The sequence below is a fragment of the Papio anubis genome, chromosome 5 (genome assembly GCF_008728515.1).
Source record: "Papio anubis isolate 15944 chromosome 5, Panubis1.0, whole genome shotgun sequence".
NCBI classification, from domain to species: Eukaryota; Metazoa; Chordata; class Mammalia; order Primates; family Cercopithecidae; genus Papio; species Papio anubis.
The window spans coordinates 29,936,668-30,225,025 of record NC_044980.1 but is presented as its reverse complement, the minus strand read 5'-3'; the positions used below and the strand labels follow the sequence as shown (position 1 = coordinate 30,225,025).

Genomic DNA, 288,358 nt, shown 5'->3' with positions numbered 1-288,358 from the left:
TGTGAGTCTGCTTGCTTTCTCAATGGGGAGGCTCGTGGTCTGGGGTGAGTTCTCAGCCCTGGTTACCAGCTGCCTGGAAATAGACTCAGTGCTATTGGTGGAGCACAGTGGGAGTAAGACCCACCTTTGGGACTATGGGCTGTGTGGGAGTGGGGTGAGGTCTAGGACTGCCAACTTTCCTCCACTTCCCTGGCGATCTGTATGAGTAAGCAGAGGCAGCCACAATCCCCTTGGAAATATAAGTCCATTGGACTGGGAACCACATCTGTTTTCCCCACAGCAGCTGTAACAAGCCCTGCCCAAGGAGAGGCTGAGCTCAGACATGCCCATAACTTCCTCTATCTGATGGTCTTTCTCTACCTGCCCTGGTAGCCCAAGACAAAGGTCATAATCTCTTGGGAGCTCTATAGCTCTGACCACCACCTGACAAACCTGAATACCTAACCAGGTGTCCCCAGGGCAAGTTGGCATCCTCCATGTAGGACTGCAGCTGATGTGCTCTGGAAAGCGCCACCCCCTGGCTGGAGGCCAACCAACATAAAACCAGTGCGCTAAACAAAAACACTACCAAGGACCCTCACATAATCCACTTTACTCCCCTGCTAACTCCACCGGAGCACATGCTGGTATCCACAGCTGCAAGACCTGAAGACGAATCACATGACAGGACTCTTTGTAGATACTTGTCAGTACCAGACCAGAGCTCAGTAGCTCCACTGGGTAGCTAGACCCAGAAGAGCAAAAACAATCACTACAGTTCAGCTCTCAGGAATCCCCATTTTTAGGGAAAGGGGAGAGCACCACATCAAGGGAGAATTCTTTGGAACAAAAGAATATGAACAATAGCCCTTGAGCCCTAGATCTTCCCTTTGACATAGTCTACCCAAATGACAAGGAACCAGAAAAATAATTCTGGTAACAAAGCAAAACAAGATATTTTTTACACCCCCAAAAGATCATTCTAACTCACTAACAATGGATCCAAACCAAGATGAAATCTCTGTATTGCCAGCAAAAGAATTCAGATGGTTGATTGTTAAGCTAATCAAGGAGGCATCAAGAAAGGTGAATTTCAACATAAAGAAATCAAAAACATGATACAGGATATGAAAGGAAAATTATTCAGTGAAATACAATAAAAAAAATCACAACTTCTGGAAATCCAGGACACACTTAGAGAAATGCAAAATGCACTGGAAAGTATCAGCTATAGAATTAAACAAGCAGAAGAAAGAATCTCAGAGCTTGAAGACAAGGCTTTTGAATTAACCCAATCCATCAAAGACAAAAAAGAATAAAAAAAAAATGAACAAAGTCTCCAAGAAGTTTGGGATTATGTTAAACATCCAAACCTAAGAATAACTGGTGTTCTTGAGGAAGAAGAAAAATCTAAGAGTTTGGAAACCATATTTAAGGGAATAATCAAGGAAAACTTCCCCAGCCTTGCTAGAGATATAGACACCCAAATACAAGAAGCTCAAAGAACACCTGGGAAATTAATCACAAAAGATCATCACCTAGGCACATAATCATTACATTATCTAAAGACAAGATAAAGGAAAGAATCTTTTTTTTTTTTTTAATTTATTTATTATTATTATACTTTAAGTTGTAGGGTACATGTGCATAACATGCAGGTTTGTTACATATGTATACTTGTGCCATGTTAGTCTGCTGCACCCATCAACTCGTCATTTACATCAGGTATAACTCCCAATGCAATCCCTCCCCCCTCCCCCCTCCCCATGATAGGCCCCAGTGTGTGATGTTCCCCTAAAGGAAAGAATCTTAAGAGCCATGAGGCAAAACCATCAGGTAACCTATAAAGGAAAACCTATCAGATTAACAGCAAATTTATCAGCAGAAGCTCTACAAGCTAGAAGGGATTGGGGCCCTATTTTTAGCCTCCTTAAACAAAAACAATTATCAGTCAAGAATTTTGTACCCAGCAAAACTAAGCTTCATAAATGAAGGAAAGATGTAGTCTTTTCCAGACTACCAAATGCTGAGAGAATTTGCTATTGACAAGCCAGCACTACAAGAACTGCTAAAAGGATCTCTATATCTTGAAACAAATCCTTAAAATACACAAAAATAGAACTTCCTTAAAGCATAAACCTTACAGGACCTATATAACCATAACACAATGAAAAATAATGCAACGTGTTCAGGCGTGAGGAGTAGAATAGTACCTCACATCTCAATACTCACGTTGAATGTAAATGGCCTAAATGCTTCACTTAAATGATACAGATGGGAAGAATGGCTAAGAATTCACTAACTAAGTTTCTGTTGTCTTCAGGACACTCACCTAACGCATAAGGACTCACATAAACTTAAGGTAAAGGGGTGGAAAAAGATATTCCATGCAAATGGACACCAAAAGTGAGCAGAGTGGCTATTGTTATATCAGACAAAATAAACTTTAAAGCAACAGCAGTTAAAATAGACAAAGAGGCACATTATATAATGATAAAAGGACTAGTCAAACAGGAAAATATAGTTCTAAATATATATGCACCTAACACTGGAGCTCTCAAATTTATAAAACAATTACTACTAGACCTAAGAAATAAGCAGCCAACAAACCTATGAAAAAAGCTCATCATCACTGGTCTTTAGAGAAATGCAAATCAAAACCACAATGAGATGCCATCTCATGCCAGTTAGAATGGTGATCATTAAAAAGTCAGGAAAAAACAGATGCTGGAGAGGATGTGGAGAAATAGGAAGGCTTTTACACTGTTGGTGGGAGTGTAAATTAGCTCAACCATTGTGGAAGATAGTGTAGTGATTCCATAAGGATCTAGAACCAGAAATACCATTTGACCCAGCAATCCCATTACTGGGATTATAAATCATTCTACTATAAAGACATATGTACACATATATTTATACAGCACTATTCACAATAGCAAAGACTTGGAACCAACCCAAATGCCCATCACTGATAGACTGGATAAATAAAATGTGGCACATATATACCATGGAATACTATGGAGTCATAAAAAAGAATGAGTTTATGTTCCTTGCAGGGACATGGATGAAGCTGGAAATCATCATTCTCACTAAACTAACACAGGAACAGAAAGCCACACACCACATGATCTCACTCATAAGGGATAGTTGAACAATGAGAACACATGGACACAGGGAAGGAAACATCACACACCAGGGCCTGTCGGGGGCTGGAGGCCTACGGGAGGGATAGCAATAGGAGAAATACCTAATGTAAATGATGGGTTGATGGGTGCAGCAAACCACCATGGCACATGTATACCTATGTAACAAGCCTGCATGTTCTTCCCATGTATCCCAGAACTTAAAGTATAATTTTTTAAAAAAGGAATAAGATAGATGGCAACACAATAATAGTGGGAGACTTTAATACTCTGCTGAAAGCACTAGATAGGTTATCAAGACAAAGTAAACAAATAAACAATGGACTTAAACTATTCCCTACAACAAATGGACTTAACAGATACTTACAGAACATTCTACCCAACAACTGCAGAATATACATTCTATTCATCAGCACATGGAACATTCTCCAAGATAGGCCATATGATAGGCCACAAAACAAGTGTTAGTAAATTGAAGATAAGCGAAATTATATAAATTATTCGCTCAGATCACGGTGGAATAAAATTGGAAATCAACCCCAAAAGAACTCTCAAAACCATGCAAATGCATGGAAATTAAATAATCTGCTCCTGAAAGCCTGTTGGGTTAACAATGAAATCAAGGTGGAAATTAATACATTCTTTCAACTGAATGATAATAGTGACACAACTTATCGAAACATCTGTGAGACTGCAAAAGTGGTGCTAAAAGGAAAGTTCATAGCATTAAATGCCTACATCAAAAAGTCTAAAAGAGCACAAACAGACAGTCTAAGGTCACACCTCATGAAACTATACAAACAAGAATAATCCAGACCCAAACCCAGGAGAAGAAAAGAAATAACAAAGATTAGAGCAGAACTAAATGAAATTGAAACAACAACAACAACAACAACAATAACAACAACAAAATAGAAAAGATAAATGAAACAAAAAGCTGCTTCTTTGAAAAGAGAAATAAAATTGGTAGACCATTAGTGAGATTAACCAAGACAAGAAGGGAGAAAATCCAAATAAGCTCAATTAGAAACAAAATGGGAAATAGTACAACTGATACTACAGAAACACAAATATTATTCAAGGCTACTATGAACACCTTTATGTGCACAAACTGGAAAACCCAGAGGAGATGGTAAAACCCTGGAAATATACAGCCCTCCTAGATTAAACCAGGAAGATATAGAATTTGAACAGATCAATAACTAGCAGCGAGATTGAAATGGTAATAAAAAAATTGCCAACAAAAAAAGTCCAGGACCAGATAGATTCATGGGTGAATTCTATCAGACATTCAAAGAATAATTGGTACCATCCTATTGACACTATTCCAAAAGATAGAGGAAGAGGGAATCCTCCTTAAATCATTCTATGAAGTCATTATCACCAAAATACAAAAACCAGGGAAAGACATAACAACAATAGAAAACTACAGACCAATACCTGATGAATATACCTGAAAAATCCTTAACAAAATATTAGTGAACCAAATCCATTGGCATTTTAAAAATATAATACTCCATGATCAAGTGAGTTTCATACCAGAAATGCAGGGTTGGTTTAACATACGTAGGTCAATAAATGTGATACACCACATATAGAGAATTACAAACAAAAATCACATGATTATCTCAACAGATGCAGAAAAAGCATTTGACAAAATCCAGCATCGCTTTATGATTAAAACCCTCAACAAGATCAGCATAAAAGGGACATACCTTAAGGTAATAAAAGCCGTCTACGATGAACCCACAGCCATCATTATACTGAATGGGGAAAAGTTGAAACCATTTTCCCTGATATCTGGAACAAGACAAGAATGCCCACTTTCACCACTTCTATTCAACCTAGTACTGCAAGTCCTGGCCAGAGCAATCAGACAAGAGAAAGAAATACAATACATCAAAATCAGTAAAGAGGAAATCAAACTGTCACTGTTTGCTGATGATATTATCATATACCTAGAAACCCTAAAGACTTACCCAAAAAGCTCCTAGAACTAGTAAGTAAATTCAGCAGAGTTTCAGGGTACAAAATTAATGTACATGAATCAGTAGCTCTGCTATACATCAACAGCGACCAAGCTGAGAATCAAGTCAAGAACTCAACTCCTTTCCCAATAGCTGAAAAAAAAATTAAAATACTTAAGAATATACCTAACCAAGGACGTGAAAGACCTCTACAAGGAAAACTACAAAACACTGCTGAAAGAAATCATAGATGACACAAACAAATGGAAACACATCCCATGCTTATGGATGGGTAGAATCAATATTGTGAAAATGACCATACTGTCAAAAGCAATCTACAAATTCAATGCAATTCCCATCAAAATTCCACCATCATTCTTCACAGAACTAGGCAAAACAATTCTAAAATTCATATGGAACCAAAAAAGAGCCCACATAGCCATTTCAAGACTAATCAAAAACATTCAAATGAACAAATCTAGTGGCATCACATTACCTGACTTTATAGTATAAGGCCATAGTCACCAAACCAGCATGGTACTAGTATAAAAATAGGCACATAGACCAATGAAACAGAATGGAGAAACCAGAAAAAAAGCCACATAACTTATAACCAACTGATCTTTGACAAAGCAAAATAATAATAATGATAATAGTAATAAAGTGAGGAAATGATACCCTATTCAACAAATGGCGCTGGAATAATTGGCAAGCCACATGTAGAAGAATTAAACTGGATCCTAATCACTCACCTTATACAAAAATCAACTCAAGATGGATCAAAGATTTAAATCTAAGACCTGTCCTAATGATTGTAGAAGATAACATCAGAAAATCCCTTCTAGACACTGGCTTAGGCAAAGACTTCATGATCAAGAACCCTAAAGCAAATGTAACAAAAACAAAGATAAATAGATGAGACTTAATGAAACTAAAACCTTCTGCACAGCAAAAGAAATAATTAGCAGAGTTAACAAACAACCCAGAGAGTGGAAGAAAGTCTTCATAATCTATACATCCAACAAAGGACTAATATCTAGAATCTACAAAGAAGCATTACCACCTCACTCCTGCAAGAATGGCCATAACCAAAAAATCAAAAAAAAAAAAAAAATAGATGTTGGAGAGGATGTGTTTAAAAGGGAATGCTTTTACACTGTTAGTGGGAATGTGAACTACTACAACCATTATGGAAAACAGTGTGGAGATTCCTTAAAAAACTAAAAGTAGATTTACCGCTTGATACAGCAATCCCACTATTGGGTAGCTACCCAGAGGAAAAGAAGCCATTATATGAAAAAGATACTTGCACATGCCTGTTTATAGCAATATAATTTGTACTGCAAATATATGAAACCAGCACAAATGCCCATCAATCAATGAGTAGATAAAGAAATTGTGAGATGTATATATACCATGAAATACTATTCAGCCTTAAAAAGGTCTGAAATAATGGCATTTATGGCAACCTGAATGGAAATGTTGACTATTATTATAAGTGAAGTAACTCAGGAATGGAAAACCAAACATTATATGTTCTCTTAAATGTGGGAGCTAAGCTATGAGAATACCAAGGCAAAAGAATGCTACACTGAACTTTGGGGACTCAGGGGAAATGGTGGGGGATGGCAAGGGATAAAAGACTACACATTGGGTACAGTGTACACTGCTTGGGTAATGGGTGCACCAAAGTCTGAGAAATCACCACTAAAGAACTTATTCATGTAACCAAAAAAAATTGGGTGTATAGTGTAACTGTTAATCTCAGTATACAGAGAAGATAAATAGGTTTTATTTGGAAATGTAATCACTGTTGTTTCTGAAGGTTCCAGTTGCTAGATAGATGTGCCTGGCAGGCAGTTATTACAAGGGTCTGGAACTCAAGAGCGATCAAGGCTGGAGACACAGGTTCAAAAGTCATTCTGTGGCTATTCATGGGGACCATTGTTGTGGAAGATGTCACAAAGGCAAAGTAAATGCAGTGAGAGAACAAATCAAAAATGGACTCTAACATGCCACAAGGGCAAACTGGTTTATTTTTTTAGGAGCTGAGGAAATGGGTACAAGAGATTCTTGAAAATGTCAAGAAACATTTTAAAGCCCATGCTTAAGGTCATAGAATAAGCCTGTGTTCTTTCTCAAGGATCGTGAAAACCAGAGTTTCTGATTTATCTTTATAGGGATGATTCAAGAAAAGAGTATATGTATAAAATATAAAACACAAAACAAAGCAAACAAACCATCAAAAAACATCTCTGAGGCACATTCTTAGTTCTAAGTGACTTCTATGCATCTTTTTAATCAGAGAAGGATATAAGGAAGTCCTGTACCCCAAATTTATGTTTTTTAAAAAATGTGAGAAACACATTTTACATAGATATCTAGTGCACACATACATCTACAAACACAATTGACACAAAGCTTTTGTGAACTAACACCTTTACTTCTTGTGATGCATTGTATGTACTTTTCATTGTATTCCTTCCATTCCAGTGTAAAAAGAAAATCCAAAAGATTCTGATTCTGCCACCAACTAAGTTGATTTTTACAAACTACTAAGTGGTTACCATCTACAGTTTTAAAAATCTTACTGAATTCTGTGTAGATGAAATGTTAATTCAGTCGGTAATTCAGTTGTCTCCCCTATCTGTGGTTTCGGTTACCTGTGGTACATTACAATATATTTAATATATATTAATATTTAGAGAGAGAGATAGACCAAAATCACATAGCTTTTATTACAGTATATAGTTATAACTGTTCTATTTTACTGTTATCACTAATCTTTTACTGCGTCTAATTTATAAATTTATCATAGGTATGTATGTATAGCACAAAACATAGTATATACAGGGTTCAGTAGTGTCTTAGTCCCTTTGTTGTTACTATAAGGAAATACATGAGGCTGGGTAATTTATAAAGAAAAGAGGCTTATTTGGCTTTTGGTTCTGCAGGCTTTGTAAGAACCCTGGCACCAGCATCTGCTCTGGTCAGGACCTAAGGCTGCTTCCACTCATGGTGGCCGGGGAAGCGGAGCCACACCTATAGAGATCACATGGCAAGAGAGGAAGAAAGAGAGAGAGAGAGGAGGGAAATGCCAGGTTCCTTTTAACAACCAGCTCTTGTGGGAACTAGTAGAGTGAGAACCCACTCATTATAGCCAGATGGCAATAAGCCACTGATAACAGAACTGCCCCCATGACCCAAATGCCTCCTAATGAGGCCCTACCTCCAATACTGGAGATCGAATTTAAACATCAGGTTTAGGGGGACAAACACCCAAACTATAGCAGGTACCATCCATGATGCCAAGCATTCACTGGGGTTCTTGGATTGCATTCCTTGTGGATAAGGTGGGCTTACTATACCTTTATCGAAAGTAGGCTAGTGTAAAGGGTTTCTAGGAGATGAATGAAGGACTCTTGTGGTACCTTCTCACAGGAATCATGTGGAGAAGTTTTAAACCAGTTAGCTGATAATTTGATCGTTTCTCATTCAGAGGATATTCACAGACTGATAACTCCAGACAAGGCACCATGTTATTTATTAGAGATAAAATGTTTGACACGGGTCCAGTGTTTGTGGGGCTCAAAACTTACTTAATTTGGAGATTGACTTTTGAAAACATGTCAAATATAAAATTAGGTGCCAAAATAATTATTTATTTATAATGAAAAAGATACCACATCATGTTCTTCAAACCTTGGGTCTCCTTCTAAGATCCCTTTAAGGGATTTGCCAAAAATATTTCTACAGCTATGCTTTCTGATTGTAACCTGTTCCCCTCGTCACCTAGAACCCTCTAACTCTCTGCAACTTTCACAAAGAGGTGGAAGGTGCCTCTGCCAGCAAATGAGACCTGAACTTGATCTTTCATTAGCTTCAAAGTAAACCCACATCTGTTTACTCCTGCATGAAAAACATCCAGCTTGTGTCCTCTGAGCAAGGCAGACACAAATTAAAGGACTGGTTATACATTCATTATTCAATTATTTGATGGTATGGAGAAATGCAGAGGACTAGGAAAGCATGTAATAGGGAAGTCAGACCTAGGCTGCAGGAGAGGGAGACTTTCTGGAGGAAAGGCCAGCTGGAGAGAAAGAGGCAAGCTGATATGCTATAATCACAGACCAGATTCAGGGACTGGTGCTGGTTGCAAGCTGTCGACACCAGACCGTGACAAGAGATGTATAGAATGAGAGTCAATATCCAGAAATTTTAAAACAATCTGAATGAGTAATATATCATGTTGACTGTAACCATAAGGTTTAGGCTTTTATTTTGCATGCCTTGTTTTCATTTTATTTTCCAGAAATTTATTTTTCTTATGTTGTACTAAAGTATGGATCTGCCCATATTGAGGGAAAAACCTGGTCCTCCACTGTATTAGTCTGTTCTCATGCTTCTAATAAAGATATACTCAAGATTAGGTAATTTATGAAGAGATTTAATGAACTCACAGTTCCACATGGCTGGGGAGGCCTCACAATCATGGCGGAAGGCAAAGGAGAAACAAAGTCATGTCTTACATGGTGGCAGGCAAGAGAGCTTGTGCAGGGGAACTCCGATTTATAAAACCATTAGGTCTTGTGTGACTTATTCACTACCACGAGAACAGTATGGGGGAAACTACCCCATAATTCAATTACCTCCCACTAGGTCCATCCCACAACACATGGGAATAATGGGAGCTACAATTTAAGATGAGATTTGGTTGGGGACATAGCCAAACCATATCATCTACCACCGATAGGTTGAGAAATGCTTTCAAAGACTCCCTTTCCAGCTGGATCCCATATTCTTCTGTTTTCTGCTTGTTATTCTTACAGTAAATAAGATAAAAATAAATTTAAGAAAAACATTAAATATTTGGAATAAGGACTAGATATCACGAGATACCATCTTTACCATAAAATAGAAAACTTAAGTTTATAAAAAACAGTAATGAGATTAAAATATAAAAGTTAAAACAATTCAAAGCAAGTTATAAAAAATTAGGATATAGTAACTTTTTAAAAATGTAGAAGCAAAATTTTACCCCTTCCCTCTTAGGATTTTTTGACTGAGCCTAAGAATTAAACTGACATAAGACAGATTAATAGGAGACGAGCATTCAAATTTATTTCTTGTACGTTTTATATGACATGGAAGCCCCCATAGGGAAATGAAGCTCCAAAGAAGTGGCAAAATCTAAATGCTTTTAGACCAGGTTGAACAGAGAGAGGCAACGTGGAAAAGCAAACTATGTGGGGAGACTAAAGGAATATAGAATAATTTTAACAAAGTCTGTTTGAATAGAGTTCTCTGGGTCCCGGTTTCTCATCCTTAATGATAAGAATGTTACTTTCCTCCTGGAATAGGGAGGACATCTTCCATAGGAAAGTTTTACCTCCTGCTTTCCGGAAATAAAGGGGATGGTCAAAATGCCTTTCTTGCACCTGCTGTTTTTTTTTTTTTTTTTTTTTAAGTGACTTTAGCTCAATTTAATCCATATGGCATATTTTGAGCTGAAATATTCTGCCACCCTTCAGTATTGAACCAATAAAAGGATAAATCCTAAAGTCACATGAACTAATATAAAAGAAGTGCAAATGACAATGAAACTTTTATTTAGGAGCTAAAATTCCAATGGACTCATCTATACTCCCAACACCAGGCTGTTCTCTGGCTGACAGCCAATGGGTAGAGATGGGTCCCTCGGGAACTTGCCAGTCCCAGCGTCCATATTACTTTAAAATCCTGTGCATGGAAGAGACACTGCATTCTTTTCAGTGCCTTGTGGGTTCCTCTCCATGTCTCCATGTACAGTCCAGCAGAAGTGCCATTGGATTAGCAAACATCCCTGTGAAAAGTTGATGAAATGGCAGTGTAGTGACTACATTCCCATGTGAGTCAGCAGAACAACTGTTAGAAATACAAGGGCAATATGTTTTAATTTTTGAAATCCAGAGAAGAATTTAACTTTTTTATATTAATGAACTAAGAAAGAGTTTGCTTCTAAACATTTAATTTCATTTCACAGCAGTTAGTAAAGGAATGTTTAAGCATCAAAGGGAGAGATATGCATTTTACCTTATACACGAGCCTTTAACTCTTAAAAAATTCTAAATGTTCAGGAGAATTTAACCTTTCCATATCATTTTTTAAATTAGATTCATGAACAGAATAGGTAAGAAACTAGTATCACATTTATATTGAGAATTCCCCCCCACTTTCCTCATTATTCTGTTTTAAACTCATCATGTATCTTAGTTTAAAGTAATATTGTTTTTAGCATGAGCACTCTTTCTCAAGTAAAGTTTATATAATTCCTTTTTATAATACCAATAAATAGTGGAAAATTTGGTCATTTAGGGAGGCTTTATTAATGCAGTAATAATACACTAACTTGTTATAAGTTACTTATCGGAAAAAAATATTCATGGTATGATTTTTTTCAATTGAGCTAAACTAGCAAAATATCCACTCATGTATCCACCTCTGTAACTCCTAATTGTTGCAGCATATATAACATTCTTTTAAAATTAGTTCATAATTTTTTCAATTGTTTTTCTTGACAGATTTAGAACATTATATATTGGGCACATTTAAAAGTGTTCCTATATTTACAAAATAGCAGGAATGGATGACTTTTCCGTTGTAGCGTTCTTCAGCCATTGTGTCATAGCTGCTTAATTTAGACAAAATAATGCCACGTCACACTGGTAATTTAGCAAAGATAAATCACATTTTTGTTAGGTTGTTTTGCCTCCCTGTAGTTAAAATTATACACTCTTATGGAGTTGGTGAAATATACTAATAAAATCTGCTTTGAACTGAATTTGAAGGAAAGAAAAAACTTAACTGAGATTAATGCAGGAAAGATTGGTGTTTACCTGTGTTTTCTGTTTTTGTTCTTATTGCTTGTATAAGCTATTTAACTTTCAGAAAGTTGGAAAAATTTTAGAGAAGTGTTCTGTCCCCAGACTGGGGCCTACAAACTGCAAATAACCTACTAAATTATTGAAAATATACCTGTGAATAGGAAAGGAAACCCATGTTTTCTAGAAAAGGGGCTTGGTCTCTGTTGGATGGATTTTTTATGAATTTTCTCTGTGTTATGCTGTAATACAGACACACAACTTGTCTTGGGTAAACTGATGGTGACAGCATTTTCATAAATAGTGCTTTTGTAAGTACTCTCTGATCACAGTATTTAGATTGTGTATTAACTCCAAACAGTTTTGTATTGGTTTGAACACTGTGTAACCATTTCACTTAGGAATGAAAGAATGAATAACACTGGAGAATACTTGGATCATTGATTAGAAATCATCAACCCCCTTGAAATGTTTAAAGGTTTGTTAGAAATTCAGGCTTTTCCTGGACTTACTTGAATAGTGTAATGAATTATCAAGCCCATTTCCCAGACTCCTGAAGGAATTTTATCAAAGCAATGGCAACACACGCTTGTGTACTTTCTTTAATTTTCAATGTATTGTTTTTTCTTTTGAACACACATTTCAAAGGGGAAGGTACGTGTTGCAGATGCCATGGATCTCATTACAGAAACACACAGATGCCATCAAAAATTTACCTGCAGGGCCCAGGATATAAATTTAGGATTTGGAGTCCAGGAGTCTGTTGAGGTAAAACCCACTGTTCTGCAGCAAACACATGTTCTGAAAATAAGAGACACAACGGCAACTAATGGCGCATCCTTCCCATTTTTCCAGTGTAGGCCCGACTATGGAAAGTAGTTAAATTAATTCAGTCTTAGGTATTTTATTTAGCTTTGTTAGTGCCAGTTTTGATATACAACCATCAAACTAGATATGTATGAAAGGAATACAGTTACTTAAAAAAATGCAATTGGAATTCAATTAGTCATAAGCAAGAAAGTTATGAGAAGGTGAGTACTTTGGTGGAGTGAAAAATGTATATTGTGGATAATACATGTCAAGATTAAAATGGCATTACTAGATCATACTTATAAAATACCTGTTGTCAAATCTAGATGAGGAAGTTATTCATTTATTCCCTTAAAAGTAAGCTTTTGCTTCTTAGAGATGGGTGTGAGAATTTAGCTTTCTCTTAGCCCAAACATGTTATTACATAACAAAGAAGAAAAGAAGAAAGAGATTAGGGGGAAAAGCTACTCAGTGGAGGCCAGAAGACTCTTCAAACTGAATTTTAAGTGCTGCTTCTGATGTAGGTTTCTTCTTTTTCATCAAAAAGGGCATTAAGGAAGTAACACGAGCATAATAACTGTTCACACAGCCCCTTTCACAAGATATTCTTAGTGCCTGGCATTTTTCAAGGCCTCGTGTCCAATAGTGGAATAGAACTGATGCAGATGGTGAAGAAACAAATTCTGTGGAAGTTGCTGCAACGAGCAATATGGTATAATCTCGGACACAATGTTTTCATTGTGTTTGATGCATTCATTCATTTGCAGATGCATTCATTTGCAAATTACCCACAGCTCATATCCCTTTTCAAACTAAGAATATGTCATTCCAGGAAGGTCAGCACATCCATGACCCACTCAATTCTTTAAAAGCTTGCCCTCACTCTGGTTTTCCCCACCCCCATTTCATTTCCTTTGAGAGACTGGAAGAGCCTCAGTGAAGAGAGGCATGGGCTCATGTGGAATATGAAGGTAATTCCCCAACTAAACATGCCTGTACCTTTTCATTACAAATATTTTATTGTACATCCATTTGAAGACAAATTGAAATTAGTGAAGTTAACCATAAATTAATGGAGTAATCTTGGGAGATAGAAAGACTTACTTTGGCTACATTTACTTTGCCATAATGATGTGTAAGAAGCACAGATAAAAACATACTTAAGTGGATAACTTTTATTTAGTAGGGGGATATATATATTCTTGTAATGGGGCAAGAGTATCCATGATGCTTGGGAGAACAAAAGGAATAGAGAGCGAAGAGGTTATACTAAAGGAAAAATAAACCACAAAAGGAAATATTGGTGGAATAGAATACAGTTCTCCAATAATCCGGCATCAGTGCTTTGCTTTTTTTCAAAGCCTCACAAAGTTTCAGTTTAGATTGGCCAAGATGAATATGTTGCCTGCTATGTGCCAAAGCTAGGCCCTGAGATTCAGGGATGAATAAAACCTGCAGGGAGTTCTCAGTTGACAAAGGCATCTGAGCAGAGTGAAGGCTGGCTGTGCAAGAAATTCTTCCTTGATAATGAAATCCCTGAGCTGAAACTTGAAGAAATGGCTATCTGCTCTCCACTCTAGCATTCTAACCTATCACAAGCTCATCATTGAAAGCTCCTTTATACATTAATTTAAGTGTATAATTGACTTGCTTTTGACTTTCTCATGTTTTGAATGCTATTCAAGACCTGAGCTTTGCCATCATTTACACTAGTTGTGCAATGCTTCCTTTGCATATATATGTCATCAATAACATTTGCACATTTAGACTTGTTGTCTCAAGCTTTCTTCCCTTATAGAAGGGAACATTTGCAATCCAGCTAACCCTGAACACTGGAAACTACTGTTGTTTGTGCAAAATAAAAAAAAAAAAATCTGTGTTCCTCTTATTTTTGACAATAGAGAGTATACATATACTTCAAAATGTAATGTATAATTCTTGTATTCTTTTACGGACAGAACAGGGAAATATTATCAGGGAGGATGTTAGATAAGTAATTGTTGCAAAGGTCAATAATGGCTCAATTATTGTGACTTTCTGTAGGGAAGTGTCTAGTTACTTGCTTCTTGACTCTATCATCACTCCTGCATCATCAATGTTGAATTGAAAGGTTAAACGTATTGTAGCCAATGTTGCAGTCTCACAATACATTTTTTCTTCCTTTTTCTCTATGTAAATAATGACCCCAAATAGTTACCATCTACCATTTAGTTAGCATTAATATATATTTTCATTCTGTTCCTTTCTTATAGGCATATCATATTCCAGTCTTATAGATGAAAGAATTGAACCAAATAAACAACATTTGAAAAAGTCATGTGGCCTGTATCATGCAGTGAGGATCCTAGAGATTAGTTTTGTGGTTCCAATACCTGTGCTTGACCGACTGTTTACACTACCTGTGCAATACTACCTTCAAATGAATATATATATTATCAATAACATTTGCACATTATAGACTTGCTGCTATCTCAAGCTTGCCTCCTTATGAATGGGAAAATCTCTGCTGAATAAAGAGAGGAAGTAAATACTCCCTGTCTCTCTAATTAGAACAGATCATCTTTCTAAGTTGCTAATGTGATAGCTTCTCATATAAAGAAAACATAAAACATAAATATTTCCTTATTTTTTAAAATTTTAAAAAATTTTGGAATAATTTTAGATTTACATCAAAGCTACAGATAGTACAGATAATGCATATACTTTTCACCTATACTGTTACTGTCTTAGTACGTTTGTCAAAACTAAGAAGGTAACGTTAATGATATTGCTGTTAATTAAACTATAGGCTTTATTTGGATTTCACTAGTTTTTCTAATGTCCTTTTTCTGTTTCAGGATCCATTCCAAGAAACTATATTGCATTTAGTCTTCATGTCTCCTTAGCCTCCTTAAGGAGACTGTGCCAGGTATTTTGTAGACTGCTCCTCAGTTTAATTTGTAAGAGGTATTTCTCATGATTTGCCTGAAATTATGGGTTTTGGGGAGGGATTCCACAGATATGAAGTATGTTCTCATCACATATAGGGAGTGCAAGATAGCAACATGGCCTGCCGGTAGTGATATTAACATTGACCACTTGGTTAAAGTTGTGTTTGCCAGATTTCTTTATTCTGCGGAGCTGCCTTTTATGTGTCCAATCGTGTCTTCTAAAAACATATGTTGAAGTCCTAGCGCCCAGTACCTGTAAATGTAACCTTTTTGGAAGTAGGGTGGTTGCAGATTTAATCAAGTTAAGATGAAGTCTCTAGGGTGGGCCCTAATCCAATATGACTGGTATCCACAGAAGCAGAGGAAATCACCATGTGAAGTGTCTGTGAAGACACAACAACACACAGGGAGAATGCCATGTGATGATAGAGGAAGAATCTGGAGCAATGCAGCTGCAGACCAAGGACTGACAGCTACCCAAGGAGCAGGGCAGAGGCAGGAAGGATTCTCTCCTACATGCTTCAGAGAAAGCAGGGCCTTGCTAACACTTTGATTTTGAACTTCTAGATTCCAGAACTGGGAGGTGACAAATTGTAACTGCTCAATGGGTTCACCTTGCCTGCTGGCTAGACAGAGCCAATTTATCAAGACAGTAGAATTGCAATAGAGAAAGAGTAATTCATGCAAAGCTGGCTGTGTGGGAGACTGGAGTTCTATTATTATTCAAATCAGTCTCAAGAATTTGGGGATTCAAGTTTTTAAGGATAATTTGGTGGGTGGGGGGCCAGTGAATCAGGAGTTCTGATTGGTGTGGTCAGAGGTGAAAATCAGGGAGTTGGAGCTATCCTCTTGTGCTGTCAGTTCCTGGGTTGGGGTCACAAGACCAGATGAACCATTTTATCAATCTGGGTGGTACCAGTTGATCCATCTAGTGCAGGGTCTGCAATATATCTCAAACACTGATCTTAGGTTTTACAATAGTGATGTTGTCCTCAGGAGCAATTTGAGGAGGTTTAGAATCTTGCAGTTTCCAGCTGCATGGCTCCTGTCAGGCCTGTGAACCCAAGCCAAGCCATCACATCCCCTGTGACTTGCCCAGATGGCCTGAAGTAACTGAAGAACCACAAAAGAAGTGAAAATGCCCTGTCCCGCCTTAACCAATGACATTCCACCACAAAAGAAGTGAAAATGGCCGGGCCTTGCCTTAAGTGATGACATTACCTTGTGAAAGTTCTTTTCCTGGCTCATCCTGGCTCAAAAATCTCCCCCACTGAGCACCTTGCGACCCCCCACTCCTGCCCACCATAGAACAAATCCCCTTTGATTGTAATTTTCCTTTACCTACCCAAATCCTATAAAATAGCCCCACCCTTATCTCCCTTTGCTGACTCTCTTTTCGGACTCAGCCCACCTGCACCCAGGTGATTAAAAAGCTTTGTTGCTCACACAAAGCCTGTTTGGTGGTCTCTTCACACAGACAGGTATGAAAGCTCCCAACCCATAATTTCTAATCTCAGGGCTAATTTGTTAGTCCTGCAAAGGCAGGAAGGGGGTTTTTGTTTTGGGAAAGGGCTGTTATTGTCTTTGTTTCAAACTATAGACTATAAACTAAATTCCTCCCAAAGTTAGTTCAGCGTATGCCCAGGAATAACCAAGGACAACTTGGAGGTTAGAAGCAAGATGGAGTAGGTTAGGTCAGATGTCTTACACTATCTCAGTCATAATTTTGCAATCATGGTTTCAGATTTTCTGCTGTTTTAAACCACCCATTGTGTGATACTTTGTTATGACATCCCTAGGAAGCAAATACACTCTTCTTCACCTTTCCATTCTTCATGATTTGTAAGCAAGTTACTAAATCCAGGTCACTCTTAAAAATATTTAGTTTGCTCCTATGAATATATTTTGAAAACTTTGGACAGAGCTTGCTACTGTCTCTCTGTTTCAGTTCATTGTTGGCCAGTGCCATGTGGCCATGACACAAGCAGCACCACCACTGACAATGGTCTGCGCTGCAGCTTGTCAAGGACTTCTCTTCAAGGGCAGCAATAAAAAAATCTACTCACAGTTCCTCAAATAACAATCTTCTATTTTAGTGCACATAATCATAATTGTTTTTTATAACCTTTTGCTTAGCACAGAGTCGAATGAGTAGATGAGACAAAAATACAGTTCTTAACTCGGGTCTTTTATACAAAATTTCCCCAAAACATTTCATTTAATGTTAATTTGATTTGGCATTGCAGTTTGGTTAAACCACTTGAATTTCTAGCTGTTTATAATGGTTTAAACTATAGTTCCAATTCTTCTATAGAAAAAAAGAATAAATACCAGATTAAATCCATTTATGTATTAAACAACCATGAAGTAAGCTATGGTTTCAACCATGTTTCTCCAAAGTAATGTGGTTTCCACTATGTTTGAAGAAGCTTATATATTTTATTTTTCATTGAAATTTCTTTCTTGCTTGCTTTTTTCTTATTTAAAAGAGAGGTTATTTTCTGTGGAACTAATTATATATAACATATATATTTAGTGTATATATATATACACACACACGTATGCATTAAATCTGGCTATAAGAAAAAGATAGAAGAAATATGTGAGCATTCTTGTTTTGCTACCCTGTTTGCAGTAATAATACCTACTTTCTAAAATTCTTGAGCATTTCATTAAATTTACTTTAAAATTTAATTATGTAAAATCAGTGCATTAGAGCTGTGTAATCATCATGGTTTAGAAGATGATTCCTTAAGAGTTGCATACCCAGGGGAGTTGGGGGTTTGCATGGCCAATTACCAAAATATGTTTAATGCAAGCCCATTCTTCTTTTTACATGTTGCAGCATTTATTGGAATAGTTCCAAAGCTTTATGAATATGTATAACCTCAATTGTCCATTTAGCTTAGCAACAAACAAGTGTTTCCTGTTACATTATACAATATTGTCCATCAATTACTTTAAAAAAAGTATGCCGCTGAAGGTTTTGCATAAGCATGCAAATAGAAACTAAAATCCCATACTTTTATCATATATTAAAAATATTAGCTTCTGAAACACCAGAGATATACACAAACACACAGAGTATGTCTATGTTGAGCTTCTGACATAAAAATGTGTGTGATTAAAACAGTTTTTATTTTATACATGGTGTTCCATGACTTACATGGGTCTACAAATTTAATATTTTCATGAGTACATCTCTTTGACCATGACTCATCAACTTAATTCCAAAATCACATTAGTGAATTGTTTAGAGACAGTTTTAGAGAAAAGGGAAGTCTGGGATAGTGAGACAGAGAGACTATGATGATGATGCTCTAAGTCTAAGACAGAGAAAGAGAAATTTTGTTTTCTGTAAATCTTATTGTTCAGTATTACATTCTCAGGAGATTTACTAAAGCGAGCAAGTGTCGTATTCTCTGTGTTTGCTAAGAGATGGGATTCAGGATACACTATGTAAAATATGGCCCCTTGCCATGTAAGAAAATAGTAGATATAGGAAGGTGACTCTCTGACCTTTTCCTACCCTACTCCTCTGAAGCAGGTCCTAAGCCTCTGACTCAAGAGGTATTCTCCTTACAACCAGAGGAGAGGAATATCCTTATCTTTGAAAATACAGGGACATAGAGAAAAATGAGAACAAACAGACCTTGCTAAGCTCCCTCCAATTGATTACCATTAGATTACACCCCCTTCGTCCAATCATATTCTGCACAACTGTCCACTCTTCATCAAACTAAGCATACAAATACACGGGTTTTCCTTTTTCTTTGGGTCTTTATTTCTGAAACCTCCTATGTCACATAAAATTTATTAAATAAATTTGTATGCTGTTCTCTTTTTTCATCTGTCTTTTATTAGAAGTGCCTTAGCCTGAACCTGGTGATGGGTGAGAAAAAAAAATTTCCTCCCCTATATACGTATGTATCCATTTTGTTATGCAATAATTACTGGCAAGGACTGATTACTAAGTACAACTTTGATGATCAACTACGTTGGCCATACTTGGGGACTAATAGGAATCAGAGGAGAAGACTTGTAAGAATCAAATAGAGTCTAATGCAAACGATGCAGCATGGAGATGTAGAATAAACTGTCCTCCATGTTTCTTTTTCTATTTGGCGTCAATTAGTTTAGTTGTACAGGGAAAATTCTGAGTGCTTGCTCAGTAAGATGCTTGTCCTGTGTTCTCTAGCATATGGAGGTAGTTTGGTACTAAGGAGAAAATATTTCTTCAATTTGCTTCTTTTCTTTTCTTTTTTTTTCTTTTTGAAATGGAGTCTCGCATTGTCGCCTTGGCTGGAGTGCAGTGGCGCAATCCCAGCTCACTGCAACCTCTGCCTCCCGGGTTCAAGCAATTCTCCTTGCCTCAGCCTCCCAAGTAGCTGGGACTACAGGTGCTCACCACCATGCTTGGCTATTTTTTTTATTTTTTATTTTTAGTAGAGACGGGGTTTCACTGTGTTGGCCAGGCTGGTCTCGAACTTCTGACCTTGTGATCTGCCCGCCTCGGGCTCTCAAAGTGCTGGGATTAGATGTTACTTTTTGATGTGAGAAGAGAAGTCATCTGGTAGAATGGAACCACCATCTGACCATCACTCCCCAAAACCACAAACATATTGAGAGTGAATCAATATTTATAAAATCACTTCCTAAAAAAAAGTGTTTCTTTCTATAGTAGTTTTATCTCTGCTTGGTTCATTTGTTTAAGCTTTCTATCCTAAGGAATACGTTTTTTAAAACTACCAGGTATCCACCATATTGCTACTGAGTCATATCCTAAAAGTCTGGCTACAGTAATCTTGGGCAGATTATTTGGAAACATGACATATTTCTACATAACAAATAGGAGTCATGAAAAATGAAGAAAACAAAGCAAGAGATAATCTTCCTTAACTACCCCATATTAAATTCCAGGTATTTTCAAGTATTTGTAGTTTTCTAGGGACAAAATTGTGTTAACTGCCTGAAATGATAATTTCCAGAATATTGCTTTTGAACATGCAAGGTACTTGCTTACAGTAGAATGTAATTTATTAGTAAATACATGAATATTTTTGACTATGTTTTTTTGTTTTTTGTTTTTGTTTTGTTTTGGTTTTTTTTGTATTTTAAAGGGATATCAAGAACTCGAGTTTTCCTTCAGGCCATTATGTTAAGAATTTGTCTGAGAGTCTTCTACCAACCAACAGAGCCCTGAGCCAGTGGAGCTATAGTTCTTAGAAACCATCAGATCCTTTTGATTCTCCTGAAATTTATCAATTCCCTCCTGTTCCAGTAACAAACTATCTCAAAACTCAGTGACTTAAAGCAACAACAGCAGAGATAGCTAATCTCTCCTTCATGGTGTCCTGGTCTAAGCTAGGAAGACTTGAAGGCTACAGGTTGGAATCATCAGAAGGCACCTTGACTCACATGTCTGGCAGTGTACTGCCTGGGATTGCAGCTGGGCTGTTGGCTAACATTTACATGTGGTCTTTCCATGTGATTCTCCATGTGAAGATAGTTTGGGTCTCCTTATAATATGGCAGCTGGGCTCCAAGAACTAGTATCCAGCCAGGTGGCTGGGTGTTGTGGCTCATGCCTATAATCCTAGCACTATGAGAGGACAAGGTGGGAGAATCATTGAGACCAGGCATTTGAGGCCAGACTGGGCAATATAGTGAGACCCTCATATCTACAAAAAAATAAAAAATTAGCTGGAGATGGTGGTGCACACCTGTAGTCGCAGCTATTTAGGAGACTAAGATGGGAGGATCACTTGAGCCTGGGAGGTTGAGGCTGCAGTGAGGTGTGATCATGCCACTGCACCCCAGCCTGGGTGATAGAGAGACAGCCTGTTTCAAAACAACCCCCAACAATCCCTTCCCATCAAATCCCCAAACATCATAGAAATATAAGTCAGATAGTGTTACTTCTCTTTTAATTATAGGGGAGGAAACTTTGACCCTGCCTCTTGATCAGTCTCCAAGTTACATAGGGAATTGGAATTGTGGGATGGGAATTCTGGCACCCACTTTTGGATAATATAATGTGCCACATTTTCCATCCCTTTTTCTACATACCTTTTGCTGGAATATTAAGGCCAATGGCTTCTTATTTGGTCTCCCTGCTGACACTTTAATTCTCTTCAAGTTTATTCCCCACATAGGTGGAAGGGTGACCTATATAAAATGCCTGATCAGCGTGGGGTGCAAGATCTTCATGCTGTTTACCAAACTTTCCAGCCTATTTATATGGCACTTTCCAACAAAAACCAGCTTCTCACAGTCCTCTCTTGCCCCTGCCCTCAGCATGTGCACACATGCTCTGCTGCTTCTGACCTCCATGCCTTTTCCAGTTGGTGTCACCTCTCTTTTCCACCATCTTCATCTAGAAAACCAGAATGCATTCACTAGAGGAAGATGAAGGGTCAAACCATTACCTCCTCCATCCAGTTTACATCATGATTTCAACTGATCTTCGAAGCTGTCATTCTCTTTCCACCCACTGTGCTTCATTTTCCTCAACTATTTAATGGAAATATAGTTGTCAAGTCGCATACTGTTGCAAAAATTAAATGAAGAATTTAAGACATGTAAAGTGTTTATGACAATGCCAGTATGTGGGAACCACTTAAAAGATGTTAGGTGTTACTTTAATTAATAGTAGCCACCTGCAGTTGGTATTTCTGGCAAACTGGAATAATTCCGAAAAATGTCTTGCCTCAATATCTTTGCTCATGCTCTTCTCTCTGCATGAAATTCTTTATCCATTTTCTATCTATAGCCATTCTGCTCTTTCCCAAAGTCTATTTTAAATTCCACAAATTCTTTAAAGAAAGCACTTTTTTCCTCCAAATATTAAATTTTTATAACTTTGTTTGTACAACCTCTTGGCGTGTGCATATTCTATTTCCTACATAAGTTTGATTGTGTCTCGTTTGTGGAATCCTTGAGGATAAGGATATATTACATATTTTTATCACTTTAATTCCTAACATTCTGCTTTTCTCGGAGTAAACCAATATTCACTGCCTTAAATTAGACTTAAGACAACAATTACTTTATCAGAGATTTTGATAATATTGAATCAAGACAAATGTACATTAAATCTGAAATACTCAGTTTTATTATATTACATCTTATGTATTTCTATAAGATATACTAAGGGCTTTATAGTGTAAGACAAAAAGATGTAAATTGTCTTTATTTTCTACTGAAAAATTTTTAATGTTTTAGTTACTCTTATTTTTAAATCTTTTTCTCTTTAATTATCCATATTTACTCTTTTTCTTAATAAATGTGGAGGAGTATACAGCATCCCGAAGTATTCCAAATAAAGATTTTTAATACATATTTGAACTTGCTAATATATAAACCTATTTTTGAATCCAATATTTATTTTATGAATACTTAATAGGTGCCAGACATAGGATAAGTATTTGGGATATAGTAGGGTGATATGGTTTGGATCTGTGTCCCTAACCAGATCACATTCGAATTGTAATCCCCAGTATTGTGGGGTGGGACCTGCTGGAAGGTGACTGGATCATGGAGGCAGAGTTCTCGTGAATGGTTTAGCAGCATCCCCTCGATGCTATTCTTGTGATAATGCGTGAGTGAGTTCTCATGAGATCTGGTTAAGTGTGTAGTGCCTCTCCCCCTCTTGCTCCTGCTCTACCAGGTAAGATGCCTGGCTTCCCATTCACCTTCTGCCATGACTGCAAGTTTCCAGAGGCCTCCTCAGGAGCCCAACACATGCCTTCATACATCCTGTACAGCCTGCAAAACCATGAGCCAATGAAACCTCTTTTCTTTATAAAGTACCCAGTCTCAGGTATTTTTTTTATAGCAATGCAAGAACAAACTAATACACAGGACTACAAAGACTAACAAGACATGGTTTTCATCTTAAGGAGTTTAGCACCTACTAGGTAGAGAGGGAGAAACTCAGTGGGACATCCAGATAAACAGGTGTGGGAGTTCAAACAGGATGATGTTATTTTTAGTCAAGAGGAGCAATTAAAAATGTATTGGAAGAAGTGGTATTTGGGCTGAGTATTGCATGATATGTTTGGTTGGATTTGCTAAGCCTCTGTTATTTCAGAGAAGAGGAGAATGCACAAGGGTTGTCCAGTGAGTGTAACAACGTGAATATATTATTACCTATTTGGTGGGAAACCTGGGGCACGTGGGTATGGGAGTAAACTGTGGTTAGAATGTACAGTGGGTAGAAGGAGAGGAATAAGAGAAATGAGTGGACAGGTAGTTTGGGACCAGATGCTGAAGAGTCCTGAGATACCCTGCTTTGTTCTGTAGGCTATGTGAAGTCATTGAAAGATCTAGATGTGACCAAAGCTGACAAAAGGGAAAAGCATGGGGAAGAACCACTGAGGCAGACTGATTAGAAAAAAGGTCTGACTTCAAATACTTTCTCTGGAAATGTTAAAAAAAATCTAATTTGGACATGGATGTATTTGCTTACGCACTGGAAGTCCTATTTCATAGTTGGAGTTTCCTTTTTAGGTGAAGATTTTCAGTCAATCCCAGTCCAGGCAGGAATCATTCCAGTGAATGACAGCTCCACAAACCAATGACAATGCCAGAGAGATTGCTGCACAGGGTTCTATGTCATTCTAATTTCAATTAACATCTTTCTTAATTAGAAATACAGAGGTACAGAGGTGATGCTTTTAATTCGTTGCCCCTTATCTTTATTTAGCTTTCTATTCATTCGTTACATAAGATAGCATATGTGGAAATTTGGTAAGCCGAATTCATGGAGAATTAGACTATAAGAATAAAATAAATTAAGATAAATTATTCCTGCTAATTTTGGGTACTTCAAAGGTTATTCCAGCTTTCATATTTGCCTTGAAGAAACTGCCTTGTCGTTGTGCTTTGGAGGCTATTTCTGTGGATGCTATATGCCAGACCATTATGGACAGTGCTCTGATTAAGCCAATATTAGACATACAAATTAGGTCTGTAATTCAATTTCCAAGACAAAAGTCTACTGTATAGCTACTCAACTCAAAAACAGAGTGAAACAACAAAACAAGGGCCGCTTCATCGTACCAACTGCACTTTAAGACACTATGTCATTGGATATATATGTTAATCTACCTTTGGGGGCGCTTTCAATATATAAGCTGAGAATATTATTTCAGTCAAAGGGAAGACTCAGATTCATCTTTACCATCCCACCTTTCTGATATTTTCAGAAATTTGGATCACCTGACTTTAGGCAGCTGATGTAGGCAAATCATTGCTTCCTGAACTTAAAGCTAACTGTCCTCAAATAAGAAGGAACATATCTTGTATAAAAATGATAAGAGAAAAGCAACTCAAAAGGGCTTTTAAACCACAATGAAATCATTGCTGTGTAATAACATATTCAGTAGAAAACAGAGAAAATTCCTATCAGAAGTATTCACCGGTATTAAGCACAGATATGTGGAGGTAGGAGTCACTAATCTTTATATCATCTCCCTTTAATTAAAGAGGAGAAATGCTTTTATTTAATTTCAACAGAATCTGTGAAATGCTTTCATCATTTCACACACAGTGTGATAAGAGAATAATATGGCTAATGGAAGGTGGATTTTCTCCTTTTTGGGTCAGTAATAATAGCTTCCATTTGTTGAATATTTACCTTATAAATGCATCACATAAATTATCTAATTTATTCCCCAGTAAGTTATGTTGTTGATGCTACTATATTCATTTTATAGATGGGGAATCTGTGGCCAAATATGTTCAAAGAAGTTCCCAAAGTTGTAAGCAATTATATGAGAGTCAGTGCTTGAATCCAAATCAGTGTGAATTCAAAAACACAGTGTATTTTCCACAACGTTTTAATGACTTTCCAACATTTTAGTATATTCTGTGGGGATCGTATTTTAAACTGTCCCTTAAATCCATATTGGCAATGGGTTTCAGCTGCATCTTCAGGGGTGTCTTATTAATTGGGACCTCTGAATACGAAAGCTGTGAAGTTCACAGTCATAACATCACCTTGATGCAAACTGGTTTAGGAAAGGTTCAATTTGCTCAATTTGTAACTTTCAAATTGCTTTTTCAGATCTTTAATTTGATGAATGTAACTGTGAGTTAGAAATGAAATAAAACTATAAATGGAAATGAGTCTAAGTGCTTTTTAGTCTGGGTAACTTAGCTGTTATGGTCCTTTCCTTATACTACTCTTTATTCGGTTCACAAATTAGTGTAATTGTGAGGGTAACAGCCCTCCATATTTAGAACAATCTTTATGTAGCGTAGTTCAACCATTTGACACTCAAATGAAGCTTAGTATCATGGCTTAAATAAATAATTTACTTTGGACTGAGGTCTCAAAGTTTTCAAGTAGAATGATCTGCTTTTTACTCTTCCTCCTTTATCTGAACGCATTCAACAGGTCTAGTAAATTTTTAGCTTCGGGTCATGCCTCCTTAGCTCACCACACACCTAGAATATCAACTAGTGCCAAGGGCTACTTCTTGGGTTTGTCCTGTCAATTTCTAATTTAGGAAAATAGGATGCAGCAACCTCCTTGCACTATTTATACACATTCAATACTTCTACACCTTTAAACCCTCAGGGACATTCAAGAAAACTTCTTACTTTTGTGTCACTTTCTGCTCAAATTCAAGGCCATCAGAATTACAATTAATTTGCATTTTAGATCCTTGTGTACGACGATGTCACTTCATGGAAATGTTACTGGATGATAAAGTAAAGCAAGAAACATCCACTGCTCTGTATGTATTTAATTAGGAATTCCAGTTAATTACTCATTATGCCTCTTTGCATTTCTGGAAATTTAAAGAGAAAATGGTTTCTTTTTCCCTTGTGTTAAAAAAAAAAATCCTTTCAGAGGAAGAAAACTTTTTTTTTTTTTTTTACTTCTTTTGATCAGATCCTTAAGTGACTTTTGTAAATAGTACTTTTCTATTTCAATATTTTCCTTTACCTTTCTGTCTTTAAACAATAGCTCTAGTTTGAAAAAAATTTGTAGTTAGATACACTGACAGTCCAGCATGGATGAATGAACTGTATGTTTTCTTTTTGTAACAAATACTTTTATCTTAAATAAAAATATTAACTTATTTACTCACTTAATCCTCCTAATAAACATATGAGGCAGAATACTATTATTATCCCATTTTACAGCTGTGACTACGTAATGTCATTAGATGGGCAATGGCAAAATATTCTCTATAAGATTTAGAAAAAGAGCAGAAAAAATAAAATGGTAATTGTCAGCTTCTTTAAAGAGCTGCTGCTTCTCTCTGTGGCAGTTTTCCCAGGCTTAATCTCAATGGTGAGTCAAATTCATATTATGAACAGATCCTTTAAGAATTTTGGTAGATAAGTTAATTCTAAGGATGCATTTACTATATTAAATTCTGCACCACTGTGAGTCACATTATAGTGAAGCTCCAAAGTGGCTCCTTTTTTATAGAAAGACTAACAAATTAAAGGAGATTTCACTTGCTTTTGAGCCACTTTCCAATTTAATTGTTCACATGTCTGTAATAGGTGGTAGCATAACCTATTGGAAAGGATAGCCAAAAGTAATTGAATTCTATTTGTTCTTTAATGGACTATCTGTGTGATTTTAGGTAAATCCCCTTTTGTTTTCTGATTTTTGTTTTGGTTTTGGTAAAACAAGACTAATGCCACTTTCATTTTCCTACTTATCTCCTAGGAGTAGTCTGGGATAGAAACTCAAACTGGTTACTGCCCACAAGGATGAGAGACACAGCTTTGCAAGCCTTACCTTTTCTTCTCTTTTAAGCTTATGTTAGACTGCTTGTAATTTTATCCACTGTTCTTGCCCAAATGGCATTTTGTGAGTTTGATGGACAAGGGCCTCTTGTGCAGTTTGTCAAACATTCTATTACAAAGCTTTTGATAAAAGCAGTATTTTCATACTTTTCTGACAATAGGAGGCTGTCCCTTGAGATTGTATCTGCTTTCATGTAATAGGGAGGTTAATTTCTTCATTTTTTACACAAATATTTATTAAGTGTCTACCCAAAATGAATGGATAGGAGATAATATGGATGAATTTTAAAACCCTGGGTTTTAGTTCCTCCTTTACCACTTATAGGACGCTGTTCTCAGATACGTCATATAAATTAGCTGAGATTTGGTTTCCATATCAACTAAATGAAGCTACTAATATCTCTTCTGCCTTTGAAGACCATAAATGCCATTTGTCTTATTGATTTTTATAGATAAATGACAGTGATATTTAGAAATGAAAACAGTTAAAAGGGTGATGGCAACCTATTATTGTTTTACATGAATAATAATGCCTTCAGTCCTTTCAACTTAAATGATGTTGTAGTAAGGAAACTATGTACCTTCTTGTAGGAAATTCAGACTGTTAATGGAAACTTATTTGTACCACAACAGACCTAACCATATATTTTCTCGGGGCTTCCAAAAATTTTAGTTAAGCTGGAGATTCCTTTGCAGACTTTCTTCAAAGTCTCCTCCAATCATCACATAGAGAATGCTCTTATTCTTTACTGTGATCCAAGGTCCAGATAGCACCAGGCTTCTTCTCAACCTCTCTTTTCCATCTATATACATTTAAATTGGATTTAATAATCTTTCCTCTAACAATAGCTTCTTCTTTTGAATTTTCTGTTTCATGCACACTATAGGATGGAAACCTAGTCACTATAAAATTCTTCCCATTACCTCATTCTCTCACCCTCTGTTTTCCCCATCATAATCTATAACTCATAAAAATTATTGATCTTCTCTCTCATGGTATTTATATATCCACTTTTGAATATGTACTTTTTTAAAAGAAAAACTGAATAAGCATGAATAACAATGTGTCAGTGGGTGAAATGCTACAGAGCAGGAGAGCTAAGACCACTGAAATAACCATTGATACTATAGGCTACAGTTAATGCTAATTGTAAAAAAAAAAATACCTAAACATTTTCTCCTTATAAGGCATTGAAAATACCAGAACAGTATGCCACTTAATCATCTGCTGGTTAAGATGGAAATAAAAGCAAATCAAGAAAAGATAAGATCAAGCAATATGTAACGTGGCATTCTATTTAATGACAAACTTAATGACTACAAGAAAACATGCTTTTGGTTGTTTTGTGTGCATATGTTGTATTGTACGTGTATTTGTGTGCAGGATACTCTTGTAAGATACGCTATTACTTTAGATATAAAAAATAACTAACACTTATTAAACATTCTTCTAAATAGTTTCCCAGGTAGTCTCTTACTTAAACTTCATAACTGTTTCATGAGAAAAGTACTATTATTATGCCCATTTTATTGATGATCATAACGAAGGCAGAGAATAGTCATTTGCCCAAAGTTACAGACATCTGGAAAATTGTAGAGCTGGGATTTAAACCCAGAATGTCCAAATTCAGAACCTAAATTCTTAAGTGAAACACATGTGCTATTCTGCCTCATGAGAATTTCATCCTCCTTTATAAGCCAGTCATACTATGAACCCAGTCAGGTAGAATCATCAACAACAGGGCCTAGACTATAACTCTATTCTCAAAGAAGTAATATATACCTGACTAATGTATTTAGCTTGTTTATTGATACTTTCAAAATTAAATTCAAGCTATGTGAGAATGGGTTGGTTAGAAGCCACTGGGTGGGAGACGGACGGCTGGAAGAAGAAAGGGCAACTCAGGGCCGAAGGATCTGGGGAGGTGAAGAGGGTTAGAATGGGCTATATTGCAGAGGGTGCTGAGGCTGATCCCTCAGCAAGCCCAAAGAGATCGTGTTTGACTCTTGGGGAGAAATTTAGACTGATCTCCCTGGCTCTAAAAAAATCTGTGAGATATTATGGCTGTTGTACTGAGATAAGTGTTTATACAGGGTTTATAAGTGTTTATAAGTGTTTATACAGGTTTTCAACTGGAGGCAATTCTTTCTCACCCTTCAGATGACATTTGGCAATATCTGGGGACACTTTTGACTGTCAAGACTGGGTGAAGAGGTTCTCTAGCATCTAATGTGTTAAGGCCAGGCATGCTGCTAAATATCTGAAAAGGCCAGGACGGTCATCCCTCTTCATTTCCAACAAAAAATTACCTGTGCCCAAATGTCATTAGTGCCACTGCTGAGAAATCTTGATATAGTGGAATAGGGCCCCACCTTTTATCATGCAGACGTCAGCAAGTATTGTTGGACACTGTGTAAATTCTTCACTATTAATGGAAGCACCACGAGTCATACGGTCCTAGCAACAATGGTCATGCTAAAGTTTACTGATGCATCTCCATCTTTACATGGGAGAGTCAGCGAGAAATCTGGGAATTATTAATTCAGAAACATTTGTGGGGCATTTTCTGGTGACTTTCAGAAATAGTAAGAAAATAAGTTGGAAGGAAAGCCAGAGATTCTTCCTTCCTCCCTCCCTTCACCTTGTTTGAGTTCTTTCTTCCCACCTCTTTCGTCATATGGCTACAAACATGAACAAAATAAAATATCAAAATGGAACAAAAATGTTTGTTTTTAATGAAGGTCCTGATATTACATAGTATCTACTCATCTGTTTAGAACATTACAATAATAAAACCAAGGGCATAAATGATATATGTATGAGATATATAAATGATATATAAATTATATACACATATAATTTATATACATATATATATATATGGTCTGAACAGATTTGCTCAAGCGAAGACAGCCACACTTTTGTTCCGCATTCCCAAAACCAATATGCATGAGCTTTTAGAAGTGTGTGCAATTTAGTCACAAGGGGAACCAAATGAAAGAGTGTAGGTATTTCTGTTCAAACCTATCATCTTTAATAGAAAAATAAAAAAATGCCTAAAGCTGATGTCCTGACTAATGACTTAGATTATAGTTAGACCCAGAAAGAGAAGACTTTTCATTAGGAAACAAACAATTCACAACAGGAAATGCGGGTATTGACAACTGTTTCTCCAGTTTTGGAATGAGACTGGGAGACTGGGTTGGGGGAGGCACTATATTCAATAGGTGTATCTTTCAGAAAGTTTTTCCTATCAGTATAAAGTGACCTCATATATGTATTTCTTTTTAGAAAGAAAATCTATAAATTGTGTTTATAAAGAAGTTTCTAGTAATTATCTTCCTAGAAGATTCTGCTAAAACCAAAAAGAACTGTCAAAGCTCCAGAAGAAGCTATAAGAGAAAGAATAAAGGCAAATATTTCAGCAAGGCAAATCCAAAGCAAACACTGAAACAAATGAGGCTACAGACAATGGTATGAATGTTAATGAACATAAAGCTCGATAGTAGAAATCTGCTAAATGCATAGTTGAGGGAATTGAGAGGACATTTCCCTAACAGTTTGTTCATGTTGCTTAAAATTTTTTTAAAAAAGGTACCGCAGGATGGCCCAATTCAGTCCCAACATCATATTATGCAGATGCATTACAATTCCCTGCTGAAGTTCTGTGGAAGGGTTGAGTCTAATTTAGCACAGTTGTTTCACACAATATCATCAAGATCAGTGAATGAATACCCAAAGCATGTGTGAAAGGTTGAGAAGCGATTGCAGTTTTGCAACCAGAAACTGTTCTTTGGAGGTTCACAAATGTATGAGAAGGGGAAAAGAAGCCACATACAACGACAAGAAAAACTCACACAGAGTTGGTTAACTTTGGACATTTTACCGTGAACGTGAACCTGTATTTTATTATTTTTATTCAGAATGATGAAAACAGCATTATCATATTAACTAAGGGAATGGCCCACCTCAGAAGTCCTTTTCAGGCATTCCAAGAAGGAAGATGTGCTGGTACTCTTGATAGAGTTGATATCGTAAACCCTGGAGGAAGGTTTTTGTCAGACATTTGGGCTCACACTAGGCATGCACTTATATCTTAATTCTTCCAACTGTGGAAGTTCATGGGAAAAGACCTGTCTCAGCTATCTGCTCACTATTAACCTTTTCACAGGGAGGAAGAATAGACGGCATTTGTTTATTTACCTATTCTCTTATTCCTTCAGCAAAGATTTGTGGAATGCCTATCCGAACAAAATGCGTTTTCTGTTATTTGAGATTTACAGTCAGATTGAGAAGACAAACATGAAACTAATGAACAGTCATACGATTTGATAAGAACTAAAAGATCTTATGAGTCTAAAGAGAATGAAGTGCTTCTCTGCCTAGGAGAAGGAGGAGAATTTAGGGAAGCTTTTACACACAAAAAATACCAGACTGTAAGAAGAGGTACAAAAGATTAGCAATATTTCCCTGGACAGAAGCTAAGTGGGCCGGGCGTGGTGGCTCATGTCTGTAATCCCAGCACTTTGGGATGCTGAGGTGGGCGGATCACAAGGTCAGGAGTTCAAGACCAGTCTGGCCAAGATGGTGAAACCCAGTCTCTACTTAAAATACAAAAAAATTAGCCGGGTGTGGTGGCATGCGCCTGTAATCCCAGCTACTCAGGAGGCTGAGGCAGAGAATTGCTTGAACCTGGGAGGCGGTGGTTGCAGTAAGCCAAGATGGCACCACTACACTCCAGCCTGGGTGATAGAGAGTCCGTCTCAATTAAAAAAAAAAAAAAGTTAAGTGCATATCACTGAATGCTTTGCTACTATTTTTATAAGACCACTGCATCCATTCACAAGCCAGATAACTTGCTAATTTAAAAAAGGCTTTAAGAAACCATGTGTATTCTTGCCAGTTACCCCTCTTCCATCTCCACCACTTAACCTTATTATTTCTAGGACACGACATCCTCATCACTTTGATCCTGACTTTGGTTTTGCACTTGATGTTGCCTCTGTGGACTTTGTCATGGCTTGCCGTTCTCAGTTTTCCTGTGATTCCCTAAACACATAATGCCTCTCCATAATTATTTGGCTGGCATTAGGGCCAGACCACCTTGAGAGGAGAGAAATTCAGCAGGCAGGAGAAAAAGTGTATGCAAAGGCACTGAGGAAAGATCCATTGTTGGTGTTTCCAGCTATGCAATTCCTTTTGTCTAGAGTATAGAACATGTGTGGATCAGATGAAACTGGAAACGCAAAAGTCATCCTTCTCTACCTTCTACAGATTTAATTTTTTTCTGTAGATGGTAGGAATCCACTGACAGTCTTCACGTAAGGGACAAAGTGGATTAGGTTTGTAGGTTAGGAAGACGACAAATAGGGCAAATTGTATAGAAGAGGGATTACTGCTAGAAAACAGTGAAAGTGGCAATAGAGAGAAGTGAATGGATTTTAGGAATTATTTAAAAAGCAGTATCTCAGCCGGGCACAGTGGCTCATGCCTGTAATCCCAGCACTCTGGAAGCCGAGGTGGGTGGATCATGAGGTCAGGAGATCGAGACCATCCTGGCAAACATGGTGAAACTCTGTCTCTACTAAAAATACAAAAGTTAACTGAGCATGGTGGTGCGTGCCTGTAATCCCAGCTACTCCAGAGGGTGAGGCAGGAGAATTGCTTGAACCCGGGAGTCAGAGGTTTCAGTGAGCTGAGATTGTGCCAATGCACTCCAGCCTGGCAACAGAGTGAGAGCGAGACTCCATCTCAAAAAAAAAGGCAGTATCTCAGGACTTGACTTCTTTTCTGTCCCATTCACTGACCCTATTTTTATACCCAGATAGGGAACAGTAGAAGGTTGATTTCCAGGATTTTTGCTTAAGATAAAGAATGCTATACCTTGATTTTGCACTGACATTCTCTCAGATTTACTACTTTATTTACTAAGTTTGTTTACTTGTCCAGATTCCCCAACAGACTTTGAGTAACTTGATTTCAAAAACTTTCTTCTTCTTTTAAAAAATCTTGTCCAATTTTGTATAGTCTATTCTTAAAAGAGTGCTTCATATACAGAATATTTTAAATAAGTGTTCACTGAATAGATGAAGAGGGCACAGCTTCTAGCTCTGCAGTGAACAGAAGGGTTGCAGAATCTACTTGAGAGATTTGGGAGTTCCTGGAATATTGGTTCCTTGTAGATGGGATTACCTAGAGGGAAGTGTATATAAAGGAACTAGAAAAACAATCACCAACAATTACTGATGCTGTGCCATGCACCATGCCAAAACTTTACATGGACCATCTCATTAATCATCTGACAGCCTATGGTTAGATTGTAATTGCTAGTACTAATGACATTTTATAGATACAGAAACAAAGAGTTCCACAGGGGGAGTCTTGAGAAGCAACAGATTTTCTGAGTTGGGTAGAGGAAGGATGAGAGAATGTGACAGAAATGGAATGAGCCGAGTTAGGAAGGGAATCTCTGGAAATAAAAAGAGGACCAAGGACAGATACCCAACAGCCTTTGTGGAGGTGGGCATGGAGGGGGTCTGGCAGGAGACTTACAAAAAGTAGTCAGAAATATAGGGGAACTTAGAGGAAATGGAAAAGAGAGTTTTGAAAAGAAAGGGATAACTTGGTAGGCAATGCCTCGGGCTGTGAGAGGTCAAGTTATTTAAGGATGAAAGGAGCCTTGAATTTGGCTTTTAGAAGCTTGTTCTGTGCACTGTGAGCTGGGTGGTATTGGTGGAAGACAGAGCAGAGGATGAGGAGTGAGGACAATAGATGGGGAGGGAGTGGAGGGAATGAGTGTCCGCTTTAAGGGAGGAGACACTTGAAGGAAGTCAGTTGAGGAGGGAAGGAGTTGCAGAGGTCAGTAACCCGAGGAGAAAGAAATCAAAGAAGTTTCATTTTTTATTTTCTTAACATAGAAAAGGGATTTATCATTTTGTTTATAGATAAAGACTGAGGGGAAAGAGCCATTGAAGATGGTGCAGATATAGAAGAAAGGGCATAATTGAGAGAATAATATCTTGGAGGATGTTGGAGGAGATGGGTCAAGAGTACCAGGAGGGGCAAAAGAAAAGACACTGCATCCCCCGACCCTTGTCTGTAGGGTTGGTTCAGGGACAGGTTTGAAACACCGTGTAGTATAAGTCAAATAAAATGTCAAAGAGAGATCTAGAGAGGATTGGGGAAGTTAGGCATAGGAAAGCTTTTCATGCTATTCCTAATGCAGAACTGGGGCAGGCTATAAAGTTTTATATATTTTTTTCATAAAGAAAAATAAATGTAGTACATCTGCACGATATGACTTTGTACTGAAATGAGCCTCACTATGGTGCCTTCTTGAAAATTAACAGATAGAGGCATAAAATGTTACAGAAAGTAGTTTCATTTAATTTACTGTATTTCATTTGTTTAACATGGTATTTGCAATTGATGTTCCTCTTTGTGTGATAACCGTCATCTACACATTACCATGCATTCTTCCTCAGAAATTCACCCTCCTTGAAAAGGATTTGCAGATTATATTAGACTTTTCCTTATTTTTTTAAATGTTTTTTAGGCTTTTCTTTATTTTAAAAAAATGTATGTTTCCGAACATAAGAAATACAAAGCTATACATTTCTTAGCTACACTTACCCGATTGTATATTAATGACTACTGGGTAAAATTCAAGAGAAAGTGAAAGATTTTAGATTTTCGTATGGTATAATGGGTTCATTTCAGATTTCTTTTTTTTTTTCCGTAGGAGAGGAGGCGTTTCTTACAATAAGACCTCTTAATAGAATGTTTCAATGACATTTGGGAAGAAATTCAATTCCCAAACAAATAATTGCAATACAGAGTATGAACAAAAATCAACAGTTTTTTACCTAAAATATGTCGATTTTCTAGTATCTCATTCAATGCTAAAAGTATTTTTACATATGACTTGCAGGTAGGGATTGCCTACAAATACGCCAATTGAAATTTAGTTATGCATTACTACTCAATCTTTCCTGGTTGCAATACAAAACCGAGCAATCTTTAAATAAAAGAAAAAAGTAGCTTCTCTATTATCTGGAGCCACAAGTGTGTATTTTGATAAAGAACTGAAAATTTCCCTCTGGCAATCATTTATTTTGGGAAAAGAAGCGCTATTTAAATACAACTCTGATTTTCCTGAGTTTTGAGCTAACCATGTCGCTAGGGACTTTATTTGGTAAAATGTACAGTGTCATGTGTTCTGTTTTCTACCTGGATGTTTCTAGGACACCGTGTACATTGGGATTAGGTTCTCCTCAAAAGGATCTCAAGATCTGAAAACCAGATCAGGTCGTAAGGAGGGCAACTACATGTGTGTTTGGTCAATATTATCTCCCAGACGCCAATATTTCTCTGACCAAAGTATCTTATTTTGGGAGATGCAATGTTTGCATTATTTACCTAAGGAAGGTAACATATTAAGTCATGAGAAGGTAACATATTAAGTCACTATAGGGAACCCGGGAGGCGGAGCTTGCAGTGAGCTGAGATCTGGCCACTGCACTCCAGCCTGGGCGACAGAGCGAGACTCCGTCTCAAAAAAAAAAAAAAAAAAAAAAAAGAAATCGATTTATCAGAAGTGAATTCTCACTGGCTGGGTGGGAAACAAAGAAGATGGCTAAGAGTACTGTTGCTCGTCAGGGGTTAGAAAAGGTTTCCACAGAATCCCCAGGAAGTGGAGCTAGGGAATTATCAGAAAGAACTCTGCTTGTTCCTTCATTTTGCATGTGCCCCTTGTCTTGAGAAACACTTTTGACACTGCGCTTTTTCATGTGGAAGTGCTACGAGTGAACTTTTCAAGAGGCACATCAAAGGATTTTCATGCTGTAACAGTCTGTTTTCAGCTAAGTTCATTCGAACAGACTTTCTTGACCTGCTCACATGAGTAACATGTCTAAATTGCTTAAAGATCTGATAATTTCTCTTCCCTCAGATTTACGGAAAGTTAATAAAAGCTAAATTCTTGTCTTGCATTGTGGAAGAGCACAAGTTGGTCTTATGAATGAATGTGATTCTCAAATAGACCAAACCCAGTATGGATTTTTAGAAAGTATTTAGTTGCTCCCTTAAATCTCTTAGCTAAAGAAATTGGATTGGTAATTATGACATTTCTACTATAAGATTTGTTGGATATAAGAGTCTCAAAATAATGTTAGAAAAGCCTTTTTAAAACAACATTCTACAAACCAGTCTTCTAAATCTTTAGGAACATCCAAAGGTCTTTGTTTAAATTTCTTTAAAGAAAAATAAATGGTTATATATAATAAATATAGAGCTTATTTGTAAATAAATCATTGAGGTGCTTCCTATGTTAGGCAATTAGGTACTAAATTTCAGATACTTAGAGTTTTTGGCTATTAGTCACTTTTCTTCTAGTTACTATCAAAACTAATATTAGATTCCAACAATTAGCTTTAAATTACCCTGTCCCATGCAAAGTTTATTTAGCTAGCCAACAGTCCTGTGATGAACATACCAGTATCACTTTCTTCTTGTAGATGAGGATTCTGCAGGTCAGAGATGGTGAGTGATTGGCTCAAGACCTCATAGCCAGAATGTGGCAAAATTAAGGTTCAGTTCCATAATCTCTGACTCCAAATACTGTGCTCTTTCCACTGAAAGCAAACAGAGCTGCCTCTCCATGATCTGAGCTTTACTGCAGCTAGTATGTGTCATGGAGAACAGAAAAACACAACAAGATTATTTTTCATAGCAGAAACAGGGAACAGTTTTAGTTTCCCCAAGAATAGAAAATTTCCGGGCATGGTGGCTCGCTCCTGTAATCCCAGCACTTTGGGAGGCCGAGGTGGGTGGATCACGAAGTCAGGAGTTCGAGACCAGCCTGACCAACATGGAGAAAACCCATCTGTACTAAAAATACAAAAATTAGCTGGGTTTGGTGGTGTGCACCTGTAATCCCAGCTACTCTGGAGGCTGAGGCAGGAGAATTGCTTGAACGCGGGAGGCGGAGGTTGCAGTGAGCCAAGATGGTGCCACTGCACTCCAGCCTGGGTGACAGAGTGAGACTCCATCTCAAAAAAAAAAAAAAAAAAAAAGAAAAAAGAAAATTTCCAGTCCCATTAGTACGTAGGGAGTTCCAGGACTTTCCAAATTACAGTTCTTTCCATGCATGTTGCTGTCAATAAAGTAAGTCAGTGTGTTAATGTAAACCACATTCCCTCAGACGGAAGCACACCCTAAGTCCTTCTAAATCTTTGTATCAAATGCATTCTGCTGTGCAAATATATAAAATCTCATCTCATCTTGAGATACTTCACTCTGAGGCACATGTTGGAAATGTATGCAGACATCACAGAGTTATTGTCTAGCGAGAAAAATATTTTCTTGTGGATATTGGACTGTCATATTAAGGGTCAAGGATGTAGCATTTTTGGGGTAGAAATTCATCTTCCTCTTTTTTTCCGACAATCAATAAAGTTGCAGAAGAAAACATTGTATGATAAAAGGTAACATAAGAAAAACTATATTTATTACTCCTTTTCACTAATTTCTTTAGCTAACTGTGATCCTTAGTAAAATTCTGGTGAAAACCATGAAGGTAGGTTGAAGAGTGTAGGATCTGAGTGAACATGGGCTACTCTGTCAAAATTGAGGCATCCACATTTCCATGATGAAATGGTACAGTGTTTAGGGACACAGAATCTGGATTCAGACTGCCAAGGTATGAACACTGGCTATGCCACTTATTACTGTTTGTCCTAGGGCAAGGCCCTTAGCATTCTGTGTCTCAGTTTACTCACCTTTTAAATGGTATATTTCTAGTACCTATCACATTGTGTTACTATAAGGTTTAAAGAAGTTCATATCTGTAGAGTATTTCAAACATTCTCTGGCATATAGCCGTGTTTGCAAATAAAAATAAATTAATTACATTGTTCTCAAATAGTAACTGTTCCTACTTAGTGAAAATTATAGTCATAGAAATTTTGAGTAAGGAGGAACAGTGTTGGAATTTGAAGTGGGGCATTATGCAGTCAAGGATATAAAAATATTTTACCCCAAAATATATTTTCTTTGACATATATATTTATTTACATTTTTATTTATTTTTTATTTAGAGACAGAGTCTCACTCTGTTGCCCAGGCTGAAGTGCAGTGGTGTGATCATGACTCACTGCAGCCTTAACCTCCTGGGCTCAAGCAGTTCTCCCGCCTCAGCCGCCTGAGTAGCTGGGACTACAAGTGTGTACCACCATGCCCGGCCTTCATTGTCATATTTTTGAACTGGCTGCCACAGGGCCAGTCAGATTGAAGTGGGAGAAATTTCCGTCTGTAGAAAATCCTCATTAATGTATCCAGGCTTTTCCTTTCTAGGCATTTCCTGGACCTGGGAGAGATTAACTGAATCTGATACCTTTAAATGTCTGAAGAAACATTTACCATCTATTCTCTCTGAGGACTGCTTACTTAAAAGCTGATACCCAAGCTATATATATATTTAAAAGGCCCTTTTGCTTTTTCTCTTTCAATGCTGTTTTTGGAAAATTTTTTCAGTGGATTAAAATCTTTTTCCCCCCGAAACCCCCAAAACCTTTGTGCTTGGTACTTCATTTGCTTCCTTTCTTAAAAATCGTTCTCCCATTTACTTTTACTCCATCTACCTTTTCTTTCTCCTTGTCCCATTAGAGGGCTTCTGATGACTCAGGCCCCTTAAAGATCTCAGAAAAAAGGTGTCATTCACCCCTTAAGGAATGCAGAAAAAAGGTGCCACTCACCCCTTTTGAGTGATCTTCTGTCTTCCTTGTGGAGGTTCAAGATTCATAGGCAGACTCTTCTCAGGTCTAAAGCTCTGCTCTCTATTTTGTTACCAGATTTATTTGGCTTTTGGGGGTATGACAAATTACTTTGCTTTGTGAGAAAACTTGGTTTCTCTGTGTAATGGCTAAGAGATACAGTTTTAGAGGTCACTGATGGCATTGCTTATAATAAATAGTTATTACTATGGGAGGCCACTGTTTCTTTGCATATTTTGGATAAGCATGGTACTGGGCACCTAATGGGTACGGAAACACTCCCTACTGAGAGATAAGACTCCCTTGGGGGATGAGCTTATCACAGAGTGGGCTGATTGATATTGGGCTACCCACCAGCCCCGGAGGAATGTCCTTGTAGTGAGGTGCACTGTGAAAGTGTTTCGTGACTCAGTCCTCATGGCATTCCTCTCTGGTGACATGGGATTCAGTATGGTTCTGCCCTGAGTTCAGTGGTCCAGTTAAAAGATAAAAACTAAATTAAAAACAACCTATCTAAATAAAATTGGTCTCCTCATAAAATCCCATGGTAGAGTCCTATAATTTTGTGTTACCTTGACATTCATTTTTAATCTTCCTTTAACACAGTCAACCTTCTTGAAAAAGCTTAAATTCTGTGTCTTTTTGTGCTTTGAGATATAAATTTGCTACCCATTTTCTCTAAAATTCAGTAAAATCTTCTTCCAGATAACCTTTAAACTTTTCTATTTACAAAGGCATAGTTTAAATCTAACTATCCTTTTAAATTGGTGAGTTTTCCTTGTCATATGGCTAAAATTTTAAAATCAAAATTGTAAAGTCTGTGCATACATGTGTATGTTGTATGTTGTGTCTACATATAAGCATATGTCTATGCATATGCTTATATATTATCTATATGTGGTACCAAATTAACTTAAAAATAAATGAGTACTCATATATTAAATAAGTGCAAATACTTTTCAAGTTCACATGACTTTAATATCTTTATCGGTAGATAAAGATAATTTTAAAACTATTGGTTAAATAAAACAGAATTGTCTTCAGAATTTAATGTAGACATTTTTGTCTGGGTCTATTGATCAGATACTACCTGCTAGATGTTACGAAGCTTTTAACATGTGGGAAAAGCATACTCTTGTGAGCAAAATTTGAAGCATATTTCTTTCTCTCTACCTGATTTCTCCAGAATTTGGAAACTACTTATGGGTATTCATAATTTATGACAATATAGTTATTTACATCAGTTCAATAAGAATCTGCTTTCTTTTATAATAGGACACAATTGGAGACACTGGTTATTTTACCAAGGCTTTGATTGAAATGGCATATTTTGAGATATAACCAGATTGCTTTGAGGAATTGAGGTTGACTTTACAGAGGTGATAAAAGCCCCTTGGAAAGACTGGCCTGGTACTTTTTCTTTGCAGTTCCTTTACAAAGTTCCTGACCAGTGATGACTTTCGGACAGGGTCAGGAACCTCGTTATTTTAGGACCCTGAGAAAAGAGGAATTACAGGTATTTACAGATAGTTTGATGGCAAAAACTTTGCTTGAATAGGGTGGAGAAGGTTTTAAAAAGTCTATACTGAGATTCCTCATGAAAAAGTTCTAACAAAGCCAATTTAAAAGAGCCTATATCGCCAATAATTACTCTTGGGGCAGTTAATGCAAATAATCAGTCCAAGTGTAATAAGACTAAAATTAATTTTGCAGAAAATTTGTTTCTACTATGATTTGCCTTTGGTAAAAATGGAGGACTAGAGAGAGAAAAATTATGTTTCATAAGAAACTACAGTACACTTGTTATTGGATTCTAGACTTGCCCATTATTTTTGAGTTTCAAAATTATTAGTCTACAATTTGGATGAGATCCTGAATTCTCTCCTGCCTATGAGTCTTCAAACCAACATTTTCAAAAATTTTCTTCCAATTTTCTTACTTGGAATCCCTAGAAATTAAAATTGTGCTTTTCTTAAAGTCCTGAAAACTGAAGCTAGACAATTTAAACTTTGTGAGAAATAACATCAACTTTTATATAAACAATCTTCATGCCTGCCTGCTGATGTATGAACTTCTCAGAAAGTTCACTTGAACACCTGATACAAACTACACTCTAGAAAAATTTGTCAGGTTGTCACTGCAGTCTGAAGATGCTTCAGAGACTCTAGAGAAGCTATTGTGTAGACTCACTGCGCTAGACATTAACCTTTGGTTTTCGTTTGTTTCTGCAGAAATGGCTCTTATTAAAGATCTGTTTTTCTGTATCATATATAGAAGTCTCACCCATCTGCAGTGCTACATCCTGGAATGGGACACAGCTGTTTAACTGAATTGATCTATTCTCAGGGCTGAAAGAGTGACTAAAGAAGATTTGGGACAATATGTTTAAATATTCTCTTTTCTGTTTATCCCAATTCATCATTCTACTTTTTGTTTATCTCTGTCTAACAAGCTTGAACCCAAATTTCTCCAAAGCTATCATTTTGGAAAATTTGGGTTCAAGTTTGTTAGACATAGACAAAAAGCCCATTTGGCTTTTAATATATGAAACTTGTTTTAAGTTTCAAAATGAGGACTGGAGGAAATAAAAATATTTTAACCCAAAATAGATTTTCTTTGACATATTTTGAAATGGCTGCCCCAGGGTCAGCTGACTGAGAGGGTGGAAATCTGCCTCTGTAGAGAATCCTCATTAATGTAGCCAGGCACTTCCTGGATTTAAAAGAGGTTAACTGAGTCTGACACCTTTAAAGTTCTGAAAAGAGACATTTTCCATCTATTCTTTCTGAAAACTATTATTTATGTGGCTTCATCTACATAATAAGGCCACCTTTGCTAGCCAGGACTTTTCTTTCTCCGTGTCATAACTGTCTTGCCACTAACCCTGACTTACCAGAATCACCTGTTTTGGGCCATGCTCCAAGCCTGCATTCTTCCTATAACCTCAAGGGTGGTATATACGTTTCTGTGCCTTATTATTGGATTGGGTTTTCTTTCTGAGTGCTCCTGTGTATACACATTAGATAAATATGTATGCCTTTTATCCTATTAATCTGCCTTTTACAAGTTGAGTTTTCAGCAAACCTTTAGGGGGTCAACAGCCGTGGCCCCCACAGTAGCCTACTCTGCTTTTGTATGATACATTTTTTTCTTCAACTACCTATTGCTGAAAAGCTTCTAGTGCCTTCATTACATTGTTGGGAAGTTTCAGTTTTATTTTTATTTATACTTTTTAAAGTTTTTTGAGACACAGTCTTGCTCTGTCACCCAGGCTGCAGTGCAGTGGTACGATCTTGGCTCACTGCAACTCTGCCTACCGGGTTCAAGCGATTCTTATACCTCAGCCTCCTGAATAGCTGCGATTATAGGCATGCACCACCACATCCAGGTAATTTTCAGTTTTAAAGAGAAATAGAGTAATACACTGAAACCGTTTATATGGAATTTCTTGTGAAATTCCATTTAGAGTCTGGTTCTATTAGCACAGTAATAGAAAAATCCCAATCCCATTCTAAGAAGTCATTATGATGTGTTCTGAAATAGCTATATATCTGGTTATCCGTTGATAATGGGCTGTTTCTCTGGAACACTTTTTATCTCTAGACAGACAAGTCATAGGGATGTTTTTCATTACCATTTTGGGCCACTTCTTTGTGAATCTACCATTAGGTAATAAATAATGAAGAACATTATAGTCCTTCATTAACATATATGATATTATAAGATATATATCCTATAATATTTAATATATTTCATATATATGTAGGATTTCAATCTGTAATATTTTATGACTCTATCACTTTCCTTTCCTGATATCTTGCTTTCTTTTCTTGTTGATAGTATGTGGCAGCTTCAACATAGAAAAAGATATAAACTGCAGATATGGTACCATAGAAACAAACAGGTATGTTCTTTGCCTTTGAAAAAAATGTCCTGAACTTTTGCTGTACTAATCACTGTTTAAGGAAAGCAAGCTCTCAAATAACTTTTACTTTCCTTATGTGATACAGATTTTGTTTTAGTATTTATTGTAATAACTCACATGATAAATAAAACTAGTGTGTAGGGTAATTGTTTTGCAATTTATCATAATGTGTCTACTTGTATTTCAAATTACAGTGGAATCAAGATCATGTAGGTCTTATAAAATTAGTAAGGTATGTTCCTTTGAAATTCTATTTGACATATTCTTTTAATTTTTAAAACAATTGAGAGTTGGTTTGTTTAATTGTATTATTGCCTTTTTACTTTTGTGTTCTATTGGTGTATTAGTAGCTGTGTTTGCATAAATCATATACAGAAAAATAAAAGTACAATATGTCCAATTCTATGAGAATAAAATTTCACTAGTATATAATGAGTGTATAAACACATTACATCATTTTGTTACTAATAACCAGTCAATAGATGGACATATGAAATCTGTATCCACTGTGAATTTGGTTTCATTGTACAGAAAGCAGAATATTGTGTACACATTATCATATGATTTACACACTCATTGTCAGTTGTTGTCTGTGGGAGCTCCTTCAAGAGTGGTGGCAGGCATACAGGGAGGAGATTATGAAGCAACTAATGGGAGCAGTCAAAAAATCAGGCAGAAATAAGTAAAATATATGTAATATACTAAAGAGAATATCCATTAAAGAGTTGTTTATATGGTACCTAAACTAGCAAATGCAATGAGAAATTCAGTCAGACCAAAGACCTAGTATCAACAACTTGCCAAAATACTTTTCTTCTTTCATTTGACTGTTACTGTGCTATACATTGCACATAGTTATGTATTCATTATCTCATTATCTCAGTAACATGGTGAATCTCTGCCTTTGTTCAGGGGAAGTAAAGGAGATTATTGAGCTCATTAGCACATACATTTTTAAAAATTCCACAGATGAGCAATGCTTAGCTTAAGAAAGAAACAATGTAATTCATTTAAGTATTTTCATAATTAAAATTATATTAATTTAGAACTCTAAATCAAATACTCCATATTTGATTTTATATATGCATATAAATGCATGTATAGGCATATAAAATGAGTGCATATATAAAAATAAATTACATATTCATAATGGTTATTTTATGCAGTCACAATCTAGGTTGTTCAAAAACATAATGTGATTATTTCTTTAAAATCCTATTGAACTCATAAGCTTTCATTTCTACTTGACTGTAGATGCCTTGTTCTAGCTCTTGTAAGCCAACACAGTCACATCCAATTTTAAACTCAGTCACTTTGGGGTAATTACTCTCTCAGTTCAGAACTTAGCCCCACTACCACCCTTTCACTCATTGCTTTTTCCCTGTTAGCAACTGCATTTGGGCGACTTCCCTAAATTTCATGGCGTTGAGGTTGGGGTATGAGGTGCACCATTGGTCTATGGTGGCCTTTGATCTTTATTGCCTTCTGCTGAAGTGCAATTCCTTCTTCTTGCTTTTGGGTGTAACTTTTGTAATTCCAGATGCATCTGTAGTGAAGGTCAGTACTTCCACTTTGGCCTCCAGTTGTTAGCTGCATGACAGTTTCTCTCTTCTCTGAGACTGGAACATCTCTTGTAGTTTACTAGCCTATGCGCCATCTACCTCAAGAAATAGCTATTTCCCCATACCCAGGGTTAGAAAGAACTCTTTGTGGCTGCTGCTTTCAGAAGCATTTACCTGGACACAGGCATCAGCCACTGTGGATTCATATTGGATCACCAGCTTCCCTAAAATGTTTGCAGTCTCCTGAATCAAGCCTGGGAAAGCCACGTAACTGCCCCTTCAACTCAGGGATTACTGCCTCTGTTTTCTGTCACAATTTCAATTATTTTGTAGCATACACTCCTTCTAAGGACTCACCCAGGCTCAAGGATTTACTGGGAGCTGCTCAGCATCTAAGCAGTAGTGGAATTTCTCTGATACATCTCTTTTTGTATTCACCCGTAGTTGGTCTTTTCTTTCTGTCAGAGGAAATAGTCATTATTCTTTCATACTTTGTTTTATGGCATTACTTTTTATGCTCTAATTCCTCTGGGATTTGGCTGTTGATATTTAAAGCCAAGCCATTGGAATTCATAAGAATATTTTCTAAAAATTCACTAATGTAGCTCTAATAACCAAAAGTGAGAATGTTATTTCTGCTATTTGCCTTAATAGAGCTAATCTACTTAAGATCAAAATTTTAAAATTTGTCTTTTTGTTCTTTCTATATTATTTCTATTCACATAGTGATACAAATTTTCTGCTGGTAAGTGGCAAAGAATGGCAAAGTTAAGTGAATGAAAAAAATCATATGGTTTAAATCACAAACTGTATTTCGTTATATTTACTAATTGTTCATTACACTCTAATGGATACTGATTATTTTGTTACCTAGAAGACCCTCCCTCCTCTGTAGAACTATTTCTTTCCCAACTCAAAGAAAATGGGCTTCCATTTGGAAGACAGAGAGCATGCATTTCTCACGAGACCTCACCCACCGGCCACATTTGGTTGGTCCGGGGAGTGGTATCTTATTATTCAGGATGAATCAAAAGTTTTGCTGGATTTTTTTTAACAGAGAAAATACACTAGATGTTTGGAGATGTGAAGTTTATGTATAGGGAACCAGTCTGTGATTAGAGGGAGTGAAGTCAGTAGAGATAAGTGGAAAAGTTGGGAAGTCATAATTGGACAATAAGGTGAAAAGAATGTCTTCACTTTCTAAAGTACTTGGCTATCAGTACAGAGTGGGTGGTTGATGATTTGCAAAATTTGGTGTCTGTGTGATCTTGAACAAGTTACTTAAACTTCATGAGCCACACTTACCTCTTCTGTGAGTTGGGGCTAACTGCCAGTTCTAATGGTTTAAGCACACAAAACTGGCAGCTGTTATTTTATAACATCACCAGGTGGTTTTAATGATAAAGCTATTCTTAACCTTAATTGGCATTGCATTTTTCTCAGAGATGACTTCCAAGGACTATTTTCTATATTGTGATCTTAGCGAACAACACTTCGCAGTTGCAGGAACTAAAAAAACATGGTTGAAAATGATGTATTATTTAATCAGAGAAGTGTAGGCTTAGCCAACTCCAGTCCCAATATTTAAATATATCTTATCCCCACAGAAGCATTCAGCATAGACAGTGCTTGCACAAAATCAATGACTAATAATTGCAAATTGCCAACCTAAATTTCTTTGCAGTATTAAATTTTTCTCTTTTTTAATACTATAGGAAGAGTTGCAAATGGCCCAATTCATTTTTGTATCATCGATTCAAAAGAAATATAATTCTGTTGCAGGTCCTATTGTCTCCCTTTTATCCTTCATGCATAACATGAATTTGGTGAAGACTACAAAAATATGAGTTACATCTTAAATATTTCTGCAACAGTGCTGATGACTTTAACTTCATCCGTTTTTCATCACAAAATTGCCTTAACAGATTGAGTAGATGTGATGGTAAATGAAGAAAACCCAGTCAATAAGAAATGAAGGCTACCTCTCTGGTGTTTGCAGTTCCTGGGTGTTTTAGTGTCACTAGATGGGGACTTTAGAGATAGTGCTTTGTGTGTAACTGAAACAGAAAATCCAGAGAGAGACTTAAGTTCTTTGACTGTTGTTACCCTGTAAGACTATACTTTTTCTTTCCATCTGTAGGAGGCAGAATTTCTTGGCAGGAAGAATATCAGTTCCTGTATCATCCATATTTTTAGGGCCAATAGGTGTATAAGAAGTTTGAATTTTGGGGTTCTGTAGACATCATTGCATGTGTACTGAACAACATTTGAAATACACAGAAGGAAAAAATAAAATGGTGAAAACACACTTTTCACTTTACCACCTGGAAGAAATCACTGCTAATGTTTTTCCATATCCAGGTTGACATATGTGAGACTTTTCTGTGTAATCAGTTTTGTCTTCTATCCTTTTCACCTACTGTTGTAACATAGGTATTTCCTCTTATCATTGCAAACCTTTCGGAAGATGTTTAAAAGGCTGCATAATGTAAGCTGTAATATAATATATTTCTCTCCTTACTTTATTGTTTATACATCGTTTTTTCTAGGTTTTAAGAACTATAAATAATGCTAGGATGAACACCTTTTTTTTTTTCTATGGGAAAAGCATAATGAAACCAAGGAGGGCTTTGGGGGACAACTGTACCTTCCAATCTGCTGTGACATGTGTTGGGGGCTTTATTTCTTACAGAGATCATCATGTGTTAAAATAGGGAGAGCAATTTTGCTGGTTAGTGCTCTGATGCCCAGGATCAGAGAATGGGAGATGATGGTCATTCCTTGCAACCCCGTACCCTTTTCTTTTCTAGAAGTAGATTTTAATTTCCTATAATCCATTGCTTGGTTGGGATTTATCTAGTGAATACTCTAATTTTCCACTTGTCTACGCCATATCACACTGCCTTCCAATGTTGACCAGATTGTTTTTACTTTTCTGTGCTGTGTTAGGCACTCGGCATAAAACTACATGACACGAGAGCTGTTGTACTGATAATTATGCATGTCTTTTACATGTTCTCAGGAACTCTAAGTGAAGAAACCCTAGCAAACTTATTTACCACTGGAGATGGTAGTATTGACTAATAATACTACGAATAAATTGGAGACATATTATAACAGAATTTATATTTTAGTTATTTGCTCCCCACTGGTTCCTTTAGTATTTTGTTGGGATATTCTGAACGTAGTAAAAAACGATACCTCCTCCCTTCTGTTATAATTTTAAATATTTTTAGAGTTTTTCCCTGAGCACATCTGCCATGTGATTGACTTAGGAAAAATAGTTGAGAAAAGTAAGATGAATGAAGGGATTTTAAGACTACAATTTTTTTCACAGTTATGACATAAAACCACAGAAACTCATATTTATTCTTTCTCTCTCTTCCTCTCATTGCTGTGTGAATAAACCCAGAATTACATTCCACAGAAAACTTTGATTTTGCTTATGAGCTGATAACCTCTTGGTTTGCGTCTCGGCAAAACGAGGTTGGTTAGGCAACGCAAATTTCCCAAAAGAATATGTAGAGAGGTTTATTTTTCTCACACTGGCTCTGCATTTACCTGGCTGCCCAACATAGCTGCATTCTAGGTACCTGTGGTACTTAATAGGGAATGTAGTTCCAAACTCTCACCCTTCCAATATTTTTCTAAAGCTTAGTAGAGAAAAACCAATGTTTATGGAGGATTGCCTGAGAGAAAAGCAGCAGATTCATTTCTGTGAATCAGTGATTCTCAATGAATGGAATATGGGGATGTACAGGAAAAAGGGGGAAGGAGGAATGGAGGAACTCTTACATCCTTTTCATAGGAGGACCTTGTTCTCAAGGTGAGGGTGATTTTGTGTGTGTGTGATTCATGCCTCTCTCAGATGTTGATGTGGATACAATTTGAGAAACACTGCTCGAGTTACCCTAAAGTAGGATTGATAAGCTGGAGACTTCTTGATCAAATCTTATGGACATGTTCTCTCTGTCCAGTGCATATGTGTGCGTACACAATGGCACACACACACATGCGCGCACACACACACACATATTTTACCAGGGAAATGTACAATTTGCATAAAATTGAAATTTTCCCTGGAAAAAAAAATTAAAACTACAAAGACTAGGCACATATCCCTTCATGGCAACAAATACCCAGACTTGAGAAACAGTTCCTTCTTTGGTTATTGTCCTTATTCCTTAAGTCATTGATTTAGGTTGCCTGTGTGATTTAGATTACCTGTTTGTTCCCTACAAGTACTGGTGTTTACAACTCCTGGGTAACAGCCTAACTATGGATTAAGCCAAAAGAACAAAGCGTTGGGTACTTGAGTGCATTCATCTATTTTGCATGGCTACGACAGAATATCTGAGGCTTGGTAATTTATAAAGAAAAGAGGATTAACTGGCTCCCAGTTCTGCAAGCTGTGCAGGAAGTGTGGTGCCAGCATCTGCTTCTGCTGAAGGTCTTAGGAAGCTTACAATCGTGGTGGAAGGTGAGGGGGAACAGGCATATCACATGGTGAGAGTGGGAGCAAGAGAATGGGGAGAGGTGCCATGTTCTTCTACACAACCAGATCTTGTGTGAACTCAGAGCGAGAACTCAATTATCACCAAGGGTATGGTGATAAGCCATTCATGAGGGATCTCTTCCCATGATCCAATCACCTCCCACCAGGCCCCACTGCCAGTACTGGGAATAACATTTTAACATGAGATTGGGAAGGGACAAGCATCCAAACCATATCACTTGGCCACATCATTTTACTTTCTAGCATTGATTTTCTAGATCTGTGCTTTGGTCTGATGCCAAAGGCCTTGTGACACAAGAAAAGGACCCTCTGGAATCCATCTCTAAGTTTACTATAGGGATATTTTGATAACTATTTGGACAATTTATAAATATAGTGGTTAAAAAGATAGACCGTGATGCCAGACTGTCTGGACTGCCGTATTTCCTAGCTGAAAAGCTTAGGCCTGGCATTTGCTCTTACTTTGATTCAATTTCCTCATCTGTAAAATGGAGATTACAATAGTACTTCTTGTTTAAGAGTTTTGTTTGTGATCAAATATATGAATTTATGTAAAGTGTTTAGGGCAGTGTTTAGCAGAGACAAGTGCTCCATAAGTAATAATATTACTAATATTATTATTGCCTATCTTGGAAATAGGAATAGTTGCACCTGCTATTACATTTTTCTACTTTATGGGGAATCTAAAACTTGTAATGAATTACATCTGTATCTTCTTATTGGCTGCTAGAAAGTTTTATTACCATACGTATTTTGTTCTACATCCATCTTATTTTCCCAGCCTTTGTTTTGTGTTCTGTAATTCTTACTCTTGATTGTTCCTATTTTGCTATATTATATTCATCTTTGCAAGTCACTTTAATTTTCTTTTGAAACAATATTGGTCCTAAAAATAAACCCAAAGCAAACAAACATATGTGAGCTGTGAGCTCTCCTAAGTGGACAAGTATGACCAGTAAAACTAATTATTTTCCACATGAATTTCTTGTGAAGTTTGCTTTTCTGCTGACATTCTGAGCTTCCATTTATTTTCAGCTCTGTCTTTTAGCTTTAGGGATATACTGATTCAGTCATCTTCAATAGAAGCATTCCAGCAAGTTCCTGAGGTCACGTTATTTCCCAGATGTCTTCAAATATATTGCATTGCTGCAAATTGATTTTTAGCTTGTCTTTAAATTTAACATCTGAGTGTCCTAGGCCCATTTGGCTTTTTTTTTTTTTAAGGTACCAAAGGAAATTGTTCATGTATTTAAATTTGCAATGTGAGATGATACTGAGAGCAATTACATATATACATCTTGTGTAAAATAGGCTATTTTATATAAACAAACTATTTGTCTATGGACAGTCCCCTAAAGTTTACTCTTCAAGACACTTGGGGAATTTTACTGTTATTTTTGATACAATAGATATGGCAATCATTTGCCCCAAGGCTAGTAGAATGACAGGTCTTTATTTCTCACCTTCTTAACTGGGTGGTAAATATGAATGAAACAATTTTTGGGATCTTTTAATCAGGGAAACAGAAACTGCTCAATATGAGGAATTGGTTATCAGAGTAAAGGATGGGCTGGAGAAGCAAAAGGGATAAAGTGGTTTTATCCAGAGCTTATGAATCTGCCCTCATCGCTAATGCTGTCAGAACCCTTGCTTTGGGCAGGATCTAAGGAGCTCACACTCTCACCAATACCTCTGTTATCTTCCTTGTTCTCACCTTCTAATCTCATGCAAGTCCCCCTTGTTGACAGAATTTAACTGGAATGCATGCAGCTGGAATGAAATTCTAGAAAGAGCAGTTTTCAGACTGCTATACTGGCAGCCCTGGGGGTGGGGGGCATTTAGAATATACTTTATTGCATGCACTTCTATCTTTAACCCTTTTAAAATTTTTATTCTGAGTTACTTTGTTCCTCCGTGTCTTTCACATGATGTAAGCATTCTAATTTTAAAGCATTTTAAATTCTATGAAAATATTCCCAGCTCCAGGAACATGTCAGTTATATCAGAAACACTTAACAGAAGTCCCTTGTTGATGTCTAAATAGAAATATTTTAGTTTATCTTATTGCCACTTGTCTGACTTTTGTCAATCCTTAAGTTGTAAATTTTTCAATGAAAATACTTAATGCACCTCTCTATTATTGTAGCTACCTAAATTCCATGTTTCCTTGTCAGAATAGAAATAATTTCATTATTGTGCCTGAACATTTTCCCAGCTTTATTTACTTGAATTTGGTTTTTGTTTTTGTTTCCTGATTTTCACAATCATGCATTTTGTTTTAACTCTCCTCCGTCAAAATATCCTTAAGTGTTTGGATTCAACATCAAAAACTAGGGTTGATCAACTTTCATCTTGACTGTCAAAGCATTCAGAAGAATTTGGGATTCTTAAAATACATCATAAAATGCATCCAGAAAGACCAAGGCATTCAAGTAGCAGAGACAGAATTGCTCTGAACTGCACAAGTGTAACTGGGTTGGCGAGTCAACAGAACCTGAGTGGGAGGGCTCATATTTCTCCAGAAACCCTTTTTCCCCAGAAGGGTTTTTTTGTCATTTTGGCAGTGGTTGACAGGACTCAGTTGAATCTTGACATGTACTGTCTCTCTCATAAGTGTTTCTGACATAACTGACAAAGTCCTGGAGGCTTTTGACAAGTTTGTCAACCTAATGAATGGGCACCTAAGTCTTAAAACCACAGTAAAAGGTCGTGTTAGTTGTTCAAGGAAGGGTGCAAAATTCAGGTAACCAACTAATGGTTTCAGGGCTGTTCTGCTTGCCTGCTTGCTGATGTCGTCACTTCAACAGACCAAAAAAAAAAAAAAAAAAGTCATCTTTGAAATAAATATTCATCTTTGGCAGCATAACATAGCATATGTCTTATGAATGGAATACATTTTTTAAAATGTTATTTGTAACATTTATCTTCTCATTTGTTTAACAGTTTCTTTTGTGTATGCTATAGCTGGAATGCTTAATACTTCAGGCCTCTGAGGCTTTCTGGCACTGTCTGAAAGGTTTAGGTTACTGTGGTAAATGTTTTCCAGCAAATGGAACAATGACTACTAAATAACTTTGCTAACGTGAGGATTAACCAGAGTAGTTACAATTGCTTGGGACTTTGTGTTTCAGGGACAAAGTTCTATATGAAAATCACCAGGGTCTCTGACACTCAAGTATCACTCAATTTGAGCAGAACAATTAACAGTAATATTGGGTCTGAAGTTTGAGAGTTGGAAACAAAAAAGATAATTGCATAGGTCTGAAAACTATTAAACAAAATAAAATTATATTCTACCTTTGCTATTCTGCCTCAAAGGTATGATGTTTGCCTTTGCACACAAGGTCTTTGCAGTATCTAAATTGGACCAGAATCTTAATGTTTCAATCTATGTCTCTTGGGCGTCAGAAAATCTGTTATTCTAACTTTGTACATGGATTAGAACATTTCCAAACTCGGATAGATCTGAGTTGCTTATCTTACAGTCTATGAAGTGACTGATACTTTATCTCACCTAGAATGTAAAGGCAGAAAACAATAGTAGCCTAATAATCATATTGGTGTAATAATCACAAAGTTTCCATGTGCTATAAAGAAGTTGTTACTTTATCTTGCTTTTTGAAGAAACTTTAATCTTGTAATAAATTTAACTGAAAGTATTCACCCTCCTTGTTCCCATTTTTGTTCATTGTTAAAAACTGGAAGGTGCAATAAAGATGATCACATTCAGTAAATTTTATTTTTTCCCTAAGGATGAGGTATAAGGTTGATAAATGGGATGGAGGTAGCAGGAATGAAGTTCCTGTATGTATAAACACATACAGCTCTGGGCTCCCCACTCTTTTCTGATGAGAAGTTTTTTTTTGAGATGGGTCTCATTCTGTCACTCAAATTAGGGTGCAGTGTACAATCACAGCTCACAACAGCCTTGACCTCCCCAGTGCAAGTGATTCTCCCACTCCAGCCTCCAAAGTAGCTGGGACCACAAGCATGCACCACCATACCCAGCTAATTTTTAAATTGTGTATAGGTGGGTCTCACTGTATTGCCCAGGCTGATCTCAAACTCCTGGGCTCAAGCAATCCTCCCACCTTGGCCTTCCAAAGCGCTAGGATTACAGGTGTGAGCCACTGTGCCCAGCCTGATGAGGGGAATTTTCTTTATTTTGAATGGTAAGAGTTCTTGGGATGTGTAATTCTGCTGCTAATAAGACTTGTATTATCTGTTCTCATGCTGCTAATAAAGACATACCCGAGACTGGGTAAAAGGTTTAATTGATTCACAACTCTCCAGGGCTGGGGAGGCCTCAGGAAACTTACAATCGTGGTGGAAGGGGAAGAAAACACATCCTTCTTCACATGGTGGCAGTAAGGAGAAATGCCCAGCAAAAGGGGGAAAATCCCCTTACAAAACCATTAGATCTCGTGAGAACTCACTCACTATCACAAGCCCATCATGAGGGCAGCCACCCCATGATTGAATTACCTCCCACTGGGTTCCTCCCAGGACACGTGGGGATTATGGGAACTACAATTCAAGATGAGATTTGGGTGGGGACATGGCCAAACCATATCAAGCTCCTTACATTTCAGATGAGGAAACTTGGTTCCAGAGAAACTAAATGGTTTACTCAATATCACAGATCTATTTCATGACCAAGAAAATTTAACCAAATCTCCTGGATCCTAATGTGGTAATAATTTATTTTTAAAAAAATTCAAGCAATAGTTTCAGATAGGATTTCTAATAACATTGAAGACAAAAGCAAAGAACAAAACAAAGCAAAACTCTCATCTTTTTAAAGAATTTATGGCTTGCAAGAATAGATGAACAGTGGATGCACATACAAAATAACAGCCTTTTAACAAGAGAAGGCTGCTCATGTTCTCTTAAGGCAGGTTTCATAAAACTCATATTTCCTTAAGATTTTTTCCTTTAGAATATTAGCCAAAACATTCTAGGAAATTTCAAAACAGTTTTATATGGAATTCTTATCGTATATTCATATTTTCCTAAAAATAGGTGAATCAAATATGATGTTTTAACTGGGCACATCAGACATTCTTATGTAGAGTTTTGGATGTGTCATATACCATGAACTGCTTCCAGTGTGGGTTTCTTTTTTTTCATTTGAAAGATTTGAATTGCACATTTCTTGTACTTCAGACTCAGAAGTACACCTTATCTGGTGGAAGTTAACAGTGGCTGTAAACAAACAAACAAGATAGTTAATTATTTCACATAACAAATGACCTTCAGGTCTATGGCTTCCAGGATGGCTCAAGAATGACATCCATGAACCATGATTTCTTTCCTGCCTTAGTAGTTGGCATTGTCTCCCCAAGCTCATGGTCACATGGTTGAGAGATGCTATGGCCCAGGTCTCAGGCCCTCATGAAGCAGTGTCTGCAGCAAGTAAGGAGGAAAAGAAAATCAACCAGTTTTTCTTCGTCAAATTGATCTAGTGTTCATCTGCGCAGAATCTTTCATTTTTGATATTATATTTGGATTAAACTGACTAAATTCAATGTATTTTGGTCCATATTAAGCAGAGTTGATTCGATATGGGCTGTCTATCATGTGTCTGTGTGCACATCTGTATGACCTAAAACCTTCCGGCTCCTCACCAGGTGTCCTGGGTGTGATGTGAGAGGAAGGGTTCAGGCAGTCCATTTTGGGGATTTGGGGTTGAAAAACTAACAGGACTTTTTCATCTGAAAAAAATAACCTCTATCTCTAAAGCATAAGGAATAAGATAAAGCTAGAACTTACTTATAAATCTTAGCTCTCACTCCCTGTAAGTGGATTCAATCCATCATTGAGTACAATAGACATTTCCACCTAAATGTCTTTCTCCTCTTTCCATGCCACAGACACTATTCTTCAAGCCAACACAGTATTGTGCCGGACCACTCTAAATCCCTCCAAAAAGGGCTTTCCACAGTCACTCCCCCTTCATGCAAATTTGTACTCCACTCTGCAGTCACAGTGATAGGCTGAGAATGCAGATCTTGTCACTGCTCTGCTTAGAAAAATTCCATGGCTTCCCACTGTTCTTAGAATAAATACAAAAACCTTAATTGCCATCTGTAGAGGATTGGCTTAGCCCCATTCACTGGGATCTCACTGCCTCCATCTGCAGGACACTGTTTTATGCACTCCCATTCCAATAGCCTTTTCAGTCCCTCGAATGGCTTCAGCTCCTTTCTATCGCAGGTCATTTGTATATACTGCTCCCCCTGTCTGGAAGCTTCTTTGCACCCTTCCCTCTGCCCCAAGAGGCTACTTTTCTTCAGATTTAGGCTATGCTGTGAGTTTCTCAGAAAAACCTTCTCTGGCCCCGAGAGACTCAGCTCTCTTAGGACATCTTCTTTGTATCATTTGCACCATGCTGCAGTTTTACAATCATGTTTGCAAATGTGTAGTTAGTATCCATTTCTTTCCATTGGCTAGATAGTGAGCTTGGTGGGGGCTAGGCTATATCTTTTTCTATTTTTTAATTGCCTTTGTGTTTTCAATATTTAGCCTATTTCTGGGAACACAGGAAGTGCTCAAATGCATATGTCAATTGATTGTATGAATAAGTGAATGAATAACATTTATTGTCTTTGATGCCTGCAGCATTCAAGCATTTCAATTGCTGAGTTTTAGTAGTCAATAGAGGTCTAGGTAGCAATTCAAAATAGGTCATTTTGGGAACTCTACATTAGAAAATAGATTAGAAATAATTGCCTTCATTAAAGATTCCTGAAAAAATAATTGTCATGTGTCTTTCATATGGTATACACATGACGTTTTAAGTCAGAGAACTCCTATATGCAATGATGAGCTTTCTCATACTGAAGTTGGAATCTATAAATGTATGATTTTTGAACTGAGAAGTCAAATTACTATCTTTGGACTATTGAGGTGGTGAAAAATTTTATCCTTTCTGTCTATGAATTTGAGATTGGAGAGACTGAAATGTCATTGGAGTAAACTCTGTTGAATAGTATGGCATGGCTCAGGCCTGTAATCCCAGCACTTTGGGAAGCTGAGGTGGGAGGATTACTTGAGCATAGGGGATGGAGGCTGTGGTGAGTTATAATTGCACCTCTGAACATGAGCCTGGGTGGCAGAGTGAGACCTTGTCTCAAAAAAAGAAATGAAAGTGATATGGCTAAAATTTCAAGTGATTAGTTCCCCACATTCCTTTGAAGTTTTTCTGTTTTTTGAAATTGAAATACTTCTTCTCTGTGCCCTTGGCAATTCAACAAAATTTAGAAACATTTATTAAGCAGATACTAGGTGTTATTGATTAATTAAATGAATATTTATTAAACATTTCCTACTTGTCAGACCTAAAGATATAGTTTTCTCTTGTTAGAAATTTATCTACGAAAATGACATAATGCCTGATTTCTAAGAGAAAACAGTGTGAACAACAACAACAACAACAAACCCGCAGAGTGATAAGTACAAATACTTTGTTATTAAATAGAATGGGCAATAAGCACATATGTTAAAGGTCCTGACTTAATTTCTGTTAAGTCAAGGAAGAGGAGTATTGAATATTGATCTTCTGGAAGAAATAACATTTGAGCTGAACTCTGAAGGAGAAGTAGGTGCTTTTAAGTGAATATTTATTAATCATGATGGCAATTTTCTTATTGTGCTGAATTATTTAAGAAGCATTGTTTTCTCTCTAATTCTTATCATTTTTCTCCTTGCTGATTACACTGGAGCCTTTTTGAGAATGGGAAATATATTTTGTTTCTAGGTATCTAATAATTATTAAACATAGCGTTATGCATGATCTAGTTACATATTATGTGATTTCGCTCACTAATATTAAGTAAATTGAAGCTTTGCAGTGACGGTTCTGGGAGTCAGAAGAAGACACTTGGACAGTTTCCACCATGAGCTGTGATTTATTTACTGTACTTAGCTCAAGTGCTCTCCAATAACCATAATATTGGGAAAGGCTCTATGTGGCTTACCCTGTGTGGGCTTTTACAGGTAACATGCCTTTTGGGAAATACTAAGATTGAATTATAATTTTTTATATTCTTTTCTTTTAGAAGTCTTTACTGAAAGCATTGCAAACATTTCTTCTATTTTTCATATAACTTCTGTGTATAGATAACTGAACTTTCTGTGTTTCAAAAATTTTGGCCTTTATGTTGTTATAGACTCATAAGGGCCAGAATTTTTGAAATAATTTTAATTAATTCTATCTTCAGGAAGGATGCATGGTGAAAATTTAGCAAATACACTCAGCTGGTAATTAGGCTCACAGGTCTACCTTTTATTTTTCTTCTCTTTAATCTGTTGCTTCTTTCATTCTCAAAGCAGTCAAATGTACATGTGGATTATTTTAATTTAGAAGAGGAAAATTTTTAAATTATTGTGTTTTAAATACACACCAGATATCGGGGTTCCTAGGACCATCCTCTGAACCAACGAGTGGATATTTAATTGATCTTGATGGAGGGCAAGATAAACTTTCTTTTAGATTATTGCTGGAGGGGGAAGAAAGAGTGATTTTATTATAGTAAGTATACGGTTGCATTAGTTTCTTGTATTTCCGCCTAAGAATATTGCTTTATCTGATACTTACTGTTAAAGTGGTGAGGTTTGGTCTGTGCAGTGGCACTTTGGGAGGCTGAGGCAGGTGGATTGCTTGAGCCCAGGAGTTTGAGACCAGCCTGGGTAACATGGCAAAACCCTGTCTCAACAAAAAGTTTAAAAATTAGACAGCCGTGGTGGCACATGCCTGTAGACCCAGCCACCTGGGAGGGTGAGGCAGGAGGATTGCTTGAGCACTGGGGGTAGAGGTTGCAGAAGCTGTGATCCTGTCACCACACTCCAGCCTGGGCAGTACAGTGGACTCTGTCTCTAGAGAAAAAAAAAAAAGAAAGAAAGAAAAAAAAGAGATGTTAAGCTTATTATTTTTGACTTTGTTTCTGACCAGTAGCATCTCCAGTTGTTTTCCCTTCTGCGTTTCCCTTTCAGGTAGATTATTTATATTCTACTAAATTGTTCTTCTCCACCTACATAAGTGAATTTTGAGGAGCCAAACATTATCTATTCACTTAATCTCTCCTCAGAGTTCATATTGCCAAGACCCTATATTATTTTTAGAAGTACTTCTCTGTACTTTTTCAACAGAATGATGTCCGGACTATTTTAATATCTTAAATGCAGTTTCTAATGCTTTGTAAAGTACTGATATAACCTCTCATTACGGAGTATTTCTTTTTAATCATGTTGGGTTAGCGCTGACCTTTTTCTTTTTTCTTTAAGAATGCTGCTTAGCTTAAGAAGCGCTTATGCTAAGTGCCCATTTAAAATGAAGAAATACACCTGTTGAAAAAGAAATACACATATCACTGTTTACTCATTGCGGCATCCCTCATCTGGCAATTTTAACCATTTGAAATTTCAGTGACAGCTTGAAAGTAGAAAAGGTCTCTGAGTTGTAGTAGTTGCTTATGATATATATCCCAGAAAAATCTGTGGGTTGGTATTTGGTGAAAATTCTCCTAACTAGACCCTCAGGATTTTTTTATTTTTTTATTTTTTAATTTTTAATTTTTTTTTTTTGAGAAGGAGGAGTTTTACTCTTGTTGCCCAGGCTGGAGTGCAATGGTGAGATCTCAGCTCACTGCAACTTCTGCCTCCCGGGTTCAAGCAATTCTCCTGCCTCACCCTCCCAAGTAGCTGAGATTACAGGCACGAGCCACCATGCCCGACTAATTTTGTATTTTTAGTAGAGACAGGGTTTCATCATGTTGGAGGCTGGTCTCAAACTCCTGACCCTCAGGTGATCTGCCTGTCTTGGCCTCCCAAAGTGCTGGGATTAACAGGTGTGAGCCTGGCCAACCCTTCAGGATTTTAATTACGGCTTTTTCATCCCTATTTATGAATTAAGCTAGTTTTTCTGATTTCTCAACCTTCAACAGAGTGAAAATTGCAAAGCAGAAGCCAGAGAGAAAATGAAGAGCATATGTGTTTTGAAATGCAGATGATATAAATAATGAACACATTGAAAAATTTATCCCATTTTATGGCTGTTCTGATTTGAAAGATAAAAGCATTTTATTGACGATTTTGCATATATTTTGACAATTATCTAAATAGTTTTTGGTTAAGAAGAATGTTTTTGGTTTAGGTTCTGGGGTTCCTTTTTGTAAAATGGGGATAATATAAGACAGAAATGTGAGCTATGTAATTTTTTCAAGTAGAATACTTTATAATCAGAAAATATGCTATATTACCATATCTCAAAGACTGCAGATTCAGTTATTAATTATACATAAAGTATACTGAGTGTTTATCAGCTCATTATCTTTCTTAATTCAGTTCTAGAACTATGTTACATAAGCATTCTTAACCAATCCTCCCACAGAGTACTTGGGAGAGTGGTGGCAATTGAATTACTGACCTATGGGAATTGTATCTATTTGTTTTAAAATAGATATAAATAATAACACATTAAAACAGTCATTCATTTTTTCCCTGATATGATAATGAAAAATGAGAACGTTTTAGTTCAACTCTTTGAATAACTTTTGTCTACTTTTTAAGACGTTTGCACACAAAGGAGAATATTTTATGGCTGAATTTCCAGTTGTTCCATTGACACTTGGAAATCATGGATGCTGGAAATGTTACGGTCAGAAGCACCACCCTCAAGTGTACTGGTGATGATGAATGTCGTCTGAGGACCGCCAATCCATTCTCCATTCCCTAGTTTCAGGTGTTACAGACTCTGGCAATCAGCAATGTGCCAAGATTCTTCACGATGCCAAGCCCATGCCATGTGAGATAGCAAATACACTTTCTCATACCCAGGTTTTCAAATGCTTTCATTAATGCTAAATTGCAATAGCTAGTGACACCTGCTTGCACCTTTTGGATTTTGTCCTAGTGACAGCACATGGCAGTCTAGGGCTCTTCACGCTAGATCTGCCAAAGGTACAGCATCCTTTGTAGTGTCCCCATTCTTGCTTCTCCATGGCCCCAGGATGGCTTGTCAAGCATTGCACTGATGCTTTAACAGATGAATAAGCCCCTGAGACTTCTGATGGTTTAGCGAGGTTGGTTTTCATCGGAGGAAGTGAAAAGAATCTTGGCTAACACAGATGTGGAGCTTAAATGTAAAATAGAAATATTCTTGTTGCAGTTATTAGTTCTATTTTGAGCCTGGTGGTGTTGGTTGTTCATTTAGCAGTTTAGCAAAGAGAAAACCAAATAGAACAAGATGCTAGTGCCTTTTATTCCTTAATTTTTCTTTTTAAGTAAACATGAGAGTGAGATGCTATTTTTATTTTGCATGGATGTTCCCCTCCTGACCTTCTGCTCCCTTCCCCACAAAAAACACAGAAAAACATTTAGGTCAGGTATTTCTTCAGTGTCATGGCCAAAGTCAAAATGTAAAAACAAATCACCTCTCTACTAGTTTCTTTGAAAACTAGATTCCAAAAACAATGTAGTTGGTGAAACTGTTTTTGACCAGTACCAGCAGTGGATTAAAATGTATGTAATCTGCAGTATAGGGTGTTTTTGTTTTTGTTTTTTTTTGATTTGCCAAGTTTTGAAGCATCACAAATCGATAAACTAGCCAGTCATCCCATACACCTGGGCAGCATGCTGCTTTCCTGGATGCAGCCCTAGACTCCATTTGGCAGAGGACAAGCGAAGTGTGAGATTGCTGTCAGCAATGGGTAATGTGTGAACGCTGCCAGTGTGTGTTGAGAAATCTGAGTATATTTCCTGGAGACACCCCAAACTTAAAAGTTTTCATGTTCCCCCTTATACCATTGACTTGAGTTCAAAGAAGTTGTCAATATCTGTTTGATAACAGCAGTGTGGTCTTGTTGGCCATGGCTGCATTTTAATCACTTCATGGATATTAAGGGCTTTAGTTCCAGTTTATTTCTGCCTGTCTCTTTCTTCCAAAATTTCCCTTAATCTGGCTCTCGATAGGAAGAACTTGCCTCTAGGGGACAAGCAGAAGCAAAAGATAACAGGAAAGCCCGCACTATGCCAGGATGTCTTGAAACATGAAAGGTCAGACCCTACATTTGTCTAAAAATAAATCTCTTTCCACAGGGTTAGTAAAACTGCTATCATTAAAAAAACAAAATCTTTGCTTTCATTTTCTTCCTTTCTTTCTCTCTAGAAAAATATGCCGATATATTCTAAACTGTGGCTGATTAACTGCTAACAGAGTTTGGTTCAAACCTTCCAAGCCCATTTTAAACACCTTTAGGGGGATAACTGATAAGGTGTCTAGTGCTGCAGTAAACACAATGCCACTGCAGGCCTTTTGAAGTATAAGTTTATATTAGTCTCATTATCATTGTTATTTTTTTCTCCCTTTCTTCATTTTGCATAAATTGGAATTCCTTCAAAACTTCAGCAGCCTGTTATTAAAGTATCCGTATACAAAGAAAAAAAAATTGCAAATGATTTTCTTCTGGAGGAAAACGCTGCTGAGGAATCTTTGAAGCCAAGGCTTTTGTTGTGAATCTGAGAGGCATTGTTACCTAACAGATTCATACCCTAGGCAGAATTGCTGTGGAATGGCGTGCATAAAACACTGTGAGTGTCAGCCTAGCATGCCTCAGGAAGAAGGAGGACCATCGATGTCCATCAAAAAGGAAAATATATGGGTCTCAGCATTCACTGCTTTCCTACAGAACTAGAGTGGTAAAGCAAATTGCATGCTCTTTAACCCTTCTGTCTGCCCACTGTCAGGAGAAGACTCAAACAAATCCCAAGCCTGTATTGTCCTCCTGCTGAAATGTCTATCTTATCCAACTGACAAGACCATTTTCAAGTACCACGCAAAAATAATATCATGTGTTCTACTCTTCTGCATACTATATACACATATGTTTCAGTTTATATACACATATGTGTGTGCATATAATCTATTATCTATCTTTCAAAAAATATCTCTAGGGAGATACTGACTAAAAGCAATTGGAGAAATTACTCCCTTTCACTGTCGGAGACATCCTGTTGCTTTCATCTGGCAAGACTACCACATCCTTCTGTGACTGTGGGGTTTGGGGTACGTGGAGTGGGAAGGAGGCAGGGTGCTGGTGTGGCATTCTTGTGTGTGTTTGTGTTTAAAGTAATATAGAAAGGAGGCTTGAAATATTTTTATGTCTTCAGAGGGATTGCACATATTGACTTCAGATAACATCAAGGGTGAGAAAAGTTACAGTTACAATTGTCCAGGACTTCAGACTCCAATCTGGACATGTACGTCCTGGGTTTTGCAGTTTGTTTTGACATACTTAGCAGCACTGTATTAAAAAAAGAAAAGCTATTGCGGCACTATTCACAATAGCAAAGACTTAGAACCAACCCAAACTTCCATCAGTGATAGTAATGGATTAAGAAAATGTGGCACATATACATCATAGAATCCTATGCAGCCCTAAAGAAGGATGACTTCATGTCCTTTGTAGGGACATGGATGAGGCTGGAAACCATTATTCTCAGCAAACTATCGCAAGGACAGAAAACCAAATACCGCATGTTCTCACTCATAGGTGGGAATTGAACAGTGAGAACACTTGGACACAGGAAGGGGAACATCACACACCGGGGCCTGTCGTGGGGTGGGGGGAGGGAGGAGGGATAGCATTAGGAGATATACCTAATGTAAATGACGAGTTAATGGGTGCAGCACACCAACATGGCACAACCTGCACATTGTGCACATGTGCCCTAGAACTTAAAGTATATTAATAAAAAAAATTAAAAAACAAAGCTGTTGTATAATGACAGGAGTCTTAAGTCAATGACAATGCCTACTTTGGGGGAACTTTTTTTAGGCTTAGATCTTTTCGTTGTCTGTAAATCAGGAATGAGAATAGGGATATGATACTTCTTGTTCAATTCTGAGGGGTTACAATGAAGAAAAATTTCTATTAAACATTGCATTCTTTTTTAATGTTTAATTTTTGTGGGTAGATAGTAGATGTATGTATTTATGGGGTACATGAGATGTTTTGTTATAGGCATTCAATGCATAATAATCACATCATGTGAAATGCCATCTCCATCCCCTCAAGCATTTATCCTTTGTGTTACAAGCAATAAAAATCACATTCTTTGGAAGGCAATAAATCCAAAGGAGTTAATTACTAATTTTTCATTTTCCTGAAATTGGTTCACTGTAAATGCTATATATTAGGAAATTCAAATGCTAATAAAAAAGGATTCATTGTAGGAATTGTTTGGAAAAACACGGAGATGTTATAGAATAGTCTATGTGGAGATGACGTAGGAGCTTTCCTGCTCATCAAGTTTGTATCAGTCATTATGATATAATATAAAATGAGAAAATGGATAATTAACTAGGGATAAGTGAGATTCTTTTACTTTGCGTATGACCAACCAATAAAAGAATAAGTACATATATATGCAATTTGATATTAAATTAATGAATGTACTGATTTTCTTTAGTTCTAAAAAGGCAGACTCAATGACTTGTGCTTTATAACTGTTTTCATTATTTTTTATTCAAGGTGAATAAATATCCTTCATGAAATTTTAAATTTTTAACACTAATCTCCATCTATGTTCTCTTCCCATGAAGCATTTGATAATTCACTTGAAATGGAATCATTCAGCTGTATTTATACTTCTGCTTCATGATAACGAAGTTGACTAATTTTAAAGGATAACAACACTCAGAATCATTACTCAGTGAATTACTCCAGAGATTTTTGTTGCTGTTGTTGGTTGTTTCTTGAGACAAGATCTTACTCTGTCACCCAGGCTAGAGTGTAGTGGCATGATCTTGGCTCACTGTAGTCTTGACTACCTGGGCTCAAGTGACCCCCCCCACCTCAGCCTCCTGAGTAGCTGGAACCACAGGTGTGTGCCACCACACTTGGCTATTTTTTTGTGTGTTTTTGGTAGAGACACGGGTTTCACCATGTTGCCAAGGCTGGTCTGGAACTCCTGAGCTCAAGCTGTCTGCCAGCCTCAGCTTCCCAAAGTGCTGGGATTATAGGCATAAGCCACCATGCCTGGCCCCCCAGTTTTAACATCCCTGTCACCTGAGCTCTGATCTCTTAGCAGGTAGGTTCCTGGGTTACCAAGAACTTTTGGAGTTGTCCTGATCTTGTATGTAACTACTAGATCTAGAAACCCCTCCTACTGAAACTGTCACTTCTACAGTCCCCACGTCTTCCTAGTTGCTCTCTTCATATCTGAAGTGGTGTATTTGGGAGTCTGAGGTCAAATGCCTTTTGGCAATAGTGGTATTATCACTTTCCTTTCCATAAAAGAGATACACAAACATAGATGATAGTATTGACTTATAAACAATAACATTCAAATTGGTTCAGCATTATTTCTAAAGAATGATGATATTTTAATTTGACTCCCAAGTTAATTTTAACCACAATGAACAAAATGATCAGCACATCAGTTACTGAAAAGTAATTTTTTCTTAAATATGAAAAAAACTACTTTGGGATAATTAACTGATGTCAGTTTTGTCCCAGAGAGGTGAATTTTAATTCTATTTGATTCTATTAAATTCTATTTTAATATTTTATTTATCAACCATCTATTGGACATTTGTTCTTTTTCAGAAATAGGCTAATCTGCTGATTTAACAAGCAAAGTAAAAACACTTTTAATCTCTGTTAGACTAGGTCCATGAAGGACTTGAAAAGCCTGTCAAGAACCATAAAGTTGTTTTTTTCTTCCCATGTTCATCAGACTTAAAATCTGTTCATAGCCAGTTGTGTAATAGAGAACTCTTATGGTTACTACATTTTAGCCCTGCTATGAATTCTCCAGGTGCTATATATTTATTTTGATGATTTTAATGTGCTGCATTAATCTGTATAATGATAAGAAATAATGACCAAAAAGAAAAATCATAGATTTTAAAAATGGGAAGAAAGACTTCCCAAGTTTTTCCCAAGTAAAAGAAAGACTTCTCAAGTCTTTGTTCCCTGGAGACTGAATACAACCACTTGCTTCCTGTTATTTGCTTTTCAGGAATGTGTCTGACTCTGTTAACTGACAAAGATGGCATTGATGGAAAGCCTTTCCAAATATTAATTATTTTTCAAGGAAAGAAATCACAATGATATTGTTACCTTTTATTTTCATTTTAAAATTATTTTCCTTGATTATCTGACTGTGTAATTTCAGGGATGTTTTTGATTTCTGATTTACCTTATCAGTTAAAATATTTTTCAAATCTGCATCTTATCTGGTTAATCTTATTTATTCTGAAGAGAATAGATTAAATTCACTTAACTGTCCACTTTATTAAATTTTTGTTATAATTTATGTTACTCTAATAGAATCAGGACAAGAGGAAATTAAATTGCTAAAAAAAAGAAAGAACAGAAAAGTCTATGACTTCCAAAGTCTCCTTTGTGAAGTTTGAAATCATTTTATATTCTAAGAAAAATGAGTAGCATTATAAAAATTTCTTTATAGAAACAAATACCAAAATAACATTTATTTTTATTCATTTTAATAGCAGCATAGTGACAAATCACTGGATTCTCTGGCCAGGGATTTTGACTTCCCTCCAACCTCATAAAATCATTTCCATAATCATTCAAAAGTTTTTTTTTTTTTTTTTTTTTTTTTTGAGACGGAGTCTTGCTCTGTCGCCCAGGCTGGAGTGCAGTGGCCGGATCTCGGCTCACTGCAAGCTCTGCCTCCCGGGTTCACGCCATTCTCCTGCCTCAGCCTCCGGAGTAGCTGGGACTACAGGCGCCCGCCACCACGCCCGGCTAGTTTTTTGTATCTTTTAGTAGAGGCGGGGTTTCATCGTGTTAGCCAGGATGGTCTCGATCTCCTGACCTCGTGATCCGCCCGTCTTGGCCTCCCAAAGTGCTGGAATTACAGGCTTGAGCCACCGCGCCCGGCCCAAAAGTTTTAAGCAGAAGACTTATTCCAAAATTTTGATATCAATTGCAGTAGGGCAGGGATTAGACCGCTTTATTATCCAGTATTTATTCCCTGGGCAGAATTAAAATAGAGTTTATATTGATGATCAATACAATAAATCAATGTATGCAACTAATTTGGACCATTCAAGCATAAAGACAATGCTCTATTTTATTCTATAATTATTTGAAAGATTGACCTGTTCTTTCCATTTCATTTTTTATAGCAATTCTACTTAGAAGGATATACATAGAAGGTGTATAGATTCAGGGAGATATGAAAAATTGTCATGAGGAAGGAATTACTGGAGAAATTGCATACTGTAATCTGTTGTGTCTAGTGTGGAAAAGAGATCAATGGAAACCTGAACTAATTTGCACTGCTCAAGAGCTGTATGAATAGGACTATGTGGTGCCATTGTTTGGGCGTGGCACATTTGAACATTAAAAATAATAGAGTTAGCTGGGTTTGTCAGCATCTACATGTTTACTAAATAGTTTGAGCTATATATCATGTTTAGTTGCTGTTAATTAATAAGCATTTATTAGATGCCTACTGTGTATGAAGCAGCAATGTAGGTGCTATGTGTGATGGTCTGTGTGGGGAGAGTAGAGAACATGTAAAACACATTGGGAGGTACTGAAGAAAAACCACCATATTTAGAGCTGACCAAATGTTTCACAAAGACATGAGAACAATTATTTAGTAACAAAGCAGCAGAGTCTAATGCACATATTAAAATGCAAATACAATGACATGAGATAGAAGAGACTGGATTCTGACTTTAAAAATAAAGTTGTAAATTTTCAGATGCTCACATAGCCTAAGTGTGGAAGACTGAATTCTGTGTTCAACTATTTGGCTATTGTTAGCAGTGATGCATGAAGCAGAAAGAAAACAGCTTGATTTTCATAAGTTAGGCAAACTCTGGGGGGCTGGGTATGGCAGGGAGGCAATTGGGTCGCAAATAAACTGACCAAACTGGAAGCCAAAATTAAATAGAGTGTATAAGGACACCCCGGTGATCGCCTGAACAGTGTACTAGTTATGAACTAACTATTGTCTTTATTACCACTGCTAATGAAGAAACCATAGGAGAAGGCGAGCAATGCCTCCCTCTGATTACTCTGGGCTTCCGGTTTAACTAGCTAAGGCACTCAATGATCCTTTAAAAAATGAATTTACTCAAATGTCTTTCTGCTATTAGTGAGGATACCATTAGACATGGTTTAGCTTCTGAAAGTATGAAGACAGTTTGGCTAATGATGGCTGAAACTGCTGGATAAAATGACATTCTTAGACATTCATAGATTTTTTTTTTTTTACCATGTTTTGTGACTTGAAAATGATTTTAGTTTCTAATATTTCTTTTTAAAATGACTCAGGGAAGTTATTAAATGTCAATTCCCATATAGAAATATTTGTCCATTGACTTAGTAAATTCTTTCTAACTGTTTCTGGTGCTGGATGTGTGGAAAAAAATATTTCCCAATGGTGGCTTACAGCTTGCAACAGTGGAAGTTAATTAATATGCAAAATAGTGCCCCCATAAAAGAAAAATACACCATGATTAACTATATTAAAGATTTGGCTTTTGGGGCAAATAAAAACTAATGGTTTGAATATCTGTAAAAATGATTCTAATGATTCTTTATCCAGCCCTCCTCAGATTCAAAGAAGATGAAACTACTTTTTTATTTGATTCAGTTTTTACATATCATTAATTTATTAATTTATTTGTTCATCCAATTCTCAATAATTATTTACATCTCCACCACATACCAAACTAGTAGATTAAAATATATATGGCTAATAAATAAGAACAATAGGTAATATTTGTTAATCTGGGAAATGGGTTTCAGGATACTGATTAAGGACATGACAGTGGGTACTTGATGTCCTGACCTGGCATCCCCATTTTGCTACTTAATGTTTGTCTGACTTTAGGCAAGTCCTTTTTTTTTTTTTTTTTTTTTTTTCCTGAGACAGAGTCTTGCTCTGTCACTCAGGCTAGAATAGAGTGGTACGATCACAGCTCACTGCAGTCCCAGCCTCCTAGGCTCAAGTGATCCTCCCACCTTAGCCTCCTGAGTAGGTGGGACTGTAGGTGCATGTGACTGTGCCTGGTCAATTTTTTCTATTTTTTTTTTTTTTTTTGTAGAAATGGGGGTCTCATTTTGTTGCCCAGGCTGGCCTTGAACTCCTGGGCTCAAGTGATCATCCTGCCTTGGTCTCCCAAGGATTACAGGTGTGAGCCAATGTGGCCATGCTTAGGCAAGTTCTTTATGCTTCAGTTTTCTTATCTGTAAAATGGAAATATAATTAGAGCACCCAGTCCTTTGGTTTATTTTGGACATTATATAAGATAACATCTAAAAAAGCATTTTGAACAATGTCTCATGGTTCGTGATCAATAAGTATTAACAATTACTTATTTTAATTATTTCATTCAGTTTTTATATACATGAATATACTTATTAAGAAGTTAGAATGAAGCAGATAAGCAATATGAAACACAGAGGATAATAACTGCTTCTCTATGAACTATAATTTATGAAATGTACCTATAAGGCTTTATGCTGTCTTATAAATAATCATAGATACACGATACTCATAATAGCTATACAAGTAGTAATAGGCCTGATTGAGTTATTTATTAATGCAATAAGGTTGCCAACATTTTATAGATGACAAAATGGAGTCACAAAGAGGTTAAATCACTTCCCCAATATCAAACAGCTAATAAACAATGGAGCCAGAATGCAAACCCAGGCAGTGTGACTCTTATTCATGTTGCTATGCTGCCTGACAGCAGGGCCACATAGCTTTTTTCCAATTTAAAGATCACTCAAAAAATCACATGTGAAGTCAGGTTTTGAGAGCAATTTACTCAAGGTAACCTAGTCCTGAAAGTAGATAACAGCTCCAATCTTCTATGTAAAGCAGCTGTCTCTTTGTATCTGGAATAGTTAATTAAAATAGGTCATTCTGATCTATAAAGCTGTAGAAGATCTGAATTCTGATTGCTTTGGAGATTAATTCTGTAGACTTACTGTCATGATCATCAAAGTGCTTATGCTAATATTTCCTAGATTTGAACTTTGGGAAATCAAATGCTTGTTCCCCCCTCCCCCTCTTGTTTTCACATTGTAAACTTCAGGCAACCTTCTTGATAAAATGGAATTTAGGTCAAATCTCTCATATTTAAGCAGGTTCCTTGTACATGGAATAAGAAAGTAAATTAAGAAGGAAAGAGAAAGACCTCAATTTATCTTAATCTCATGTTGCATGGGCCTTTGTTATGTTAGATGAAAAATGCATACATATACATAACAAATGGAAATTGCCCCTTGACTAGAATCTCAATTCAGGGTGTTCCTGCAAGCCATGAAGCTGGTTAACAGCTGTTTTTTTTCCTCCCCCCAGAATAATGAAATCAGTACGTATTTTCCCCTCTTTTTTCCTTTTCTTCTTTTGTTTCTTTCATCTTTTCTCTCAGTAAAAAATACTCAATGAGATTTCATACTTGTTTTAGATAAAATGAATATTTTTACTTGTTTAGTGGTTGCCCCCATTAGAATCAAATACAGTGAGCAGGAAAAAAGCCCTGATTTTTTCTACTTAGATACTGTGCCTAGTTTTAACATTTTGATTTGACTGAATGAGGAACAATGTTATCTGCTGAAGAATAATATTAACACAAAACACAATAGAACTTGTCACAAGACGCATGACAAACATAACATGTAGTCTAGAGCTGTAATTAACATATTTGTTAAACGCCAATTCTGTGAGTAGACATCAACAAAGAAAAGACTTTCCCCAACACAGATAGTGCAGCTAAGTTTGGCTTCCTTTAAGAGAGTCTGACACTTATACAAGTAAGCTCTGTAATTCTTCTGGGAACCAACTCCCATTCTTCTGCCACCCAGGCTTTCAAAATCAGAATGGAGGAGAAAAGCAGTAGCTTTTACTGCTCTACAATTGATTCTAAGGCAGAAGCTCTACATGGATGTATATTCAGACTTGGGAATTTGCATACTGAATGCCTCCTCTCAGTTTTCATATGCCTACCTCTGTCCCTGTCATTTAATTTGCATTTATTCACCAATGAAGTTTGTTTCCTGGATGCCTCACTTGCATGAATGGGTAGCAGAATAATTAGAGCTAAGTTAAATGGTTTTATGAATGAAGGCACAATTTACAATGATGTGTGTGGGTATCATCTCCCCTTCACTTGTTTAATATTCAGACCTGTCACCTTGCATGCAATCTGTTGGAAAAGGCTCCAGAAGCCAGTTATACCTCTTACAAATCATACCAGATTGTACTGTTCTGGAGGGACTTCCTTGGAGTTGAGCTAAAAGGAGTCTTAATAAGAAGTCTAGGATACAAAAGCTTGATTCATTATTGCACATAAAGAACAAAGAGTTTGGGAACTGACAGGTAAAATGAAGGAAGATGGTTAAACGGGGAAAATTGCATTCTATATTTGGAGAACATTTAATTTTATTCCAAGTATTTGCTATAGGCTTCTCTCTTTAGAAAACCCATGGTTCAGCTCTTGAGCATAGAAGAGAAAGTTTAGCAAAAACATCTTTGTTGACTATGGAAACCGTACTAAAGCTGGAGATTTTTCAAGTGACATCAGGTATGCATTTTTGAAAATGTTGCAGAACATATTCTTAATCTAGTTTTGAAAATGTTGCAGCATATATTCTTAATCTATTTTAAGTTGATCAATGAGGAAATGATTGTGACTCCCCAGACATTTGCAAGTTTTTCTTAGGTTATCTCACTCTCCCATTCCATGAAGTCAGTGGTTCTCTACTGGGGTTGCGGAGAGGTGTTTAATGAGATAGGACAATTGGCAATGCCTGCAGATATATTTTGCTGTCACAACTGGGAGGACTGCTACTGGCATGAAGTATTTAGAGGCCAGGGATGCTGCTAAATATTCTACAATGTTTAGTACAGGCCCTCCCAACAAAGAATTATCTGGTCCAAATGTCAGTAGTGCCAAAGTTGAGAAATGTGGTGGTAAGCCCTCCAGGCCATTACTGTACTGTCTTGTAGAAGGTGATCTTGCCCCTTAGCTCCTTTTCCACAGAGAAGATAAAGGCTATCAACTGTGACCTCCCTCAACTTCCCCCACAAATCCACAAACTTGTTTGCGTGTAATGTCCTGCCACTTAAAGCCCTTATCCTCATTCCTCTATCGCTGCAAAAGGAGTCCCTTCTGCTTTCCACAGTTAATTGATTCACTTGTGTTCTAGATTTCATTCTTTCCATTTCCTCACAGGCATTTTCTTCATCATCATCTCTCTAGCCTTCGCCTTTATGCAGAGCATTTTATTCTCCATCAGTTCCTTTCTCACAGCCTGTGAATAAACACTGATTAAGGCTCATAAATTATATATGAATCCTTCCTTTGATTTAGCTTTCTTTTTTCCTTCACACAGTTTTCTAAGAGTATTTTGTTTTTGATTTAAAAAGTTGGTTTTTTTTTTTTTTTTTTTGAGACAAGGTCTCACTTTATCACCTTGGCTGAAATGCAGTGAATAGATCATAGCTCACTGTAGCCTCAAACTCCTGGGCTTCAAGGATCCTGCTGCCTCAGCCTCCCACAGGGTTGGGACTATAAGCATGAGCCACCGTGTCTGGCCACTAAGAGTATTTCATAGTTGCTATCTTTATTTCTTTAAACTGCATTCCATTAGCCCAGTGCATTTTTTTCAATGACTAGCCCTATTTTAACTGTTTATATCAGTTAGTTATTGCTGTGTAATAAACCACTTCATAGTTCAGTGACTTACTAAGCATTTATTATTATTCACACATCTATGGAACATCCGCATGACTCTTCTAGTCTCAGATATGCTTATTGATGTCTCAGCAGTCATTCATGGGCCTGGTGGCAGGATTCCAAGAGGAAGAATGAAAGCGGAGGCTTTTGAGTTTTCACCCTCATGTCTACCATAACACCACTGTCTTTCATTGTTCTTCTGCCTCTGAGCATTCTTGATAGTCCTTAATTCTCTCTACCTTAACTGAGAAAGACTGTTGGCTCCAGAGTTTCTATCCTTAGCTTTCTTTTCATTCTACAAACACTCAATGGACAATCTTAGCTCATCTACATGTTTATCTGTCACCTATATTTAACACCCAAATGCAAATTTTCAGCATAGCACATTTTCATTCAAATGAAAAATGGAAGACTTCATCTTCAACTTACATCTCCATCTATGTATTACATCTCCATCTATATTTGGGGCATCTTAACCCGAAGACTGGATTTATTATCATTAATTCAGTACCTCGGTCTCCTCAATATAACTAGTTATCTAGCCAGTTATTTTTGACTCTGCTTTTTCTCTTACCACCCCTACCCCTTTAACCACCATAGCTACTATCCACTGATTTAGTGGTTTAGGTTTATTGAATTCTATTGATCTAATTACTTTAATTGAACAAATATTTATCCAGTGCTTACTATGTGCCATCCCTCATGGAGCTTAGATTTTATACCACACACTATGCTCGCTGCTGATCAGTGATATGGAAAGATTTAAATTTGAAAAAGGGAAAGATAGGAAGTACCAATGGGTGTTGTAATTTTACTTAAAGTGGATAGAAAGACCACTGAGAAGATGATCTATAATGAAAGTGCTGAAGGAGGTGAAAGAGTTCAGGTATCTGGGGAGAGCATTTCAGGCCAACAGAAAAGAAAGTGCTACATATATCCTTCAGTAATTTTTTGAGAATTTTTGTAGGGTTAACTTTTCTGAATAATCATTTGGCTGGACATACATCCCATATTTAGAAGACTGTCAATATCAATTCAGTGTTATCTTGTGGATGATGAATGTAATTAAGATTGCCAGATTTAGCAAATATTTATATAGGACAGAAAGTTAAATTTGAGTTTCAGAGATACAACAAATACAATACTTTCAAAATTATAAATATTTCCCATGCAGCATGCAATTTGGGAATACTTACACTACAACATGATCTGGTGTTTATCTGGAACTTGTATATTGACTGAACATCCTATATTATATCTGGCATCCTTAAATCTAATGTAATGTGAGTATTCCTTTCTGTTCTCTAGAAGATTTTAAGAAACGTATCTAGATGATTTTAAGAAATGTGTGTTTATTCTCGGGATTCTGAAATGTCACCACAATGTGTCTGCATGTGAATCTGTTTATTTGCATTCTCTTCAGAACTCACAAGGCCCCTTTAAACTGAATTCTTCCATTTGTCTTCATTTCTGGGACTTAAAAAAATTCTTGCTCTGGCAGTGTCCTTGCTATAATTTTTTTCCCCAGTTCTTTTTCTTTCTTTCTTTCCTTCCTTCCTTCCTTCCTTTCTTCTTTCTTTCTCTCTCCCTTCCTTCCTTCCTTCCTTCCTTCCTTCCTTCCTTCCTTCCTTCCTTCCTTCCTTCCTTCCTTCCTTCCTTCCCTTTCTTTTCTTTTCTTTTCTTTTCTTTTCTTTCTTTTCTTTTCTTTTCTTTTCTTTTGACAGAGTTTTGCTCTGTCTTGCAGCCCAGTTTTGAAAATCCTATTAGATAGATGTTGAACTTTCTCGATATGCCTTCCATGACATGTAATCGTCCAGTCATACATTCCATCCCCGTGTCTGATTGCAAAGACTTCTGGAAGAGTTTATTGCCTTAATACTTTTGTGCATTAATGCAGTCTTTTGCTATGTGTATTCTGCTATTTGCCTGATTATTACAAGCTTGCTTTCTGAGACTGGGGTTTCCCTATTCTTTTTGGAGGTCATAGCCCTGTATTATCATGGCCTTAGCCATGATCTTAGCATATGTACTCCTTTGTTAGCTTATTTGCAGCTGCTTAATATGTCACTGTACATACTGTATACACTGATTGCAGAGAGGAAAGGAATGATATGCCTTCAGACAAACTTTAACCCTATAACTGTTATACCCATTGATTCTGGCCATAGAGGCCCTTGCTCTACCCTACTATTATGGACTAAATTGTGTTCTCCGAATTCATATATTAAAGTTGTACACCTGGTACCTAAGAATGTGGCTGTATTTAGATATAGGACTGTAAAGAAATGATTAAGTTTAAATGAGGTCATAAGGGTGTGGCTCAAATCCAAAATGACTAGTGTCCTTATAAGAAGCAGAAGGCATACCAGGGGTGTGCACACAGAGAAAAAGCAGTGCTATAGACTGAATGTGTGTTTTCCCCCAAAACCGATATGTTGGGCCCCTACCTACATTGTGATAGTATGAGAAGGTAGACCTCTGGGATATAATTAGATTAGGTAAGTTCATTTAAAAGGAGTCCTCATAAGTGGCATTAGTACCTTTATGAGTCATGAGAATGCTTGCTTTCCCTCTCTACTTTCTGCCATGTGAAGATTCAACAAGAAGCTGGCATTCTGCAACCCAGAAAAGGGTCCTCATCAGAACCTGATCATGCTGGCATCCTGATTTGGGGCTTCCAGTCTCCAGAACTGTAAAAAATATAAATATTTGTTGTTTTTAAGCCACCCAGTTTATGATATTTTGGCATACCAGCCTGAATTGACTAAGATCATGAAGTCACAGCAAGAAAACAGCGAGAGATATAAACCAGAGAGAGGCCTCAGGAGAAACCATACCTGCTGACACCTTGATCTTGGACTCACAGCCTCTAGAACTGTGAGAAAATAAACTTCAGTTTTTTAAGCCACCTAGCCTGTCGTACCTGGCTTTTATTATGTCAGCCCTAGCAAACTAATACGCCTACCTTGGAATAATAGTCTCTTGATGTTTTCCTTTCTATCTTTGTTCTTACATTTCTAGTCCACCATTGCCACTTATTTTCCCATTCTGCCATTCTTACTTAGTCTTAGGAATTTATTTTGTCAATGTAACTTTTGGATTTTTTTTTTTTTTGGTCATTTTAGGCCAGAAGGAGACATGCAAAACTATCAGCCAACTAACTATAGCAACTTCCAGAATTATCTTTTAATAATAAGAGTCACATTAGACAGACCCTGATAAAATCCCATAATGGCATCCAATTGACAACAAAGAGGTCCACTCTCTTCTGCATTCATTCCTTCATGACTTCATCTCTTTCCTCTGACCCTCTTGGTCCCTCTTGCTAATCTTCCTTTCCCAAAGACACTACTGACAACCTATGCTTCAAGCATGTCAAGGTTTTGGGAGTTCCATTTAGTATGCCGAGATGTTGATGAAGCTTCCTTCCTTACTTTGCTCACTTGTTGAAGCTCTATTCATCGTTCAAGATGCCAACCAACTGTGTCCTGTTTTGTGAGGTTCTTCTCTTTCTCTCTTTTTATTGAGGTTCTGGGATCCACCCATCAGGGCACATTTTCCAACCTTTATCACAAAATACTCAGTTATTTCTCAATATTTGTTTGCGCTATTTGAAACAGTGAATTATTTGAGGATGGAGGCTATCTTTGCATCCCTAATGAGTGAGATAAGACTAAACTCCCAAGAGTAGTTGCTTGATAAATTGATTAAAAATGAATAAATGAGAATATAGAAAAGACCATGATCCCTTGAATCATTTTCAATTTTTAAATAATTTTAAGGACCATGAACCAATCTTTTATCATTTCTTTTAAATTTCCTGGCCATTTCATTTCAATGGGATTGATTCTATTTCATTGCCATTGATTACTTTAGTGTCTTTTAAGTAAAATTTGGCAGGAAAAAACTTTAAATCACATAACCCCTTTTGTATTTATTAAAAACATAAGTGAAAAATTACTTAAGACTTAATTAAAATGTAGGTCACTGTTTCTTGTATCCTAATTTGTAATAGGGTGTAGGTAATTGCCTGGGGACAGCCAATAGAAAAGCAGAGAGAACCCATTTACCACTTGTTCAGCTCTGTATAGTCCAGATTACTTATCCTGAAAAGGGCACATATTCAAAGAGGAGAAACAATTATCTACCACTGAAACAGGTAATGAAGTTTTCTATGTGCTATAATTTTAATTTAAAGAGCATGTTTGAAAGGCTAAGATACTCAGACAGGCAGATATTTCCTTCTTCACAGTTATAAAATCTGTCACATCTTAGAAATACTCCCTTATTGAGTGGCAATCACAATTTTTATTCTAAAGGTTCCACATGCGTGGCATATTATGTAATGGACAGCACTTCAGAATAATCTAATGAAAAGAGAACTCTTTTCCATGCTAATAAACTTCAGATTCTGCTTGTTTCAAGAAAATGAATTCAGGCTTTGAACTGCTGAGGTCCACATAAATTCAGGTTATCCATACAGCCGTGCGGAAAATCTCCAAGATGAGTTCTTTATTAATAGCAAGAATGAGTGAGTCAGTCAGCTTGTTTAATGATCTGGCCCATAATTTGAATCCATTGAAAGTTGCCTGTTAGCACCTCTGGGAGCTGAGATCAAGCGTGACCTTGGCTTGTGATAGCTTGAATTAAAACCTTGTATGATAGCTCCCACACCAGCTTTGTTTTTATCATTTGGCATGCAAGCAGACACCTTGAATATCCTTATAATTGTTACAAACATGAAAATTGTGAGGAAGTGGGAAGAGGTTTATGCTAACATGTAAAATTTATTTTGAAAGAAAATAATGGATAATTCCCCTACTCTGTGAAATTACTGGTAGTGGTTTGTTAAATGTGATAAAATTCATACAGGCAGTTTTGTTAGCCTCTGCAGGACATTTTGTATAAATTCCTCTTAATTAGACTTTCCTACATTAAAAAAAAATATATCATATCATTTTAAAAAAACTTGTATTTTAAGTTCAGGGTACAAATGCAGGTTTGTTACATGGTAAACTTGTGTCATGGAGGTTTGTTGTACAGATAATTTCATCACTCAGGTATTAAACCCAGTACCCATTAGTTATTTTTCCTGATCCTCTCCCTTCTCCCAACCTCCACCCTCTGATGTAATTCTAAAAGAGGAAAAAAAATACATTATCTACTTATGGATCACCTAGGTTTTAATCTTCCTCAGTAATTTGAACTTGTGATACCTTTAGGGTTTAAAATATTTACCATATCTTGGCAATAATATTCTATAATTTGAATTTGTCTGAACTTTTATTTATGATAGCTTTGTTTCAATAATATATCTTAACTTTCCTACTATTATACTTGAATAAAAATGTATATTTTTCTAAGTGAATATTATATGATTTTCAGGTAATGTGACATTTCTGTTTCATTTTTTTCCCTGGCTCCATCTCACTATTTTGCTCTAGGAAAATGGCATGGTATAATATAAATCTCTGAAAAAATAAAACTGCTAAGAAATTAGTGACACTAAGGACACTAGCTTTATTTATGTATGTATGTATTTATTTATTTATTTAACTTACTCCTTTGATCTAAATAAAATTTTGTATACTTTCACCAACATCTCTTCCTCTACCCCCGCACACAGCCCCTGTTAACCACTATTCTACTCTCTGCTTCTATAAATTAAACTTCTTTTAGATTCCACATATAAATGAGATCATGTCGTAGTTGTCTTCCTGAGCCTGGCTCATTTCATGTAACTTCATGTCATCCACGTTCAGCAAATGGTAGGATTTCCTTCTTTTTAAATGCTAAATAATATTCCATATATATATGATGAAAAAATATATATCTCACATATTCTTTATCCATTCATTCATTGATGGGCATTTAGGTTGATTCTACATCTCGGCTATTGTGAAAAAGTCAATGACCATAGGTCTACAGACATCTCTTTGACATACTGACTCCCTTTCCTTTGAATATATACTCAACAGTGAGATTGCTATATCATATGGCAGTTCTATTTTTAATTTTTTGTGGACCCTTTATATTGCTTTCCATTGTAGCTGTACTAATGTATATTCTCATCGACAGCAGGCAAGGGTTCTCTTTTCTCCACATGCCCATTAGCACTTGTTATTATTTGTCATTTTGATAATGGCCATTTTAACATACTGATGAGATATCACTCATACCTGTTAATCAGGTTTGTTGCCCATTTCAAAATCAGGTTATTATTATTATTTTTTGCTTTTGAGTTGTTTGAGTTCCTTATATATTTTGGATATTTTTAACTTACTAAATTTATGGTGCTGTGGTTTGAATGCGTTCTACAAAATTCCTCTGCCCTCATGAATGGGTTAATGGATTAATGCCAATATCACAGGAGTGGGGTTGTTATTGAGGCAGTGGCTTTGTTGTAAAAATCAAGCTCTCTGGCTCTTTTGCTGTTGCCCACTTGCCATGTGATGCCCTCTGTCATGAGGCAATAAGAAGGTCCTCACCAGATGTCAGTGCCATGCTCTTGAACTTCTCATCCTCCAGAAGCATGAGCTAAAAACAAACTCCTTTTCTTTATAAATTACCCAGTCTGTGGTATTCTGTTATAGCAACAGAAAATGGACTAAGACATATGGTTTGCAAATATTTTCTTCCAGTCTGTGGGTTGAAATCTCTTCACTCTGTTGATTGTTTCCTGTGCTGTGCGGAAACTTTTTCATTTGATGTAATCTTCTTTGTCTATTTTTGTTTTTACTGCATGTGCTTTTGGTGCCATATCCAAATAATCATTGCCCAGACCAATGCCATGGAGCTTTCTCTCTACATTTTCTTCTAGTAGTGTTTCTTCTAGTAGTAGTTCAGGCCTTACCTTTAAGTCTAATCTATTTTGAGTTGATTTTTTAAAAATGTAGTAGGAGATAAGCATCTAATTCCAATCTTCTGCATGTGGATATCAAGTTTTCCCAGCACCATTTATGGAAAAGACTGTCCTTTTCCTATTGTGTGTTCTTTGTACTGTTGTCGAAAATCAGTAGATTAATCATAAATGCATGGATTTATTTTGGGGCTGTGACACTAGCTTTGTAATGGAAGCATATGAGCTTCCTGGCCTCGTGTATCAAAGAACCATAAACTGGGTAGCTTAGAACAACAGAAATTTATTGTGTGGTAGAAGGCTAGAAGTCTAAAATCAAGATGTCAGCAGGGCATGCTCTCTCTAAAACATGTAGGGGAATCCTTCCTTGCCTCTTTCAAGTTTCCAGTGGGTTGCTGGCAATCTCTGGAATCACTTGGTTTGTTGATGCATCACTGTAGTCCCCTGTCTTCACATGGTGTTCTCATTGTGTCCCTTCATATTATCTTTCTCTGCATGCCTGCCTCTGTATCCAAATTTCCCCTTCTTATAAGGCCACCAGTCATGTTGGATTGTGGTCCATCCAATGACCTCATTTTAACTTGATTACTTTTGTAAAAATCCCCCTTCAAAATAAGCTCATATTCTGAGATACTGGGGATTAGGATTTCAGCATATCTTTTTTGAGAAATACAATTCAGCCTATAGCAAAGGTAATTTAAAATGTCACACTGGCTTTTTAACTTTTGACTTTTGCATTTAACATTTTGATGTGTTACTTGAAATATTTTAGGTGATTTTTTTGAGCCCAGAGATCTGAATTTCTTTTTTAATAATGGCTTGGAGACAATGATAACAGATGGTTCAGTAGATGTGATGTGGTTTTACATAAAAGCACTTGAAACAATGAATCTAAAAGGTATATCAAAGAAAAAATATGTTAAGAATGACAGCTTTAGACAAACTTGAAAACTGGAAATGATAGATACTATAAAGATTGTCACAATTAGTTGTGGCATGTGTTAGTGCTTTTCTTCTTTATGTTTCATTGTTATTTTCTCATTGCTTTATACAGAAGAACATATTTGATTTTATTGACATGTTTTCAGTTTTTTTTATTAGTAAGTATATCATATTAGAAATGGCATAAATTTGGGGAACTTGCAGTGCCAATTAATTTATTGTTTTTGCACATGTCTTAATTTTAAGGATCTTCAACTTTCTATCTTGAAATTGCCAACCTGTTGGGGTGCTTTGAAACACTTTTATACTTTTAGTACCCTCCATAGGTTGTGAGTTCAGGACTTTAAAAATACATATATGTGTATGTGTGTATATATATATAAATACATATATAAATATATATATGTATATATACATATATATATGTATTTTCTTTTTTCCCCCCTGTTCTGAGTTAGTAAACAGCAAAGTTAATGACTTGGAACTAACATGAGTTGACTGAAAAATCTGGACATTCCATGACCTTTCCAATAATTCTTTCAGATGGAGTTCAATACTGCAATTATTTTAAGAGTTTGAAGGGAAAAAATAAGTATTTGAAGTCAAATAAAAATTAAATAAGACTATCTTAATTATGACTTGCTACCAGGTGAAAATCACAGAGAGAATTCCCTTCTAGAATAGCAAAGAGATGGAAGAGTGTGGTAAGGGATGAGGCTCACTGTGATCAGAAGAACAGAAATTTTAGATGAATATGGGTTATTATTTTTTAATGCACTGTCATGAAAGGATTGAAACTAATCCATTTTACAAGTTAATATAAAACTCTATGACATATTATTTTACTTGATTTTGGACTCTGACAAATCTATGAAATAGTTGGTCAATTTAAGTTACTGTATGCAGTTCATTAAGTCAGTTTTTCTAAGACAATTGTTAGGTCTCATAAATATTGATTCTTGCAGATACAAGATCTTTCAATCGCAGCTAGCATTCTAGCTGGTGGTTGTATGGACAAGACAGTTGTAAACTGAATTTTATATTCACACTTAAATGTTCAGTGTTCTTTACAAAACAAATATCCAATGTACCTATTCATTGCATTTTCAAAATGTAATAACTAAGAAGCTTCTAGATATGGGTGTCTAGTCAATTCTACCTTGGAATCACCATAGGATTGTACTGCACATAAATCTTCTACAAGAAATGTGTACCCAGATATTGCTGGCTCCCCCTTTTATTTTCAATATACATGCAACCTATTAAGTTTTTGATGTGGCTTTCAGTAGATGGTGGAATGGAAGATAGGAATAGTTTCTCAGTTATTACATTGCCTATTAAATAATTGGTTCATGACTCTGTGTGTGTGTGGTCAATCGCGGTATTTCTAATCTCTCTCCGGACCAGTCAATTTTAAATAATATTTCCAAATTGAAATACATGAATCTCTTTGGCCTGACTTCACTAAAAAGTATTTATGGGGCAGGTTAATTGGAGCCACCACATCCATGACTGTGAGCCAGTCACTTTGAGTAATATAGGCAGTGTTAGCTCATGCTAGAGCATAGCAAACTTATTTTCCAGATCCGTTGCCATCCTCTCATTCGGGACCTGCACTGTGATTGAAGGAGTCCTTTAGGAATAGAATGAATCACACTTCATAACTATTTACAGAGGAGAAGGAAGAATAAGCTGAATATAGAAGATGAGCACTGTGCAAACCAGTGGAAAGTGCTCCACTCTAGTGTGTGTTGAAAGAAGTCGATACATCCGGAGTGCTTTGATATGAGGTAGTTCATATGTCTTTGGATCAGCACGACTTAAAGCAGCTCTCTTTATAGAGCAGGTGTGTCCACATTTTTCAATAGTGGGCCTCAAGATTAGAAATTAACGCTGTACAGCCACATTGATTTTTAACTGAAAACTGTGGCGTTTGAGAGTCTCCATGTTTGGGGTGTAACTGCTGAACCTGACTTCAGGGTGAATCAAATGATTATGCAGCATTTATTCTTCTCTTTTGTTCTTTTGTCAGGAATCTTCATAATGCTTCATGTTTCATGGTGTAATATTAGTCAAATTAACTTTAAATTGCTCAAAATTTTATAATTAATTTTTTCCGTTTCAATTATGATTCACAGTCTACTAGCCTGGCACCTGCTGGCAGGCAATTATACAAAGTCAGCAAAGGCTATTTGAGCTTCTCCTTCATGTGTTTTTTCAAGTGAGATCCTTGAATGTACTTAGGTAGCACCAATAATGGCTGACACTTTTATTGCATTTGCTCTGTGTCAGGGAGTATTCCAACTGCTTTGTTTTAATCTTCATAACAGCCGTATGAAAGAGTAACTATTATTACTATTGCTTTTAAGATGGGTGGGAAAAAGAAGCAGCACAGAAAGTTTAAGAAACTTTCTAATCTTATCCAGCAGGTGGTGAAGCTGCAATTTAAACCCAACCAATCTGGTTCTAGGCATGTTTCTGCAAACACTAAACTTTACCTCATTCCGTGTGAGACTGAGGGAAGGCCTTTTCAGTTTCTATGCCAAAAAGGCTTTTCTGCACATTTTGAGTTTGAGGACACAGACTTAACAGGATTACATCTTGTTCAGTGCTCTGTGTCTACATCTAACACATAGAAATGGATTAATAAACTTAATGAATGAATGGGCAATTAAAACTGTAGTGATTGCATATTAAAATGTAATTTTGAATAATTGAATAATATAAAGCTCAGATCGTATTTGAGGAATTCTGCTCTATATTCTTTCTACTCTAAAACTCTGACTGGGAGATTTCTTTTCTTCCAATTTGTGCACTGTTGAGCTCAAGGTTCATGTTTTCTAGAGACCATGTCTGTATAATGTCACATACGTGCCTCAAAACCCAGCATGGTCCAGATTGAAATCCTAATCTTCCCTTGCCCCCTGCCCTCCTAAAAAGCTTCACTTCTGACCTGTATCTCAGAAAATGGCACCATTATTATTCATCTTGTTGCTTAGAGCTGAAAGTCAAGCTTTTCCTCTCATTTTTCCTTCTTGGTTCCCAACACCAGATTAAATAATTCCTCATAATATATCTTTTCTACATCTAACATTTCTCGGATCCTTTCACCTCTCCTCATTCCCATAAAATTCTTGTTTAGTTCCTTTTTTTCCCCTTGGCTCTTTGCAAGAGACTATTGCCTGTGTTTTCTGCCCTACTGTCTGCTGCCTTCGTCTGTTCTCTTTGGCATGGAGTGCAGCATGCTTCATCATCTGGCCCTGCCCTCCCTTGAAGACTCAATTCTTACTGCTGTGCTCCCTGGAATGAGGTATAGTTTTTGAGTGTCAATGTACTGTATCTTACTGCTGGTGGCGGGGAGGGGTGGTTCTGTATTTGCTTTTCATTCTGAATCACAACCGCATCTCATCCTAACCTCTTTCTTTTTGTAACTCCTGCTCACCCTTTCATTCTCAATGCTTTCTCACACAGAATCTGTCGTATCATCAGTGCTCCAGAAATACATAATAAATGAATCATAAAATGAATGTACCTGGGTTACTTAGAGAAGTTCTAGGAAAGGAGCTTAAAGCTACAGGTGCATCTGTGTTAGAGAGAGTAGGTGATGTTCCTGAATAGTCTAAAGCTAGATTTTTAAAAAATTAAATATTTACTTATTTATGTTTCCTTCTTCCTCTGTGATGACTAAAGCTAGATTTTAAAGAAACTTAATACCAGGTTCAAGAGTAGAGTTTCAATAAATGAAAGCATTTACTTGTCATGCAATTACCACTCACATGAACGTGTTTATATATAAGTACTAGGTAATGACTATTTCATTTTTATTTTTCCCAATTAAAAAGAATCTCTATTCGTATTTATAAGAAGGTACTGTGCTAAGTTTCTAAAGGTGCTTGCATGACATTTTTCTCTGAACTGGATAGATTAAGTTATGCCTTTTTTCCCCACTAGACTATGAGCTTCTTGAAAGTGTAGAACATTAATATTTATTTTTCAAGAATATAAGAATATATGTGGCATATCACTGGTGCTTTATATAGTTTTGCTCAATGTGTGATTCAAAGAATGAAGAAAATAATGGAAAATAAATAGCATAGTAAAAACAGGAGTCTTCTTATTTTAACTGACAGTGCAGGTGGTGGTCAGGACATTACCAACTTACGGAAGTCTGGTACACCACGCAGGTAAATGGCAGTTGGTAAATGTGATGGTTAATATTGAGTGTCAACTTGATTGGATTGAAAGATGCAAAGTATTGTTTCTGGGTGTGTCTGTGAAGGTGTTGCCAAAGGAGAGTAACATTCGAGTCAGTGACCTGGGAAAGGCAGACTCACCCTTAATCTGGGTAGGCACCATCTAGTCAGCTGCCAATGTGGCTAGAATAAAGCAGCAAGAGAAGACACAAGAGCAGACTTGCTAAGTCTTCCAGCCTTCATCTTTGTCTCATGCTGGATGCCTCCTGCCCTCAAACACCAGACTTCAAGTTCTTTAGCTTCTGGACTCTTGGATTTACACCAGTAGTTTGCCAGGGGCTCTTGGGCCTTTGGAAACAGGCTGAAAGTACACAGTTGGCTTCCTGACTTTTGAGGTTTTGGGACTCTGACCGATCTACAACTGGTTTCCTTTTTTTAAAAAAAATTTAATTAAAAAAAAAATCTAGCTTTAGACTATTCGGGAACATCACCTACTCTCTCTTCCTTAACTTGCAGACGCCCTGTCATGGGACTTAACCTTGTGAACGTGTGGGTCAATTCTCCTTTAATAAACTCCCTTTCATATATACATCTATCCTATTACTGTGTTCCTCTATTGAAACCTGGCTAATACAGTAAGCAAAGCCTCATGGAGACTCTTCAGGGTGCTTCCAATGCCACTCTCATGAGTCAGCTTGATGCAACCGGGAGGTGTGAGAAACCCCTTACTAGTCAAAGATTTGTATGGGAATTGAAACTCTGCTTGTTTTTGCATCTTAGCCTGTGTGTTTAGCAAGTATATGCTCCAAACTCTGGAAGCCTAGGTACACTTCTCTATTTCAATATTGCAAAGACTACAGCACTCAACAGGATATCAACCGAAGAGAAGTATTTGTTTCTAAGATCAGGGGCTTTAGAGACAAGAAGAATAAGTCAAGATGAGGACAAGGACAAGTGACTCGAAAAGGTAATTTTGGATTATTCCAGTGATTACCTGTTGTTCACAGTCATTCTGGACCAAAAAAAAAAAAAATGCAGACATGAAAATTCATTCTAAAGAAAGAAGAACAGAAAGCAGACAGGCTTGGACATAATCTCACAACCTGAAGTTATTTTTAAAAAGCAGTGGTTCTAATAATGATAATAATGTTGTCTGCTTTCAGGTTTTTAAATTATTCTTTAAAAAATCAGATGCAAAATAACAAGCAAGGCCAGGCTAAATTTGAAATTGATTTTCCCAAAATAAGACACCTTGCTTTTCCAGTACTTCATGTAAATGCAAAAGTTATGGAAGTAGTGAAAAGTCTTGAACCTACAATTACGCCTTTTGCCTTACAATTTGAGCCGTGATCTTGCTTTGAAAAAGCCTTTGCTCGATTTCTTTCCCATTCCTCACACTGCCATTTTGTTTTTGTGTGATCAGACAAAAATGTAGAACGTGGAATGACTTTGGATAAAATTAAAATTTAAATGGTCAGCAAGAAGTCTTTAGAGAGCATTTATTTCTGTCTGTACCTGGCACTTTCAAGTGGCTAGGCCTGTGGGTCAGAGTCATCAGATTTGTCTTTATTCCATAGATGTAGGAGTGCTCCTTGCATTGGCTTTCTCCGTCTCATTCTGAGATCAAAAGGTTGTATCATAAATGAACAATCTCAGAGCTTGAGAGACTGGATGTACTGTGTGCTGAGATGATAAAAGTAAAGATACTTTGGTAGAAATTCTCCCAAAGCATCATTTCCCTTTCTTTATGCACAACGTACAACAGAGAGTAGTCAAGGGAAGAAAGGCCAGCCTGCAAGAAGGCAAGGAATATGTGAGAAAGAGCATGAGAAAGCAAGAGAAAAAGTCCTGGGCATTGCAAAGAAGCATCTAGTCACACCTTATTAGTTTATACAGAACTGCATTTTTTTTTTTTCTTTTTGTAGTACCCACTCTTGTCAGTACTTCAAGTTTATCTCATTTTTTTTTTCTTTGCCCTTTTCACTCCACTGAGGCATCCAAAGATGATCACTGCCATAGTTTACCTCATTGCAGTTTTTAATGACTTTATCTCCTCTTTTACTTCTTTAATGTGTCCCATGGTGACAAGTTGCTTACCTGGGTAAGCGGCTAATGCAGAAAGACCAGGAACTCATCTATCTTCAAATCAGTCTTTTCCTATCCTCTTCCTTCCTGCCACCCTCTAGGGATATATGTTCTCTCTGTTACCCTCTATGTAGCAGTTAGGATGAGATTATATTAAATGTAAATAAAATCTTTATGTGACAGTAAAGATTTCCTTTTAGGAAAAAAAAAAAATAATATGATTGGCCCCTGGCATACTGCTGGGGCAATGGATAGGGTTTTAGTTCAGCATTAGCCTCACAATAAGGAGTCAACCTTGTGTTATGACTGCCAAAAAAACAAAAACAAATAAAAGCTAATGCAATGCATGAAATTTCCTTCTGCATTCTCATTAAAGAGTTTGCCTACAAACAAAGCTAATGACAATTATTATACAGATTAAATTATGTTTATCAAATTATTCAAATAAATTAATAAAAATTACATCGTGGCAAAAATTTCTAAGCAGTCAAAGAGAGAAAATACAAGCTTTACTGATTGCTAGGCCTGCTGAGTTTCTGTGTGGCACTGCTAGCAATTTAGGAGTTTCTCACAGACTGCAGCAGCCTCCGAATTAAAGAGGACCTTATATTAACCCCACTGTGTATAATGCTTTACCATTTTCAGGGCCCTTTCAGCATGTTTCCTCAACAATAACTGTGATGGGGAAAGTAAGATCTCATTTTATAGATGCAGAATCTAGGACTCCATGTGGTTTAATATTAAGGGAAGAAGCTCAAGCCAGAGAGCAAGCTTCAGACAACTGGTTTATTACCTTTTGTTATGAACTCTGTGTGTCTCCCTAAAATTCATATGTTGAAGTCCTCATCCCCAATGTGATCATATTTGGAGGGTCTTTGGGACGTCATGAGGGTTAGGTGAGGCCCTCATGATTGGGTTAGGTGAGGCCCTCATGATTGGATTAGTGCTTTTATAAGAGGAGACATCAGGCTGGGCGTGGTAGTTCATGCCTGTAATTCCAGCATTTTGGGAGGCTGAGGCAGGTGGATCATCTGAAGTTAGGAGTTCCAGACCAGCCTGGCCAACATGGCAAAATCCCCTCTCTACTAAAAATACAAAAATTATCTGGGCATGGTGGCACGTGCCTGTCATCCCAGCTTCTCAGCAGGCTGAGGCAGGAGAATTGCTTGAACCCAGGAGGCGGAGGTTGCAGTGTGCCGAGATTTCACCATTGCACTCTAGCCTGGGCCCCAAGAGTGAAACTTTGTCTCAAAATAATAATAATAATAATAATAATAATAATAATAATAAATTAAAAAGAGGGAGACATCAGAGAGCTTGTTTTTTCTCTCTCTCCCCAAGGTCACACAAAGAAGTCATATGAACACACAGCAAGGCTGTGTCAGCCTACAAGTCAAGAGAAGAGGTTCCAGAGTCTACCTTGCAGGCACCATGATCTTGGATCTTCCAGTCTTCAGAACTGTGAGAAGTGCATTTCTGTTGTTTAAGCATTCAGTCTTTGGTATGTTTTTATGGCAGCCTCAGCAGAATAAGACACTCATTCATCTAGGTAAACCATACGCAGTTGACCCTTAACACGAATTTGAGCTGTATGAGTTCACTTATATGCCGGTTCTTTTCAATAAAAGTGACTCTGAGTGTGTCTGCCTCTCCTGCCTCCTCTTCCATCTACTTTATCTCTTTTGCCTCTGCCACCCCTGAGATCACAAGACTCACCCCTCCTCCTGTTTATCATCCTTCTCAGCTTATTCAGTATGAAAAACAATGAGAATGAAGACCTTGATGATGATCCACTTCCAGTTAATGAATAAATAGTAATTATACTTTCTCTTCCTCATGATTTTCTTAATAGCATTTTATTTTTTTCTAGCTTACTTTCTTGTAAGAATACAGTACATAAGACATATAACATATACAATAGGTGTTAATCAACTGTTTGCTGGCTTCCAGGCAATTAGCTGTTAGTATTTCAGTTTGGAGGAGTCAAAATTTATACATGGATGTTTGGCTGCACCGGGAGTTGGCACCTCTAACCCCTGCATTGCTCAGGGGTCAAGCATTGTGATATGATATACTAACCAAGACTTGTCACACTTTAATTTCATTGTTCTTTTATATTTTCATTTTCCTATGAAAAACAAAAAAAGATTATTCAATGCCTGCTTTGTGCCAAGAAGTGTGCAGGATGCCAGAGGTGTGAAATGAACTCCCCATATTTAAGTTATCCATATTTTGATAGGGGAATGACTCACATAAGAAGATAATTATAATATAATTTCATAAGTGCTATAATAAAAGTATGAAACAGAGCTTTGGAAGCCCTAAGCCGCTCATTTAGCTTAGGGGAACTCAGGAAATGCTTCACAAGGAGGTAACATGGATGACTGTTTTAAATGATTCGTGATGCATGGAACCCATCAGCTTAGGGCAATGTGACTGGCGGAAGGAAGGAGGACATTCACCTAGACAGAGAGTGGCAGTGTTAGGCTGTGTGCCCCAAATTATGGTGGGTATCAAACTTGAACTGTTGTCTACATTGGAACCTGTTAAGCCCAGATTCTTGACTTCTGGCCCAGACCTGACCTACCAGAACAGAATCTCTGGGCATAGCACAGTGGATTAAACATACTTGATATGCACCTTCAGGTAATTCTGACACAAACTGAAGTTAGAATAGCAATGCACTCAGGATACATGAGGAAAAGGTGGGCCGTGCACTGTATTTCAGTGTGGATGAATTCTGATGTCTGATTTCCTACACACTCTTTTACATGTTCCTTTATCCTCTGGTTTTCTCACTGCAGCAACTAAATGTCTTCATAGCTCTACTTTCAAAGAATCCATGAAGTTAATAGTGCTCTGCCACTGAAATGAGTTTTCTTCTTCCTATTGATTAATAAACAGAGCATCGTTTGTTTTGTAAAGCTAGTACAGTTTTCTTCTCCTTTTACCTACAAGATCTTACAGTGGTTAATAAGAAACAAGGCTGCTTATCAGAAAGCCTGGTGTACAGTTAGCACAAAATAAGATGTCTCCCCCTATAGCATCCTTCTAGTCTACTCTCTCTAAATCCCTCCCTGAATTTAAACCACTTCGCAGGCATCAATTAATGATATTTAATTTCTGCTGAATATAATGAATATATAATTAAGATTAAGATACTCTGAGGGCTTCCCCTAGCTTTGAGGCTGATTCTTCTTTCTGCTTAGAAGTATGTCATTTAACCTCTTTACCTCTCTCCTTCTATAATTGGGGACCATGAAACTTACCTGCCCTGAAATTTCTGAAGATTCAGCGATAATGTTAGCCAAATGTTTAGCACATAAAAAGTGCCAAAGAACAGCTATGTGATGTGCTGGGCAAAAGATCTCTTTCGAACACCTGTGATACTTGACCCTTTCTGTGGTTCTTTTTTTCTTGACAAATTATGTACTATTGCTTCAATGCACAGGAGGCAAGCAAGAAGATATAATGTAAATAATTAAAGCCATTGTTTAACCATCTATTTATATAAAATAAAAACAAGGAACAACAATGATGTGCCACCATAGTATCTGAAGCAATTTGAAGCCAAATATTTTAATGAAAGGTATTGAAAAAGACCAAATAGCAATATAGGGTACTGCTGGGAACTTCTTCTTCTTCTTCTTTTTTTAAAAAGAGGTCCATGTCCCTAGGTAACAAAGCAAAAGAGCATGCTATACATGATCACAACTGCCTTCTGGATTATTTAGAATCTGGGAGTTATCTTTGATTCTTTTCTCTCCCTCACCAAACCTGTTGATTCTGCCAGTATCTTTGAACCTGTCGATCTTTTCCCAGTTCCATTCCCACTCTTTTATCTGTGCTTCTCTCTATTGTCTATTTTAGATATTCCTTAACTGGTCCACATGCTTTCTTTTTATATCCCTTCCAATGCATATTTTTTAATGCAGCAGCCATAGTGATTCTATAAAATGGTAGATCTTTTAAATTAAAAATTATTTTTGTTGAGGTAAAATATGCATAAATAATTTACCATCTTTGCCACTTTTAAATGTACAGCTCAGTAGCAATAAATACATTTGTATTCTTTGTTTTTTTCCATTCACCATCTCCATCCTTGAGAAAAAGGTAAATCAAATCTTGTTTTTCACTCAAGCCCTTCAATGGCTTCCCATTGCATGTTGAATCACGTGCAACCTCCTGACCTTGAGTTAAAGAATCCTGGCTGTGTTGACCTCTGCTTTCTTCTCCAGCTTCATTTCGAGCCAGTTTTTCTCACTATTGCTCCAGCCAATTATCCATGTGTTAGTTCTTAGAATACCCCACACTGTGTCCTCCCTCAAAGCCTTCATACACAGGCTTTCCCCTGTAGAGCCTCTATCCAAGGTGTCCCTCCCTCAATCCCCGTTATTCAAATCTCAAACTAAATATTATCTGAAAAGAAAGAGCTTTTCTGGAATTAATGAAAACAATCTCAGCAGGTCTGTCTCCTTTATCTTCAGCACAGTCCGTGTTTTTTATCTTCCAAGCACTTTCCTCACGTGTAATTATTCATTTATATATTCATTTGCTTGTTCAATGTTTGTCCTCACAAAGTTGACCATAAGCTAGATGAGGACATGGACCAGGTCTGTTGAATTTACCACTGTCAGCTTAGTGCTGAGAGTACTGCCTTGGATTTAATGGATCATTGCTGACTAAACAAATGAAAAATAAGGAAGGTGGATCCTATTTCTGCAATGCCCTGAATAACTTGTATATTAAGAAAAGATCCCAGGCTGGGCGAAGTGGCTCATGCCTGTAATCCCAGCACTTGGGGAGGCCAAGGCGGGTGGATCACGAGGTCAGGAGTTTGAGACCAGCCTGGCCAACATGGTTAAACCCCATCTATATTAAAAGCACAAAAATTAGCTGGGTGTGGTGGTGTGGACCTATAATTCCAGCTACTCGGGAGGCTGAGGCAGAAGAATTGCTTGAACTCGGGCGGTGGAGGTTGCAGTGAGCCGAGATTGCACCACTGCACTCCAGCCTGGGCGACAGAGTGAGACTTTGTCTCGCAGGGGGAAAAAAAAAGATCCTGGAGATAAACTGGGAGTAGGAGTTGGAAAAACTGAAATGAAACCTGAGAGGGAAGAACTGAAGAAAAATAGAGAGTGAGGGAATAGCTGTTCATGTTGGTTAGTTGAATAAAAGCAAAAAAAAAAAAAAAAAAAAAAAAAAGGAACAAAAACAAAACAAAAAACCAAAAACCCTACCCCCAAAATAAACACAAATCACATCAAAAAGAACCCCCATAGTAAGCTGTTGAAGGACTGAGTATAATTTCTGACATTCAATATGCAATTTTTTTACATATTCATGGTGTAAACTATTTAACCTTTCCAAGTCTCCAGTAAAGTATGCCAAACATAAAGGGCATGTGTATGCATTTCCATTTTTATATGCATAAGTTATCTATTGTTGCATAACAAGTCACCACCAAAATTAGCAGTTTAAAGTAACATATAGTGAGTATTTCACTGTTTTGGTGGTTTAGAAATCTGAGTATGGCTTAACTGGGTTCCCCACTTTAGGGTCTGTCACACAGCTGCCATCAGGTATTGGCCAGGACTAGGGACTTTTCTGAAGGCTTGACTGGGGAAGAATCTGCTTCCAAGCTGTTGGACTGAGGCCATCAGTTCCTTAATGGCTGTTAGAGGAAGCCCATCCTTGGTTCTTTTCCGCGTGGGTCTCTTCAGTATGGCAGCTTGCTTCATCAAAGTGTGTAGTCCAGAAAGCAATAGAGAGAGTCTGCCAAAGAGATGGAAGTTGCAATCACCTAACCATGGAAGTGACATCTCATCACCTTTTCAATGTCCTATCAGTCAGAAGCCAGTAACTAGTTTCAGCTCACACTCAATGGGAGGGATTATACAGGGGATGAATACTGAGAGGTGGGGAACATTGGGGCCTAACTTAGAAGTCACCTACTGCAGTATGTTTGTTGGTGTTTTGATTGTATGTGTTCATATGTGTGTAAATCAAGGATGGGACTAAGCTGTACATTTAGGATAACAGAATTCAGCAGGAACAAGCTGTTGGAATCAGAGAAAGTCATGAGAAGATATATTTTCTGGAAATATGAAGATAATTTGGGAAAGCCTTTCACAGGGTGATAGAATCTGTTTTATTTGGCTCTCTAGAGGCACTCAGAACTTAGGTATCCAACATACTCCAATAATTGGATTACCCAGATCACGGTTATAACTCGCCACTTTGCTTTTCCTGACAACTCTTTTGGAAGTATAATCCACTCAGAAATGGTAAGTGTTTCCAAAGAGTTAGGGGGATTTGTGTAGAAACGGTGGATAGATGGAGGTTTATCAGACTTTGCACAATAGATTCAATGCTGCTTAAGTGGCACAAAGATTATTTTATAGGTAATCTTGACATAAGGTCTAATTTATAAGTTCTAATTTATAAAATCAGGGAAGGTTCTGCAGTAATCTGGCACTAGCTGTGTAACTTGTAAGCCTTCTAAGTAATTGAATTATAAAAATGTTTTATTATAAATACTAGATTATTAATATACTTATCTGACAGCAACCTATATCTCTTTGATCTAGAATCAACTGAAATGTTTTATTTATCTATGTGCCAGGCATTGTGTTAGGTCTTTCACCAGGTGCTTATAGGTTCCTCAAAGGACTCTGGTGACTAAATAATCATAAAGCTTAATGGTAGGTGAGAAGTCCACTCAAAACTCTCTAGCTTGGGAAACAGGGTTATTTATAAAATAGTTCTTTTTTTTTTTAATCATACTTTAAGTTCTAGGGTACATGTGCAGAATGTGCAGGATTGTTACACAGGTATAAATGTGCCATGGTGGTTTGCTGCACCCATCAACCCATCATTTACATTAGGTATTTCTCCTTAATGCTTCCCTGCCCTAGCCCCCCACCCACTGACAGGCCCTGGTGTATGTTTTTCCCCTTCCTGTGTCCATGTGTTCTCACTGTTCAGCTCCCACTTATGAGTGAGAACGTGAGGTGCTTGTTTTCTGTTTCTGTGTTAGTTTGCTGAGAATGATGGTTTCCAGCCTCATTCATGTCCCTGCAAAGGACATGAACTCATCCTTTTTTATGGCTGCATAGTATTCCATAGTGTATAAGTGCCACATTTTCTTTATCCAATCTATCATTGATGGGCATTAGGGTTGGTTCCAAGTGTTTGCTGTTGTGAACAGTGCTGCAATAAACATACGTGTATATATGTCTTTATAGCAGAATGATTTGTATTCCTTTGGGTATATACCCAGTAATGGGATTGCTGGGTAAAATGGTATTTCTGGTTCTAGATCCTTGAGGAATTTCCATACTGTCTTCCACAGTGTTTGAAGTAATTTATACTCTCACCAACAGGGTAAAAGAGTTCCTGTTTTTCCACATGAGCATGGGCTATCTTTTCATTTTTTTTTTTTTTTTTTTTTTTTTTGAGACGGAGTCTCGCTCTGTCGCCCAGGCTGGAGTGCAGTGGCCGGATCTCAGCTCACTGCAAGCTCCGCCTCCCGGGTTCACGCCATTCTCCTGCCTCAGCCTCCGGAGTAGCTGGGACTACAGGCGCCCGCCACCTCGCCCGGCTGGTTTTTTTTTTTTGTATTTTTTAGTAGAGACGGGGTTTCACCGTGTTAGCCAGGATGGTCTCGATCTCCCGACCTCGTGATCCGCCCGTCTCGGCCTCCCAAAGTGCTGGGATTACAAGCTTGAGCCACCGCGCCCGGCCTATCTTTTCATTTATTTGTGTCGTCTTCATTTTTTTTCAGCGATGTCTTACAGATTTTTTACAGCGATGTGTACAGCTCTTTCAGCTATTTAAATTTATTCCTATGTATTTTATTCTTTCTGATACTATTGTAAATGGAATTGTTTTCCTAATTTTTGGGGGAGGGGGTAGTTTGTTTTTAGTGCATATGAATGCAACTGATTTTTGTATATTTTTATTCGGCAACCTTACAGAAGTCATTTACTAATTCTAACAGTTTTATATTGTGGAGTCTTTAGGGCTTTCTATACCTAAGATCCTGTCATCTGCAAACAGAGACAATGCATTACCTCCTTTTTGATTTGAATGCCTTTTATTTCTTTCTCTTGCCTAATTGCTCTGGCTAGGACTTTTAGTACTGTGTTGAACAGGTGAGAGTGGGGACATCTCTTGGCACTGAGTTGTGCTGCCTTTCAAGAGGGGTGGTGTGGATAATGTGAAACTGTTCTTTTTACTCTCATCAATGCATCTCGCTCACTTTTTTCATGCTAATAATGTAAGAATATAATTGGTGACAATAAATGCCTTTGTTCTGATTGATAAATGAGTGTATATGTGGTAGTTGAGATTCTGAGAGCAGTGACAATGTTCAATAAAAGCTAGCAGAAGTTAGTAGTGATATCACCCAATTGCCTGACAGGGTGACTTGCCTTGCCTTTGAAAACATGGGAGAACTGGCTACAGCGCCTCTGTCAATAGAGAGAGAATTACTGAAACCTCAACAAAATACCAGCCCCTCATACCTTCCAAAAGTGTGACTAGACTTTTCCAAGTGATAGATGCTTTTCCAAGTGATAGATGCTTTTCTCCTTCCATAGTTTATTCTTATTAATCTCTAGGAAAGAATAGCCAATTCTTATAACATTTTAGATGACATGGAGGCCATGGAGGAGCACTGCTGAGAAGGGGCTGCTGTGGGGAGCATTGCAGACTGAGAGCCTGGGAGCTGAGGCCATGCTTCCCCCAAGCTGCTACCAGCCAATGACTGAGCATAGCAGTGACTGGGCTGGTATGGGGCCATTTCTCTTGAGTGCCACACTCTTCTAACAGGCAGAAACTCCCCTCTGGCCTAGCTGAGACTTTCTCAGTACTGTGCTGTGGTATGCAGCTATCCCTACTCAATTCTCTCCGCTGCCTCTCCTTTCACAGGTGTCAGATCTATATCCCTACCTGAAAGCTCTTTCCACCTATTTCTGCTCTTTGCTCCTCTGGCCTTCATGGGTGATAGATTTACTGGTTCTCGTGAGCGTGTCTAATGCCATCTTTGTGTCAATGTCTCAGAGGACCTGAACTGGCCCATGTGGTAAATACACCATCCCAAGTGAAAATTGGGCCATATAATATTATAATGAGCATGCTCAGTGTCTGAAATCAGCCTGCAGAGGTTGGAAGGGTAAGAAGGGTGGGAATGTCATTGGGAGACTTAGATTTCTCAATTTGATCTCAGTGGGGTTATATTTTGGGCACTGCATTTTATTTAAGAAATCAGAGCAGAAATCTTAGAATATTAGACTCTTAGGACAATTCTTTCTTTTTAAAAGAGGATTTCCAAGTTTGGGATGTATTTCAGTTTCTAGGACAATTAAATCACTAAGGGCACCAAGTTTGCGTAACATATCAGATGGATGAGGTGTTTCATGATAATATTTGAAAGAAGTCAGTGGGTTGGGAAATGCATATTTGGATCAAGCTTATCTGTTTTCTATGTTTTTAGATATATGTAGATGTGTGCAGTGGGAAGGTTGTCATTGACTGGGAGCAAAACCTGGAATGTGAAAAGTTAGTTTATCCAATAGTTAGTAAAACAACCCAAAATTCATACTTCTCTGGTAAAATCATGAGAGCCTGGAGTCACCGCAGGATTAGCATATTTCTTGTGAAAAACCTAAGAGAGATTCTGGTCTTTAGAATGGGAGGGGTCATGTCCATCTTGTGCCTCACTCTGTCCCCAGCCTTCTACACCATGCCTCATGCATGGTAGATGGTAAAAAAAAATTTGCTGAAAAAAAAAGAAAAACGGTATGTTCGGGGTAATTTAAACTGTAAGTAAATGTGATTAAACAGGACTTTGACCATTTTGATATGTAGAATAATAGAACTAACCACAACTCGTTACAGTCATGTTTGTTCTTCTATGATTACTGTTTGTTTTTACACTGATTACTTCTTATGCGATTGATAAATGTGGGAATGCTTTGGTTTTAATGCATGTGTTCCTCCAAGATTCATATGTTGAAACTTAATCATCAAGGGAATGAAATCAGGGACTGAGGCCTTTGGGAAATGACTAAGTCTTCAAGGCTCTGCCTTTGTGAATGGGACCAATGCCCTTGTGAAAGAGGTTTCAGAGACCTGCCTTGTCCTTTCATCTCTTCTGCTATGTGAGGACACAGGATCTGTACTTCCCCTTTGCCCTTTTGCCATTTGAAGATACAGCAAGAAGGTGCCATCTTGGAAGCAGAGAAAGACCCTCACCAGACACTAAATGTGCCAGTCCCTTGATCTTGACGATAAATTATTTCTATCATTTATGAGTTATAAGTTACCCAGTGTTTGTTTTTTTTTTTTTTTTAATAGCAGCAAGAATGGATGAAGACAGATAGGGAAGTTGGTATAATGTGAAAGAGGTATTGATTCATACAAGATTTTTCCGAGTAGTAATATTTTTAAGTAATTGGAGTGAGCTCTGTCACAATTAAAGCCTTAGCAATATATAAACTCCATATAAAACTCTACAAAAGTATCTCTTTTAGTACAAGCTATGCCTTCACTTCACCATGTAAAGCTACAGTGACACACAAGTGTACAGGAAGGTGATGTGCTGACATTTCTTTCCTTATTAAAACAATGGATTAACAAAACAGGCTATAGTCTGGATAAGATTTTTGATTCTGATGAACATGTCTCTATTAGAAGCAAATGCCCTCCAGGAAGTACATTTCAGGAAACTGCATAAGCCCCAGGGTTTAAGTTGTGAAGAACTGACTGTGATACTAGACACCAATCCCAAGCGTAGTTTAATGTGTTTGTGAGGTTTTTTTAATGGATTGCTATTGTTTTTGTGTTCTCTGGGTATAATACATTTTGTAACTTCTGTTCCAACCCTATTTTTTCCCATAGCCAATGTTTTATTTGCTGTACGATTTTACAGTAAAGCATGTGCTTTCCGCCCCCTAGAAACTTATATAGTAAATAGTATGATAGCAGGAATGCGTCTATTTAAAAGAAAAACAATAGACTAACTTGGTTGAGAATTCAGCTCTAGAGTGAAATTGCTTAGATTTAAGTTTCAGCTTTGCCATTTTCAAGTGGCATATACTTGGGCATGGCACTGAACATTCTGTGCTTTGGTATCCACAATGGTAAAATGGGAATAATAACAGTATCTATTTCACTGGGGTTATTGTATCGCAAGAGCTTAGAAAAGTGTCAGCCACGTAGTAGGTGGTCAATCCACAAATGTAGGTAATTATTATGGAATAAAGCAGCTTATTTCCTGACTAGGCCACATAAGGCATATTTCATCTTGATATGTGGAGACATAGCACGATTTCATCACTGGAACCTTAATATAGGCATTTCCTTAGGGCTTGACATGTAGTTCTTTGTAGAAGTTCCAGGAGCCAGTTCTCTTTTGAATTTGTATTCACTATTGCCACAACCTGTTTTTTAAAATTTCCTCTGTCTACAGTCACTAGACTGTGACTTAAATTAAATTATAACTTTGAAACTGAATTTCCTCAAGTTACTTGTGCTCCATACAGTAGATTCCATAACACACTTACTCTTCTTTGACATTTTCTCTTCCTCTTTTTTTTTTTTTGATAAATGCTGACCTGCTATGCCACCTACCTTTTATGTGAAATTGATACAGTGTAATGGAAACAAGATGTAATATCAATAACATGATCTATCACAAACACAGCTGAAATTGCAAAGCATATGTCCAAAATTAAGTGATACAGAATTAAAGTACACTTTTTCTTTTTTTCCCCAGAGAAAGGCTGAAAAATACCCAAAGATTAGCACAAAGACTAAAACCTCTTAGTCCCTTAAGCAATGTTTGTATTCTTGGGAACATGTGGGAAAACTGGGTGAGTGGTGTCCTTGGAGTTTGCTTTAAAAGTCAGATCTTTTGAAAAATGTTTATTCATGTCCTTTGCTCACTTTTTGATGGGATTTTTTTTCTTACTGATTTGTTTGAGTTCCTTGTAGATTCTGGATATTAGTCCTTTGTCAGATGCATAGTTTGCAAATATACTCGGGTGACGGGTGCACTAAATCTCAATTCACCACTATAGAATTCATCCATGTAACCAAAAACCACTTGTACCTCAAAAGCTACTGGAATAAAATAAAATAAATTAAGATGTCTGGGTTGACATGTCTTTTCCTAAATGCTTAGCTTTCCAAAGTAGCCATTCATCCTCAAGGTTAAACAGTGCTCTCTCCCAGCTCAATATTTTACAATGACTTGCAAAATAGTGAGCCAATTATACTATCACTGGATTAAGCCTAATGATCAAGCTAAGTGACAGGTTGGACAAAAAAATTTCAAAGGTCCTTGAATTCTGTTAAATACTCATTAATAATAATAGGAGTTACCAACATCTGAGAACAAATTGTTGTATACATCCTGCTTCCTTCCATTCATGGTAGAAGAGCAATATCATAAGAAAAGCAGATACTTTGGCAGAAAAGATACCATATGGAGACTAGAGATGCCTGTTTTCAAATTCTTCATTGGATTGGGCAGGGTCTTCTAATAGGAATACACATGAATAAAATTATGATAGGGGAAAAATAAATTATGTATTAAGCACATATGTCATGTTCTGTGATCAACATCTATTATTTTATTTAATTCCCCCATAAAAGAAACCCCACAAAAACCCTGTGACTTAGGCATTCTTATTATTTAGCTAAAGGATCAGGCTCAGATAAATAGAGAATGAATAAGGTTGCCCAAAACCTGCTTTCTTTCCATCACATCAAGCCTTGCCTTAGGCACTTCCTACTTCCATACCTCTCACTTGACTCCTAGTCATGTTGATATTTCTCCTAATCTCAGACTACTTGGACTTTATTCTCTCTTCTAATAAATTGTCTCACTTTTATCCTGTTCATGTCGGAAGTTTAAGAAGGGTGTCAGGATCAGAATGTCACCAGAACAGGTCAGCTAGTTGTCTAGAGTAGACCTCAGGGTGCTTCCGGCTTTGTGAATTCACTGTACTCCTTAATCTAACTCTCAGCCTGTGGGTTTGGAACCATGTTTTTTGGGAATGATGAGAGTGACTGTTTCTTATGCTGGACTCATGTTAACTGCATTTGTAGACAGTGATATATAAAACCAGAAAATCAGTTGATTTCATTATAATAAGGAATAAATTGGCCAGGATCTTGGACACACATTCTGTGGCCAATACCTTCTTTCTTTGTAGACATGTGTTTTAAGAGACCACATTATAATCACAAAGTTCCTGGTGAATATTGAGCTAGAACAGAAAGAAATTAATAATTCTATGGGTATTGAGGACATCTGTTAAACTAGCATAGCACATTCATCCCCAAAACATACACATGATACACCAAAGAAGCAAGTCAAATCCTTGGGCATTTAAGAATCTCAGTGGGCACGGTCAATGCTGTTGTTTTTTAATATGTATTTTTTTTTTTTTTTAACCTTGTCTCATACGTGCTTGGGTTCCTGACAATTCACTTTCTGATTGTCTCATTACTGAAATATTGTTCATTCAAGGGCAAACTTCTACAACTTAATGTGACTTTATACACGTGTGTTTCAATTTGTTCTGTGTTGATTTTTTAGTTACAGTGTCAGGTGAAAATCTTATTTCTTTTATTTGGAAATGAATTTTGGGCTGCATGGGGGCCAAAAAATGCTTTTTTGAAATTCTTGTGTATATCTCAAAGCCACAGATGCCAGATTACTTTTCAAAAGATAATGGAAATTATGCCTTTGAACAGAGATGTGTGAAAGATTACATTCTTGTAAGTTATATCCAATTACAGTTTAGTGAGGTATTAATAATAGGACATGATATCATATTTTGCTTCAGGAATTTTGTCTATTATGATAAGAACTCTTACATATGTAGGTGCTTATTCTCCAAAAATATCTTAGGAGAAAACACAGCAAACGGCTGACTCCAGGATGGGATTGAGGGAGCCCTGGGAAAGCCTTATAGGCCTCAAATATTTTCCTCACCATCTGTCTGTTATTCAACCTTTAAAACTAATTGCTTGGCATCTTAAAGTTTTTGTCATTTTAGAAAGTCTCTTTTTAGAATGCAGATGCACCTGGGTTATTTAATGTGTTAGCCAACTTTTAACAAATTACATCATTAAACAAAATGCAGATGTAATTTCAGTGTCTGAGAATTCTCTAGAAAAATTTAATTTTGAAAATGTAATGTAATATAAGTATATTCTGGATCATCTGAATGACTACCTTGTAAATGAGTGCTGCCTTCTAACTTAAAGCCTGAATTCATGTTTTTGTTCTTGTCAGTAACAACTACTATTACTTAATTGTCACTTGTTCATTAATAATGAGATATTTGTTTGAAATAGGACAAATACTAGTAGATTACTCTACAAACAAGGTTACTTAACAATTTAAAGTCCAAAAAAAGATGGAAGAGATAAGTCCTTAGCAAAGTGTATTGGAAGCAGATTGCACCTGGTGAGTTGCTATCTGGGTGACTACTGATTTGAAGCAAGTGGATATTTAAATCTTGCTCAGAAAGTGCCCTGATTGAAATCCAGCTTTATCAATTATCCCCTGAATTTGAATTGAAGGAGGTTATTTTTGCCCATTAACTTGACCCTTATAGGAAAATTTCAAATGACAGATTCTCAGTTGTGAAAAATAGGATGCATTTCTCTATTGCAAGAGATTGAACTTATTTGGAGAGATTTTTCACCACAGAGCCACATAGTAGCTTACTTTTTCTTTTTAGGAATTTTTGGATTGATTGCTCATATACAGACTAGGTTTAGAAGATTCTTTGATATTGATTTACCAGTTTCAAGTGTTATAGATCCAAAAAATGTTTTCCTTTCTCTTTTAAGTGGACATACACCATTGAGCTTAATTTATCCCCTGAGTTCAGGATATTATTTAAATTTCTGAAAAAAAATGGCTAAAAACTCTGAGGATTGTAGTTGTTGTCATCTTCAATAAGGCCCTTTAGTTAATATAATACCAAATCTCTGTTAACAGAAACTAGAAACAACAGGTTCTGTGATGAAGACTCCATGCAAATGGAAACTCAGTTCTGATTGAAAAACTCTAGTCCTTGCCATGTTGTGGGTACATCTATGTCTAACTTCTCTCAATGTAACTGGGTTAGGAAATTCTTGGCATAGATTTTGGAGAAATGTTTAAAATGAAAATTGTGCTTGGATTCTACTGCTTACCACAACATTCAATTCTTTTGCTTCTCCTCCCTTTTAAATCCCTACCTCATCTTTTGGTTTTCTTTTCCTCCTTTCTGATTTGAAGACTACTTTATGTATTAGTACTTATGTTTTATTACATTCTCCATTTTTTATTCTTATTTCTTCATTCTCTGGGAAAGGAAAAAGAGAAAAGAAAGAATTTTCATTGATGCTGGCATTTATATGACAGTTTGTCAGTCCACATACCCTATAAGGTAGGTGAACTGAGGTCGTGAATATGTAAATAACAACCTTAAGATAAATAACTGATAAATGATAGAAACACTTTTTAAATTAATGCATCAGAAAGAAGTACTTCATCTCTAGTACATTGTTTATCTTGCTACATAATCTCTTTATATATAATATAGACATTATCTAACCACCTATCTGTATATGCTTATAGTGACCCTCAGATATTAATATATTAATTTTATTTTATTTTTATTTATTTTTCCAGGATCTTCCCCCTCCCCTGCACACTTACAGGAAAGCAGAATGATTTGGGGCAAATATTTAGGCACCAAATGTTTGTTGAATGGAAAACATATCTTAAAAGCTTACCTTTAGAATATTTCTATTCCAATTTGTTCTTATAGTATATGTAGTGTGAGGTATTCATAGCCACAGATACAAGATACAATCAAAGCACCTAAATATAGTTTACTTTCCTTTTTCCATTAAAGGCACCAAATCCAAAGTTCAAAGACAAGCATACAGAATCGTCTACATTGTTTACCATCAGAATTTATATTCACCAAGAACAGAATTAACATTATCATTTCAGAACTGAAAGGGTAAAGACAGATATAAAAATTAAGTTAACTTAGACATAAGGATTAGAAACTAAGTGTATTTATCTTTAGAGGTAATCAATCATTGCTTGTGCTAGAGATCTATAAAAGGTTGGCCTCAGAACTTACTATAGGGACCTTATCCTTTCCTCTACAAATTGCTCAGTTCCACCAAAGCAAAGACACTATTCCCTACTGAGGGCTAAATAAATGACAAGCTTGAAGTGGTGAAAAATAAATTCCTTCTCTGAGTTACTTGAGTAAAAAGCTGTGTGAACAAAAAATTCACACATTTCTCTTCATATAATGGAAACTTACCACTTTTTACAATGCTGTGCTGATTTCAGAAGCTTAGGAAATTCATTAGAAGGGGGAAGTATATTTGGGATATTAGTTCCACCATGCCCACAAATAATGGAGAAAAACATTGGGAATTGAAATTGCTTGGTCTCTTCAACCCCTAAAACTCTTATCTATGTTATTATAGTCTAAATACTTTTCATACATATAAACGTTTTCTGGTAACCAGGGGACAACTTATTTATGCACTTTATTTTCACTGCATGTCTATAGGAATGCAAAAATGTAAACATTGATCTACATAATCGTGTACATAGATTAAGGGAAACTTCCTGAAACAGTGTGAATTAGATCATTAAAAAATAGTGAAATTGCAGTTAACAGCTTATTTGCTGAAAGTAGATATTTTAATTATTCTACATAGTTTGAATTCATGAATAACTTATTAGTCACTCATATCCTGTTTTTTTTTCTTTTCCTGTTCATAATCCTGGTGAGCCTCTGATGTTTGGATCATAGTCTTTAATGCTTTTTTATTTGAATTCTTACTCAGGAGGCCTGAGAAATGATATGGCCAGCCAGAATTGATGAAATTGTTACAGATCACCATGAGATTGTATAATCCATTTTTTGAAATAGTACCAAGAAAATGTAATCAGTATACTAGAAGCAAGAAGACTTTTTTTTTCCCCCAATGTAGGTGACATGAGAAGATACTGAATTATAGGAAACTCCTATATGTCTGTTTCACTTATTTTTGTTTCTAGGCTCTAAAAGAAAGAGCACTAACTAGGAGTTATGAGACCTGGGTTTGACTTTGACCTCATACATACAGATTTTTCTTGGCTACATTACTTCGCTTTGCTACAATTCCCTGGTCACTGCCACCAAAACCCCCTGTGTCTCCCTTGCCATCCCCTTCCTTATTTACTCATCCCCAAACTTATCTGGCTTCTTTCATTTCTGGAATAAAAGAAGCTCTTTCCTGCCTCACTGCCTTAGCACATTATTTCCCTTCTTCCCTTTTTGTCTAATTGTCTCCTAATCATTCTTCAGGTCTTAATTAATAATCACTTTCTCAAATAGGCCTTTGCCAAGTCTACTCTCTAAATGAGGCTCCTGTAATGTTCTTATAAAATCATATGTTGTATATTACTACTATGCATATATCACTACTTATAAATGTAAGTTTAATTTCATAATTCTTATTGTCTGGATGGAGTAGGCTATATGTTTCATTGCAGCAGGGAGTATGTCTAGTACATTGTAGATGCTCAGTAAATATTTTAGAAACTAACGGATGAATAAATTAGTGATAAGAATGGGGGTAGAAAAAATAATCTTAATAATTCCATCCATTTTGAACAGACTGTGATACTAGGGTAAATTAATGGCTTCATTTCCATCCAAACCAAGTTCTGAAGGTTTTATCCTAAACCATGCCTTATGCACACAGTCAATAATTGCAAGAAAGTATTTTACAATATACTCAGGGTTTTGTACCTTCATCCAGCCACTCATAATTTCATTCATACCAAGAGGTTAATCTCTGAAAATCAAATCTGATCTCACCAATTTCTTACTAAAACCCTGACTTCATTCCTCACTGTATATAACATAGAGTCCAAACTCCTTGGAATAATATGCAAAGGCCTTACCTACCTATTCTTCCAGAGTCCTGCATTCTGCCATTTCAGACATACATGCATAGTTCCCAGAATTCATGGTGCTTTAATTTTTTTCTTTTTCCTCTTGATGTCATGCCTTTGCCCTTGCTGTGTCCACTTTCTCGAAAGGCTGTCTCCTCCTCCCTCTTTTTAAGCTTTTGTTCACTAGGAAAATTCCAACTCAACCTTGCATCTTTGGCTGAAATTTTGAATGCCTACCCATTTTTATATCCTACCAAAGACCAAATAACTTTATTCTGTGCATGCTTCTATTATGGCATTTGGATCTCTGTAATCATTTATCTACACATGACCATGTTCTCTTAACATTGTCAGTCCTGAAAGATAATGGTTGCATTCTTATCATATGTCTCCTTGATCCCTACCGCAGTGCCTGGTACATGTTAGGTAGTTCATGAATGTGCAGTGAAGGTAGGTGAGAATTAAATTGCTGTGTTAAAGGTTTAGCCCATGTTTTCAGGTGCTTCAGATATGTCAGAGAAATTGGTCTTTAGCCTCCCAATTTTATCCTAATATTCCAAAATTTATTAATAAAAATCATTTTATGGATTTGTCTTTATAAAGTTAAAGCTACAAACCAATTTTTTTTGGATAATTTTACTTACAAATTATTTTACTTGTTTTCTCTGAAAACTTACCCTTTTTTTTTTTTTTTTTTTTTTTGTATTTTTAGTAGAGACGGGGTTTCACCGTGTTAGCCAGGATGGTCTCGATCTCCTGACCTCGTGATCTGCCCGCCTCGGCCTCCCAAAGTGCTAGGATTACAGGCGTGAGCCACTGCGCCCGGCCCTACCCTTTTTTTTTGCATTTAAAAAATAGTTGATTCAAAGCAGACTGAATCATGTATGCAGAAATAGTGTTCCCTAGATTTTGGGGGTTATAATTCTGAATATATCTGCTTTTTTGTAACGTTTTAAAATAGGAAGTTATTGTTTGACCATTTAATCAGCTTTGTGTTTAATTTCACTTTCGATCTTTACCTTCCATATTTATTAATTAGTAGTCATTATCTGCTTTTTTTCTATGATAAAAATGCATTATCAAATCTGCACTTTTTTCAATGGAACATTCATTTTTTTCCTTGGAGTAATCATAATTTATTTTCTGTTTTCCAAGATGTTGGAAATAAAATCAACAGTTTTGTTTCTGATTTTAATGAAAAGAAATTTTGCATCACATCATGATACGGTACTCATTAATATATTTCCTCTTATTTTTCTGACCTGTTAATTAATCCTTAACTCAAATACCAAATCACTGATTATTCCCTTTGAAGGTAAAGCTTTATTGAGTTATAAAGCTCAAACCAGTTTGCTTCATGTGTGGGTGCCCATGGTTGGGATTTTTCAGTCACGTGAACTTTTATTGTCATTTTATTCCATGTTCAACCTGATACTTATGGATGACAGACTGGAAAAATCCAATCAACATTTCCTTTTAAGTAAGGACAATGAAGTATCAAAGACCTCAGAGATATGATGCAAAGAACAAAACTCTCATCTTTCAGGTTTGTGCCTGTAAAAAATTCAAACTCTAATACAAAGACAGGAAAAGGGCAGTGTTAAGAACACGTGGTTTAGAGTTCATCCAACACTAATAAAACACAAGTTTTACAGGAAGAAAAAATCTTTCCCAATACTTTAATAGTCTTTTAAAAATTATTTCCATTTACTGAAGAGCTAAGTGCTACTGTGCCCTTGCTCCTGTCTGGCCTCTAAATTATTTCAGAATAAGCAGGGAGTCGAGACTCCCTGAGGCTGTGAGACAGCAGGTGGTCCCTCTGCTGCAGCCTGGACATCTTATAAAGGGCTCAATTGCTCCCCATAGGCTGCCATTCCATCTTGCTGAGACTCAGACTACCTTGACTGAATGCTCCAGCAGCAGGACTTTTATGGACGAATACATTACAAACTGACAAGAGAAGGTATTTGATAACCAGGAGGGCTTCTTCCCTAATGTCAGTTTTAAGCAACAAGGCAGGTGCTATGAAGTGCATAGAGTCTTTTATAGGTTGAGGGATTAGAGAAAAGATGTGAGAGGCTGTCTCCTTCGCGTGCCATTTTACCTCAGAGATAACTCATAGCATTTTAAAACAAGGACCTAATAGCTCAGGAATATCTTTATCCCCTCCAAATGGAATCAAGCATGTGACTGTCAACTGGAGATTACACAAGCAGCCACACAAAATTTAAGTGTAAAGGAATATCTTTCTAGGAATATTTATTCTATTAATTATTCTGTTTATGGCAAAGTGTTTAGAGAGGGAAGGAGAAATTGACAAGAGGTCTTAAAGGGAAAATAAATGTATTTTTGCTTTATATATTTTATATTTTAAATTTTTTGTTACAATAAAAATGCTATCTATTTTTAAAAAATATTTTCTTAAATATAAACGTCTTAAAAATGTTTTGTGTATACTGACCTATGCGAGCTTTTCTAAACTTGGTAATAATTTACCTGTACCAGCTTTGCAATAACTAATACTTTGAGAAGGTATTACAATTTTTAGTATTCACTTTATGATTGCCCTTTACCATTAGTTAGAGCAAGGAAAATAATTGACCAACTGGAGGAAATAATATTTAGGGGACAGCAGAAGGTCCCCAACTAACCTACCAGTGGTCATTGTCATCATCATCATCATTATCATCATCATCAACATCATCAAGCAGCAGTTTTTAAACTGTCCATCTGAGCATGGCATGGCACAGCACTCGACAAGGTTAATGAAACGGAGTGTCAAGGACTGTCATTTCAATGTTCTAATTCCTACCACAGACTAAACATCAGCATGATCATATACACACAAATAGAGACAATTCCACCCCTGTAAAAACACTGGCTACAAAATGATTTTAGAGATGGCACTAGCCATTTCTAATCGAGGAAATCAAAATGCCACATAGGACATTCCGTTGCGATGTCCTTTTTTAAGCAGCACAACTTTATCAGGTAGTTGTTTGAGAAAATATTTTGTAATACTATGGTTCTGACCTATACAGCCTTTGGTAAATGATTTTTTCTCTGAAATACTGGCATTACCATAGAAAAGTTAATTGCAAACAATAAAATTGCAGTAGTTCTTAATCAATACATTTTTTGCTGCTGCCAGGACAGGACATGTTATTCTAGTGATATTTACTAGAATAATTCTTTTCTTAAAGCTAAGGATGAGTACTCTTTTTCATCACTAAATTTTCTGCTATTGACATAACATGAGCTTCAGGAGCATTAAAGAATATAATTTTTTATACCTGTTGTTGATTCTAACAATCACCTTTATCTCTCTTGATTGGTTTAGAAATTGATCTTGTCTTTAGACCTTAAAAGGAAAAATGAAAATGAATTTAAATTTGATATGGTAAAGTTCACCATATGAAAAGCATCTTTTTTGCTATTAGTGTTCATGAGTTCCAATAAAGCCTCCTTGTAAATGATATAAATTGGTTCTTCTGAAAATTGCTGCTATTGATTCTTTTTATGAAGCTCCTTTACTTCTTTTGGAAGGGTTAAGGAAGAATAACAGAAGTTGATGTGGTGTCCGTGAGAGCTTGTCTTCAACATACACAACAAAGAGAGTCATGACTAGTTTTGAAAAGGAAGGCAAGAACTCAAATTGTGGTGCTTTGTTTGAGCACCTATTTCTCTGTTATTGAAAGATTCTGGTAGATAATACTATTAGTTGTACAGTTGCCACATCAAGCTTTCTCTAATTGAGAAGATAGTTTGCTTTAGCAGAATGACTAGTGAGAAATAGAGTATCAAGGACTTTATTCTGCAAGTAGGCTTTGGGAATTACTATGGGAACAAGGATTATTATTTCCAAATTTTAAGTGTCACCTAATGTCATGGGTTCTCAATATATGTCCCTCAATAATGATGATGTAGTATTAATTAACTTCACAAAAACACTTTACCTGGAAATATTATTGAGAGGTAGAATTGACTGTCATAAGAATATCACTGAGTTTCTAAAGGGACTTTGTAAATGTGTGGCAGGCTGTGTTAGACTTGATTGTGTTCTGCTGGTATTTTTTTTTTATGAAAATCAAGTTAAATAAATTGTGCAGTGAGTGCAGATTTATTATATACATGCTTGTTTGCTTAGATGAGGGTGCGGCACGGAACAAGCACATCTTTTGTTCTGCTACACTTAATCCTTCAGCAAAGCTCTTATGACTCAATATGCTATTGGTGTCATTGAAAAGATCCTGAGTCAGTCATCTAGAAATGCTCCTACATAAAGACTCACAAGAGATTACAGATAATTTTTCAGAGTAGGGACAGTCAAATGGACTTAAGCCTGAAGAAAATGTAGTTATATAAGGAGTCTAAAAGCAGTAAAAATTTTCCATTAACTACACAGAAGAGAAAACCATTACCATTCTGCCATTTCAGCAATATGATATAAAACAATGCCTTGATAAAAGATAAAAACTAATCTATAAATCCAGTCTATGCTTGAGGAGGATGCATTCACAGTGGCACTAAACATGAGTTTAAATTGCATGTAGACAACCTAAAGACCTTCTCAGTGGTGGTCAACCTCAATATGATTGTGAAACTCAGAAACTTGGCCCCATGACAAAATTGGTTCTGATTTCCTTGAGAGGCTTTGTTAAGTTAACTTATAAATCTCATTTAATGCAAATGCAGCAGCAGTAGCATTTGGGATTTGGGCCAATTCACGAGCATTGGTGGAATATCACAAAGTCCAAATGGAATGTATCTATTTAGCATCTATTATGTGCTGCAGATTGTGCTGGGCATTTTGGGAAAAACCAATAAGCTATAAAAAATAGGAAGACCAAATTAAATTATTTTAGTGGTGATATTTACATGCATGGCAGAAAAGGTAATGAATCACTAAAGCAGTTTTTAGTTAAATTTAAACTTTTTTTTTCTTTTTGAGACAGAGTCTCACTCACTCTGTCACCCAGGCTGGAGTTCAATGGTGTGATCTTGGCTCATTGAAACCTCCACCTCCTGGGTTCAAGCGATTCTCCTGCCTCAGCCTCCCAAGTAGCTGGGATTACAGGTGCCTGCCACAATACCCAGCTACTTTTTTTTTTTTTTTTTTTTTGGTATTTTTAGTAGAGACGGAGTTTCACCATGTTGGCCAGGCTGTTCTGAAACTCCTGACCTCAAGTAATCCACCCTCCTCAGTCTCCCAAAATGCTGGGATTACAGGTATGAGCTACTACATTTGGCTCAAATCTAAAATTTTCTGAACAGAACATGAAGGGTTAAAGAAATTCACAAGAAGAGGTTCCATTGTGAGCTGTAGTACCCGGGCTGTGTGAGTAAAGTAGATCTTGGGCTATGCATTAAAAAAGTGTTTTTGGGAATGATATTGTGGGACAACGTTTAGATTTATCTTGGTTGGATTAGCAATTACATAGTATGACTGGAAATTGGCTATGTAAATATCAATAAAGAAAAAAAAATCTGCTAAAGGACACACTTAGAAAAGTAGTTAGATAATCTTGACACGTGGAAATCAGAGAAATAGCAGCTCATGCAGATGATAGATGACCACAGGCAGAGCTTAAGTTTGTAAATATTAGCAGAAGCAACTGAGCAGAATACTTACTACATATAAATAATGATTTTATCAACCTTTGCAAATGTGTTTGATGTGAACGAGTATCAAGAACTGTATATTCACACTTTTGCATTAGAATATATATATCCATAGATATTCATAGATTCATATATGTGTAAATATCATGTACGAGGTAAGAAGATGATGTGTTAACATAATTTGAAATCATATGAAGTAATTAACATAGGGGCTGGGCACAGTGGCTAATGTCTGTAATCCTAGAACTTTGGGAGGCCGAGGCAGGTGGATCACCTGAGGTCAGGAGTTCGAGACCAGCCTGGCAAACATGGCGAAACCCCATCTTTACTAAAAATACAAAGATTAGCTGGGCATGGTGGTGGGCACCTGTAATCCCAGCTACTCGGGAGGCTGAGGCAGGAGAATTGCTTGAACCTGGGAGGCAGTGGTTGCAGTGAGCCGAGATCTTCTCTTATCTAAGGTCAGATAAGACCTTGCACTTCTCTCCTAACTTCACAGGGAATTTGCACTATGCATGAACCCTCCTCTTTGCCATATCTTTAATCTCTTACTGTCTATCTGGTCCTTCCAAACAGATTTTAGATATACACAGGGCTCTCTGATGTTTAAAATAAAATGGAAGAATAAAATGATATTAAATACAAAATGCACCTTGTCAAGTCAATTTTAATTATTTTTCAGGCCTAATCTTAAATATTATCTGTTGGGAAAATGTTTTCTGACTACCCAAATGTAATGTCTATGGTTGTGTAAAACTTTTTACTTATTTTTGAAGCACTTAGTACAAATTTTATTGATTGGTAATTTGTGAATTGATCGGTTTGTTGAGCTCCTTCTCTGCTGGGCTGTAACTTCTTCATCAGCCGTGTATTTCCACAGCACTGAAATCTCAGTGCCTACCACAGTGCCCAGCACATAGTGGTCCTAAACTACTATTTGTGATCTTTCTCACATGTGAAATTCCTATGTGTACCTGGGCCCTTCAAAGATGTGCCAGATGGAAAGAAGACTTACACATCTCATACATGTTATCAGGCTTTATCTTCCTCATCTATTTTTTTTCTCATTTGTCTGCACTCTGAGTTTTGTATGCCCAGGTTGAAGGAAAGGAATGACTTAGCTTTATTCCAACACAAACTTTGAGGGGCATTTCCTAAATATCTAACCCTGTAGCTTGCACATGTGTCTGCAGCTTTGCCATCTCATATTAGTCCAGTCCCATGATAAAACATAAGCAATAGAAATGTAACCTGAATGATCATTATCCTAATAGAATTTTAGATTTTTATATGACTGCTTCTGAACTCTTGGTTTCTAATAACTCTAGAGCTACATGATAGGATAACATAATTGGGACATAATTAGTGTAGCCCTTTCAGCTTTCCCATCATAATGTCATATCATACCATGGTTAGTTGTAGGCAAAACTATTTACAAAGACTCTCCAGAATGTATGACTTAATTCTCCTGCAGACATTCTACTCACATTGATTAGACACCAAAAGACACCAGGCAAATATTTAAGTGGGCATGGGCTACGTCATGAATAAAGAAGAAAATCTGTTGGAATTTCCCAGCCTCCATTTCTAGGTAACGGTTGTATAATCACTTGGGCAGCCAGAGTGAATACTGTTGACTCTTTTTTTAAGGGGTGCTGTGAAGTACAATCAAAACAGAGAGTAAACGTTAGAGCAATTAAGTTACTTAGTTTCAATGATCTTATACAATTTAAAAATAATTTTAAATTACTGCTGATATTTCCAAAACTAAAATTTAGATTTTTATATCAGTGATGGAAAGAATGCTTGCATTACTGAGGATATAAGCACAAAATAATAGCTCAAACAATCATTCTTTTGTACTTTATATGCACACAAAAGATAAAGTGGAGCTTGGAATTCTACACAAAAGAAGATAGTAATTGGGTCATTTCATATGGTTACTTACATTTTTTTACAAAAACAAATTCGATGTAGTCAGGTACCAGTGCATCTCTGAATATCTTATTTCTTATGTCTTCTGATGTATAAGAGTCTGATTACAGAGGTTGAGTGGCTAGTTCCTTATGGTTGTGGTCTGTGGATTAGTAAGAAACATAAAAATTTTTAAACGAACTTGTATTCATATTTTCTTGGCCTTAAAATCACATTTTAAAAAACTTACCTTAAATCTCTGCAAGTCCATTGCTTTCAGTGGGTTATGGTGCAGAGGCAATGAAATGAGCCCATTTGATTTCCAAGAATTAAAAAAAAAAACTGCTATAAACTGCTATACACTAACTTCTTAATCACAAACTATTTTTTTCCTATTAAACTCGAATCACCCAGCTTACCAATAGACTTAAGATTTGTTACCTACCATGTCGAAGTTACCAAAAGTGCTTTTGAAAATTTATTTGTCCCTGTGAATGGAAGGTAAATGATAAAAATGTATAAGAATCTTTTCCCTTTATAAAAAGAAGTTAACATCAAAGATAAGCTTATTCAAGGCCACTGGGAGGTATCCTTCACCTGAAGGCTAAAAGTAATGTAAAACATGATGTTAATATCATTTTTATGGCCCAGTAATGGGGAATATTCAACTGGATAGTTGTGTAGTAACACTCCCTCCTGTACTTAGCAGTATGCAGGGTACCTAGGGGCATGCAAAGGATGACAATCTCACACCTAACGGATTTGACTCTCACAAACAGAAGGAAAAGCAAAATACATAAGAAGTGGTTAATAGGATGTAATATGTAACAAAACAGCAAAGAAAGTGATAGTGATCATAAAAACTATACTAGGTTTCAGGAAAAAAATCAGATTAGCTGAAGATATCAGAGAAGCTTATTGAGGCTGAAGGTCTTGAGCTGGACTCTAAAGTGTGAGTAATACTTAGATAAGCAAAGGAGGGATTGGTTGAATGTTCCAGGCTACAGCACAGCATAAGAAAAGCTCAGAGGCTGGAAAATGCATGGAAAACAGCGAAGAGAATCACAAGGTGAGAAAAGGCTAGGAAACACTTGATTTCAAAACCTAGTATCATTTATTATTTGTGTGAGCTTAGGAAATTTAGTTAATTTTTCTAGTCTCAGATTTCTTATATGCAAAAATTGGTAATAAACCTACAGAGTTTTACGTATAGTAAGAAAAACCATTTATTAACACATTTTTGAGAATGCCACGCACTGTATGTGTTACATAAATTTGGTTGCTCTATTTGATTTTTCTTAAAAGAAAGAGAGAGTTTATAATGGAAGATGAAGTGCACTTGAGTTAGAGTGAGGAAAACTTAAATGCACACAAGAGGCATATAAACTTTATCATACAGGCAATGGCTAGATTTTGAAAGTAATAAGGCAGGGTAGTGTACTGGTTAAAAATAATGTACTTTAAACAAATCCACCTGGTGGTAATAGGCAGGATTTATTGTAGTGAGTGAAAGTAAATCAGAAAGCCTAGATAAAGATGCATTTCATAAGATCCAAATTAGAATACTTATAATGGCCTGTGAGTTGCCTTTTTCATAATTAACGAAAGCAAGAAAAAAGAAGATTGTTTTATGAAGTTAATATTAGTAATTGATAGATTCTGATTAATCTCTTTTGTAACAATACTTCAATAAGGATAAGGATTATGTAAATCACTTTAAAATTCAAGGTATCAACTGGGATCCTTAGCTGCAAACAACAGAAACAGACTCTTAATTTAGGTCAAGATAAATCTAAGAAAGATGCAAAATAACTCATGGATTCTCTGAGAGGTTCAGAACACTAGTTGTGGAGACTTTCTTTCCAGAATAGTACACCAAACTCTACCACAGACCTTTTCCAGGAGAAATACCACTGATACCACAGTTGAGTACTCGATACAAAACTAGAATCTTGGTACTGCTGCCTTTGGAAACTAGATGTACCTACCTTGTCTTCTCCAGATTGTATTGCTCAGAGTCCTGCCTTCTTTACATCACTAGGTTGCCAGTGAGCTCAAGTCACATGCAAAGGAGTCTGGAAATTTGACTTCAATGATGGTAGGAAAAGATTTATAATGTAGGAGCTTCCTCAATTGTATAAGAAAGTTGTTATGGGCTAAAGTATGCCCCCTTAAAATTCGTATGTTGAAATCCTGACTCCTAGTACCTCAACATATGACTGTATTTGAAGATAGGGTCTTTAAAGAGGTAATTGGGGTTAAATAAAGTTATGGGGAATGGGCCCTATTCCAATACAACTAGTGCCCTTAGAAGAAGGGATTAGGGCACAGATGTGCCCAGAGGAAGATCAAGAGAAGAGGGCCATCTATAAGCTAAGGAAGAAGCCTCAGGTGAAACCAGTCTTGCTGACACCTTGATCCATTCCGTGGCCACCTAGTCTGTGGTAGTTGTTACGGCAGCCCTAGCAAACTAACACAAGGGTCCATAGATCCTGGATAGCTCAAAATAATGTCATGTGACAAATATAAACTGTTTTGATAAAAAGAGGAATTTCCCAGGTGAGAAAAGACAAAAAGTCCAAAACATATCAAAGACAGCTGAGGAAGAAGTCTTGGCTTGTTGCAAATAGAAGGTGGGGCGCTGGAATAGCATGGTGCAGAATGCTGGTTTGTTTTAGAAAAATTTGAGTTTATTTGGAACATTTTGAATTTAAGGTGGTGATGAAATCTCAGTGAACATATTTAAGTGGCAGATGAAGATCCAGATCTAGAACTTAGAAAAGAGTTCAGAGTTGAGACACAGAACCCAGTAAAAAGTTTAGTGTTGGGATCTTTCATGAAGATGTGGTAACTGAAGTCTCGAGAAAAGATCTATTGTTAAGCACATATGGACAAAATAGGAGGGCTTTTCTAAGGACTGACTGAAGTAAAACACCTAAACTAGAGATAGAAAGAAAATAATTGGTAATTTTCAAAAGAAAAGAACATATAGGGGAGAGTGAGTACCTGTATGCTTCTCTCACACCACAGTTCTATACATTGTGTCCCAATATTTGTGTCCAAAACCGTGAGTTCAAGCTGGTGGTGGCTCATGCCTGTAATCCGAACTACTTGGGAAGCAGAGGTGGGAGCATCACTTGAGGCCAGGAGCTCAAGACCAGCCTGGACAATATGGTGAGACCCCATCTCTATTTTAAAAAAACAACAACAACTCACAAATTGTTACAACATGGTGGCATGTGCCTGTAGTCCCAGATACTATGAAGTCTGAGGTGGGAGGATAGCTTGAGTCCAGGACTTTAAGACTTTAAGGCTACAGAGAGTTATAATTGTGCCACTGAACTCCAGCCTGGATTGGAGAGCAAGTCCCATCTCGAAAAGAAAAAAGAAAAAAGGAAAAATTGAATGAGTTTAGATTAGCAAGGGGCCCCAGACCTGGAGAAGGTAGTATAGTGTTGACAAGGCAAGCAGTGTGTCAGGGGAAAGTGTGGTTAAGGTGAAAAGCTTGGGCAGTTTCAACAAAGGAAAAGTTGATTCCTTGGGAGGAGGGGCAATATAGTAAACATTTTGGTGGAGAGAACTTCTGTGCTCGCTTCTGAGATGAATGCTGAAGATATGGCAAAAGCAAGATAGACCAGCTCCATCCTTCTGAATCTTGGTTTCTTAAAAGGATTATAAACAGGCAAACTGACAATTACAGTGTCATTACCATGCCACAGAACAAATGTGGAAGCTGGGATGCTGTGGGTGCATATGAGAAAGAACCTGATCCAGACCTCAGAAAGTGACATCTAAACTAAAATTGAAAGAATGCAAAAGAGATAGACTGAGAAGTGATGGAGAGATGGACTTGAGCCTATGAGCATTGCTGATTTTAAGTAGGGGAGTGATAGAGTTGGATTTATGTTTTAGAAGGAATGAGACTAATGTCCAAGTTCAGTTAGGAGACTGGTGAGTATGTCAAGGCAATAGGTGGTGGTGCACTGAGCTAGAAGAGTGATAGTGGGGATAGATATTAGTAAGTGAATTAAAAATGCATGACAGAAATATAATCAACGGAATTTGATTAGTTGGATGTAGAAAGTGAAGAAAAATGGTAAAGAGTGACCTTGAGTTTATGCTTTGTACTAAGAAGTGTACTGTGACACTGTTCACGGAGCCAAGGAGTGTAAGAGGAGGAGAACATTGCGTAGAAGTGTTGGAGGAAAGGAGGTAAGTTCTGACCTGGATTAGTTTACGGTAGATGTGAAAAGTAAGTTCCAGACTCAGGTTCATTGGAAAGATTTGGGTTAGAAAGGGGGGTTCAGAAGTCATCATATGCTATTGCTATTACTACTAATACTATTAGAAATGACAGCAGCAACAATCATAGGTTATGATGACCTAAAAGTGATAGAAAGGAGAAAATTTCAAAAACAGTAGAAATAGCCATTAGTGAAAAAATCCTGCTGTGAGGTCATATAAAGAGTAAAAGCCTCTAATAGATTTATCGAAAGCGGACACAGGCAAATGCCTTAGAAAGTGGTAGGGGGAGAAGTAAGAGTGATGTGAATTGAAGAGTACATATGAAGTGGGTAAAATAAAATAGAAAATATGAAAAGATATTTCAAGGTAGTTGGCTCTGAAGGAGAGGACGGAGATAAGACAGTAGCTGGATGGGAAAATGGAAAGGTTTTCTAAGATGGGAGACATCTGTGTGTCTAGAGGCGAACAGAAACGAGACAGTGGAGAGAAACACATTGATTATACTAGAATGAGAAGCTATAAATGACCAAGCCAGGGACCTAAGGGAACAAAGGTGATGACATGGAAATCATGGGTGGGAGGATTCATGTTATATCAGGATACAATATTGATTTCCTGGTAAGAAGGAAAAGTGGGTTTAAGTGTGTTTGTTGGTTTAGGAATTGTGAGTTAATGACATTCATTTTTAGTGGCTTCTGTGTTTATTTGTGGAATAGGACAGAGCTGTGGTACAGGGAAGCTCCAGTAATAAATCCAAATCCATAAAAAAATCTCTTTTCATAAGGGTTAGCCTTATAACACATCTCGTAAGTTTACTCTATCCCACGGACAGAGTGTTTGGCTCTATGCACAGACAGTATGCTTGGTTAAGGTTTCTCGGAAATGTGTTACAGAAATATACCCTTTGAATAATAGAAGTTATAGTATGAATCATGAATGTGGACAAGTTCATAAAGGTGTTAGGTTAAAACATTTGACCCTTAATAATGTCATTAAGCATTTGTAAAAAATTTTAAAGAAATGATAGTGCCAATGGATACTGAGTTGGTTAATTCGTTATTTGGTCCTATATGCCTTTGTTTCAAACTTCATGAAGAACACCAAACAGATGCAAGGAACATAAGTGCAAGTATGTGATGTAGCAATAGTAGTGGACAAAGTTTTGAATAAATCTATTATTTAGTACAAGATTTAGATTAGCAACTTTAACACTCTTGGTTTTCTACAATGAGGAAAGGATCTCAATTTGAGAAGGAAAAGAAAGGAAAAAGCAGACTAATAGGAAGGTAGAAAAACATTCCTTTTTTTTTCTAATAAGTTGACTCTATCATTAGCTGTGGGATCTTGGGAAAATAACTTAATGTTTTTGATTTGCAGTTTCCTAAGCAAAAGGCAGCTGGGAACCTCATCTGTGAATGCCTTTATATACAATGTCTATTTAAATTTCAAATGGGTATTATTCTCATTTTCTAGATATTACAATTGAGGCTGTTAAATTAAAACAGAATTTTAAGGTCATATAGGTTGGCCCCAAACCTAGATCTATCTTAATTCAGTCTATGCATTTTCCATAACATGAATCTTCCAAATACTCTTCAGCTTGGAAATCCTACATCTACAAAAAGGATTAAAGAGGAGTCTTTTAATGTTATTGACACTTCCTTTAGTTTCTAACTCTCTATCTATTCTCTGTACTCTTGCATTTCTGTGTTTATGTAATTCACTAGATGGTCTCCTTGGCCAATCTCTGTTCTCATCACATCTCTGCTACTCTCTCCTAATTCTCTCTCTCTCTTCCCCTACCTTAAAAATAGCAGAAGATTCTAACCATTTGAGAATATAGTGGTGTAGTGGGCAATGATCATCAAAATACATGCCCAGTATCAAGGACAGAATTGTATTATAAAAGAAAATTGTGTCATAGAATGAGCTCCTTTTTTCGCTGACCCCATTATCCTGCTAAACTACCCTACTTTGCCCACGTCCTTAGCTGTGAATGGACAGGCCATATTTCATAGGTTGCCTAACCTAAAAATCTTGCTGGGTCCATCTGTTATGTAGAACCAATTTCCATCAAGAAATTTAAAATTCCACAGCTGGAAGGGACTCAAAGATCACCTAATCGTGCAAGGTCATTTTCAAATTGGGAAATTAGGTCTCTGAGAGAACAAGTGATTTCCCCAAGGTTACAGCGAGGAACAAAATTTATAACTACCAATGGAGGGCTTTGAATGAGGATCTTTGGCTTAAAGTTTCAACACCTGATCAATTATTTAGCTAGAAAAGGGCATGGACAGCTTTGTATGTCCCTTAGTGGGATATGTGGTTAAGGTCATACATCTTAGTGGTTGAGAGGATGTAAAGTGTGTTAGTCTGTTCTCAGGCTGCTAATAAAGACATACTCGAGACTGGGAAATTTATAAAGGAAAGAGGTTTAATTGACTCACAGTTCCATAAGGCTGGGGAGGCCTCACAATCATGGCAGAAGGCCAGCGAGGACCAAAGTCATGTCTTACATGGTGGCAGGCAAAAAGGCATGTGCAGGGAAACTCCCGTTTATAAAACCATCAGATCTCATAAGATTTATTCACTTTCACAAGAACAGTATGGGAAATGCCTGCCTCCATGATTCAGTTACCTCCCACTGGGTCCCTCCCATGACACGTAGGAATCATGGGAGCTATAATTCAAGATGAGATTTGGGTGGGGACACATCCAGACCGTATCATAAGGTTAAAGTCACAATTCTGTTGCTTTATATGTGGAACTGTTTTCCTATGAGTTCTGTAAAGGCACTGTAATGGATGTTTTGTTTATCATAGCTTACCTTGCAGGTAGCATGATACTGGTAAGTCAGGAGTACTTGCCTTCATTCATTTGAATGAATAAAGGGATGGATGCATGAATAGTTTTTATCTCTTAAATTGTTTTGAGGTTTCAAAGAGAATCTTAGCTCACCAGACCCATAAGAAATTCTAAGAGAATATTAGTTGTTACTGTTACTTAAGAAGGCTGAGTGTCCTCTTATGTTATAGCCAACATTTTTGAGTATCAAGGATCCTTCTAATCATGTTCAGTAAGTTCTTCCATTTTCAAGGCTATCCTAAGAGCCAAGGAGTGTCCAACAATTCCTTAGAAACAGTCTCCAGGAAAGAAGGACAAAAGAATAGAATATGCATTTGCTATAGCATGAAAGTGTAAGAACAATACAAAGAGTGGTGAAAATAAGGATATGTAGGTTGGATAATGATGGCGGGAAGATCAACACTACATTTTTGAATGTTATGGAGCACAGTGTTTGCCCTGCTTTCCCTTCATGCCCTTTTCACTTCATGCTGAGCAGGACCAACCATTGTGAAAATACCACTTGGTTTCCTGTAGCCCATTGGATGTTTCCAAGTGCAATCACAAAACTTAACTGAAATCAGAAGTCTTCTTTACTTGGAAGAAGAATTTGAACCTCCTTGGTTTGGAAGAAAGTGAAATCTATGCCATTAACATCCAAATTCTCTGTAAACACAGGTTCACACATGAAGTGAAAGGATATGTACATACTTATGGCTCTTAATTTCTGTAATTTTTCAAGGAATGTGTGTGTGTGTGTATTTAACAAATAATATTAGCTTTGTACAGGGCTTGTGAAACTGTAAGCATAAATTATGAATGTTATGTCTGTATTTGGTATTTATATTAACAAAGGACTAAAATACATTTGAATTGATTCTTAACAAGTTAGTCATAATTTCCCAAACCTTGTTGATTCCAGCAGGACACGACTTTTTTGGGGGGTAGTAATTAAAATAAATTTGTATTGGCTTTTATGAAGGTATAGGTCATATGTAATTTCAGAAAAATGCTGAGATTATATCAGTGGTTTGTGAATCATTGTATTCCTTTTAAGCTAAAATGTTAATAAAATGTTAATTTACAAAGCTATACACATATCTTTGAAATATTGCTCTTGGAAGAGAACTTCCTCTTGGGACAATGCACTTTCAAATCCATTGCCTGTAAGTGTCCATAGAGAAAATATTTGAGGTCAAGAAAAACCAAATCTTACACAAAACAAAAAACAAAAAACAAAAAACAGTCTGTCAAGAACCAGGGCATCTGGAATTCTTATCTAAGTACCAGAATGCCTGTTGCTACTTGACCCACTGTTTTTCCTTTCCTTGCAAAATAATTCACATTTGTTTCAGTGATATGAAAAGGAAGCAGCCTACAAAGCTTTTAATTATTTTTGAATGTCTTAAAAACATCAAGAAATTCATTTTTAAATGTCAATGTTTATTAAGAGTATATAATCTTGTACAGATAATTTAATAGTAACTATATGTGTGGATGACAGCATTATTCATTTGGCATTTAAATGGATGGGGACACATGCTACCATTTGACAAACCAAATTTCTCAAACAGAATTCATAAAGTCTATGTCAGCCTATGTAAAACTCAAATGGGCTATTGAGCCCATCCAACTGGTAAATTTACCATCCTGCCCGTAAAATTATTTTTAAAAATTCACATACAGTCAATGGAGACATTAGGATATGAAAATATTCTCTTTATAACAGAAACATATTCTCAAGGGTTTACTTATCTATAACATATTTTATAATGTGTTCATTTATAATTCAGTGACATTGTTTTTGAAAATGAATTACGGTACTTTATTTTAATAAGTTCTAATTTTTTAACTGCAAATTTATTGATGATCTTGATTTTTAAGTGTAAGAAATGTGTAAGTATGTTGGAGGTCTACTTCAGTGGTGTGGAAGAGACATAACTTTTGAGGCATAGCTATAGCACTAAGTGGACATATCTCTGATCAGCTAAGTTAAAGAGAAATAAGTACAGAGAGTCTGAAACATGAACAGGTTCATCAAGGCAGAGGACTTATATTGAGTCTGCCTTGTTTCTTCAATGTGACAGAAGGCAAAGAAGTTGAAAAAACGATTGCATTTATCTTCTGTGCATTCTCTTTCTCCTCTACTGATCGATTCATTTTGTGTCCAGCTGAATGAGATGTTCCCTTTCTCAGTACCACTTTTCTGGTCTTAACCTTCTGTACTAGCATTGATTACAGCAGAGGTCTGCCAAAAATTCTGGCCAGTAGTGGTATTGCTCAGTATTAAATGGATACACACCATAAAGGCGCTCAAGGACTGCTGTCCTAGTCAGCTTGATGAGACCAAAAAAGAAAGCCAAGCCCAAACTTCCAAGCAGCCATCCCTTTGAGGGGCAAATGATGCTGTAAGTCACGAGATTGCCCTCTTGATTGTGTTATGGTGTTCCTATAACGACTCACCACTCCTCAGAGACTGTCTGCATTATTGAAAAGTTCTTATCTTTATCATCCAATCATTAAAATCATTTTAAAAATACTAATATGGTGAATGGGAAGATTTGGCCTCTTAGGGTTTCATTACCTATGTAAAATGCTTGACATAGCAACATTGGTAATTTTCACTGAAGTACTTGTGTAGAAACAATGTTCTGGGATTTACAAGTGTGATGGTTAATGCTAGGTGTCACCTTAACTGGGGTAAGGGATGCCCAAAAAGCTGGAAAACATTATTTCTGGGTGAGTCTGTGAGGGTGTTTATGAACGAGATTAGCATTTGAATCATAGGACTAAGAAAAGAAGATTCATCCTCACTAGTGTACGAAGGCACTGTTTAATTTGTTGTGGGCCCAAACTGAGCAAAAAGATGGAGGAAGAATGAATTCTGTCTTTTGTGCTGAGACATCCATCTGTTCCTATCCTCAGGCATTGCAGCTCCTGGTTCTCGGGTCTTTGTACTTCAGGGCTTAGAACACCGGCTCCCCTGGTTCCCAGGCCTTTGGACACAGACTGATTACACCACTAGTTTTCCTGGTTCTTCAGTGTGAAGATAACAGCTGTTGGAAATTCTCAGCCTCCGTTACTGGATAGTCCATGTGTCATAATAAATTGATTCTGTTTCCCTGGAGAACACTGACTAATACACATATTATTCCCTGCAGTTATTTTTGTAGAATTAAACATTAAATATTGTGGTATTCCCATTTTCAAGGGTTGAAAAACGGAGGGAAAAGAGGAAAGATACAAGATGGTTGAATAGAATTTAAAAAACTCTTTCAGAAATTTCATTCATATATTTAAGTTTCTTAGAGTAGAATATATTTTATTGTGTCATTATGTGGGACATATAGTCTTATCCTTAAAGATAAGCATCAGATTCGTACTGATCAACCTTCTTTCTTAAATGGGAAATTCCCTGGCCAATCTTCTCTGTTTTGAGCACACTGAATCAAAGCCTTGATTAGAATAATTGGTTTAGAAGCATGACCACATTTCTTACCCACAGTTCGTGGCAGGCATGGCTTGTCAGAGGGTTGCTGGCTAACATACGAGATTTGCGTTACTGCTCAGTTGAATCAGTACCTACTTGCCTCCAGGACTGCTGTTTGCTGTGAAATACTGCAATGTGCATGTTATATTACATACCTAACATCCCTCATTTCTGCTACATCATCCAACCTAACCAATTGTTACTATGAATATCTTCACAAAGAATTACCCGATAGAGACCTATTAAAAAGAAAAACCAATATTAATACACACTTCTTTGCTTCTAAGCCTCATATCCTTTGATATAGCATCTTTTAATCAACCTTGTCACCAATATATGTGAGGCAGGCATGAACAATATGTAATGACCCAGGTTACAGAGGAAATAGTAGCAATGATGCATTCAGTTTATCGATATTTTTTCTCTACTCTGCTTTCTCTGAAAAGATTATGTGTGGTATAATGAATGTAATACATAATTAAAATATTTATGTTTGTAAGTATAGTCAAAGCTAAAAAAAAAAGCTTCATTAATATGATAGTGCAACCTGCATATTTTCACACAAACAGAGCATTTCTATTCTGGGACTAATAGACTATCTGGTGGTTTGATTGAGTCAGTCTACACACACACACATATTGAATTATACTGAACTGACAAAATATTAACCACATCTTCTGCAGGAGTCCTTCATTATTTCAAATATTTACTGAACGCCTGGCACTCCTCTAGTGTTGGGTAGACAGCAGTGTGCAAAATAGACATCTCTACTTGCATGGTGCTTACACATGCCTAGCAGGGGGACATGGAATATGATAAATTAGTGCACACAAATAATATTACGGAGAGTGAAGTGCTAAGAGTGAATGAGTGGAGGCTGTGATAGAGAGTCACAAGGGAATTTTCTTTATATAGAAGGAACTGCAAGGTGTAAAGCGACAGCAAAGATGCAGTCCCTGGCATCAAATTCCTGACAGCCCAACGGGGTGGCTGAGATGTGGACCACTGAGAACCATTACTCTCTGGTGTGTTATTTCGTTAACAGAGTTCTGCCAAATCCTCATTTTGCAAGAGATGTTAATACATATTTTATAAAAACAATAAAAGTTCTTTGGTCAAATATATTTGGAAGGCACTGCATAGCAGTGTAGCTCCTCTTGGAAATTAACAAGGCACAGTAAGTAGTATAATGCATTGTTGGCTCTAGGAAGCCCAATAATAAAAAAATATAAATGTTCTTAATCCTGTATTTCAAAAATATTTTTGACTTTGGATCCTGATTTCAGTTCAGTAAGTGCTTTACCATCCAATGAATTTGAATGATATCAAAGAGATAAAGGTGTGTAAGTATCACAAGGTTCAGCAGCACAAATGAACCAGTCTGTTTTGTGAATGAAAAAAATAGCTGTAGAAAATTTAGAAATAATTATGCTTTGGTAATGACTATCATTGTTCAGTGATTTCCAGAAATGTCTTCTTAGTGGAAATGTGTTTTGGAATAGTGTGTGATTTTGGTTATTGGAGATAGTAACATATATAATGCTAATGTTAAAAATGGAGATAATGGTCTTGTTCCTGCTTTGGTTGCTTTAGGATTATAAGGGTAATGCATGTTAGTGAAAGGTTACAAATAAGTTCACTCTATGAAACTCTTTTCTTTTCTTTTTTTTTTTTTTTTGAGACGGAGTCTCGCTGTGCTCCCAGGCTGGAGTGCAGTGGCGTGATCTCAGTTCACTGCAAGCTCCGCCTCCCAGGTTCACGCCATTCTCCCGCCTCAGCCTCCTGAGTAGCTGAGACTACAGGCGCCCGCCACCACGCACAGCTAGTTTTTTTTTTTTTTTTGTATTTTTAGTAGAGACGGGGTTTCACCATGTTAGCCAGGATAGTCTCGATCTCCTGACCTCGTGATCCACCCGCCTCGGCCTCCCAAAGTGCTGGGATTACAGGCTTGAGCCACCGCGCCCGGCCGAAACTCTTTTCTTTTGATTCTTGGCATTGGTCAGTTGGTGCACACTTACACACTAGGTATTTTGAGATAATTTGTAAAGGTGTCAGCAGAGTATAAGGAAATCAACAAGAGATAAAAATACACTGAGTCGAGTAAGAAGAGTTCTCACTATGCCTCATGCCAGCCTTAAAGGGGTGACTGTATGGAGTGATCTGCCTTAGATGAATGGTATCTTTTCCCTTAGGAAAGCCCCACAACTCATAGACACCTAGCAGACAGAGAACTGGAGAGATAAATGTCAACTTACACTCCTTTTGCCCTGACATTGCCTATCTGTACCTCCAAATGGCTAAAATCGGCTATAAGCAAAAGGGCAGAGGGATCTGCTGATGAATTTCATATAGGCCAGCTTTTGAGGCCAGAATAGGATGCAGAAGGTGATGAATTGATTTTGGAGGGAAAATAAACTATATTCAGCACAGGGCCATTTTATGTTCTCCACGATAGAACTAGAACTGCAGATGGAACTCATTCCATCTATTTCCATCCCTTATTTAACATAAGGAGTGTCCCCAGCCTCTGATGAAACAGCCCCACTGCAATAAGAATTGACATGACTGAGCCGAGATTGCACCATTGCACTCCAGCCTGGGCAACAAGAGTAAAACTCTGTTTCAAAAAAAAAAAAAAAAAAAAGTCTGGTACTTTTGTGTGTTAACTACAAAACCCATAGGATTACATTTTAGACATCCATTACCACAGTAGCAGTGGAGCCCACACCCCACTGGGTTTCTTTAAACTACAGATAGTAGCTTACTCTGCCTCCTCCATCCTGCATCGAAGAGCAAACTGTGTTCTGGATAGTCAGAATCATTTGCTCCTTACTCAATTTCTCTTGCTTTTACTTTTTAACTCTTCTTGGAAAACTTCGTCAGTGTTTTGTCCAGATTCTTTAGGACCCCTTGTTAGCATTCCCTCTTGGGCATCCGTTGGCTTCTGTGTCCTTTTTTCTCATGGCTCACAGCTGCAACTCCATTTGGATGATGCCTTGGGTACTGGAACCACTATGCTATGTGAAACACTGACCTAGTGAGCTTGGGCTGCCATAACAAAACACCATAGGCTGAGTGTCTTAAACAACAGAAATGAAATTTTTCACAGATTTAGAGGCTGAAAGTCCCAGCTGAAGGTGCTAGCATGATTAGTTTCCGAGGAAGAACCCTTCCTGGCCTGTAGATGGCTGCCTTCTCTCTGTCCTGACATAGCTTGGCGGAGAGAGGGGAGAGAGGGGAGAGAGGGGAGAGAGGGAAAGAGGGGAGAGAGGGAGAGAGGGGAGAGAGGGGAGAGAGGGGAGAGAGGGAGAGAGGGGAGAGAGGGGAGAGAGGGGAGAGAGGGAGAGAGGGAGAGAGGGGAGAGAGGGAGAGAGGGAGAGAGGGGAGAGAGGGAGAGATGGAGAGAGGGGAGAGAGGGAAAGAGAGAGAAAGAAAGAGAGAGAAAGAAAACATTGTCTTCCATCTCTCCTTATAAGGCCACTAATCCTCTCATCAGGGCCTTACTTTCAGGAACTCATTTCACCCTAATTACCTCATAAAAGCCCCAATCCAAGTATCATCACATTAGAGGTTAGGGCTGCAATATGTGAATTCTGGGAGGACACAATTCAATCCATAGCAAGCCCTAAGGTGGAAGCACCTGGGAGTGCATATATCTCTGGGGCGGCCTTTAGCCAATGACTGAATTCTGTCAGAATTCCTAGTCTTAACTCCCTTGCCTAGGTCAGGAGGGAAAAATGAGGCATGATTTACACTTCATAGTAATAACAGATGTTATGTGAACGAGGCTGAGGATAGGTATGTTTAGAATGGCAGGATGGCATGCCTAGATGTCTTAATCCAGTGTGTGATGGTAGGGTGGGAAGGAACTGTCTTTGAATATTGGTTACTGGGGTGGCAGGGGCATGATGAAGGAGATGGGTAAAACAAAAGGAAGGAAGAAGTCAGCCTTCAAATCTCACCTTCCTCACAATAATTCCTAGAGATGGGGTATAGTTAGAGATTCTTCCTAAGACAGACCAAGGTTTATATATCTTCTAATCATTATTATTGAGTAAGTCTTGGACAGACCATGGTGCTGTGGTTTGAATGTGTTTCCTCCAAAATTTATGTTGAAACTTAATTTCTATTTTGATAGTACAGTGGTTCCCCTTTATCTGCAGAGGATGTGTTCTAAGACCTCCAATGGATGCCTGAAATTGTGGATAGTGCTGAACCCCAAATATGCATACCTATAACAAAGTTTTTATAAATTAAATTTAATTTATAAATCATAAATTATGCACAATAAGACATTAACAGCAGTTATTAATACTAAAATAGAATAAGTATAACAATATATTATAATAAAAGAATAAAAGTTATGTGAATGCAGTCTCTTTCTCTCAAAATGTCTTACTGTACCGTACTCACATATTTTTGGACTATGGTTGACTGCAGGTAACAAACTGTGCAAAGCAAAGACACTGATAAGGGAAGATTACTGAACTAGTTAATAGGTGGGACCTTTTGGGAACTAATTAAGTCTATAAAAAGGGCTGCATAATTAGCTTACGCTTTTTTTTTTTTTTTTTTTTTTGCTTTTCTACCTTCTGCCATGTGAGGATGCAATAAGCGGGTGCTCACCAAATACCAAACCTACTGGCACCTTCATCTTGGACTTCTAGCCTCCAAAACCATGAGAAATAAGTTTCTATTATTGATCAATTACCAAGTCTCAGGTATTTTGTCATAGCAATGCAAATGGACTAAGAAACATAGTCTTAGTCCACCTAGACCACTGTCCACTGTCATCTCTGGATTATCAGGCTTATAACTTTTTTTTTTTGAAGTGAACACATGATTTATTTCAGCTTCACAATTGAGTGAGACAGTTTTTGGGAGGCATATCAACCTGCAGGTATAGATGAGGCTGCAGATTCTTTTCCGGGGCTGCTAAAGTAGAGGCATCTGGGGACCAGTGAGAGAAATGCATCACCCACTTTGTATTCTTTTTTTTTTTTTTTTATAATTTTACTTTCAGTTCTGGGATACATGTGCAGATGTGCAGGTTTGTTACATAGGTATACACACGCTCAGGCTTATAACTTTAAAGAACTGCTACTTTGGCCGGGCGTGGTGGCTCACGCTTGTAATCTCAGCACTTTGGGAGGCCGAAGTGGATGGATCCTTTGAGGTCAGGAGTTCGAGACCAGCCTGGCCAACATGGTGAAACCCCACCTCTACCAAAAATAAAAAAATTAGCTGGCATTTTCGGTGCCAGGCATCTGTAGTCCCAGCTACTCAGGAGGCTGAGGCAGGAAAATCGCTTGAACCTAGGAGGCGGAGGTTGCGGAGACTGTGCCACTGTACTCCAGTCTGGGTGATGGAGTGAGACTCCATCTCAATAAAAAAATAAAATAAAATAAAATAAAAGAACACAAACAAACAAAACCAAACTATTGCCTCCCACTATAAGATGCTCTGCACATCCATCATATATCTGGCTGACTTCTTCTGCAGTAAACCTTCACCACCTCTCTATCGGGTGCCTCATATTGCTACCACTGGGTACCTAATTTAGCAGTGAATCCCTAGCATCTAACAGTGCTAGATTCATTGCAGACATTTTGCAAATACTTGTTGGTTGAATGGTGAATCATTCTGTTAACTAAATAATTCCCCCAGAGATCAAAATTAACTTTTGACCAATCTATTCTTTATGGATTTTCCACTTCTAGCTCAGAAAAAAATTGCCCTATAGAACTGTGAAGAGAAAACAATCTTTATTTTTCTTTGGCAAGTAGAACTCCCACCTGTCAAGTCTGATCTCTAGGCTAAAGATTTGGAATCTATATAGTAAATATATTCTTTTTTTCTTTACTTCAGCTTTAAAATTAGCAGCTTTTAAACTATTGGCAAGAGAAGTTAATGGGAGGAAATTTCAGCTTAGCCAATGATTAACATAACAGCAGGTATATAACTTTAGTACTTTGCCAATCAGTTTCTATAGCATGGAAATAATGATACTTGCTCTTTTGCTTTTCATAGTGATGATGTAGAGATTAAAGGGGAAACATCGTTGGTGGATTTGATCTCTGTGAATCAAAGCTGCCTTCACAGTATAGCTCCCACGTGGACCTATTTTAAGTTTGAAATACTTCAGCCCAGTCCTTAGCTATCTAATGCCCTTTACAGTTTAAAAAGCCACTGGCTTTTGCTGCCAGTATAAAGAGCTGGTCAAAGCTCTTACATTTAAATGGCCACTATCCAGGGACAGGGAATTTCTATATCCTTATATGAACCACCTTTGGCTCTCTGCCTTCAGTGGAGGACCATAAATGTCATCCACAAGGCCAGAATAGCCAGCCATTTCACTTTTATGCAGTAAAGGACAGTGCTAGGGTTTTTCTTAGTTTCTGATGCAGAGTTACTGCCACAGGACATACCTGCGTTCAGTCAAAAGCTAGTTCCCTGGTAGAGTCATTTCATTTGAAGATTCTGCTCCCACGTTATACAGAAAAGTGCTGCTGCTAAAGTGGAGGCAGAGTGAGAATTCTTGATTGGAAGGCAACCACAGAAACCGGAAATGGCATGAGGGGCCTAGAGATCTGATGTTAGTTATAAAGCAGAACTTAGAAATGCAACAATCTGTCTAGAACTGTGAAGGGTTGGAGATCTTACGCAAATTGTAAGTTCGAAAGCAAGCATGCCACAGTTTCATGGGTGCAGGCAGAAGACACAGAGTCCTGGGTTGGAGACAGAGGACTTTGCCACTCACAGCCCAGCACACCAGGGAGTGGGAGCTTCACGTTTGCATCAGTTCCTCTTGTCCAGCAATCCCACAGGGATCCAGGTGGATTCTCTGAATGCAGTGGGTGATGTGTCATGACTGAGGCTTCCTGAGCTTAGGGAAACCCCAATCTTATGAAGGGAGGCAAACAAAGCTGCCCCTTTCCCTAAGGAAAGATACTATCTTTATTATTTTGGTCAGGAAACAAATCACCCTCTGCCCCAGTGGAGACCTTCTCTCTATCTTTCAAAGTTGTTTGTTATCCAAACATTCTTGTAAAGATAGTCCAGAACAAAAGCTAACAATGCCTCTGCTCAAAGGATTTATGTTCAGAAATGTGAAAGACCCATGGAGAATTGTCACCCAAACTCATGAGGCATTGCACTGGCTCTTCTACACCCTCAGTTGCCAATATTTTACCCTTTCTTGGGAGTATCAGCTCTCCACTGGTTGTACTTATAGTTAGATAAATATGTAGAATATATCTCTATGTATCTATGTATCTATCTATAAATACAGATATATCTATATCTATCTTGTATACCATGCAGGTACACTTTGCCTGAATATGGATATAGATATTTTCTATCTATCTATAGATATATCTGTATCTATATATATATTCAAGCAAAGTGCCCTGCATGGTATACAAGTTTTTTACAAATGACTTTAAACAGTTAATCAGAGGTCTCCTGTTCTGAAGACTGTGTAAGTCGCTATTTTCCCCTCAGGATTTCTGTTCTACTCAACCATCAATCACTCAATGGGAAACTGTGCAAAGGTGGCATATCAGATAAATTCATTAACCAATTTAATCCACTTATGTGCACACTAAGAATTGCAGGAGGATATTTTATTATATTTCCAACCAAGAGAAGCTATTTAAATAATAAATTGCATCTGTCACTTTATTCAGATTTTTGTATTTACCTTTTTTGGATCACTGTTGTTAGACTATTGGTCTCAGGTTTTCTTGTACATCAGAGTCCCTTGGTGATTTAAAACAATTATATTCAAGTTCTTTGGCCACTCTCTCAGAGGTTCTTACTCAAGAGAGTTAATATTTCTGGAGCACTTAATTTGAAAGTCTTCTAAATTAAATGATTGTAAGGGGTAGCTGGGAGTGGGTACTTTCAGATTTTAACTATATTTTCACAGTTATTAACACTTTGTTATTTATGACTTAAGAAGGAAACATTTAACAACCAAAATGTAAGGAGCTGAGGAACATTCTAATCACAATCATGTCGTTTGAACTGGGAAGACAATACAGTTTCAGGAAAAGTAAAGGAATAAATTATTTTACACTTTAAGCATCTCTGATGCTTTGAGAAAAGCTTCTGATCGAAGAATCATTAGAATGTTGATGGAAACTTGTGAGAGACCTTTGAAGAGAGGGCAAAATAAGCTGTGCCTAGACTTTCCACCCACAGGAAAGGTAAAAACTAAAGAACTCTCTGGGAGAGAAAGGAGACATGATTTGGTACATGGGCCTCTTGACATTTATTTGAGCACCTAGGTGTCATCTTATTTTCTAGAGTTTTCTGTATGTTTTTCTAGGAAAGAAATATCCAAGGAAGTCATTAATATGTGAGGTTTTTAAAAAATTTGAAATGGAAGCAAGAGTAAGTGAGAAAAAGAGAATAAGAGTGATAGAGAAAGAGAGAGAGAGAGAGAGAGAGAGACCAAGAAAGACAAAGTAGGTTTTCTGCATAAATGAGGAAATAGTGTGCACACTTTGAATTTTACAACATTAACCCTGAAAGTAGTATGTTGAATGGGAAGAATTTGGGCACCTTCAAATCATTGTAGTTTTTTTTTTTTGTATTCAGACTCAACATTTTACTTTCACAAATTTCTTCTTTGATGTCACATCTCCTAATATTTGAAGAACCAGTGATTCAAAATAAGGACAGAAATGTCAAATCATGCTTTGAGCAGAGCACAGGCAGCACAAAGTCTTGGGATTTATTTCTGACTCCCCAAGTGACTTGCAATGCAGTGGTGCTTGCTACTGTGAAATCTCTCTGAAGATTGCCAGCACAAAATGTGGGTGGATTCACAGAGTTTTGTAGGGGTAATTCATGTTTGTAAATACTCCAAGACCCTTGACCTAAAGATGCTATTGAGGAACAAAGTACTGTTTTCAAGTGACTGCACATCTTATACCCATGAACTCTACAGGCTAAAGTCGTTTGTGTAGTACACTTAACACTTCTTGTGTTTGGTTTTACTGACTGCTAGACACAAAAGAAATACAGAGGATATAAAGAATTTTTTTTTTTTTTGTATTAAGAACTTCCTGCCCCATAGCAAATTTCACACTGAATTTAAGGGCATTCTTTTTGTTCTATTTAGTGTTTCTTAATTTTCTAAGAATCCAAACAGATACATGCAACTAAAGAGTTTTACGGATCTTTAGATCTAGCGGCAAATTAAGAACAAAAGTTGATACCTTAGGGATATCCTCAGGTAACTTTGGAGACAGGTAAGGCCACCCAGGAGGTTCCCACATCAATCATGTACAGGCAGCGTGTCTTTCTCTTGCACTGAAACCTGCTGAAATGAGAGGCAGGGCTGCCCTGCAGTAGCCCTGGAAGGGTGTTGCATGCTCCTGCATCCCAGTCTCCCTTCAATATGTTGGTTTCAAAGGTGTCCTCATCTGCACAATTTTGCAAATTGTGAGAAGTGTGGCTGAGTGGCTTTCACATGGCGGCTGAAGAGGAGGATAACATGTGTTGAAACTGTCACCAATTTAAGCTTGCTTTTGCTTTAGGATGTCTTACACACTGGTGGAGAAGCGGGGGAGGGTGTTGAGCACACCCACTTCAGTAGGTATTGAATTGCCTGCGTAATTACCTTTCTCCACATTTGTCTCAAATTCGCTGAGAGAAACCTTACTCGCCAGCTTTTTAGAATATACTGAGTGTGTTTTATGATTTTTTTTCCAACCTCTTTCAGGTACTATGGTTAGTTATTTGCTCTACCTCACAAGCATTTGATTAGCCTGTATAAATGTCAGCCTGAGTGAATGGTTTCACTTTATGTAGTGTCTGGAAGTCTAACTAATGATACCATTATAAAGTGAGGAAAGGAAACAACTATAAGAATCACAGTCCTTCCTGGAAATTGTCTTGTTCCTTCTGATTTGTGAAGTCTACCAACTGTTAAGAGTTCCTTGATTGAGCCTAATAGTCTTTGAACACAGGGATGGAGTTGAGTTTCAATGCAATTGAGTCACAAACTATACAGTATTTTGTAGACTCACATCGACTGACAGGCCAGCAAATGAGGACAGGCAAAAAAAATCTCACATCCATAAGGTATCTCTTAGGCTCATCTACCTCAAGTGTTTTATATCAATGTTAGCATATTTTTCCCAGTTCCCTGGAGTAAGTCCTTGTGAGGAATTATAACTCAATTTTTTAGTACCATCTCTGAATCACATCAGTCACTGTTTTCTGTCAATTATGCAAAGCACAGGCTTCTCTTTGCTAGTCTCCTACTTCTTTGGCTTTTATCTTCTCGATTGCTACCAGTTTTCTTCCTACAATTTTGCCAGTTTTTTCTTAGTCTCCTTCCTCACCTCCCCTTCTTCCTCTAATCCTTTAGTTGCTGTTATTCCAAGAAATTTACCTTCTGTCCACTGCCCTCCTCAGGCTACGTTCTTCCCTTTAGAAATCTCATCTTACCATCATTTTATCATTACCTAAATGCTGATGATTGCCAAATGTATACATTTTACCCGGACTGTCCCAGAGATTTTTGGATTTTTGCAATCTTCCCCACCTACCCATTTGAGTTTCACAGACACCTCAGATTAACCATGTTCATAACTGAATCCATTGTTTGCCCTCCTTTGAATCATCCTCTCCAATTCCAAATGACCATTACTGATATACCACCCATTGAGCTGGCTGACAGAATATCAGCAATTATCTCAGATGTTTTCTTTCTTACTTTTTCCATCCAATCAGCCCTACAACCCAATCAGTCTCTTCTATTTTCACTCTCAAATATTTCTAGAGTCTCTTGTTCTTTTTCCATCACTTCCACTGCTGCACAGCTCTAATTCTCCTTTCTCGTTGGAATTCTTCTAACAGTATCCTAACTAGGTTCCTTTTTTCCAGTTTCATCTTGTCCTAATTTATGCCTGACTGATGCTTCTAAAACACAAATCTGACAATACTGCTCTTATAATTAGAATGGTATTCTTATATCTGAAAAATCAATATCAAGCCCTGTAATATGACCCAAGGGACTGCCCTTGTCCCCTGTTTTGTATCATAAAGGCCTCCTGCTTCAGACTGACCCCTCCTTTCTGACATTAGTAACTTTTATTCAACCTTCAAGACTCAGTTCAAAGCATAACCCACTCAAGTGACCTTCCTTTTCCCACTTAGGCTTGGCTAAGTGTCTCTTCTCCTACCTCCAAAGCTACTTATAGACAACATTGTCACTGCTAGCTTGCAGAAGAATGAGGTTCAACATTCTTCAAGATCCTAAGCAGCAGAGTCTTTGCATCCTTGTACCCTTAGAGCCCCGTGCAGTGCCTAGATTATACTTGGTATAAATGTTAATCTGACCTAGAACATTCCAAATTCTTATGATTTCAAAGATTACCTCAATAGCTTCATAATTCATCTCCTTGTCTCCAAGGCATTCTTGCCACAATCCATCTTGCAACACAGCTGATAGATGAATAAAGCATTGCTCTTACGGTTTTCCTTCCTACTTAAAAATCCACAAAAGTTTCACAATGCTTTGTGAAGATTTACGATCAAATTTATCTGTCTTTCCTCACGTGAGTGGTTCTACCTTACCTATTCAAATGCATCTGCTGCTGTTCAATTCAGATGCTCTTCTCAGCATCTGAGTTCTTCTCCTTTGTTACCATCCAGTATAGTTCAATAACTATCAACCTTCACCTTTACATAGGTTTTTAGGATTTACAAAGGACTTTCACAATCCATGCTCATTCCTTCCTCCGGTAATTTTTGCTCTTTTTCCTGAGGGAGTATTTCACCTTTTGGGTGTCCTATTTGAAATTCTATTTTCTCGAAGGTCCAAATCACGATGATGACTTCTATGACAACTTCAACAACAAAATCAGTTCATAGCAGTCTTTTCCACAATTTATATTTTTCTAATAGAAAAACAATGTTTTCTTTTTTAACCATATGATTTCTCCCACTCTAGATATCTTCCCCCTTCCAAGCCTTTTATTTTTATTTTCAAAGCTGAGCATTTTATCTTTCCAACTAGCATCAAAGTTTCCCAAAGGTAGTGGCTAAAAAGTCTTTCTGTATTTTCATACATCATGTTTGGAATAGAATAGATTCTCTTCGTGGGTGGCATGTACTAAGATTTTTCTTCCCTTTCTGTGAAGTAAATTTATTTTCTCGTTGCACTTAAATTCATTCCTGAAAGATGTTTGATAACGTCCATAAGCTTATTTTTAGTTCTTGTAATATTTTTGGAGAGTCAAATTTTCAGAAAAATTATTTTTTGACGTCATGACATTGATCTTAAGGCAATCCTTAAAAAATGAGGTTTTGCTGTACAACTTGTGAGGCTACTCTTCCGTGCACAAAAAAGGTCTCTAATATAATTGTATCAATATGACAGCAATTATATAAACTAGGTCTGAAATAAAGGAGAGGTTGAGTTGTTTTTGCTTTATAATCCAGTTGAAGTAAGGTAATAGAAACACATTATCTGGAAAAAAAGGATGTTAGTCTACAGTTTTATTTTCCTTTGGTTGCCTACCAGGAATTTCTTTTTATTTTTTTACATGCATTAACAATTTTACGTAGAAATAACAAATGCCTCTACCACGGACACTAGGTTTTTGCTTTAAAAAAGTAAAGGATTTTTTAAAGCGAATAATGTTGGCAAAAACAATGATAGTAATGCAAAGATAAAGTATCATGTTCTGTGTAATGAGATCTACTGTTTAGCTAACAACCACTTTTTCACATGTTATAATTGGGTAGGATTTATAGTTCAGGTTAAAGCTTCACAAGCAAGCAAATTTTGGAGATTTTTAAAATATAAATTCGGTGATAACAATAAATTCCCCAGGGGAGCCCAGCATTATTTACAAAGTCAATTGGGCTGCGACAGTAATCCTTCTTTTTATCTTTTCTATAGCTCCAATTCTATTTTCCAGCTTTTTTCAGAGCTCTAAAACCTATAACTTAAACAGCATATATCAGACACACTAAAGTCTGCTCTTCCCATCAGGGGACTTGTGCAATTGACTTGCTGTCCTGGTGAGAAGATGAGCAAATTGGTATGGGGCAAAAGGTCAATCTGTATTCATGGTGTGCTAATGTCTTTGTAGATGAAAAAATTATAATAACCCTCTTGGATATACCACACTGTATCTTTTTTTTTTTTTTTTTTTTTTTTTTTTTTTTTAATAAAGCATGTGCAAATTCTTTGAAGATATTTAAAATGAAATTGAACCGGTAATTTTATCATGGTACTACTTACTGATGGCCTTCTCTCTCTCTTGGTCTCTGCTATAGTGACCTGAATGACCAATTTGGGAGGCACTTTCATGGGAAACAATGTTGTCCGGGAACTCTCAATTCAGACAAGACCATTGTCAGGCAGGCATCCAGTAACCTTTATCCTTTTCATTTATTAATCCCATATCCAATGGGTGGTAATTTAATAAGAGTTGCCCACTATTATTTAATTTTTAATGAGCCCAACATATCTGAGTCTCAAAACATTAAATCTCAGTATTTGTTTCAATGTTCTGTGTCTTACTGTATTGAGAAGATATTTCTGGTAAAATCAATTAATTAAAAGTCAGTCACGAGGGGTCTGTCATTCTGAATCTTGAGCCAACATGTGCCATATAAACACGATTAATAAAACCACCCTGGAGTAAAAGAGGTCGATTGCTGCATCATGACATTAAAAATTGGAATGTGACATGTCAACAACTTTAATTGAGTTAAGTGTTCCATGAAAAGAATAAAATAAGTCAAAATGAGAAACAAGCTTCTTCATTATTTCCAAAATTGTTGATGCAGGAATTTTTTTTTTTTAATGTGGGAGAATTTCGCATCTCTGAAATAACATCAAAGTGTCAGTTGATCTCTCTGAAAAAGAATATTAAACACCTCCATCAATAGAAAGGCTAAAACTCGATGAGATATTTATAGGATCTTCAGTAATTCCTGCTCTTTTTAATTTTAAAAAGGTTAATAATAATAAATTCAACAAGAGAATTTTAGAAGGTATAATTATTTATAAATCCTAAAGAGAATTTTTTTCAAAAAGTGTGGGCTACTTTGCCTTTTATTAATCTGTTTCCCAACCATCTTTCTCCACTTATTAAAAATGTAACTTTTTATTTAAAAGAAACTACACATTTGCATAGCATAAGATGTGTAGAACTTGAGCGTTCCAGTTTGATGGGTTTTGACAGTTGCGTATGCTTGTAGAAAGAGGATGCTTCACCATCCCAGAAAGTTTCCTCAGGATCCTTTCTAAGTAATCCCCTTTCTTTCTTTCTTTCTTTTTTTTTTTTTTTGAGACGGAGTCTCGCTCTGTCGCCCAGGTTGGAGTACAGTGGCCAGATCTCAGCTCACTACAAGCTCCGCCTCCCGGGTTTACGCCATTCTCCTGCCTCACCCCCCGAGTAGCTGGGACTACAGGCGCCCGCCACCTCGCCCGGCTAGTTTTTTGTATTTTTTAGTAGAGACGGGGTTTCACCGCGTTAGCCAGGATGGTCTCGATCTCCTGACCTCGTGATCCGCCCGTCTCGGCCTCCCAAAGTGCTGGGATTACAGGCTTGAGCCACCGCGCCCGGCCAGTAATCCCCTTTCTACCAGTAGATACAACTACTTTCTTATTTCTACCACCAAAGATGAGTTTTATCTGATTTAGAATTTCAATCAAATGGAATTGTACAATATGTACTTAAAACAGTGTTCTTGAGATTCACCAGTGTGTCTGTGGAAATAGTCTGTATCAGTAGTTTGTTCATTTTTATCGCTGATTAGTATTCCAGTGTGTGGATATAGCACAATTTGTTTTTCTGTTTTCATATTGATAGACATTTGGATTGTTTCCAATTTTTGTCTCACACCTTCAGAAGCTACTCTGTTAAATTTCACTTCATAGACATGCATGACCTTTTACCCTGCTGCTCTCCCACATGAGCAGCCAACGCTGTTTCTTGATTCGTCTGAAGAGGTTGGGTAATTTTAAATGAGTAATGGAAACAAAACATGTTTGGCATTGATGAAGAATTTAACTTTGGCTGTTAATGCTTTAGAACCATTGTACCTTCTTTAAAAGAAACATAATTTATTAGAGTTCCTGTTGAACATACTTGACAAATTATAAACATAGTGTATAAGCTGTTGTAGTTTATGTAAATGATATATATTTGTATAATACTTAAAAAATACTTGTTCTGTGCAATAAAATGTCTTTATTTTACTTAAAAGAATTAAAAGTTTCCTATCTAGTATTATGCTTTAGTCTTTCTTTGTTTTAGAAATTTAGGTAATTAAAGTATGCAAAGATATGGATTTGTGTGCATATATTTTTAGCTATCAAGAAAATGCATGTTCTAAAATGCCATAATTATGTATAGAGCAATACCTCTGTCCAAAAGACTGTAATTATTTAGAATAAAGTGGGCATACTGTTAGCATAATTTACCTCATTGTTCAAAATAGCCATAGAAATGGTCCTACTTCAGGTGATTGACAACTGTTCAAAGTCTCAAGGGATGGGCCCAAATAGCAAATTAAAGGCATGCTTTCACATGTTCTTTAGCCTGTCATTTTGCTGCATCTGTTTTACATTATGATTTTGATATGAAATTAAGTTTTCCAAAATGGATGAAGTTTTTTCTTTTCCTCTCTGAATTGTTAGCTCCTTGTGAACAGGGTTTATAGTTTGTTCACTGCTTTGCCTTTGAACCCCAATGTCCAGCCCAATGCCAGAACATAGGAAATAAACATTGGAAGGATGATTGAATACTTATGTATACCATGACCAGAAGTGATTGATATGTGTCCCGTTTAGTACTGCATCAAATATCATGTCAGTCAAAATGATCAAAGGAACAAGAATTATTTTCTTGATTTTTGATAATTTATTTTAAATAATTCTCCTTCAATTCTTACTACTGAGAAAAGCAGATTGTTGCTATTTACTATTTGGCTAATGCTTTCCATTTTCCTAGTGTGAAGCATATTTCTGTATTTTTTTTTTTTTTTTCTGATAAAAGTAATTTCCAGATCCTAGAGCCTGTGGAACAATCTACACCAATGATGCTGACAGTGGTTTCCATCTGGAAGAGTTGGCCATACCTCTTGTCTACACTTCCTTGGCTCTCATTCATTCTCCAACCCTTTTTAATCTGCTTTGGACCATAACAGTTCCACAAAATGTTGCCAAATCCAACAGATATTTCTCTCCATCCTACTCAAACTAGTAATGTTGACACAATTGGTCACTTCCTCCCTCCTTAAACACGCTCCTTTCCTGGCACTCTTCTGGTTAACCTCCTGCCTGTGGTACATTTCTCGGTCTTCTTTTTGCTTTCTCCTACTCGATGTGCATCAAAATCTTCCTATGACACACCTGGGCCTTTTCCTCTTTCTCTGCTCTTTCCTTAGATGACTGTGGTGATCTGCATGGGTTTCCATTCCTCATGTAAAGTCACTTCTCATGTGGCATCTCCAGCACAGACCTCTTCCCTGGGCTCTGTGCTTGCCTGTGCAATTGGCTACCTAACATGTCTTTTTAGATATCTCACAGGCATCTCAAACTGAACAAGAATTGCAAAAGAGAAGTCTTGATTTGTCAGCCAATGTGTATTTTACTAGTCTATGCAGTAAGTGGAAACTCCATCTATCTACTTTTTCAAACCAGAATCTTAGGAGTCATAATGGGCTGTGCTTTCCTCCCACTCTTTCAACTCGTCAGCAAATAATGTTAGTTCTGCTTTCAAAATATACCTTGCAACTGTCTGCTTCTTCCCACTTTTCTTCTGTTCCTGCCTTGTTGGAGCTGCCCTCCTCTATCCTCTGGACTATGGCAGTAGCCCCAAACAGGTTCCCATTCCTTCTTTTTCTCCTTTAAATCCAGCCTCCACATAGCAGCATGAAGAGTGAAATTCATAAAGTACAAACCGTAATATATTAACACATCATTTAAAGTCCTTTAATGATTTCTCAATGCACAGAGAAAAAGTCTAAACTTGTTACACAGTCTATAAAGCCAGACAAAATCTGGTTTCAATTTGTTTCTCTAATTTAAGGTTTTGATGCTATTCCATGTGTGCAGATCTTCAGAATTTTTGAAAACACACCAACTGGTTTCCTATATCGTGGTCTCCTTGCCATAGAAGGAGAACAGTGCAGTGCTCAAATGCCTGTACTCTGCAGACAGGCTTTGTATTCTGACCATATCACTTGCCAGATCGGAGGCTTTGGGCAAACTACCTAAACTCTCTGTGCCTATATTCATTTTCTCATACACATGAAAAATAAGTTTCAACATTACAGGGTTGCTCTGAGAATGGAATGTAAAACGTTTAGAAGACTGACCAGCAAATCCTAACTGTTCAGTAAGAATTAGCTATTAGTATTAGTTACTATAGTGTAGTCTAGCACTCACTGTCCTTGACATCCTCTCTTTGAAGAGACATCTTCTTCCTATCCTTCAGATCTCATCTTAAGCATCTCTTGCCCCAAAGAGGCCTTTCATCATACATGTAATTCAGTGCCTGACACATAGTAGTGGCTTAAGTATTTTATGAGCAAATCAGTAAATGAAATTCTAGCAGCTGAGAATATACAGCAACTTCCCAGCCATACTGGTAGTCATATATATTTGCTGTCTTTTCTTGGTGACAGATCCAACACTGGAGTAGACATGAGAAAGAAGAGGGAAGTTCTTTATGCATCCTAAATTGAGAAAACCTATGATTTGAAAGCCCTCTTGATTTCTGTCTGGTTACAATAAATAGATACATCTCAGTACCCATATCAGTAGAAAGAGGAAGTTTGTCTATATACTTCAACATAAACTTATATAACTTTTATCTAGCTTTATAATTCTCATGTATATGAGTATATATTTCATTAGGTAATTAGTTCTCAGCTACTACTAGAGATAATTGTTCTCTCTTAAATTGAAAAAATATAATTAAACAATATATTTTTAATACTTCCTCAATTATCCCATGAGGAGAGTTACTCAATGAGCAACTGAAAGAAATCAAGTAAAGAAAATCCATTTCCTTAAAATTTCTGTTTTTTGTTGTTGTTTCTTTATTATTTGTTTGTTTTTTACAGGTACTCTAGTTTTACATCTAAGTCCTTAGGAGAAGAAAAAGGATTTTCTAATTCAAGCCACTTTGTAGTGACTGGTAATTTGACTGTCATTTTGTATGACTCAAAAAGGATAGCCAACCCCATATAAGACCATACCATATATTTATTCTATCAATACAGACATTTTAAATTGAGTTAAATATGTTCTCTTTAAAAAAATAAATTTATTCATGTAAGTATAACATACATCAAGGAAAGTTTACAAATGTCAAATGTACATCTTTGTGAAGTTTCACAATGTGTATATCATCCAGATTAATAAGTAGAGTATCACTGAGATCTCACCTCTCTTACCCACCTCTAAAGTCAGTTACTCCCCCTTCCCACAGGTAAGCACCATCCTGAATTCTCATATTGCAGACAAGTTTTCCAGGCTTTTGAATTTTATATAAATGGAATTATTCACTATGTACTTTTTGGATCTGGTTTCTTTTGCCCAACATTTTCTTCATGAGATTAACCTACATTGTTTCTAGAAATAGCTATTCCTTTTAAATTATGTGTATGTTTGCATTTTATATATTTTAGAGATTTAGCTTATTTTACAAATACCATAGCTATACCATAATGTATTTATTTTGCTATTGATGAAAAATTTCATTTAGTGTTTGGCCACTGTGAATAATGCCTTACAAATATCTACATTTGGGGAGGTTCCAAGATGGCCGAATAGGAACAGCTCCAGGCTGCAGCTCCCAGCATGAGCGATGCAGAAGATGGGTGATTTCTGCATTTCCAACTGAGGTACCAGGTTCATCTCACTGGGGCTTGTTGGACAGTGGGTGCAGGACAGTGAGTGCAGCCCATGGACTGTGAGTGGAAGCAGGGCAAGGCATCACCTCACCCAGGAAGCTCAAGGGGTCGGGAAATTCCCTTTCCTAGCCAAGGGAAGCTGGGACAGATGGCACCTGGAAAATCAGGTCACTCCCACTCTAATACTGTGCTTTTCCAACGGTCTTAGCAAAGGGCACACCAGGAGATTATATCCCCTGCCTGACTTGGAGAGTCCCACGCCCACGGAGCCTTGCTCACTGCTAGCACAGCAGTCTGAGATCCAACTGCAAGGCAGCAGCAAGGCTAGGGAAGGGGCACCCACCATTGCTGAGGCTTGAGTAGGTAAACAAAGCCGCCTGGAAGCTAGAATTGGGTGGAGCCCACCACAGCTGAAGGAGGCCTGCCTGCCTCTGTAGACTCCACCTCTGGGGGCAGGGCATAGCTGAATAAAAGGCAGCAGAAACTTCTGCAGACTTAAACGTTCCTGTCTGACAGCTCTGAAGAGAGTAGTGGTTCTCCCAGCATGGAGTTTGAGATCTGAGAACGGACAGACTGCCTCCTCAAGTGGGTCCCTGACCCCTGAGTAGCCAAACTGGGAGGCACCTCCCAGTAGAGGCCAACTGACAACTCATACAGCCTGGTGCCCCTCTGAGACGAAGCTTCCAGAGGAATGATCAGGCAGCAACATTTGCCATTCTGCAATATGGCAGATATGGTGATACCCAGGCAAACAGGGTCTGGAGCGGACCTCCAGCAAATGCAACAGACCTGCAGCTAAGGGTCCTGACTGTTAGAAGGAAAACTAACAAACAGAAAGGACATCCACACCGAAACCCCATCTGTATGTCACCATCGTCAAAGACCAAAGGTAGATAAAACCACAAAGATGGGGAGAAATCAGAGCAGAAAAGCTGAAAATTCTAAAAATCAGAGCACCTCTGATACCGATAGTTAACAAGGATATCCAGGAATTGAACTCAGCTCTGCACCAAGTGGACCTAACAGACATCTACAAAACTTTCCACCTCAATCAACAGGATATACATTCTTCTCAGCAGCACATCACACTTATTCCAAAATTGACCACACAGTTGGATGTACAGCATTCCTCAGCAAATGTAAAAGAACAGAAATTATAACAAACTGTCTCTCAGACCACAGTGCAATCAAACTAGAACTCAGGATTAAGAAACTTACTCAAAACTTCTCAACTACATGGAAACTGAACAACCTGCTCCTAAATGACTACTGAGTACATAATGAAATGAAGGCAGAATGTTCTTCATTCAAAGAACATTCAAAGATGTTCTTTGAAACCAATGAGAACAAAGACACAACATGCCAGAATCTCTGGGACACATTTAAAGCAGTGTGTAGAGGGAAATTTATAGCACTAAGTGCACACAAGAGAAAGCAGGAAAGATCTAAAATTGACATCCTAATATCACAATTAAAGGAACTAGGGAAGCAAGAGCAAACACATTCAAAAGCTAGCAGAAGACAAGAAATAACTAAGATCAGAGCAGAACTGAAGGAGATAGAGACACAAAAAACCCTTCAAAAAGTCAATGAATCCAGGAGCTGGTATTTTGAAAGGATCAACAAAATTGATAGACTGCTAGCAAGACTAATAAAGAAGAAAAGAGAGAAGAATCAAATAGACCCTATAAAAAATGATAAAGGGGATATTACCACCGATCCCAAAGAGATACAATCTACCATCAGAGAATACAATAAATACCTCTATGCAAATAAGCTAGAAAATCTGGAAGAAATCGATAAATTCCTGGACACATACACCTTCCCAAGACTAAACCAGGAAGAAGTTGAATCCCTGAATAGACCAATAATGGGCTCTGAAATTGAGGCAATAATTAATAGTCTACCAACCAAAAAAAGTCCAGGACCAGACGGATTCACAGCCAGATTCTACCATAGGTACAAAGAGTAGCTGGTACCATTCCTTCTGAAACTATTCCAATCAATAGAAGAAGAGGGAATCCTCCCTAACTCATTTTATGAGACCAGCATTATCCTGAGACCAAAGCCTGGCAGAGACACAACAAAAAAAGAGAATTTTAGACCAAAATCCTTGATGAGCATTGATGCAAAAATCCTCAATAAAATACTGACAAACCGAATCCAGCAGCACATCAAAAAACTTATCCACCATGATCAAGTGGGCTTCATCCCTGGGATGCAAGGCTGGTGCAAATCAATAAACATAATCCATCATATAAACAGAACCAAAGACAAAAACCACATGATTATCTCAATAGATGCAGAAAAGTCCTTCGACAGAATTCAACTGCCCTTCATGCTAAAAACTCTCGATAAATTAGGTATTGATGGGATGTATGTCAAAATAATAAGAGCTATTTATGACAAACCCATAGCCAATATCGTACTGAATGGGCAAAAACTGGAAGCATTCCCTTTGAAAACTGGCACTAGACAGGGATGTGCTCTCTCACCACTCCTGTTCAACATGGTGTTGGAAATTCTGGCTAGGGCAATCAGGCAAGAGAAAGAAGTAAAGGGTATTCAGTTAGGAAAAGAAGAAGTCAAATTGTCCCTGTTTGCAGATGACATGATTGTATATTTAGAAAACCCCATTATCTCAGCCCCAAATCTCCTTAAGCTTATAAGCAACTTCAGCAAAGTCTCAGGATACAAAATTGATGTGCAAAAATCACAAGCATTCCTCTACACCAATAACAGACAAACAGAGAGCCAAATCATGAGCGAACTCCCATTCACAATAGCTTCCAAGAGAATAAAATACCTAGGAATCCAACTTACAAGAGATGTGAGGGACCTCTTCAAGGAGAATTACAAACCACTGCTCAACGAAATAAAAGAGGACACAAACAAATGGAAGAACATTCCATGCTCATGGATAGGAAGAATCAATATCATGAAAATGGCCGTACTGCCCAAGGTAATTTATCGATTCAATGCCATCCCCATCAAGCTACCAATGAGTTTCTTCACAGAATTGGAAAAAACTACTTTCAAGTTCATATGGAACCAAAAAAGAGCCCGCATTGCCAAGACAATCCTAAGCCAAAAGAACAAAGCTGGAGGCATCACACTACCTGACTTCAAACTAATTACAAGGCTACAGTAACCAAAACAGCATGGTTCTGGTACCAAAACAGAGATATAGATCAATGGAACAGAACAGAGCCCTCAGAAATAATACAACACATCTACCACCATCTGATCTTTGACAAACCTGACAAAAACAAGAAATGGGGCAAAGATTCCCTATCTAATAAATGGTGCTTATAAAACTGGCTAGCCATAATTAGAAAGCTGAAACTGGATCCCTTCCTTACACCTTATACAAAAATTAATTCAAGATCGATTAAAGACTTAAATGTCAGACCTAAAACCATAAAAACCCTAGAAGAAAACCTAGGCAATAACATTCAGGACATAGGCACGGACAAGGACTTCCTAACTAAAACAACAAAAGCAATGGCAACAAAAGCCAAAATTGACAAACAAGACCTAATTAAACTAAAGAGCTTCTTCACAGCAAAAGAAACTACCATCAGAGTGAACAGGCAACCTACAGAATGGGAGAAAATTTTTGCAATTCACCCATCTGACAAAGGGCTAATATCCAAAACCTACAAAGAACTTAAACACATTTACAAGAAAGAATCAAACAACCCCATCAAAAAGTGGGCGATGGATATGAACAGACATTTCTCGAAAGAAGACATTTATGCAGCCAACAGACACATGTAAAAATGCTCATCATCACTGGCCATCAGAGAAATGCAAATCAAAACCACAATGAGATACCATCTCACACCAGTTAGAATGGCAATCATTAAAAAGTCAGGAAACAACAGGTACTGGAGAGGATGTGGAGAAATAGGAATGCTTTTACACCGTTGGTGGGACTGTAAACTAGTTCAACCATTGTGGAAGAAAGTGTGGCGCTTCCTCAAGGATCTAGAACTAGAAATACCATTTGACCCAGCCATCCCATTACTGGGTATATACCCAAAGGATTATAAATCATGCTGCTATAAAGACACACGCACACGTATGTTTATTGTGGCACTATTCACAATAGCAAAGACTTGGAACCAATGCAAATGTCCATCAATGATAGACTAGATTAAGAAAATGTGGCACATATACATCATGGAATACTATGCATCCATAAAAAAGGATGAATTCATGTCCTTTGTAGGGATGTGGATGAAGCTGGAAACCATCATTCTCAGCAAACTATTGCAAGGACAGAAAACCAAACACGACATGTTCTCACTCATAGGTGGGAATTGAACAATGAGAACACTTGGACACAAAGTGGGGAACACCACATGCTGGGGCTTGTCGTGGGGTTGGGGGAGGGGGGAGGGATAGCATTAGGAGATATTCCTAATGTAAATGATGAGTTAATGGGTGCAGCACACCAACATGGCACATGTATACATATGTAACGAACCTGCACGTTGTGCACATGTACCCTGGAAATTAAAAGTATATATATAAAAAAGATATTTTGTTTTCAAAAAATCCAAAAAACAAATATGTACATTCATGTCTTTTAAGGAATATACTTACTTATTTCTGGGTACATACAAAAAGTGGTAATGTCGAGTCATAGAATATTTATATATACAGCCTTAGAAAACAGTAAGAAGATTTTAAAAGTTGTTACATCAATTTGCACTTCTGTTAGAAATGTTAGAGTGTAAATTGGTGTTTGGGAGTTCTCCACCAATACTCAGTATTTTCAGCGTTTTTAATTTTACCCAATCCAGATGGGAGCAGATTGGAATCTGATGACTAGTGAGGTTGGGTGTCTTTTCACATATTCATTGACTATTTACGTGTCCACTTTTGTCAAGTGATTTCTTAAGTCTTCTGTTCATTTATCAAATAGAATTTGTTTTTTTTTTCTTGTTGATTTTTTAGAAGTTCTTTGTATATGCTGTATACAAATGTTTTAGGTACAAAATATAAACGTATTTCCTATGCTATAGTTTGTTTTTTGTCTCTTAACGCTTTGTTTTGATGAAAAGCTCCTACTTTCAATATATTCTGGTTTATCTGTCTTTCTATTTTAATTAACACTTTCCATGTACCATTTAAAATATTTTGGCTGCTTCAAAGTTATAAAGATTCTTTTATATTATCACTTAAAATTTTGTTAAGGTTTAGATTTGTATATATGTTTTAGATTTATGTATATTTTTATATATTATATATACATATATAGAAACCCATTTCTATATATAATATATATATAAATTGTGTGTGTGTGTGTGTGTGTGTGTGTGTGTGTATATATATTTATTTTTCTTTTGAGAGGGATTCTCACTCTGTCGCCCAGGCTGGAGTGCAGTGGCATGATCTCGACTCATTGCAACCTCCACCTCCTGGGTTCCAGTAACTCTCCTGCCTTAACTTCCCAAATAGCTGGAATTTCAGGCACCCACTACCATGCCCGGCTAATTTTTTTTTTTTTTTTTGTATTTTTTGTAGAGACAGGGTTTCACCATGTTGGCCAGGCTGGTCTTGAAATCCTGACCTTAAGTGATCCACCCACCTTGGCCTCCCAAAGTACTGGGACTACAGGCGTGAGCCACTGTGCCTGGCCTCCATTTACATTTTTAAGCCACCTGGAATTGATTTTTGAATATAGTGTGAGGTTTACTTTTTATGACTTATTATATCTATATCTATGTTTAAATCTGTCTATCACGTATCTATCTATCTATATCCAGTTTACTTTACACCATTTTTTGAAAATAAACATTCTTATTCCACTGATCTGTGGTGTCTCTTTATCATTAACCAAGTGTTTATATAGTCCAAATAATGCTAGGAATAATAGTGCTATTTTAAAAAGACAATATAATTCATAGACATTTTCAGCCACATTTAGTAGTTCCAGTAATTGTGATATTTTAACAATAAATGTTAAACACTGATAACATAGTTTTAAACCTCTCTAATATCAAAGTGACAATCTGATGAAAGATTTGAACTCCATTCACAGCAAAATGCATATTACACAAAAATTTTGAATATAATTTTAAAGTTGTTTTGAGCATCTTATAGTGCGTGCTTTCTGATTTATGAACCCCTGTGTTAAAATCTTCTGAATAAATGGTAGCATTTGACTTCATAACATAAAAATTATAAAAAATATTCAAGAAATAATAATACTGGATGAAATAAATGATTTTTTGAGCTTACATTTGCATTTGTTAAGAAAATATTTAACTTTGTGGTATAAGTGTGTCATACCTGAATTAAATGTGCTTTTTTAACAAGTAGATATTGACTATGTTCTATGCAACTAGAACACAGGAAAGAATGCTTAGCTCATTGTCTAGTGGGAGAAATCACACTTTAATCAAACAGTAATTCATCCTTTTTAATGGAATTATACTAAATAACAGAAGTCATTTTAACAACATGCATGAATAAACTAACCCAAACAAATTTGTGGATATTAGGGATGGATGGTGGACAAGAGTCAAAGAAGGTTTGCTTAAGGAAAGGACAGTTTAGTTGAAGTCTGAATCGTGAATATGAGTTATTAGTCAAAGGGACAGATAGAGAACATTTCAAGTAGAGTCAGCATCAAGTACAATTTCACAGGGTAGGCAAGAATGTGGTTAGTTTGAGAAGAAAAAAAGCTAGCTTGAGCCAGTGAAGCATAAAATGCAAAGGAGAGATAGCACAGGGCAATGCTGGAGAGGGCAGGATTGTGCCCTTTTCTAAGAGCACTGGGAGGCCAGAGTACTGGAGGGGCAGCACTGCCATGAGATGATGGTGAATGGCTTTGGTGGTATCAGGAGAGACAATGGAATGTGAAACTTATTGACAAGGAGAGAATTTATAAGATTTGGTAATAGATTTGGTATATGGGAAGAAGAGAAGGGAGTTCTCAAGAGTTGTTTCTGAATTTTTAGTTTATATAACTGAATAAATAAAATTTGTTGAGATGGAAAAAAGCTGTAACATAGTAAGTGGATAAGATCTTTTTTTTTCTTTCTTGTGGATGAACAGAAATAGAGTGAAAACAAAAATCATGGAATTATTATAGTTGGGGATTTATTGAGTTGGAACTGATTTTTTTTTTTTTTTTTTTTTTGAGACGGAGTCTCGCTCTGTCGCCCAGGCTGGAGTGCAGTGGGCAGATCTCAGCTCACTGTAAGCTCCGCCTCCCGGGTTCACGCCATTCTCCTGCCTTAGCCTCCCAAGTAGCTGGGACTACAGGCGCCCACCACCTCGCCCGGCTAGTTTTTTGTGTTTTTTAGTAGAGACGGGGTTTCACCGTGTTAGCCAGGATGGTCTCAATCTCCTGACCTTGTGATCCGCCCGTCTCGGCCTCCCAAAGTGCTGGGATTACAGGCTTGAGCCACCGCGCCCAGCCGGAACTGATTTTAAAGCATCTAAATGATGAAGTCGAGTTGACAATATGTAGATTATTCTAGTAGGGACATGGTCTGGCTAGAAGGTATACATTTGGACATTTGGAAGTTAGTGAAATTTAGATGGCATTTGAGGCCAAGTATGGAAGAGACTGCCAATGGAGGCCCTGCAGGACATGCATTAAAAGAGTGATCTTTATCTTTCCTGGTCTAAGCTGGCTCTGTTTGAAATCAGCTGATTAAATATACTTTTGCTTGAGAGCAAATATATAATGACTCTCTTGGTCATTGATAATTTATCAAGATTGTTTACTAGGCTAAGAGGCCTAAGCAGACTTCAGAAATTATGACTTTGGGAATGTATTTTATCCAAATCATTATCAAACAGAAATGTCCTCTTCCTAACCAAAAACCAGAATTTGATATTCTCAAGGGCTTATGATAATTATGGATCTTTTTGTGTAGGAAGATGTGTGTGTTTGTATGTGTGCAGGTAAGAGAGAAAGAGGGGGAAAGAGAGAGAATTAAGCTGGGTGTTAAACATGTGAATATTAGCTACACCACATTGTCTTTAACATTTCTCCACCAAAATCTCACAATGTTATAAATAGGTTTAATGTAATAATACAGAAGCATTCACAAGATTAGAATTTCAGAACTGGGTAAATAAGTCCTTAGAACATGGACCATAGAATAAAATACGCTATTCTTTGGGTTATTGTGGAAGAAGAGGTTCAGAACAAAGTCTGTTGGGTATATGTGAGAGGAGGTTACCACAATTATCTCGAAGCTGCCAGAAAAACAAACAGACTACCTCACAGTTTTACATGAGGTCAATTCTGAGCCTCACAGTGCCTGGCACAAAGTATTTTATTCACTGGGTAAGCATTATTGCAGTTTCTCAGCTTTGACACTATTGTCTTTTCGGGATGGATAATTCTTTGTTTTGTGCTATCTTGTGCATGGTTGCATGTTTAATAGTATCATTAATATCCCACTAGATGCCAGTCATACCACTACCCTAATATGACAACCAAAAGTGTCTCCAGATATTTGTGGGGGAGGGTAAGGGCAAAATGCCACTGGTTGAGAACCACTGATACATTGAATTAACAAGCATTTCCTTTCTGATGGATATTGGCTATTCTGAGTCCTTTTTGTCCTTCCCAACTATATCCAGGAGGATGGAAGGGTCTTAACTCTTGAACAGCAAGAGGGAGAAGGTCACTGTTAGTCACCCTGTGGTCAGAGTCAGAGGTCGCAGATCAAGTCAGGTGCTGACAGCCACATTCAGTGAGGAGCAGTGAGCTAGGATTCGAGGCTATGGATTGCCTATTAGTCAGCTAGGGTTCATCCAGGGCACACATGCGTGCCTATTTAATGCCTTCTAGGCTTTATGAAAGAAGGTTTTCACAAGACGACAGTGGAACCCTTGTGAGATATCTTACAGATAGGCCAGAGATCAACTCTAGAGGTTAAAAGTTACCATTTAATTGACTCCTTTCTCTTTAGGTCAAATTACTTACAAAGAACAGTCTGAAAAACAAGGGAGTGAATCTGCCATCTCATAAGCTTGACATTTCCTTTGAAAAGATAAAATTTAATGACCAAATAAGAAGTAGTTATGATCCTTGAGTTTGAATTTGCTTATGGATGTGACTGGTAATGTGAACTGATGTATTTCTAGTCTGGCTGGTCCTGTATACCCAATACATCGGCAGGCATCTGCTCCACAACAGTAAGGGTTATACAGTATTCAGTTGAAGCTGTAAGTCTTCATAGTACCTCTGCTTTACACATGCATTCACACTGTAAGGCTTATATTGAAGCAGATAATGTATACGCCTGTAGGTAAAGGGTGGTTTCTTATAATAGCTCTCTCTGGAGGAAGAAAACAATGTGTTCCGCACCAGGATTTCTTCAGGTGTCTTTAAGCATAGCTAATATCAAGCATGTTTGTATAGTCCTAGAAAATACAGCTAAACTGCCTCCTGGTATGACATGCCATAGGACAGCAGCCAAGTAGAAATGTGTATTGTTATGACAATACAGGGATTTATATCATTTTAAAATCATGCTGGCTGCCAGCAGGAGTAGAAACCTAGTGACCTAAATGAACTCAACCAGAAATCCGTTAAATGATTTAATTTTTGGTACATCCAGCTATTGATTATATAGTGCCGGAGCGAAAGCAGTAGCAATATCAAAGGCAGCCATGAAAGCCAGAGAAGAATTAGTAAGAGGAACTAACTACTGTGAGAAGTGAATAGATGTCTGATATGAAGGGGCTAGCACAACTAGAACAATAATTTTGTGACAAGGCTGATTTATTCCCTGTGCAATGAAGAAAAGAATTTTCACAGATTGTTCATGTCAAAACATCAGACTATAACAGGTGTCTCAACATCTGAGTGCACTGTGATGCTCAACATTTTTTGCCTTTTGAAAAAACTAGAAACAAGTGAACAATGTACAGGTTCACATACAGGAGATCATGAAATCTTTTGTGTTAGAGTGGCTGGGCAGGGTACAAATGCTGCATAAAATAGAAATGGTAATGTGTAGCTATTGCAGGGCTCACATTCACAGTAAGAATACTAAATGTAGTAGAACTTACTCCAGGTGAACTCAGCTGTGTCATATTATTTGTACAGTAGCAGAGAAACATGTGTCTTTTTTTCAATACTCTACTACAAACAATCTGTAATTCTAGTTTAAAAAAACTCCATAAGTAAACAAAGACCAAGACCTTTGTATTAGTCCATTCTCTTACTGCTATTAAGAAATTTGTAAACACAAAGACGAGGCAATTTGTAAACACAAAGAGGTTTAATGGATTCACAGTTCTCCATTGCTAGGGAGTCCTCAGGAAACTTGCAATGATGGCAGAAGATGAAGGAGAAGCAAAGGCATGCCTTAGCGTGTCCCTCAGGCGGGACAGCATGAGGGCAGGGGAAATGCCCCTTATAAAACCATCAGATCTTTTGAGACTCACTATCACAAGAGCAGCATGGGAAAAACAACCCCCATGATTCGGAGATCTCTATCTCATCTCTCTGCTTGACATGTGGGAATTAATGGGATTACAATTCAGGGTCAGATTTGGGTGGGGACACAGAGCCAAACTATATCACCCTTTATTTCAGAAAATTAAAAAAAAGAAAATAGGCTTATGAAAGAGTCCCTCCACAATTCAAGGTATTGAGAGTAGAGGATTGTGGGATAAAAATTCTATAAAAATCCTTTAACAGATTCATGGAAGGAGTCTTAAAAGATTCACAGGGCTTTTACTTTTTACTTTCTTTGATTTTCACTGAGAACATAACACAGATAATCCAACTCTTGGGGTGTTGGGGGGACCATATTTTTGTTAGGATTGCAGTGAAAGAATGCTAGAAATAAAAGGCTCATGTGAGCCACTAAAGTATGAAAAAGGGTTCATTTTTTTTTTTTTGCTAGCATAATCCTTATCAATTTTTGATCTAATTATAGAAGAGTAGATTTTAATAACAGCGATTTCCTTCTTTTACCATAAAGTCAAATAGACAGTTCTGAGGTTCACCTTAAACTTTTTGCCCTCCCCAACACATGCCTAGGTTCTGGAGGTGGAAATGACCTTGGTCTCTGGTGATACATTCTATTCCAAGCCTTTCTATTGGCCTTAGCTATATTCCAATGTATAAATGACAGCAACAGTAATAGTAATAGAAACAGTCTCAGGTATAGTCACTGGGGGACTTTTTTCCTTTGTGAAGACTACAGATTTTTCACTTCATTAATTATTTCTCCAAAGAAAGAACATTTATAGCAACAATAAAATAAAATATTTTTAGTTTGGGAGGTAGGGAGCAAAACTGGCTATACGCAAGGATTAAGGATTGTGGTGGTTAAGGTTGAGGAGACAGACTTTCTGGATTCAAATCATGGCTTTGCCACTTTCATGAGATTGGGAAATGGGCTCCCAGTGAGCCCCACTCTGATCACTTGCCATGCTATGTTGAAAGGTTCTGAGGCTGCATTCAAACACAGAAGGAGGATTGCTGTTGTCAATTAGCAATGTCTGGCATGGCCATGAAAGGGGGATTGGCATCATTCAAGCCATCCATTTGTCATCCCTGGGCTGCAAGCAGTAACAGAATATTGAGTCAGTTTGAATGTGACATTTATCATCCATGAATTAATCTTACAAATCCTCCTGGCTGCTTAGGTGGGTCTTCTTTCCTCACTAATCTTTATGTACTCCTCCTGAAGATGTGCGTTCTCTTGAAATAATAAATATTCTATGGTCAAGTAGTTGCACTATTCTGTCAAAAGCAGCAAAAACTGGTTTCTGAGAAGAAACGCCCCCACACCATTATATTTATTTTAATCTGTTTATGAGAAAGTTGAAATTTTTTCTTAGAATCTTTACTATATTACTATCATAAATATCACATAGTTAAGTAATGGCAGTAAATTATGAAGGAATAACAACAAGGAACGTTTTAATAGTTTAGACCCTGGATTTGAATGAACAAATATTTCCACATACTACTAGGCAACGTAATCCTTTGTATATAGAATGGTATAAAACTAAATTTTGTAGGTAGTTTCTCTCAAATTTGTTTTATTTTAATGTTACTGTTTATGGATCATTTCCAAAGAAAAAAATTAAATTAAGGAAAGAAAGATTAATGTTGGGAGGAGTTTTTAAATATTTTATTTCTGCATTGACTGATGTACTGTTAACCTTGAATGGTATTGATCCACATTTAATAGAGAAGTGGGTAGATTCTTTCTAAGAATATCTTGAGTTGAGGATTAGCAATTTTGAAAAGCAAATTTATAGATAATCTCTTTCACATTGGCTGCAAATGTATTGTTCTAGGTGTTAACTGATGTATTAAAGAATCAGTAAAAACAAATATGATCCTCTTTTTCCACAATCAAGATGACATTTCAATTTATAGGCCTATTGAGCATTTAAGAAAATACATATGCTTCTTTCTAAAATACTTTTTAAAAGTAATAATATCTTGGATTTGCTCATTTAAGCACTAAATAATTCCAAGGAAAATAACTATTCTTATTTCCAAATGTTGCATCAAGTTATACATGTCTGTATCTCATAAAGTTGTCTTTTACTACATGAAGATTTAAGATTGATGAGATATAAATTGCTGTTCTAAACTACATTTGTTATATTCAAATGAATTCAGTTTACTTCTAAATCATAAAGCTCTGCTTTCTTTTATGTTTGGATCATCACATCTGTAGATGAAGAACTACCCTGAAATAAATAAAGTTGACTTCCAGTGTGAACATGGCTGCAGAAGTCAGCAATTTCATCCTTCTCCTCCTGCAAATCATAAAAAGAGCAATAAAGAGCATGGAAAACCAAGAAACAAAAACCCTACAAATTTCCTTTTCAATTGAACCAGGAGACAGATATAATGTACATCCTTTAAAATATATGTAAGACCTGCCAGGAGCATCTGAGATCTGGTGAAAGCCATGAAGAAGAAATTAAAGGGAAGAAGCACACAGAGGAGAAAGAGGAGTTGGGGAAAACAGATTTCAGAAAATAGAAGCAAATACACACCTCCTGAAATGGCAAAAGCTTTGTCCTTGCCTTTCACAGTGTTGCTGAAACTAGGTGTCATCAGGCTAGAGACAGAAGCCTTGCCAGACTCAGTTTGTCTCTGAGAAGGAAAGGAGGTGGGCCTACATAGAGGGATACAATGCTAGTAGGAAGCAGTTTGCCTCTGTGCAGGCAGAGGGAAAAGTCATAGGGCTGTCTGGTAGGTCATGAGTGTCAACTTGGGGAAAATTCAGCCAAGAGACAGAAGTGAGCACTGAATAGGTCTGCTTCTAGAGCAAAAATTAAAATAATTATGGGGATTAGAGTGACAGTATAGAATGTCAGTGTCAGTGGTTATAACAAAGGAGGAAAGATCTGCCACTCACTGAGTACAAAAACAAAAAAAACCCAACAAAACACACACACACACACACACACACACACACAACACACACCTCCAATTCTAGTTGTATCATATCCTGGATTTTAAACACATTTCAATTATAGAGATATTAATATAAAAAATGGACTTCATCCATTTAATAATTGTGATAAGAGAAGAAAAAAGCATATGTTGGAAGCGATTACTGTTGAAAAATATGGGAAGAAAAATACTACCTAAAAATTCAGCACTATGGGTGTGCATAAATTATAAATCAGTTGTAATGGTAAGACATCCAGCAAAACTACTGTGCTTTCTAAATATCAGAAGAGCTAAATATACTGTCTATACTAACACGTATACAAAATGTAAGTAGAATCAAATAACAAAGAGTTTGTATCTTATGTAATAGTTCCAGGTAGAGGTTACTGGTCAGTGGAGACTCTTCTAAGTGCAGCAATTCAGGCATCCAGGCTTTTATATCCTAGGATTTAATCATCACCTGCCTGCAGCCAGCATATAGGGAAGAATCACAGAGGAGATGCAAACTGTTTTTAAAAGCCTACCCTGAGAAAGATCTCATCACTTTCCTTCATTTTCCATTGGCTTGATGGCTCATATGGGCATTCCTAACTGCTATGGAGACTGGGAAGTATAGAGTTGAATTAGGTAACTCAGGAAGAACAGGAGAGAGAATTTGGTGGCCAGTTTATAGTCTCTGTTAAAACCTTCAACTCAAAAAGGAGAAAAGGGGATAGCAAATTAATTTGAGGAAAATTAGAAAGAATAGAAAAAGACACAAATCAGGGATTAATGAATACAAAAAGAGAAAAATTATAGAACTAATAAACCCTTGAAGTGAGAAAAGTTGTATTGTCTGCTAATGTTTAAGTTAAAAATGAGTGAATAATTAAAAAATATATGTTTGCATTGCTTGTATAAGCATATGACAAGGACATACACAACAAACAATAGCAGTAACTGTATTTAAAAGGACGGGAATTAGATGAGGGAACAAGGTGGAAGCCATCTTATTGTACGTACTTCTATTTTCTTTTGGTTTTTCAACTATGTAAACAAATCACTTATTTAAAAAAGCACAATAACATACAAGCTAAATGAAAACAATTATTTAAGCAAAATTGAATTTGTAAACTTCAGCTCTGAGATTACTTTTCCTAACAAGTTTTTAGGAGGAGAAAATATTTTTTAACAGGGGGGCTTCTAAACAATCAGTTAATGAGGCACTATCATTTTAGATGAGATAGAATACATAGCTATGAGATGATTGCATAAAAACTTGAAAGCATAGATGATTTTCAGAGTGATATCATAGTAGTTAATGATATTTGGTACAGCTAATGGTGACTATGCTTCCGCAGTCTGGTCTTTGGTGGATTGTCTCCCTAAGGCAATGTTGAGAATTACTAGACTTTCAATTTCATATCTAGTTGACACATTGTGTGATGGGATTTTCCTGCTTTGTGGCAGTGAAAGTCTAGGAAATAGGAACCCCTGATCGTGATATTTTATCCCCCGAAGTGATTATAAGAAACTCCGTTGATGGCATAAAATATGCCTAATTCATTCTTATTTCTCTAGTATGTGAAAAATCTGAGATTCTGAATTAATGCTGAACAATTAAAGTGAAACATGGTGTTCAGGAGGCAATAATTCAACCACAGGGTAAAGCCAACTCAGTGGGTGCTGTGGGAGATGGTAGAGAAATCCTAATTACTTATGACCACCTTTGGGTACACTATTTCCATGTTCCCCTTGAAATAAAGACAGAAAATGTCTTGTAGTCAGTATTAGAGCTTTCTATATCAGCTGGAGTTGCCTTGTTATCAAGAGGGAGTGAATGATTGAAGAACGAAGACTGATATCAAAGAAGCAGTCAATGGGTAAAAAAAGGGAGGAGTAGCAAGAAGTTGGCTAAAAGTACTATCTAAATTGCTTCTTTTCTTTACTATGCACTCATCTTTGACCCTAGTTCTCCTTTTAGATATCCAAAGTTACTGAAGGAGAAGGTTCTTCAAATAACCTGTTTTGAGTTTTGAGTTTATTTCCCCCCACTTTTGTTTTCTTTCTTATATAAGCAACAAGAGTTCCTTTTTAACATCTTTAAAAAAAAAAAATGACCCAGCTGAGATGGGTCAGAGTGACAAATGAAAGAAAAATTTTTGCTGAAGGAAGTGAGTAGCTCAAAGTCAATATTCTCCAACAGACTGAGTGAAAGCAGCCCTCCACAGCGTGGTCTTATGTGACCTATTCAGTCATATCTGTTTGTGTGAGGTTAATTCCCCCGGACTACCCTTTGTTGATTCGCATGAGTGGTTGAGGAGGGACGGTCAAAACACATCCAAGTTTGTGGTCATGACTCCCGTGTCTGGGAAAGTAGTACATAGACAGACATTACGGAGAATCCATGCTGTTTGAGGTCAGGGTAAAAGAATGTCTCTGCTTGGTTCTAAGCTTCTGGAGTGGTGATGTCGAGAAGGAAGTTTCCTTTGTTTTAAAAGCTGCTGCAGAGTTTTGCATAGTTCTCTAGTTGATTAGAATAGTGGGAATAATTAGGGTAGCCATGCATCCTGCTTTGTCGGAAACAGTCGTGGTTCATGCCTATTGTTACAGTAAAATGATAAACGGCACTTTCATTCTCAAAAGTGTTCTGGTTTGGATGGTAAATTATACCATGTCCCAAGAAATTACCAATTTTAAGATTTTAGTAATTCTGTTTGTGAAAACAGCAATAGCAAACAATATGTGCATGTCCATTTTCTTTTTCTTTTCTTTTTTATCAAGATGGGGTTTCACTCTTGTCATCTAGGCTAGAGTGCAGTGGCACGATCTTGGCTTGCTGCAACCTCTGCCTCCCGGGTTCAAGCAATTCTCCTGCCCCAACCTCCTGAGTAGCTGGGATTACAGGTGCACGCCACCACGCACCACGCTAATTTTTGTATTTTTAGTAGAGATGGGGTTTCGCCATGTTGGCCAAGCTGGTCTCCAACTCTTGAACTCAGGTCATCTGCGGGCCTCGGCCTCCCAAAGTACTGGTATTACAGGCGTGAGCCACCATGCCTGCCACATATCCCTTTTCTCTAACAATCACGTGAATGATTGGGTCCCTACCCTATAGATTGGAAGGAGAAGATGGCCCCCAGCTGGTATATTTATTTAGGACCATGAATAGAGCAAGAAGAAATCCAGCATTGAATGTCTGTATTTTCCAGTGAGTTTAGCTACCATATAGCACATAAAACAATTCAAGTTATTCAGGAATGTATATTTAAGAATTATTTTGAATAATATTCCTAAGAAATCTTTTTTAAACCAATGTGATATAAAGTGTTTTCTTCTTTCTGAGCCTCCAAAGTAGGGTGGGTAAGAAAGGGGCACACAATTTGAGGCACTATTGCTCTCAGGTTCGTGCAAATGCCAGCCTTGCACTTCTGTTTGTTGAAGAATATTGATTTGTGCTTCAAGCCAAGTCTCATGCTTTATCTATTCTAAAGAGGCTTCCTGAACTCTGTGATCTCTCACCAACCCACCTCAAACTAGTGTATTTCCCCTCATGTGTTCTTTGATGGTACCTTATGCAAACCATTGTTTCACTTTGTTGAAAAGCGTGTGTGTGTGCCTGTGTGTTTTGCTGTGTGTTTTGGTTCCTTGAGGTTAGAGATGAGATTGTGTACATTTTTACATCTGCAGCACATATTACTGTATCTAATACATGTCATGGGCTCAATATTTATTGAACTATAAAAAGAAAATTAATTAAAAACAAGTCATTGATTCAAAAAGCTCATTAAAATTATTCTCAAAAAACATAATTGCAGCCTCAGAGAATGTGTTCCAATAATAATAATAATAATAAGTAATATTTTCTGACCTTTATAATTAAATGGTTTAAGTACAAGTTTTGAAGTATTTAATACTTGTATATAGGAGAAAGCCTGAAGAAATAATAAAATTTTCAGTGTTGCCATGAAACCTGCAGAGATAGATTCTCATTGGGATGTCTTCTGAACACTTCTTTCCACTGAGAAATAGCATAAAGTCGTCTTTATTGTGGTGTGTTGACTTCTGACTCATCCCAAATGAATAGACTAGACTTTTATTCCTCCCTTGCTCTGCTTCTTTTTCTGAAGAAAAATGCTAAGCCATTTTGGGGAAAAATTTTAAGAACATGCCAAGTAAGTGTGATAAAGTCCAGATATATACAAGGTCAATAAATCATTTCTGAACTCAGTTTTTGAGGGATCTGTAATGTCTACTGAATGAAAATATCTTTTCATTTCTATATTTGTAATATGACTAATTAGATGCATCAAAGCAATGTAAAATCAATCTAGATATATTTGGTAGGGAGAAGACTGGCTTAATTCAATTTTCAGTCTTTGATTAACATTTGAGTTTTTCTCTTAATATAGAGACATGCAAGACACCATGTGAAACCAGAAGCTCAGAAATAAAAGAACACAAAAGAAGTTAGCTTTGAGGAGGTCTATAATCATCCCATATTAATATAATCTCACAACCCTAATGCACATTTTTAGCAATGAATCCATGACTAGGAGCTGAAGAAGATAGTTGCATAATTATATATTATATTGAATGTGTTCAGGATGATTCAAGTGGAAGTGAATCACAAGGCCTCAATTATCCAGATTGACTCTCTTGATCAAAACTAATTTACTGGATAATTGTGCACTTCTCCATCCCTTTGGCCTGATAAGCTCTCATCGAGTTAGGCGATGGGGAGCCAAATTGTACTTATTATATTTTTGTGTGTGGTTCTTTCTTCCTTGGTTTCAGATTTGAATATGAACACTTGGCTTCAACTAAGACCTGTCTGGACTTACAAGATAACTGGAAACTGTTGGGTTTTGTTTACCAGGTGGATTTTTCTGAGTTTTGTCCAACTCTGGTGGGGATGATCTTCTGGGTCTGTTGTTTGCTGATGCACACTGCTGCATTATGCATGATTCCTGACTGTTCCTCGTCTGAATAAGCTGTACAGTGCTTTGCTGGTGACTTCCCATTTGTACTCAGCCAGTGATTTTTGACAGTATTTACACCTAAGTATATATTTTTTCCATAATATTAGCACCCAATTCATGGCAAGGTATCAAGGATGAGAAACATATGTCATATACTTGTGTATAATGTTTAAATATTTAAAGCATCAAAAACTAAAAAGTTACATGGAAATCTTCCTCCAGCAAAATTGCACAGTGGATGTATTTTTTCAGTAGTATGAAGCTTTTATAATGTTGATTTATTGTATAAAAAGTAAATGCAAAACTGGAACTTAGAGAACAATGCCTTATACTAAATATTTATAGTTTGAAAATAAATTTTCTCATTAGGTTTGCCATTTGAAACATTAATTATACTGGGGGAGGATGAATTGCTTTTCATTCCTTATATATCACCAACTTCAGAAGATATAAAATCTTTATTTACTAATTTATTTGAATAACACCACAGATCCTCATATCTCGGTACTAGAATGTATAAACATATCAAAGTAAGACATGACAGATATTTATGCAGTTCCCCATGTATAATAGGAGCTATGTGTGTTAGGGAAAAGTAGATGGGAGACAAAAATCTGTGAAGTGGCTTCTATTTTCAAATCTGCCATTGCATCACATCATGACTTTATTTGACACACATAAAATGGTGATTATGTCTGCCCTGCCCACTGCAGAGGATTTTGTGATGATCAAATAAAATAATATTTCTGAAGGTGCATTGTAAACTATGAGATATTATATACATTTAGGCATTATTATTTATTAGGTTTTGGCACCATGCAGTTGAGCCCAGATCAATTATGGGATCATAAATTTCCAAGTATCGATTGAAAAAGCTTCCTGTGAAAAAATCTCAACTCTTTCCTTTGATATGATAAGACTAAGAATTGGGAAGAAGCTTAGAAAATGTAAAAAGTCATTGTGTCAAGAACATACACATTAAAAAGAAAAAGTAAAAGACTGGTATCTTGAAAGTTAGTTCAGCAGGTTAGGGGGAAAGCTATGTGAGTCATCTAACCAAATATATAGACTAGGTTGTAGTGATTCTGTGGATGCTCACAAAAATACGCATAATGACTATTTAGCTGAAGGGATAAGGTCAATTCAATGAGGTACTATCAAGACTATGAATGTCTGCATACTTTGGAGGGAAAGTGAGAACAAAAACTCAGATTGTCTTTTAGCCTATAGAGATTAAGTGAAAAAAATCAATATCAAAGAAGTAGTGATGTTGAAATGAAGGAAAAAGCACCTCTTCATATAGTTTCTCCTCTTTGTTGTGAAAAAAATTGTACTTCATATAGGAATATTCTCCATTATTTTTAATATATGGAAGGTTCTCATATTTTTCAATGTATACTCTCGAAATATTTTTTTTTTTGTATAATAGTGTCACTCACTGAATTGCTAAAAGGCTTCCTAACACAAATTATTAACACAAATGGATTAAGATTTTTCTATAATCGTACTCTTTTTCTGTAAGTGCACTTTTTAATAAATCTGATTTAATAACTGGATTTCCATAAAATTGCCATCTTATAACCCTGTTATATTTTCTGCATTTGCTCAGTGTGCCAGATTCCATTGCAAATACTTCCAAAGGGTGAATATAAATTCAGAGTGACAGTAAACATTTTGGGCATATGTTAAACCAGGAAAATTGATTCTTCACTGGTGCTACTTAACTCTGATTGGTATCTTGTAAACCTGTGCTACAACACTGGAGGAAGAGCACTCTTCAAACAAATTGTTTTCCTACAGACCAGCAGGGTGCCTAGGGTGCTAGGGTATATGTGTCTTACTTCAACATAGGCAGTATTTATAAAAACTTTCTGGTTTAATGAGTCATCTTTTTAGGTACAATCCTAATTTTATCAATGTGTAGGTAACAATCTACTTTCTTCCCACTATCCTCTTACTGGTGTTTTACAGTAACCCCCAGTGTTATGTTAATAGGAAACACGGAAAAGTGACTTAGAAATGGAAGAACCCCAGCATTCTTCCATTGAGTGATATAAGGAAGTGAGCATCTCTAATTAGGTATCTACTGTGACTAAACCCTCCTACGGTAGACACTGAGAAGAGTGTAAAGAAAGATGAGTCCTCTCCTTTCTGAACTTAGAATTGCAATGGATAAAGAACTACTCCTGATAGCTAGGATAATAATATTTTTAAAACTTTGGGTATGTGATTGTGGAGAGGGGGTGACAATCTTTTAAATTTCACAACAGCTTATTAAAACAAGAATTAGCCCAGTGCTTCTTTATTCTCAGTCAGTTCAAAACTCATTATTGGTTCTTCTCCCACCTTTTGCTTTGTGGTACCTTGACACGTTATTCCAGGAGAAGGTTAATTTCATGTAGATTGCTCAGTCAATGTCCATGACATATTAGTCATCTTCATTCAGTGATTAAGGATTCAGAAGCCTGGAGACAAATGCCAAGTGCCTTTTTCATGTAACAATATAGACTAAATATTTCAAACTATTTAAACATTCTCATGAGTAATATATGTCTGCCCTAAGTCAGGAATATGCTGCACAGTTGTTTCAATTATCTTGTTCTCTTCTATGTTTTCTTTGGTTTCTTGATCTGCCTCCACCATTATCCCAATCCATTCAATCTGCTAAAGGGTGTGTCCCATTGTTTAAAAAGGGCTTTTGTTTTTAGGCGCTATTGCTCTAGTAATGGATTAAAAGTACACTATATTTTTGGAGGTAATATGGATGGAGAATTTAGGTTTAAAGCTGCCCGTGATGTAAAGTTGTGATATGTGTTTACAGTGTGCTTAAAGCATCCTCAGTGGCAACTGAGTTTAGGAAATCAGATGTTGAAGCATGCATTGATTCTAATTCAGAGAAAACTGATCACATAGCTTCGTTCCTACAATTAGCCATGATTTTTTTTTCTTTAAAGTATATTTTGGCAGTGTAACATAATTAAATGAACTCCTGTGGTCTCTCAACCATAAAGTATAACGGCTTTTTAGAAATCAATGCAGAGGTCGCTAGTCTTGCAGCCCCAAACCAAAATATTTAACTATATAGTCATATGGCTAATTAATGTGCATATGGAGATTTTCAATCATTTTTGGATTTTTTAAATTAACTTGAAGTTTTACTTTAAAATAGAGCTGAATTATTATTGTATGGGAAACAGACCAGGCAGCCCCAAATAAATAACAATTTGGTAGTTATCTGTGTACGTGCATATTATTTAGATTTAGAGAGATACTTTAAGAAAATTCAAGCCTCATTCCACTCATACCCCTGACCATACTTTCATATGACCATACTTTCATATATATTAGTGGTATAATCTAGGCTAATGACATTCAATTAATTTCCAAATCTTTACTCTGCACTCCTCAAAACTCACGAAACTCATTTTATTTTTTAAAAATAACAAGTTAGTTCTAGTTTAGTTCGAAACATAGAATTCAATTGCATTTTTTAACCTATTCCAGTTTACTTTTTCCAGTACACTATATTTAGTTGAAGATTATTAATAGAAATGTACACTTTCAAGTAGACACTGATGACTATAATGGTAAGAAAAGGAGTCAAATCAAACCTGAATTCATTGTAGCTTGAATTCATTATAGAAGCAGGTTCTAGCAGATATGTACGTGATCATCAATGATGGCAGAGGGAAAGACATAAGGGAGATAGAACAGCTTGGGATGTGGGAGAATTAATTTAGTTAGTCGGCATTTAATTTTTTTCCCCTGAGCGTCTCAGTATCTTTTTAACACAGCAATTTGTAATCTTAGTTTAAACACTTGCAGTTTTGAAGCTCTAATTATAGTTTATATAATTCATGTTTTCCAAAGAACAGTGTTTCTTTTTACATAGAAACATTTGCGTATTTCTTTCAGATGTTTAAATATTTCAGCATTTATAATAGGAAAAAAAAAATCCTTATGATAGCCTTGTAATAGCTTTGTTGAAGGGATTGGAAACTACATATTAGAAGTTAACCCCTGATTTTGAAATTTGACTACATCATTTTTAGTGGGTTTTCATAACTATAAAATGTATATTTAAGTGAGAATGTATATTTTCAGGCAGAAAAGCAACAATAATCATAACACATTGTATTAAGTTCAGAAATAATAATGATTATGGATATTTGACAACCTGAAAATTGCCGATTACTTATAATTTCATTTTACAGTTTTCATGAAGGAAAACTCCAAATCTATTCTTTGGCACTTTGCTAGGAGACATTTGATCCTTCGGTGTCAAGCTCTTTTACATTTTTGCTCCTTTTACTCTGCTGTAGGATTACTGTACTCAAGAGGAATAGACAAGCTTCTGGAAATCACAAGAGTGGCAACTGCCAGTGGAAGTAAAACAATATATATCTCATAATTCGTGGGTTGACCAAAGCTAGGTCTTTTCTCCTTTAGGAGGAATTACAGTTTATTTATAAGTTAGTTATCCATCAAGTGGGAAAGAAATCAAATTTCGTTCTCTCTAGCACTTTTCATGGACATGTCATCCCAAGGTGTTAGTATACTGATTTATAAGAGGCCTGTAGAAATAGAAGGTGTCTTGTGCAAATCACTTGGATGTTTCAAAGAAAAATAAATAGGTTAGCTGAATTATTCAAGGACATCTTACTCCTGATTGCATGTGATGATAAGAGCTAATTAATCCATGGATATGTCTGAGCTATCTTTAATTCCATCAAAATTATTTTCAATATCACCATAACCAGTAAACATTTCTTGATGTCTTATATGCATAAAGTATGTATAAATGTATTTAAAGAGTATATGCCTGTGGATAGATACATGTGTAACATACATAAAGCCCTGACACTGAAGAGGTAAATACACAATCCCTACCTTCAAAAAGTCGCAGATCTAGTCTTTACTTTTTGTGTATTTATAGCTAGTATAGTCTGCAAATCAAGTTCAACATAATCTGAGAAGCACCCTAGAATGGTAGGTAGTTCAGGGGCATGAATTCTGAAGCCAAATTGGCTCAGTTCAAATTCCAGCTGGGCCTTACTAACTGGGGATCTTTGAGCAAGTTATTTAAGCTGTCTGTGACTCAGTTCTTTATCTGCAAAATTGGGATGGTAATAATACTTACCTCATAGGGCTACTAGAAAGATTAAATGAGTTGATATTTATAAAATACCCAGCAGCTGGCATATAGCAAGTGTTATGTAAAGGAAGGATGCTTAATGGATATTGTAAAATGGGATTATACTTCAGTAGATGGAGAGATCTCTTGGAGATGGTTCCAATGATTTGGAAGAGACAAAATTTGAGTTAGATCTTGAAGACAGAAGAGAAGCAGAAAGATAGAGGAGGACTTTTCAGATGAATAGGGTGAAATGTGCTGTCCTACTGGTGCAGGCTTGATCTCAAGGCAAATATGTTTTTGGCAGCAAACATATGAAGAACAGGAGAATGCTGGAGTTGAGGCTGAAGAAACTGGACCTGCAACAGGATTTACCTCTGGGTGGAATGACCATCAGTCAAACTCTAAATCCACGGGTGTGGCATGGAGAACATGAGCCTACTTAGAGATGAGTCTGATGTCTAAGAAGGAAGTTCACTCAGTTTTCCAGGCAGTTGTGCTGTTCACTGATCACAGATGTCAGCTTTTTGTATCAGGATGATCAATCCCCTTTGGAACAAGACCAGCTGTTCACCTTGCATCCTCTGCTAAATTACCAATGAGTTGTGAAGCTGGCACCCACCAACAGACAGCCTGGGCACACCAGACCCCATCATGGCAAGGCACTTACTCTGTCTCACTCTGTTTCCCCACATGGCTTTACCTACCAGCTCATTTCCTAGTACCTAATTAGCTCCTGAATGCCTCCATTTCTTTGGCAGTTTTTGGCTCCATTTACTGCCCCTTCTCTCTTCATGTTAGTGGTCTGTTTGGCCCAGCTGACATTCATTCATTCCAGGTGACACCTCTGCCCAGCTGAGCTCCCATCTGTATATACCTACCACATAGATTTATCTCAGACCATCTTAGGTGGAGTCCAAGCCCAGCAGCTATGGATGAGGGAACTGGGGCCCAGGAGCCCAGTGTGCCTTAGATGGATGCTGACAAGAATTGGGCCATGGATCAGAGCCCCAGCCAAGAAAGCCAGAGCTCAGAGCAGAACTCTAGTATTAACAAGGAAGTGGAACTCAAACAGAATATTGAGGTGGAAGCTTTGTCACGTGATCATCACTGTAAAGGGCCCAAGAAGGCTGAACTTTAGGATCCCACAGTAGATGCTCATTTTACATGAGGAGCTCTTTTATTCCCAACCCACTTGCAACATCTACATCATATAAGGGATTGTCCATATTTCGTTCTGGCACTAGGAAGGGCTGATACTCCGAGACTGAGGATTTTCTGAATAACTGTAAGGGCCTGGGAAAAGCAAAGGCTGAGCAAGTTTTATAAACAAAAGTGTAGAGGAATATGCCTTCCTATGTGCTTCTGAGAGATAAACAGAATTGCAGCATAGGGGAGAGTTGACGAGTACTGGGAAATGTTTAGGGCCAAGAATAGCAGGCTTTTAATGCCAGGTAAGGGGTCTGCATTGCTTTTTGGGCAGGGGAATTGCTGAATATTTTGAGCCTTGATGTGTCTAGAGATTAGCTGGCAGTTGTCTGTGAGCTGAAATATAGCAAAAGAGGAAGAGATGAGTCCAATTATGACATTCTTTATTCACAGAGACAACACTCTGAATTTTAGCTTTTCGGTGTCTGACATTTAGTAGGTGCTTAATAAATATTTATGTAATGAAAGAATAAAGTAATTAATTATAGGCTCCTTGAGTTAGTAGATAAATTCAAGATCAACTAATCTAACCCTTTACTTTTTGTATCAAGTGATCTGGCAGCTTGTCTGAATATTTCTTGTCATATGGAAAATTCAGTATATATCTAGGCAGCACATTTCATTTGGCATGGTGGCATTTTTCTACTACTAAGAAAGTTTCTACTTATAATGAGCTCAAAGAGGACCTAATTTTTTCTTTCCTTTGCATGTAATAACCACACATAGGTCACAGGCCTCTGGAGTCACATAAAATAGCCATTGCTGTCTCAGAGAGGCCTTTCATACTCCAGTAGGCTATGCCAATATTCTTGGTATATACCCCATTAGCACCTGCAACTCTGTGTTTGAAGTGGTCACTGCACCAGCCATTAATTATTAGCATCTATGATGAGAATATCACTGCTGAATCCCCAGCGCTTAGCACAGCCCTGACACAGAGTAAGTGTTCTATAAATACTCATCTACTGCACAATTTTCTATTTCTATTCTACAGTATACAAGGGACTATTCTAGACATTGATGTTGCAGCATTAAAATAAAACAGATGAAGACTCTTCGTGCATGATGTTTCCATTGGCAGGAGGGATGTGGGGAGGAGGGAGATAGATAACACCCATATAAACAAATGATATAAAATATGTTAGTGGTCATAAAGATAATGACAAAAATAACACCATGTAAGGAGACAGGGTTGAGGGATGCTATTTTAGATACAGCGTCTAGGGAAGATTTTTCAGGGAAGGACATTTGAGCAGAAAGTGGCATAAAACTCAGGGGCAAAACAGAGAGCTATCTAGATATCTTGGAGAGGACATTCTAGACTAAGAGTAAACGGAGATTGAACTGAATTGAATTCCTCGTTCTCACAGAGGTCATGATATCTATTACTGTGCCCAATATTTTATAATTTTCCAAAAATGATTGATAAAGAAAGAGTGAAGAGTATGTTTGTTGTCTGACTGATAAAACCTTTTTTTTTTTTTTTTTTTTTTGAAATTAGAATGAAATTGTCATAGGATTTGAACACACATGGAAGCAGATCTGGGTCTTACAGAGGCCGAAGCATATACAGTTTTGAAAGTCTTGTATAAGAAAACGTGCTCAAACTTTTTATTTTTATACATTTTACAAAACATATGACTAAGTGTACACATTGCTAGGGTCTCAAAAAGTGAGAGACCTGAAAATTTCAGCTTCATTTGCTTCGTGGCATATCCACCTCTGGGTTCACTATGCATCTGAACGGAAAAGAAATTACTCTTTCTATTGCCTCTTCTGTTTATGACCTAATAAGGAAATGGCAGTTTGAGGTTAACACAGTGGTTTTTCTAGGCAAGCACCTAATTAATAATTGTACAATTCCATTCCAGCATGAGGAAACCAGGCCATTTTGGTGATGTGGATAAAGCACTTGGGTGAGATTCAAGGGTCCTAATTTTAGTCCTGTCATTTGTAAGCTATGGGAACAAAGTACAAGCCAACCAATCAATCTGCTACTTCCCCCCTCTTCATTTGAAAGGGTTGAATTAGAGCAGTGCTTCACTGGCCAGCTTTAAGATATTTATTATATTTAAACATCACCTATACTATACTTTGTATTTTCAGAGAATCATTCACATTTTTTTCTTAAATCTATTTAAAGATCTTTAATATGATTAAAGATCACATTAATGTATCACATTACTATTAACACTAGACATAATTGATACTAGAAACTTGGCAAATACATTTGATAAAGGCTTAACAATATTATTAGACTCTGGCTACATTTCTAGCTTGAAGAAGTCTTTCAGACCAAAGACTTTCTCTATTTATATTGTAAAGAGAGACTAACAAGTATCAAGCTGCTGCTAAAGTCATATCTCTACCAAATAGTCATATCCTACCAAATGGAGCCTTTTTCATTATGCATTCAATAAATTGATAGATAATTACAAATAAATTATATTGGTAAATAAACATATTATTTTGCTTTTTAAGGTTACTTAATGCCTGTCTGTGTATCACCTAAAATAATTTTGTTGTAAATGTACATCCAAGTTGGAGATAAACTAGATTATATAATCTTGTTTGGGTTTCAAAAGTTTTCTCTTAAATTTCCATTAAGCAGGAGTCAGTAAACTCTAAACTGTAGGTCAAATCCAAGTCACTCTCTGTTTGCAAATAAAGTTTTATTGAAACACAGCAACACTCATTTGTTTGTGTATTCTCTAGGGTTGCTTTCACACTATTATGGTAGAGTAGTTCTAAAGGAAATGGTAAAACCTGTTAAAAATATGTATTATCAGATCTTTATCAAAGAAGTGTGCTTACTTCTGCATTAAAAAAGAGTGTGACTTAGGTGGCTTCATGGTTTTAGTATCTCCTGTGCCAAATACTGCAGAAGTTCAATCAATTAAAAAAAAAAAGTAAAAGTAAATTGTCTATACTTGCATGTCTAATAGACACCTCAGACTGAACAAGTGCAATTAGCGTGACTGATCTCTATGGCCAAACCTTGTCTATCTGCACTTGGTGGCATCTCCATTTCTTTCATTGTTAAAGTGCAAAGCCTTGGAGTCATCCTTTACCCTTTATTTTTCTTGAATCCACATTCAATCCATTGGGAGACTCTTGGCGGTACCTTCCAAACAGATCCGGAATCTGAGCACTTCTTACTCCATCCAATGCTACCGTCCTTGTTAAAGCTACTGTCATGTCTGCATTGGATGACTGCCATCACCTCTTGGTTTCACTGCTTCTATCCTTAAATCTCTGCAAGCTAAGTTTAACAAAACACATAGCCAAATCATTAGACTTCTCTCCTCAAAAACCTTCTACTCTCTTAAGAGTAAAATCTAAAGTCCAAAAGAATTTACAGAACTCAGTGTGACGTGGTCCCCTTTATCTCCCTTGTTGCATTGTGTAATGATCTTCCCTCAGTCCCTCTGCTCCAGCATATCAGTCACACTCCCTGCTGGCTCTTTCCTCCACTTGAACTGCTCCTTTCCTTATTTATACACCTTATACACACTGCCTCATTTTGTCACTTCCTTCAGGTCTTTTTGTTATTGTTGTTTAAGACAGGATCTCACTCTGTTGCCCAGACTGTAGTGCAGTGGTGCAATCATGGCTCACTGCAGCCTTGACCTCCTGGGCTCAAGTGATCCTCCCACTTCAGCCACCAGAGTAGCTGGGACTACAAGCATGCACCATCATACCTGGTTAATTTTTATATTTCTTGTAGAGATGGCGGTCTAACTATGTTTCCCACGCTGGTCTTGAACTCCTGAGCTCAAGCAATCTGCCCCTCCTGGCCTCCAAAAGTGCTGGGGTTATTGGTAAGCCATTGCATCTGGCCTTTCAGACCTTTAGTAGATGTCACATCTTCATTAGTAGTGACTGCAAAACCATCACATTTGACTTGAAATTAATCATCCCAAACCTCAATAATCTCTGGAAATCTTTCTGAGATTTTCTGGTAAATTCCCCTCCCTTCCCCTCCCTTCCCCTCCCTTCCCCTCCCTTCTCCTCCCTTCCCCTCCCCCTTCAAGGTGAAGAAACGGTAAACCAAGTTAAATTTGGCTTCTAATTCCATAATTCCAGTGAAACTTAATGTCAAGATAATCATGAACCTCCAAATCCTGTCATCTGATTCTTTATCGTCATCATATTTGACCTTTTGGCAACATTTAACTTGGTTTACCGTTTCTTCACCTTGAAACACTCCTATTTTTTAGGTTTAAGACACCGTATGCTCCTGGTTTTCATCTTATTTACCTGGTAATTTTATCTTCGTCAGGATTTTTGGCTTCCTCTTTTTTATAACACATTTACAAATGAGCATTTTTTAGCACTTTTCCAGGTCTTTTTTTCTATCTAAACCGTACACTTAGATGATGCCATCTAGTTTCCAAAATGTCAGTACTATCTTTATAGCCAAAAGAAAAAAAAAATGACTATTAAATGTTTCTGGTTCAAATGTCTCTTCCAAGATTAGGACAAGTCTTACTGACATCTTCACATCTATGTCTCTTGGGAATATCAAAAGTAACATGGCTGTCTCAGTCCATTTGGGCTGCTATAAAAATACCTTAGACTGGGTAATTTATAAGTAACAGAAATTTATTGCACACATTTCTGGAAGCTAGGAATTCCAAGATATAGGGTGCCAGCAGATTTAGTGTTTGGTGAGGGCCAGTTTCTCATAGATGGTGACTTCTATGTGTCCTTACTTGGTAGAAAGGCAAAAATAGGCTAACAAGCTCCCTCAGGCCTTTTTCATAAGGAGGCTAAGGTCTAACCTTAACATCTCCCAAAGGTCCACATCCTAATAGCTCATCTTGGGGGTTAGGTTTGGACATCTGAATCTGAGGAGAAGGCACACATGTTCAGACCATAGCAGTAGCCAAAAGTTAACTCTTGATTTATCTTTCAGAAATGAATCTTTCCTAAATATTTCTTATCTGAGCATATGGCACCAGTATTCCTTCATTTGTTCAGTCCTTGGTTCCTCTCTCTTTCTTATCTCCCACATTCAATCCACCTACCAGTCCTATTGGTTTTACTTCTAATACATACCTTGAAATAATTTACTTTTGTATCTTAACTTTAGCCTCAGCCCTCTTCCTTCCTTGCTTAGACGACTGTGGTAGTCTCTGGTTTGAATTCTGCCTTTTATGACTCCCTTCTCACCAAAGTCATCTTTTCGTAGCATACATATGATATTACCACTTCCATTTATTCAATGCATCTCCAATTGCACTAAGCCTGCAATTATTTTTTTAACGTTATTTAATTTTATTTTAAGTTCTGGGATACATGTGCAGGATGTGGAGGTTTGTTGCATAGGTAAACGTGTGCCATGGTGGTTTGCTGCACCTATCAACCCATTATCTAGATATTGAGCCCTGCATGCATTAGCTATTTATCCTAATGCTCTCCCTCCCCACCCCCTGGGACAGACCCCAGTGTGTGTTTTTCCCCTCCTTGTATCCATGTGTTCTAATTGTTCAGCTCCCACTTATAAGTGAGAACATGTGGTATTTGGTTTTCTGTTCCTGTGTTAGTTTGCTGAGGATAATGGCTTCCAGCTCCATCCATGTCCCTGCAAAAGACATGATCTCATTCCTTTTTATGGTTGCATAGTATTCCATAGTGTATATGTACCACTTTTCTTTAACCAGTCTATCATTGATGGGCATTTGGGTGGATTCCATGTCTTTGCTATCGTGAATAGTGCTGCAATTGAACATATGCGTGCATGTATCTTTGTAATAGAATGACTTATGTTCCTTTGGGAATATACCCAGTAATGAGATTGCAGGGTCAAATGGTATTTCTGGTTCTATGTCTTTGAGGAATCATCACACTGTCTTCCCCAAAGGTTGAACTAATTTACATTCCCATCAACAGTGTAAAAGCATTCCTATTTCTCCACAGCCTCGCCAGCATCTGTTATTTCTTGACTTTTTAATAATCACTATTCTGACTGGCATGAGATGGTATCTCATTGTTGTTTTGATTTGTATTTCTCTCATGATCAGTGATGTTGAACTTTTTTTTGTACGTTTGTTGATGACATAAATACCTTCTTTTGAGAAATGTCTGTTTATGTCCTTTGCTCACTTTTTAATGGAGTTTTTTTTTTCTTGTAAATTTGCTTAAGTTCCTTATAGATTCTGGATATTAGATTTTTGTCATATGGATATATTGCAAAAATTTTCTTCCATTCTGCAGGTTATTTATTCACTTTGATGTTGGCTCTTTTGCTGTACAGAAGCTCTTTAGTTTAATAAGATCTGATTTGTCAAATTTTACTTTTGTTGCTATTGCTTTAGACGTTTTCATCATGAAATCTTTGCCCATGCCTATGTCCTGAATGGTATTGCCTAGATTTTCATCTAGGGTTTTTATAGTTTTGGGTTTTACATTTAAGTCTTTAATCCATCTTGAGTTAATTTTTGTATAAGGTATAAGGAAGGGGTTTGGTTTCAATTTTCTGCAAATGTCTAGCTAGGTTTCTCAGCATCATTTACTAAATAGGGAATCCTTTCCCCATTGCTTGTTTTTGTCAGGTTTGTCAGAGGTCAGATGGCTGTAGATGTGTAGTCTTATTTCTGAGATCTCTATTCTGTTCCATTGGTCTATTTGTCTGTTTTTGTACCAGTACCATGCTGTTTTAGTTACTGTAGCCTTGCAGTATAGTTTGAAATCAGGTAGCATGATGCCTGCAGCTTTGTTCTTTTTACTTAGGATTGTCTTGGCTACACAGGCTCATTTTTGGTTCTATATGAATTTTAAAGTAGATTTTATAAATTCTGCAAATAATGTCAATGGTAACTGAATGGGAATAGCACTGAATCTATAAATTACTTAGGGCAATATGGCCATTTTCATGATATTAATTCTTCCTATCCATGAGCATGGAATGTTTTTCCACTTGTTTGTGTCCTCTCTGTTTTCCTCGAGCAGTGGTTTGTAGTTCTCGTTGAAGAGGCCCTTCACTTCCCTTGTTAGCTGTATTCCTATGATAGCTGTATTCATGTTATTTTACTCTCTTTGTAGCAATTGTGAATGGGAGTTCATTCATGATTTGGCTTTCTGCTTGTTTATTGTTGGTGTACAGGAATGCTTGTAATTTTTGCACATTGATTTTGTATCCTGAGACTTTGCTGTAGTTGCTTATCAGTTTAAAGAGGTTTTCGACTGAGGTTTTCTAGATATAGGATCATGTCATCTGCAAATAGAGACAGCTTGACTTCCTCTCTTCCTTTTCGAATACGCTTTGCTTATTTCTCTTGCCTGACTTCCTTGCTAGAACTTCCAATACTATTTTGGATAGGGGTGGTGAGAGAAGGCATCCTTGTCTTGTGCCTGCTTTCAATGGGAAGGCTTCAAGCTTTTGCACATTCAGTATTATATTGGCTGTGGGCTTGTCATAAATGGCTCTTATTATTTTGAGATATGTTCCTTAATACCTAGTTTATTGAGAGTTTTTGACATGAAGGGATGTTGAATTTTATGGAAGGACTTTTCTGCATCTATTGAGGAAGCTTACAATTATTGAATCTAATAAGCCCCTGTCAATCCCAACATCCTGACCTCCTGATGTTTTTCTGCTTTATCTGCACTGGCTTCATGACTGTTCTGGAAATCCTGCAAGGTCTGTCTGACTTCAGGGCCTTTGCCAAAACAATCCCTCCTGGGGGACCTTCACAAGACCCAATTTAGGGCCTTTGCATGCACGATCTTCCCACCTCTTTTCAAAATTGTCTCCTCACCTATCAGGTCTAGGTAAATGTTTTCCTTATAAACATCTTCTTTTCTAATCTTTTAAAGCATTGCTTCCCCTCCCAATTCAGCATTTATTTGCATCATGGAAACTTAGTCATTTATTTTCTGACACTTATACACATTTTTAATAATATTATTTGTTGATTATTTTTATAGTATGCTTTTCCCGCTGTATTGAGAAATATTTATGAAAGCAGAGATCATGTTTTGCATGTCAAGGTATGCTGGGGTTTCAACCTAGTGCATGGCATTGACTATATTTGTGAATTAATACATATATTTAAATCATTCAATGAATGCATGTTTTCATAGAAATACGTAACTGGTTAGTTGTAGACTAAGTGATAAGACTCAGATGACTGTTGCTGGGCTTTCCAGATTTAATATAGGGCATCCCATTTTAGTTAGTACAATTTAAATTCTGAGTGTCCTGCCTAGAATTAATTAATCCTTCTAACATTGGTTTGGAATTTTTAAACAAAATAACCTGAAATCAAAGATTATACATACAAATTTCCTCCTCTATTTTAACTCTGCTCTTAAAAAAATCATATGTGTTCCTTTTACCCTCCAAAGACTTTCTGAACACATTTGTCTATACTCACCTCTCCTCCTCTCAACTCTCACAGCTTTCATTCTCTGTAATGTTACTCAGGGCTTCTATTTTGTTTTGAATTGTTGCTAACATTTTGATACATTTGTGCCTTGGTTCCAGAAGTAGCGTACACTTACTTCATATCCCACAATTACTTTAGCAATCAATAATTGCTGACTGTCTAATATTCAGAAAATTGCACCATCCATCACTTTATTTATGCTATTTATAAATGCTATTTGGGATCACAATTATCAGATTAAGTTTGTGATAAATAGTTTCTCACACATGTAAATTCCCATAATCAGGATAAAGATATGATTCAGAATAAGGAAATTATGGGGCAATATCTTTTATCAGCCTCTAGATATTACCTTACTTCATTACTCATCTATCTATAGCTGGGCTTTAGCACTGCAATGAACTGTGGTTCTCACTCAATATCTGTCAATTAGTTATTGTGACTTTGAGTGGTTGTGGTTTGGAGACCCCAGTGGTAGTCCCTGTATTATGTTGCAGGTTGCAATCTTAGTGCAGATTCTGGTCCATAGAAGGTATTCAACTAATCTTTGTTGATAAATAAATTCCAGAGTTTTCCTTTTACTAGTATGTGACTTTGACTAAGATGCCAATGGTACCTCAGCTGTCACCACTACTACTGCTAATAGCAGTAACAGCAGCAGCAAAAATCCAACATTAGAGATCATTTGAAATCACTTGTACTGCTCCTGTCTTATCTAGCCTGTCAGAGAATAACATCAGAAAAAACAGCGTGCATATTTCTTTACCTTTTGATCATAACCTCAATAATATTTGCCTGAGTCTCTCCGTTAATAGTGGCATGCCTACACTTTGCTTCACCTGTGAAGAACCTGTCTGAGAATTGATAGATCTGGACAAGAGGGTAGCCAATTAGGTAATGGCCTCCAGCAAGAGCGGACTCTATAGAAGACTCGCCTTTGAACTGTGTGGAGTTGAACTAAAAAGTGCAGCTGTTATATAAATCAGAGTGAAAAGAACAAGGTTACACCTGTGGGTTGACTCAACAGCTATATTTTCTCAGCTGAAATGGTAGAGTAGTATAATGATAGCTAATACAATACTCAGATTAATTAGGTAATCTTGACTTCAATTATTTAGATAACTCCAGAGAGTCGGGAATTAGATCCAAAATTAAAGTGTTAGTTTCAGAAATGGAGATGAAAGGGTCCCTATCAGGAAATCACGCATGGGAAATATTTTCCTAAAAGATTTGAAAGTTTAACGGCAAGGAAAGTTATAAACAGGACCAGGTGTGATAAATTTAAAGCCAGGGATCGAATATCAACTTTATTATGTAGGTACAGATATCTATTTGTTAGACATTGTTTTCTAAGTACCTGCATCAATCTAAATTTGACTCTAACTTGATGCCTGGTAAAAAAGAACAGGTAAATGTGTGCCAAGTTGGTCATAATACATTCCTGTTAACACTTCTGCTATAACAAGGATCATCTATGTGTTTTGATTTGCACAGAGGTAGTGTGCTGAAGCTAGAAATGTACTATGGACAGAGCAATTTACCATTCCCAAGGATGTGTGTTTTTATCAACAGACATCTTAGAATCTATTTTTCTTTCTGTTGTCTTGAAAAATTCTAAAAATTAAAATAAATGCAATAGGGTTACAGTTATGAGAAATAATTTTAAAAAGTCAAGCTTTTATCATTCAATTATACTTCTCTTTCAGCATTTCAATACAATGAAATTTACTTGCAGCTGATCCTCATGGTCTAGGGAAAGTTTTGTAAAAGTAGTGATACTTAGGAAGTAGCTGCATCATGATCTTATCATTAAATATTTATATGACAATATAAACTGCACCCTTAGAAACCTAGTTTAGCCATTCAAAATATGTAAACGTTGAAAGTAAGAAATAAATTTTGTTTTTTTTTGTCAGTCCTGTTACTTTCTACATTTCAGATGCCCACCTCATTATGCTCATTTGTGCTTGAAAGTAAATGGTGATGTTTCTAAATTTTCACAGTAACGTGTTAAGTTTATATACTTGGTATGTAAACTCATATACAGTAAGGGCGATCCAATATTAAGCATATGGAGTTTAAGGTATAAGATCATACTGAAGGAAATTAAGTAAAAGTACAAAAAGAGCCCTTGTCTGTGAGTAAATTAGTAGAGATTGCTTTTTGTGGATATTGGGTACATTGTATCTTAGATAATGATAATTTACACATGTGTGTTTCTTTGTAGTTTACCAAGTACTTCCACATGCGTTTTCTTATTTGATCCCCAGAAAGCCCTGTGGGGACGGCTATGCAGGCATTTTTATTATAAAATGAAATTGAGGCTCGGAAAGTTATTTGATCACTTCACATAACTAATAGGTGGCTAAACAAGAATTTGATAGAACACAGAATCATTACATTCATTTTCTCCAAACATCCAGGAGTATTGTCTGTTAATACTTTTAATAGATTAACTGTTTTAGGGAAAAATACATTCTTTAAAATGTCATCAAATTTCACCAAATAACTTGGTGGATAATTCATGTGACAATTTGTATAGTAACTTATTTCTCTCTAAACCATACCCTCAAGATTCATCTCTCTATATTTAACTAGATGTATTTTTAAAAAGATTGTCTTCTCTGGCTTCCATCGGGGATAAGTGACAGCTGTCTGTGCATTGATGAAGCACGGAGACTTTTTTTCCATCCGAAGGAGGAGAGATCATTGCTTTTCATCCTTATTCTTTGAACTATTTAATTTTACAGCCATCGGAGTCAACTTTTATTCTTCTAGCCTATGTTCTAGAATCTTATAAATAGAGAAGGCAGAAAAGTGCAGCACCTAGGTAGACAGCTTTTGTCAATTATTACTCCTACATTGTTTTACAAGGTTCCTTTTGTTCTGTGGTAAAAGGCAGTGCTTTTCAATGAAAAAGTAGCATATAAATATCTCCCTTTGGTTAAGGGGTCTATGTTCCTAATAGAATTGCTAAGTTTGGTTCAGAGTATTATTTTTCCCTTCTGGGAAATAGGAGTAGAACATTTTATTCTCTGATATTTCTCTATGTGTCACTATTAAGTAGTCGTAATGTGGTGAAAAACAGACATGCAGAAATTACTCTTCAAGTTTCTTTCTATTGTTGTTATATAGCATAATTAGAAGAAACATGATTTTCTGAGTTCTGATTGGGAAAGAGAAAAAAGAAGCAGTAACTGACATTTGGAAGCTGGCTTGGCTCTCACACTAGGTCTTATTACTGTCTGACTAGACATAAACAGTCTCACAGAATGCTAAACTCAGACAAGTTTACTAACCTCAGACAAGATCATGAGAAAAGGAGATAAATCAAGGCCATTTCATAGTTCTGTCTACAGACAGAAACAAGGTCACTATGACACCCACAAAGTATCAAACATCCTTTTACTTGTTCAAAGTTTGTGACTGCTGTTTATCAATTACATCTCTTTCTTATCAGTAAAGTTTATTGAGAGACCCACTCATAGATGCTCCTCTGCTTTGGAAAGCATACAACTTTGAACCCCCACTTTTGTAGGTTCTCCCCCAAATCACCCAGCCAGAGACAACTGGCTGAGATACCCCATGATTTTCAATGCAACAAGTAATAAGCCAAATCTTCCTGAATTAGAGGGTAATCCCTGTGGGTTTTGGCTGTAAGACATTAACATACTTTTGATCTTTTTTTCAGCTTCTTATTAGTTATTTGAAAACATTATTTAGGTATTCTGGTGTTTGATTTTTTTTATTTTTTATTTTATTTTTTATATTTTTTAAATTATTATACTTTAAGTTCTAGGGTACATGTGCATAACGTGCAGGTTTGTTACATATGTATACTTGTGCCATGTTAGTGTTTGATTTTTATCTATAAAGTGGAGATAGAAATAGCAACTGTAATACTGTTAAGAATATTAATTGAGATATGCAATATAAAGTAACCTAATGGTGCTGTAATAAAAAAGTATTCAAATATTATTATTCACATCATTATATATTATATTCATTATCTTTCTCCTTCTTTCCTGAGTTTCCCACAATTTAATTATAAAAAAACTTTTCTTTCATAAGTTTAGTTGTGAATCAGAATTTTGACAATACATTGGGCAAATGAATAGCAACTGTCCTGATTTTACTTTACTGTCATCATACCCTGAGAGAAAACAAAAAACAAAAAACAAAAAACAAAAACAATCTGCTGATTGTGGCGAAGTGGGGTCCTCTCTGCTCATGCCCAGGAAGATCTCTTGGCATTCAGGACACCTGCTCGTCTGAATCAGCAGCCTAAGCCAGCCCACTCTTCCTGTGCAGAGACTGTGGTGAAGTGGAGCCCCCTCCACCTCATGCACAGGCAGTCAGAGTACCTGTTTGCCTGGATTATCAGCCTCAGCCTCCCCACTGTTCCTGTGCAGAGACTGTGGTACGATAGGACCCTAAACACTTTATGCCTGGGCAGATCTTCAGGTATCTGGAGTACCCACTCTCCTGGATTAGGGGTTTAGACTTCCCTTTCTGCCCATGTAGAAAACATGGGCTGAAGAGGTTTCCCAGATCCACACGTAGGTACACCTCTGGGTTCTTGGTGGCCACCTACTGGATTCTCCCTTGGCACTGATGCCTATCATCAGGGGACTTGTAGGACCTGCGCAGTCCTGCTCTGCCCATCTTGCCTTCCATTCCTGTGGGGCTCACCAGGGAGCTCAGACCATGGTGAACTCCACAGATCAGCCTGTTGTGAGAGGCAACAGAGAGCTTCTCCCAGTAAACAAGGATCAAGATGTACCCAGCTGCTTTGGTCACAGCCAGCTTTATCCATAAGGGCTATCTGTGGGCTTGTAGGTCAAACCACATAGCCCAATATAAAACCTGCTGACAGAAGTACATCGGGCTGTAGAAGCAAAGCCAAAAGACCCTACCAAACATTTTTTTATGTTCACACCCCCTAGGTAGTGGGCAAAGGGAAAGAGAAAGAAAAAATATTATAGGGAAAGAAAGATAGAAAAAGAAAGTAAATATCCTATCTGCATGAAAAAAGTTACAAAAATTAGAAGTGCTAGCATCTCCAGATGAGAAGGATCCAGTACAAGAATTCTGACACCATGAAAAATCTGAATGTCGTGATACCACCAAAGGATCACGTGAGCTCTCCAGCATTGATTCTTATCCAAAATGGAAACTCAGAACTGACAGATAAAGAATTCAAAATATGAATTGCAAGGAAGCTTAATGAAATCCAAGACAAAGTGGAAAATCAAAGGAAATAAATTTCTAAAGCAGCCCAGGAAATGAAGGAAGAGATAAGTGTCTTAAAAAGAAATCAGTCAGAGCATCTGGAATTGGAAAACTCACTTGAGAAATTTTAAAATACAATTCAATTTATCAACAGACAGGATGAAGCAGAAGAAAGATTTCAGAGCTTGAGGACCAATCTTTCACATTAACCCAGTCAGATAAAAATAAAGAAAAAAGAATTTAACAAAATGAACAAAGTATTCAAGAAATATGAAACTGTGTAAAGTGACCAAACCTATGAATTATTGGCATTCCTGAGAGTGAAGAAGAAAAAGTAAACAATCTGGAAAACATATTTGAGGGAATAATAATCTAAGAAAACGTGTCCAATCTTGCTGGAGGTAGAAATCCTTGTATCTGGATTTCTACCTCTAGCAAGAGTGAGACTCAGTTTCCAAAAAACAAAAATCCAGATACAAGGAATCCAGAGAACACTTGTGAGATACTGTAAGCAAACATAACTAAGGCATATACTTACTAGGCGGTCCAAGGTCAATACTAAAGAAAAAATCATAGAGGCAGCTAGGGAAAAACATCAGATCACATAAAAAGGAAGCCTCGTCAGGCTAACAGTCGACTTTCAGCAGAAATCTTACAAGCCAGGAAAGATTGGGGGCCTATTTTCAGCAGGCTTAAAGAAAATAAATGTCTAACTAGAATTTCATATTTTGCCCAGCTAAGCTTTATAAGCAAAGGAGAAATACAATCTTTTTCAGATAAATGAACTCCAGGAAAATGTGTTACCACTAGACCAGCCTCACAAGAGATCCTTAAGGGAGTTCTAAACATGAAAATAAAAGAACAATGCCTGCTACCATAAAAACAAACAACAGCAACAACAAATAACCACACTTAAGTACATAGACCACAGATGCTATAAAGCAACCACACAATAGAAACTACAAAGCTACCAGCTATCAACTTCATGATAGGATCAAAACCTCACATATCTATATTAACCTTGAATGTAAATGGTCTAAACACCCCACTTAAAAGGCACAGAGTGGGAAATTAGATAAAAAACAAAACTCACTTGTCTTCTGTCTTCAAGAGACCCATCTCACATGTAACAACACCAGTAGACTCAGAATAAAGGGTTGGAGAGAGATCTACCATGCAAATTGAAAAAAAAAAAAAAAATACAAGGGTCATCACTCTTATATCAGATAAAATAGACTTTAAATTACACAAAAGTGAAAAAGGACAAAGAAGGGCATTATGTAATGATAAAGGTTTCAATTCAACAGGAAGATTCAAGTATCCTAAATATATATGACCCCAACATTGGAGCACCAGATTCATAAAACAAATACTTCTAGATTTTCAAAAAGACCTAGCCACATGGTAATAGAGGAGGCCTTCCACACCCCACTGACAGCATTAGACAGATCACTGAGCAGTAAAACTAACAAATTCTGGACTTAAAGTTGATATGTAACCAATTGGACTTAATAGGCATCCACAGAATACCCCATCCATCAACCATAACATATGCATTCTTCTCATCTGCATGTAGAACATGCTCTAAGATCAACCATGTGCCCAGGCATAAAGCAAGTCTCCATAAATTCAAAAAAATGAACATAATACCAACCATACTCTCTTGGACCACTGTGGAATGAAAATAGAAATTAATACTAGAAAGATCTGTTCAAAACTACACAATTATCTGGAAATTAAATAACTTGCTCCTGAATAACTTTTGGGTAAACAACAAAACTAAGGCAGAAATTTAAAAAATATTTGAAATAAATAAAAACAGAAGCAAAACATATCACAATCTCTGAAATGCATCAAAAACAGTGTTAAGAAGAGAGTATATAGCACTAAATACCTACCTTGAGAAGGTAGAAATATCTCAAATTAGTGAACTAATGTGACACCTAGAAGAACTAGAAAATGAAGAACAAATTAATTTCAAAACTAGCAGAAGAAAAGAAATACTAAAATTATAGTAGAACTGAATGAAGTTGAGACCCAATAATCCAAAGAACTGATGAAACTATAATTTGATTTTTTGAACGGATAAACAAGATTGATAGATTGCTAGCTAGATTAACAAAGAAAAACGAGAAAAGATAGAAATAAGCATGATCAGAAATGACAAAGGTGATATTATAACCAATGCCATGGAAATACAAAAGATCTTCAGACACTCTTATGAACACCTCTGTGCACACAAACTAGAAAATCTAGAGGAAATGAATAAATTCCTGGAAACACACAACCTCTTAGGGTTGAATCAAGAAGAAATTAAAACACTGAACAGACCAATATTGAGTGCTGAAACTGAATGGGTAATAAAAAACCTACCAACCAAAAAAAGCCCTGGACAGGATGGATTCACAGCCAAATTTTACCAGATGTCCAAAGAAGGGCTAGTGCCAATTCCACTGAAATTATTCTAGAAAATGAAGAAGGAAGGACTCCTCCCCAGTTTATTTTATAAATCCAGCATCACCTTGATACCAAAACCCGGCAAAGGCCCAACAAAAAAGACAACTACAGGCCAGTATTCCTGATGTGTATAGACGCAAAAATCATCTACAAAATACTAGCAAATTGAATTCAGCAGCTCATCAAAAAGTTAGTTCACCACAGGGAAGTAGGTTTCATTCTTGGGCTGTAAGTTTGGTTCAATATATGCAAATCAATAAATGTAATTTACCATATAAACAATATTAAAAGGAAAAAAAACATATAATCTTCTCAACAGATGCAGAAAAAGCTTTCTATTAAATCCAGCATCCCTTCATGATAAAAATCCTCAAGGAAACAGGCATTGAAGGAACATACCTCAAAATAATAAGAACCATTTATGACAAACCCACAGGCAACATCATACTGAACAGGGAAAAGCTGGAAACATTTCCCTTAGGAGCAGGAACAAGACAAGGATGCCCACTGTCATCACTTCTATTCAACATAGTACTGAAGTTCTAGCCAGAGTAATCAAGCAAGAGAAAGAGATACAAGGTATCCAAATAGAAAATAAGCAATCAAATTATCTCCCTTCACTGATGATATGATTTTGTTCCTAGGAAACACTAAAGACTTCACAAAAAGGCTTCTAGAACTGATAAATGACTTCAGTAAAGTTTCAAGATTCAAAATCGATGTATAAAAATCAGCAGCATGTCTATAAACCAGAAACATTCAAGCTAAGAGCCAAATCAAGAATACAATCCCATTGACAATAGCCACAAAACCTCTGAAATACCTAGGAATACATCTAACCAAGGAGATGGAAGAGCTCTACAAAAAGACTACAGAACACTGCCAAAAAAAATTAGAGGTGACCAATCACAAAAATGGAAAAACGTTTCATGCTTATGGATTGGAAGAATCAATATTGTTAAAATGGACTTACTGCCCAAAGCAATGTACAGATTCCACATTATGTCCATCAAACTACCAACATTGTTTTTCACAGAATTAGAAAAAACTATGCTAAAATTTATATGGAAGCAAAAAGAGCCTGAATAGTCAAAATAATCCTAAGCAAAAAGAACAAAGCCAGAGGCATCACATTAGCAGACTTCAAGCTATACTATAAGGCTACTTTAAGCAAAGCAGCATGGTTATAGAAACAGAACATATAGACCAATAGAACAGAATACAGAACCAAGAAATAAAGCCACATGCCTACAGCCATCTGATCTTTGACAAAGTTAATAAAAATAAGCAATGAGGAAAGGACTCTCTATTCAATAAATGGTGCTTGGACAGCTGGCTGGCTAGCCATATGCAGAAGAATGAAACTGTACTCCTACCTTTTACCATATGCAAATATTAATTCAAGATGGATTAAGTATTTAAATGTAAGACCTCAAGCTATAAGAATTCTGGAAGAGAACCTAGGAAATACCATTCTGGACATTGGCCTTGAGAAATAATTTATAACTATGTCCTCAAAAGCAATCGCAACAAAAACAATAGTTGACAAGCATGACCCAATTAGACTAAAGAGCTCCTGCACAGCAAAATAAACTATGAATAGAATAAACAACCTACAGAATGGGAAAAAATATTTTTAAACTCTGCATCTGACAAAGGTCTAATATACATAATCTGTATGGAATTTAAATAATACACCAGACAAAAAACCACATAACCTTATTGATGAGTGGGCAAAAGACATGAACAGACACTTCTCAAAAGAAGGCATACAAATAGCCAGCAAACCTATGTAAAAATGCTCACCATCCCTAATCATCAGAAAAATGCAAATCAAAACCATAATGCAACAGCATCTCACAGCAGTCAGAATGGCTACTATTAAAAAGTCAAAAAACACTAGATGCTGGTGAGGCTGCAGAGAACTGGGAATGCTTCTATATTGTCGGGAGGAATGAAAATTAGTTCAGCCACTGAGATTTTTCAAAGAACTTGTAACAAACAGAATTGCCGTTTAATCCAGCAATCCACTACTAAGTATGTGTGTTCATAGCAGCACTATTCCCAATAGCAAAGACATGGAATCATCCTCAGTGCCAATCAATGTGGACCGGATAAAGAAATGTGGTACAAATACACTGTGAAATACTATGAAGACATGAAAAATAATGGAATTATATCTTTTGCAACAACATGGATGAAGCTGGAGGCCATTAACCTGTGCATATTAACGAAGGAACCAAAAAACCAAATACCACATGTTCTCACTTATATGTGAGAGCTCAACATTGGGTTCATGTGAACATAAAAACGGCAACAACAAACACTGGGGACTACTAAAGGGGGAAGGGAGGAAGGGAGCAGGGGCTGAAAAGCTGTTGAGTACTATGATCACTACCTGGATGATGAGGTTATTCATACCCCTAACATCAGTATCATGCAATATATTCATGTAAATAACCTGTACATGTACCCCCTGAATCTAAAATAAAAGTTGAAATGAAAAAATTACCTCTACAGTCCCCAGCCATCATTTATTATTGTCATTTATTGACAACTCAGTGTTCTAGAGAGTAAGCTGAGCAATGCAGACGTAGAAATGAGTTAGATTTCATCCTTACCGTCAAGCAGCACGTGCTCATCTCTGATAATTTGCTGAGTATCAACCACACCATTTGTTGTCAAACATCTTCCTGATACAATATATCTGGGGGTTTATGACATAGTCCTACCATAGAGCTATACCAAATTTCTCATTTGGCAAGATGAGATTCACGTTATTCACCCAAAGGATAATCCAAAATTAAGCACAACCTTAAAATACTTAAATAGCCGGGCGCGGTGGCTCACGCCTGTAATCCCAGCACTTTGGGAGGCCGAGGCGGGCGGATGACGAGGTCAGGAGATCGAGACCATCCTGGCTAACACGGTGAAACCCCGTCTCTACTAAAAATACAAAAAATTAGCCAGGGGTGGTGGTGTGTGCCTGTAGTCCCAGCTACTTGGAGGCTAAGGCAGGACAACGGCGTGAACCCAGGAGGCGGAGCTTGCAGTGAGCCGAGATGGTGCCACTGCATTCCAGCCTGGGCGACAGAGCGAGATTCCGTCTCAAAAAACAAAAAAAAAAAAAACAAAAGAAAAACAAAACAAAAAAACACAATAAAATACTTAAATAAAAATCTGGCGGATATTTAAAAAGCAACAGAGAAATCAGCATTTCTTGGATATTTTAAAAATTTTTAATAGAAACTTATAGATCAAGGAGGCAAAAATATCAAGAAAATATGGGGGATGCAAACATAAGAAGCTATTTTCATCACATTTGTGTGTGCATGCATGCATGTGTGTATGTATGCATATGTGTGTGTGCACATGTTACTTTGTCCAATGTACAGAGCAAACTCATAGTTGTTCGATATACATGGGATATTTACAAAATTTGACCCCAACCCACCCTACAAAGGAAGTTTTAAGAAATACCAAAGAATTAATAGTATGTGAACAATGTTCTCTGGCCAAAGTGTAATAAAGTTAAAAATAAACAATAGATTTGGAGGCGTGATGGTTAATACTGAATGTCCAATTGATTGGATTGAAAGATGCAAAGTATTTATCATGGGTGTGTCTGTGAGGGTGTTGCCAAAGGAGATTAATATTTGAGTCAGTGGGCTGGGGGAGGCAAATCCACCCTTAATCCAGGTAGGCACCACCTAATCAGCTGCCAGTGTGGCTAGAATTTAAAGCACATTGAAAAGGCAAGAGTGGCTTAGCCTCCCAGACTACATCTTTCTCTTGTGCTGGATGCTTCCTGCCCTCAAACATCCGACTCCAAGTTCTTCAGCTTTGGGACTCGGGCTGGCTTCTTTACTCCTCAGCTTGCAGACAGCCTATTGTGGGACCTTGTGATTGTGTGAGTCAATACTAAGAAATTCCCCTTTACATATATATCTATCCTGCTAGTTCTGTTCCTCTAGAGAACGCTGACTAATACAGGAGGATTTGCAATTCTCTCTCTAAATTGAAGGGACCTCCAGCTTTGTGTGGCTTTTGTAGCTCTGTGCCCAGGCTGTTGAAGTCAAAAGCCAATGGCTTTAAGAACCCAGTGCATGATAACAAATTGTCCACTTGCTTTGTCTCACTACCTCCTCAGTACTGACTGCATCAAAGATTCTTAAAAGAAACAATAAAACCAACAAAGGGAAAACTGGAAACAAACAGAAAAGGCAGTAGACTATGTTCAAACAAGGATGAGTAGTTTTGATTGGGAGCAAGATGCAGGTAATATCCTTGGATCTGTTGTGACTAGAGCAGAGGTTTTTGCTAGGAAGTAGTAGGGCATTTGATTGAGCATGAAGAAAGCAACCAAACCCAGAAGCTTTAGGAAAGTTTACATGAGGAAGTTAAAGACTGGAAGCAATTTACAATGAAGAACCTCTTTGTCTTCTGAAATTATAAAATTGGACTCTTAGGAAGCTCGGTTAGGCAATGTATATGAGACACTTCTAAAAGGAGAGACGGAGTTAGGAATAACATTCATGAGGTGATAAGTACACGGCACCAGAACACGTCAGTGAGTCAGGTGGTGGCAGTTTAGTGACAGCATGAACCAAGGTTTTGGTTATTGCTTCCAGAATGGTCCCCTCAGCTTCTCTCCTAATAGATATTTTAACCCAGGCTAAGTGATTTAGTGAGAACAAGAAGTTCACAGACCTGTATGTAAAGAAAAGTGGAAAAAGAGAGGAGCTCAGTAAGAAGAAATAAGTGTGGAGCCAGTTTATAATTAACAGATGAGTATCCCTTGCATACCACCTCCACTTCCCATCCTGCCAAAACACATCACCAAGGAGGAAAGAAATGATAATGCAAGAGGAGAAATCTGTTCTTTCATTCACATTAAAAAATAAATAAATAAAACACTGAGATGCTGAAGGGCATTTTCAGCTTAATCTAATCTAACTATTCTACATTTTAGAAGCTGCCATTTGGCATCCAGAGCACCAATGCTGAAATCCAATGAGGAAAAAAGGAAAATAACAGTTTGGAGGTTCCCTTGTCCCTACTTTTTTTTTTTTTCTACTTATACCCTTTTATCTGCAATCTATTCTTTATCTTCATATTTGATTGGGAAAATTCATATGAAGATGAATGGGAAAATGCTAGGACTTCTTTTTCTGTTCTATTTTTTAAAATTTGAAGACCTTGGAAAAGATTTAAAATGACTTTTTTCTAATATTGAATCAATATAGATTTGCATTTAGTTTCTTTACATATAATGAAGATATGATATGCAAAATAAATTCCATTCAAACGAGTTACTTAAAAGAAAATCAGGACACTAGATATTTAGAACATAATTTTATTCTTTTCATTTATTAAATAATATTTTAGTATATTATAGATACTTAAAATATAAACATCGCATTGATTCAATCATTTGAAATATAATATAGTTCACAGTGATTGAAGGGACTGTTTTGCTTTAATTTCCTTATTTGTAGTATAGATGAATATTTAGTAAAATTTTGTTGTAAAGTAAAATGATCTAAATAATTTTGCTTACCAACACATTTCATAGTTTCTTTTTCTTATTCTTCTTACTTTAATACAAATTTCACAGAAGTGTAATTTAATACATACTTTAAACAGAAAGATATTTTTATATCTTTCTGTATAAAATTGTATTGTAAGCTACTAACTACAAACACCTCTGAGTACCTTCACCAGAACAAAGCTCCCACATCATAACTAGTTCAATAAAACTGGTTAAACATTTATTCAGGAAAGGAATGAAAACTGATTCTGCCTTCAATTAAAAAAAAAGCCTGAGGTATTAGATAATCAACAAACCCAGCTGTCATTTAAAAAAAAAGTTCAGAATTTGAATTTTTCATTTAATTACCATTTGAACTTTGATAGCATTTTATAAATCATAAGGCTTTATTAGTCAGGGTTCCAGCAGGAGTGAGATGAAACAATCAATTGGGTAATTGAGGAAGGTGTAGAAAAGGGGTGATTTCCAAAGTTATGGACAGAGTATAGTGAAACCAGTAAGGTACACTGGAGTGTGCTGGGGTTAGCAACAGTTTGGGGCCATATCTCCGCCAAGACTTGACACAGAGGAGAGGTGGTTACTGGTATACAGAGAAGACAGTTACATGGAGAAGGTCACCTGACAGAAACTGTGGTCTTTGGGGGTGACTTTCCAGGGAGGGAGCATGGAGGAGAAATATCTAGACTTCATCTACTCCATTCTCTAGTCTTCTGCGATGTCACTCATTAGCCAAAGTCAAGAGGCAAGAGGAAGCCAGAGGGCAAGGGATCCTGCCGATGCACTTCATGCTGGCCATCCTCACTCCCAAGACACAGAGCCCACTGGAGAAGGATCAAAATGAATCTGGAAGAAAAATAGAACACAGGCAGCATATGGGCCTAGATATATAATCTAGGCATTCACTCTAAACTTGTTTATTGAACATCTACTATATATGATATACTCTTCTAGGCACTGAGGTTACAAATACAAACAGGCCATAATTCTCAGAGTGGAGAAACAATCCGGATGTTTTCTTTTCTGTCCTTTTTCTTATTTGAGATTTAAAGATTAAAAAGGAACTAAAGAAAACAACAACAACAAAAAGACAAAAATTTACCATAAAAGAAAAGATATCATGCAGTATAAAATATTCATCTACAGAAACAAATATAGGGCTGGGCATAGTGACTCATGTTTGCACTTTGGGAAGCTGAGGCAGGAGGATTGCATAAGGCCAGAAGTTCAAGACCAGTCTTGGCAACATAGTAAGACCCATGTCTCTACAAAAACAAAAACAAAAACAAAAACCCAAGCAAACAAAAATCCCCAATTTTCCAGGTATGCTGGTGTGTGTCTGTAGTCCTAGCTACTCTGAAGGTGGAGGCAGGAGAATCTCTTGAGCCCAGGAGTTTGAGGTTATAATGAGCTATGATGGTGCCACTGCACTCCAGGCTGGGTAACAGAGTGAGCACATATTTCATATATGCATGCATATGTATATGTGTGTGTGTGTGTGTGTGTAGTACGAGCTACTCTTCATTGTAGCCTCCATCTGGCCTGAAAGATAAAGTTATTCTGGACCGAGAAATTCCTATAAATGAATAGTAAGCCTAAGTATATGAGGAAGCAAAGGAAATGGATTCATGCTTAACAAACTCTTCAATTAATAAAAGCTTGTTCCTAGGCTACTCTTTCCTCTGGGGAGCTCTCAGTATTTTATAGTCCTCGTCTAAGAAGCATTATAACTCCTCTGTGTTAGAAAGAATGGAATAAGTGTGTCAGTGGGTTGAGTATTTGTTCTCCCTCTTCTTTACCTTGGATATATTAACAGTGAATCAATGCTTTGCAGTTCTATCTCTAGTGGAAAATATTCCTTTCTTTTTTATATGGTGGCTAAGGGATAGATTTCCCTGCCTGCCCTGACTACGTCATGGTTACTGACATCATAATTTTTCCAGTGGCTAATCTTTTAATTAATTCAAAGAATATTGATGAAACTCTTTGTATTTTTGACAAGAAAACTCCTTAGTTTTTATTCATATTTAAGTTAAATGAAAAATCGTTTTATGATACATCTCTAGACTAAGTCGGACACAGATGATGCTGACAAAAATGACCCACTTAATAATTGATTGCTTTTTATTTCACTCTCAATTGCCTAAAAATGCCCTGGTTGCTTATGCACATACTGTATCTGTTGGAATTGATTTTTACAGGTTCATAAAGCCATAGTGAGTTTCTTTCAGGCTATTGCTTATCTAGTCCCTGCTAAAATTGTCATTAAGGCTGGCAGTAGAAGCAAGAAGTTTTGGAGCATGGTTTCCCAGCCAGTCTGGGAAAATACTCTCTCATAAGACACCTTAATGCTTTGTATTCCTGAAACTCTGACAGATGGATGCCAAGTTCCTGGCTAGAAAATGAGATAACCAAGTGTAACCTAGACATCAACTGGGATTTACTGACCCCTTAAGACTTGCTTGGACATCTGTTAATACCGGATGGAAGCCAAATAAATCCTTGAGGGTTCTGTAAATTGAAGAGAATGTGGTGCCTGAGTTTCCAGAGCCCCTCTTCATCTCATTCCTTTCTTGTCTTACATGCAGACACTTCAGTGGCACAGTGCAGATATGAAATAGACTCTTGGTCAACTTACCCCAGATATGCCCCCGTCCTTCAAGGTATCTGCAAGTGTAGTAGAATTGAGGAGTTGTGGGAACATATGAATGATATGAATGCTAATTATAATAGTTATAACCCCACATTGAACCCCAACACATTAAAATAGTCTTTGGTCTCTCCATATCCAGAAAGTCCCCAGTGACCTTTCCTAGCCATTGAAACAAGCTTGTTTAAGCTCCACCTTAGGAGTAGCTTCTCCTACTGATACTTGTACTCTTGGCTCCTATATTCCACACCTGTGCTTTGTCAAGGCTCTTCACCAAATAAAGATGTAATCTTTCTAAAGGGTAAATGAACTATTATGAAGTTGATATCATGTTTTATTTTGCTATGATGGGGCATATACTTCCTAAGAAGATAATTTAGTATTTCCATTTTTTTGGCAATGTTGAGAGACAGAAAACAATTTCAGGTTACATAATAAGGTAATTACAAATTTGGCAGCTGTGCCTCTTTGACAATAAAAGTGCATTGTTTCAGAGTGTGCTGATAATGTCATTTAAAACCCTGAGCATGTACTCTGTTCTTTGGCTGGTGAGTTTTACAAAGGTATGAGGAACAAGTAGAAAGATAGAAGTTGTGCTGGGCTAAAGTTGTGCATCTTCAGAATTTTTTTCCTTCTGGTTTCTGAACCTCAGGGAATCTCAAGCAACAGGAAAGATGATATAGTTTTTAAAGCCCTTAGGAGGTCTACCCTAATTTCCTGCTTTATTTTCAAACCAGCTCTTTGATGGCTAAAATCTCTTTCAAGCAAAGCATTCTTTTCTGAGAACAAGTAAAACTGAGCCAGAGTCCACAGGAAAGACTCATTGAGCACCTGAAAGCAGGGAGGGGGTTAGGAAGGGAAGGACTGAAGTCACCTAAGCTAAATCTCAGCTCTTGATGTGCAGTGGAGCTCTGCTAAAAGAGCTGCAGGGGGAAGGCAGGCTTAATACTGTTAAAATGACTTTGTAGGTTCTATCTCCAGCTTTTGCTATTCAAAATGTGCATCAAATGGAGAAACTCTGTGGTTGGCAGCAAAGTTGATGTCATATGATTTTAGTATGACCAAAGGGAAGCTAAGACAGATTCAAGATCAGAGTTATTTTTGTGTTATGAGTGAAAAATAGCAATAAAGGATGATATCAGGAAATGCAAAGGAGTAATTAGGGTCAAAGGGAAAATAAGTGGAAGCTGGAGAACACACTGTTGACACACTTTGATTCCCTTTCAATTTGATTTAGAAATTATTATTTTATTGCATGGATGAGGTAGAAGAGTTATAAAATTTGCTGAAATCTGAAAAATGCTCTCATAGCCCAGATTTTGAGACATGATGTATATTATCACTGTGAGCTTGGAGATGCTCAAATTTCACAGCTGCAACTAAAAAAATATCAGGGGAGTAATGCCAAATCAGGACAATGGACAGCAGCTGCAGCTCAAGAAGTCTTTGTTTGCCAAGTCTGGAGAGTCGTCTTAGAGGTGTTTTCAGAAAGTATCTTAAATATACTCAGCACTCAAGGCCTCTTGCAGTGTGATTACATTGTTAAGGCTTGCCACATGGCTTCCCAGAGGTAAGCATAACAAGCTCTGTGTGAAGAGATTCTTACAGACATTAGTGCATATAGTTTACATACAGATCAATAAAGATTGAGTTCCAGTCGCATCTAAGTCCTTATTTCTAATTGTTTCCTCTGAATTATAAGTGGATCACTTTTGCATCTTCCTAACTGAATCAGGGATTTAAACTCATTTACTTTCAGAGACTATGACCTAGGAGTACAGATGCTCACCTAACTAAAAGCCTAGTGGACCACTTAGTGCAAAACATTTTCCTTTCCTAGTGCTTACTTACAGAAATCCAATAGGGCTTTGCTACCCCAGCTATCATGGGCTGCTCTGAGCTTTAAAAGGTTGTCTTTGTCTGTTTGAGAACATCTGCTCCACACTCTGGTCATATGGTAGCCCTTAGGAAATGGTTTCTCTAAGGCAGAAGCATGTTTCATAAGATTCATATGATTTACAAATGAGAATTTTAAGTTCTAATTAGTACTTTCAGGGTGATTCATGCGAAAAAAAAATACTTCAATTTGCGTGTCAATGAAAACGTGCTGCCTTAGAAAACCATGCTAAATTATGTAATTAATTTTTGTACATAGGGAAGGATTTACTTTTCCTATTTCCAGTTCCCAGGAAATAGATTCAGAAAAGCTTAGTGTATTAGATATTTAAAACACATGACTATTGCAACATGAGGTTTCAAGTTTTGGTATGTTGTATGAAGAGAAAAAAAATATTCCTCAAAAAATTCTATTTCCTTTACTATTGCGGCCCTGTTTTTCTCTTCCTCTTTCTCTTTCCTACTTCCTTCTCTTCTCTTTTTTCTTTTTCCTCTTCCTCCCCTTCTTCCTCCTCCTCAACTTTCCATCTTTTTCTTCTGTTTATCTTTCCCTAGCATTGTAGCTCTTTTTTAGAAATATTTATGGCTGATGTTTGCTGTGTATTCTAATTTTGTTGGCTTTCATGCTAAAATCACTCATTTTCACAATGTGCAATCGTTACGTATGAAAACGCTTCATTCTAAAGTTCTTTCAAATGTTAACTAACCATTACCATGATAATTTGATTTCTAATTTTTGTATATTTAACTAGAATGTTGGCCTCTAATAAGCAAATTCAGTTGAATGCAAAAACAAACAAATAAATAACAGAACACTAACAAAAAATAATAAGAAAAAACTGTTACTGGTAACAGTAAATAAAAGTAATTGAGATACTGATAACAACACTGTTAACAATAAATAAAAATACTTAATTTCTTGAGTTAGAAGCATGATGACACAAAAGAATAATTATATATATTATTTTACATAGCTCTGTCATATCAGTATGCCTTCTTTTGGAGGACCAGAATTACACCATTTCTCATTGCTATAGTAGTTTATAGATTTGAAGTAGTATTATTATCTTCTCTTCCATCAAAATGGATATGGGCATATGATTCAGACTAGCAAGAATGAAAGTTCTTCATTCCCATGGCCACAGACATTGGTTCTAGGCTGTGCATTGATCTAAGATGGGCCAATCAGAGTTTTCCCTGGGATTTTTGCTGGAGCTCTCATAGACTGGGACTGACAGTGGTGGTCTTGCTGCCCCAGGAACAGAATCTGTTTGAGAGCAAAGCTAAATAGAGGCAGGTAGAATTGGATACAAGCAGGAAAACGACTGAGAGTTGATGCCATTGATTGCATTCCTGAAGGTTTATACAGGGATGGTATATTCTAGATAAATATGAGACAAGTGATAGGAAAAAAAAAGTGACTTTATAGGAGATAGTAGCCGAAACAAGTTCAGGGAACAAAAATGGAGCATGAGACTTCTGAGATTTCAAGGACTTTGGAATGGCTGGGAATCAGGATATTGGCTGATTAGTGGTAGGGATGAGTTCAAAGGTAAATAGGGGGATCATCACTAAAGTGACCTTGAATGCCTAGTTAAGGAGTTTAGACTCAATCGTGAAGGCAATGGAGAGCCACGGAAGGAATTTTAGCAGGTGTCTGACATGGTTAGATTTGCCTAGGGCTGGCCTGTGTTGAGGAAATCAGATGTAGAGTTTGAATAATTTTTAAACATCACGGTTGCTGTTTTCCATTTAGAAGCTTCAAACTAATAATAGAAAAATTTGAAAAACAAAATTTAACTCTTAAAAATCATTTTTTATATCTGTAAGCTTATTTTGTCATTTATATTATAAAACAGTGGAGACATTGTTATGAATATATTGATTTTGTCTTAGACATTCCTGCTATATTAAAAAAGTTAATAAACAAAAAGCACTACAGCTACTGAAAATGGAATCAGTACAAATAACTAAAGTTAGAAAAGCGAAGAGTTAACTTTGCAGTGAAGTTAAACGATGGGAACTGAACTGGTTCTATTGCTCAGAAGAGACGTGTGTATTCAGAAGTAAAGTAAATCATAAAGTTTAAACATTCTGTATGTCCATAGTCAATTTTTTCTGTTTCAAAATTCTCAAAAATAAGTAATTTATAGTATACTGGTTTTGCTATTCAAAGCAATGCAAACAATAATAGTTGCATATCAAGTGTGCTCAGATTTAAATAAACCTTTTTCTCATATTAATTTGCACTGCTTTTCAGCTTGCAAAATTATTTTCCATTTATGTTTCCTACTCATGACACATCCCTGTGATACAGACTTACAGACTGTACAGCTCTTTGTTTTTTGTTTGTTTGTTTGTTTGTTTGTTTTGAGACAGAGTCTCCCTCTGTTGCCCAGGCTGGAATGCAGTGGTGAGATCTCGGTTCACTGCAACCTCCACCTCCCGGGTTCAAGTGATTCCCCTGCCTCAGACTCCCAAGTAGCTGGGACAACAGGCGTGCACCACCATGTCTGACTAATATTTTGTATTTTTAGTAGAGATGAGGTTTCACCGTGTTAGCCAGGATGGCCTCAATCTCCTGACCTCGTGATCCACCCGCCTCAGTCTCCCAAAGTGCTGGGATTACAGGCGTGAGCCATTGCGCACGGCCACTACAGCTCATTTTTACAGATGAGAAAACTGAGGTGGAAGAGGATAGTAGTAAATTAATCATGGAAACACAGAGAAGCTGGACAAATTGAGATTTGAATCTGAGCTTGAATCTAAAGCTCAAGACTCTGTGGTTTGTTTGATTTTGCTTCGACTATCGTACCTTTAGTTTTTAAAGACAGCATAACCGCCAACCCAGGGCAGCCAGTTCACAGAGTCAGGAATTAGGTGTCCAGCTGTGGGCCTGTGCTGTGGATGCCCATGTGAGTCTGGTACAGTCTAGTGGACCCATTGCCTTGTGCTCCAGCCTGAGTGGCAGAATGAGACCATCTCAAAAGAAAAAAAAAATGGCTTATGCATATGTTACTGCATTTCATTTTTATAGCAATTGGGTAAACCGAAGGCATTTTATCTTCATAGTAAGGATGAATAAACCAGGTTTTTAAAAAATTGAGTTACCTTCAGAAAAAATCTAACATTTAGTAAGTTGTGCAAATAGAACTTCTACAGATGAACCTTGTCATTAGGCTTTTGATTGCATTTCCTTTGATGTTTCAGCTCCTGGAGAGAAGGCTAATTTTGCCCTTGATTCTTTGCCCTTGGCTCCTTTCTATCTTTTACCTCTCTTTGCCAGCCAAGGTAAGGATTGGAATTTCTCCCAGTATTCATGTGACTAATCACCGAGGTCACAGTGGTGAGTACATCCCTTCCAAGGAGTTGATTATCAGGTATCACTGCTTTCTACCCAACTGGAGGCATTTCCCACTGTCTGAACTCATGTAGACTTGGTGAGATAAGAATGCCAGTTGCTCCTGGACTTTTGAATGCTGCATTTTAAACTAGCGCCTACTCTCTGAGTTCAGTACTGACCTACACAGGAAGCCACATTACTTGGCTTCCTGGACTCAGCTGTGTCTTGCCCATGTGGTGGCCAGCAGCAATTCCTGTCCTCCATTCCCTGGCTAACTCCTACTCATTCTACTCTTGGCCTGACATCTTCTTCTCCCAAAGCCCTTTCCAGACATAGTTAATGTTGATTCAGATTTCTGTTCTGTAAGTTCTTGTTTCTATGACAGTGGTTTCCACATTGTGTTGCGAATGTCTATTTCTCAGGCTAAGACAGCACCGCCTTGGATGGAGAGCCTGTGTTTCCATCTTCCTAGCTCCAGTGCCACCTACAGGGCCTGAAACAGAGCACTATATGTAACCAATGAATGCATGTTGAACTAAAGGCTTCCTGAATTAATAAAAATAATGAACACAGGAAATACTGAAAATACAAAATTATAGATACATGTCTTACATGCATACATAGATATTTTCTGTGGGTGACTTAAATATTTGATCGCTTTAAAATGATTGGAAGAGCCTCTTTAGTGAGAGTATATCAGGAAACACTATGTCCATTTGGTGAAGGTATAGAGAAATGAACTAATGTTGATTAAAGACCATATCCTAGGACGGATTAAAATTGCCTTATGCAGGCCGGGCGCTGTGGCTTGTGCCTGTAATCCCAGTACTTCGGGAGGCTGAGCCAGGTGGATCACCTGAGGTCAGGAGTTTGAGATCAGCCCGGCGAACATAGTGAAACCCCATCTCTACTAAAAATAAAAAGAATTAGCCAGGTGTAGCAGTACACACCTGTAATTTATTGGGAGGGTGAGGCAGGAGAATTGCTTGAACCCAAGAGATGGAGGTTGTAGTGAGCTGAGATGGCGGCTATTGAGCTCCAGCCTGAGCAACAGAATGAGACACCATCTCAAAAAAAAAAAAAAAAAAAAAAAAAAAAAGGCATATGCGTATGTTACTGCATTTCATTTTTACAGCAATTGCATAAACTGAAGGTATTATATCTTCATAGTAAGGATGAATAAACCAGGTTTTTAAAAAATTAAGTTACCTTTAGAAAAATCTAGAATTTACTAAGTTGTACAAATAGAACAGAATCCCAGGAAAGGAAAGACTTGAAAGTCCAGTAGACTCAAATCTCAATACCTACGCTACATTTAATATGTCTAATACTTGCATGAGTATGTACTCTTCGTAAGAAGCTTTGGTGTATGTATGCATCTGTGCAGATGGGCATGGCCATGTGTATGAACCATGGAGCTGAGAATGCCTGAATCACAGGTTTGTTGTGAAGAAACATGAGCTAATATGCATAAAACGTGTAGCCAAATTCCAGGTATTAATAGGCTGGGCAATGATTATTCTCTTGCATAGTCCAAGAATGAGAAGAGAGAAGATTTCTCTACTTCCATCAGAACAAGCAAATCACTGCCCTACTGTGGATACCAGTGGACCATTTGGGTCCTAGCTAGCTGCAAAGTAGCAAAGGATCACTCTCAAACTATTCTTGAGGGAGTTTACATCTAAGATGTTCCTTGAGGAATGACAATAGTTTAAGGCAGGCCTAGAAATGAGGTTCTGTCTGTAATGTGCCTGGGGAGAGCCAACCATGGAACAACACTCAGACCAACCAGAGGTGATTTTCACCCATTGCAGCCTGACATGTAGAACATCTGACTGCGCTGTGTCAAGTTTGCGTCATTTTTTTTTTTTTTTTTTTTTTTTTTGAGACGGAGTCTCGCTCTGTTGCCCAGGCTGGAGTGCAGTGGCGGAATCTCAGCTCACTGCAAGCTCCACCTCCCGGGTTTACGCCATTCTCCTGCCTCAGCCTCCCGAGTAGCTGGGACTATAGGCGCCCGCCACCTCGCCCGGCTAGTTTTTTGTATTTTTTAGTAGAGACGGGGTTTCATCGTGTTAGCCAGGATGGTCTCGATCTCCTGATCTCGTCATCCTCCCGTCTCGGCTTCCCAAAGTGCTGGGATTACAGGCTTGAGCCACGGCGCCCGGCCAGTTTGCGTCATCTTCATCGTAGTCTCTGCATGTTGGGAATCATTTTAGGCATTTGGAATTCTCCAGAGCTGGAGGACTAAGCAAGAAATTTTCTAAGCTTTCCCCGGCATAAATAGGTTCTGTATCATCCTTAGTTCAGAGCCGACATTGAGACAGAAATTGGGGACCTCTTTAAGCAATTGCTGTCTTTATTACTGGGGAAAAGCATCAGGCTCTCAGTTTGTATTTCCCCCTTCTATTTCTTTAACTCCCCTAATTCACAAAGCACTGGCTGAGTAACTCACAGAGATAATCTATAAAAAAAAAAAAAAAAAAAAACGGAGAAATTTGCCTACGTAGTTCATATGGCATGGAAATACTGCCTACATGTGGAAAAAATTTTAAAATGTGACTAAGTAATAAAGTATTTTTCTTTTTGTAAATTGAAGGAGATTCATCAGACAAAGGGGAAAAATTAAGGGAGACAAAAAATATTTATCTATAGTGGCTGCCAGAGCATCGTGCTTATGGGTGCTACATTATCTGCCAAAAGCGTGCTCCTGTGCTTCTTAAGGCTGTAGGAGCTTTCAGGGGCAAGTGGAGCTGCACTTTACAGGTCCTTTTAATGAAGTCAGTGTGAGCTCTCTGAATCAAAACACCTCAAAGGCTGTGGAAGTGAATGAGAATCAGATTCATCAAAAAAAATAATAATAAAAAGCCCCATACAGATTAAGGTAAAGAAATCTTACCTCAGAGCGTTGACAAGGATTGTCTCGGCTCCTTGGGGAGCTCAGCCCTGTGTGGGCAGCATTCCTGGTATAATTTCCTTTCTGCAGCTTGACTTTTCTAAAGCCATCATAACTTGAATCAAAGGGCCTTGTGGAAATGGAAGTTGGCATTTTTTAAACTTTATGAGTTATTAGGGGATGCTCTTTCAAATAAAATTCACTTTAGATTATGAAAAATAATGATTTGCTTACGAAACACAACTTATTCGCCTCAGATGAGATAAAAATACAATAGTTTATTCATTGAGTGGGTGGGGAGGACTTAGGAGTTACTTTAAAAAGAACTGAAATAGTTTGAAGATTTTTTTTTTTTTTTTTAATAAAGGTATCTCATTTCATTGTGGAAAGATCTCTCACTGCTCTTATTGAAGATTTGGCTCTGTTAGTAATGATTTCTTACCTTTCCCTACAAATTCTATGATTCATTTCTGTTATAACATTCCCTGTTTTATGAAAAGGTTCTTTTTTTTTTTAAATCCAATCTTACCTGTGATTAGTCCTGCCCTACTTTCCTATGTCACCTTCAAAAAAGTGATAAAGCCCGAGTTTCCTCCAAAAATAGACATTATTTGAGCCTCCTTGTTCTATTGCTGTGGTGTCATTAGGGACTTATGTGGCAGTGCAGATACTAAGAAGAAATATGTCATTTGGTTGTGAGGTCAGCTTAGTCTAGGGAGAAAAGAGCAATCTGGTGGTAAAACACCCTACAAAATAATATCTCTGATTTAACTCACAGAAAGCTCCCTGGAATTAAAAGACACCACCAACTTTTTTTCCCCTGCTAACCAGGACTATATCTATCTGACCTAGATTATCAGACCATGAAAAGTAGATATGAGTTCCTTGCAAAGTAAAATCATAAAGTCTTGGGGCTAAAATGAAGCTTAACAGCTTTCTGTTGCAACTCTTCTCCTTATTGTTGAATTTTGTCTTTAATGGCTTCTTCAGGTAGTTTTCTAGTCTTTTCAGGTACATTCCTTAACAGGAAAAACCCACTACTCATGAAAATTGAGCTCTTTGAGGGCATGGGCATTGCTTTTTAGTTTTTTCATTATTGTTATCACCTGAATCTAACCAATGCCTTGTATATATTAAAACTTCACTCAAAATTTCTTGAATGAATTAATGAATAAATGATTACTCTGAAGTACTCTTGATGTATCTACATAGTAAGTGTAGCATTAAAAATATATAACCGTCTTTTCTGCTCCTTCTCCCTTTATCCCTTCTTTTCTGTTTGCTCCCCCTATCGTCCAGTGCTAGGCATAGAAATAACTAATGCTGGATACAAGAATCTAATGATTAGCTCTTTGTATAACAAAGGTAAATGCTTTGCCTGTTTTTGCAACTCAGATGTTTAAAGGAGTCTTAATGGAATAGCAGTTAAGAATTTACTAGCTAGGTGACCATTTTGCTTTTCCATATGCCTTAGTTTATTTATCTGTAAAATGGGGATAATAATTGCACTTATCTGAGATGATTAAGTGAAGAACCAAAACCGTAGTGTGTATAAAGTATTTCAGAACAGTATATAACATAGAATAAGCACTCAGTAAACATTAAAACATTGATGTCATATGAAACAGTGTTTTATTCATCTTTGAGTATTTTGGTTATCTCTTGTTGCATAATGAATCACTCCATGATTGTCTCTCATTTTCCTATACATTAACTGGGCTCAGTTGCATGGTTCTCACTTGAGTTGCTCATATGTTTTTGCTGTCAGGTAGCTGAGAAGCAAGACACATCCAAATACTTGGCTAAGGAGAATGTCTAAGAATACGCAGACCCATGACTGGTTGTTGGCTGGGAGCTCAGCTGGAGCTTTCAACTAGAATGTCTCCACTTAGCCTCTCCATGGGATTTGAGCTTCCTATAGTGTGGTGGCTGGGTCTTGATGGGGAGCTTCTCAAGAGCAAGCACTGCAGGAGGCGCAACTGGAAGCTGCAAGGCTTGTTATGACCGCATCTCAGAAGTTACATGGCATACCTTCTGCCCTGTCCTGTTGGTCCAAATAATCACAGAGCCTGCATAGATTCAATGGAGTAGATGAAAACATTTCATTTCTTGAGTGCAGGCAAGGCAAGTTTCCATTGCAGAATAGCATGTGGAATACAATAAATTGTTGGCACCATTTTTGGAAAATTTCCTCAGCTACATTGACAATTGCAATTTTTTTCTTTTACATTTGAGATTAAATTTATCTATTACTTCTTTTTTCAAATATTTAGGGTCATATATGAAAGGTTAAAGCTTCAATATTGTTTTTATTTGGTGGGCTTTTAAAGTTTGAGGATGGTTAGTATGCCTGTAGTGGGTATTTTTCTGGATAAATATAGGTGCTTAAATTTTTCTATAGAAAGACATGTTTAAAAGATCTTTTGATGTTTAGCTTCATCTTAAGGATTGAATGTGGTGGCTGAAGTAGGCCAAAGAAGTGATTAAAAGAAATATACCAGCCACAGTTGCTTTCCTTAGACTGTGTTGAATAGACTCACTGGCCATTCATTTTGCCTTTCATACTTACTTTCAGATAATCCAACAGAAAGAAATTTAAAGTAAAATCATTTATACTATACATTATTTAGTTATTCATATACATATCCCTGCTTATCACAGTCCCAACATAATAACAAATAATTTATAGGCCTCAGCTCACACAGCAGTTTCATATACAATGTCTCATTTGATCTTCACAATACAAGCTGTGTTACCCGAGTGCCTGCTATTCCTTTCTTCCCATAAAGGTATTGAAGCTCAAAGAGGTTAAAAGATTATTCCAAAAAGAGAGTAATTATTTGAGTTATAAATACCTACTTGTAAGGTCATAAATGTTCATTTAAGAGACATGATTTCATGGACATAGAGTGTTGAATAGTAAACACTGGAGACTTGGAAGAGTGAGAAGGTGGGAGTGGGGTGAGGGATGAGAAATTATTTAATAGGTACAATGTATGCTATCCGGGTGATGGCCACATTAAAAGCCCAGACTGCACTACTACACGATATATCCACGTAATAAAACTGCACTTGTACCCACTAACTCTATACCAAAACAAACAAACAAAAACTGGCAAAAAATATTCATTCATTTATCAAATTTCTGATTCTTCCATTATTGTATTAAAAATCAATTGTGGGTCCAACACTCATTCTGAATATCTGTCCACTTGATTCACTTGGCTAACACCAACATAGTATCCAGAAAAGCTGTAATTACTTTCCCAGCCCTTGAGTCTAAGCATTACCATGTGATACATTCCAGGTAAATGCAACATAAATGGAAGTCCTCTTGGAGAATTCTGGAAAGACTCTACTCTTTGCTGAAAAGGAAAGATGAGGGTGGTATTGTTCTTTCCACTGTCTTTCCTACCATGGCTGTAGTCAAAACGCTCAGAACTGCAGTCATTATTTAGTATTTTCCTATGAAGGAAAAGACATGAAAACTATAGTGATGGTGGTTTTTGTACTGTTGAACCCCTGACCCAATAATAGTAAACAATTCCTTTCAGAATTTTTTTTAAACAAATGAACATATACACATTTGTTAAAGAGGTACAATCTTTGTGATTTAAGATACTAATTATTGGATTATTAGAATTTAATAATATTCTTGATTTAAGCTGGTAATGACTGGATTAGAAGGAGAATGCCTTTTGGGTCAAAATAACGTTCCTCCTCTCTTTCCCTCCCTCCTTTCTTCTCTTTATTCTTCCTTCCTAATATTTCTTTTTCTTTCAGCATGTGGTGGGTTTGGAAGGTATGAATAATACTAAAGAATAGACTTGCCATTTGGCAAGAGTTGGATGAATATTGTTAAGAGATTTTATAGATGACCTTTCATTTTTAGGAAAAGAAATACACATAAAGAAAGCAATGAGAATGATAAAGCACTGAACATGAAAATGCTCTAATTGGCTAATCAATTGTGGAACTACCAATTATCTTTTAATATTATTAACTCAATAAAAATATCTAGTACATTTATTGTTCAGAAATAAAAAATAGTCGTATGCCAGTCACAACACTGGGAAAGATATTTGAAAACATTTTTGTTGTTTTGACAAGGTGTACAATGAATCACTGATTCATTGTAATGTATTAGATAAATTATGCTGTTGTACACAAAGTCTTAATGACTGTAAAAGTGAATTAAGGTAAGATTGATAATATATTCATATTGATTAGTCATATCTCCTTCCCTTACCCTCTTCCTCTTCTGTACTTCAACTTGAAACCTGTAAAATTTCTTACTGGGCACCGGCACAGGCTATTCCCTCTGAATGAAGCGTATTTCCTCTCTTTACTGATTAACTTGTATTCACCCTGCAATCTCAGTTAAGACTTTCCTTCCTCTGGGAAGATTTCTCTTTTTACTTTATATAAAGTTAACTCTTTTTCCATATACTTCCATAGGGCCTTGTTTTTCTTCAATTACGTGTTTCAAGTAGCTTGTTTAGTTGTTCAGTTCCAAGTTAAACTCTAAGTTTTATCAGGTAGAACCTTTAATCTCTGTATCCTCAGAGCTTTCCCTATTACACAGTGGGTACTTAAAACTTGTTGAATAATTGAAATAATCAATTTAATTGTCATAATTCTTATGTTTGCTTTCAACAAAAATAAAGTTTTAAATTATTTGAAAGAAACAAGTCTAATTACGTGGTTTTTTTCTTAATCACAAAAAGAAATACCCCTTTCTTTTGAAGTTTTCCCATTTTTTATATTCAAAACAGTCTCTTGTCTAATTTTGCAATTTCTTCTTTGACATTCTTTATATGCCAGAGAGCTATCAGTCTTCTCATTTGCCAATCTTTGTTTGCCAAGTGTCAATGTTCAAAGCCAGACTAATTTCCACATAACATATACTATATTTTCCTACTGAAAAGATCAAAGAAAAGCACTATGCTTGACATGATTTATTTTTGACAAATAGTGTAGCCTGCTTCAATATGTGAAAACATTTTTCATTAGGTTCCCGAGGGGTAGAATTATGTCTCACTAGATAAATATTCTCATTTTAACAAAGTTTTACTCTCTCCAATTTTGTTTTGTCTTGGTTGGTCACCTAGCATCTCCAAAGAATGCATACTCAGGTATAAATGTTTCTGAGATATATTTCACAGTGTATAAGTGGTTTTAAAACCTCTAACATGTTGAGGCTGTTTAAACTTAATTTTAAATTCCTTCTTGAGTTTTTCTTTGCAGAATTTCTTAACTAGATTTGCTTATCATTAACTAGTAGTCAAATAGACTTTACAAACCAGCTCTCCTTTGCTCACCTTTCAAATTAGCTAATTTATCTAATTTATCTAATATTTTCTTTTCTTAACCTTCTATTTTCCAATTCATATATCTAATTATTTGCATTTTTTATGTGTTTTATTTTGTGGTATGGCATCTCCAACATTATTCTCATTTATTTATATTATTTTGTATGACATCTTGAATAACTGTAACTTTTTGAATTATTCAGCTCTCTTAGAATAATTCAAAATTGAAGTCCATTAATCTGGTTTTCTTTTCCCCTCCTCACATTCTTTTGGGATGATAATGATACATAGCTCCTGCTCTCCTAGCACCCCTTTGCTATTAAAGAGTACGCAACACTACTGCATTGCTAATCAATGATTAGACATCATTTTTTTCCTTACTATTCAATTTCATTAATTCTCTATATCAAAATAAGCCTCAAAATTCTTCTAATATCTCTTGTATGAATCCATTCATCTCCTCATCTTTTCTACTCTCCTGCTGGGCTTTCATCAGATCTCACCCACCTTAGTGAGAAAACCTACTAACTATTCCTTCCCATCCCATCATACTTCTGTCTAAGGAATTTTTTTTTTCAAAGATTACTTTGGAAATCTAATCATAGTAGTTTTCTGCGTGAAAATCTACAGTTATTTCCATCTCTCTTTGGAAACATTATAGTTTCTAGTGTCGGTAGGTTCCAGCCCTACTCATTTTTTTGTGTATCTTCAAACAAATGTTATTTTCTTGCCTTCCTGATCTTCTGATCCTCTGCATACAGTAGACTCTTTGGCTGGAAATCCTCCTCTGTAACCCCACTGCTCCTGCTCACTTCTTGCTTCTTCCCAAGGCTAACTCATCCTCCAGGTCTCAACTGCAAAATTCTTCTTCACAGCCTAGACTCCACCCTCTCCTCCCAAGCAGGTTTAGTCCCCAGCCCACATTTTTCCACAGAGTCCTCTACTTTCCTTCTCCTAGTTTTTTATAAAAACATTGCTTTTGTTTTTAAAAATTATTATTATTTTTAATTGGCAAATCAAAATTATGTACATTTGTTGGGGTACAAAGTGGCGTTTTGATATTTGTATACAATGTGGCAAGATTAAATCAAATTAATTAACAGATCCACCACCTCGCCTTCTTATTATTTTTGTGATGAAACATCTGAAATGTACTCCCTTAGTTATTTTGAATTGTACAATACATAATTATTGGAGATAGTCACCCTGCTGTGCAATAGACTCCAAATGTACTCCTTCTGTTTACCTGAAACTCTTTAGCCATCGTCTCCCCATTCCCTCCTTCCTTCCCACTCCCAGCCTCTAGTTACTTCATTCTATTTTCTGCTTCTATGACTTTGACATTTTTAGACTCCACATGTAAGTGAGATCATGTGATATATGCCTTTCTTTCTGTCCCTGGCTTATTTTGCTTAGCATAATGTCTTCCAGGTTCTTCCATGTTGTTATAAATGACAAGATTTCTTTCATTATTAAGGCTGAATAGTATTCCATTGTGTACATATGCCACATTTTTAAAATCCATTTATCTGTTGATGAACACTTAGGCTGATTTCATATCTTGGCTATTGTGAATAATGCTGTAAAGAAAATAGGAGTGCAAAAAATATCCCTTTGACAGATTCAGTTCAATTCCTTTGGATATGTATACCCAGAAGAGAGACTGCTGGATCATATGGTAATTCTATTTTTAGTTTTGGAAGAATCTCCATACTGTTTTACATAATAACTGTACTAACTTACATTACTACCAACAATTTACAAGGTGTCCCTTTTATTTGCATCCTTGCCAATACCTATTATCTTTCATCTTTTTGATACTATCCATTCTAAAAGGTGAGACATGATATCTATGAAACCACGAAAGGTCTCAAGTAGCCAAAATAATCTTGGATACAAAGAACAAAGCTGGGGTCATCACACATTCAGATTTCAAAAATATTATAAAGCAATTACAATCAAAACAGCATGGCAGTAGAATAAAAACAGACACATCAACAAATGGAACAAACAGAAAGCTGAGGAATAGACTCATGCATTTATAGTAAATTGATTTTCAACTAAGGTGTCAGGAACACATGATTGGTCAGCCTCTGCTGTAAATTTTATGGGGAAAATTGGATAGCTACATGCAGAAGAAGGAAATTAAATCCTTATCTCACACTATATACAAAAATAAAATGGATCAAATACTTAAATATGAGACCTGCAACTGTAAAACTACTAGGAAAATAAAGAGAAAAGGCTCTATTTTGGTCAATGATTTTTAAAAAAATATAAATCCAAAAGTACACAGAACAAAAGCAAAACTAGACAAATGGAATTGCAAATGGAATTAATTTGATTTGAAATCAAATTAAAGGCTTCTGCACAGCAAATAGAACAACTAACAGAGTGAAGAGACAATTCAGAGTGGGAGAAAATATTTGCAAACCATGTATCTGATAAGGAGTTAATATCCAAAATAAATAAAAAACTCAACTCAATAGCAATAAAGCAAATAACCCCATTTAAAAGTAAGCAAAAGACCTAAACAGACAATTCCTAAAAATACATACAATGTTTAACAGGTTTATGAAAAAAATGCTCTACATCACTAATCATTAGTAAGATATAACCATAAAACCATAGTGAGATATAACCTTCTCCTAGCTCTTACCCCATTGAACTCTAGTGGCCTCTTGGCTGTGCTGCCCTTTTTGTGAGGTTAGATTGCCCATATTTTTTTGACCCACCTGGAAGCATATAATCATTATTTATAAAATAAATTAATTCATAAAGTTACTTTCTGTATCATTTTTGATTATTTCCTATTTTCCACTTGGCAATATGTCTCTTTTGTCTTCTTTTAGGAAGGTAAAATGCTGTAATTTTTTTCTATCAATGTTATAAGCTTTCTAAAATTATTAATTTGAATTGTGTGTTTTTAAATTTTTCTCATACTCCTTTTAGTATTTCAGATGCCACACTCTTATGATTACTATCTTTCAAATGTTCTTTCTGGAGAAAAAAATGAGTCACGGTTTGAGTTTTATGTGCACTGACAGTGACCTCAAAAATGTTACTTTATTATGCATAGCTCATAGTGCTTTAGATTTATTTAATTGGAAAAGTCAAATTGTTTGATTTCTAATTCTGCTAATGCAATGCTGTTGGGCCAAAGGGAGGTAGAGAGAAGTCTTAAAATTGCGTGCCATTTGTATTAATTAATAATTGGCTTAAGTCTCTTTAGTAAAGATGCAATATCCCATTAATTATATTAGGATCCCACTATTATGGAGTGAAAATAAGGTAAAATATGTGGCAGGCTATTTTCCCAATAAAACCTTGCACAACAGTTTTAGAACATTAGTAAACTGTGTTTTATGAATACATGTAATAATTCAATTTTTCCTTGACTTGAAACTACCAATATGAGTGACCAGAGAAGTAAGTTTATATTACACAGTATTAAAGACAATTTATAGTTACTTTTTCAGAGGTATATTTTATTAGTGAAATTTCACAACAGATAAGAACATAAAATAGGATACTGACATTTTGTAAACTCATTGTACTAGGCTAAAAAAAGAAAATTCTGTTATAGAGACATCTTTCTTTCCAACTTTAAATTGTTCAGGAAGATGTATTTGAATTCACTGACCTTGTATTTACTTACCAATAGCAAGTAACAGGTACATTAAAGAATATAAAGACATTGAGTTTAAATATCTAACCAGGAAGTGGTTTCTTAGGATAGTTATGCAGGCAATACATTCATTTGTCTTTTCAAATTATTTTCCTTTGTCCAGCGAACTAACCATAGCTAACTACCAGGTACAGGTTTTTAGTAAAGACTATTAGGTTATCAGCAGTGCCTCTTATTTCTGCTCTCCAATCAGCAGATCCTCTCTTTTCTGCGCCCCAAGTGTAGGCTCTAGATAACCATGTTTCTGCTGTGCAGTTCTGCTTACCCACGTTCATAGTCATGATATGTCTGCTGTGTTGAACCTCAGTATATCCAAAACTTAATCTGCAGGACAGATCTCTGGATGGCTTTGGACTGACCCAATTCACTCCCACTTTCCTGCGTATAGTTCTTGGTAAAACTGTAGAATGTGCTGGGACTACATTCATCCTGAGATATAGGCAAAAACTGCCTGAAACAGTCTGAGTCTTGTTCTTGTCCCAACCAGAAAATGTAACATCTTGAGCTAGGGAGGAACTGTCTGAGACAAACTGGGCTTTGTTCCCTCTTCCCCTGCAAGCAGGATGTCCTTCAAATCTTTGCCCAGTGAGTGATATTGTCCTGAGGTATATAACTTGGGTTGGGACAACTTCTGGGGTCCCTCAGCCACAATACAAGTGGAACACCCAAGGTTCAGCCTTCCTCCATCTGCCCCAGGCAGCTTTCTTGAGCCTTGAGGGACTGGATCACAATGGATCCTAGGCTGCTTTTGTTGCTTGCTGCCTATCTGTAAGTAATAAATCTATTTTATGTAACTTGTTGTGTGTGAGTGTTCTGTCTCATCGGACTTAGGCAATTGGTAAAACTACAGCCCAAGGTGCAGTGGGCAAAAGTGTTTGGAGTCCTATTTCTGAAGGTTGGTATAGTCATAATCTTTGCTATTCTCCATACAGTGGGAGTTCTCTCTTGGTGCTAGTAATTGGAGAATGTGGTCCACACTACATTGTGTATAGTAGAGGCTCAACAACTTTTGAATGAATGTGTACATGAAAATAGGCACCTGACTTAAGTCGGGCTGTTCAAATCTTGTCACTTGAAAATTGCAACTGAGAACTATGGTATTGTATTGGTGGCTACATCACATCAATAGTAGATGTTCAAGAGGAAAAAAGCTACAAGTTGTGATGCCAACTTACCCATGCCTGGTCAGGTTCCTATTTCACTGAAGTGTGGTTGCCTAGCTTTAATTATAAGAGATACTCCAGTATATCTATTAAACAAGTTACTCTTTCTTACAACCACGAACTCATGCATTGTGCAACTAAACCATCACTTTGATCTTCTGAAAGTGTTTATACATGTGGGGGTAGAAATAGATGGCACATATGCACATAAATATGAGCACATATTGATTGTGTTTCTCTAATTATAGCCGACACAAATGAAAAACTAATTGTAATATGTATTTGTGAATGGGTGTTATTGATTAACCTAGAATTACACATTTAGTTATCACTTTTTATGTGTCTCTCAGCATAGAATATATATGTATCTGGATATAAAAATTTGGGAGGGAACGTTTTAAAAATTGGCATGGGCTATGTGTATGCACATAGATGTATTTAAGACTGTGTGATTATAATGTATGTTCTCATATATTATGGGTTCTCATTATGGATTGAAGGTTATTGTGCCCCCTTTTATCATGTCAATATTATAGAGAGGAAGCTTAGTTTTCTGTTTATTTTATGTGAATATGTGTGTTGTATTTGTTAATTTAAAAATCATTCTGACTAAAGAACAACAAAAATAACATGAAAAAACCAAGGTATTTATCACTTGTTTATTCATTGCTTCTTCCTCTTTCTCCTCCTCCATTAGCCTCATCTGTTTTGATTCATTAAACTAGTCATCGTACATGCAACATCTTTCCATTTACAATTTATTCCACTTAAGAGAAATAAATATTAATATCTAATTTGGAGGTTTTCATTTCCTATTATATTCTTTTATATGAAAACATTGTAGTTACTTTGACTAATGCCATTTTGATTAATCTTTTAAAAATATTATAGACCCTTTGGAGAACAGAATATTCCCAGTTTACTGATTATCAGATGATATTTAGATATTTAATTTCTGTTTAATTTTTATATATTGGGAATGATGAATAGATGATAGATTACTGTAAATCTGTTCTTTCTTCTAAAATGGAAACATCTTAAAATATTTCTAAATAATTATAAATATGTAATTCTGAATAGATTTTCCTGACATTAAGGGGTGTTTTAAAGATGTGTAGATGAGAAACTCAAGATTTGCCAAATTTCTGTTTTGCAGGAGGTCTTATTCCAGGATTGGTAATTATCATTTAATGGAGAGAAGCTTTAAGGTCTGGATCCCATATACCCTAGAATTCTAATTCTAATGTTGCAAACATGAGAGTAATTCAAGATTTGGTGTCAGATTTTTTTTATCTCGTTTTGGGAATAGTGCAGGATGTTTGTTTTTCCCCAAAACTCAGAATATTCTGGAAATGATTTTCAGTAGGGCAAAGGTAGGGTCAGTCAGAGGGTATTGACTAATGCTTTATTGAGGTGTTGTGGAGGTAGTTTTAATGTTGGCAATTTTTCCATTTGCATCTTTCTCATCTCCCAACCTTATGTTCATTAATTAATGAAGAGACTTTAGAATTTGAAAGGACAATGAGATAACACAAAGGGTCAAATTAGACTCAGAAGCCATCACAAGACACAGGAAAATGCTTCTTTCTTTGAAGAAGTCCAAAAGAAGTCCCACACCATTAACAGAGCTCCCAGAATGTCCTTTTTCTTCAACATTGCCAAAGCCTGTCATTCCCCAATAAACCCACAAATCTCAGGTTTTTAAAAATTAGTAATCTAAAAAAAAAAAAAAAAAAAAAATCACATGTATCCTGCTAAAAGCATTTTGTAGATAAGTGCTCTCCATCATATTTCTGCTAATATCTTTACCCGGAGGTCTAGTTAAGAGCCAGGTTTACAATGGCATTGCCTATGGTCATTATGTATTGTTTTATCATTTTAGAAATGTTTGTGTTTCTTGGTTTTATTCAGTTTGTCATAGATGTCTACAGTATTTTTTTTTTTTTTTTTTTTTTTTTTTTTTAGGGTAATCCAAGATGGATCAGAAATTCAGGATCTTCACGGTTAACGTGGTGGCAGTCAGAAAGAAATGCAATAGAACTGATTTAAGCTCTAGATCATGATAGCCTGTGATGTGGTTATGATCTGTTATTGTTTGCGATTTTCTGTACCATCATATAGTAATGACAGTTTGTTATGTAGTGGAGATGACTGCACCAGACCTATGTAAAAATTTAGTTTCTACTAAAAATATTCTTCTTGAAGCTTATGAGACTATTTTAAAGTAAATAATTTCCTAAAGAAATAGGCCTCTGGTGAAACACCAGGGAATAAAGGAAATAAATTGAGAAAAATGCCACAAGCTTGTTTTTATTGATCCCATTCCCATAGGTTTAAATGTAATTTTTAATTAGAGTGTATCACAGAAAATACCCTTTTCAATTTATTTTAAAAGATTTGATCATATTTTTGCCCTTTTAACTTATAGCTAGAGCAACACATACTGTGAAAAGTTTAGAAAAGTTAAATCTAAAGTCTGCCCTTGACGTGACTAGTCACTTATTTCTTAAATAAATGATAATAAAAACTTAAAAAACAGGTAAACAGAGCTGGCTTTTCTGTCTCCAAATTGAGTATATTGATATGTAATTCATAAAATTATTAAATTTTATAAAATACACTATTGTTTATCTAAATTTGATGATGTTGATTTTAGGAAAAGTTGATCATATAAACATTAAGATATATTGATGAGTATATATGAACTATTTAATTGTTATATTTGTTCAGACAATTCAGTGTAGTTATTATCTTTGCCTGATAAACTACAATAAAAATGGACTTTTTGTTGGCATTGCGTAAGAAGCATCTAAATTTTCAGAAGTGCAAACAATTTTTCTTTAACTTCAATTTTTTTGTTTCTATTTTTTATAGTTTGTCAATGAAATTCTACATGCATCTGGAATTTCAAGGTAATCTATTACATTTTAAATAATTTGAAGCTTGACAAGTTATAATATACAAATGATAAATATCTGTGCTGTTGCTGGGCTGGTTCACCCTCAGGAGATCAATTCCTCATTTTTTCCCATAAAAGAAAATCACAAGGGTATTGATCCAGCAGGAGGTGTTTCTTCCATGTTAGTTGGCTTCTAGATGGATTTAGCTAATGGGAGGTACTTGTTGGCACTGGAGGAGAAGTCGGTTTGCTTTTCCTCTTCCTCTTTGCTTTAGGCAGCACTTCTAGCAATAGCGGTACCACTTCCACGGGTCCAGGCCCTGCTTGAAAGGTACATGTTGGCCCCAGTATCTTGGAAATCCTTGGCTGGTTCCAGGCTCCATAATATTACCCACTCCCTGTTGTCTCTGTAGCCTGTGAGTAATGGTGACCTTATGTCTTTTTAAAATCTCAGCATTGCTTCCTCTCCTCTATGTGGCTATTCAGTTCTGTCATCAGATATATATAAAATTTGCTGCATTAAATTTTATATCAGTTCCAAATACCTTGTTTCTGTTTCCTGGTCGAGCCATGGCTGATACATTCTTCATATTAATTTTAAAGAATGCTAATCTATAATTTAAAATCATTATAGATTGGAAAGCTCATTGGAAAATGTGCATTTATTATGTTTAGATTAGATGATTGTACTGGACTGAATGTGTAGGTCCTCCCAAACCTACCCCCAAACTCATACACTGAAACCCTAACTTCCAGTGTTATAGTATTAATAGGTGGGGCCTTTGGGAGAGGATTAAGTCATGAAGGTGGAGCCCTAATACATGGGATTAGCACCCTCATAAAAAGAGACACACTTATGCTATCTTTCTCTTTCTTTCCCTCTGTCTCTACTCTCTACCATGTGAAGACACAATGAAGAGATGAACATGTGCAAACCAGAAAGAGTACCCTAACCAGACACTAGAGCTCGCAGAAATTTGATCTTGGACTTCCCAGCCTCCAGAACAGTGAGAAATAAATGTTTGTTGTTTATGACACTTAGTCTATGGTAGTCTGTTATACAGCAACTTGAGCTGACTAATGCAGTATTATCAAGTCAAGAAAAACAATTGGGTAATTTATCAAGATTCTTTTCTTTTATAGCAGATAATTTATTTCAACATTACTTAAAAGTATTGAAACTTTTCTATGCTGGGAATTGCAGTGCTGCTGGTGAAAGTGGTGCCAGAGTTTGTGTGTATGTCTGTGTGTGTGTCTAATCGCATTCAGGGAGCATTTGTTTAGTCTGTTTTAAAGCTATCAGAGCCAACATTTGTGTATGTTTGTTTTCTTTATCTCAGCTCTGGTAAATCCATGAAAAACAGATGAAAGCCAAATCTTTCATTATTTCTAAATCCCTGATTATGACATATTTCTCCTACAATGTGTCCCAAAAGAATGAGAAAAGCATCTGTAACCACGCACAGGTTATGTTGTAGTCCCCTCAGTAGCATTTTGTCCATATGGAGCTTAATTCTGTAAACTACCTATAACTAGGTATAAAATTCAGACAGAAAATAGCAATTTATCACAAGTGTCCAGCTGGCTTCTTCTTCTAAGTGGTTATTTCCTAATCTGCAATCCAGCCATTCACTGCCCACTCACATTTTTGAGCTATAAAATCAATAATAAATAGCAAGAACATTCCCTTGAGAGCTTAGCCATGCGTTCCAACTGGGAAGAACAAATGAAGGGCAATGCCATAGAACTGTGTGCTTGGGTTTTAATAGAAGAAATAAAAAATGGAAAAATGGAAGTTGCTCCTTTCATCCAGTTGATCAATAATGCAATGTAAGCTTAAGCTTAAAATTCTCCCTAAATCAAGAAATGTTCTTTAAAAGAAAACCTTTAGAGAAATAATTTTTTCAATTAGTATAATATTTGAAAGATTCTTATATATTTTACTGACTTAGTGATCTTTCTTCAATATAATTGAACCTGATCAGTTCAAAATACCCATTTTGGGTCCTCTTCAAATTGAAGTCTGGAAATCTTTAAAATGTTGACAGACATTTTAATGAAAGTTAAACAGTACACTGACAAAGTGCACTGTTATCTCCAGTTGCATTTCCAACAGAACTGTGCTCTCTAAAAATATTTGTAAAATAGATATGTACATGCACACATAGACACATATACCCGTATATACACTTTTTACACACACATACTCACATGCAAACATAATGAAATCAGGTAAGAAACTATTTTAGCAATTCCAGATAGGACTAATTTGTTCAAACAGTGTATATATATGGATATTTTATATGAACACTGTTCATTTGTATGTTTATGTACATATCTACAAATGTTTGAGTGAATTCTTACCATCTAGAAACTAGTTACTACTAATTTCACTTTAGAGGTAATAAACTAATTCAAAAATTAATTTAACCACGATCACATGACTAGCATTTATCTTACTGATAATTTGAACTCAAATAGGACCAATTCTAAAGCCCTCATTTTTAATTATATAATTCTGTCTTCCATAGTAAAATCAATACAACAAAATTAAATCTATTGGAAGGCAGCTTGCAATTAAAAGACAGTTGAGTACAACAGAAAACAAGTTAGTCATATCAGGAATGGCCAAATAGTTTCTTTTCTGAATTATGTCTGTATGTGAGTGTAGAAATATGTATATATGGGTATTTTGTATGAACACTGTTCGTATGTGTATTTATATACATATCTACAAACATTTATATACATATCTGTGTATGCACATATCTATATATACTAGTATACATGTACATTTATATACCTATAAACGTAAATATATATATACAAAAATACACACATACATAAACACATATAAAATTTAACATATTATCCACTGATCAGGTATTATCTTTCTGTCATATTGTTGTATCCATGGTTTATTGTTTTCCCAGAAGTGTGTTATAGGAAAATTAAATAATTAAATAATCCATTATGACAGAAATATTTTCCATGATTCTGCTTTTTATAATAGTATATATAATAAAATATGATATACCCTTTTGTTCTCAAGGCCTTGCAAACTAATTGATAAACATAAATACAAAATTTGTAACACTGTAGAAAAGTTATCATTAATAAATACCAATGCTAACTCATTAAATCTATCTAGGAACTAGTTATTACTAATTTTACTTTAGAAGTAGGAAACTAATTCAGGCATTAATTTAACCAAAATCATATGACTAGCATTTATCTTACTGGTAATTTAAACTTAAATACAACCAATTCTAAAGCCCTCATTTTTAATTGTCTATTCTGACTTCTATAATAAAATCAATACAGTAAAATTAAATCTATTGGAAGGCAGCTTACAATTAAAAGACAGTTGAGTACAATAGAAAACAAATTATTCATATCTGAAATGGCTTGTAAAATTTTCATAAAAGGATAAATTTAATTATGTCTTAAAAATTAGGTTAGTCATTGAAGAAAAGAGCAGTCTTAATGTGCAGAATTTGTGGAGTGGGAAGGCACAGATATGCATAAAGCAGACAATAAAATAAAATTAGCTAGACTGTCAGATCCAAGAAGGTCCACGTTTGGAGATTTTGTTGAAAATGTTGATTATAGCCAAATTCAGAGGGACTTGAATGTTTGAACAATATCTTGGCACATAAAAACACTCTATAAATGTTTTCTGACTGAATAAATTAATGTATCCTGTAGGCAGTAGGTCACGTGGATGGTTTTCAGTGTAAAAGCATGGCACGATGACAGTATTGCTTTATAATGATTATTCTGGTGGCATGATTCAGCATGAATAAAACTGTAGATTGAAAGACTTCTAAGCATGAGATTAACAGTGAATAATTTAAAAGAATGAATGGGTAAAATAGATATTTGGAAGTCATATCATCAAGTCTAATGTCCAAGGTCTCTGGAAATAAAATAAATCATTAAATATGATTCAAAAACGTATATTGAACACCTACTAGGTGCCATATAAACAGGTGTGGAAACAAAAGGGGACATGAATTCGCAGGTGGAATTACGTAACAATGTGAAAAAAGCAGAGAAGCATAGAGGGGAGTGATTACTATGAGATTAAGAGTAACAGGAAAGTCATCAGAAATAGCTGGTTAGACTTCACCTTGAATGAAAGTTGAACTTGTCCAAAGGACGCGTATTGCATAATAAAAAAATCTGCTTTCTAAGAATACAGTTTGCTTGTAGTAAAATTATTGCAATAAGGTGAAAATACAGAAATGTAGTGTTATTTATATATACACATATATTTGCAATTATTTCCAGATATTACAAAAGGCAGTTTGGTAGCCAGTTCTAAATTCTTGGAGAAGGAGAATTTTGTTTTATTTTTAATGTTTTATCAAAAAATCTTAACCTATTTAGGAATACATTTCATATTTTTATATATACAGATGTATAATATTTATTTAAATCATATAGTATAGCTTAATTTCAATATTTGGCTAACATTAGTATGTCTTAAAATTTTATGAGTTCAACATTTTGAGTTGCAATGCTTTGGAATGAGTACTTTATATTAATGCTGTTCTTATCCATAAAAATATTGAGCATTCTATTGTATATAGTATACAGTAGTGTCCTCTTATCCACGGGGGAAATATTTTTCTTTGTTGTTGTTGTTTTGAGACAGATTCTTGTTCTGTCACCCAGGCTAGAGTGCAGTGGCGTGATCTCAGCTCATTGCAGCTTCTGCCTCACTGGTTCAAGTGATTCTCCTGTCTCAGCCTCCCGAGTAGCTGGGACTACAGGAGCCCGCCACCACACCCAGCTAGTTTTGTACTTTTAGTAGAGGCAGGGTTTCAACATGTTGGCCAGGCTGGTCTCAAACTCCTGATCTCAGGGGATCCACCAGCCTCGGCCTCCCAAAGTGCTGGGATTACATACATGAGCCACTGTGCCCAGTCCATGGGGGATACATTTCAAGATCTTCAGTGGGTGCCTGAAACTGTGGATAATATTGAATCCTTTATACACTCTGTTTTCTTTTTTAATAAAACATACCTATGATAAAGTTTAACTTATAAAATTGGGCACAGTAAGAGAGTAGAATAATTATAACAATCTACTGTTCGTAATTTCACAGATATAAGATTCTTACTGTATATCTTAGCAACCTCAGTATATGGTTATTTTTCTTTCCTTATTAAGATAATTTTCACCTTATCACTTAAAGGAAACACTTTTATGCATCTCTTTGGTGAATCCAAATTGCTAGCATTATGACTTTTGCACTTTGGGGCCATTATTAAGTAAAATAAAGGTTGCTTGAACATAAACACTACAATACAATTCAACAATCACCTACTAAGGGGATGGCTACTATTAAGCAGGTAGCATCTACAACATGGATACCCTGGACTTTCCATGGAATGTGAAACCACAGATAAGAGGAGACCGCTGTGTATGGTGAAATAAATTTTATATTGCATAAACAAAACTTGTTTGAAATTCTTTTTTCTTTTTTGGAGACAGAGTCTCACTCTGTCTTCTAGGCTGGAGTGCAGTGGCATGGTCATAGCTCACTGCAGCCTCAAACTCCTGACCTCAAGAGATCCTCCAGCCTCAGCCTCCCAAGTATCTGTGACTAAAGGCCTGAGCCACCAGGTTCAGCCAGTTGAAAATTCTCTGAATTCATTCCTAACCTCTCTTTAGTCAGAAAATCCATGGTGTGTTATATTTGTTTCTAGATTGCTAGTGCTCTAGCAAAATAAACAAAGTTCAACACTAACATCACCAACATAACACCAAAATACTCTGCAATTCAAATGTAACAATAGGGCACATTTCACTGAAGAATAGTTGTTAGATGTGATTAAGGACATTTATCCTTTCAAGGTATGATAGTAGCAGAATTTTATGTTTTATATACAAGTGTTCCCTTTGTTCTTGTGTACACATACAGTGAGTGTCTAATGAAGTGTTTTGTTTGTATTCTCAGGTATAGCGTCCCCCAGCTGTAGCTCTAAATTTCTAGACTAAATTATGAATGTGACATGGTGATTTTTAAATGCTTCTGGTTAGTTAATAGGAAACTTTATTTATAAACTTTTCAGTGTGCAGTTGAACTTAGAATTCCCAGTAAGGTTCTCCATTCTCACTCTATAATCAAAGGCTATTAACCAACAGGGTGAAGTTCTCTCCCTATTTCATTGTTTAAATGAATAATTAAAGGAAAGAAAAAGTGCTGAAATATTTGAAGGGCTGACAAGGGAGCAATTGGAGTGTGGGTATGACAGTGGTAATCCTGCAGTGTCAGACACTGTGGGAAGGCTCCACCACACCGCATCTGCTCTTTTAGGGGGATGTTATATTCCTTTACATTTTGTTTAATCAAAGAGCTTGAACGCTGGCCAATTCTGCTTTATACAGTCTGAAGAAAGCAATTTGTAATCTGTGAATACAACATGAAGATGCGTGGAGGGTGACCATAATTATTCAATATTCAATAAATAAAATAAGTTCATGAAACTAATTTATTTATTTGAGACAGGATCTCATTCCATTCCGTTGCTCAGGCTGAGTATAGTGGCATGATCATGGCTCACTGCAGCCTTGATTGGTCGGGCTTAAGTGATTCTCCTAGGTCAGCCTCTCAAATAGCTGGGACTATAGGCATGCACCATCAGATCTGGCTATTTTTAAATTATTTTGTAGAGATGGGGGTCTCACTATGCTTCCCAGGCTGGTCTTGATCTCTTGGACACAAGCAATCCTCCCTCCTTGGCCTCCCAAAGTTCTGGTATTACAGGTATAAGCCATTGTGCCTGGCCCATAAAACTAATTTCTTTATTTTTATATGTCGGGATATGTCTGAAAGTATGAGATAAACCTATTATAGGAATATTCATATAAAAAGGAACCTCGTTTAATTCAACTTTTGGAAAAACTGTTTTTTTTAAAGTGTCCCATGAGAGATTGCATGGAGAGAATGAGATAAGACCTGGAAAAGAAAATTTGAATGGAAAAACATAATCTCCTAAAGGGAATATTTCTCTTTAAAAATATTTCTATTTTTTATTTTTGCATCCTAATGATGCTTTTTCTTGGGAGCATATGAGAAAATTTTCATTTATTACTACAATAAAATAGTTGTTTCAAGCATGAACACCAAACTCCAAAAATACCCAAAAGGTAATAGTAACAAATTAAGAGGTGGGAGTAAAGATATGGATGTTTTTCATATAAGCTAATAAATTTGATTCATGGACTATTTTTTCATCAAGATTTTGAAAGATAAAAATTTTAAAGTTGAATGACTTCATTCTTTAGAAGATTAAACATTTATCACATTATAAATATTTAATATTAACTAATATAGTTAATGTAGTTAATAGTAATAATGTTATATTAATATAGTTAATATAACAATATATTGACTACTGAATGGCAGGCACAGTACTACTTGGTTGGAATTCAGAAACTTAGGAGATGATTCCTAGAAACTGTTTGAGGAATATAAATAATATTCAAAATCTTATTTGATTAAATATTTTTATAAATTAGATAAGATGGAATTTTAATACTAACAGGTTTTAAAGAGAGAGTACACAGAAAAAACACTTTTTACTGCAAAGGGCTAAAGGAAACAATTTATCTGAGCTAGATCATATGAACTTATTACAGCAAACCTATCACAAATTGTACATTCTTGGCAAAAGTGAATTTCTAAGCCCAAGTTCTTTGATTTTTCAAAGTTGTATTGTTTTGTGCTAAATTTGGTATCTTAGTGACAGCATTGAAGGAATGTCCATGTATGCTCCTAAAATGTGCTGCAGCTGCTTCCCAAACTAACATCTTGGTTTAGTTTCCATTTTTCAATTTGAGCAGAGACATTTTTGGAGTTCCAAATACTATCTGTTAATCCCTCACCTAAAATATGCGGCAACTCTAAAATTCTAAATGGCTTGCTTGTAAATCCTTTCACTCACCTCATTTGGTTAGTGATTGTTCCTTTTATGTAACAACTAATTTTTGTTTTTGTTTTTTTTTCCAAATTCTTCTTAGAAAAGGCAAATCTGTTACCACTTAGGTACTTTCACTTTGTATATAGTGTTTCCACTTCCAAATGTTTTTTTTTCCCCTTTATTTTTATTATACGTTAAGTTCTGGGATACATGTACAGAACGTGTAGGTTAGTTACATAGGTATACATGTGCCATGGTGGTTTGCTGCATCCATCAACCCGTCATCTACATTAGGTGTTTCTCCTAATGCCATCCCGCCCCTGGTCCCTCACCCCTTGACAGACCCTGGTGTGTGTTCTTCCCCTCCCTGTGTCCATGTGTTCTCACTGTTCAACTCCCACTTATGAGTGAGAACGTGAGGTGCTTGTTTTCTGTTTCTGTGTTAGTTTGCTGAGAATGATGGTTTCCAGCTTCATTCATGTCCCTGCAAAGGACATGAACTCATCCTTTTTTATGGCTGCATAGTATTCCATGGTGTATATGTGTCACATTTTCTTTATCCAATCTAACATTGATGGGCATTTGGGTTGGTTACAAGTCTTTGCCATTGTGAATAGTGCCACAATAAACATATGTGTGCATGTGTCTTTATAGCAGAAAATGATTTATAATCCTTTGGTTATATAACCAGTAATGGGATTGTTGGGTCAAATGGTGTTTCTGGTTCTAGATTCTTGAGGAATTGCCACACTGTCTTCCACAATGGTTGAACTAATTTGCACACCTACCAACAGTGTAAAAGCGTTCCTGTTTCTCCACATCCTCTCCAGTATCTGTTGTTTCCTGACTTTTTAATGATCGCCATACTAACTGGTGTGAGATGGTATCTCACTGTGGTTTTGATTTGTATTTCTCTAATGACCATTGATGATGAACTTTTTTTTCATATGTTTGTTGGCTCCATAAATGTCTTCTTTTGAAAAGTATCTGTTCATATCCTTCACCCACTTTTTGATGTTTTTTTTTTCTTATAAATTTGTTTAAGTTCCTTGTAGATTCTGGATATTAGCCCTTTGTCAGATCGATAGACTGCAAAAATTTTCTCCCATTCTGTAGGTTGCCTTCTCACTCTGATGATAGTTTCTTTTGGTGTGCAGAAGCTCGTTAGTTTAATTAAATCCCATTTGTCAATTTTGGCTTTTGTTGCCACTGCTTTTGATATTTTAGTCATGAAATCTTTGCCAATGCCTATGTCCTGAAAGGTATTGCCTAGGTTTTCTTCTAGGGTTTTTATGGCTTTAGGTCTTATATTTAAGTCTTTAATCCATCTTGGGTTAGTTTTTGTATAAGGTGTAAGGAAGGGGTCCAGTTTCATTTTTCTGTGTATGGCTAGCCGGTTTTCCCAGCACCACTTATTAAATAGGGAATCCTTTCCCAATTGTTTGTTTTTGTCAGGGTTGTCAAAGATCAGATGGTTATAGATGTATGGCTTTATTTCTGAGGCTTCTGTTCTGTTCCATTGGTCTATATATCTGTTTTGGTACAAGTACTATGCTGTTTTGGTTACTGCAGACTTGTAGTATAGTTTGAAGTCAGGTAGTGTGATGCCTCCAGCTTTGTTCTTTTTGCTTAGGACTGTCTTGGGTATACAGGCGCTTTTGTGGTTCCATATGAAATTTAAAGTAGTTTTTTCTAATTCTGTGAAGAAATTCTATGGTAGCTTGATGGAAATAGCATTGAATGTATAAATTACTTTGGGCAGTATGGGCCATTTTTATGATATTGATTCTTCCTATCCATGAGCATGGAATATTTTTCCATTTGTTTGTGTCCTTATTTCCTTGAGCAGTGGTTTGTAGGTCCTTCACATCACTTGTAAGTTGTATTCCTAGGTATTTTATTCTCTTTGTAGTAATTGTGAATGGGAGTTCACTCATGTTTTGGTCTCTGTCTATTATTGGTGTAAAAAAATGCATGTGATTTTTGCACATTGATTTTATATCCTGAAACTTTGCTGAAGTTGCCTGTCAACTTAAGGAGTCTTTGGGCCGAGATGATGGGGTTTTCTAAATATACAATCATGTCATCTGCAAACAGAGACAATTTGACTTCCTCTCTTCCTATTTGAATACTTCATTTCTTTCTTTTGCCTGATTGCCCTGGCCAGAACTTCCAATACTATGTTGAATAGTAACGGTGAGAGAGGGCATCTTTGTCTTGTGCTGGTTTTTCAAGGGAATGCTTCCAGTTTTTGCCAATTCAGTATGATATTGGCTGTGGGTTTGTCATAGATAGCTCTTATTATTTTGAGATACATTCCATCAATACCTAGTTTATTTAGTGTTTTTGCATGAAGGGGTGTTGTATTTTATTGAAGGCCTTTTCTGCATCTATTGAGATAATCATGTGGTTTTTGTCATTGGTTCTGTTTATGTGATGGATTACATTTATTGATTTGCATAGGTTGAACCATCCCAGGGATGAATCTAACTTGATCGTGGTGGATAAGCTTTTTGATGTGCTGCTGGATTCGGTTTGCCAGTATTTTATTGAAAATTTTTGCATCAATGTTCATCAGGGATATTGGCTTGAAATTTTCTATTTTTGTTGTGTCTCTGCCAGGTTTTGGTATCAGGATGATGCTGGCCTCATAAAATGAGTTAGGGAAAAGTCCCTCTTTTTCTATTGTTTGGAATAGTTTCAGAAGGAATGGTACCAGCTCCTCTTTGTACCTCTGGTAGAATTCGACTGTGAATCCATCTGGTTCTGGGCTTTTTTTTTTTTTTTTGTAAGCTATTAATTACTTCCTCAATTTCAGAACTTGTTATTGTTCTATTCAGGGATTCAACTTCTTCCTGATTTAGTCTTGGGAGGGTGTATGTATCTGGGAATTTTTCTCTTTCTTCTAGGGATCAGTGGTGATCTCCCCTTTATCATGTTTTATTGTGTATATTTGCTTCTTCTCTCTTTTCTTCTTTATTAGTCTGGCTAGTAGTATACCTATTTTGTTAATCTTTTCAAAAAACTAGCTCCTGGATGCAATGATTTTTTGAAGAGTTTTTCATGTCTCTATCTCCTTCAGTTCTGCTCTGATCTTAGTTATTTCTTGCCCTCTGCTGGCTTTTGAATTTGTTTGCCGTTGCTTCTCTAGTTCTTTTAATTGTGATGTTAGGGTGCCAATTTTAGGTCTTATCTGCTTTCTCTCGTGGGCATTTAGTGCTATAAATTCCCCTCTAGACACTGCTTCAGCTGTGTCTCCAAAATTATGGTACATTGTGTCTTTATTCTCTTTGGTTTCAAAGAACTTACTTATTTCTGCCTTCATTTCATTATTTACCCTGTAGTCATTCAGGAGCAGGTTCAGTTTCCATGTAGTTGTGTGGTTTTGAGTGAGTTTCTTAATTGTGAGTTCTAATTTGATTGCACTGTGGTCTGAGAAACTGTTTGTTATGATTTCCATCCTTTTGTATTTACTGAGGAGTGTTTTACTTCCAATTATCTGGTTGGTGTTAGAATTAAGTGTGATGTGGTGCTGAGAAGAATGTATATTCTGTAGAATTGGGGTAGAGAGTTCTGTAGATGTCTATTAGGTTTGCTTGGTCCTGAGCTGAGTTCAAATCCTGAATATCCTTGTTAATTTTCTGTCTTGTTGATCTGTCTAATATTGACAATGGGGTGTTAAAGTCTCCCACTATTATTATGTGTGAGTCTAAGTCTCTTTGTAGGTCTCTAAGAACTTGCTTTGTGAATCTGGGTGCTCTTGTATTGGGTGCATATATATTTAAGATAGCTAGGTCTTCTCGTAACATTTATCCCTTTACCATTATGTAATGCCCTTCTTTGTCTTTTTTTTTTTTTTTATCTTTGTTAGTTCAAAGTCTGTTTTATCAGAGACTAGGATTCAATCTTCTGCTTTTTTTTTTTTGCTTTCCAGTTGCTTGGTAAATCTTCCTCCATACCTTTATTTTGAGCTTATGTGTGTCTATGCACGTGAGATGTGTCTCCTGAATACAGCACACTGATGGGTCTTCACTCTATCAGATTTGCCAGTCTGTGCCTTTTAATTGGGGCATTTAGCATGTTTACATTTAGGGTTAATATTGTTATGTGTGAATTTGATCCAGTCATTATGATGCTAGCTGTGTTTTCTTTTCCCCCCCATTAGTTGATGTAGTTTTCTCATAGTGTCGATGGTCTTTACATTTTATTTTGTTTTTGCAGTGTCTGGTACTGGTTTTTCCTTTCCATATTTAGTGCTTCCTTCAGGACTCTTGTAAAGCAGGCCTGGTAGTGACAAAATCCCTCAGCATTTGCTTGTCTATAAAGGATTTTATTTCTCCTTTGCTTCTGAAGCTTAGTTTGGCTAGATATGAAATTCTGGGTTGAAAATTATTTTCTTTAAGAATGTTGAATATTGGCTTGTAGGGTTTCTGCAGAGAGATCCGCTGAGTTTGATGGGCTTCCCTTTGTGGGTAACCTGACCTTACTCTCTGGCTGCCCTTAATATTTTTCCCTTCATTTCAACCTTGGAGAATCTGACAGTTATGTGTCTTGGGGTTACTCTTCTTGGGGAGTATCTTAGTGGTGTTCTCTGTATTTCCTGAATTTGAATGTTGGCCTGTCTTGCTAGGTTGGGGAACTTCTCCTGGATAATCACCTGAAGTATGTTTTCCAGCTTGGTTCCATTCTCTCTGTCACTTTCAGGTATACCAATCAAACGTAGGTTTGGTCTTTTCACACAGTCCTATATTTCTTAGAGGCTTTGCTCATTCCTTTTCATTCTTTTTTTTCTAATCTTATCTTCATGCTTTATTTCATTAAGTTGATCTTCAATCTCTGATATCCCTTCTTCCGCTTGATCGATTTGTCTATTGACACTTGTGTATGCTTCACAGAATTCTCGTGCTGTGTTTCTCAGCTCCATCAGGTCATTTATGTTCTTCTCTAAACAGGTTATTCTAGTTAGCAGTTCCTCTAACCTTTTATCAAGGTTCTTAGCTTCCTTGCATTGGGTTAGAACATGTTCCTTTGGCTCAGAGGAATTTATTATTACCCACCTCCTGAAACCTACTTCTGTCAATTTGTCAAACTCATTCTCCATCCAGTTTTGTTCCGTTGCTGGCATGGAGTTGTGATCCTTTGGAGAAGTGGCATTCTGATTTTTGGAATTTTTAGCCTTTTTTCACTGGTTTTCCCTCATCTTCATGGATTTATCTACCTTTTATCTTTGCTGTTGATGGCCTTCAGATGAAGTTTTTCCATGATCGTCCTTTTTGTTGATGTTGATGCCATTGCTTTCTGTTTGTTGGTTTTCCTTCTAACAGTCAGGCCCCTCTTCTGCAGGTCTGCTGGAGTTTGCTGGGGTTCCAATCCAGACCTTGTTTCCCTGGATATCACCAGCTGAGGCTGCAGAACAGCAAAGATGGCTGGCTGTTCCTTTCTCTGGAAGCTTCGTCTCAGAGGGGCACTTGCCAGATACCAGACAGAGCTCTCCTGTATGAGGTGCCTGTCGACCCCTGCTGGGAGGTGTCTCCCCATCAGGAAACAATGGGGGTCAGGGACCCACTTGAGGAGGCAGTCTGTCCCTTAGCAGAGCTTGAGCACTGTGCTGGGAGATACACTGCTCTCTTTAGACATGGTAGGCAGGAACATTTAAGTCTGCTGAGGCTGCGCCCACAGCCACCCCTTCCTCCAGGTGCTCTGTCCCAGGGAAATGGGAGTTTTATCTATAAGCCCTTGACTGGAGCTGCTTCATTTCTTTCAAAGATGCCTCTCCCAGAGAGGAGGAAATCTAGAGAGGCAATCTGGCCACAACAGCCTTGCTGAGCTGCAATGGGCTCCACCCAGTCCAAACTTTCTGGGGGCTTTGTTAGTATTGTGAGGGGAAAACCACCTACTCAAGCCTCATTAATGGCAGACTCCCATCCCCTCTTCAAGCTCGAGCATCCCAGATCGACTTCAGACTGCTATGCTGGCAGCAAGAATTTCAAGCCAGTGGATTTTAGCTTGCTGGGCTCTTTGGGGTGGGATTCGCCTAGTTGCACCACTTTGCTTCCTAGCTTCAGCCCCCTTTCTAGGGGAGTGAATGGTTCTGTCTTGCTGGCACTCCAGGTGGCACAGGGATATGAAAAAAAACCTCCTGCAGCTAGCTCAGTGTCTGCCCAAATGGTTATCCAGTTTTGTGCTTGAAACCCAGGGCCCTGGTGGTGCAGGCACCCAAGCGAATCTCCTTGTTGTGGGTTGGGAAGACTGTGGTAAAAGCGTATGTAGGCCAGAATGCTCTATCCCTTAAAGCACAGTCCCTCATGGCTTCCCTTGGTTAGGGGAGTGACTTGCCCAACCTCTTGAGCTTCCTGGGTAAGGCAATGACCCACCCTGCTTCTGCTCGCCCTCCGTTGGCTATACCAATTGAGTAACCAGTCCCAGTGAGATGAACCAGACACCTCAGTTGGAAATGCAGAAATCAACTGCCTTCTGCATTGGTGTCACTTGGAGCTGCAGACCAGAACTGTTCCTGTTTGGCCATCTTGCCCAGGGATCCCCTCCACTTCCAAATTTTGTTGAAAGATATAGACATTTGGGGGTAGAAGGCCACATCATGTTTTTAAAGTGATTGAGCTTATACATTTTTGTGTGGCATTTACATTTTTCACAAAGCATATCTTTGTACTACATTTGCCATCTAGAATTATAATATAGGTTGGAAGAGGTTCTGAAAAGTAAATTACTAATCAGATCTGAGGAAGCTCAGAAAATCTTTGCTTATGATACTAAAAGCCTTCATCAATATTTTAAAGTGGACATCAGAACTGATTATTACAAAAGCCCTGTATAGACAGTCTTTAGACAATAATAACCATTATTAGACAATATTTTTTAAATTGCTTAAGGATAAGCCATTTTCCTGCAATGAAATAAATAAATAACATTTTCTATTTATTCCTATATCAAGATGCTCAGCTACCAGTTACTTGGTTATATAAGCTATAATGGACAAAGAAGGCATGAATTCCCCAGGTCATCACAAAAGCATATCTGAGGGTCAATTAAAACCAGTGAAGTGATCTCCAGCAGGTAGCTTTGCATGCCTTACAGAAAGGAGTCAGAAACTAGTAAAAATAAGATAAATTTTCGAAAGTCTTATTATTTTTATAATGAAAGCTTTCTTCATACTTGACGTATTCTAGAAAATGTAAGAAAATTATCCAGCATATTATTCTGGGAATTCAACATTCACATTCAAAAATCAATCAATGTATTTTAACTATGCTAACAGAATAAAGTAGAAAAATAAGGCATCTGATAAAATTCAACACCTTTCCTTAATAAAAAATTTTATCAAACAAGGAATGTCCTTAATTTGATAAAAGATATCAACAAAAACCTATAGCAAATATCCTATTTAATGGTTAAATATTGAAAACTTTCTCTTGAGAAAATTGAGGTAAGAATGCCACCATCATCATTTCTATCCAACATCATCCTGGAGCTCTTGGCCAGTACAATGAAGTACAAAAATAAATAGCAATGTGTTAGAGGAAAAGAAAAAATATGCTATAATTTGTGTAAAATACAATTGAATAACTATGTAGAAAACATTAGTAAATTCAGCAGTGTTTCTGCATGTAAGATTAACATAAACATAAAACACTTCTAAATATAAGCAAACTTTAGAAAATAAAAATTTTATGATGCTAACTTTTAGAATAGCTTTAAAATTCATCAAATACCTACGAATAAACCTAATACAGTATATTCAGGATCTCTAAAAATGAAGCTAGGAGGCATAAGGGAAGTTAGAGAAGACTCAGTGAGTGAATAACGATACCATGTTCATGGACTGGATAATCTAGTGTTGTGTATCCAACGTGCCCTAATCGATTTATAGAGTCATTGGAATTCCAATCAAAATTCCATCGTTTTTGGTGGAAATTGACAAGTTGAATATAAATATGTGTGGAAAAGCAAAAGACCAAGAATAGAAATGAAAATGTTGGAAAAGAACAAAGTGAGGAATCTCACATTGCGAAATATCTACACTTTAAATCATCAGTAATTAAGACAGTGGAGTGATGAAGTAAGAATAAACAAAGCAACACACAACATCTAGATACACTCACTTGAATTATGACAGAGGTCCTCTCTAGTGCAATTGTGAAAAGGTGTTCTTTTTCAATAAGTGGTTCTAGGTCAATTGAATATTCATATGGAAAAAAAAATGTTTCTCTTGATCGCTACCTCAGATGATTAAAAAAGAAATAGTATCTCTGTGGATTGTAGATCTAAATTGAAAGGTAAAACAAACATCTTTTAAAAGATAACAGAGACTGTCTCTGTGATTTTGGGGTTTATAAATATTTCTCAAATAGGCTATCAAAAACATTTGCTAGAAAAGTAAAAGACTTCTAGAGTGGACTTTATGAAAATTTTTTGCTTCTATTTATTAAAAATGGCCAGTAAGAAACAAAAAAGATAAGCCTCTGAGTGGAAGACTTTGTTGGCAATACATATTCATGAGAAAGGCGGTCTCTTTCCTGAACTCCTATGTTCAGGAGTATGAACATAACTTCTTTAAATCAAGAAAAACACAGACTTAATTTTTAAAATTTAAAAAATGGGCAAAATATTGCAGAAAAGAAGATATTCAAATGTCCAATATGCATAGACAGCATTGCTCGGCATCATTAGTCATCAGAGAAATTAAAAATAAAACCAAAATGAGATTATATTAAAAGTGAAACAATAAATTAACTTAAAAATGAAAGCTAAAAATGTAAAACCCTGAAAATGAAAATTCTTGAGAAGGATGTTGAACAAATGGAAATCTTATATTCAGCTAGTCATTATGTAACACGAGCTGCCCACTTTGAAAGATTGTTGGGTAATATTTACTGAAGCTGAAGATCCACAAACTCTATGACATTCTGAACATTCAGAAACTCTGTGACATTCTATCATAGATGTTTACTTAACAGAAAGGAAAAGCTATGTACATCAAATGACATACACAAGAATGTTCACGACAGCAGCCTAAAACCTAATATAACCAAATAGTCATGGTATATTCACATAAAGTGATGCTATACAATAACATAAATGAAGGCACTATTACTGCTCACAGCATCATGGGTGAATTTCACAAACATAATATTGAGCAAAAGAAGAAACATAAAACACCAAGCGCAGTATAAACCTATTTCCATGAAGCACAAAACCCAGTAGAGCAAAGAGATAGCCAAAGAAGGCAGCCCACTGGTTACCTTTTTGGAAATAGTGCAACAACTTGGAGCAGACAGAAAGGAGGTTACTGTGTTAGTGGAATGTCCAATTTATCCAGTTTATTCCTCTGAGTGGTGAGTGCATGGGTATGCTTGCTTTGGGAAAATTCCTCAAGCTATATCTATATTCTCTCCTTACCTTATGGTGTGTAGGATAGATTTCAATAAAAACTTTATTCAATTATAAAAGAAAAAATATATATATTTGCCATTTCTATAACGAAGAAGTCACTGAATATCATTTACTTAAAATATCTCAAAGGAAATGTATATTTCAAACCAGAGAGTTGGTATCCCTGGCTATACAGTGGATTCGTGGGCAGTGTTATGTGAATTGCTTGATAGAGTAGCAGAATCTTTCGTTTGTACATCCTAAAGTAATTTCTCTGGTGCCAGAAACAATTTTGCTCCTTGTTCACAGACGCTGAAATGGAATTATAAATGGCTTAAACAACTTACTAATCACCACAATCAGTGGAATATGGAAGAGGAGACAGAGGTACTAAAATCCTACCAGCATTTTCTATTCTGCCAGAATCTCTGTCAGTGGGTTCTTTCTTCATTTTAATTGGCATTCAATTATTTTCTTAAAGTCACGATTTTAAAGAAAACAGTGAATACTAGGTAATTCCCCCAAATATGAGGCCAATGTTCCATAGACAAATGTGTAGTCATTTTGTAGTTTGTCGACTGATGATGCTTTTTGACCTGTTTCTGGTTTTGAACTTCAGAATATAATTATGTAATGTCACATTACAGAAAACACTAAAAAAGGGCCCTTCTCATTGAATAGTGCCATTGTACTCAGTGTTCTGTGGCTGTTTTGTGCTGTGCGGTTTATGTGGTTTTAATTGTTATTGTTTATGATGATGATGTTTTAATTGTTGATGTAACACCCTGAGCATCTTGGTGAAAGCTTCATAATAATTAAAATATTATTATAATAGTTCCTAGAAGGTAAAGAAATAGACAGGGTTCCTTAGAGCAGAGTTTTTGTGGCAACTAATTGCACCAAAAATCAACATATTTCCTCTGGGGCTGTAGGAGGTAAGACTAAAAAGCACATTTCTTTGCCACCCCCAGTCCTCCCTGCTGCTCCCACTGCCTTTGTGACTAACAAGGTTTGCTTTTTTATTTTTTAATTCAGTTTGATCACTCACAGTGTCAGCTCTGATATCCCCACAGTCTCAATGGCATTATTGCAGCCTGAGAAATACACAAAACCTACAGTACACATGCACGTTGTCAGTGGTAATCATTTTTCTTGATGGGTATGTTAGCTTTTTGCAATATCTGTTGCTACTTATTACAAAAAATTAAAATTTATTTATTAATTATTAACTTATTTCGTGGAGGAAAGAAATTTTCAAAAAGTTGAATACTTCTGTGCATTGGAGTTTGTCTTTTATCTTTTATTTTAATGTCGTAATAGTTTTAATAGCTGTAAGAGTGATTTTAATGGACATTTTCTATCTTTGAAAAGAAACAGTTCATTAATGCTTTTGTTCCATGCAGTGCGTGTGTGTGTGTGTGTGTGTGTGTGTGTGTCTGTGTGTGTATACTAGAAAATAGTGGTTGTCCTGTGGGAAGAGATGATAGGTGATTATATCCTTTCAAATGTATTTCTTTGCTCTCTGCAAAATTACATGCATTATTTAATTTCTAAAACTTTATTAGACCATATGAGTCAAATAATTCTTATCTGCCTTCTATTGTTAAATTAATGGTTATGCATTCAGAATCATCATATATAGATCAAAACTCTTATTTTTAAAATTGGATTTTATAATGCCCAAAGACAAGCTTTATCTACCTTTTTTTTACTGACTTTTTCTTATAGGAAGTCAAATATGAACTATTCCAACTGATCAATTTTCATAGACTTCATGAAGGTGAGAGTATGAAAGAGAATTTCATGCTTTTTAGAGATTTAGTGCTATAAATAATCACATCAGTCTCAACTAGAGAATCCTATGAATCTGCTAACAAATGTTTTTCCTAGTCTTTACATGCCTGATAACTAAAAATGACTTAATTCTATTAATGATTACTTTGAAACAAAAAAAGTATCACAGAATGGAATTTGCAGATCTGGAACATGAAAATTATCAAAAACCTTTTTATAGAAAGCAGTAGCAATTAATGCTATAGAGCTATAATTTTATACTGAATTTGGGGGGTCAAAGATGAAAGGTGATAGCATAAAAGTTGTGCTTCACTGAAAATATTTAATGTATAATTTTTATCTTATATTAATTAAAATATTTTAAGGTATGCTTCTTTTAAAGAGTAACTTTTAAGGAGAATGGAATACAAAAATCAATCTTTTCAATGCAAGTCTAGCATTGTAAAAAATTATGAAACGTATAAATTTAATTGATTCTCTTCGGAAGTGAACACAGCCATTAACTTTTTGTTGGAAAGTTTGACGTTACTGGGTTCTGACAGGGAGGTGAAACACAAAGAGAAGAAAACTGGGAATTTCTAGAAAGCATGCTAGAAAACAAATGTTTTCCTTTATTTTCCCATTTGAGATCAACATTTACAAGCTATGAATTCACTTTTTGCTTCTGGATGTGGACGAGGGTAAAGTTTTGGAATACTCACTGAATATCCTTGTTTGTCCATAATGTTATATATTCAAAGTTTTAATTTAATGACATATTTTAGCTGCACACAATATTCTTTTAATGGTATGTCAGGAATTCTTGGGCTATAGAAAAGACTATTTTTTTTTCTCCCCAGGTAGAGTTGACCATTTCCTTTTTCTTCTGCTGAGTCTTTTCTACAGTGTATATCACATTTTATACACATACTGGTTTATATGTTATCTCTCTCTACCAGATTGTAATGTGAATAAACCGTGTCTTCATAGCCCTGGGTCATTCACATTGCTTCACCATAAATGTGTTTGCAATAAGTGATTTATAAATTATTAAATGAATGAATAAACGCTTTTGTAAACCACACCTCATTGACCCAGAGATGTGTACATAACACCTTAGCATTAATTTAGGAAGCTATTTTAGAAGACTATCCAAGAACGAAGTATAACCAATTACTTCTGGGTAGTTGGAATGCAACTCAGAAGGCTATCCTGTGGAAGCGATCAGAAGTTATTGATAGCATTTGCACAACATCAGTTGCAAATTAATGAGCCACTATACCTTTTGGCTTTGAGAGTATCAAATTAGGAGTAGCCGTTCTTAGAGCCACAAAGGTTTAAGAAAAGCAGAATCTACAAAACTGAACAATAGCTGTCAGAAACACTTCTATGAAAATATTTATCAGCACAAATATAAGAAAATGCCCAGCATATTATGGATTGTGATTAGTCATAGATAATGACTACATGGTGGATACAAAAGGACTGAGAAATTTACCTGAGAAGAGTATCTTGAGAGAATCAAGCATTTCTTACAGCTGAGAGTTTTTACCAATTCCACAGGGCTAAGGTGCTGAAGTTAATATAAGAACTTCACTATACCCGTATTTTTCACTAGAGCCCCAACTAATTATACTTTTGTTTTGGAACTTTGATGTATGACACAGAGAAGTTTTTAAAACTTCACTACACCTATGTTTTCCATTAGAGATCCAACTAATTATAGTTTTGTTTTGGAACTTTGATATATCACATGGAGAGGTTTTTAAAATGATATTTAAGACACGATTTTAATATTTCTCTTTTCTATGCTAAGCCAATTATTTCTTTCAAAACCCCACATGATCATTAAAGGAACAACTCATTAGTGTAGTGGTTAGTAGGAGAGGAGTCAGAAATAATCACTCTGCTCTCTGGAAGGAGAGTTGGAACCTATCACAGTGGGCACAGGATCAAGGCTGCTGTGCATCAACCCTTAATGGGTGTTTTGGGTACACGGTGGTAGGATTGGGACTGATGGTTCAGGCCATTTGGAAGTCTGCCTCTGCCTTATAGTATTGCTTGTTTGGCAGAAACTGCCAGAGCTGACAAATACTTTCCAAGTTTTTGCATCTGGGCACAGACAGGACTCTGCTCCTTATTTTTTTATGTTCTGTCTCTCTGTGCTGCTTTGGATAAAGTCTCTCGCGAAGTTCTGCAACTTACTTACTTCCTTTACTGCCTGATGTTGACATAAATGAATTTCAGGATTGAACCCAGCTCCCAAATCTCCACTGCATTCTTTAAATTCTCTCACAGTTTTCTCATAACAAATTATGCAACATGCACATACAGAATGATGAAAACAGTGGAAAAGAGAAGAAATTACATGGATCAGGGAGATGAAACCCAGTCTACTTCCAGTTCCCTGAAGTTGTGTATCTGTTTTCATTCTCACTTTGGAAACTTTCCCTATATTTCATTTCACTTGTGTACTTTGGCAAGCAACAAATTCAGCTGCAGATACTTGCTCTTTTGACCTTAACAAGAATGAACCCCAAGTTTCTATTCAAGTGATAGCAGAATTTCCAAATATAGGAGTCGAAGTCAGTTATGAAGACACAAAGTTATACTGAAACGAATGAAGAATAAAATCTAGCGAGGCAGGACAAAAGAGTGGGAAAAAACCTTACAGAATTAATGAAATAAAAATTCAAAGTATATGATAAATTGATAATAAGTGATGTTAGTATAGTTAGTATAAGTTAAGTGACATTTCCTCTCATCTCTATTAAGACTTCACAGGTTCAGTTTACTCTAGTCATTTTGGTGAGCTGATTAAAAGTTCTGAAATGCTATTCATCACTGAACCATCTGAATATATTATTAAAACTGCAAAATGAGTTTTCCCCCCAGGCAAACTGAATAAAACAAACTGCAACAACTTCATGCTGTGTCTATACAATTCAGAATAAAATGGAAATTTCTCACTCTTCACTTATTTTGATGGATGTGCATCACTAAATGCGAGAGCTGGAACCACATTTTTACTTTGTGGCCTGTAGGAGCCTGCATAGTTGTCATATTGATCTGATCAGAACCTAAATGTATCATTTTGGGGGGTTGAATTTAGCTCGGTTGTATATTTCAAACGGATTTCAGTCTTTTAAAACTGGTTGTCTTTCATTCAGTTTTTTTTTTTTTTTTTTTTAATTTGAGACGGAGTCTCGCTCAGTTGCCCAGACTGGAGTGCGGTGGCGCGATCTCGGCTCACTGCAAGCTCCGCCTCCCGGGTTCACGCCATTCTCCTGCCTCAGCCTCCCAAGTAGCTGGGACTACAGGCGCCCACCGCCAAGCCCGGCTAATTTTTTGCATTATTGGCCCATGAAATAATACAACAAAGAGGGCGAGTGCGGTGGCTCACGCCTGTAACCCCAGCACTTTGGGAGGCAAAGGCGGGCGGATCACGAGGTCAGGAGGTCTAGACCATCCTGGCTAACACGGTGAAACCCTGTCTCTACTAAAAAAAACACAAAAAATTAGCTGGGCGAGGTGGCGGGCACCTGTTGTACCAGCTACTCGGGAGGCTGAGGCAGGAAAAGGGCGTGAACCCAGAAGGCGGAGCTTGCAGTGAGCCGAGGATACGCCACTGCACTCCAGCCTGGGCGACAGAGTGACTCTGTCTCAAAAAAACAAAAAAACAAAACAAAACAAAAATAATACTACAACAAAGAAAAATTGTGTTTGGATTAAATGAATAGAAAGAAATCAATATGATTAAAAGATTCTTAGATTGATAGTCAAAAAGATGGGGGAGAATTAGAAAGAGCCTTTGGGAATTTATTTTCTACACCTCCATTACTTGCTTTTTCATGAAACATGGATGGTATCAGGTACCTTTACAGACACAGAGAGAGACAGAGAGAGAGAGAGATTGCTTACATTATAATGGGAAGGAATGATGTATGGTTTATAGGGCATCATGGGGTAAAATGGATAAAATGGGAATGTATAGTAGGACATTTACCTTAGACTTGGGGTACAGAGGTTTCCCAATAAAGTTGATAACAATAGCAATTATTTCCTGAATACTCACCATATACTAGGTACTAGATTAAGCTCTTCATATGCATTAACTCGTTTATTCTCTAACAAAATTTTGAGAGGTAGTGTCAGCATTCTCACTGTATATATGAGTAAACAGGTTTCCAAAGACCTTTTCCCCAAAGCCCCTTACTAGAAAACATATTTGAATTTAGGTCTGAGTGATTCGTAGCTGAAAGCTCTTATCTTCTAGGCTTTATGTTAAGGTAAGTACTGAAGGACGACCTATGAGTAATCTTCCGCTAGGAACTGCACGTCTAAGTGTGTAACAGGGGTGCTCAAATGAGCACACAAAGAGGTTGAGACAAGGATGTTTACAGAAGCAATGTTTATTAAGCAAAGTTTCTAATAAACTAATTGTCCACTAATGAGGGAATATTTTAAAAAGTAGGCATCTATAAAGGAGGTTGTAAAATATTATAGAGAAGAATCCAACCATCTGGATTTAAAATTCAGCTCTGCTTTTTCCTCACAGTGTGACCTTGAGTATGTAGCTATACTTCTCTGTGACTTTATTTTCTATTTGTAAATTAGAAATGCTAATGTATATCTAACTCATTTATGAGAATTGAATAAAACAGTCCAGGTAAAATACCAAAATGTCTTGTTCATAATGAGTTAAATAAATATTATGCATTATTATGTAATGGATCTTGTTCATAGTTAAAAGAAGTTATGTTCTAGCAATGGAAAACCCTCCAGGACATATTTCTGAGTGTAGACAAAGAAGTTGCAGATTACTGACATGACATAGTATTTATGAAGCTGTGTTCTTTCAAAGAGATATCTCACATATATAAACACATATGAAAAAGGACACCTGATGGTCTTTTTTTTTTTTTTTCTCTTGGTCACACAAATAGCCCTTCAAAGCATCAACACAGCTATCATAATTTTGTCAGTCTTTACTAATTGTGTTTATGCATGACTGTCAGGGAAAAAAGTGACTTGGGTTAGAGGGGAGGGAGGAACATCTGTTAAAGTTATACTTTTCATTTGCTTTGACATAAACATGTACACATATGAATATGTGTATGCCTTTCTAAAGTTGGGGAAAGGCCAAGTTCCGTTGTCCCATTGAGAGCAAAAATACATTCTGGAAAGACTTCAAACATGCTTCTGCCAAATATGGCTTTCATCCTATTTTCAAACAAATATTGATGTCTTTTGCTAGCAGGATTCTTTAAAAGGATAATGAAGTTTAAATGTTTTTCTGTCACTAAAACCATGTACCTCTTTAGGAGATATTGAGATTTTCTTAATTCCCTGGGAACTTTGTAGCATTATAATGGCTATTTTTGAGTAATCGGACTGTTTCTTTAAATCCTATCATCTCTGAGGGTATAATTGCTGCCATCATTTGCATTTTGTCCAAGTGCACTTTCTGTATTATTCTTCATAGATATTAAAGCCTTGCCACGTTCCTGTCGTTCCTGGAGGAGAATGTGGCCGGCCTGGTACTTTCAGTCTTCACATTGTTTCTCAGCCATGCCAGTCATTTTGCTCATACAACTGAGGCAGTCTCAGCAAGGTTTGTGAAAAGCACAAACTCTGCAGAAGTGTGGGAAATGACTACGTTTCTGGAATTTCATGAGAAAGAAAGATTCTGGTGTGAGTGAGGGGAGGATTGGGGAAGAAGTTCTGGCATCATCTAAATGTTCACAGATTCAAGCAAATGAACATTTGTCTCTTGATGCTAAATCCATCACTTTTTGGGTAAGGAATAAAGCATTCTCCTTTCAATTATATTCAGGCTATTTTGAGATTTTAAATATTATTCATATTGGCAGAGAATGTACACATGTATGCATATACACATATGTGCATAAATAGATGTGTGTTCTATCTCTCTATCATCTATCTATCTATCTATCTATCTATCTATCTATCTATCTATCTATCTATCTATCTATCTATCTATGCATCCATCCATCTCATCTATTTATCTACAAGAATGCCAAACACAGCATTTTTTTTAAAAGCCAAGAATACGTTCTTTTGATTATTTAAATTTGCCTTTTTTCTGGAGGACAATAACTCTTTTTTTCAAGTATACTTTCCAACCAGAAATTATGCAGCCCTTCTATAGAGTAGAGCATTTAGGATCTTGCATTACTCATTTGAGAAGTTCTTAACTATTTGAGATTCTAGGTAGCAAAAGAAAGAAATACTTCATTTTATATATTTGTAATATAATTAGTAAACTATGCACAGATTTTGCAATTTATAAAAATCTTTCAAATATATTTTTTATTTTATCTTTATACACAACTATAAAATAGGTCAATTGCTTTTTATTAGAGACAACTGTTTATCTTTTTTAAGATAAACTTTTAAAGTTACATGTTATTTTTTCTCAATATTCTATTTCTGATAAATCAAGAGAAGTTTTTAAATTACATCATTGCTTTCCATACAGAGATAAGTTATTCTGAGTAGAGGCCTTTTAAGTTTACACAAACCTACAAAGAGCGCTGACTTTAAAACAAGAAGGTTTACCTTAGTATTTTTCCATCACTGACTGTGGACTTTTGCAGATTAACATGACAACATTATGTTCTACTTAAAAGTAATTTTTTCAGTTATAAAAGTTTCAATCATCTTTTTGGAACCTATTTTAAAATAACACCCATTTTTGTAATTTTGTAAGTCTAACATGCAAATCTTTCTTTTTAGAAAACTTAGAAATTATTGAATAATATAACGCAAAAAAAATAAGCAACTCAGAACTCTACTTTCCAGAATTTTAAAAAAACTAACATTTTGGCTTATATACTTCCAGACTTGAATATATAATTCCAAAAGAACATATAGTTAAAAACACAGGGGCTACATTGTTTCAAATAATAGTATGTTATTACTACTTTAAAAGTAATCAGATACATTTTAAAATATGATTTAAAAACTACACAGTGTTTCTGGTATGCTGGTAACAAATTTATTTTATTAACCCTGTTCTTCATTATTTAGATGGCTTCCTGATTTAGTTTTTAAAATTAGTGCTGTAATAAACATCCTTACTTAGAGATGGTCCCTGGCCTACAACAGTTGGATTTATGATTTTTTTTTACTTTACATGGCTTATTGGGACATCATTCCATGGTAAGTTGAGGAGCATCTGTATTCATCTTTTCCCACTTGTTCAGTGTTTTTTTTTTCTCTGCAGGATAAATTCCTAAGAATGTTATCGCTGAAATAAAAACTTAGATCCTCAAAAGGCATTTTCAGCATATGGCCACGTTGTTTTTCCAGACAGACTCCAGTAATTTACGCTGTCACCAGCAGGTTTTAAGTAACCATCTCTCCTTACACTCACACCTATATTATTTTATTTTTAAAATCTTGAAAAATATTTAAGTGAATAATTATTATATATGTTATATATATGTATGAATGAGACAGGGTCTCACTCTGTTGCAGGCTGGAGTGCAGTGGTGCAGTCACGGCCCACTGCAGCCTCATCCTCCCAGGCTCAAGTGATTCTCCCACTTTGGCCTCCGGAGTGCCTGGGACTACAGTTGCGCACCACCATGCCTAGCTAACTTTTGTATTTTTTGTAGAGACAGGGTTTCACCATGTTGCCCAGGCTGGTCTCCATACAAGCAATCCTCCCACTTTGGCTTCCCAAAGTGCTGGAATTACAGGTGTGAGTCACCACACCTGGCCCAAATAATGGAATTATATTGTTACTTTAATTATACTTTGATATAAGCTGAGGTTGATTATATTTATTGTTAACTTACTTCCAACTCAGGTAGTATTTTTCTTTACTTAAAAACAACTTTAGAAGATGTATTGCCATGCCATATATATATATGTATACACACACACATATATGTACGCGCGCATGCGCGAACACACACACACACACACATATGTATGTATATACAAAAAAACTTCTTTATTTTCAGTCTATTCCTGTTAGAACATAAGCTCTTGTCTCTTTTGTTACGGTTATTGGTCTGTCAATAACACCTAAAATGGTACCTGATACAAGGTAGACTTCCAAACTATCTCCGTTGAATGCAAGAATAAATTTGTACTGTTTTTGGTATGTAAATTAACTCCTCATCCTCTTTATGTATTTTCTTTTGGAAAAATACTTTGGCATATCTTCATAAGATATTGATTGTAAGAACTAATTATGTATTTAGGTTGTTATCTGCCCTATATGTTACCTTTTTTTTGTTTGTATTTTCTCTCTCTTTCTTCCTTTCTTCCTTTCTTCCTTTCTTCCCTCCTTCCTTCCTTCCTTCCTTCCTTCCTTTTCTGTTTTTTGAGACAGTATTTCGCTCTTGGCGCCCAGGCTGGAGTACAATGGCACCACCTCAGCTCACCACAACCCCTGCTTCGTGAGTTTAAGCAATTCTCCTGTCTCAGCCTCCTGAGTAGCTGGGATTATAGGCGTACAACACCATGCCCAACTAATGTTTTGTATTTTTAGTAGAGACGGGGTTTCTCCATGTTGGTCAGGCTGGTGTCAAACTCCCAACCTCAGGTGATCCACCCACCTCGACCTCCCAAAGTGCTGGGATTACACGCATGAACCACTGCACCTGGTCTTTTATTTGTATTTCATCAGTACATTTAACATTATTATTATTAATTTTTATTTTTCTGGAGAGAAGATCTCACTCTGTTGCTGAGGCTGGAGTGCAATGGTGCAATTATGGCTCACTGCTGCCTCAAAGTCCTGACCTCCAGCCATCCTCACAGCTCAGCCTCACAAGTAGCTGGGACTACAGGTGTACACCACCACACCTGGCTTACTTTAACTGTTGAAAAGTCATAAGAACTTTTTCTTTTAATTTATATGTTGAAATATATCCTTATTTTTCTTTTTGATCTTTTTTTAATGTTGAAAGATACCTTTCTTTTACTAATGTGAGATTTAATTATGCCTTCTTCTAGTTATCTTAGAGTTAGACTCATTCTATTTGGCATTTTTGTTGGTATACATTTTGAAGTATGTATTTGTAAGGGAGAAAGGTAAATTTCACAAGTAGGTGACAATTTACATTAAGGCATAGGTAAAACTGACAAGGCTTGAGGAAATGCATTAATTATGGCAGCTGGGATTCTCTGAAATTTGGAGAAATATGCTTGATGCCCGGTTGGAGAATATGAGAGACCTGCTCTAACTTTTTAGAAAAAAAGTTACCCTGTTGAGTAAAAGCACTTTTTAAGTTGAAATGATAACATCATGTGACTTCTTTTCTATGTGAAGTGAAAGGTGAAAAAATCTTCTGAAAGTAAAGATTTGGAACTGGGGAACAATGAATATTGCACTTGACTTATAGGTTGAGAAGTCCAGAAGTGAATACTTTCCCAGTGCCAAAGAAACTCCACAACAGTGAAAGAAATATGACAGACAACAGGAAAGAAAACCCACAAAGAAGTACAACAATCATCCTTAACATTGTCTGACGTTGTAGTTTTTTTTTTAAATAGACCCAGTGAAGATTTGATGAAAAAGCTGAGAATTCTCTATTAAGATAAATGCATATTCATACTATTTTGCAAATAATTTTTAGCAAACGAGCTGATTCTCCTACACTAAGTAAAGGACTACTGATCTATGGAATACATAAAACTTTCTCTTTAAATTTATTCTCAACCTGCTGGAAACTTATATCTAAATAGAACAATGGAACCTTCAGAAACACAATAATGTCAGCATTGTGGCATGTAGGTTTTAACAATAAAGAATACAGTAAATATAAATGGAAGGGAATGTTCACTTTCTCTGGTTGTTACTTTGTTATTTCTTTCTTCCACTCCTCAGACTGCTCTTTGGGTATGTGATGGTTAATTTTATATCTCAACTAATTGGGACATGAGGTGCCCGGATTAAACATTATTTCTGGGTATGTCTGTGAGAGTGTTTAAAAAAGAAATTAGCATTTGAATCAGTGGGCTGAGTAGAGCAAATGTCCTTTCCCAATGTGCATAGGCATCCTCCAAATCCAATGAGAGCTGCCACAGAAAACAGTGGCAGAGGAAGGAGGAATTCACTCTCTCTCTCTGACTGCTTGAGCTGGAACCTCCATCTTCTGCCATCAACTGGGCCTTGCTTAGCCCTTCATCTTCTAGTTCTCAGAACTCCACCATTGGCTATTCTGGATCCTAATTAGCAGTAAGCAGATTATGGGACTTCCAAGCCTCCATAATCATGTAAGTCATTCTCTTATAATAAATCATATATTGGAAAAATCATTAATAGAATATATAGCTCACCCTTGAAATACATGGGGGTTGGGTGTGCCAAGCCTCCCTTCCAGTAAAATAGCCATGTATAATTTTTGACTCTCCAAAACTTTACTACTAACAGCCTACTGTTGACTAAAAGCCTTACTGATAACATAAAGTCAGTTGATAAATATTTGTAATATGTATTACAAATTGTATTCTTAGAATAAAGTAAACTAGAGAAAAATGTTATTAAAATTATAGAAAAGAGAAAATCTATTATTCATTATGTGGAAGTGGATCATCATAAATGTCTTCATTCTCATTACCTTCATGTTGAGTAGGCTGAGGAGGAGGAAGAGGGAAGAGGAGGGCTTGGTCTTGCTGTCTTGGGGGTGGCAGAGGTGGCAGAGATGGAGGACGTGAAAGGGAAGCAGGGGAGAGAGACGTACTTGGTGTAACTTTACAGAAATGCATCATAAGTTCTGTCTGAATTTGTGCTTTTTCGTTTTTTAAAAAAGATTTCTATACAATACCAATCCTCCTACCATTTGCTTTAGTTTCAGTGTTTGAATCATAGATGCATCCATGTCATAAAATAAGCCAAAAACAGTCTTGAATAATCAGAACACTTCTGCGAGAGTGAGACACTGTCTAATGGCAATTTATTTTCTGGCACTGCTTCTTGAGTGTCTTTTTACTTCTTCTGGACATTGGTTCAGAAGCACTCATCCATATCAAGTCATCTTCTGTTAATTCCTCTGATGTGGTGTTTATTAGCTCTTGAGTTGCTCCAAGATTCATATCTTGAAACCCTCAATCTCTACCTTTTCTTTTTGTCATATCCGTAGTCTCTTTCATGATTTTCTTGATTGTCTCTGTTGTAAATCCTGTGAAGTCACAAACAATTGGACACAGTTTTCTCCAGCAAAATTTATTATCTTTGGCTTAATGGCTTAATGGCTTCGTGGCTTCTTCTATAACAATGATGGCATCTTCAATGTTGCAATTCTTCCAGATTTTCATGATATTTTCTCTATTGGGGTTTTCTTTCATAGTGTTAATAATCCTTTCCATAGAGCACTGTGTGTAATGAGCTTTAAAAATCCATATGATCCCCTTATCTTGAAGCTGTATTAGAGATGTTGTGTTTGAGGGCAAGTAGCCCACTCTGATGGTTTCAGTGTTGAACTCATGAGGTCTGGGTGGTCAGGGCCATTGTCCAACATCAGAAGAACTTTAAAGGCAGTCCCTTATTGGCAAGGTACTTTCTGACTTCAGGGACATAACATCAATGACACCAATCCAGAAAAAGGATTCTCATTGTCCAGGCCTTCTTGTACAACTAAGAGAATGGCAACTAGTGTTTCTCTTTTTCCTACAAGGCTTGGTGTTTTGCAGCTTTATAGATAAGGACAGTCCTGATCATAAACTCAACTGCACTGGCACAAAATAGTAGAGTCAGCCTGTTCCTTTCTGCCTGAAATCCTGGTTCTCATTTCTCTTTATTAAAAATGTTTTTTTTACGTCTTTTTTCTCCCAAATAGAGTACTTTCATCTGCATTGAAAACCTGTTCAGGACCATATTCTTTCTCCTCAATGATTTTCATAATGGTATCTGGGAAATCATCTGCTGTCTCTTGGTTAGCAAAGAAGCTGCTTTTCCTGTTATCCTACATTTTTAAACCAAATCATTTTCTAAAATTATCAAACCATCCTTTGCTGACATTAAATTCTTCAGCTTTCAACCCTTCACCTTCCCCTTTTCTTGACTTATATGAGAGTCCATAGGTATTCCTTCCTTATGGAAATTCTGCACCCATATTAAAGCTGCATTTTCAATACAAGATAGAAAGGTATTTTGCAGAAAGTGCAAGACTTTTGTGCCTGCTCACATAGCTGCAGTGATGGCTTCATGAACATCCTTTTCTTTTTAACATTGGTCTTTACACTGAATTCATTTATCTTCAAATGGCAGGCAACCACAGCTGCAGACCTTAATCTATAGTACATACCAAGCAGTTCAACTTTTTCTTATATTGTCATAACTTTTCTCTGCTTCTTGGGAGCACTACCAGCATCACTAGTGATACTTGATATGGGCCCCATGGTGTTATTCCAGGTTTACAGTATTGTACTAAACATAATGAAAAATATGTGAGAACTATGAGAGATACTTTTTTACTGTAATATGCAATTTACTGGAGAAAGGAATTGCTCACCAGAAATGTTAACATCACTCAGTATTTTAAGCTGACACAACACTTGAATTAACAAGACAAGGTGGCAATAAAATTATTACACTTGTGTAGTATGGACAGTTAATTTTATGCAGTTAAATTTAATACTGCATCTTTACATTGGTTTACATTTGTCTGAACTGTGAATGGTGTCAGGTATGGTCTAAGTGTGTATATAAGTTTTGAAAAATTTTAATTTTTTATAAAAACTTTGTACATATTTTATGGTAGTAAATGATAAAACAGTATCTACGTATTTTATGCATTCATGATATATCTAACCTTTTATTTTTTATTTTTATTTTTTATTATACTTTAAGTTCTAGGGTACATGTGTACAATGTGCAGGTTTGTTACATATGTATACATGTGCCATGTTGGTGTGCTGTACCCATCAACTCGTCAGCACCCATCAACTCATCATTTACATCAGGTATAACTACCAATGCCATCCCTCCCTTCTCCCCGCTCCCCACAATAGGCCCCGGTGTGTGATGTTCCCCATCCCGTGTCCAAGTGATCTCATTGTTCAGTTCCCACCTATGATTGAGAACATGCGGTGTTTTGTTTTCTGTTCTTGCGATAGTTTGCTGAGAATGATGGTTTCCAGCTGCATCCATGTCCCTACAAAGGACACGAACTCATCCTTTTTTATGGCTGCGTAGTATTCCATGGTGTATATGTGCCACTTTTTTAATCCAGTCTGTCAGTGATGGACATTTGGGTTGATTCCAAGTCTTTGCTATTGTGAATAGTGCCACAATAAACATACGTGTGCATGTGTTTTTATAGCAGCATGACTTATAATTCTTTGGGTATATCCCCAGTAATGGGATGGCTGGGTCAAATGGTATTTCTAGTTCTAGATCCTTGAGGAATCACCACACTGTTTTCCACAATGGTTGAACTAGTTTACAATCCCACCAACAGTGTGAAAGTGTTCCTATTTCTCCACATCCTCTCCAGGGCCTGTTGTTTCCTGATTTTTTAATGATCGCCATTCTAACTGGTGTGAGATGGTATCTCATTGTGGTTTTGATTTGCATTTCTCTGATGACCAGTGATGATGAGCATTTTATCATGTATCTGTTGGCTGTATGACTGTCTTCTTTCGAGAAGTGCCTGTTCATATCCTTTGCCCACTTTTTGATGGTGTTGTTTGCTTTTTTCTTGTAAATTTGATTGAGTTCTTTGTAGGTTCTGGATAGTAGCCCTTTGTCAGATGAGTAAATTGCAAAAAATTTCTCCCATTCTGTAGGTTGCCTGTTCACTCATGATGGTAGTTTCTTTTTGCTGTGCAGCTCTTTAGTTTTAATTAAGATCCCGTATGTCAATTTTGGCTTTTGTTGTCATTGTTTTGGTGTTTAGACATGAAGTCCTTGTTTACATGCCTATGTCCTCAATGGTATTACTAGGTTTTCTTCTGGGTTTTTTATGGTATTAGGTCTAACATTAAGTCTCTAATCCATCTTGAATTAATTTTCATATAAGTGAAGAATCAGTTTCAGCTTTCTACTTAGCGGCTAGCCAATTTTCCCAACACCATTTATTAAATAGGGATTCCTTTCCCCATTTCTTGTTTCTCTCAGTTTGTCAAAGATCAGATGGCTGTAGATGTGGTATTATTTCTGAGGACTCTGTTCTGTTCCAGTGATCTCTATCTCTGTTTCATTTTGAGTACCATGCTGTTTTGGTTACTGTAGCCTTGTAGTATAGTTTGAAGTCAGTGGCGTGGTGCCTCCAGCACATTCTTTGGCTTAGGATTGTCTTAGCAATAGGGGCTCTTTTGGTTCCATATGAACTTTAAAGTAGTTTTTTTCCAATTCTATGGAAAACTCATTGGTAGCTTGATGGGGATGGCATTGAATCAATAAATTTACTAGCAGGCAGTATGGCCATTTTTCATGATATTGATTCTTCTATCCATGAGCATGGTATGTTCTTCCATTTGTTTGTGTCCTCTTTTTATTTCACTGAGCAGTGGTTTGTAGTTCTCCTTGAAGAGGTCCTTTTCATCCCTTGTAAGTTGGATTCCTGGGTATTTTATTCTCTTTGAAGCTATTGTGAATGGGAGTTCATTCATGATTTGGCTCTCTGTTTGTCTGTTACTGGTGTATATGAATGCTTGTGATTTTTGCACATTGATTTTGTATCCTGAGACTTTGCTGAAGTTTCTTATCAGCTTAAGGAGATTTTGGGCTAAGATGATGGGGTTTTCTAAGTATACAATCATGTCATCTGCAAACAGGGACAGTTTCACTTCTTCTTTTCCTAACTGAATATGCTTTATTTCTTTCTCTTGCCTGATTGCCCTGGCCATTACTTCCAACACTATATTGAATAGGAGTAGTGAGAGAGCGCATCCATGTCTAGGTTTGTCATAAATAGCTCTTATTATTTTGAGAAACGTTCCAGCAATACTGAATTTATTGAGAGTTTTTAGCATGAAGGGCTGTTGAATTTTGTCAAAGGCCTTTTCTGCATCTTTTGAGATAATCATTTTTTTTTACCGATTGGAAAAAAATAGATGGATTTGCGAACCTGCACCGTTCAAACCCATGTCATTGAATTATATATGCATTCTATCGTTTCTATTTCTCTGGAGAATTCTAAGACAGGGTGCAACTTTTCTTTCCTATATGTCTGTACTTCTAATGGATGTGTGTATGTTTTTTGATTAGCAGTTGCTTTCATCCTCATAGGTTAAATATTCTCATAGGTTAATCAATACTGAATTTATTGAGAGTTTTTAGCATGAAGGGCTGTTGAATTTTGTCAAAGGTCTTTTCTGCATCTATTGAGATAATCATGTGGTTTTGTCTTTGGTTCTGTTTATATGCTGGATTCGTTTATTGATTTGTGTATGTTGAACCAGCCTTGCATCCCAGGGATGAAGCCCTTGATCATGGTGGATAAGATTTATGATGTGCTGCTGGATTGGTTTGCCAGTATTTTATTGAGGATTTTGCATCGATGTTCATCAGGGATATTGGTCCTACAAAAATTCTCTTTTTATTGTCTCTGCAGACTTTGTTATCCAAGGATGATATCATTTGGTATCATTGGTACCATAAAATGAGTCAGGAGGATTCCTGCTGTTTATTAGGAATAGTTTCAGGAAGGAATGGTGGCTCCTCCTTATACCTCTGGTAGAATTCAGCTGTGAATCCATCTGGTCTGGACTTTTGGTTGGTTGGCTATTAATTATTGCCTCAATTTCAAATTATACTGCTGATCTATTCAGGGATTCTTCCTGGTTTAATCTTGGGGAGGAATTAATATGCGTGTCCGAAATTATCCATTTTCTTCTTGGTTTCTAGTTTATTCGTAGAGGTGTTTATAGTATTCTCTGATGGTGGTTGTATTTCTGTGGGGTTGGTGGTGATATCCCTTTATCATTGTTTTTGTGTCTATTTGATTCTTCTCTCTTTTTTCTTTATTAGATGCGCTAGCGGTTTATCAATTTGTTAATCTTTCAAAAAACCAGCTCCTGCATTCATTGATTTTTTGGAGGGTTTTTGTGTCTCTGTCTCCTTCAGTTCTGCTCTGATCTTAGTTATTTCTTGCCTTCTGCTAGCTTTTGAATGTGTTTGCTCTTGCTTCTCTAGTTCTTTTAATTGTGATGTTAGGGTGTCCATTTTAGATCTTTCCTGCTTTCTCTTGTGGGCATTTAGTGCTATAAATTTCCCTCTACACACTGTTTTAAATGTGTCCCAGAGATTCTGATATGTTGTGTCTTTGTCTCATTGGTTTCAAGAACATCTTTATTTCTCTGCCTTCATTTAGATTTATGTACCCAGTAGTCATTCAGGAGCAGGTTGTTCAGTTTCCATATAGTTGAGCAGTTTTGGTGAGTTCCTGAATCTGTGAGTTCTAGTTTGATTTCACTGTGGTCCTGAGAGACAGTTTGTTATAATTTCTGTTCTTGTACATTTGCTGAGGTGCTTTACTTCCAACTATGTGGTCAATTTTGGAATAAGTGTGATGTGGTGCTGAGAAGAATGTATATTCTGTTGATTTGGGGTGGAGAGTTCTGTAGATGTCTATTAGGTCCACTTGGTGGAGAGTTGAGTTCAATTCCTGGATATCCTAGTTATCTTTCGGTCTCATTGATCTGTCTACTGTTGACAGTGGGGTGTTGAAGTCTCCCCTCATTATTGTGTGCGAGTCTAAGTCTCTTTGTAAGTCTCTAAGGATTTGCTTTATGAATCTGGGTGCTCCTCTATTGGGTGCATGTGTATTTAGGATAGTTAGCTCTTCCTGATGAATTGGTCCCCTTACCATTATGTAATGGCCTTATTTTTGATATTTGTAAGCCACATGGTTTGTCTGGAATGTTTTTTTTTAATTGTTGCAAATCTCCAAAATTTTTTGGTGTACTGATTGGGAAAAAATAGATGGATTTGTGAACCTGCATCGTTCAAACCCATGTCATTGAATTATATATGCATTCTATCGTTTCTGTTTCTCTGGAGAATTCTAAGACAGGGTGTACCTTTTCTTTTCTATATGTCTGTATTTCTAATGGATGTGTGTATGTTTTTTGATTAGCAGTTGCTTTCATCCTCATAGGTTAAGCATCCTCATAGGTTAATCATAGGTTTCTAGAGCAGGACTCCAGAAAGATGAATGATGGAGTAGTTCTTTCAGAGTGGCTTCTACTAAAGGCCTTAAGCTAAAAATCCAAAAATGGTTGTTCCCTTTCCTACATGATCCCAACCCAGGTTCCCATGAGAAGAGTCCAAGCAGTCACATAGCAAACCAAAAGGGAGTACTTATGATGCGTATACTCAGTTCAAATCTAGCAAAAGATTGTTTTGAGAATTGGTAAAATAAAAAATTTTAAAAACCTAACTCAATGGGATTTCATTCATGATAAATCTCTTCTCTTCACAAAGGATTCAAAGTAAATTAACTCATCATATTATTTACTGAAAATATTTGTCTCTTATCTCAGGCTGTGTCTATCCAACTGGAAGAGAGCAGACTATATTATTTTCTGCTATACTAATGCCAATATTAATGTCAGTGTGGATTTCTTCATGGTCAATTTGATAATTTCTTTGGAGATGGGCCATTCTTATAAAATAATAACAGGCAAATGGAATCAATTGTACTGTATTGACAAAGTTTATTGTCTTCTCTGAAATCATTTGAAAAGACAGATGTGAATTTCACTCAGGAAAAAATTGACTTTGCTTATAAAAGTTCTTTTGCTCTATGAGTTTTGCCCCAGAAACCTTTGTATCATTAGGTACATATTTCATGCATAATATAAATAGGGTATTACATGTACTGGCAAAACACAGGTAAAAATGAAAAAGTTTGAAATGGTAAAAGTAACAGGAAAATCTCAAATATATGAACTGGTATTCTCAAACTAGTTATAACTGACATATTTTTGAGTATCTAGGTGCTCTTTTTTCTAGACATTTAGTGATGAATTGTATGAACATCGTGCTTCAAAAAATTAAAACACCCTGATGAAATTTTGTTAAAGGTGGAAATTCAGGTAAAATCCCATATCTCAAGCCTCTATGCATGGAAGAATATGACAAAAGGAAAAAATCTGGTAAAGTGAATCTGAAGGGAAGACTGGGCTGGGCACGGTGGCTCACACCTGTAATCCTAGCACTTTGGAAGGTCAAGGCAGGTGGATCACTTGAGGCCAGGAGTTCTAGACCAGTCTGGCCAACATGGCAAAACCCCGTCTCTACTAAAAATACAAAAATTAGCTGGGCATGGTTGGGCATGCCTGCAGTCCCAAATACTTGGGAGGCTGAGGCACAAGAATCTCTTGAACCCGAGAGGCGGAGGTTGCAGTGAGCTAGGATCATACCACTGCACTCCACCCGGGGCAACAGAGCAAGATTCTGTCTCAAAAAAAAAAAAAAAAAAAAAAAAAAGACTGAAGCTGTGCATCTATAGAGAGAATATCTATGTTGATGTAATACCTTATGGAGAGTGATTAATTTTACCAAAATAATTATTATGATTATGCTTAATTTATAACTGAAAACATATGTTCTGAAAGAAACTTATAGTCACTCTTACCCCTAAACCAATTCATCTAGGATTCACAACAATTTAGAGATAGTGATTTAATCATATAACACTTTATATATTTAATAATTTCTCTGAAATTCTTGAAGATTTTAAAGAGCTAATAACAATAAAATTATAGAACAATGAAAGATATGAATTTCAGCAATGACAAAAACATAGCGAAATAAAGAACAGAGCTATTAATTTTAAGAGATATAGACCATGAAGGTCCCTAAATTCTTCTGTTCTTTAAGTTTTGATGAAACTAAACACTTCTCTTCAGTAGCTTAATTCACAGTTGAAGAAGGCATACTTTTTCCCCATGTGTAAGGGCCAGAGAAACTTACCACTACAATGTGCTGTAGGAACTAAAGAATACTAAGACAGCCTGGACATTAGCAGATGGGAACTCCTCTGACAGGCAGCTGTGACTTGAGACTCACAGATAACCTTGCCAAACTTCCTTAGACTGGCCATGTTGTCTACAACTCTTGCACCCGACCCTAACTTTCTTCCTTTTTCCCTCACCAGAGTCAGGACTACATTAAGACTTGTCAGCTCTCCTGGCCTCTTCCAGCTCCTTCTCCAGTTTCAATCATGAATGTTTCCCCTAATACATTTTTACACATCTAATTCTGTCTCAGTATCACCTCCTTCTTGGAGTATCCAAATAACACAAGTGATATCAAGAGTTATATATATTTAAAAAAGCAATAGAATGGGAATTTGAGACTGGCTTACTCAGTGTTCAGTGAGTGAAGAGGACATCATCCTGTCTGGTAGATGGAGGGGACAATATCCTTTGCATAAGGTGATGTTAATTGCCAAGGATGTCACTGGTGGTGACTGGGAAATGTCCAGGTGCACAAAAATGTTATGGTAGGGTATAAAGAGTTAGGCATTTGAAAGGTTTGAGTTGACAGTGCTTACAAAGACAGAAAAGTTTGCCTGTTACTTCTAAGTTGTATTGATGCTCTGCAGAGAGATAATAAGAGACTGATGGCTGTTAACAAGCTTTGGTATCTTACAAAGAGGCCCTTATTGCATGTGGTGGAGCAGACACAGGTGTGCAACAGCCAAAGGTCTAAAATAGTGTTTTGGAGCTTCAGAGAATTTGAAAGATCTCTCAATGCCCTCCTTGGCTCTGCAAAGGCAAAGGTACTGGTTAGGAAAACCTGAGGTTCTGAAATATGGGTTTGGTATCTTGATGGATGCTGTATTAGTCTCTTCTCACCCTGCTAATAAAGACATACCTGAGACTGGGTAATTAAAGAGGTTTAATAGACTCACAGTTCCACATGGCTGGGGTGGCCTCACAGTCATGGCAGAAGGTGAAGGAGGAGCAAAGTCATGTCTTACATGGCGGAGACAAAAGAGCATGTGAAGGGGAACTGCCCTTTTATAAAACCATCAGATCTCATGAGACTTATTCACCATCATGAGAACAGCATGTGAAAACCCTTCCCCCTTGATTCAATTACCTTCCACTGGGACCCTTACGAGACATGTGGGGATTATAGGAGGCTACAATTCAAGACGAGATCTGGGTGGAGACCAGCCAAATCATATCTTTCTACCCCTGCCCCTCCCATATCTCATGTCCTCACATTTCAAAACACAATCATGCCTTCCCAAGAGTCCCACAAAGTCTTAAATCTTTCCAACATTAACTCAAAAGTCCAAGTCTAAAGTCTCATCTGAGACAAGGCAAATCTTTCTGCCTATGAGTCTGTAAAATCAAAAGCCAGCTGGTTATTTCCTGGATACAATAGAGGTGCAGGCATTGCATAAATACACACATTCTAAATGTGAGAAATTGGCCAAAACAAAGGGCCTACAGGCCCCACGCAAGTCTGAAATCCAACGAGGCAGTAATTCAATCTTAAAGCTCCGAAAATCTCCTTTGACTCCATGTCTCACCTCCAGGTCACACTGATGCAAGAAGTGGGCTCCACGACCTTGGGCAGCTCCTGCCTGTGGCTTTGCAGGGTACAGCCCCACTCCTGGCTGCTTTCATGGGCTGGCGTTGAGTGTTTTCTGTTTTTCTAGGTGCACAGTGCAAGCTGTCAGTGGCCCTTTTATAAAATCATCAGGTCTTGTGAGACTTACTATCACAAGAACAGCACAGGAAAAAGCTGCCCCCATGACTCAGTTACCTCTCACTGGGTCCTTCTCAAGACACATGGGGACTATGTGGGCTACAGTTCAAGATAAGATTTCGGTGGGGACACAGCCAAATCATATCAGATGCCCTGAGGATATTGCCTCTGAAATTTCCCATTAACCCTCTGGGCTCCAGAGGCGCATTACTGTCCCTTAGAGAGACCTGTTACTTTCTCTGTATTGAAACACCCCGCAGAGGCCACTCTTCTCTAAGGAAACAGGTGGTGCCCCCAGAAGCAGCACCCTTATCCACTTCTGTATGCAGCATGAAAATTAGTGTTAACTACCAGAATAACCACACTGGACCTTCTAAAGAAGGAAAAAAACTACATACACTGAAAAAGTTGAAAGAATTAGCTATCATTAAGCCAGGAGTACATCCCTAAAAGGTGATTTTAAAGGCTTTTGATCAAAGAGGCCAGAATGTAAGACCGTCTAAGCAAGTATTCTTGATGTGGGGCCATTAATTTTCTCAGAACAAGGCACGTTATAGTTGGATCTTAGGAGATGGGGTAAACTTGCTGGTGGGGTGGCTCTTGGAGGCCTGAAAAAAAAAATGATGGCCTCCAGCACTAAGTGAAATAGAAAAGCCTGAGTTGCTTTGTGAAATGTTCAGGGCAGGAATAAAGAGGCTGGGAAGCAGGTGTGCTGGAGTGGATACATCATGTGAGGCCAGAAGACCCAGCAGATGATTATGCTCCATAGGAAGCCCAGAGGTCACATCATTCTCCACGTCAACATGCCAGTGAGAGAGGCACTAGCATCATCAAAAAGTTCAGTAGAGGCCTCCTCTGCAGCCCAGTGCTAATGGTAGGAGAAACTAACACAGCCTTCAGAGGCCGGGTAGGACAGCTTAAACACCAGATACCTAGAGGCCACAATTATTCTAGTCAAATGAACAGACAAAGGAGCTTGGCCCACACGGAATGGTGAAGATGGCTGGGATATTATGGTTTTATATGTATAGTTTTCATCCATGGTTCCTGGCTTATATCTCCCTTAGCCCTTGTCACAGTCTTTTGTTATAGTGTTGGGGTGCTTCAGGCCTCAGGAGAAGGCTTCAGGAAACATAATCTCCCCGTCCGATCTTCTGTCCTCTTTTTACTGGCCCAAGGCAGGGACCTAATTTGATTGTGAATCAAAAGGCCCTCATTCCAGAGAGAGTCCTGATCTATACTCTGGAAGGAGAAAAGCTGCACAGAGAGGTGAAGAAGACTCTGAACAGAGAGGCCTTGCTGAGTTTCTCCAGCCTGTTGGGATCATACCCATTTTATCCAATCAGGTTTCTACATGCTTGTCAATCATGCCTATGTTCTGAAGCCTCTGTAAAAATCTAAAAGGAAAGTGTTCAGAGAGCTTCTGGATAGCTGAACACATGGAGGTTCCCGGAGGGTGGTGCATCCAGGGAGGGCATGGAAACTTGTGTCCCTTCTCCCAATCCTCACCCTACATGTGTCTTCATCTGCATCCTCTGTAATATCCTTTATGGTAAACTGATAAATGTAAGTAAGTTTCCCTTGAGTTCTGTGAACTTCTGTAGCAGATTAATCGAACTCAAATTGGGGGTTGGTCATGGGAACCCCAACTTGAAGCTAGTCAGTCAGAAGTTCTGGAGGCCCAGACTTGTGACTGGTATTGAGGGGGTGTCATCTTGGAGGCTAAGCCCTCAACCTGTTCAGGGAGAAAGCATCAGAATTGAATTGAAGTAGAGGACACCCAGCTGGTGTCCATTGCTCAGTGTGTGGGAAAAACCTTCCACATTTGATCACAAAAATCTGAGGACAATAGGTTAAGGCACAACTGAAACCATCCTATGAGCTAATCTTGATTAAAAAACTCTTTGGGGAGGGGATGGTGCCATGCTACCTACATGGAGGAAGTAATATAACTAATTGAACATGGAAATACTAAAATAAAAAGGCTTTTCCTGGGACAGAGATGTGTCAGCTTTCAATATCTCCTGGCAAACTCTAGCACTCATTTACTTTCATTCAGTTTGGAATATCATTATTAGCGGTTGATTGTCTTCATGATGTGATTGGAGCAGAATTAGGTACTCACATGGGGTGGACAATAATATTCCTCCACAATTCTGCCTCAGGTCTATGTGAACTCTGTTTTTACTCTCCTATCTCCATCATGTGGCTGAGGTATTCCACAGAAGCACATTGATCCATTACATGGATGACATGTTGATCGGACAGGAAATGCACAATGTGGCTACTATGCTGCAAACTGGAAGACACATGCACTCCAAGGAGTGGGAGATGAATCATATGAAAACTCGAAGACCTATGCTTCAACATCTGACAGACGTTTTGGTGTTGAATGTATCAGTGGTGAAAAAGATGCAGTATGGAACTTATGGTAAACTCTGGTTGGAGATTCGCTACTTGCTATTGGGATTCAAGTCCATGTCACTTGAGTCAAGAAAATGTACCCCTTTGAGAAAACAACTCCTGCTGTGTTGAGGGGCCCTGGTGGAGATGCTAAGCTTGAACGTGCAATACCAAGTAGCAATGCATCCAGAACTGCCCATTATGAACTGAATTCTGTCAGATTCACCAAGTCACAAAGTTTCACATCCCATTAGTATGGAGCGGTTCATACTAAAATAAAATTGTTATGTTTGTGATTAAACTGGTGGAGGGACAGAGAGCATTAGCAATCCACTGACCAGGTAGCCCAGACCTCCATGTCACTCACTAGAGTTGTGCAAGTGCCCTTCCTCTGGCTCACTCTTATTGTCCTATGGTGTATCCCGTATTACCAGACGAAACAGGGGATGGAGCGTGGGGAGGCCAACTTGCTTTGTATTTGTATTTCCTGTCTTGGAATGCAATCCAAGAATGGATACTCCTTCATTCCAGCCATTGAAAAATTGCATAGAAAGGAAACCTTCTCAATGGATAAAATCATGAACAGTGTACCTAGTCATTGACTTTGTGTGGAATGTAGAATAACCTTGATATTCCTGGACAGTGGTCAATGGTGTGGACATTTTGCCAGGGGTCTGGAAGGAAAAGGACTGAGTATCAGAGACTGGGAGGTTTAGAGTAGTAGCATGGTGTTGAACATATGAAACTCAGCACACATTGTAAACATTTTTTGTTTTACACATTAATGCACAATAGCTATGTCTACCATAGACACTGAACAACAAAGTAACAAATATAACTCAGCTGGTTGACACTAACTGGACTTCATTATCAGCCATTCCAGATTTGGCATGTTCGGTACATGTAGAGTGGCCATGTTGGCAAAGGCAGAGTCTACATAGGGGCTCAACAGCACACCAAGCTTACCTACCTACTGAAGCTAATCAAGCTACTGTTGTCTCTGAATGCCTGGCCTGTCAATGAGACATGACTGACTACTGAGACTCCAGTGTGGCATTATTTTTTGAGGGGACCAAACAGCCACTTGCCACCAAGCTGACTACATTGGGCCCCTTCTATCATGGAAAGGCCGGTAGTTTGTTCTCAAGGATAGATGCCTATTCTATACATAAGCTTGACTTTTGTATCGTCATAGTCTCAGCTAACCCTACCATGTGGGGCTTCACAGAATGCCTGATCCACAGGCAAGGAATCCCACACAACATAACATCCAAGAAGTGGGCATCCTTTACAATGAAAGAGGTGAGGTAAAGGTCAGACAACCATGGCATCCAATGGCTATGTCACCTTCTGCACCATCTAGGACTGGCCAGAACTCTGGAACAGCTTTTAAAACCCCAGCTCAAATGTCAGCCTTAAAGCAACACTTTGAAATTATGGGGAGCAATCCTTAGAATATAGTGTATGCATTAACTCAGAGACATTTATGTGATGCTGTGTCCCCCATGGGAAGAATATGTGGATCCAGGAGCCACAGAGTGGAAGCAGGCACATCCTTCACTTACCACCACTAGCAATTACCCGCTCTGGAATTTTGTTCCACTGTACTCTGCCACTTTGGGTTTTGCAGAGTTGGAGGTCCTTGTAAGAAAAGTGGACATTCTCTTGCAATGGTACACAGAGAGGTCCCTTTGAAATACATGTTACAGTTACTGCCTAGACACTATGGACCCCTGGGGTCCAGAAACCACCAAGATAGAAAAGAAATCATCATTCTGGGCAGAGGCAATTGACCTTTATCAGCATGGGGACATCGGCTATTTCTGATATAATAGAAGTGATGAGGACAGTGTATGGAATTCCAGTGACTCATGTGAGCACCTCCTAGTTCCCACTTGCCCCGTTCTAAATGTCAATGATCATACGCAGCAACCCTGCCTGAGAAGAGTATGATTACCAAGAATACAGACCTCCAGAAATGAAGGTTTGGATCACACTACAGGGTATAGCACTAACAACCTGCACTGGCGATCACAGAGTGTGAAGGGAATTTTGGATGCATGTTAGAGAAGGGAGAATTTGAATATCAGTTGTGGTCCTGAGATCAGTTGCATCAAAATTACCTCTTCTGTCTGAGTTTCTTGTCAAGGAGAGAGGCCCATGGAGGAGCCACTCCCACACCCTGTGTGGTGAAGTAAATTTAAGTGATACAAGAGGTAGACTATAGCAACCATCAAATTGTGCCTTTCAGAGTTCCAACTGATGGAGTATAATTAAGCAAGGACTGTAACTGCTGAGCTCTGAAATTCATCACCACTATTGTACCAAGGCTTCTCTCATTGCTTTCCTCAGCATTTGCTTACTGAGAGCAGCAGCCGCAGGGTAGGTCATTCCTGGAAGATGGGGGAATCCTCTGATGGGTCATTTGGCTCAAATCCTTCCCACTGGCCATTGACCTTGAGAGACTTTCTTAGAACTGCCTTCTTCCACTCAATCCTCTCTTCCTCTGTCCTCCACAAGGGTCAGATGAGCATCTTTGAGAGCTCTCCAAGGCTCTCCTGGTTCTCTCCCAATTTTCCCTCATAGACATTTTCCCTAATAAATCTTTTGCCCATCTAATCCTGTCTTGGCATCTGCTTTTCTGAGAAACTGCAGTAGCACATGCGTGATGGCACGAGTCAATTCATGGAGTTTAAGTAAAGTGTACACGGAATTGTCATACTAATGAAGCCATAAGTATTTCTTGCTTCTTATGTATACCAATTGGCTTTCCTTCATTCACTAATGATAACCTGTGCTCCTAATCCACTCAGCAACCTTTCAATTCTTTCTTACTTAAAATAAGACAGGAAAGATTAGCTAACAATAAAATGTGAAGATGTACAGAATTACTATTGAAAAACCTCTCAAAACCTAAGCCCTTCTGACAAAAGAGTATTTCTGAGGCACAATCTATATTAGAAAGTGATGTAGAGATATGTATAAGCAGAAAGCAGTGAAAGTCAAGGCCTCCACTCACTCCAACATTCTGATATGTTCACTTTGTTTAGTGTTTTAGTTGGCTTTAAATTCTAACAATTAAGAAAGCTTACAAAATGGTTTGCAGAAGAATATTAGTGAAAGGATTATTGAGTACTTCATAAGTCCTTTGAACAGGAAACACACATCTTATAATGCAAACTAATTTTTTAAACAAATAGATGCCTGTGATTGGATGGATCTATAAATTCATGTTTACATTACTAATGGTATTATTAGCATAAATATTTTATAGCATATATTATAGCAGCTTTCAGGTAATTGATGCCTCCAAAAATATTTATTGATCTGCAATAAAAATATTTTCGAGAAGTGGCTTTGATTAGATGCATGCCATAGAGGTAAAACTGACTCACCAGCTGGGTGTGATAAAGAAATAGTCAGACCAAAGTGTCATCAAATGGATTTTTCTGGTGCCATTGGTGGCAGTAGCATATCACTGCATAAGTGACTTTGCCTCTGGTGATTATAACTGACAACCAAATGGCCTATGTGAGTGCCGTGTTATCATCACAGTGCAGCTGATATTCAGGAAAACACAGACTCAGTAGATATGTTTCCCGTGGCAACTGAGTCAGACGGCTGTACTTACTAGAGCCTAGTAGAACATAGTAGCATCTACTACGTTCAATATGATCACAGTTTCCTTCTAGGTAGAAGGCAAATTTCTGTCTTTGCATGCTTTTCACACTCTGAGAAAGAAAAAGTTCTCCAATTTTATCCCATTTTCCACTCATCACACATGTGTACCTTACAGTGAAGGTTAAAGGAAGTTAGTTACAGGAATTTTCTGTTAAATATGGGAATAGATAAAGAATAAAAGGAAAATGATGGCATATGCCAAAATTAAGGGGACGAGAATCCTTTTATGAATGTGTTCTAAAAATCCAAATAGTTTTGTGACATTTTAGACAGGAAAAGCCATTTTTATACTGAAGTAATGTAGGGTTGTGCAAAGCTTCATATCAGCTGATAAAGAAAAATATTACTTTCATAGGCTCACGTAAGAAGTTCAAGTATTTCATCTCAGCTTCGATTTTTAAGCCATTTTCCTGCAAACTAGCAAATTTCTGCCTACAGCAAACTGATGAAAATTCATGGATGTTTTCATTCCTCCAGTTTAGGGCAGAATAGTAAAACTTTTGCCTTAGATCAAACTTTTGAATATTTGAGGGAAGGGGAAATAAAAAACCACATCATTTCTCAAATGTGAATACCCAAAGTGAAATGTGGCTGTTTCTTACATTTTTAGATGCCTGGAAGTTTTCCACAAACTTCTATAACAGTCACTCTGCAGCCTTCTGCTATAAATGTTTCAGGAACTATCTAGGGAAATATTCTATTGAGAGGGAAGGCAGGATTATCTAGCAGATAGAGCGTGGAATTTGGACTTAGACAACCATCTGAGACCTGCACCTGCCTCTTTCATTGCCTTATGGTGCGGTGCTGTATAAATGATTCAGACGCTCTTTGCTTGTATTTTTCCCTGTGGCAATAGAGGGAAATAGGCTAAGCATTAGCCCCTTCTCAACTGTCAGAGAATACCATAAAGGTAAATATGACATTGTCTGTAAAGTGCTCTGACCTCTAATCCAGAAAAACAGTGCAGACATGTGAGGCCAGAGAGACTGTACAGACATTATAGAGTCCTAGCTTGGAAATGGCTTGACCCCTTCGTGTCTGTATTCAGTCAGAGGTCCCTATGACACATGATCAACGATAGGTATTACCAGTTGCTAATTCCTTCTATTCTAGTCTTTCCTTCCGCATCTGGGACATATTAACCTCATCCTCACAAACCCAATGAAGAGAGACAACCCTAACAGTCAATCAATAGGCATCTATTAATTGTCTAATAGGCACAATGTATTCTGTTGAGCATTAGACCTCGGATGAGAGTCTATTAGAACTATAATAATTTATAAAACATAGTTACTATACTCAAGACCCTTGCAATCATGATGTAGCTGGAAAGGAGAAGTGTCTGAATCATTTAAAATCATATAAGACAGCCCTAGATGCCAAACCACTGATAGGATTATTCCAAAGGGTTCAGAGGAGAGAGGGTGTGGCTCAGGTTAGAGGATCCTGGGATGGTCAGTTTTAATATGGTTTTAGTCTGTAATTAGAACAAACACACAAATACAGAAGAAAAAATGCATATGTACCCACAAGTGTAAAAAGATAAAGTGATACTTCTGGTAGTGACCACACTGAAAAGTGATTCGTTAATATTTCTGGATGCCATCAGTTAGTTCACTGTTCTTATTAATTTTAGGGAATTGTGGTCCACCCTCCTGATCATTTCCCTTATATGGCAGATTTGAGGTATTTTGATAGCTTGTTTGTAAACCCTGGTTCAGTCAGTCAGTATGGACATATCTTACAACATAATTTCAGAATAAGGGGAGGATCATGCGCACTACTGGGAAGAGAATTGGTTGATTTTACTCTGAGACCTTGAGCCCCTCACTTTACCGCTCAAAGTCATTCGGTTGATTCATTTGTGACATAAGAGGGTTGGGCGAGATTTCATGGGCCAGGTACAGAATTCTCTGGGGGAAAAAAAAAGTGCTATTTAAAACATACTTTCTTGTGCTGCTGAAAAACTCATCTTGTGTTTGTATTCTGTCAGAATCCACCATCATTCCTTGTCATCAAGATCGATATCTCAATTTTATAGACCACGAAAGCTTCAGGTAGAGGACAGCCAGATGGTAATACGATGCTCTCAAAAATGCGCTTTAACTGTAACTCTTAATTTAATTATATTCAAACTGGATGTTCCCAAGCTCTATTAAACTTTAATATTCAACTCAGTAGAGCTTTGGTCTTGCCCATAAGTACTAACTTAGATAAATAGGCTGGTTCTTGTAAAGAACTTGTGCCACAGTGAGCAAGCATCTGCAAAACAGGAGGCAGATGGCCTTTGCTGGGGGGTATTATAGCAGCATGCCTCTATTTCAAAGAACATTGGTAAAATATTTGTTTTAAATATGATGGTATGTATCACCAAAAGGTTTAACAAGGTCAAAACATCCTGTCAATTCAGAGAAAATAGTAATTCAATTTTAAGTAAAGTAGGAAATATGTCATTTGTTTTATGAGAAAAATTGCAAATTTTGATTTTCTTTTAAACAGCCATGTTTTACCGTGTCATATCCTATCAAGAAACTAAAATTTACCTGTACTACATGGTATAGATAATGTGAACAGTAGTAGTATGTTGAAAAATAAAATCAGCTATATTGAACATAAAAGAGAAAAATTATTTCTCCAGAAAATTTCCTAGAATTTTAAAAGAGTATGGTCTTAATTAGTGTTATAAACTGACAATAATTAATTGTGGCATGAAACAGCTACTTTAACATATTATGAAATATGTTCATTTATTCTTTTTTTTGTTGTTGTTTTGACGGAGTCTCCCTCTGTTGCCCAGGCAGGAGTGCAGTGGGGCGATCTCGGCTCACTGCAACCTCCACCTCCTGGGTTTAACCAATCCTCCTGCCTCAGCCTCTCCAGTAGCTGGGACTACAGGTGCATGCCACCACACCCAGCTAATTTTTGTATTTTTAGTAGAGAAAAGGTTTTCCCATATTAACCAGGTTGGTCTCAAACTTCTGACCTCAGGTGATCCTCCCGCCTCGGCCTCCCAAAGTGCTGGGATTACAGACATAAGCCACCACGCCCGGCAGAAATATGTTCATTTATTCTATGAGGGAGTTTGTGCAAAGTCTATAACAGGTTATGCACAATTTAAATTAATATTTTCCAATAGAAATATAATGCAAATCACATATATGCATTTTTTAATTTTATAGTTTCTATATGAAGAATAGTAGAAAAGATAGCGGTAAATTAAGTTTTTATAGATTTTATTTAGCACACTATGTAAAATATTTTCACTTTAAAAGTAAACATTATTTAAATACTGCAATTTTTAAAAGCAAGCCTTCAACATTTAGTGTGTATTTTATTTACAGTACAATTCAATTCAGATTTCAAGCATGTGATAGCCACATTTGGCAAGTGACTATTGGTAGTGTGGCTTTAGATGGTGAAAATACACTATTAAGCAACAAAGACATGTCTACTTTCTTACGGTTTATAGTCTAGTATGGAAAACAGATTCTGAACAATAAATTACAAGTGTGATATTTAGCAATATGTGTTAAAAAGCATTGCAGTCATGTGTGGCATAAAAATGTTTTGGTCAATGACAGACTTCATGTACAAAGGTGGTCCTGTAAGATTATAATATAGTATTTTACTGTACCTTTTCTATGTGTAGATATGTTTAGATAAACAAATGCTTATCCTTATGTTCCAGTTGCCTACAGTATTCTGTACAGTAACATGCTGTACAGGTGTGTAGTCTAGAAGCAAAAGGCTACACATGTAGCATAGGTTTGCAGCAGGCTATACCATCTAGGGTGGTGTAAGTACACTCTATGATGTTTGCACAATGAGGAAATTGCCTAATGATGCATTTCACAGAATGTCTCCCTATCGTTAAGCGTGGCATGACTGTAAATAAAATTAATATTGCTGAGTACATGCCTTACATTTAATGAATTTCCACTTCACATATGCTACAGATAATGTGTTTTTCTATGTGAGTGAGATCACTCTTGGCATTTTTTAGGGAATGCATTCTAAATTAATATACTTTTGTAGTCTATTAACATTCTTTTATTTTTGTGCTTTCCACTTTTCCCATATCAGGATTACATTGTAAGTTTGAAGTTAGAGAGGTATAAGCCAGAGCATAATAATCCTTTAATACAATTATATATTATTTAAAAAATTAAAGTAGTTTGTTGTAAAATAAAAAAAAGTTTTCAAAGAAAACTTCATTTAGGATAAGAGAAAAGTCAATATTTTTCCATGCATTTCCCATAGCTTTATAATTTCTAAGATTTTTCCTGGCATGTGTTTGCAAAGGCTTGTTACTATGAACTATAGACCTTTTCTAGGTTATTACAAAAGTAGTTTATTTCTTATGAAATCTTATAATTATACCTAATTTATATATACAGGCTGGTGTCAAGAGAGTACTTAGCTGTTTAGATAATAGCTAAGATAATAATAAAACAATTAAAAACATAAAAAGAATAGTTTATATATGAAATAGACTCAGTCTTGTTGAAAGATATGCCTTTATTGATTTCATGTAACCCAGCTTAATCGTGGATGGTACCGAAGATGGTTATATATTTATTGAGATTTGAAGAATGCCAAAAAGCACAGAAGTTTAATGTTCACTCATCTGACTAAAAATATATCTTTTCCATGTTGCTTCTTAAACAAAAATTGCTGTAGAATTTCAGACAGAGAAGATTGCGTGGATCACAAGAGTCAAGTCCATAAGAGAAAATTCCTAACCTGGAATTTAATGACTGGATAGAGCTGGATTTTTCTGGAAGGAATAGGTAGGTCTTTCTTATTTGGAAAAGCAACATAAAGTGAGAGGTAGAAACTGGCAAGATTTGTTGGGAGAATACAGCAAATGGCTTAATACTGAGACACAGTGGAAATGCACAAAGGATGAACAATTTAAGTCTAGTTAATGGAGAGTTAGAATCTTAAAAGTAGATTCAATAGGTGATATGGTACCAACGCAGTTTTAAATCAGGGAAGTGGCATAATGAAAATGCCATTTTTGGAAGATTCATCTAGCAGAGGTGACAGGATTGATTTAAAGATGCTAAAGAAAAATATCAAGGAGGTTGAGTTGAGAGACCAGATCCAATAATAGATTTGGAAGATTTAAACAAGACTTCTTAAAATGAAAGACTCATGCTTTTTTGACAGCATAGGAAATGGAACTGGTAAAAAGGACGAGTAAGAGAAGCCTGGGAAAAAATAGAATAAATGCAGGATTATGTTTGGATTCAGGGCTCTGGCGGTGGAGTTGGATAGATATAAAAAGAAAGAAAGACAACTCTTTGCTGACAGCATAGACAGTGATATTTTGAACTGTAGAGATGAATTCTCCTGAATTTCTGTTGTCCAGCAAAAAATATAGTGGGATTATATTTTATATTATTAGTCTTAGATCTCATTCCTCAGAGCTAAAGTAAATTGAATGCTGTTTGAAATATTACTAAGTGAACTATGGCAATATTTTCATCTCCTTTCTAAAAGCATACATATTTTGGTTTAAATTATTTAGGAAGTTATGAAACAAAACAGGATTTATGTCTGCCTTATTTTGACATATAGTTTACATTTGGAAAACTTTGCCCTAGGATGGCATTGGATAAAATTTTTATCATAAATTTGGGCACAGCCAAAGCGAAATCACAAAACTCAGAACAGTAATAGACTTTATAAATCATGTAATTATATTGGTAGAAAACTAATAAATATTTATTGTTTGTCAGATGCCAAGCCTGTAGAGGGCATTGGCTATACATGTTTAAAAAAATAAAAGAAAAAGAAAAAAACTGTCTTTGTGAATAAATGTAGAGTCTATTAGAGGAAATGGTCATTAAACACATATAGAATTATACATTTGAATAAATCCATGTTATTTGTTGAATTATGTCCCCTAAAAATTCCTATGTTCAAGTCCTGACTCCCAATATCTCAAAATGTAACTTTATTTGAAAATAGTGTAATTAGGGGTATAATTATTTAAGATGAGTGCAAACTGGTGTAGGGTTGGCCCCTAATCTAATACGACCGGAGTTCTTGTAAGAAGGGGAAATTTTGACACTGACATAAACACACAGAGAGCTCCATGTGAAGATGGAGGCAGAGGTCAAAGTGCTGCTTCTGCAAGCCAGGAAATGCCAAAGATTCCCAGCAAACCACCAGGAACTAAGGGAGAGGCATGGAACAGATTCTTCCTCACAGTCCCCAGAAGGAACTGACCCTGCTAACATCTCCATCTAAGACTTCGAGTCCTTGAAACTGTGAGAAAATAAATTCTGTTGTTTCAACCATCTAGTTTGTGGTACTTTGTTATGGCATTCCTAGAAAACGAAAACAGTGACAAATACAAAAAGAAAATTATTGGTAATACTAGGAGTGAATAAGGTGATAGGGCTCAGATCTGATGGGCAAAGGAGACCTCTTTGAGGAATTTATAATTGATCTGACACCTGAAAAACAAGCCAGCCGTGTGAGGTATGAGACAGAGTGATCTGGGCAGAAGAAAGAACATGTGCAAAGGTCCTGGTATAGGAAAGAACTTGCCACAAGTAAGGAGTTGAAAAAAGGCTGGTGTGGCTGTTGCACAGCCAATAAATGTGAGAGTGGTACAAGATGAGGCTGATAAATTCCTGGTAAGTAAATTGGACTTTGATTTTTATCCTAACGGATTTGGCTGGTAAGGAATTTGACTTTTATTCTAAGAGCAATTCCATTAGTTCGGAGACATGAATGGGTTTTAAGCAAGTGGTGACTTTATCCAATGTACCTTTTAAATAAATTCTAACTCCTATGTAAGTCATGATATGGAGATATGGAGGGAAACAGTGACAGCAATGCAGCAGGGAATCAGGCTTGGATTAGGTGGGTGTTAGTAGATTACTGATAATGAGCAAATATGTAATACTGGGAGACAGAGAGCATGTGTAGTAAAGAATTTCTCTCAGGTTTTTGTTTTGAGCTATTAGGGTTTTTTAAAAAAATATTTATTGAGAAGCTAGAGGAGGAACAGAGTAGGGAAAGGATAGAATGCAGGAGGACTCATAGAATGAGTTCAGCTCTGTGTATGTTAAAAATTGAGATGCCTAGGAGAGAGTCAAGCAGAAATACCAAGGGAGTGATTTCTTTCTTGCTTGCTCCAAAGAAAGGTCTAAGGACTGAGACTGAGACATAGAAGTTACATGTGTTCTGCAATGAACACAGAGAGTTCGTAGCACAGTATAGAGTAAAGCTGAAGGCTTCCTGATTCCCAGCCCAGTGTTCTTGCAACCTCATGTAAATGCCTAGTCAACAACTTTATAGGATCCTTTGATTAAGGGGTAAGGGAGCACTTTCTTGGGTTGTATTGGGGATAAATATGCAATCATCTGTATAGCAAAAAAAGCATAGATGGATAGAGTATTGACACAAATGCACAGAAATAAGATTAAGAAGGCTTGGAGCCTACTTTTAGCTTTGCCACTGCTGTAATTGGTTTAAGTGTGTCTCAATGAAATGAGTGTATAATATCATATGATCTCTAAGCTATCTATTAGTTTTAAAACCTGATAACTCCCCAGGAGCAATTGAACTCCTGGGTAAACAATCTAATAATATTATTGTACATGTGCGTAAGAAGGTATGCATAAAGATCCTCAATAAAATATTGTTTACAGCAAAATTTAAAGGAACTTCAGTGCCCATCAGTAGAAAGAAATAAAACATTCTATGTTTATGTGGTAAAATGTTATTTAGCTGTTTAAAATAATAAACTAGATCTATGTATATATAGAAAGATCACAAATGCAGAATGTTGAATGCCAAAAATGTTAGTCTCAGAATAATAATTGAAATAATTTACCTTCAACAGATGCACATGTATGTAAAAATGCTAAAAATAAGAAGGATGAAATTCTAGTTAATTATTGGAATGGAGGAAATAAATAAGACTAAAGATGAGCTAGAAACAAAGCTTCAAGCTCATAATATTTCATATAAAATTATATTTAAACTGTGTATAACAATAGAATTAAACAGGAGTTTATTGTATTATTCTTTCTGTATTTTTAATTACATAAATTTTATGACTAGAGGTCAGTTAAACCATTATTTTCAGGCTGGTAATCCCAGCACTTTGGGAGGCCAAGGTGGATAGATCACTTGAGGTCAGGAGTTCAAGACTGTTTTTTTCTTGTAAATTTGTTTGAGTTCTTTGTAGGTTCTGGATATTACCCCTTTGTCAGATGAGTAGATTGCAAAAATTTTCTCCCATTCTGTAGGTTGCCTCTTCACTCTGATGGTAGTTTCTTTTGCAGTGCAGAAGCTCTTTAGTTTAATGAGATCCCATTTGTCAATTTTGGCTTTTGCTGCCGTTGCTTTTGGTGTTTTAGACATGAAGTCTTTGCCCATGCCTATGTCCTGAATGGTACTACCTAGGTTTTCCTCTAGGATTTTTATGGTATTAGGTCTAACATTTAAGTCTCTAATCCATCTTGAATTAATTTTTGTATAAGGAGTAAGGAAAGGATCCAGTTTCAGCTTTCTACTTATGGCTAGCCAATTTTCCCAGCACCATTTATTAAATAGGGAATCCTTTCCCCATTTCTTGTTTTTCTCAGGTTTGTCAAAGATCAGATGGCTGTAGATGTGTGGTATTATTTCTGAGGACTCTGTTCTGTTCCATTGGTCTATATCTCTGTTTTGGTACCAGTACCATGCTGTTTTGGTTACTGTAGCCTTGTAGTATAGTTTGAAGTCAGGTAGTGTGATGCCTCCAGCTTTGTTCTTTTGACTTAGGATTGTCTTGGAGATGCGGGTTCTTTTTTGGTTCCATATGAACTTTAAAGCAGTTTTTTCCAATGCTGTGAAGAAACTCCTTGGTAGCTTGATGGGGACGGCATTGAATCTATAAACAAACAACCCCATCAAAAAGTGGGCAAAGGATATGAACAGACATTTCTCAAAAGAAGACATTCATACAGCCAACAGACACATGAAAAAATGCTCATCATCACTGGTCATCAGAGAAATGCAAATCAAAACCACAATGAGATACCATCTCACACCAGTTAGAATGGCAATCATTAAAAAGTCAGGAAACAACAGGTGCTGGAGAGGATGTGGAGAAATAGGAACACTTTTACACTGTTGGTGGGATTGTAAACTAGTTCAACCATTGTGGAAAACAGTATGGCGATTCCTCAAGGATCTAGAACTAGATGTACCATATGACCCAGCCATCCCATTACTGGGTATATACCCAAAGGATTATAAATCATGCTGCTATAAAGACACATGCACACATATGTTTATTGTGGCACTATTCACAATAGCAAAGACTTGGAATCAACCCAAATGTCCATCAGTGGCAGACTGGATTAAGAAAAAGTGGCACATATACACCATGGAATACTATGCAGCCATAAAAAAGGATGAGTTTGTGTCCTTTGTAGGGACATGGATGCAGCTGGAAACCATCATTCTTAGCAAACTATCACAAGAACAGAAAACCAAACACCGCATGTTCTCACTCATAGGTGGGAACTGAACAATGAGATCACTTGGACTCGGGAAGGGGAACATCACACACCGGGGCCTATCATGGGGAGGGGGGAGGGGGGAGGGATTGCATTGGGAGTTATACCTGATGTAAATGACGAGTTGATGGGTGCTGACGAGTTGATGGGTGCAGCACAGCAACATGGCACAAGTATACATATGTAACAAACCTGCACGTTATGCACATGTACCCTAGAACTTAAAGTATAATAATAAAAAATAAAAAAATAAAAAAAAAAAGGAGTTCAAGACTGGTCCGACCAACATGGTGAAACCCCATCTCTACTAAAAGTACAAAAAATTAGCTGGATGTGGTGGCACGCACCTGTAATCCCAGCTACTCAGGAGGCTGAGGTAGGAGAATCACTTGAATCTGGGAGGTAGAGGTTATAGTGAACCGAGATCACGCCACTGCCCTCCAGCCTGGATGACGGAGTGAGACTCCATATAAAAACAAAACAAAACAAAAAACACAAAAAACCCATTATTTTCATTTTTTGTTATGGAGGATAAAAAGTTTTATTTCAATATATGGAATATTTTAATGCATTATCATTGATTTCTTAAAACAGCAATATCATTTTATACTCCATAACATTATGTTTTCACTTTTAAATTTTACTTAACAAACTATGATGTGTGCTCTTCAGTTGTGCTGGGAGCTGTCACATCCACATTTATTTCAGGTTAACAACTTTCTAAAGGAGGTGCCTATTTCACAAACAGCAAATCTGAGGTTCCTAGAAGTTAAAAGCTTGCCCAAGGGTACAGAACTGGTAAATAGACGAGATAAAAGTTGAAACTCAGTTGTTTTACTCCAGGTTTAGTTGTTTCCCTCACATTTGACTGACATACACTTCTAAGCTAAACACACAGTATAAGCTCCACTTATTCCTAATAATTCACATTTCCTTATAAAGTCGGGGTTTCGTTCAGTCAATATGTAGTCTAATGTACTGAACCTAACATACACTTATTTTGCATATAAGTGCAGTAAAAATTCTGGAAATGTACATTAGGAAGTGAAAGGAAATATGTACTATTAGGATTTCCATCTAGTTTTAATCATAGAAAGCCTATTCTGTATATCGATGCTCTGGTTTTATTTTTTAAAATATCTTTATAGCTGTTACAATTTTGTTCCTCTTTTTGGAACCTTGATAATAAGTTGTTGCTTTTGATGTTAAAATGGATGAAGATTTTGCTATATTTAGGAAGAAATTGTTTTACTATTGTGGAGTAAAATGTTATTGATTTTCTAAAAAAGAGAAAAAAGACAACTTCAAGGAAAACACTACAAGATACATATTTGACTAGCACTTCACAAATGTAACTTTACTGTCATTAAACATTTGCTTCTTTCTTTCTCTCCTTCTCAGCCTATTGTTCCTGTTCCTCATCTTATGATTTTTTTGGTTATATTTGAATGATGAGCCCAAAGCATGAAAAGCTGTTGTTTTCAACCTTTATTAATGTTTCCCAACTCATTTCCCTGTTTGCCTGCTGACAACCTGCCAAAATCACCCTCTGGTGAATTGTAAAAAGATTGGGGTAGCAGTTTTGGGATCCAAAATGTGTTGCAGATAATTAGTAAATCAGAACTTTGTCACAGCAGATACTTCGCTACCCACACATCTCTATTTTTAAGCCTTGTGTGTCACACAATGTGTGTTCATTGTCTGTTTCAGTGTGAGTAGCACATCTTTGCATTGCATATAATACAGTTGAGTTGAATGAGAAATTCCATTATTATTTTGTCATTTTGTATTGTCACTGATTAACACATGAGATATACATATTTGGTGAATAATTGGAAATCACTGTTGGCTTTTAAATAGCTTTAAAAAGGAGAGGAATTACCTATTTTGCTACTGACTAAAGCAATCCATACATAATCTAAGTAGTTCATACCGTAGTCTTCGTTTTCCAATAAAGGCAAGAGATAAAAATCTCCTTAGATGATCACAGTTGTTTTCATGCTAGTTAGTTCTAACTAACTTGATTGGCAAGAGTAGTAGGTCAGGAGATTGCTTCTTGAATCACACAAAATTGAAAAGTTTTTTTCAGTGTAATACTGAGGTGATAAGTTGAGGCAAAAAGGAAAATTAGATTTAGGATGATGAAATGCTAGGATTATCAGCAGACTTTCATGTGAATCAACTGGAGAATCATAGGAGCAAATTATTTAGTGATCTGTTTCCTTTAAAATACTACCTAATGGCATAGCGTCTGTGCATATATATGCTCATATGTGTGTGTTATATTAACGAATGCACTCAACCCTGATCCCACTTCATTTGTTCCTTAACTTTCAGCCTGTAGAGAAGGTAGATAAACAGTTGGATATGAGATTACATATGTACCAAGCTATTTTAGTGTCAGAGGAAATTTATCAATTTGCATAGTTTCAATAACTGTGGTCTCAACATATGTCAGGTACATAGTCATGATAAAATGGACTGGCTACTATGATATTATAATCAGACATGATTTAGTCTTAAAAGCATAATAATATCAGCCTTAAGTTTCAAAAAAAGCAAGAAAGGTGATGGTTATTCTCATATCTAAGATGACGAACTTGGAGAAGATGCATGACCTCTAAAAGTTGTAGATTCTTTATCTATAAAAAGGACACCAAAAAAAGCTGCTTTTCCTACTTGATAAGATTCTTATTAGGGATACATATATTAATATGGATAAAATCCCTTTGTAATTTTTGGATGTTGTATATATAAGACATTACTTAAAATATCTAAATAAGGAAATAAGAATCTTCCCTAAATCAGAATGCATTCATTTATCAAATATGCATAGGTGCCTACTATATTTCAGTTGTACTGTTCTAGGAATTGAGAAGATAGTAGTAAACACAACAGAAAATAATTTCTGCCCTGATAGATCTTATACATTAGTGAATTGAAATAACAATAATAGATAAACTTTGTAGTATGTCAATTGGTGATAAGTGCTATAAAATAAAATAGGACAAAAGATATAATTTAAATAGGAAACATTTGAAGAATTACTTGAAGAAGATGATAGCCTAAGCAAACAGGGAAGATCAAGTTGTATGTTGAAATACTAGTTTAGAGAAAATGTTCATTCTTGATGAATGGTCTATTATTACTCAATCAGAGCCATGTGCACTGCTACCAATATTTTATAGTAAACTTAGTCAAGTGGTTTGGCAGACGAAAATTTTTTCTTACTCTATGCTTTTATATTTAAAATAAAAAATTTAAAGTCAATGCACCTTATGTCCCCATTTCCTTTGATAGGCACACAAAAAGTATTAATACAAGAAAAAGGAATGAAATGTTTATTTTGCATAGGTAATATGAGTGCAGTGTAATAAAAATCAATTTGACATTAACATACACAAAATATTTTAGAAGGGTAAGTCTATCATCCAAAACAACACGATATACTTAAAAAAAGAAAATGTGGGATTAGCCTCACCCCCACACACAAAATAAACACACCCTGTCTTAGCACATGTTCTCAAGAAAACAGATCTGGAGGCAGAAGCCTATGTGCTAACATTTAGTTAGTGAGAGCAATCCCAGGAAAGCAGAAGAAAGGGAAAAAGGAGTGTGAGTCAGAGAAGGAGGGAGTACATTACCAAACTGAATGCCTTCTTAGGCACAGAAGTGTGCTGTCTCAGTGTCCTCAGGACACGCCTTTAGAGATTGTGTGTGTTTCTGAGCCTTCTCAGAATCCATTGAGGTAGTGGGTAAGGAGGAATGTATATGCTCAAACTGGGAAGTGAATGGAAGTTGAAACAACTGGACAGCAGGGGCTTTGCACAAGAAACTACCATGTGTAGCCTATGAAAAAAGAAGGTCAAGAGCAGATGCATCAGGAACAGATATTCACATCCAAACACAATTATCTGTGTGATCTCTCAGCTAACGGGCTGAGGCTGTGTGCAAGCTGAAGGCCTTTCCACCATGCCATTATACCATAGAGAGAAAGAAAATGAAAAGAGGGAGGGGTTGAAACTTTGAAAAAATGAGTGAGCTAACGCAGAAATGGTTCAGCTAATGATAAGTATTTCAATCACCTTAAAATGAAAAACTTAAATTTATTTTCCACTACAAATGTGAAAAGGAGTGGTGAGCAAACCCAGCTATAAAGAAGTAAAATTAAATATCTCCACCTCTAAGGGATGACATTAAGTTTTAAACGACATATATTTCACACATATATAAATCAACAAAAAGCAAGTATATTCACCCAAATGTTAAGAGTAGTGATCTTTAGCTAGTGAGCTTGTGGGTGACTTCTATTTTTTTCTTTAATTATTGTATATTCTCTAAATGTCCTCAAATGAAAGTGTATCACTTTTGCAATAAGAAAGAAAATTTGGTATTAGAACAGATGCATTTGTGACTTCATCCGTTCTGTGCTTGTTGAAGCTTGTTAATCTGAAAACTATTCCACTTTTAAGTGTTATTGGGCTAATAAGTCATTTCGAGGTGAGTTACTTTTCAAAGTTCTTGAAATCACATCTCTAACTGCACTTTGTTCTATCTACTGATAGGGAGGGCCTGCCTATAGCTGCTGTAACCTAATACAAAAAAAATAAAGAAAGAAAAAAAAGAAAAAAATATGCTTGCTGTCTGCACAAATTCTTATAACTATCTAACTAGCTGAAATAGTCATATTTTAATAAGTTAGTAAACTACTCTTTGAATCTAACCATTTCTGTATTTGAGGCCTTGATAGAACTTGGCTTAGTCTTTCATAAAGTAGCAATAGAGTTCAGGACCTTCCATTTATTCTCAGAAATTTTGCCACATATTAGTGCATACTTTTAAATCTACTCAATTAATTGGTATTTGAAAAAGCCAAATATAAGCTAAGCTGTAAAGAATTATAGATGAAAAGCTTGCAATGGATGGTGATTATAACATCATATAGATAACCCCAATCCCTGTAATATAAAACTTAAACCTAATCACAATGTTAGAAAATGCATACAGAGTACTGGATGTACAAAATACCAGCTGAGGTGATTCCTGGCCTTTGAAATTATTTAGCTTTTCGGCGTGATTGACTTATACACTGGTGTCTGCGTGTGTATGCACAGAAGCATACACACAAAGAAATGGAGCAATTAAAAAGAGCAATAACTTGTCTTGAGTTTTCCCATTGGGCCTGTATTCTTGTGTTTTCCTACGGCTGTCAGAAAAATTTGGCTCACTTTTCTTCCTGTTTCTTTCTTGATAATTTTACAGAATTATTTTCATGCTTATTAAACTCTTCTAATAATTATTGGCTATAAAATATAGGAGGAAATTTTATGGTGATCACATATATAAGATGCAATTAATGATAAGTAATTTAAATGGTGGAAAAATGCTGGGTTTAAATCATCAGAGATGAAAAAACTTGTATATTGGTTAAAATGTTTTATGCTGCAAGTAATGAAGATTCTGCTTAATGTGGCTGTGATGGTTAATTTTATGTTTCAATTTGACTGGGCCACAGGGTGCCCAGATATTTATTTAAACATTATTCTCGGTGTGTCTAATAGGGTGTTTCTGTAAGAGATTAATGTTTGAATAGGTAGATTGGGTACGGCAGATTGCCTGCCCAATGTTGGTGGGACTCATTCAATCCATTGAAGGCTTGAATAGAACTTAATGAATTCATTCTCACTGCCTGAGGGTTTTTGAGTTGGGTCATCAATCCTCTGCCTTGAATTCAGGCTCAGACTGCTCTCCTGAATCTCAGGCCTTTGGACTCAGAATGGACCTATACTGTCAGCTCTCCTGGGACTCCAGCTTGCAAGTTTGGGGACTTCTTAGCCTTCATAACTGCATGAGTCAATACACTGTAATCTCTCAATAGATAGATAAATAGATAGATCTCTTATTGATTCTGTTACTCTGGACAACCCAGACTAATACACTGCCATAACAATTAAAGGAAATTATTGGCTCAAGCACCAATTCAGTTAAAGTCGATTTAGTGTTATCTGATTCAGTAGTTTCAGAATGTAATGAAGGACCAATTTTATGCTGTACTTTTCTGCAGGCAACTTCATGTTAAAGATACTACCCTCGTTGTTAGAAAAGTTACCAGTAGCAATTTAACTTACGTGTTTTCTGTTTAATTGCCGGTATATTAGAATAGACCCTTGCTATTGACTTGACACTAAAGTAATGACTACATCCAGGTGAATGGCAGGAGGCAATTGAATAAAGTCAATCAGATGCACAGCTGGAGATGAAGGTAGTATCATCTTCCCTGAAGTATATGAGTGGAGTCTGGAAGTTGTAGATACATGAATGATAATCTTGATAGTAGATATGGGAAGGAAATTTCTAATTCTGGGTATTTAACCAACAATATCCACTCACCTGGGTTTACTTACAGGGAAGACCCTGTTAACAGGAACATAGGCTGTAGACATTACCTCTTTAGAGAGCCTGGGAAAGAGATCTCCGAGTTCAAAAACACTGTACTTCAGGTTAGAAGGTCTTATACTGAGTTTATGATTATAGATAACATGCAATCAGTGAAAGTTGTTTCTTCTATAAAATAAAAACAATATTTTTGTCACAGTTTTGCAAAGAAAGTATTGGGATCTTCCAATTAGATACATAGATTTCTTGATAAGAGACTAAGAAATCATGGGTTAATAATTACCATACAAATTAAGTATGTACAGTGAGCATGCCTGTGAATAAGAAGAGGGTAGATTTCTCCTTCTCCCTACCCTTCCTAATCTCTTTTACTCTTCCTCATTTCTATTTTTCCTTTTCAAATGGCAGAACCTAGATGAATGGTAAATCTGAAAGAAATTGTTACACCTCTGGAAATAATCAAAGACTTAATGTGTTTTTACATAACAGTTAAGTACATTAGAAATTGTGATTCTAAGATGACAAGGTAGAAATCTTCTTTATAAGTTTTGTTGCTGAAAAAAAGTGAAAAAATGTGGTTCATAGATGCTGGGAAAGAATGGACTGAATTTATCAATGAAGAAAAATTTATATTTACTTTTATCATAGTATGCATTTTAATACCTCCTATAAAACCTTTTGAAGTATTTGTGGGTAGCATTTCTCTGAATATTGCAGGTGACTATAAGATATACTAAGATATCACCAAAAAGTAAATGACTAGCTTTTGTATGTCTGTGTGCGTGTATATGTGTGTGTATATTTATTTATTTAAGTGTATTTTATTATTCACTTTTTCCTTGGCTAAGGGATTAATAATTGAAAATTTTGTTTAAAATCTGGTTTTTATATAAGCTAAAACACTTTAATTGACTTATGAAAATGTTAGTCAAAACTAAATGGGAAGCAGATCATTCTAGTGAAAAGTGCATGGCAGACTTTGGATAGTTCCAGTTCAAGACTATTTTCTGTGCCAATTCTTAACTATGTAAGCTTTTGGGCTATTGAAGAATGGCTTTGTGACCAGCTTCAGACACTTACAATCATTTCATTTTATTTCTCTTTAGTCCACTTACATAGATCAAGACAATTTAGTTATTTTAAGATCTAGAGATCTATTTTATTTAAAGCAGAAGCAAAATGGAAAATTACCATGGCACTTGTATTTATCAGGGTTCTCCTGAGTAACAAAACAAATTATGTGTGTGTGTGTGTGTGTGTCTTTGTGTGTGTGTGTGTCTTTGTGTCTGTGTGTGCGTGTAGAAAGATACTTATTATGAACTTATTATGAAGATTGGCTCACACAGTTATGGAAGCTCAGAAATCCTGTGATTAGCTTTTTGGAAGCTGGAGGCCCAAGAAGGCTGGTAGTGTAGTTTCGGTCCAAGCCCCAAGGCCTGAGAACCAGGAACACAAATGTCCAAGGTCAAGAGCAGACAGATGGATGGCCCAGCTCAAGCTGAGCAAGTGAGTTTACTCTTTCTCTGCCTTCTTGTTCTACTAAGACTTCGAAGAAATTGTATGATGTTCACTTGCACTAGTGAGGATGATCTTCTTTATTCGGTCTACCTATTCAAATGCTAACCTCTTCCAAAAACACCCTCACAGACACCCCTAGAAATAATGTTCTACCTGCCATCTAGATATCCCCTAGCCCACTTAAGTTGGCTTATAAAATTAGCCATCACCAAATGAAATATTGAAAATCTCTCTCTCTCAACCTAAACATATATAGGTCAAGCTCCCTTGCATTTTTGGTCCCATCCTTTAACAGCCCTTACACCACTTGGTGAAGACTTTTATAATCTAATTAGTTACTTATTAGAAATGGATGTTACTCAATATAGATCATGGCTTGATTTCAAATAATCAATTTTTCCTCCAAGAAATGGTTGGATCTCTCAGTAAGTTGGATCTAGTACTAATGAAAGTAGTCCCAGTGTGACTCAGGACGGAAAGCTTTAATAAACACCATTGTTTATTTGTTCTTTCAAAGAAAGGCAAGCATTTCACTTATTCCTTTTATTTGAGGTTTTTACTAGGGTAAAGGAGTTAAGTAGAGGGGTATAATGTCAACTCTAAGTGATGCATTTCTTCCTAAAATCAAATGAAAGGAATAGGGGCCACATAGTATTAGCTCAATGGCTCTATCTTACTAAGTGAAAACACTTAATGGTATATACTTATGATTAGATCGGTGAATTCGCATTTAATTTTTTTAAAAGTGAAATAAAAGCAAACCGAACCAAACCACTCAATGACAACAAAATTAAGCAACCAAACAAAAAAGTCAAAAATAAGCCAATTTCTGAAACTAAACTAAAAATTTATGAAGGAGCTTTTGGTTTTAGCTCTAACAGGTACAGAGTTCAGAAGTCATAACTCCCATTGTTACAACAACAGAAAAGATGAGCACATTAAAAAATCAATAACTTTTCTCAGACCATAGGAGAACTGATGTCATAGAACAAACTTCTATCCAGAAGCATGGATAGACAGGCAGATCTAAAGAGTCATGGTGACATGTTCTTACATGGAGCAGAAGGCTCTGGAGCCATTAACTTGGACAAATTGCTGAAGCTGTGTGTGGACTGGCTTGAGAATGAGAACTCTTGGGTGCTAGGGTCTTAAGGAGGCCCCCACACTTTTGTGTTTTACTCCCAGGAAACTCATCAGGTTCTCATGTTCAAGATCCAAGAAAAGTGTGCCCTTGGCTCTAGCAGCAGGAAAAAAGGAGAATAACCATTGAGAAATACAGCCAGAGCTTGCTCCACTACAAATATCTACTCTCTAGGGGAAATGACTTTACCAAATCCTTATCCTACCTGAAGGAAGAGAATTTCTCAGGCTTCTCGCTTGTTAGCCCTTTCTAGTCCTCCTGTCTCACATAAGGATGAGAACAAAGCTAAGAAACTCTTGTGAAATTCACAACCAGGGATACAAATCTACGAAAGATTGAGATGTAGTTATAAAATTATAGAATGCTACCTCTTCCATATACCTTACCATCATACCAACAGGACTCCAGTATAGTAACAGTAGATTACAGCTAAAAGACCTGCAAGATGCGGACCCTATCTGAAAAAGAGCTCTTGGGAAAGCCCAAAATTAGGAGAGGAGAGAAAAAAAATAAAAGAACTCTAAAGAACTTCAAAGACTTTAGCATCTAGATATGTAATATACAAACACAGCCCTGCTCATAGTCAGATTTACATAAAACCTCACACTGAAGACCCATTTATTTCAGTTCCTAACATCCAAAACATTTTGCCCAGCTATCACCAAAAAATTAGAAGGCATGCTGAAAGACAAAAAAAGCAAAGTCTGAAGAGATAAAAGAATAATTAAAACTAAACTCAAATATAACACCAAAGTGGAATTATTAGACAGATAATTTTAAATAACTGTGATTCCTATGTTAAGGGCTCCAGTGGAAAAAGTAGACCATGTGCAATGATAGATGGGTAATGTAAGCAGAGGAATGGAAGCTCTTAAGAAAAAGTCAAAGTGAAATGCTATCGATAAAACACCAAAATGTTATTTTAAAAAGTTAAGAATGCCCTTAAAAAGAGAAGCCTGCCCTTACAGCAGACTTCTCACTAGAAACCATGCAAACAAGAAGAGAGTGGAGTGGAATATTTAAAATGTTGGAAGAAAAATTTTATAAATCTAGTATTCTATTCTATTCTATTCTACTCTACTCTATTCTATTCTATTCTATGAAATTATCCTTCAAAGTGAGGATAAAATAAAGATGGTCTCAGACAAACAAAAACTTAAGGAATGAATTGTTAGTAGACCCAGCCTGCAAAATTTTTAAAAGAAATAACATTGGCCACAAATTTAAATCTATATAAAGAAAAGAAGAGCATTAGTGAAAAAACAAACGAAGATGAAGCAAAAGCTTTAATTTTTATTTTATTAATTGATCTAGTTTTTAAAAAGATACTCATTCTTTAATGTAGTAATAATACCAACGACAGAAAGATAGCTGAAAAGCTTTTAAAATTTCCAAATATTTGGAAATTAAATAATATACATAACATATGGGTCCAAGAAGGAGTTTCAATACAATATTTTAAAATATTTTTAATTAAATCAAAATACAATATATCAAAATTTGTAGGATACAGCCAAAGCAGTGCTTTGAGAAAAATTTATAGCATAAAATGCTTACATTACAAAAGAGGAAATATTTAAAATCAATAATATAAGCTTAATTCTTAGGAAAGCAGAGAAGAGAAAGTTAGTTCTAAAGTAAACAGAGAAGTTAATTCTAAAGTAAATAAGAATTACAACAGAAATTAATGGAACCAAATATAGGAATAAAGAAAAGAAAATCAAGAAAACGTGAAGCTGGTCCTTTGGAAAAGTCAGCAACAGTAATTGGCTTCCAGCCAAGCTAAATAAGAATAAAAGAGGAATGACATAAATTACCAATACTGGAAGTGAAAGAGTAGTCAGCACTACTGGTCTCATGAACATTAAGAGGAAAATAAAGGGTTACTATGAGCAACCCTATTCCCACAATTTTAGGATCAAAAGAAAACATCCAAAAACAAATGGATTTCCTGGATACCAGTGGTAAACAATTAAAATTGGAATTAAAACTCAATACTTTTCACAATTGTACCACCACATAAAGCACTTAACTCTAAATCTAACAATGTATGTACAGGATTTATATGCAAAAAGTCCAATAAGAAATAAAATAAAATCTAATTAATGGAGATATATTCATGGATTGGGAGGGTCCATATTGTTAAGATGTAAATTCTTCCAAATTTGGTCAATAGTGTAAATGTAATTCCAACTAAAATCCCAGGAAGCTATTTTGCACACATTGACAAACTAATTTTAATGTTTATATGGAAAGACAAAGGACTAATAATAGACAAACTGAAGAAAAACAAAATGAAAGCCTTTTATTCCTGTATTTCAAAACTTACTATAAAGCTACAGCAAGGAAGTGGTTTTGGCAATAAGGTGGTCATGTAGATCAATGGAATAGAGTATACAGAAACAGTCACAATTATATATAATCAACAAACCTTTGAAAATACATAAAATATATTTTATATTTTATATAAGGAAAAGAAAGTTCAACGGAAAAGGATAATATTTTCAACAAACGATGATAGAAAAATTGACATCCTTATGTTAAAAACTTACTCTGCACACAGACATTATATCTTAAAAAAAATCTCAAAATGAATCATAGACCTAAATGTACAGCACAAAATGACAAAACATCCAGAAAAAATTATAGAAGACTACATGACTTTACTTTGGTAATTAGTTTTTAGATTCAAGTTGTTTTAGACACAAGTTGTTTTTAGATACAAGTTGCTTTAGATACAAGATACAAGATACAAGTTATTTCAGATAAAAATTATTTTTAAATACATGTATCCAAAATGCATGAAACCAGAAGTGTTTCAGATTTCACATTTTTCAGACTTTGAAATATTTACATATTCATAATGAGATATCTTGGGAACGGGAGACACGTCTAAACACACATTTATTTATGTTTCATATACATCATATACACATAGCCTGAAAGTAATTTTGTGCAATCTTTTAAATGATTTAATGTATAAAACTAAGTTTGTGTTAAGTACTTATGTGTGGAATTTTCCACTTGTACTGTCATGTCAGCATTCACAGTTTCAGATTTTGGAGCATTTTGAATTTTGAATTTTCTGATTAGGTATGCTCAACCTGTAAAGCACCCCCCCCCAAAAAAAAAATTAAAAACTTTTGCTTTTGCTTTGCGAATGACACTGTTAAGGGAATTATAAAAAACAAATTACAGACTGGGAGAAATATTTCTAAAACACGTTTATGATAAATGACTTGTATGTGAAACATAGAAAGAGTTCTTAAAAATTCACACATAAAGAAACAATGGACCACTTGTATTTCTTCTTTTGAGAAATGTGTGTTCATGTCTTTTGCTCAGCTTTTAATGGGGTTATTTTTTCTTGTTGAATTATTTAAGTTCCTTGCAGATTCTAGATATTAATCCTTTGTCAGAGGTTTAATTTGCAAGTATATTGTCCCATTCTGTAGGTTGTCTGTTTATTCTGCTGGTTATGTCTTTTGCTGTGCAGAAGCTTTTTAGCTTAATTAAGTTCCATTTGTCTATTTTTGTTTTTATTGCATTTGCTTTTGGAGTTGGTATTAGGCCTTCTTGTGTTGCAATAAAGAAATATTCCGAGACTCGATAATTTACGAGAAAAGTAGTTTCATTAGCTAACAGTTCTCCAACCTGTATGGGAAGCAAAACGTCAGCATCAGTTTCTGGTGAGCCTCAGGAAGCCTATAATTCTTTTAAATGATTTAATGTATATTATTCTGCAATATACAGTATAATATTCTGTAATATACATTATAAGTAAGAATAATGTATATTCTTACTTATGTGGGAACTAAACAATGGGTATACATCGCCAAAAAGATAGAAATAATAGACAATGAAGACTCCAAAAGAGAGGAGATTAGGAGAGTGACAAGGGCTGACAAATTACCTGTTGGGTGCAATGTTAACTATTTGGGTAATGAGTAAGCTAGAAGTTGAATCTCCATCAGCATGCAATATACCTATGTAACAAACATGCACATGTACCCCCTGAATCTGAAATAAAATAAAATGGGCCAACTGTCTGAATAAACATCACAAGAAAGTAGATATACAAGTAGCAAATAAACATATAAAAAGATGCTCAACTTCACTTGTGATGAGGTAATGGCAAATTACAAACAATCAAAGGATACCCCTATATACCTATTAGAAGGGCTGAAGTCCAAAAAGTGACAATGCAAACTGCTAACAATGATGCAGAGCAACTGAAATTCTCATTCCTTCATGGTGGAATGCAAAACTGGACAGCCATTTAAAAAATAGTTTGGCAATTTCTTGTTGCCAGAACTAAATCATCTCATTAGAAGACAGTTTGGCAACTTACAAATCTAAAACATAGTCTTACCATACAATCCAGCAATCACATCACTAGATATTTACTCAACTGAAACTTATGTCCACACAAAACTTACACATGAATGTTAATAGTCGCTTTATTCCTAATCATCAAAACCTGGAAACAACCGAGTTGTCCTTCCATAGGTGAATGGATGAGCAAAGTATAGCACATCAATATAATGGAATATTATTCACTGATAAAAATAATGGAGCTATCAAGCCATAAAAGGGGATAGATCTTAAATGCACCTTTCAAAGTGAAAAAAAACAGCAATCTGAGAAAGTCACATACTGTCTGATTCATATTATATATGACCTTTTGGAAAAAACAAAACTACAGCAACTGTATAAAGTTCAGTGGTTCCTCGTGGGCTAAGAGTAGGCTTGGATAGAGGAAGCACCAGGGTAATTTTAGGGAATTGAAACTATTATAGACATGACACTGCAAAAGTGGATACTTGATACACTCTGCGTTTGTCAAAATCTATAGAACTTTACAGCACTAAGGGTGAACTTAAATGAATGCAAATTTTAAAATGGAGGTTGGAGGATCCCAGCATAGAGTGCAGAATGTAATAATATGATTTAACTATAATATAAATGTATAAAAACCTTGTTGAAGGGGATGGGAGAAAGTTGCTGGTGTAGTAAACTTTAAAAATGTGTAGAGTTTGTAAGGTTAAAATTTTAAAATATGTGTATCAGCAATGTACTCTGGTAGATAAAATAAGTTCCCATCAGCATCAGGGGTAATCTTTACAATATTGGTATATACATAGTTAGAATTAAACAATTAAGTAAATGGATGATGAAAGCCAGGTTTCTTACTGTTAAAGAGTGAGTTTACACATAACTAGAGGAAGCTAGAATAATCCATGTGGTAATATATTTGAGTTGGAGATATCAGCATGAACTCATGTTTAGCTTAATATAGATACATATAATTATGTATAGAAATATGTATAGATATGTTATACACATGGGTTAGTATACACACATATATTTCCTTGCTCTGTCAGCTAAGAAGACCTAGAAGCAACCACATCCCAGGAATAACAAGCATATCTATCACACAGACCTTGGTTTCTAATACCAATTCCAAATAAAAAGGAACAAATTCTCCTTGAAGAAATAGTTCTGCAACTAAGGCAGGAAATATGGAAGATGAATCTGGAACATCCTGTAGCACCAGAAAGTAAGAAAGCACTCAAAAAAAGAGACTATTTTTTTTGGAATGCAAAAAAATAGCAGTGGTGTGATTGCTGGATTATGTAGTAGGACTATGTTTTAGGTTTGTAAATTGCCAAACTGTCTTCTAATGAGGCGATTTCATTTTGTAAAAAATTTCCAAACTATTTTTTGAATGGTTGTCCAATTTTGCATTCCAAGATGTTCCAGTATGCTATGTAGCTTCAAGGGAACACAGGTACTAGCTGAAAGCACTCCCAGTGGCCAATATTGGAGAAATTTGAGCAATAAAATGAATAAATAGATTTTTGATTTTAATTTAAAGTATAAAATAAACATCCAGGAATATATAATGATATAAATAAATGAATAAATAAACAAGGGAAGGTAAGGAGACAACTCTTCTACCCAGAAACATTTTAAATAATGAAATATAGATACTCTACCTTAGAGGAGGTGGAGAAAAACTCTCTACTTCTTAATAGTGGACTGCACATAATAGCTTTCTAAAGAGTACAGTAAAAATGGAGGAAATGTAATGGCAAATTTACAGTGGGGAAATCTGACAAACACTAATTCAGCCAGTTGTTGAAGGTCAGCATCAACAATGTCAAGTCATGTTGATAGTATATCTTTTTGTTATGATGTGATGAAAATGGCACTTTACTGTTGAGATCTCCTTCCTTAACCATGAAAAAATATCAGAGAAATCTTAAAGGACATCCTAGAAAATACCTGACTATGCCTCCTTGAAGCTGTCAAAGTCATCACAAACAAGGAAAATCTTGGAAACCATCACAGCCAAGGAGAACGTAGGGAGACATGACAACTAATAGAATATATATGAGACCTTGGAATACAACAAGAACATTAGGTAAAAATGGGAAAAAATCTGAATGCAATATAGACTTTAGTTAATAATAATGTATCAATATTAGATCATTAATCATATTAGGGTAATGTGTTAATAATGAAGGAGCTGGGACTGTTTTGAACTCTGTATTATCTTTGCATTTTTTTTTTGTTAATCTAAGACTGTTCTAAAATAGTCTATTTTAAAAATAGTTACCAAGAAGAAAATAAAAGTTGGCATCAGCAAACTATAAATCTTCAACTGTCATAAAACAATTTTGAATTTAGAGTTTTTAAATTAGCATTCAAGAGTTGGAGAATAATGGACATATTTTGGAGAAAAAGAACCTCAGAAAGTTTAGCACTCATGAGCCCCTTTAATGTGTTTTATTTAAGGATGTTTTTAGTAAAATCCTACTAAACTAATAAAATTATACAAGGTTTTGATATAAAGAAACAGTGGTGTGTAAATAAACTTATATTTGAGACTAAATAAATTTTTATGATAATGTAAAAAAATTAGACTTATCAGAGGTTCTACAGTGCTATGTAGCTTCTAATATATTCTAGAGATTTACTTACATGTTTTAAATACTGAATTACTAGTAGCACAAAAGAAAAAGGCTATATAACTTCCAAATAATAGGAAAAAATATAAAATCATAACAACAGATAACTACTAATAATGAGAAATGAATGAAAGTAAAAGAAAACAGTTCTTTAAAAAAATCACAAAAAATAGAACGCATGAAGTAAAACGGTGCTACAAGCATTGATTAATAAAAAATGAGTTAAATTCTACTGTGAAAATACAGATATTTTTTGAATGTCTTAAAAACTTCCAAAAACAATCCATTGCTATATGAGAGCCACAGTTAAAATTAAAATACATAAAAAAGATTGAATGCAAAAGGATAATGTATCCCTAGCAGATATGAATCAAAAGAAAGAAGCTGAAGAAATGTTATCATGAGACGAAATACAATTCAAAGCGAATGATTTATATAAGGCAAAGGGAAATATTTCACAGTGGTAAAAATAACAGTGATATGACAGTCATGAACTTCTGTACGCACAGAGTTACAAAATACATAGAACAAAAATTTATAGACAGCATGGATAAGTATACCAACATTGATATTGAAGGATTTTAAACCTGTCTTAGAAACTTGGCCAAGCAGACAAAAATAATGAGTATAACAATTGAATAAAACATTCTACAAGCATGTGCATGAGTATGTGTGTATATACTTTCTATATGTATATATAAGTTGGTATGTATTCTTAAAAGGGGAGATAAATATTTCTCTTCAAACATACATGGATTATTCAGAAACATTCCGTATGCATTAGAGTATACAGAAGATAATTTTGGTTTCTTATCAAACAAATCTAAACTATTTCCACCACTTTCTTCCTCTCTCAATAAAACAATAGGGGCTTTTCATTTCAAAGAAGAAAGCGAAAGACCGTGAGAAAGTGGACACCACTGCAGAAAACACTTTTGTGTCATTTTAATATGACTATGGGGTGCAATATACCATCCATATACCTCCATATACCTCCATAAGCCAGAAGGTAAAAGACAGTATGGGGTTCAGGAAGGTGTTTCTCTTAGTTGAAAGATACGGCAGACTTTTAAGCTAATACAATTAACAATTAGAGAAGAAATTCATGAGCCAAGCTGTAAGCAACAACAGCTCCAGTGAAGTCTTTCCTTGAATCAAGGAATTCTGGCAAGACTAATTTTCCCTTACAAATTTTGGTTTATTCATTTCACAACGACTGCCAAATGATGTATTTTTATCTTATGGCCATTGATAAGAGAACCCCTTCTAGGAAGGATTGTGACACATTTTATTGGAGAATAATATAAACTATCTGGTTGCAGATTCACTAAAAAATAGAGAAATGAAAATGAGCTAACAATTTTCAAATGGTGTTATGCTGAAGTTTTTTTTTTTTTTTTTTTTTTTTAAGTACAGCTAGATTATATGAGGCCAAGTAGGGAGAAGCGTTGACTGCAGCAATTTAACCATTGTAGGTTATGAAAATATACTTTAAGTTGTTTTTTCGAATAATATTTGTATTCACCTGGGCAATTACATTAAATAGGATTGCAATTACTTCATTTCCATGGCTTTTTTTTTTTTTTGGTTGTTTTTTGTTTTTTCTTTCAAGCAAATGTGGGGAGGGATGCTTTCGTGGAAATAAAGAGAATGAACAAAACGTCCAGGGAGGTGAATTTGATACCCCATTCTTGGCAGTTTTCTGGGAAGATGTTATTCTTTTTGCTCTTTTTATGTGTCTTTTCTTTTTCTATTTTAGGGACTGGTTATAAAGCCTAGAAATATATAAAAGAATAGACCTTAATTTTCCCAGAAATGTGAGTGGCTGAGTTCAGCAGATTGAGTCTTCACTGAATTACTTCTTTGGGGGAACAAGAAAAAGGAAAAACAAGGCAACAACAAAACTCCAGTTGATTGACAAGACTGCCCAAGCATACAAATACAAATTTGCCTTCTGAAGTCACCAGGAGAGAAACTAATCATTCGTTGTAATTAAACCATAACTGAGTTGCCTCCAGCAGTTCTACATTACCAAGTTTTGATTTGTGGAAACTCACACGGAGGTGGCAGGCTTTCCAGAATTAGCCTAAGAAAGTATGCATGGTTCAACAGAATGAAATATTACATCGCTGGTGGTTCTTCCTGTCAAGTTTTTCTACATTGTCTGTTTTTCTCTGATGTAGAAATTCTCGTTTTTAACAAACTCTTTGAATCTTTCTACTTTGAAGTAGAATGCAGTTTAGGGAAGTGACAAGACACACCCCTTGCATTCAAGGAAGTGATTATAAGAACTATCTAAGATCTATAGTTGACTCTTCTCTTAAGTCTTTAAGGAATGGAATAAAGATGAAAGTGCAGCACAAAACAGGGGCAAAGTGATAATACTAGAAGCAAAATCTGAATTGAATGTAATTTTGTTATAGGCAAAATATCTGACCTTGGAAATATTGAAAAAATTTTTCCTTCATGTATATATTTACAACTGACAATAAGAGCTTTTCAGATTTTGGAAAAAAAAAAATTTAAAGGTCGATGGAACAATTGTAGTTTTTTCTATTAAATTATTTAAGGTCATTTTGCATGGTTTCAGTTTGCACATTTATTTTTATGGTAGCACACTACTGTGCAAAGTGGAGATTGTCTATATTATGAAAGCTGTTTACCTATTTCTTCTGGTACTTGTGAAGTAGAAAGGTGTCAGAAAATGCCAACTGGCCTTCCTTCACTTGAATGAGATCAGTTAGGACATGATGAGATGAGAATGATTCAAAAGCCCCACTCTTAAACTCCAGAGTAATGAAAGTAGAAAGTATTATATATGGTAGCCAGATCATTCACATCAGTTTGTGGCCTAATAATCCTTCTCAGGACCTGACTACAAAAATCAGTTTCACTTCGTGGATTAAACGTAACTGGAATAAATAAGTAAAAGCTGAAGAATTTATTTTAGTCACCTGTAGTTAAGAAGACTATTTAATTCGTCATCTGAACCAGGACACTACTGAGTGTAAAAGGGATGCTAAAATTAATTAAAATTATATAATGCCTGAACTAGACTAGATTTCCAAACTAATAAATTGGTTTTATTATATTTTATAAAACAAAAAATCTATTCAAATACTATATATTTTTTTTCTAAAATATTAAAAAATACATTTGTACATTAAAGCAAAATTAAAATAAACCAGATTATCAAAACATTAAAAATTAACATAAGCAAAATATTCTACATGCTACGTATTCACATTATTTTTTCAGTTTTTAAATTATATCTTTCTCTGATAAGATGCCACTTTTTTGATAACAAATAATCTGAAAATAAGTAAATATTTAAAAATAAAATCAATAATAGTTGAAGTTACGTTTTTGGGAGAAATACATTTAAAATGTTAATATTTTTCATTCACTCATTTATGTACATTATAATATTTTAATCTGAAAAAAATACACTAAAGTTGCTGAAGTCCCTAATACATTCAGAGGATATGCTGTTAAATGGAGGTTACTATAAACATTACATTTTTTAATTTAAATGTGTAAATATTTTATCTGAAGTAAGTTCATTTGTACTGTCCATTGTTCTTTATTCAGAGGAAATTTCTTTAAAAAATAAGAAAATTAAGTTATCTTTTTTATGATTCTTTACTATGGTCAATAAAAAGCTGTAAAATCATAGGATGAGGCTGGCCACTCTGGCTCAGGCCTCTAATCCCAGCACTTTGGAAGGCCAACCCAGGAGGACTATTAGAGACCAGAAGTTTAGGACCAACCTGGGCAACATAGTAAGACTCTGTTTCTCCAAACAAGCAAACAAACAAACAAAACCCAAAATAAATAAATAATAGAACAGTCCTAATTTATTCTGTTCTTTTATAGATTATCAAATTAACCAGTTAAAAAATAACCAGAGAGAGAGAGGGGTAATTTTGACAACTATAGGTTCCATTTGTATCATATCTACCAATTATAAGAGCTAATTCCAAGAGCATGCCCACCATACAAATGTCTTAATTTAGAAAACAAAATGAAACAAAACAAAACAAAACACTGCTTTATCTTGACAATGTGTTCCATTAAAGCTTGCATTTTTATTATTTCAGCAAAATATAATGATAGAAATAATTTTAACCTTAATGTTGAACTTTTCAACTGAGTTTACAATAGCATTCACTATAATGTTAACATTTAACTGTAATGTTAAATGTTTTACCTTCAACTTTAAATATATTTCTGAATCTTTACATTGTATGATTTAAATAAAAATATCAAAACTATTAAAATTAACTGGCCTTCTATTTAAACCACTTATGTTATTGATAAAAAATATGACATTCTTCAACTCTGTAGAATTCTTTTGCTAATGGATTATATCATTAGTAGTTGTAGCTTTATTTTTATTTTGAATAGAACATGAAATATTAACTTATAAGAATATTTAAATGATCACTTTTGATATAAATAAAAAGCTACACAGAAGAAAGTATCATTTACTTTACTATAGTAAGTAAACACTCTTTTGGAAGCTACACATTAAATTGTCATTTTTCATCTCAACTTTTAAAATGAAAAGCAAGTATCTTTTGAAGTATAAACAAATGGTTCTTTAATATTTGTACTTTCTGTTTTATATCCCTGTATAACTATGGCCCTAAGAGGAGGGAGTCAAAAAACATTTTGTAAATGTTACATGTTAATAATGATATCTCATGAGAAATGGAATTTTGGTGCTTAATTTTTAAACTTGTACTTTCATTGTTTTAGAGCTCATTGCTGCCAAACTCAGCAGAGCTCATTGCATCTCACAGCAAAATGAACATGTGGGAATAAAAAGTAACAAGTATAGTTTTAGACTATGTTATCTAATAAATGAAAAATTCCAACAAGCAGGTTCAAAATACTCTCTATGAACTGTACAACATGACTATTTGACTCTTATTTGCTGCATTTATTTCATGTCTACTTGTGCATAATTTACCACCTTTCACTTTGCCCAGTGGTAGACCCAGTAGCTTCAGACAATACAGATTGCAGTACTTCTCCCACTATCACCTGGGACTGAAAGTTCTCTAGCCACTCAGTTCCTAGCTCATTGTATTTATCAATACCCTGTATTCTGCCCTAAAGAGAGATATTGATTACCATGTGTCTAGAAAGAGTCAGAGAAAGAGAGTTGGCTTTTCATTAGTTTGTTTTAGATATATTACACAAAATATTAAAGTGAAATAGTTTACCAAGAAAAATTTGTAGTTGAAATTGTGATTGGTTTATAAAGAAAAATAACAGGGCATTAGAAAAGAGATTAAAAGGGGAGACAATTTAGAATGATGATCAGTGAATGCTGTGACGAAGCATGCTTTTAAAAATGTAAAATATTCTCAATATCCAAAAAGGTTGAATAAAAATTTTAAAAGTTGATAATGATACAGTTGTATTTTTTAACGAAAAATGTTATACTACATGAGAAGATCTGCCATGTATCTCTACGTATCAACGAGTAAAATTCAAATACATTTTAAATATTGTAGGAGTAACAATAAAATAATTGGAAACATTGAAATACCTGAAATTATCTCTCAGGCCATAAAAATCAACTTGACAAAACTTGTAGACATACAATATTAGAAAAATGGTAATGAAGTTTTAAATAGATATGTTATTAATAAGCCATTGGATGTTTTAAAATCATATTTTAAAATGGTAGT

The 288,358-nt window shown here is 36.5% G+C and overlaps 1 long non-coding RNA gene across 2 annotated transcripts; it reads left to right on the top strand.

The window, feature by feature from the left end:
* Positions 1–87,334: 87,334 nt before the first annotated feature.
* LOC103885005 lies at positions 87,335–213,968 on the top strand. 2 transcript variants are annotated; one of them, XR_002522467.1, is made up of 4 exons: positions 87,335–87,516; positions 209,518–209,569; positions 211,236–211,273; positions 212,168–213,968. It is a non-coding gene; the product is annotated as an uncharacterized LOC103885005 (long non-coding RNA). The 2 variants fall into 2 exon arrangements; XR_647885.4 differs by lacking the exon at positions 87,335–87,516 and adding an exon at positions 206,364–207,966.
* Positions 213,969–288,358: the final 74,390 nt, after the last annotated feature.